Genomic DNA, 227,436 nt, shown 5'->3' on the forward strand with positions numbered 1-227,436 from the left:
AAATACATTAACAACAATTGTGGCAACAAAAGTGGCAAAACATACCAAGAGGTATTGGCCAAAAATAAAATGGAGCAAAATACAGAGCAGTCAAAAGTATGGTGCAAAATTCAGAGCTGTTGTAGTTTCGTTGTACTCACATCTGTGTTGTGTGGATACTGCTGTTCAAAATATCTGTGTTTTGTATCATGGTGCCGTTTGACATTTCCACTTTTTATGATTCCAACTGTCTCGTTACAAATTAAACAGAACGGCTTTGTGCTGGATTGCGGCGACATGAATCCGTACCTCTCTGTCCAGTCATCTTTAAAAGCTCTGTTATCTTCGTTAACTTTTTTTTTAGTATCGGACATTCTCACCTATAGGACCGCGCACTAGTTATGCGCGGATGGCGGTTAAATCTGCGGGCGTTGCGGATGCTCCGCGGGTCGGGTGAGTCGGGTAATAAAAAAAACATTCTGTCGCGGGTTGATGAGATCATATATAAATATTAACTAAATTTATCTAAAAATACGAATGTGTTTTAAATGCATTTTTCATCAGACAGGCACTCATTTATGCGCGTGCCTGCGGAAGAGAGTCAGAAATGGAGTCGAAACAGATCCGGGAGGGTGGGAGAATTAAAAAGAAAAGAAAGGAAAGAAAGAAAATTACCGTGTGTGAGCGTTTTAGCGAAGTTGTTCACTGGGTATGTAATATGCAACGACGGTGAGGCATTGTGTGTATATATGAAAGCCACAAGACCTTGAATATCGTACATCATGTGTGTGTTAAATCGAAGGATTAGATTTAAGCATTTGCAGACATAGACAGTGCTAGAAAATGTACCGTTATCCAGTCATTCGTGTGTGTTTGTGTGTTGCAGTGACAGAAACGCGATATTCAAGTCTGAAGGTAGTAACGCCTGTGTCTATTTTATAAAGAAACTGTAGGCTAATCTGGCCAAAGACAAATTTTTGTTTTATACATGAATGTTCCTTTAAAAGCATTTTACGATCAGCGTATTATTGTACCATCAGAGATTGGCAGATTAGTTCTAACGTCACTGAATCTGATAACATCATGTTTAAAACAAAGAATTAGAGTAATTAAAGTGACGATCGGATGCGGATATCTATATTATGAAAATTATACGTGCGGGCGGGTGGATCATTTATTTGAAACAGCGGTTTCGGGTGACATTTTTGCTCATCCGCGCAACTCTTCCGCGCACGGACCTCGTTGAAGTATCGTTTTATTATCCCGCTCGATTACGTCAAACGTCATACGCTTACTGGATTTCACGGAAGCAATTGGCATCGCACCATCGCGAGAGCGATTCAAAAGCATACAGAGTAGGCGGGTCTCGTCACTCTCTCTCGCGGTCATGTGATGTCATGCGTCTATTGGTCTGCGGAGCGGCGCCACAAGTCAAACAAAAGCGGGTCCGGATTTAATTCCCTGCGGGTCCGGATCCGGACCGGAGTCCGGACTTTGAGTAGTCCTGTTTTAGGTAAAGAACCCTCAGCCACACGATTGTATGTATGATTCATGCTGAAATGAGTCTGAAATTATCATTTTGTATTTTATTATTAAGACATTTGTCACCTTAACCTCAACTATTGAAAAGTAGTTAGATGTAAGTTAGATGTAAATGATCACTGCTTAAAAAGTTCTTCACTGCAATGCCATAGAATAACCATTTTTGGTTCCAAAAAGAACCATTCAGTCAATGTTCCTTAAAGAACCATCCCTTTCATATTTTTGTTATATTTTTGTTTCTTCGATGCCATAGAAGAACGTTTTGGTTTCATATGGAATCTCTAACATTTTAAGAACCTTTCTGTTTCACAAGATAATCTATGAGGTTAAAAAGGTTCTTCAGATGTTAAAGGTTCCTTATGAAACCAAAACGTTCTTCTATGGCATCGAAGAAACTTTTTAAGCACCCTTTTTTTGAAGTGTGATGCGCTAGTAAGTTTTTTAACAGAACCAAATGAATTAAACTTCAGAATTAGAAATCATTACTGACATTCCCCCAGTTGATATAAATGAATATGAACAGATTTATATACTATATGAGATGTCATAAATCTGACAAGCGTGGTGTAACAAAGTCGAAGCGTCTTTAATAAATCCAATTTTCAAATACATAACACACAATCCTGTTATAGGAGAAATGTCAATTGAAATATAGATGTGGAATATTATCAAAGGCCAAAGGCCAGACTTTGGTAGCATGTTAAATGAACTGAAGGACATAAGGGATGGATCTATATTGATCTAACAGAACCCACAGGTGATTCATCAGGGACACAGCGTGTGAGATCAAGACTACAATCAAAGGTACAAGGACACAAACAAGAGCAAATAAATCCAAGTGTCGTTGAAGAGGTGAATGAGGTGGTTGTATGTTGTGGGCGATCATGTTAAGCAGAGAGTGGGATCAGGGGAAAGTGGGTAGAAGCGACAATAGACAGTGACAGGGAAAGTACGAGGGATTGGCACTGCCGACGGGAGCTGAAAGCTAAACAGTGTGAGGTGTATCACAGTGAGGAAAACTACACGACAACGGGCGAACAAAACACACACAGCTGCCAATTTACAGTCACTATCCTTCATTTCTTGAATGTCAAATTGTTGGTAAACTCTTGTTAACATTAATGATACACAAAAGCTACATGAGCAGGATGACTCAGTGTGATTTTATGGCTGTTCTTACATAAGCCTATCCTTTCTTAGACATGAAAGAAAAATGAACTGATAGCCTATTCTGTACGAAAACACAATATGAAAAGTGAATTATTTTAAAATGTTATATCTCAATTCGACCAGGTGTATCAAACTCGCATTGTTGCCTTTGTGGTTTGTGAATAATAGAAATAAACATAACATTCCCGTATTGTCTCTTGACCGAGTCGTGAAGGTCTTTACGCACTTTTGTATGACCCTCTCTTTCTGGCGCGCGCAGCCCGATGACTGCTTGTCCATGGTGACGTCATAGAGCACGTCCGAACCCCGGTGCTGCTGATGTTTTTCAATGAATGAGATCCCCCTCCCATCTGCATTACTATCACTACGGGCTCTCTATAAATTGCGAGCGATGGGAGAACCCGTTGAATTTCACAAGTGTCATCGACGGCATAAGAATGAGTGGATACATGCAGCCGAAGACTTTTTGAAGCATGACATTACGGCACACTGTTCAGCATCATTTCTCATCAACAGAAGTGCCTGTAATTTAGCCTACTAACATTTCTAGTTAACGCTGTTTCTTTGGCGATGCGAGCTGTGAAGTTTATAACAGGAGGTAAGTGACTTCTTGGCATTAATAGCTGGATACATTTCAACCACATAAAAAGATACAATGATTATGATTAGTTGCAAAATCAGCATATGTCGGAAAATTGTACGCCGTTAATAAGATTCGTGGCGTATGAGAAACGAGGGAAATGTCTCTGATGGATTTTTCCGATTGTGTTTGGTGGATGCGAGCATCTGAAAGTTACTGCAGTGTGACTCACTTTTGCGCACATGGGCATTGACAGATCAGGATCCAGGAAAAGTCGTGCGTCTTTCATTTTCCACCACTAAATATAACCATAAAACATATTTTCTATGTTAGAAATGTTGGCAATATGCTTTTTAATCTGTTAATCTGGTATCGTTTTATTTGTAAACGCAGCGTAAAACTCCAGTAGTTCAGATGCTCACCCAAACAGACCTTATACATCTCCATATAGTCTCGTACATAACCAATTGTGTGAAATGTTTTAAATATTAACTATAAAGCACGAAAGTAAATGGCGATTCTAACGTGGACGGTACCAATTCAACCAAAACGATAGATTTAATAATAATAAGACTCAAAGAAAATAAATCTTATTCTTTAATAGTACAAATGCATGCGCCCAGTTTATCTCTGTCTGTTTTACATGATTCATGTTATCTGACATTTCCGAATAAGACACTTCCATTGAGCGAAAAAAAAGACCATACTCTTTGCCTCTCTCGAGCTCCTTAATTTTAAATGTACAATATCGTGACGTACTTTCAGATGAAGTCAATATTGCGTCATTCCTGCGCACACGCCGACGATTCAACACCCCGTCGGGATCACTTAAAGAGACAGCTCGCGCATGGCGCATGCGCATACGTCATTTACCCGCATTGCGATCCCCTCGTGGGGTGGGAGATGGGGGTACCTGAGGGGTTGGGTGATGCGTGGAGAACATTCAAATCTCACCCTGGGTATCTCCAAGCGAGCTTTTCAGAATTCACACACGTTGCTTTTATCACTGACATCATTTAGGGATTACCTCTCCGTGATCATTAATGCAGATGTTAGCCACATTTCAAAACACAAGAGACGTTTGAAAACACAGAAATTTATCTGAAGGTTACAGTCTTCTCTACTCTAATATTAAGCTATTTTAACCAATTTTAAATGCTTGTAAAACAAAATTGAATTAGTATTTTTATTCCTTGAAGCTCAATTTTAGAGCATTGCATGAACAGCACAAATGGACTTGGGTTTCATTCCCAGGCAGAATTCACCGTTTATAATCTATAGTTTGAATTCACTTTAAATAAAAGTGTTGGCCAAATTCCTAAATATGTTTAAAATGAGTTAATATTTAAGAAATATTGAGTGTAATGTTTGTCTGCATTGTCACAATCACTCCATGTCAGCACCATGGAGAGCACCAAACCTTAATCTTCACTTTACATGCAAAAGTTTAGTCTGCATTTCTAAGACATATCGGATAACAACGTTTCTTGCTAGGTTTTATGAGTACAGTAGTAAAACAGCATCTTTTTATTTACAGTAATAACAATACGAGTACATTGTTTAAATCACTGCTATACGACATGCGCTATGATATGGTAGCCTATGTGATAAGGTCAACAAGGCACTGTGTAAGGCACAGATCAGATATAATATAAAAGCATAGTGTTTGAGAAGTGAAATGAATAGTGCAAAATACAATAGAAATAAATGATGCAATACTTAGTACCGCAACAGCCCAAGAAAAATATTTTATGACACAGGGTCACACTTGGGAATATTGCTTTGTTGTCACTTGTATTTTTCCTCCAGGGTCAGTCAGTTTATGATGTCAGTGCACACAACATCAACAGCATGGACGTCAGAGCATGTTACTGAATTAGGCTTGCATAACACAACGCTCCTCCATCAGCCACCAGCAGCTAATATCCTTGGAGTGAGTCAGTCCGATAATCTCTGCTGCAATCAATACAGAGTTGTGGAAGTGGGCCATGCCATTATGGACTTTTTGTGGTGTCATCCCGGGCCAGGAAAACTGCTTTCCTATTAATAGCTGCTGTCTGAGACGCCTGCTTGTTGTTTAGATAGATTTTTAGATACTGTAGTTGACCTTTCCATTGAAATGTAAAAGAAAATGTTTGTTTATGACAAAAAGCTGCTAAGCTTGATTGGCACAGAAATGTGGAAATTTAATATTTGCTTCATTTATGTGCAAATAAATGTGAAAATTCAAGAAAAAAGGCAAAGTATTTGCAAATCATGTGATATGAAGAAAAACAAATGCATGTATTGAAAATGTATATAAGACTCAAAAGTATAAATACGTTTAAGGTCAGTGCATCAATACCTTGGCTCTAGACTGCTTACTGCTAAATGTGTCTGAAAGTACAGTAACAGTCTACAGTCATGGCTACTGACGTCTGGCAACCATCCACAGAGCATTCAACCACATACGAATATGGAGAATCGTCCATACAGCCTTGTTTTTACAGCTTTAAGAACCTTGAGAGGAATCTGTGTCATCTACCCTGGAAACCCCTGTGCTGAATATGTGGGCAGTGTCATAGCCGGTGAACCAATCAGGTTAGCTTATCTACAGTTTCCATTGCAAACCTTTTTTCCATCTTGCTGTCTCCATGGTGACCGTGGCATTAGATTGTTACTGTAGCAACAGCACCGCTGGTAACAGTCTACAGCCATGGTCGCTAGGGGGCAGAATCTACAGCAACAGACACATTCCCTTTTCATCTGTGTTTTGTAGCCCACAGTCTTGATACAGTTGTATTTTTGTCATAAATATTTTAGTACTTCAGTGTTGTTTTACATTAGAATAGCATGTATTATAAAGTCACTGAAAAAACTAAGAGACCACTGTGAAATTATTTCTATTTACTATTAATAGGTTTGTGTTTAAGTAAAATTATTGTTTCATTCCGTGAACTGGTGACAACATTTCTCTCAAATTTGAAAAAATGTTTTTATTTGGCAATTTGGTTTCAGTTACATGAAAAGAAAATCAGATTAAAGTTGAAATTAGTTATGTATATATAATATCAGGATTGCTAATGTTTCGAAACTTAAGTAATTGTTTTAAAATGTGGAAGTGTAAGGTGTTTTTTTCCAATTTAATGTTTTCTATTGCATTCAAAACATTCCTTAATTCTTCTCAGCTTGTTTTATGTAGACAGTCTAAAAATATGAAGTTAAAATGTATCTTGTTAATTTACATTAATCATAATTACAATCTTAAAGCCAATAATCAACAATAATGCCCATTGGATCTGTCCTAAACCCTGACACCCGTGGCTGTATAACTTGTTTTATGTAGTAAACTGTAATATATTGTGTGTAAAAGCTTGTAATACTATGGACATGATCAATAAAACACATCTTTTGTTAAACTTAGATGGAGGATCTCAATGCGCATCGTGCCAGTTTTAACAGCACCCTATACACAGTTTTAATGTATCTGCCACACATTGTATTTTCATCTAAAAAAGGGAACGTAACATGTAAAGCTATATTTCTGCTGTTAATATAAAAAAATGAGAGAGTACTATCAAAACTATTGAACTGACTGAATTGTTATTATTTGGGTAAATAGGTTTATAATATTTAATATATTTTCAAAGCAAAGCTATACCAACTATACGCAAAGCCTTGCCATCACATCCGGGAAATAAGTCAGTAAATTTGAGTGAAATCATCCCGCACGAATGCGTCACATGGAATACTGATGTGGGGAGGTAATTTATAAATCACAGGAGGTCTCCAGATAATAATAATGCGGTGCAAAAACTGAGAATGGGGCTAATGTGTAACCTATCGTTACGTCTCTAACCAAATTCACAGAAGGCTCCAACGACGCAAACTGCTATCCAATCAAAGCGGTGGGTGTTTACTTATAAAGTCTTCAATGCGGCACGCCCATTAAAACCGAGCAAATGTATAGCTGACCTCAAAACCCGGGTAGAAATTAGCCTATTACTTATTGATTTTGATGTTTTTATTTAAAAATGATGCAAACGTCGTACGTAGGCCTCATTAAACAGTATAAAACTATAAACAAGCCCACTTCATCACACCTTTAATGTTCATGCATACATACATACATACATGAAAAGGGCATGTAGTGTGTGTGTGTGAAGAGAAGGAGGTAGCAAAGTGGTCAATTAAAACAGCTTGTGCAGAGACATGTTGACGTGGCCAGCTTTTTAAACATGAGACAGCAGGCAAATCACGGCGGCATTTTCAACAAGAGGTTCTCTAATTGGGCTGACCTTGAATACTGAAGCTTTGAGAAGACATGTTAACAGAAATATGCATGAATCACCAAGCTGGTATCTCTGACATTCTCCATCACATCGTCAGTAGTGATGTTAAGGTGGAGGAGTTAGAGGCTAAAATAACCAAACATTCACGCGAGAAACAAGTTTAATGGCGGATTTTGTAGAGGTGTTTTTGGCTGTATTATACAGGACAGACTGACCTCCCACGCAATTAGTCATCTCCTTTCAACTTGATCTTTCTCTCACATTCACAGTCGATTCTCTTTTTTTTGTTAATATCTTTTTACCTCTCTTTTGGCTTCACCCATGGTTTCACCCATGGTTCCCTTCAGCAAATTAAAGATTCTCTGATGCTTATACTTTTCAAGATTTCTCCATTTGGGTTAAGATGATCATGAGAAAGGTTAAAGATCAGCCCAGAACTACACGGAAGCCTGTTAATGGTTTCAAGACAGTAAGGGCCACAGTTATCAAGCAAACCATAAGTGCAGTGCCACAATAGATTGAAATCCTGAAGCACCCGCAACGTGCTCCTGCCCAAGAAGGGCTGCCTGGCTCGTTTGAAGTTTGACAATGAACATCAAAATGATTCAGAAAAGGCTTTGGCAAAAGTGCTGGCACTGCTGTGAGACCAAAATTGACTCCTGTGTTTGGAGGGAGAGAAATGTTGACTATTACCTCAAGAACACAAACCCTACAGAGAAAGCACAGTGTTGGAAACATTATGATTTAGGGCTTTATCTATGGTACGGGCACAGGATGACTTCACCGCATTGAGGGGCTGAGGGGAGGGCCAGTGTACCGTTAAAACTTGGACGAGAACCTCCTCCCCTTAACTAGATCACTGAAGATGGGTCGTGGATGTGCCTCTAAAATGACGAAGACTCAAAACATTGCCAAGACAAACAAAGAGCGACTTAAGGAGAAGCAAATTAAATGTCCTACCCAGTCTCTACACCCTAGTCCTATAGAAAATCTGTGAAGGAGGCTAAAACTCCAATTTGCTGAGCGACACCTAAGAAACCATAAAGAGACACATGTGCAAACCTGGTGACCAACTCTCAGAAATGTTTTACCTCTGTGCTTGCCAACAAGGGTTTCTCCACCAAGTACAAAGTTATGTTTTGCTCGGGGATCAAATACTTATTTCACTGACTGAAATGCAAATCAATTTATAACCTTTATATAACTTTTAAATATTCTGTCTCTATCAGTTAAAATAAACCCACCACCTTAATATCTCTGTAAGCATGCAAACTTACAAAATCAGCAGGGGATCAAATAATTATTTCCCTCACTGTACAAGCGAAGCAGAGTAAGTTTGAAACCATTTTGTTTCAGTTTGTATCTTTTAAAGGGACAGTTCATAAGTAGGAAAATTGACAATGGTAGTCAAAAATGCCCCAGAACTGTTTGCGTCCTACATTCTTCAAAATATCCTCTCTTGTGTTCAACAGAGCAAAGACATTTATAAAGCAATTTTTCCTACTATGGTAGTCAATGGTGCTCAAGAACTGTTTGGTTACAAGCAATCTACCAAATACCTTTCTCTCTGTTAACCGGAACAAATCCATTTTATGGTTTGGTAAACAGTTCCTCTAAGGCCAAATTAAAATCAGGTGCATACTACCACCTACTATGTTGAGAGTGTTAGCAAATATTGGCACTGAATTAATCATAACATTATCATAGTAGTGTTAACGCAATACCAATGATCCTGGTTATTAATATCGTGATAATGGCCACTTGGATACACCCTGAGAATGGTGGGTAAAGCTCAATTTGAGCTCTGCCTTCTGCTGCTTGACTGGTGAGACGTTGCAACTCAGAAAAAACGTATTACAAGCATATCATATAGCAACAAAAATTGTTTGCCTCGGTCCTTTACAGCCACTGTTGTATAACCACATCACTCTGAGACTCAGAGGTCAGCTCCTACATCCACTCAGTCTATTTGAAGTTTGAGTGAGGGTGTAAAGAACAGCATTTTAAGATGAGTCTACAATTAGGATAGAGACCCAGCAGTAAGCAGACATGGAGAAAATGGATGGCGAGAGGGAATAAAGCACAGAAACATGATCGCGACCGAGGTGACTCAGCATTTCCTGTATCAGGAAGATAAATACTTTGCCCGGCACTTCACAAAAGCTGCCCTCTAAGAGCTCGAATCTGATGGAAACAGAGACAAAAGCTCCAACACAGATGTGTAAACACGCTCTGCAGAATAAACACTGTCGAGAAATATAAAAGCATGTGTGTGCATTAGCACTTATTATCTCATATGCCCACAATTATAGAACAAGATATTTGTATTAGAACCAAAATTTGTTCAGCATTAAATTTGACCTAATACTGTTTGCAAAGTGCACCTCACAAGGTGACATTTTGAGACCCATAGCAATTACAGTATTTCACAATATTTGTTTAGACATGATGCAAGATGTTTTTTTAATAAAATGTTTTGTGGTCCCTGCCATGGTGTTATTTGCAGAACGTACTTTAAATATGATATACGAATGTAGCAGACATTACAGGACAAACCTCTGTTGAAATAAAAGTACTTGAAAAAAGCTTTGAAAAAATAAAAAAGTTGTTGAAATGCTAAAAGTTATTACAAAGTACACAATTTGTGCTAAGGCTAAAGATATCTGCCCTCTGAAGAACAGATGCACATATGGTAGAAATCACCAGATTCTTGATGAACTTTGTCTGCTCTTTCTTATGAGCTCAGTGCATATTGGCAAAGAAGAACAGAGAAACTTGAGCATCTCTTAGCTCTTCCTGTCAATTCCCGTGCCCTTCCCATGAGAGAGGAAATGAATGCCTACAGCCAGAGAGATGTGTGTGTGGAAGAGAGAGAAAGACACACACAAACACATCCTCATCACATCTGGAAGCCATTGCACACGAGCACTAAAGTACAATGGGTTCTCACACACACTGCCATGCAAAATAAAGCAGTAAATCAATATTAGGCAAACCGCATCAAGCTTAACTAGAAGCCAACACTTGATGCACGGGTGGGCAGACAGTGGCATCTAGTGGACAAGAAAAATCATGAACACCTGTATTCAAGACACAGGTAACAAAAACGCAATGTACGGGAAGTGTAATAATTTAATAACTGGCTAGTTGTGGACCTCTAAATATGTCATGTATTAAAGATTTTGTTAAGATAAGGTGTAAAAGAATTAATATATCACAGTAGCTTGTCAATTTTTTTTACAAATATTAAATAAACTTAGGCAAAATGTTTTGGTGTCCTTCCTACACTTATAGGATATGATTACATCATAATTGTAATGTAATTTGAAGGCTTATATTTCTGTATATAAATGATTGCTGTCATGGCTTTGCGTAGTAAATACAATCAAAACGAATGGAAAAAAATCATTAATATTGTACTTTCAACAATGTGCACAATATGCAACAAGGTGGAAGACCCTCGATTTAGTACACTAGATTAATAATTATACACAAAAATAGTTAGTTTGACCCTGTGATGGTGTTCACAGACTCAGCATCTCTACTGCCAGACTCAGGAATATGGCTGCTTTCCTGGACACTAATCATGTGTTGTCTCATCCTATAAAAGATTTCTCTCTGAATAATCACTGCTGACAGTGAATGTTCATCCAAGACTCGGCCTAATCCGCTTTAGGGAAATTGCCTCCACGTGTTTCAGCTGACTGCGAACCATCCGGGGTTTCACTGCACTTTTAGTCTGAAAGAAAATATACATAATGACATTCATGTTGCACTAGTTAATCAAAGTCTGGACCGTCAACTGTAAACTGTTTATTTTGCATTTAACCAAAATTGTGTCACGCGCACAACATTCGAAGCGTGACACTAAAGTTCCTTTCCGTCGGAGCACTTGTGATGGCAGAATGAGAAACACAAAAGCCAGAGCTTTGAATGGGTTTTATCTTTCACTGCAGAGGAATAATTCTGAACATGCTCTCGTCCCCCAAAGTTACTTTCAAAAGGTCACTGATGAAGAGTGGCTGGCAGCTTCTTTCTAAACGAGGGCCAAGATGATTGCATTTAACTAAAGCCACCCACATTGTGCAAGATGAAAACCTCCACATTCAGGCTCAGCCCTTCTTTCAACGGATTGTCTGTGAGTTCCTCACACTTAGTTACAGCACACTCACATTATTTTTCTTAAATAAATGTGTCTGTCTCTCTCTCTCACACATTTTTCTATTTTAAACCAAGACAGACCCTTGTGGGTACAGCCGCCTCTTTCATCCATAGTGAAAAAACAGAGCTGAAGATTGATTGGCCTGCTTGTCTCCTGCAGATGTCCACGATGATCTGTGGTTGGCTGGCAGATTGCTGGTGTGAAGGGCTGAGTTTATTCCGCCTGGCAGCCACAGGAGGCGCTCTGCTCACGGCCACATCCTTTCATCTGCTGACCTGCATCTGAACTTGGCTTCTGTTGGAGATTGAAGGGATATTAAAGTGAAGACTGAGTCAGATTGTGTATCAAATAACACTGTCATTACCTTCACTATGTGTCCTATCTTTTCCTATCTGCCATTACCTTTTTATATTAAAATATCAGCTTAGAACAGAATAACCCTTAAATATTTCTTAGACATACTCTGTAAAGAATCTTTGCCACCTGCTTCTTACTTTGTAACTGACCGCCTAGAAATAAAACTAAACAAATAATACAACAAACATGGTCAAACAGAGTGTGTTTTTGGAAACGACTGACAACATCAGTTACATTCATGACAAACATTATTTCCAAAAGAAATGCACAGAGTTTGTAATCAAACCAGGTGATCAGATGCCTCAGATGCTCTGTTATCACTTAATCACAAGGGGGCAGTATGATATAATTTTCTTTATAACACATACAGGCATGTTCTACATTTACATTTATGCATTTGGCAGACGCTTTTATCCAAAGCAACTTAAATTACATCCTATACATTTGTTTCTAAGTATGTACATTCCCCTGGGATTGAACCCACTACCTTGGCATTGTTAGTGCCATGCTCTAAACACTGAGCTACAGGAAAGCTAAAGTATAAACAAAAAACAAATTTTCCATAACCTGTAGGACTCTTTTCTGCAGAACACAAAAAAAGATATTTAAAAAAATGTCGGTAACCAAAAAAACACCGTCCCCATTGACTTCCATTCCATGGACACAAAACAATAGGAGACATTTCACAAAACCTTTTCTTTTGTATTCGACAGAAATAAAGAACCACATTTTTGTAAAACATCACTATTATTTTCTATGTGAAGGTTTCTATGTGTAGGCCTATGTTCTAGGTGTAACTAAGACTGTACACAGATACATATTTCCATATGTTCACGCTAAATCGCACATATAACACCACATCTCAAATACAAAATGCTGATGCACACCTGTGCTGTTTTGCGCACAGGTCGTTGTGGTTGGTTGTCCGTGTGATTTGGAGTCCAAGACCCCAGGCTTTGATTGGAATAAAAATCCATAGGATACACCTCCTGCCATTCCACCTGCTGCAGCGCGACTGCCGCCTGAGAAACAGCACAAGAGAGAGACACACACATTGCTAATTAAAGACATCGACTGACTGCGGAATTAAACACTGTAGCTTCAAGCCTGAGAATCTTGAGAAAACACCATGGCAGAGCTGCCAACAGCTGACAGGTCGATCAGCAACGAGCGCAGTCAGAAATCAAGGGAGCTTTAGTCAAACCCGAGGCTTCTACGAAGAGGGCATGTCATGTGATTCTAAGGCCGCGAACACATCTCCTGGATGACTCGATAGATTACCAATGCGCAAAAGATCTTCCCTACTGGCTATGCAAAGCGGAGACGGGGATCTGTAGGGGCGTAATCTGTGCAGTTTCATACAAACTACAAATGGAGTTGAATATGCTTGGCAGGCCTTGGGAGGAACGCAGTCCTGCTCCTTCGGCATGCAGCTCAATTACATAGGATCTCCAGCGTTAGACTGAGCTGCTTATATAAATAATCAATGTGGCGTCTCCGCCCGTGGATGTGAGGCGTGCTGTAATATACGGCTTTAATACCGTGGGAGAAATGACAAACACCTCCGCCTCTGGTGAAGGACTGTCTCGCTTCGCTGACAATAACAATCCCATAAGCAAATGCTTCTCCATAAATCTCTCTTAAATACCCTTCACATCTTAATACAGCAGTTACTGTTTTATACCGACTGAAAAGGCAACAGAAGAGCACAAAGAGAGACGGTCGAAGTTCTGACCTCTTTCTTTTTAAGTAAAAGCAATTTCTTGCGTATTATACACAACATAACATACAAACCGCAGAACATTATAATTTATTTACAAAGGGGAAAAAGGCTGATGTGGCTAAGTGGCAAATACACGTGTTCTGATAAATTGAACTTTAATGCTCATGTGGGTGATGGGAGATTAGACTCATTTTACAGATTTTGCTATCTGACCTTAATTGTCTACATTAAATGTTAAAAATATTCAATATAAAAATGGTATTAAAAACAAACAATTCCGTGCAGAATTTAACATAATTTTGTATTCTACGTCGTAAAACATTGCATCAATGCATCTTACCCATCTAATACTGTATGCGACAGCTTCTAGATGCACATCTCCTGTGGATGTGCTCCACTTTCAGTCCATCAGTTTCTCTTCTTCCATCCACGCCGTCCTCATTAAAGATCTAGTGTATGCAATTTAGTGCCATCTAGCGGTGAGGTTGCGAATTGCATACAAAATCTCACTCCAACCCTCCCTTTCGAAGCACTACAGTGGCTGACACAGGACTAAGACGTTGTCTCGTTTGCTTCTTTGCTGAAGGAGATCATTTTGTCTATTTAGGGCTACTGTAGAAACAACATGGTGATTTCCATGTAAGGGGACCCGCGGTGTATGTAGATAGAAATAGCTCATTCTAAGGTAATAAAAACATAACCCTTCATCAGGTAAGGTTCTTATTCTCTGAAGACAGTTATGTTTATTACATTGCATTTCTGTCAATAGATCCTCCAATAGCTCTTTAACGCTGACATTAAGTCATATTCCCATACATCCCTCCATCCCCCTCTCACTGACTTTTCATCATATCTGTGCATAAACTACCTGCTAATCCCAACACTGACGGCAGTGTCATATTAACTATAAATATAAGACGAGACACCTTCTTTCTCTCTTGTACTGGTCTTTTACACTCTCTCACCTCATCTCCTTCTGACTGCATAGAGAGAGCAAACACAGGCTTATATACATCAAGGTGGCAGTTCTTATGCTAAGGACTCCATCCATTCGTGTTTGGATATTGAAATGATCCAGCTGGGCAGGAATGCTGTGATTTCTTTCATTATGGGGTGGGCCTTCAGCGTGTTACTGCTGCATTCTAATGTATTCTCATAATGCCACATTTGTTCTACGACGGCGAATGAGCTGAGCTCTGGCGTGGGCCATGCAGCAATGAAAACAGATTTGAGAATATGAGAGCCACATGCGATTATGCAGTGATTCAATATGGCTCTGCAGAGCATTATCATCATTCACTGAGAGATAAATGAGTTTTTACCAGTGCTTTGAGTACAATGTAGTTAGAATGATATTTCAGCCGGGCCAATTAATTGGCTGATATTGGGTCACTTTGAGGTTTTTGGCCAATAACCATGTGTGTTTGCTACCTACCTACCTATTAGGTCTGGATCGGAATATTCGACTATTTGAATAATTGTTTGGTGGGTTAGCATTCGATTTTCAATTTTGAGATTCAAATATACTTTTTTTCTAACACCTGGCATCCTCCACGAAGCGCTTCTCATTCCCGCTTGAATATGATTTGTCCATGAGTGAACGTCATGATTTGGTTAAAGGAGACATTCTTTTGCTGTTTCTGAGGCTTTGATTATGTTTTTTCGGAGTTTCAACAAAGGATGTTCATGTTTCTAGTTTAAAAAAACGTTTTATATTTCACATATTTCAAGTCTATTGTTCGCCACTGTCCCTCTTCTGACAAAACAAATTGATTTCTTGCAGTCTATACAAAATCCCTCCTTCCGAAACATTCAGCTGACCAGGTCTGTCGTGATTGGTTCCTCGCTTAGAGAGTGTGTCTTAAGATGTCCCACCCATTCCATATCAGCGAGCTTGAAACAAAATAATTGTTGTTGTTAATTGATGTTAATTCTCGGAAATCGCTTTAAAGACCTTTAATACCATACCAGCTGTTTTTGTTTTTTTATCTGGCAAGAGGCACTAGGGATTTAGCTGAGACACCTATCCCAAGAAGAATGCTGTCTGATTCTAGCCAAGTCCTGCTTTTGGGATGACATGAGTTGGGATGTATTAGTGTGAGAGGATGAGAGAGATTAGGAACAGCAGTGCATTTAGTCATCCAGTGGGAGGAGCTACTGTTCCACTCAGAGCTGTTCAAACCAACTCTACAGAGCAGATATAGCAAATAAACAAACCCTGTTCCTTGTGCAAAGCACAGCACACTGCTAGCATTACGGTGTTTGTTTGTTTTTGTGAGCAAACATATACACGTCGTACACACAAATGCCTACAAACCATTTATGTTCTTGAAGGTATGCACACATTCCCAAAACAAACACCTATAAGTTCAGCATGAAGGTAGACAAACAAGACAGGCAGAGGTCAGATTGTCAGACACCTAAGACCCCCTGTTCTCATGTTGAAATTATAGCAGTAACAGGGCAGAGGTGAACACCTGCTGTAGGTGCATCCAGTGCATCTGCGTGGTGTGCGTTTGGGGGCATTTTTTTTTAACGTGGGTGTTTCGCTCTGTGAAAGTACAGTAGATGGAAGTGGTGAATTCATGTAGAGTACCTCATATGGAGACAGCAGGGGTTTGGAGAAAGCCGTTCCCCAGTCGATGGAAAGGCGGGGACAAGCTATCTGGACCCACCTATAGTAGAAAATAAGTGAAAGAGAGAAATGATGAAAGTTAAATATCTTAAAGCGGAGGTAACATGCCATTTCATGCATTCTGACCAGTCACACTGTTAAACGTACTGGCTTCTCAAGCTTAACATGGTATGACGTAGTATTTCTTTGCTCGATTCACTCCGTCAGGGTTCGTACAGGCTTCGGAAAGTTTTTTTCCATCCCGTAACAAGGGTTCTTAGTCCTTTATAGGAAATTTTTCCTGGAAAGGGCCGTCCATAATGTAAACAAAAGGAACTTATGGTGTATTACAACATTTAACAACAGTTATGCAGGAATAATGCGATGATGTGCTTGTGCTGTAGTTACGTTTCCCCCACACACCCCTGCACGCCTCCAGGAGCTCATCGTTTTCCGCAAATAATCATACAGCTGTATCTGTCTTTTATCAATTTGATCAAACTAAACACTCTTCGAAGATATAAAGTACGAATACTACTGTATAGGTACTCAAGATTAATGTGAGATTGTCAGAAACTGCGCGTGTTACCTCATCTTTAAAGAGTATGAGAACGAATTACAAAGTTATTGGCTTATGAAAAAGGAGTAGAGTCTGATTCACGTAATGAGTCGTCTGTCGTTCTAAATTCAGTTCCAGGACAGATTTGCGTCACTCCGTGTGATGCCCGCCTACGTTTCATTTGCGACACTGCGCGGGGTAGACCAATCACAGCAGACAAAACCATCTGACCAATCAGATCAGAGAAGGCTGACAGAAAGGAGGGGATTAGACAGATGAATCGCTCAACGAATCATTTGAGAGTCAAGAAGTAAGGTAATAATAAGTGCCTATTATTAGATGTATATTAGTGTATGTACTGTACGTAAACTCGTTGTTGGACACTTGATAAAACAAAGTAGGACTTTAAATATCACAAATTATTTGAATAATTCAATTATTTAAATACATTTATTTTTTATTTTTATGGTTTTGACTTGACAAGCTTCATTCAAAACCCTTCTAAAACATCTATAAGTGTACACCTGTTTACTAGACAACAGTTGACAGTATTACTTGACAACAGACGTTCAAAATACAAAATACTTATTAATAATACATTTATTGGTTTATTGAACATGGGTTGTATCGGGAAGGTAAAGAATGACATAAGTATTTTCACAGGTGAAGCCAGTTTTGAATGGATCAATTTTAAGACGTGGAATAATGTTCAAAATAAGTGAACAAAAAATGTCAATCAAATCACCATATTATGTTCCCAAATTAAAAATAAAATGTATAAAAGCCATGGTAATATTATAAAAAATGCACATGCTTTCTTTGGAATCTCTTTTCCTCACACTAATACACACAAACACAAACTTGAGGAGTCTGAGCACACCTCGGATCACAGGGAGAATGTGAATATGAGCAATATTGATGTGCAGACCTGATACTCTTTTCTGTAAATATAAGAGTAAATCTGCACTGCCCTAAAGCCTCCCTCCACAGCATTATTAGACAACCACTGAGTCAAATAAAATAAAGAACGAGCGAGGTAGAATGAGAGAGAGAGAGAGAGAGACAAAAGGGATGCTGAGGTAAGAAAGGGAGAGAGAAAGAGGTAGCAATAAGAAAGGTTAGGTGAGCAGAAACAACTGCACTGCAATGCTTCAGTCTCCATGGAGCTACCCTACATAGCAGCCAGACTGGGCGGTAGAGAGAGAGAGAGACAGAGAATGAGAGAGAGAGCAGGAAGGACAGAAAGGAATAACAGTGACACGAGGGATGAGGCAGGGCTGGGTCGCGTGAAGAACACTACAGTGATCCCTGGCAGGCACAGCCAGGGAGTGTCAAGAGAAGCTGCATTTGTCTTGAGAATGTGTGTTATGAATACAGAAGCAGTGCTGCTGGAATTGTGGGTATTTTGATACCTAATGCAAATGAATAGAGCATCAACGGGCTGTGCACATTCTCACTATGCTAAACTCCATGCTAGGAGAACGTAAAAAGCAAGGGTTTTAACAAAAGACTCGTTCCTGCGTTAAAATAGCAAGCAGAGCCTGTTCTATTTTAACTGGATTTATCTTAACACGCAGTCTTAAAGAGGTCATGTTTTACGTTCTTTTATTTTCTCCCGCAGTGAAAAACAAACATGCATCCTGTGTAAAAAGAAAACTCTGTTCACTCATTTCCATGCTGTGAAACACAAAAATAAAGTATATAAAAATCTGTCTCTTTCTGAACATGACTATGTATTTATGCCTTTATGCTATACAATGAACGCCCTCTGAAGTGAAACACGTGAAACAAGTTTGTAAACGAAACAATTCAACCATTCAGCCCTTTGGAAACTAAACTTGAATATTATCGAAATACATTTCAGGATGGTCTTTCTCTACATCTTCTCTGTGCAGTGAGCGGCAGGGAGAAACAGTAATGACGATTTCTGTATGCGAATAAGTACATCGAGAATCAAATCTTGACCCTAAGAATCGATTCTGAATCAATTGTGAGGGACCAAACGATTCCCACCCCTACTGTAAATAATGACTTTGAAGGTGAACTATCCCTTTAGTTCTGAATTTCTGTTCTCTCCTCTCAGGACAGACTTTGGCTTCACCTTGAATGCTCACATCATGGTAAAAAGAGTCTCAGTGAGTCCTTAATTCATAATGTAAATCAGAGGGATGCTGGTTTGAATCCCTTTCGGGAGTCTGAGGGAGTTTGCAGTACTGCTTCTGTTACTCATGACCATTCTCTAATCTCTGCCTTGAGCCTCACACGTAATCCTCAGTGGCTCTGGGGGATGGCATCATGGCAGGGCGGTTGCCAAATTATTCACACCCCCCAAGGCAAAAGAATGAATGACATCGCATTATTGAAACCTTTTCAAGGTATGAAGGTTTAGAGTGAAACTGATCGGAGTGTGAGCACAAGTTATTTTAAACATGAATAGCTGCCTTTCTCGACTACTGTGGAAAAGATTTTAGCGTTATGAAATGTGTTAAAGGAAGAACTTCTTGAACAATAAGCTTTCTGCAAGGTTCGTTCTGCCAAAGGAAAACCAGTCATAACTGCAACACAAAGCAACACGTACATTTTTCCAAATGGTCTGGAAACGTTTAAATCCTATAAAACACGGTTTATCTTATTTTGAATGTTATCTTTGACTGCAATGTTATTCGAATATGAACATAGAGTAAACTTCAAGCAGTCTGTGGTAGGCCATCTGATTCTGACACAAAATGCAACAGCTGTTGGTCTTAACTCAGTGTGCATTTGGGAAAATCCCATCAGGGGTTCAATCTAGTTCAAGAAGAATTCCCAAGCAGATTTCATCAAATCACACGGAAAACAAAACAACATGTGCCGAGAACTTGTACACAGGGTATTCCGAAAGATGTGGTGATCTCCCTTGGATCATCCATCTCAAGAGCCCAGAGGAACAGGAAAACGTACAGATAAAAAAATACATTATAAATAGTCAAATAAATATTTATTAGTATTTATAGCACAGTCGACTTTCAGATATGCAAACGCTGAGACAGCATCAGGAACCTCAGCACGCCACCAGATTCAATTTACAGGCTTATCAGCACCAGCATCTGTCCCCCTCGCCTGAGACAGCCCTCGCTGCGGGGATCCATACGGGCAGAGATACACTCCTACGTCTGTCCGCATCAAGCCCATTCTCTCAATAATCTTCTGCTCGGTGGCATCCGCCAGTAAGAGAGAGGTCAAAGACGTGTAATGATGCCTGTTTTGCTTCCTCTGAAGTGGCCCCATCAGCATGTGAAGGCAGACCTGATGAGAGGATGTTCCTGCTGGTCCCTTAACCGCCGGGCGAAGGTGGGAGGCCCGAGACTTCACATGAAAGAGTCTAATTGAAGGAGGAAGAGGAATGGAAGGCCTGTGATGGCTGCAGGGGGGGGGTCCTCATACAATACTGGTAAGAGCAGCCGCCCGGTTGGCTCTCGTCTCTTGCCATGAAAATAATGGATTGTAATTAGCCACAGGACCTGCTGCACACAATAGCACAATTAACCTTTGCGATCCACACGGAAATGGGTGCCTGCACCGCCAAACCTCACTTAAAACCGACAGACATGTGTAATTACATTAGGCTTACAATAAAGGGCATATACTGTATATGTGGCAGGGAGAAAATCAGGTGTCGAACCCGTACCTGAAACTGATAGAAGTTATTTTAATTACTTATAAAGCCCTAAACGGTTTAGCCCCTACCTACATAAAAGAGCTTCAATCTTATTACAATCCATCACGCTCTCGAAGATCTAACAACTCTGGAGTTTTGATAACACCTAGAATAACTAAATCCACCAAAGGGGGTAGAGCTTTCTCATTTGTAGCGCCTAAGACTTCCCGATACTATTTGAGGCTCAGACACACTCTCCACATTTAATTCTAGATTAAAGACACGTCTTTTCAGCCAAGCATTCACATAATGCATTACGCAATTTTATTTTCCCTGCTTTTAACATTCCTCTGTTGCCTGATATCGATATTTTTTTTTTGACACAAACAGTTTTAACAAATGAAACTTCCTAAATCACAATTGATAAACTCTACCGTTCTTCATCAACATTTATTCAGTAATTTTTAATCAAACTAACTGTGCAGCTGTGACACGTCAGAGGAGTTCTGTCCCTCCCGGCAGAGACTAGTTCCTCTTGATTTTTTTTTCACCATTTATTTATCATTGGAGTTTGGGTTCCTTGCCACAGGGCATTGTTGGCTGGCTTGCTCACCGGGAGACTGCATTTATTAGATATTATTTACTAGATCGATCTTGCTTGTTCTATAAACACCATGCACCATGACGTTACTTTTCAGCATTCCTGTTGTGCTTCCCTCATGAGTAACATCTACTGCAATTCATTGTCCTAATATACTAGCTAAAACATTAAATTTCATTTCAAATTATATTAGATAGGTCTAGTGAAAATCATTTGAGTGAACAAAGGGGGTGAAGTTAAAATTATTTCACAACTTTGAGGTTTGAGTGGATGTTTATTCATGTCATGTCTCTAAGTGCCTCTAGGTTAAATATGTACACTTTATCAAGAAAAATTGCAGGCGTTTCGTAAGTATTTTTTTTTCTTTTAAACTGAAATGGTTAGAGAAAACAATTATTTTTGCTAATCAGTTTAACGTCTTTTAATATCACTTTTCTCCCTGTGAATCTATGTAGAATTAAGCTTCCTAATGACATCACCCACTAAGAAATGACATCATACATAAAGCGATTGACTTAAGTGTGTAAATGTTTTCATAAAAGTCGATTTCATACGTTGTCTATACATACACTCTAAACAAGGTGTGTAAAAAGATTAATAGTGATTAAACACATCCAGAATAAAAGTGTTACATAATATGTCTGCGTACTGTGCATATTAATTTGCATAATATTTAAGACAAATATATACAAACATTATAAACATTTTAATATAAATAAATTATTAATAAATATAAATAAAGACGTTTAAATATTTCCTTAATATATATATATATATATATATATATATATATATATATGTTCATAAATACAAAATTAATATGCACAGTACACAGGTTTTATTCTGAATTCGGGATTGATCACGATTGACAGCCCTATTCTTAACATTACATTGTATTCAATAACATTATGAAATCATTTTTTCAAAATTTAAAATAATTAGAGACCCATCACTAAGCAACGGACAACTAATATTTTCCCCCATTATCATCTTCTATCCTGGATATCCTGCTCATTTTCCTGTCATTGTGTAAATAAAGTTAAAAATAAAGAATAAAGTTTGAGAGCTTGATATTCACTTCGTAAAGCCTGGCATAACAGAAACACCCCCCATTTGCTTTTTTCGGCATATGAATGACCTCATTACAGACATCAAACACTTCACACTGACCCGAGTATCCACAAAGATCAGGGTGTATTGAAATTAAACAGTATTTTCAAATGTTGAAGTCCACTGGTTTCACCTTCTCCTTTCCAGGCCGAACATCCAGCATCATCCACCAGACTAGGTAACATGTATTTGCTAAGGTCCAGGTATCAACGACGCTTCTCTGTCCAGCAATTCCACAACGGACGGTTCGATAAACCTTCCAATTACGTTGGCGGCTGCTGGCAGTCAGCTGATACCTTCATCTCACATCATCTTCTCCGGCAAATTGACATCATCAGTGTGGCATTAATCAACGATCACGTTTCCCTCTGAAATGTCCTCCCGATGTTCTCTCTCCTCTCAGCTAGGATATACATTTCTGCCAACATGACACCCATCACAATGGAAGCAGCTGACATCAATAGATGAAATGAGAGGGAAAGAGAGAGAGGTGTAACTTTCTTCTGCTTGTGGTGCCTGCTTCTGTTACATATGCAGAACGAGAGCTGTGCGACTGATAGGGATGTTTTTTCTTCACTTTTTTACACAACGACCATGACTCTTCCTTTCTCTCACAGACATTTTGTCCCCCGTTCACCCACTGCTCCATGTTAGGATGTCAGCCGTACCCCTCTCTTTTCCCAAGAGACAGAAGTCTGGCAGACAGGAAGACAGGTCAGGTGAAGCCGACTTGAAATCATTTAAATATCATATATACTGGAATATAGTATTTCGTGATCTTTTTTGCGATAATCATTATTATTAGTCACCTTTTATGTTTGTTATTAGGTTTCGCAAATATCTAACCAAAAAAAATAATTAAAAAGTGCTTGTCAACTTTGAAAACATAATGTATAATAATTTAGAAAGTACAGTGTTTTTATCAATTTTCCTAAAAATCAACGAATTTGGATATTCAGAAGAACAGCCACAAGGCTGCGTACGTAAGATAGCTACGTTATGCACATTTTAATATTATGAAGGGAACAGCAGAATATTATCAATACTATCCAATATTTTAATAACAAAGAATTATTAAGTTCTCAGTGTTTGTACACTCAGGCGCTAGGCCAATACAAAATAAAACAAAACTCTTTCATCTTCTTTCCATTCAACCTCCTTCAATAATCTCTCAGCCTACCACAGCAATAACCGACAAAGCCACAGAGGAGATGCTCACAAATCAAAACCCATGACCCCGTCTGACGCGGCTTGTGATATTTCTATCATACAGGTACGTGGCTCGTCCTCAGGGTGTGCTAGGCCTAGATTAACCTGTGTGGAGGAGCTTCATCATGTGATGCCTGAAGTGAGCTGGTGTTTAATTGTGTGAAATGGAGGCCGTGACCGTGCATGTAGATAGGGGATGAACTTACGCGTCCACGTCCGCGAAAAGCTCCAGCTTGCTGGGAAAGATTTCAGACAGAAGCACTCGAGTGCACGAGCGGCCCACAGACTTTAAGCGAGACTCCAAATGCTGCGGAGATAGAAGTTAAATCCAGAATTTCAAAACAGATTTACATAAAACACCTAATTTCATGCACAGTGCTCAAGGTCAGCAAGAACAGTTGTCAACATCACTAGGACATGACAGTGTAGGAGGAAAGAAAACTGGTACAACTAAGAATTTCCAGAATTTATTGAAGAACAAGAAAATCTGTTTCCTATCAACTAATGAGAAATCTTCACAGGGCCACTGATGCTGCACTTGTGTAAACTGCTTTAATAAAGAAACCCCTTATGTTCTTCAAAGCTTCAGTATCAGGACATTAAAGACAGTGCGTCACTTAAACAAATAACCATTTTAGGTTAAGGATTTTAGGTATTTATGACTAATTTGTTCAGCCTGTTTTGCTTTAATTACTTTTTATTGGTTTTCCACATGCCTATTTCAACAAATCACTAAAATATACAGTAAGAGAAGCTTTCAAAAAAACATAAAAACAACACTGTATATAAATGTTTTTAAAAGAATGGTAAATGAAAATATGACTGAGGATTAGTTGAAAGATTGAATAATAACTAATTTGATAAATTAAAGGTCCAGTGTATGAAATTTAGCAAAATCTAGTGGTGAGGTTAAAAAACTGCAATCAACGGCTCACTTCGGCGCATTGGTTGACACAGGACTAAGATGATGTCATGTTTTCGCTTCTTTGCAGAAAGATATAACGTATTTACTGTACGAAACACGCTCTGTAGAGCAGTTTGTCTGTTTTCATTAACTGTAGAAATAATATGATGAATTATATGTAAGGGGACCCACAGAATGAAGACAGCAATAGCTCATTCTAAGATAATACAACCATAACGCTTCATTATATAAGGTCTTTATACATCTCTGAAGACAGAGTTAAATAAATTAAATTGCATTTTTGTCAATAGACCCTCAAAAAAATTAGACGTTGCACCATTAAAGCCAAAAGGTTAATGAAATTAAACAATAACCATCACTTTGTATAAAAAGGCTATAATGCACCTATCAGTTATTCATTTTCCTTCACTTCTAATTATTGAATCCCAGGTGATAAACAGGAGGAAAAGGGAATAGCAGCACAATACCTACTTCAGGATAAAGCCTAGCATTACAAGACTCCCCACACACTTTGAAGTGTGAAGCCCAGTGGACCACAAATATTACCAGCAGAAACCTGCCAACATCAGTAAGGAAGTACGCAGGTGAATGGTCGGCTTCAAAGCAGAACCAGAATAAAGAAGGCGAGTGGAAAGGAGCAGATTGTACTCTTCTTTATCTTTAGTGTATGGACAGATTAGCTGGTTTAGTTAACTGGACTCCGTACACAATCTGCGTTCAGGTGACCGGTACACAGAGGGTTTAATGTGGGATGTTACAAAGCCACAGTGGATTTAATACTTTTATCATCCTGCGTAACATTTTTTGCAATAAAGTTTGAATGTGTGTGTCATTTAAAACATTAACAAAATGACTGGAACACAAAGAGAGATATTTTAATGGAAGATCTGGTTGCTCAGCGTCCATGTCATTACGATGAATGGAGAACAGAGTTTTCAATCTTATAAAAAGATGCAAAAATATTTTAAGCTTTTTGAGGGCTTTGCAATCTTTAAAGATTCCCCTTTCACTATTATTGCATGGAACATTTATAAACTATTTCTGCTCTACATTATTTTTTCCACAAAATAAATGCATGCCGATCTGAAATGACATGAGGGCGATGAATTGTACCAATCTTTCAAACCTGAAATTCATCGCCATCTTTTCAGCATCCATATGTTGTTCTGTATAACTTTAACATGAAACAAACCTTTCAAAAGTACCCAACAGAAACCTGTTGTAATCTCATCTGGGGTACATGTTACCCTGGTTGAGAATCAATGTTCAAAGGCGCATGCCATGAGTTTTGGGGATAAAACAAGATCGCAGAGAGCTACCGCAGAGAGTTACAGCATTCTCCCACAGAATCACCATCCCTGTTTGTCTAGTTGCTGAATTCCTCTCACTTCCCTCCTCCATGCATACCAATTAAAGAGGATGAGAAGAGAAGAGGGGAACAGCTGCCAATACAAAGTCAAATCCAAATACATACAAATGAACAGATGAAAAGAGGCAGAGAACAAAGCGAGGAGATGGAGAAGCAGAAGCGAGGCAGAAAACCCCGCCCCACCTCAAAAAATCGATTAAGACCCCTAGTGCTCTCTCTCTCCAGTTGAATGACGCAGGTGTGTGTTCGTGAAAAATGTGAGATTTTAGCACAGATGCGAGCTGGGTAAACAGCTCATGAATCTTGAGGAACACAGACATTTTTAAACAAACAGGATTTGTGTTGTATGAAGTGGGGTAGTAGACAGTCTCACCTCCAAGATTTTAGGGTTGCCCTGGCGACCGAGAGTGCCCAGGATGAGGCCCCATCTCTGGGCGGAGCGGGCTCGCTTTATGGCCTGCAATCTGATGGCCCTCATGGACTCGTGGTCATAATATTCTCGAGAAAACACTTTACTATATGGGTCATACCTGCAGATAAAAAATTGACTTGTACTGTACATCAACACAACACATTATTAACAAACAATTGGATTGTTTGATACGATTCTTTAATCATTTTAGATACTTTTGTGTTTGTTTAAATCCCTAACTCATGAGATAGCATTGGTAGAAATCTGAAGATCTAGCACTGGTTTACCTGTATGCAGGAATCTCTGGGTTGGCGATCATGATGGATTCTAAGTGAAACCTTCCATCGCCAAGATATCTAAAGACACAACCACAACTCTTATCAGAGGGTGAAAATTAAGATATAAAGAAAGAGAGAATGTGTGGGCGGCATAATATAAAACTCTAGATCCACTTTCCTGGGATTTGCGTGACAAAATATCATGACTGAGTTCAAAAAGATAGTCTCAACCTAAAGACCAGAACAAAACCAACAAACCAAAGTAGCATCTCTAACCTACAGTAAGCCATCAGGGTGAGAGCCACTTGTATGAAGTCGAAACAACTCGAACACATGAAAGCGTGTCTTACTCATAGAGGGTTATAGGCTACAATCCAGGCACTTTGCAAATAAACCCGTGTGATATAGAATCAGAAAGAGCTTTATTGCCAGTGTGCTTGGACACATAAGTGATTTGTCTTAGTGAAAAAGGCTTCCAGTGCACAAACAGGTTAAAAAAGTGACAGGGCACAGGCAACAAAAAGTAAAAATAAATATGCAAGAGTTGTAAACAATACACATTTGACGAAAAGGACAATATTAGACAAAAGCACAATAGGCAGTATATTGTATGGACAGATGTGTTATATACAAGTTATAAAGCGTTATGTACAAGTTAAACAGGGGAATGTGGATATCTTTATATTATATCAACAACATACACTCACCTAAAGGATTATTAGGAACACCTGTTCAAATTAATGCAATTATGGTGGTGGTGGTGTAATGGTGTGGGGGATGTTTTCTTGGCACACATTAAGTCTCTTAGTGCCAATTGTCTAGACGTTTAAATGCCTTGGCCTACCTGAGCATTGTTTCTGACCCTTTATGACCACCATGTACCCATCCTCTGATGGCTACTTCCAGCAGGATAATGCAGCATGTCACAAAGCTCGAATCATTTCAAATTGGTTTCTTGAACATGACAATGAGTTCACTGTACTAAAATGGCCCCCACAGTCACCAGATCTCAACCCAATAGAGCATCTTTGGGATGTGGTGGAACGGGAGCTTTGTGCATCCCACAAATTTCCATCAACTGCAAGATGCTATCCTATCAATATGGGCCAACATTTCTAAAGAATGCTTTCAGCACCTTGTTGAATCAATGCCACGTAGAATAAAGGCAGTTCTGAAGGCGAAAGGGGGTCAAACACAGTATTAGTATGGTGTCCCTAATAATCCTTTAGGTGACTGTATGTATAATAAATATGAGTTTATATACAGTAGTTGTTTATTGCATTTTAGACAGTCCAGACTATATGTTGTAGTCTTTGGACGTCAGGTAATTTCCTTTATCAGTGTGTTCTTGGCCGGATGTACAATATTCTGTCCCTACGCCTGTAAGCATCCTCTTTGGCCTTGCAAAGCTGTCCGAGTTTGGGAGTGAACCATGGTTTGTCGTTGTTATATGTTAAATATGTCCTGATAGGATTAAGTCATGTCGTAAACAGTGCACAAACAACATTGGACACGCACACGCAAGCACTGATTATCCTCTGCGGTGCAGACAGGAGAAGACCTGACATTGGTAATAGGAGTATATATTAACCTGGCAAACCTGATAGACGCCTTGGGGAATGCTACTACAATTAGAGCGGCTAATTAAGACACATTTATGAAACGCTACGGAACATACTGTGGGTGGAAAGCTCCTGGGTCCAACGGAGCAAAGGCTAAACCAACCATGCTTCACTCTGAAACACACACACTGTAAAACACACTTTTTATTTTTACCGTTCAAACACACCAGCTGTGACTGCAGCTGAAGGCTGATGCCTTGTCAGTCAATGACATGGGAACCTCTTAAAGGGACAGTTCACCCCGTCATCATTTACTCACCCTCGAGTTGTTCTAAATCTGTATACATTTCTTTGTCGTGATGAACACAGAGAAAGATATTTGGAAGAATCCTTGTAACCAAACAATTCTTGGCCACCATTGACTACCAGAGTAGAAAATATTACAATAGTAGTCCAAAGTGCCCCAGAACTTTGTTTCCTACATTCTTAAAAGTATCTTCATTAGTGTTCAATAGAACAAAATATATAACAGTTATAAAGCAATTTTAAAAGAAGTCAATGGAGGCCAAGAACAGTTTGGTTACAAGCATTCTTCCAAATATCTTTCTCTGTGTTCATCAGAACACAGAAATTAAATGTCAATTCATTATCATGTAAAGTAATGTATGCTTATTGAATTGGTGTGTTTGAAGTGTAAACTGAAGCTTAGCTTTAAGAGTTATTTTACTTAGCCACAAATGACACACAACAAATAAGCAAAGTTTATAAAGAAAAATAATAAAAATAAAAAATGTAGTCATTGTGAACATTTTATTTTTCTATGTATGTATATAATATTCCCTGATATGCAGTGGTTTGCCTTCCTGCCAAATGATTTTGTCCAAAACATATCCTGAAAGTGTAGTTTTTTGTTTATTTTTGTAGCAAACACATCATATTCCATTTGATCTTATCTGAGGGGGCATTAAAAGCAAATATTGTACAAATATGACCCCTTGGTCACTTTTTTCCTGTCAGCAAAATGCCAAACCAGACACTCACACAGGATTGCGAGATATAATAAGCAGTGAAGGATACCTCTTGCCTCTAAGTTTGCTTCCCAGGGAAAACAAATACTGAAAAACGGACACACAAGGAATTTGTCTTGGTGACAGAAGCTTCCATTGCACATACAGGTTAAAAAAGTGACAGGGCACAGGTAACAAAAAGTAAAAAAATAAACATGTGAGAGAAAATACACATTTGACAAAAGCACAATAGGCAGTATATTGTATGGACAGATGTGTTATATACAAATTATACAGCGTTATGTACAAGTTATACAGGTGAATGTGGATATCTGAAAAACAGGGGAAAAAATTCTGAAAATAACCCACTGTAGACAACATGTTAACCTCCTACATTACCTCAAACTGCCTGAAAAAGCACAATTTCACAGATTTTGGACGTAACCACAAGATGAAAACACCTCACTGCAAACACATTCTCTCTCCCATACGTGACCGTAATAAAATACCAATTTTCCTGGATTACCGCACTGTCTCTTTCAAGGTTCTCTATTACAAATATTGCCGTTACGGCAGAGGCATTAAAGTGTCCACGATGCCCCAGCTCAGCTTTTAACAGCATAACTTAAACGGCCACAAATTGATGTATTTATCGGAGATGGCACCACTGAGAATACAAGATTAGAAATGGGCCATTTGCAGTTCTTAAAACTGCTTCTCACAGCATAGACCCACTCCCCGACAGTTCTGTTCATTATCCTTTTAGTAATGAGGCAGACCCCACTAATTTCAGGAAAAAACACAGGTGGAAATAAAGTTCTGTTGGCACCATTTCGCCATCACTCCGCCCACCAAGCTCTTACATTTAACTGAGCCGGCCTGATCTGTGATGGAACCACACTCACCAGCCACCAGCCCCCTGTCGGCTCAAAACGTTCTTGCAGATACCTCACATTGTTCCTCACATTTACATTTACATATTTGGCAGACGCTTTTATCCAAAGCAACTTGCATTGCTTTATCCTATACATTTTACATGGGTATTTGCAGTCCCCTGGGATCGAACCCACAACCTTGCGTTGTTAACGCAATGCTCTTACCACTGAGCTACAGGAAAGCATCATATTCCATTCGATATCCTCAAATTCGATTAAATACACATCATTTTACGGTTCGCCCAACGCAATAGAGATAGCAGGAAGGTGGTGATCAGCCAAGGACCTGTGTAATTTCAGCGCAAAGCTATAATCTTCTTCTCCCTATGACTTTATTCAGACCCCCGGCCAACATATTACATCTTATGAGAAAGTCAGGCTCTGTGTAAGCTTTAATTAGCTGCTAATTATATGGTTGTGATTTGGCTTCGCAACATAACATCACATTACTACGACCGTAGGTGTCGGATGAAGTTTTTAATTTGGTTGCAGAGGATGAGGGCAAAGTGAAAAATCAAAGTAAATGATCTATGAAAAAGGGTATTTGCATAATAGCTGTGTCATTTCGGGGGTCAGTGACATGGGCGCTTGTGTATGTCTGAAGCTGACAGGCGTTCTGATGAAGAGGTGACGGGTGAATATGAAAGAACAAGCCAAGACGCGGTCATCAATACGCTTTCTTCTCTAACACACACCAGAGTAAAAGGCAGAAAACACACACACACTCTTTGGCTCAAGGTCAGGTAGATTAGCTCACACCTAGCTATATGCATTTACATTTACGCATTATCCTTTACATTTGTTTCTAAGTATGTGCAATCCCCTGGGATCGAACACACGATCTTGGCGTTGTTAGCACCATGCTCTTAACCACTGAGCTACAAGAAACCTATTTTTCTCGTAGCTTGTCTCTTTTTCTTCATATTTTTTAAATGCTAAGCCTAAATAATTTGTCCTTACATGATGGCATTAACGTGCTTCTCCAGATGAGGCGAGGTACACCCAAGGATCTCCCCAGGAGAGAGTGGGCGACACTGAGGTACCAGCACCTCGTAATCTGGCTTCAGGTTCACACTGGCTGCCTGTAGGAAGAGGAAGTAAAAAAAAAAGGTGATGCTGAGACCATAGCGGGAAATATCTGACAAAAAGAACAGTCATCTTCAACACATCCCGACACCCACAGGCTTTATTCTTAAACAAAGAAAAATGAAACCAGTGCCAAATAATTAGTGCAAGTTTTGCTATAGTAATGTTATGTAGGTGGGACATTAGTTACAGTTTTCTTTTGGTGAAGTGGAGGAGATAACACAAATGCAATCAAATGAAAGCATGCATTCACACTACTCTGACCTCCAAAGCCGGGCCCACACACATGACAAACACAGGCTGTGCACATCTCCAGAAATAAGACAGGTCATTATGAGGCAAGCCTTCACTGAACAAATAAGTAAATTTAATAGAGAGAGAGGGTCAAAAAGAAAATGAGAAGGGAATACAGAAAGTGTTTACATTTATTCAAATAGTCTTTTCCATGTTTAAGATCACATAACACACCCACATTCACAATTATGGGAGAACTCAAACATACAAACACACACATACGTGCGCATACACACACACACACACACACACATATGTTTTTAGAAATCTCGAAGCAGGAAAAGTAAATGATGGAGGGAGACAGTTAATGATGCAGAAAACATCTTTAACCACAGGGAATAGTTACAGCATCACTAAATAAGCAGTGGAGGTCCAAGGTCACCTGCAAGGCAGCAACGAACTGGATGGTGCTGACGAGGGCGAGCGATTGGCCCGGGGTAAAGTTGAACCTGAGCGAGTCCAAAAAGTGTGCAGTGTCAATCTGGATGTCAACAAACACATACAGCATCTTGATTCCCTCTGTGGAGTCTATGGGGACTAAAGATACAAGCAGAAAAAACATAAGCACACTAAAAAAGGTTTTAGGTTCTCCTAATGTGAAATCAAATCAAATATTGGCGTAAATATTATTTGAACAACAAATTAAACGAAAATGAGAAATGTTGCCTTAACTTAAACTTATTTAATTTTATTGCTGAGGTAATAAAACCTAAACTAAAACTAAAATAAATTTAACGCATGGAGCAATATACAAATAACTAAATAATACAATTACAAAAGCACAATGCTAAAAATGCTACTAAAATGAACATGAACTATAAATGTACAAATGAAGGCTGATTCACTTTATTAATAAAACCACGATAGAACCCAACTGTTGGTGTGCAATGTGTACTGAAACTAGACCAGTGCTATCAAAATGAGACTGACTTAGAAATGACACAATTCGCCATATTTCCAACAGAGAATTTCAAAACAAAATGCAGCAAAAATCAGTGTTAATCAGCCCTTTTCAGCCCTAAAGAAGACAACTCACCAAAAAGGGGTAAACCGTTTAATTAAAATGTATTAAAGCCATTCATTTCACACCCCATTTAAAAGACAGCAGGGCTGAAAGAGGGACGTGGGCTTCAATCTCCGCCCATCTACATTATCATTTAACGCTGATGGTCATAATTGCAGCTCTTCTTGCTCCATATTTTAAAGTCTGTAATGGCAATTTCACTGCTATCAGGCAAATGTCATTGGTAGGAAGCTTTGAAACACGGAGCCTGTTTAACTTTTAAAGAACAGGAAGAGACCAGACAGTCAGACATGGAGGAAAGATAGAACAAAATAATTTCGCTCAAGCAGGAAGTAGGCGGAGACTTCCTGATAAGAGACATCTATGAAAGATCACATAATCTGGAAAGCACTGAAATTTTAAAGTCCCAGTGAACCGGAAGTTGCGATCGTTTTTCCTTCCATATTTTGACGAATGAAATAAAATTTCTAATGAGAAAAATAGTCGGCTTGGCTTTCTCTGCGATTTGATTGGATGTATAAAAACAGGGAGGAGTTAACGGATGCTCCGCCCAAGCAGTCTAACATACTAGGGATGCACCGGAATGACAATTCTTGGCCGAAGCCGAATAAAAATTAATCACTTGGCCGAAGACCAATTATCGAACATGTAACCACATAGTTGATCATAGAGTTTAATTTTTGTGCTCTTCCAAAAGTCTATGGTAATGTGTAGGCTTTCTGTCGAGGGAACCAGCGCGGCGCTTACTTCCGGGATAGCCGAAAAAAAACCGTCATCTCTGAGGTACTTGATTACAGCTTCTGTCAATAAGAGTCGTTGATTTAGTCACCGTCTCCATCCACATTCTCTTACACAAACACTCACAACTCTCTCTGGGTTAAAATATTAGCAGATATGTTTGAAGAGCTTCATAAAGTCAATGAAATTGAAAGACTGTTCTTCTTCTTCATTTCCACCGACAGTGATGTAGAAACAGCATTAAAAGCATATTTATAATTACAGAAATTATAAAAACATTGTTATAAAAATTAAATGCTAATAAAAAAACGAAACAATGGATTTTGGTACTTTGTTTCATCTTGTTTTTAAGTCCGAGTAGCTTATTTCTGCATCAACTTCCATTTCCAACATCTTCGAACACAATGAGGTGTCAATCACACAGAACAGCTTATATTATTAACAACTTCTCATTATCCAAACAATGATCAAGTCACTCTGATGTGACGCACAAATATAAATTATAATTCAAAGAATAAAGGCCTATTCACACGCAGTACAAAAACAAGATCAATATTAGTTAACAACATAAGCTTTTGTGTTTTCTTGCCACATTAAACCATCAAAACATCGCAGCATCAACATTGACTGTCACAAATACGCACTAAAAAAAGCTTATTTAACTTCTCACCAGTGTTCTTTTGTGTTTTGCATCACAGGCTTGTGAATGACCAGAGTACATTGTGTGTTCAATCAGGTACAGTACTGTATGCATAAAGAGACTTGCAATGATGTCACAATTTGTCACTTTGCTATGTCGCTTCTGTTGTAAGAGCCGTAAGATCTAAACTAGGACTGTCACAAAATAAGATTGCCTAAATTAATGCTTATATTAGTTTTATTTGAAAAAAGACAATGATCACAACAAAATGTATATAATGTATAACCATCGTCTACTATTCTGGAAAGTGAAGCAGATGCTGGACGATTTACAATATTATCATATGATTAGTATAAAAACAATATTGATCATCAAGATTATTGATATTATGATTATTGTCAAAACCTGAATATTGTGACATTCCAAACTGAAATGTACACAAAATTCCCAATGTTTATGACACTCCCATGCACAATCTCAGATGTTTTGACTTTGACTGTCTGTGTATATGTGTGTTTTGCCGCAGGCTTCGGCCCTCAGATGCAAGATTAATATTCCCTTGGCCAGCTCTGGTATTTGGGCGAGGTATGATTTTTCAAAATCTGCCGGAGATATATTGGCCCTATCGATTTAGCATTTCCTCTACTGTATGTTGTGCTGCTGACAGACAGCAGGGGGTGAAGGAATGGCCTGCTCCTGGTTGGCACGTCCAAGCCATTCAAAGGACAACCTTAATGCATGTGCACTATTGATCTGATGAGTAAACATGCAGGCAGGCTCATTCAAAACGTCTGCTATCCCTTACACATCACAGCTCGGACCCACTACCACACTGAGCTATTGAGAGCGGCTCGGAAAAGCACTTCAAAACTATAATCCATACGACAATGACACCACTTCTCCTTATCACGATCCACTGTCTCCAGCCTTTGCTCTTAAAAGACCCCTGGAGATTATTTGGCCTCCATTCTCCATAATTGTTTTCGGAAATGCTTGTACCCGTTAATGAAAGACCTTGAAACGGATCACTGGAAACCAAAGATATGTAGAAAGATGGCATGCTTACATCACAAACTGTATTCTATGAAAAAAAGACATCATGATTTAGAACGTCATAACCCAATGACAAGAGCATGTTTATATTTCGATGAACTCTCTTTAAAGTATATGAATAAGAATAGTGTTTGTTCAACTCACTGAGACAACTGTGCCCATAATGCACCATGAAGTCAGCTCCCAAAGCCCGGGCGGTGAAGTCATCCACACAGCAGGCCCCATATGTCACGTCTCCCATCACCAGAGTGTCCGCATCTGTGAATCTGACAAAACAACACAATCAACCAATCAAGGACTTCGATCGGCACCCTATAGCAAGCCATAAGTGAAACGAAGGGTCCACGCAGTCAGCCGATCAATGGCTCAAAAAAGGAAATGTCTCTCAGATGGCCATGTCTCTAGGTAAGTGGGCTCCCGCTAACCGTAAGAGCCAGATCTCTGCAGTTTGACTGCGGGTGGATGAGCTCTGTGTGGTCTGCGACAACATCTGACATAACCTTCAGAGATGATTGAGCACACTACACAACTAATGCGAATATCTGCCATAAGTGAATGCTAAAATTCACCAATAAGTTGAAAAGCTCAGTTCTGGATGTGAATGGATGCATTTCATGTCGGGTAACATGAGGCGGAGTAATGCCACGGTCAGATTAGACTGAGCATGCAAAATTCGTTCTGACGGTGCTGCGAAAATGAGAGTGAGCGATTCTTCCATCTTTTACATTTCTGTGTATGACACGCTGTGACGTTTTGATCTTCTATTGGTCTCACGCACTCAAGTGACGCAAATTCGCAGATCAGAGTTCACCAAACTTGAACTTTACTACGCAGCGAAATGCAAAATATCTTTGAACGGGGCTTGCGTTTCTGTTCAGTCGCATTCGCATGCGTATGAATGGAAGTCAATGGAGCGAAGTAAAGTGTCGTTGCCGTTCACAACCACACCGCTAAAGGACGCTAAATTTCATACACTGGACCTTAAAGCAAGTAAAAAATCACCAAAACACTTTATGATTTTTGTGACAGGATAGGTTTCACTGAAGGACAGATTTTGCAGGTAGATTGAGAATGACAGTCACAAACATGCGACAGTTTCATAGCCCGTGAAAAATACCGCTCATAGTAATTCCTATACATTTCTCCCCAAATATCTTTTATAAATTCACATTTTTGCACCATTATATCCTGAATGTAAGCATTTTAGCTTTAATGTGCTCACTACTAAGTCAACCGAGGACACCAAGCAACTTCATAATGTGAAGAGCCCATCATCACCAGTTTAACACACTGTAAAGAGATGCTGCTGCAGCTCGTCCTTGGCTTCCTTCCTTCACTTTGTAGGACAAGCGTTCCAGTGAGGTGCATCTCTGAGGAGCTGTTTGAATAGCCAACGATCTGTTTTTGTTTGCTTCTACAGAGGTCTTTAAGTGTTAGCACATCTATTGACTGGCGCAACGCTGCCGCCTTTCCTCAGTGTGAAATTTAAATGCAGGATAAACATGAGACAGGGGCACATAAATTATGAGTGCAAGAGAGAAAAGGAGAGAGAGAGGGAGAATGAGATATGAGAAGAGTGTTGTGGCTGTTGTATGGTAAGCTGGCTGTCTGGAAGCAGACACATTTAGGACAGGTATTATTAATAGAACAGAGGCACATTTTCTCTCTTTATACACACACACATACTCGCGACTAAGCCTCTTCAACACATTCACCTTCCTAACCTTACGTTCAGACTGTAGCTTTATAAACTTGCGAACTATTTGACAAAGTAGTCTGTGCAGATATCTGTGTCTGGACTGCTTACAAATATAAAACACACCTTGTCTGGTCAGGCCACTTCTTTTTCTACTTCATGTCTGGACAGAGTGATTTCTAAAAGTGCTATAGCCTCTCTTTTACTCAATCTGTCAAGCTGTGTACGCGTTTGCCTCTCTGGCGTGCCCTGCCCTTCACTCTCAGTCTTTTTCTTTTGCCAAATCCTTGGCGGACTAATGTGCTCAAGAAAACCGGCCATAAAAATGTCCAAGTCAGATTTGACCGAAGTAAAATTTGAAAAATCTTTATGTTTAAGGAAAAAGAATAGTGCTTTGGCTGCCGAAAAATTTAACTTAACTTTAAAATTGTATTTCTTAAGAATTCATTCATTATAGGTTTCGTGCGAAATATCTGGCGCCCCCTACCTCTCTCTTCAGTGCTTGTGTTCACTATCATTCTGCAACCCAGTCTAGCTGTTATCCAAAGGACGATAATTTAAGCCCGCTCTAACAAAGGCTAAAACTAATAAATAAAACAAGAAAAACTCAAAAACAAAAATCGCATACAAGCTCTGTGTGATGCGCGACTTCATGTGACCGCCATTAGTTTCTTTATTGTTGGAGAACATGTGCATTGACTCGTGCGTGTTTTAAAGCCAAACTTTAAACACAACAAACTCTTGAGTTGTGAACGATCAGCAGAATGATCTTTCAGTAAGTGATGATGTAGCTAACATGGACTGTCATCGGCAGGTGCTAATATCACTGAAGCTCATTTTAAGCCTGTTTACATGAACAGATTCACTACCCCTCTTCGGTATCAGAATTATAATGTCGGTGCATCAGTAGAAATAAATAAAGGACAATTACATAATTTTCATTATGACATTCATACATATCCATCCCAATGGAAATGAGGATTTGGGTGAAGAGGGGTCGCATTGTAAATATTTAATGCATTACTGTACCTTAACAATGTATATACCATAGACCGTATAAAAAACTGCAGCTTCCCTTTTCAGGACGTGTGAGGCACACACGGCAAATACCAATAACTTTTACCTCAAGGTCGGCTTGACACAAATCAATTTTAAAATCCTTAGATTTTTCGAGGATTTACATGACTGTAGGAACACCCTGTTTTTTGGGGGAATTCTGGGTTGAAATGTAACTACAGCTTGTTTTCGTGACATTCACCCAGGTTCTCTTTGTATCTTACTACACATACACACTCAAAGACACACACAGCCAGATTATTGCTTCTTCCTCTTCATGTGTCTCTCATACATGGCTTACCTCTTAACCCAGTGCCCACAAACATGCACACATACACACAATTATTGCCATGCGAAGGACACAAGCAGGCAGCCATCACTTATGAAGCACACAGAGATGGATGAGAACATATCTTGTAACTAAATATTTGCTTTAGTAGATGAGATAAGCCCACCCTTTCGCTCAACAAGGTCCTTCTCCTCCTGCATCATGTTCTACATGCACAAGTGGGCGGTGATATCGCAGGTTCAAAAACAATATATTTACCCAATGAGATAATTCTTTAAATAAATGACATGTACAAAGGGCGCAAAATATTAAAGGACTTGAAGGGATAGTTCACTCAAAAATAAAAATGTTGACATAATTTATACACCCTCATGTTTTTTTTTTGTGGAACATAAAATATATATAGAGAAATGTCTCGGGGGTTTTGTGTCCATCCATACAATGGAAGCCAATGAGGTCAATGGAAGTCAATTAATTTCCAAAGATCTTCAAAATATCTTCTTTTTTTCTGCTGAAAAGTCATGCAGGCTTGGAATGACACGAGGGACAGTAATGAAAGAGTTTCCCTTAAAAGGTCCTGTGTATGAAATGTTGAGGTTGTGAATTGCAACCAAATGCTCACCCCAACGCTCGCCCTCCCTATCGAAGCACTACAGTGGTTGACACAGAACTAAAATGTCGCGTTTTCGCTTTTTTCCTGAAGGAGATAACATAGTCACGAAAAGTGCTCTGTATAGCAGTTTGTCTGTTTAGGACAAAACATCTGCATTCCATCAGTGGTTGATTCAATGATTTCGGCAATTCTTTTAATGTTGACTTGAAAAATGAATAACTGAATATTAAATAAACATCCCTAAACTACATAAAAATATCGCAGTAATGTTTATACACTTATAATTCAGTGGTCAATGCGCCGTCTTGTGTTTACCTGCACCTCATGTTTATGTTAAAGTGGCCGTGCAACGATGTGTAATGCATTCTGACTTCTTTATAATGTTAAATGTCCGGTCTTCTCATGCTTAACATGGTCAACTCGTCAAAAACGAGTTGGGCGTATTACATAGTATTTCTGTGCTTGATACACTCCCCCAGCGATCGAACAGGTTTCGGAAAAAACTTTTCGAACATATAAAACTGTTTTGTAACAACTTAGCCCCTTATTGGACAATTCTCCCGGAAAAGCACATGGCACAGACACACGGCAGCATGGAGAGCAGGAGAAGGAGCATGCTGAATGTTACATAAACTGTGGATATAACGGTGGATTTGGAGATCGTTTGAAACTGATATATGGAGCAGTCTCAGCGCTAAAAGATGCCGGACATGAACCCTATGCGGTGAGTGAAACTGATGTCTGTGTTTTGTTGACAATGGGTGCTCACGTGCTTTGGTTGAGCCTACCCCCCAGCACGCGCCGTATGTTTTAGGAAGCAATCGTAAAGCTGTATTCTATCTTTTATAAATGTGATCAAACTAAATACTCTTCAAAGATACGAAGAATGCAATACTACACTATAGGTACTCAAGATTAATATGTGACCCTAAACAAAAAAACAGTTTTAACTGTAAACGGGAACATTTTTAGTAATTGTCAAAAATACATTGAAGGGATAAAAATTTAAGATTTTTATTTTTGCCACAAATCATTGGGACATTAAGTAAAGACTGTTCCATGAAGATATTTTATAAATTTCCTACCGTAAATGTATAAAAACTTTCTTTTTGTGATTGGATGGCCTGCTACTGTGTCTCAGTTTAACAACTTCAAAGGCAATTTTCTCAATATTTAGCTTTTTTGCAACCTCAAAGTCCAGCTTTGTAAACACTTGTTGTTCCGCCAGATAGTGTCCTATCCTAATAAATGTATCAATAGAAAGCTTATTTCTTCAGCTTTCAGATGATGTAAACATCTCAATTTCTAAAAATCTACCCTTAAGACTGGTTTTGTCCCCCAGGGTCACATATGAGACTGGCACCACCTTGTGTGTTTCACCTGCTTTAATAATCAAACCGAGGAAGAATGTGTAGCAGGAGAAAATTGGATATCATTTAAAAAACCTTGCATGTTTTACAAGCAAAGCATTTATTTGCTCTTTATTTAATCTTATTTCTGTCCAGGAGAAACAATTGGGATATTACAATCTCATTAGTGATTTTACAATTCAATGAGTATGCAAATCTTTAAGCAAAGCTAAACATTTTGTGGCCACTTAATGCCATTAAAGCCACCACTTGAGTCAAATCTGAGGTGTTTGCGAATCTGTCCCCTGTAAAGATGACTAACATGGCGTGCACCGCCAATCACGTGCCAAAGCTCATTGTCAAGTTTCCTTATTCGTGCGGTATATCCGATTAACACAGATGAGAGGCGCTTGTGGATGAAACTCGGAAATGCATTAATATAAACTCAGAGCGTCAGATTACCGGAGCTCGTGTGAGAGCGAGATATCGTCCGCTACCTGGGAATGATGCTGTAATTACGGAGCAGAAGTGTGGATCAAGTTCGCTCTCCCACCGGGACTGCGGCTCAGAGAGAGCGAGATGAGGGTTTTAGTTGTGATTAGTGCTTCTTGCACCCCTCCAAATGAAGACCGCGGGATATGAGAGTCACTGTCAGATATGGCCGCAGCAGTCTGACTTTGCTTCCATCTAAATCAAATTCACCGTCTCTCCGTCATGCTATCTGGCTCCAGCTGAAACATCTGAGCTGAAATGTCATTAAGATGCAATTAAGATGTAGAAAAGTCTGTGATCTCAATAACAAGGCATGTTAATTAGTGTTTCTGTGGCAGCCGGCTCCAGTCGCACGAAACAGTCACGCAGAGAAGATCGAGGAGGGACAAACACGTGCGCTTTTCTCAGACGCAGTGATGCAGTAGTGGACTGCAAAACTGGTATTCACTTATACAGGATTCAGAAATCTATACAACAAATGATCAGCATAGCCATTTGGATTTCATTTTTTTCTCACAATTCTTACCCCATGTCACTATAAAGGTCTTTGGATGGTTCAGTGTCTCGCTCTGACACATTCAAGCTCCACAAAGACAGTTCATGCGTCTCCGTCACGTTTCTCTCTCTCCCTCAGAACACTGAGATGGAGTCACGCTCCTGCAGGAATGGTCAAGTATCACTGCACGTCTCTCGCTTTCTCAGTTAATGAACATTAGGGTGTGCTGTGTCTGGAAGTGGATCCATCCATTTCAAGCTGTTCTTTCTGTCTTTCAAAAGTGAAATCTTTACTTTGCTTTGACAGGACTTTCATCAAAGCTCAGCGCGAGTGAGGGGTTGCCAGAGCAAAGCTGTTTGTGAAGGGTGCGGCCAAACTGCTCTTTATCTTTAGCCCCTTAATTTTTTTTTTTTAAACTATTTCAAATAATACCAGGGCTCCAGACTGCGACTAAATGGTCTCATTTTTCCACCTTTTTTTGAGACTTTTAATAGTATTCGCGCATGTGCGACCTGCAAATTTGGAATTTCGTCTGGTTGTTATTTCATTTGGAAAGACTGCAAATTTATGATTCATTGTAGATCTTAAATCTAATCTAAATTACTTATTTAAAAACTGACTAGTCATTCGATCATCTTAAACAACAAGTCCAACCCGGATGTCTTCAGATATAAGCAAGTTAAATTTAAGACTTTTTAAGATGATAATAAAAATTCTAATACATATATATTTCATATACCTTATAAAATATTGCTTTATATTTGTACAAAATTAAAAGCGAAAACTGTTTTTTTAAAACACTTAAATATTTTTTTTGTTTGAAATTCATCTGTTCTACAAATCCATCAATTCTTCTATTTGAAATCTCCTTTAAACTACAACAGTGACACAAAACAAAAATAATATGGACGCAATACAGCGGCAGCAGGGGGAGGGAGGTGCAATCGAACTATGGTTTGGACCAGTCAATCGAACTGATTGTGAAACCGACATTAAACAAGAGAGACGCACAATATGGGGGGACGCGAGGACCAGATGTTTATGTTTGCTAATACGGTGAAATGAACAGTATAATATAGGTGTATCATTTTAGTACCTATAAATATGTCATGTAAAGAAACCTATACGTATACATAATGGCCCCCTCTTTCACAGACAGGCCCCCTCAAAAACAAAATATTTAGGGAGAAAATTCTTAGGGTTGTAATTATTGCTTAAATTATTTTAGATTTTATGCTTTTATGCTTGTTTTATTCACGAAGATGCTAAGCAAATCCCTTTCCCTTTCTGTCGGTCTCTCGACGTGTCGAGAACGACAGATGGGGTTCGCCCTTGAGAACCAATCAACTCTGACTACTATAGAAAAGGCCAATGAAATTTGGCGAATGCAATTTGCATGCCGGGCTCCGCCCCCGGAAATCCGGTATAAAAGGAGGCCGGCGTGCAGCATTCACTTACCTTTTGTTCTTCAGAGCCATCGCTCATGAGTACAACTCAGGATTCAATCCTCTACAACTACACGCTGGTGCTACGACGTGTTACAGCGGATCGTCCCTTCCTGCAGCGACCTTCCCCTGGGCGTCTCGGCGGTTCCGGAGGTGTTAGAGATTTTTTCTAAAAGTCCTTTTCAGGACTGACTGAGCATTCTCCAGCGCGGCATGTCCCGCTGTTCTCTTGGGTGCGGCACCCTCATCGAGGAGGGGGATGGACACGATCGCTGCATTAGGTGTCTTGGCGTCCAGCACACTGAAGCAGCGTTCGTTGACACATCTGCCTGCACTGCGGGCAGATTGTCATTCAGAAGTTGCGGTCACGGGTGGCTGTCTTCCTACGGGAACCAGCCACCATTTCGTCTGCTACCCGGGCTGTGACATCTGTGGCTACGGCCCCGATGACCACCCACGTTAGCAGCGTTAGTGATATGGGGAACTCTGCGAACGTAAACCCGCCAGCCAAGTGCTCACGGGCCGATCGCACCCCGATTCGCTCTTCTGAACGTTCCCCAACCGGCGGTGGCATACCGTCCGGATCCTCACGCACACACTCGGAAACGATGTGTGACGTAGATGAGATGTCGCTCGCAGCATCGGAGGGAGACTGGCATCCGACTCTGCCAAATCCAAACTCCACCCCCAGCGGTCGAGTTCAGGAGGAAGCAGAAGTGATGTCATCCGTGCTAACCCGGGGATACGTGGTTCCCGAGGTCGGTGCGCGGTGCAAACCGCGCCCACCCCGGGTGCCATGTTTTTCCCGGAGGTGCATGAGGAGCTGTGTAAAACTTGGAACGCTCCACTCACGGACCGTTCCAGTGAAACCAGCTCTGGCTCCCTTACTTCCCTCGATGGTGAGGCAGCCAAGGACTGCGTCGAGATCCCCCGGGTGGAACGTCCGCCCGCGGTGCACCTGTGCCGCGGACGGCTACCGCCTGGGGGGGGATCGACCACTCCTACCGTCCAAAGCACGTAAGACTTCGGCATCACTGGTGTCGAAAGCTTGCGATGTTGCGGGCCAGGCTGCCTCCTCTCTCTATGCCTTGGCCATCCTGCAGGTCCGCCAGGCCAGGGCGTTGAGAGGGCTCCACGAGGGTAAGGCCGACCCGGGTATAATGCAGGATCTCCGTGCCACCGCTGACAGTGCTCTACGGGCGACTAAGGCGGCGGCACGGGCCCTGGGTCGGACGATGTCCACGGAATGGTCCAGGAGAGACACCCCCGGCTATACCTTGTGCAGAAGAGTGACAGCAAGGAAGTCCGCTTTCTTGATGCACTCATCTCGCAGGGTGGGTTGTTGGTAACACCGTCGAGGACTGCGCTCAGCAGTTTTTTGACGGCGAAGCAGACAGTGGCAATTAACCACATTTTTTTTTTTCACGCCGCGACTCGGCCGCCTACAGGCCTCCGAGATCTCACGTGACGTCTGCTTCCCTGCAACCCAGGACCCTTTCGACATCGGCTCCGGTTCCTGTGCCCCCACAGGCGGCACCCCGGAAGCAGAGGTCGAGGGGGAAACCTCCACCCCGTCAGCAACCTCCTCGCGAGAAGGGACACTGACGGGAAGACCCCAGGGAGAACAACATCGGGCCCGAACCTTCACAGCCACGGCTCTGATCGGTCGGTACGGGACGACTCCTGCCTCGTCACCAAAGCCGGGCCCTTGTTAGGGCTTGGCGCCCACTTACTCACTGAGTTTTCTGTTCTCCCCGGGTTTACTTGCAGCCGATCGCACACTCCACTGGACTGTGCTCGGCGAACCGACCTCACACCCTGGCGAGGCGTGAGGTTGTACACATACGACAGCCGTCACCACTCTCAAACCGACAGTGCGTGCCGTTGTCCCGCCAGGCAGGTGAGTAGGCGGAGCAAACCTTCCCTCCGGGGACTCCCCACGACATGGTTAGCTCCGCCAGCCGACGAACCACCCCCCGTGGGAATGATGAAGCAGACCGTCCCCTTGGTCACCCTGTCACATTCCCTGGGAGCTCGAGAGCTGCCCACACTGTCTCGCTGGCTAATGAGGGCGGTCCGTCTTGGTTACTCGATCCAGTTCGCCAGAGACTCACCCAAGTTTCGGGGCATCATCTCTCCCTCTGTCAGAGGCAGGGACGCATCCGTACTTCGGGTAGAGGTCACCACCCTTCTGGCAAAACAGGCATCGAGTTCGTCCCTCAAAACCAAGATGTTCAGTGGGTCACCACCCGCACTTCATCGTTCCCAAGAAAGACGGCGGGTTGCCCCCAAAGGCTGCGTACCCTGAACAGAGCACCTTCACAAGCTGCCATTCAGGGTGCTCACACAGAGGCGCGTCCTGACATCTATGAGGTGTCAGGATTGGTTCGTGGCAATCGACCTGAAGGACGCTTACTTTCATGTCTCGATCCTCCTCGACACCGGCCGTTCCCACGGTTCGCGTGCGAGAGGCGGGCATATCAGTACAGAGTCCTCCCTTTCGGTCTGTCCCTGACCGCCCTTTCTCCCTGAGAGGAGGAAGGCGAGCGGGTACTAAACTATCTCAGCGACTGGCCTATCTTGGCACACTCGCGAGATCTGTTATGTACACAAAGGGACCTGGTGCTCCGGCACCTAGGTCGATTGGGACTCCAGGTCAACCAAGAGAGGGGCAAGCTCTCCCCAGTGCAGAGCATCCTCTTTCTCGGTATGGAACTCAACTCTGTCACCATGTCGGCACACCTGTCCGCAGTTGTGCCCAACCAGTGTTGAACTGTCTGAAATGAACATTTTAGGCAGACAGCGGTCCCCCTGAAACAATTCAGAGGCTCCTGGGACACATGGCGTCCTCGCGGGTTAATACCCCTCGAGTTGATGCACATGACACCGCTCCAACACTGGTTTCAGAGTCGAGTTCCAAGGAGAGCGTGGCACACCGGCAGCAGGCGCATGGTGATGCCGCCCTGCTGCCGATGCACCATAACCCCTAGTCTTTATGACTTTTTCGACGGACTCAGGTCCCTCTGAGCAGGTTATGAGGCAGGTCGTGGTGACGACTGAAGTCTCCCTGCAGGGGTGCGGTGTAGTGTGCAACGGGCACGCAGGTGGGGTGTTGGACGAACCCCCGCCTGCGCTGGCATATCAATTGCCAAGAGTTGTGGGCTATGCTACTTGCACTGAGCAGGCTACGGCCTCTCGTGCGAGACATGCACGTGCTGTTCCGAGGACAGCACTATAGCTGTAGCGAATACAGATCGTCAGGGTGGCGTTCGCACACAGCAGCTAAACACAACTTGCTCGACGCCTCCTCCGGTGGAGTCAACAGGTGACTCGTTCCCTGCAGGCCACACACCCCGGGCAAACTGAACTAGACAGCCGACGTGCTTTCTTGCCAGTTTATGCCTCGTGGATAGTGGCGACTCCACCCCCGTGCAGTCCAGCTCATTTGGAGGCTGTTCGGGTAGGCCCAGGTAAAACCTGTTCACCTCCCGTAACACCACCATTTGCCCGCTTGATAGTCCCTGCCCTCGGCACGGATATCCTTGCGCACAGCTGGCCGCGGGATGGGCGGAAGCACACCTTCCCCCCCCCAGGAGCCTTCTTGTACAGACTCTGTGCAAGGTCAGGGAGCAGGAGCACCAAGTGTTATTGGTTACACCACACCGGTCTAACCGCACTTGGCCTCAGAGCCGATGCTCTGGACAGCGACTCCCCCTGAACCATTCCCCTGACAGAGGACCTGCTCTCTCAGGGGAAGGACACGTTCTGGCATCCCAGATCAGACCTCTGGAACACCCATGTCTGGTCTCTAGACGGGACGAGAAGATCCTAAGATGGCTACTCCCCCTATACGGCTGAGACCATCACCCAGGCTAGGGCCCCATCTACTAGGCGGTTACACGCCTCTAGACGGTGCCTCTTCTCGTCCTGGTGTCTTTCTCAACGAGAAAGACCCACTGAGGTGCTTGATCAGGATTGTGTTCCCCTTCTCACGAGACTGGAGACTAACATCTCCCTTCCACACTGAAAGTGTATGTAGTCGCTATTGCCACTCATCACGACTCAGTCGGTGGAAAGTTTCTAGGGCAACACGACCTGGTCACCAGGTTCCTAAGCAGCGAGAGGGCGGAATCCGCCTCATCTCCGCTCCATACCCTCTTGGGACCCTAAGTGGTCCTGGGGAGCCTCAGGGCCCCCCAAAGAGCCCCTCGGAGGTTCCGATCTTCCTCATAGAGTAAGACGGCCCTCCTGACGGCGCTCACTTCCTTCAAGAGGGTAGGGGACCACCGAGCATCCTCCGTGTCCCTGGATTGCCTTAAACTCGGCCCTGGAAACTCTCACGTTATCTTGAGACCCAGGCCCGGATGCGTGCCCAAGAAGTTCCCACTACTCCCTCCGGGGCCAAGTGGTGAACTTGCAGGCGCTTCCCATAGGGGAGGAAGACCCAACCCGACTAGTGTTGTGTCCAGTACGTACTGGACCGCACGCAGAGCTCTGAAGCTCTGACCAGCTCCGTGTCTGTTGGAGGACAGCAGAAGGGGAAGGCTGTCTCCAAACAGAGGCTGGCGCACTGGGTCGTGGACGCCGTTACGACAGCATTCCGATCTCAGAATCTCCCATGCCCATTGGCAGTGAGGGCTCACTCCACACGGAGTTTAGCCACCTCCTGGACACTGGTAGAAGCGCCTCTCTAGCAGACATCTGTAGAGCTGCGGGTTGGGCTATGCCCAAACACCTTCGCAAGGGTTAACAACCTTCGCGTAAACCCGGTGTCAGCCCACGTCCTGCGTGGCGACATGTAGGACTGGCATCCGGGGGGGCGTATGCCTGCGAAAGCACCTTTCCACCCTCTAACAGGTTGGGTCAGTGTGCTATTTACCTTTTCTTCTTACCCGAACACATCGCTAAGAAACTGGTACCTCACCAGCCTCCCTTCTTACCCAGACACTGGTTAAGAATAGGCATTCCATCCATCACCAAACAAGCACCCCCTGGGGGCTGGCTGGGCAGAGCAGCCTTCCCCCTTAGGCCGGGATACCATGTGAGCTATCACAGATAGCTCTAACCGGACCTAGTGCTACCGGACGTCTGTAACACCCCCTCCGTGGGCTGTTCCGTCTGATGTATCCTCATGAGAATGGTTCCCACTCCTGGTAACCCATGAGCTTCCCCAGGTGGGCCTCCACCTCGCGGTTAACTACTCAGTCCGCACGTTCCATGCGTTCTCCTCCAAGGACGAGACCATACCTATATCCACCATATTCCTCCCCACGGGTAGGAGGTGGCCTCTGTAGCGCTTCCCTGATTAAGAGTCGCGCTTACCCGGTGTAAACTGATCTGGACGGCCTCTCGCCTATAGAGAGCTAAGGCCCCGTCCGTGAAAGTTACCGGTCAGGGCTGTACCCATCTTTCTCCAAGAAAGCTCTGGAACCCCCCGACCACCACACTGGAAGGTTACAGTCTCACGAAAGCTTCGAGATGACACGCCCAGGCTAGTTACCGTCACGAGAGAACGCCACGAACACGTATCGTATTCTGCTGCAGTTTGAGAGGTCTCAGGCTCTTCAGAACAAAGGTAAGTGAATGCTGCACGCCGGCCTCCTTTTATACCGGATTTCCGGGGGCGGAGCCTGGCATGCAAATTGCATTCGCCAAATTTCATTGGCCTTTTCTATAGTAGTCAGAGTTGATTGGTTCTCAAGGGCGAACCCCATCTGTCGTTCTCGACACAACGTCTCGTTCCCTCCATCAGGGAACTGAGGTTACATACGTAACCAAGACGTTATCTTAGTAACACACGTTATAAAAAAAAATATATATATAAATAATAAAAAAGTAGAAAATAAATAAATATATTAATTCATTTACATACTTAACATAAACAAGAAATAAATAGTCCCTATTATATGAAAATTAATTCCTCCCCTGTGCACAAATTACCTCTAAAAACCCTTAATCAAAGGTCTAAATTGTTGGACATCCATCCAACACTCTCAAACTCTCATTTGTCAGAAAAATGGTCAAAAATGTACCCGAGCTGTAACTAAAGCAGTACCCTTTAAAATGTAGTAAACCTTTTCATCCAAAGAGTGCATATGAATACATAAGAGGTACAAATTGGTACAAAAGAGTGCATATTAGTACCACATCTATGCATATCTGTATACAATTGGCAAATATTAGGATACTTTCAAAGCGCACTGACTCAGTGACAGCTTTGGTACATGTTTCCACTTTTTCATCTGACAGTGTATGATACAAAAATATATTTAAAACTTAAACAGAGCCAATGTATTTAGAAACTAAAAGCCCAGAGGACAAGCCCCTGAGTGATTCAGTGCTGTGCTCTCTGATCTACTTCAACAACCGCGTGTTTAGCCTCTCACTCCGTATGGCTCCGTCAACACAAAGACTAATATTAGATCACTGATGAAGGTCTGTGACAGAAAAATCATCCCAAAGTCCAAAAAGGACTTTGGGACCACTTAGCAAAGCTCAACACAAACCAACTCGCACCAAAGCACGTTACTGTTACCTGCTTAGCCTAGACAACAGCTTAACCTGGTCTACAGGGCCAGAAAAATCCTTGTTAGCAAAGTTTTTGTGCATATTTCTCCTTTTTGTTGTCGTATGACCCCGCTGGTGTCAGAGTGATTTATGAAAAGCAAAAACAATGTAATTGTCCAGCTGTGTTCCGCTGTGGATTGAGGTTTACCCTCAGACTAGCTCCGGGCTGAAACGGGTCTGCGCGTGTATGTGTCGGTCGCTCATTTGATGAAAGGCTGGCCTCAAAACAGCTTAGTGGTTTTCTTCTTGTGTGAGCAGGTCTTAATGTCTAGAGGGGACGGATCATTGGCTGGGTGACACGTCCATGAAATCCTGTTAGTCCACTGCAGGGCACAACTCAGCCCGGGAGAGAGATGCTCTATTGAGGACGACAGGATACCCGTCCCACATTATCCCCAGCTATTCCCTCACATCCTGTTTTTGAGCTATACGACCTGAATTAAACAGGGACTGGTTTGTTTACTTGATACTAGTGAGATAGTTCACCCAAAAATAAAAAATCTGTCATAATTTACTCACCCTCTTGTAATTTCAAACCTTTATGTCTTTCGCAGAAAACAGAAGAAGATGTTTGGAAAAAATATTTTGCAAAAGAAGAAATGTTTGCATTCACAATGGAAGTAAATGGGCGTCAGTTTACAACATTCTTTTTATTTTAGGGTGAACTATCCCTTTAATATTCCCATAAAATCAATGTTTTGTACGGCTTTTAGGCTACATCTGTCACTTTAGGTGCCATCTATATTATAAACTGTACAAAATGAACTCATAAACAAACTTACTGTCTCTCTTTGGGGAAAATGGACTAAAAGTATCGATGTCTTGCACACATAGGCAAGTCCAAAAAAAAATGCAGAATTCTCTAGAATGACAATGCCTCTAAATTATAAATACCACCTGTCCTCAACTAGCAATAACAAGCAAAGCCTTTTGTCCTTAGCCACACTAATGGCAATACTTTATTATTAATTTCTTTTCCAACTATTAACTGGTTATGTCCCACCACCCTTACATTACCACTACAGGAATCTAGTTGGGTCTTTGACACGCATCAGATATTCGAAAGCTTTATTCTCTCAGAGACGATAGTGTAGCATTATCCCAAGGGAGCGGAGACAGGCAGGGGAGTAGAGCCGGATTGAGGTGTTCTGGTGCATTTACAAATGGAGTGCTGTCTCCACATCCTGCATATCATAATTACATGCAGGGACATCGCCATGCATATAATCACATGCAGACAAATTGCAATAATATACATGCACGTGCATAAACAAGGATGTATTAATGGACACAAAATGTGCAACATACACAACAAACACTATCTTAAAGGTGCTTCTATACAAATAAACATTTCATAAATAGGGCTGCAGCTATCGGTTATTTTAGTAATCGAGTATTCTACTGATTTTCCATCGATTAATCGGGTATTCGGATAATAAGTACTTTTTCTTTATTAAAGAGCAATACTAAATACAGTATATAAGAGAAAATAAGATCTCTTGAAATGAACAACTAATTTGTTTCCTTTTTAGATTTTTTTTGCTGAAATCACATACATCAATATCTGTGAAGAATTAACCCATTTAATACATTACATTGCCATATTACATTGAAAATGCAATATAATACAAATGTAATACAAATTTATAAGAAACAGTAATAAAAATAGAAAGAATAATTTCAAATGTAAACAACTAACTTCAGCTTATGCATGATGCATTTAGCTTATCTAAATTAGTTTAAGTTTCTTTTATTTTTTCACTACAAAATGGTTATTTATTAGTCCACATAAAATACGGAGTTAACCGGACCTTTATTTTGGCAGGTTTTCGGAAGACTATTATATTTTAGTATGTCTGTTTCTTCACTCAAACAATAAAATGTTCGTAAAATAAACTCTCAGAGCAACTCTGGAAATGAAGTTAATGTCATCATAAAGCATAGACAGACATGAGCATCACGGGTGCAACAGGTTAAACGGTGCAGTTTATTCAGTCAGACACTCAGAACAGCCAGATGGCATGTGTAAATAACAGGAGTCGGCATCCACTAGTGCACATATAGTTTTATGGACTCATTGTAGCAAGTTTTACTGTCAAAATAGACTAAAACTACGTAAAATAGCAGTTCACCCTTTCAATAAGCTATCACTTATTTATCAGCATGAGAAATACGTGTGATCGTGTGAACAGACTAAAATGCGTGTGTCTCACGGTGAATGCGTACGTGAGACTTTAGCCCTGTAACATGAATAGTTTAGCGGGCAGTGCGTTAGTAATACCGGTCTGTGGGGAAATGCAGTGCTCCGTGTGTACTGTAGTTAAATGGATTAAACAAAGCTTCGAGAAAAACAAAAATTGCCTCGATGATTTTTTTGTCTTCGAATTACTCAAGTAACTCGAGGAATCGTTTCAGCCCTACTCCACTCACAATAAAAACATGCTCTGTTCTTCTATAAACAGACCAAAGCTTTCCTGGTTACATACAATGTATATCTATCACATTTTTCAAAAGATTACAGTAATGAAATGTCAAAGTAGCAAAAAGCATGAAATAAACGTAATTTTAAATTCATTCCTGTTTGCTAGTCTTGACATACTAGACCGTGATATTAATATGTCATTAACTACCACTGAGAGGATCAGCAATCCTAATAGATAGCTGCTTTAAGGTTTTATAAACCTCCTTGGTACACACACGCACGCTCACATTTACGGTCCCTCCCAACACATTACCCTCTACTCAACAAATCAGGTTAGCGATGTGAAATATTTATTCGGCACACCTGCTGATGCCTCATTTTTCATTTGGTTGTGTGGCGCGTGGGCTCATCCCTCCTCGCCCTGGCAGAAGCGTCTGGCGTGGGGACACAGGGAGAGGAGAGATTACCGCCAAGACAGAGAGCCTCTTCCCTTGATAACTGAGCAACTCTACAGAGGGCCTGCCTCATTATTTCCTCTTTAAATGAATCGACGGAGAGAGAAGGGAAGACAGAAAAGCTTAAAAATGTGGAAAAAGAAAAATTCAAGGAGTGAGAAAGTAGAGGAATACAGAGAGATGAGCTGTATGCTGAAGGTCTTGCTATTGGGGCGGAAAATTTACCATTTTTGATTGAATTATGTACATCATTTTCTATTAAAAAAGTAAATTTTTTATTTTAGATAAATATATTAATTATAAACAATTGCATACATAAGATTTCCTACATTTTTCAAGCACATGAACATTGAACATTAAGCATTAGAAAAAGTGGCTTGGGTGTGATCCTGGATGCTGATTAGTCAGCCGCAATGATAACGAATGTAGAATAGCATCCATTACTATTCTATGCAACTCTTTTAAAGAAACACATTAGTAATGTTATGTACGCTTCTACAAAAAGACAAAGAAAACCAGCAGTGACAATGTAAAGAATAAGATCAAGCACTTTCCACTTCAGCATCTAAGGTTTGTTTCTTTTTGCTCTTTTAAAAGCCCTCTCCTCTGACCGAAAGGTCTCCGTACCCACACACCTTGCACAAACAGAGGCCGAAAGACGTCCACAGCACGGCCCTGTGCCTCCGCTAATGATCGGCTGAGCGATGACTTGCCGCATCAGTAAAGAGAGTCTGGTTCCAGAACACACAGACAGATGTTATCGCTAATGCTGTTAGATAATCCCTTAACCCCCTGAAAAACAAGATCATTACTGCTATTCCGCACACTGGATTTCAGCCATTGGCCTTGACATGCCTCCAATCGGTTGGCCATTATGCAAATGCATGGTTCTCACACACACCCACACATCTTAAAGAAAATGCATCTGGTCACATATGTTCATACGCAGCCATGACGCCTTCCAAAAGACCTTTTACGAATGGAACGATGAGCTGAACTGAATTGTGTGGCCTGACTGAAGCATGTCTTATCAGAGGATTTTAATCGCAGTTGGGGATGGTTGGCACAAAGGCAGGAGGGAATGAAGTATGCCGAGTGGTGCATGTGGGGCTTTAAAGGTTGGCAAGGAGATTTTAGACTAGATTTGCATGATGGGTAAACAAGGTCTGGGCATGGATTGGTGTTAAGCGATGTACAAAATGCAAACATGCTGGTTTTGGGTTCACCTGAACCGATTGGCTGCGTTTTCAAAGGGGTCCTACATCCAATCGGACCATAAAGGTCCAAAAATGTATATTCACTCATCATTTACTCACCCTCTTCTCATTTCGAACCCGTATGACTTTCTTCTTCAGATCACGGAAGATAATTTGAAGACTGTAGGTAACCGAACAACGGCGGTACACTTTGACATGCATTGGTTTTGTGTCTATACAATAGAAGTGACAGGTTACCGCTGTTGTTTGGTTACCAGCATTCTTCAAAATATCTTCTTTTGTGTTCTGCAGAAGAAATAAAGTCGTACACATTTTGAATGGCAAGAGGGTGAGTAAATGATCACAGACTTTTCATTTTGGGATAAACTATCACTTTAACAAAGTAAAAAGACGACGGGAGTCTCAAGATGAGTCCCAAAAAAAAATCATGACCCATCCTGGTCACTTACAGGCTTTGATTTGGGGATGCAATCTGGGCTGCATGACATGAACTAATCATTTCTACAAAACTTTCAAGGGTCCACTATCAAAAACAAGTTGGACATGACAGAACATTGCTTTCAAGATTCATATCAAAGAATCAGTCTCGCATTCAAAAATCCAACAGAAATAATGAGGTCAAAATTCATTCATTAAGCCGACTGATTTACAAATCCTATCACAGCGAAAATAAAAGACCTTTTAGGTTGACTAAGCATGTCAGTAATATCACTCTGATCTCAGAAATCTATTTATCTTTCTGTTCACAGTTGCTTCTCTGTTCTCCAAACTCCTTTCTTCTTACTTCTCCTACATTCTTTAGTAAATTTTCATTAATTTTTTGCTTCATCTGACGGTGCTGCTTTGCATTCTCAAAGAATCATTAAAGGCCCAAGGAAATCACAGTTTTCTTAACTGTATTGACATTTTCAAGTGTTTAGTCATAAATTTTTCTGTTTCCCTGAATCATAAAGTCTGTATATTTTAAAGGGGTCATATTGTGCGAATAGATGTTTTTTTGTGTCTTTGGTGTGTAATAAGTTGCCCATGCATGTATTAGATATATAAAATTGGTAAATTTAAAGTGTCAGAACAAAAGATGCATTCTATCTAAAACGAATGCTCACCCAGACATGCCTGAAACGCCTTGTGTAACCACACCTACACAAATCTACGCCAGTTCATTGTATGATTTGACTAAGACCGCCAAAATGTATACGCAAGTAAGGTCGTACCTGTCATTACAATTTCTTTGGAACCTGATGTTCCAAATATGGTAAGAGGCGTTACATTTCTGCCACATGCTTGCATTATTAGACCAATCACTATGCACTGGTTAACTGGCCAATTATAGCACATCACGCTTTTTAGAGAGATGAGCTTTGTAGAAAAATCAGCGAGTTTCGAAGAGGCGGGGCAAAGAGGAGATACAAACATGCAAGGTATGTGGAAAATACAACGTTTTTTTTACTTTAAATTGTGTATAGACATTGCATACCATTTAACAAACAATAATATTTGTTTTCGACGTGTCATATGACTCCTTTATATAGTAGGAAATGTTAATTTAATGATCTTTGATGAGTACTTTAAACAGCCCCATTTTATATTTCATGTGCGCCTTAAATAATTTCTGTATACCTTTTCACACATCAAAGGGACTCTAAGTGCTACAACAGACTCGCATATATAACTACTCCAAAGGCGCCTTCTCCCAATCTCAACCTCAAGAGTTTTTTTTAAGGTTGCATCATTTGAGGTGAAACCACCGTCAACGCGAGGTAGCAAGTCTGTTAATGCGTGATTCTAAAACAGTACAACAGTGCACGCTAGGTGTATTCTGGGGACAACACGAGAACAGCAGGCTTCTCGAAGTTCAGATTCTTTCTGTAAGAAAACAAGCAGACACTCAACTTTGCTTCTAAAGCCCTGCTAAATAATTTCACCTCATTAGTGCGAGAGTGAATTTGAAGACATTTGTTGTCAAGCACCACAGGCACAGCGATCACGATGGTAAGTGGATGAGAAAAATATGCAAATCAGACTCGCAGGCGCAAGCAGATGAGTGTATACTCTGAGTAGTGGAGGAAAATCACAGTTAGATACTTGTGGCGTTTGCACCTCAATTAAACAAAGGATTTGCAGGAAATATCCAAGTGTGTATAACCTAGAGCAAAAAAAATGTTCTACTGTGATAAATCATTACAGAGCATTGAAACTGAACTGTGGTTTTATTAGAAGTTCTTAATGTCTTGTTTTCACATCTACCTAATTTAACATGTTGGGGAACATCCAACAAGAAGGGCCTTTCATATAGTGGTCAGTCACCTTACCATCTCACATTTACTTAATGAACAAGACAATCAGAAAATGCTTTGCGACTAGATCATTAAAAATGTAATAAAAAAATAATTCTAACAATTGACTGTCACGGCACATATCCATTCTCACGCAGGGCCGTCGGTACATTAAAATGAAATACAATTTGCAAAATAACTGTCTAAAAGCCTAATTATACTTTGGTGCTTCATACATTTCACCACGCAACAGCGTCCCTCGATGTATAAAACGTACGAGTTGGCCTATAAAATAAAAAGAGGTAGTTAATGTTTACAGCGCCAAGAGGTGACCAATCAAATCAAAGACGGGGGTGTAATGGTTCACCTCCCTTGTGAAAGAGTGAAATGCACAATTTAAGTGGCTAAAACATTCAATGTTTGACAACTGTTTAACGCCAGAAATGTGGAACAACTGACAGTTTTATCCAGTTATGCAAAGTACAAACCACTGTTTCAGTGGGAAAATATGACAAATCATATCAAATCATACAAAAATCATATCTGCAGATAATGCATATTTTAACAACAAATTATATTAGATATAATACATTTTTCATTTATTTGTCCCATTTTTATAAAACATTTAATTGGGTAAATACTGTCACAATACACTACAGTCTATCGTATGCCATGGAAGATTACTTTTGTTGATAAATACAAACAAATCAATAAATAAATGAGCTTTGATGATGGTGTCTATGTAGACACTGAGCAAGATAGCTCACTAGTGTAAATATAGTTATAGTACTATTATACTACTGTATTTGTCCTACCTACATCGTCGATCATGTTTCTTTTATTTTACCTTTTTAAAGAGAAATAATTCCAACTGAACTACACTAAAGATATCTTTTCGACCCTAAAACTATGAATAGACATCTTCTTTAGGGGACTCTCAACAAAAAAGTGAATCGAAGAACAAATCTGAATTGCACTGAATTTCCCACATTCCTCACCATTCTACAACACCGCTGTGCAAGGGCATGGTATGTTTATTTTATAGTTTCATAAATAATAAAGATCATCTCTGGGACGACATTGAGGACCATGGCAATGAGGCGGTCTGTGTGTAATTAGCTAGGCCTGACTGCCATACGCCACCTTCAAATTTCATAAACAGGTATCTCACACACATTCAACATCCCGATGGAGAGAATGAGAAGCCTTCTCGGAGGGTCTACAAGAATGTCTGTCTGGGGTGACTGAGACTGAATCCAAATGTGTTGACAAACTTCGATAACCGCTCTAGATCAACCACGATGAGAAACTGAGTGTGAAGCAGACAGCCAATGAAATTCCCAAAGCATCGTCTGTTTTCACAAGCTGTTCGACGGCTCTCTAACCCAACCGAGTTCTCAACCCTGCAATTTGCCATTTTGACAAGAGCGATCGAATCAAACTTTTTCCCCACCTTTGCTCTGAATCTTCTCCAGGTTTCGGTCTTCATTATTTTTCTCAGTTTTTCATCGACCTATATTGATTTTTGTGACTTATTTGCTGTACTTGTTTGCTACCAACACTTACTGAGTGCCTTTCATTGCTGTCCAGTTGTTTTTTATTACAACAGATTCAAAGTTTTATTTAAGCGAGCTGTGAATACACAGGTGCACTCTCACTTGAGGCTTTATTTAGTTGATTAAACCGTAAACTCGAGTAGGTGGAGGATCGCCCTGGGACCTGCCGGATGTTCAGGTGTGACCTGCAGCTGTGGGTTTTCCTCTTTGCACCTCAGTGTTGTGTTCACAGCATGGACCTAAATATTTGCAGTTCTCCTAAAAAGCATATACAATAATTTGCCCACTATCCATCATCTGCAACACCCAACAGTGGACAGCAAAAGCTTTTGAGGCTAATTTGCAGAGCATCTCTGAAAATGGCAACCAGCTTCCCTGCTCACATCTGAGGTGTGATGATATAGAGGGTCTCAGACAAAACGTTTTAAATAAATCATATGTAAAGGGTCAAAATGTAACATATTAATCTTCACCCAAAAATTAAAATTTGTCTTATTTTACTGAAGTTGTTCCATATGTATATAAATTGCTTTGTTCCGATGAACTCGGAGAAAGATATTTGGTAAAATGCTGGTAACCAAACAGTTTTAGGCCACCGTTGATAAATTAACTCAACTCAACTTTATTTATATAGTATTTTTTTTAATTTCCATTGTTAGAAGCAGCTGTCTATGAAACTATAAGCAAAACAACTAAAGTCTTCTACCTGTAAAAACAAGAAAAAAGTTGACAACACAGAAGACAGACATACCCACATACAAACACTCAACACACATAATATGCACAAATATTTCCACACATCGACATAGACACACGCACACACTCACTCACAGTGAAAGCACACATTTAAGATAAAGGAGAGAGAAACACAGGTCAGATATTAAACAGACTATACATTTCTATATGCAATATTAATTCTGATTCTAAACCATATCCAATTACCATAATAGGAAAAACTACAATGTCAATAAAAGTGCCCCAGAACTGTTTCCCTTCCTACATTCTCCAAAATATCATACTGTGTGTTTAACAGAACAAAAAAACGTATAAAGCAATTTCCACTATATGGTAAAAATAAGCACTACACATTTTTTCTTCGGCTCATGGAGGCTTATTGTAAGTCAAAGTGAGTCACAATGTTCTGCCAATTAAATAAATCCACTTAACCAGATAAACATTCAATCATCTTTTTTGTTCCACAGAAGAAACAAAGCCAGACAAGTTACTGACTCTATGACAATATTTTATTTTGGGGGCGGGGGGGAGTATTCCCTTAAGAATTAAACTTTGTTCTAAAGTGTCACAAAAGAAAATAAAAATGGTAATGTTTTTGGCTGGTTTTTCTAAATCACCCACTATTTGCAGGCATTGCACAAATTGAATTTTGGTCTCTGCACATGTCCATCAAAACAAGACTAGCTAGTATCCAGTTTAAAACTCTCTACCTTAGGTAAAAGAATGTCTACCTGTGATTCCAATAGACTGAAATCAGAGCAGGCTGACTCGTGTACTTATCGTCTATGTCCCTCTCTCCCTCTTGTTCACGCACCCTTCCCTCCACGGCAGTCCTTGCTGGCAAGACAAGCCGACACACTGGGCATGTAGGCAGGTAACTCATTACACAGAATGGCTCGGTTGCTCATTAGTCATCAGCACAGACAGAGCGAGCAAGACATAGCGAGAAAAGGAGCTGGAGAGAGTGAAAAAATTGGCTTGTTCTCCCAGTGGCTGTGGGCCTGGTGATCTCTCCTCCCCATACGAGCTCCTTATATAAGAGCTGAAGAAGACAGACAGCTGGGACTCACAAATACACTCACAATCATACCGCTGCTCCTGACACCTACAGCTCAGATGCACGCTGCGAGTAGTGAACGGGGACTGTCGGCCCCTACCAGCATCTTTCCTCTACACTAACTCTGACATTTCCCCTGCAGGGGCCGTGGGCTGCGGCCTGGAGACAAGCATCAAAGTAAACTAAACGGGGCCAGCCGTCAGATAGGATCTCTGGCAATGGCAGTGGAAAAAATCTAAGCATTTTTGGAAAAATAAGGTATTGTTCTGGGGTATAAGATTTAAAACACAGACTGACAAAGGGAGTGCACTGTGTTGATGAGAATGACTCACAGTTTCTTAAAGGAACAGTACGGTCAACAATTAAATTTTTGTCTCCTTAAAGGAATGATAATTTACACACCCCTGTTGTCATCCAAGATGTTTTTGAGTTTTTTTTTCTTTAGTCGAAAAGAAATTAAGGATTTTGATGAAAACATTATTGTTACAGGATTGTTCTCCATATAGTGGACTTCAATGGACTCCAAACGGTTTAAGCTCAAAATTACAGTTTCACTGCAGCTTCAAAGGGCTTTAAACGATACCAGACGATGAATAAAGATCTTATTTAGCGAAACAATCGGTCATTTACAAAAAAAAATGTATTGCTTTATAAACACAAATGCTCGCCTTCTCTGCTCTGGATGCCCATTCCTGCTCTGCGTGTTCATGACTTCACGTAATATGTAATTACGTTAAAAAGATCAACGCTTGACGTAGGCGAAAGTACGCCTACGTCAAGCGTGACCTTTAATAACGTAGTTGCGTAATACGTGAAGTCATTAACGCGAATTGCAGAACAGAGCAAGGCGATTTGTGTTTATAAAGCATATACATTTTTATTTGTTTTAGAAAATGACTGATCATTTTGTTAGATAAGACTATTATTCATCATATGGTATCGTTTAAAGCCCTTGAAGCTGCACTGAAACTGTCATTTTTACCTCAAACTGTTTGGAGTCGATTGAAGTCCACTATATGGAGTAAAATCCTGGAATGTTTTCATCAAAAACCTTAATTTCTTTTCGACTAAAGAAATAAATAAATAAACATCTTGGATGACTACAAGGGTGAGTAAATAATCATGAAAATATATGTTGAAAGTGGACGATTCCTTTAACCTTATTGAACACAAAAGGACGAAACAATCCTGATGTTTATGAATATTGCCTCCAAAGATGAGCAGACTACTTAACTAAACATTTCACGATCCATTTTGCTGATGCTGTCCAATTCTATTAAAGGGACAGTTCACCAAAAATTTTAAATTCTATCTTCATTTAATCATCCTTGAGTTGTTCCTAATCTGTATAAATTTCTTTGTTCCGATAAACAGAGAGAAAGATATTTGGAAGAATGTTTGTAACCAAGTTTGTAACTTTAGGGTTTGCTTTCCTGAATTTTTCAAAATGTCTTTTTTATAAAAAAAATCATACTATGGTAGTCAATGGTGGCCAAGAACTGTTTGGTTACAAGCATTCTTCCAAATATCTTTCTCTGTGTTCATCAGAACATAGAAACGAACTGATTTGGAACAGCTTGAGGGTGAAAAAATGAAGTCAGCATTTTTATTTTTTGGTGAACTGTTCCTTTATGCTTGTGAGAACCCAGCATTTTACATTAAGATTAAAGATAAACACACTAACATAAATGGTATGTGTTCGATAAATGACCTCCAATAAAACTGAAAACCAGAAAGCAACAGTTGACGTCAGTCAATGAAATAAAAAGCTTAGACCTTTAAACAGGAAGCTCAATGAATCCAGCATTTCTATTCTGAGTTCTCTTAGCTGTGAAGGCGGCATTATCAAGAACATAACACCCAGTGACAGACAGAAAGGGAGGTGGTTTCTCCTTACGGCTCTCCAACATGATGGAAACAGCAGGATTTTTGGCCCAGCGCTGTGTACGTGTTCAACCGGCTTTTCATAATCGGCTGTCGGTAACTCAAAGTCAAACTGACATACGTTTGGCTCTTGTGGTTTGTTGCAATGTCTCGTAACAAGCCAAAACTTAAAGCCGAACATCACTTAAAGATGTTCTTTTAAATGACTTAAACAAAAACTTGGCAGAAGACAAACTTAGTACTACAGAGCCCTGTGATTTCTTATTCAAATTGTATTGTGTTAGCGAAGACTATTTTTAGCTCGGTGTATCTGACGTTTTATCTGTGGAGGCAAAGCTGGTGTAGCATCTACCTGGAGAACCAACTCCACATCTCCAAAACTGCACATCAATTTACACCATCAAAACGCATTACAATTATTTTTATAATTGGTGATCGCTTACTCTCTGTCTTGTCATTTTAAAGCTAAATGGCCTTCTTTTTTCTGCAAAGCACAAAAGAAGATATTTTGAAGAATGCTGGTTACTAAAAACGTTCGTCTCTATTGACTTCTATTGTATGGAGACAAAACCATAAGGACCATTCACTGCCATTCTTCAAAATATCTTCCATCATGTTCTGGAGAAGAAAGAATGTCATACAGGCTTGAAGTAAATGATGGCAGAATTAATGTTTTTGGTTGAACTATCCCTTCAATTAAAACTTAAAAACCTATTTTTTAAGCTTTTTAGACAAATAAAGTGAATAAAATAGAAATATACCAGAGACTAACTCATGGTGGAAACATGCTGCATCTCTCTATCCAACTGTGAAGTATTTCAATCTGTATCATGCGTAGGGCTGCAACAAACGATTATTTTGATAGTCGATTAATCTAACGATTATTCAACCGATTAATCGACTATTCGGCTATTATTTCAATGACTGATCAGTACAATAATTATTCAGCTTTTGCAACTAGTTAAAACATTGAGTTATACATAATTTATGTAATGAATAAAATCAATTCAGCTTTTAAAATTTGTTTTAATGAACTTGATACAACTGGTTACTCTCTTTAAGTTTGCTGATTCTATCCAACTCGAATCACACAAATACTCTCTACAAACTTTTAAATAAAAATAAATAAATCAGATACATTACAGACAAAATGTTTTGAACATGTAAACAAATCTTTTGACCGAAGCATTAAGCAGCATTTCTATGACAATAGTTCAGTTTAACTCTTTCCCCGTCAGCCATTTTAAAAAAAAGTTGCCAGCCTACGCCATCGTTTTTTAGCATTTTAACCAAACTTTAATGGCTCACAGTACATTTTCTGTAAAGAATATATGGACAAACAATATGACCAATGAAAGAACTGCTGAAAGTCTCTGCTTTTAAATAAAGGAAACCGTATTCTTCAATCTTGATTTGTTCTTTTTTTATCACTCCTTAGATGTGGGTAGGTTTCTTAAAAAATGCATCACTTTGATTAAAAGATAATTTCGAGATAATAACGTTTTTTGTCAAAAATTCCGCCCAGATTACACTCAGAACAATCATTAAAAACCGATAAGAAATATACGTTCTAGGTTCTGTAATTTTTCCCAAAGGTGTGTAACAGCGCCACCTGCTGTACAACAGTATAAACACTGATTGACGTAATAACGTAAATGACGAGATATCAAGATGGCGGTGAAAGAGTTAATGAAAAAGAGCAATAAGAGAAGAAAATATTTTAAAAATAAAGTCAAGATATAAGACTCCGACCACTTAACAGCACTCTCTTATAATCATTTTCCTCTCATTTAATACCTAATAGTGTTATAATAATCAAAACAGCCTTGACTAATAGGCTCGATCAAAGCTAACATTACTGTAATTATATGATTATTGCTGTTATTATCATTGCTATTATCATTGTATAAAAAGATTTACCGCTAGCTAGTTCGTTTAGTTAGCTCTAGATGGAGAACATTCTCCTCTCTCCTGCTCCGGGTGTTTCCTTTTTAAATGCTCCAGCATGCAGGTTGTGCTGCCGTGAAAGGCAAATTCCGCCTTGCATGCATTGCACACAACCGCATTTTTTTGTTTTTAATTTGGTAAATCTTTCCCACACTTTACTTGTTCGCATTCGTTTGTACTCCACCATAATTCTCGCTGTGTGTCCTTCTACTGCGATAGCATTCGGGAAGGCTGCATTACAATCTAGAGCTACAATGCCGTGGCGGTCAAATTGTGTTATTGCAGGCCCTTAAATTAACTCACCTAATCAAACGACTACTCGACAACAAGAATATTTGTCGACAATGTCGACTAATCGTTTCAGCCCTAATCATGCGGTAACAATATGCAGCTCAAGTACCAATACATAAAATCCATACTGTACACCCATGTATCAGGACAATTAAAAGTGTGAAATCTTTCGTTAGTGTCTAGAGACGTGCAAAATCCCTTATATTGTATATCACAGCCATGAAGTCAATGTAAAACAATTTCTTAGAAGTCAACTGCAACTTTCCTCTGTTTACATGTTGTCAGTAATGATTGAGACATGTGATTGTACCGTGAACATTTTGGCATCTATATATTTCTATGTAAGCCAAAAACAGGGGCATTTGTCTTTACTGAAGCAGGACTGGTTGTGTTCGTGTGTGTACTGTATCAAGTACAGATTTGCTGTAATACGCAGCAGCTTGTTCTCATTAGAGCTTAAAACCTCATCTTGTTTAATCAGCTTATACTCTGACTACACTGACACAACCTCTTTACCGCACACTGACACAGAGCTCAATATCCATCCCCGATCACATGACACGTTCATCACCTCCTGTAAAGTCTCAATCTCTCAAGTTCTTCTCTTGTCACCAGATCCCATGAACATCACGTGGCTGACACCATTACATCCGCTAAAAGAATATGTACAAATTCCCGTCGATGCTAATGAGTTTAGTCTACTACGTTGTGACATCACCATCCGCCTATCCTTTAACCCCACCTTTAAAATATGTTCAAAAATACCATCTCCCTTTCTATCCATGTTTCAGAGCTGTGCCCGCTACAGGCTTAAGTATTAGCTAAGTGTCATGTAACAATTAATCCTTTTTCATGGCTCTGGGTCAATCCAGCTCGACCCTAAACAAACTGTTAACTGAGGTCACGCAGCACATACCTACCTCCCTGTGACCTCGCTTCATGGATTTTCGCCCAAAAACACCTTGATTTCTCTAGCATGCTAAATAGAGCCAAAGGCTAATGAAGAGCGTTTAGCCAACAAGTGCGTCATGTCTAAACAGCCTGTGCCCTAAACACCGCTGAGAAATAAATGTCCTATACAAGCCAAGTTAAAAGCCCTCAGAGAAACATCAGATCGAAGGCAACCTGCTGGCTGAGATCCAGAGATGAGGCTGCTTGAAGGATGAGAAGAAGATGCAGAAGATGAAGAGAGTGAGAGATGAAAAGCTGTAGCTGGGGGAACGTTGGGGGGGTTTAAGTTAATTAGTAGGCATTAATTGCTCCAATTAAACACTGACTATTTTAAACAGCGATTTAAGTGTCTGGACATTCGGTCCCATTACGATGAAAAAAGAGGCAGCTCTTTAGCTGAGGGCACAGCAATTGGCTGATAAAGGGGAGAAAGTACACATTACATTGAACGCACTCAACAGCAATTCTCACACACTTATGTGGACGAGAAAGAGAGACAGAGAGGCCATAGATCTTTGTAAGTATATTGACACTGATTTTCTGCCCACAAAATGACAGTGAATGTTGAATGAGATTGTCAGTCACTAAACTCTGCTTAATATGTCTAAGATGTGTAACATTTGTGTTCAGTGGAATTAAAATTCAAACAGGTGCCAAACAACACGAGGGCGACAGTATTTAATTTGGGGGAGAACTTACACACTACTACGGGTGTCACAATATGCCTATGTTTACCATAACCGTGATATTGAGAATCATGAATATCGCAAATAATTCAGCACCCACTTATTATTTTGCTTTAAAGGGAAAGGAAAAAAATCTGTCATCATTTACTCACCCTCAATTTCTTCCAAACCTGTAAACATTGATGTTCTTGTCAAAACAAAGAAAGATATACCAAACATTTTTGGGGCACAGTTGACTATAGAAGGGAAAAAAACTATTATGGTAGTCACTGGTGCCCTACAATTGTTTCCTTTAAAAAAAAATGATATTCTTCAAAATATCTTCTTTGATGTTCAAAAGAACAAAGAAATGTATACAGGTTTGGAACAGCTTGAGGGTAAGTAAAGGAAGACACAATTTTCATCTTTGGGTGTACTATGCCTTTAAGAGCCATAATGGTTACAAACCATTCACTGGCCAACAAAGAGAATAAAACGAAATAACATTTGATTGATTTGCATTACAATTTTTTTTATTAATAAACATTTTAAGAGGTATCTCGAGAGGTGTCAAAGGTTTAGTTATAATCTGATATCGCGATGGCTGTTTTGTTGGGAACCACTATCTTCAAGAAGATAATAAAAAAATAGCTGCAATTTGATATTTTAGGTGTCCGTTTTAAATCCGTTTTTTAAGCAAACCAGTCAACAGGCAGCAAGACGTTCACATGACCCACTGGAAACACTCAAAGCTGCCAGTTTCAATTTTCCAACTCACCTCCAAACGGAACCGGTGGCACTGAGTGAGATGAAATTATTTGAACAACGTAATGTTTTAGTAATACAGATGACTCCCTCTGGGAATGTGACAATTTGAGGGCAGACTTGGGGCTAAACATTTCCTTCAATGGAAGTGCTTACCCATCACACTTCAGTTCAATGGGAATGTGTACCTCATTAGCACTAGCAGACAACTTGAAGGCGGCTCTGCTTATACTGAGGAAAGTGTGAACGCGCTTTTAAGAAACATTCATCCCAGGAGGCTCCTAACATCAGGGATCGGCCCCGTACACTTGATAATTCCACAAACGCAGCGCACCCTGAGATTATGCCATGAATACAAACATCTTTTATTTTTGCAGCGCGTCATTTGCATTACCTTCTGATCGAAGTGGGAGGTGTAGTTTGACCTTCCACACCAAGCCGCTATTTGCGCCTGTTTTGTGCCTACGGCCACATGTTTGTATGCCGCGCGTTCTGCACATCTGTAACAAGCTGTGGTTAAAAAAGAATAATAGTTTTCCCACTTCAATTCGTTAACTAGCGAGAGCGTGATAGCTGGCTTGTGTCTGGAATCGTGTCTAATTTTCTGCTGAGCCCCAGATACAGGCTACGGCAGGGATTGATGAAAAGCACAATTTTTTAAGGAGCACAGAGGCCTTCAGCACGGTGTCGTAAATGAAATTACTAACAAAAAATGTCCATACCTGAGATGTGATGTGTGAGGGAGACTAAAGCTTTCTTTCCCAAAACGTAGTGAGCTGAAGACTCCCTACATTAACAGCTGTCTTTAGAGCCAGCAACTAAAGTGGATCATTTGAAGCACTCTTCTTAGGAAACAACTTTTCGACGAGCAAAAATATCGCTCTTAACGTAAGGAAGGGTTTCCCAAACTGGGGTGCACAAACTCCTGGTGGTTCACGAAGGAATTACAGGGGTTGTGAGGTACAATAAATACTTTGAACTAGCAATAGTTATGCATGTAAAAAAAAAAACATTTATTACCGAGGTAGGGAAGATAAATCCTGTGGGAGTCAATGGGGGATGAGATCTGTTTGGTTACTGAAATTCTTCCAAATTTTTTTTTTGTGTTAATCAAGACAAAGAAATCTAAACAGGTTTGGACCAACCTGTGGGTGAGTAAAAGAAAGACAGAATTTTCAATTTTGAGTAAACTATCCCTGATCAGTGCCCTGACTGACTAAGACTCATCCTTAGAATTAGGCTTGAGCACGGTATCTTAAGAGGCAACTTTTTTTCTTTTTTGAAGACTCCTTACATTGGGAGTGTGTCATACCTTAAAAGGACTGTCGGGGGAGAGCGTGTGTTTGGTACCTACCTTTCAATGATGTCAGCGATCACACAGGCAAACATCTGCAGACCTTCAGGTAACTGCAAGGCCACTGCAGGTCACAAAGAGACAGAGATCTGGTCAGAGCAATATAATACAGTATGAGATACAGCCACCCTGACCTCCTATATGTTACTCTGGTAAAGAAGGCAGAGCAGAGAAAAGATCTCACAATCATTAATAATGTCATGTAAGTGAGCCTCTAACACATGAACTTACATATAATGTATGAAAATAGCTATAGAATTAAACTTTAAACAGGGTTGCCAACCATCACACTGAAAACACACGGGGCGCCAGCATCAACGCTTCTCATTTTCTTTGAATGGGTGATGTCATGCTTTGCCGAACTGAATTGCGAGTCCGTCAGCGTCACTTCACTGGTGTTGCTCGCGGCAAGAAGTTGAACAATTCTCAACTTTTCAAGAGCCAACGCAGGCGTCAGCCAATCAGATAGCCTTATGCAAATAACCTAGTGCAGGCGCTAGTCAATTGCGTTTATGCAAGACCGGAGAACAATTTGATTGGCTGTTATCACTATAAGGATCATGTCGGCGACGCTACAGAGTCACCCTCCGTCAAGCATTGACGCTGAAGTCCTGTGTGAATCCAGCGTCACGCATTTAGTGTGACAGAAAATTTTGGCCTCTGTCTCACGTTTTCACACTGCCAAAACAAATGTCATCCCACATTATGAGAAGCTAATTATAATCACATAATGCAAACACAAAATCTGCATGATGAAATTAATAGGTTCAAAGACACAGACTACCAAAAAGAACGGTTTGCTTTATAAAACAGTGGTGCAGTACATAGGCAAATCTACGGTAATCTTAAAATGAATAACTCTCTGACTTTAAATACATAATCTTTAATGTTTAAAAAAGGCGTATATATACGGATTTATACACAAAGGATTAAATGTATGTGTAATACAATATAAACTCTGTGTGAATTTGTTTACAAAGCTGAAGCTTTTGTTCATCTTTTAAATAAATGAGATGGCAGAAGCAGAAATGGTGCATCCGCTGGCACTATTTCAAACAAACAAATCATTTAAACAGCTGCAAAAACTTGTCACACTAAAATTACACCAAACCCAAGAACACAGACAAATGATACCCGCTTTAAATTTCTCTGGAGAACACAAGACAAAAAAAAAGTGTGAAAACAAGAAAGCCATGCATGTGGTTTTAAACGTTCTTAAGAATACATTAAATCGGTGGGAAATGAATGTGTATAAAAAAACATTTGTGCGATATGAAAGCAAAGATATATACCATTGTTGGATCCATTACATTATTATAAGCCAAGAAGACTAATCAATGCATCATCTCTTTCGGACACTGACCTGTGTCGTACCATTTCTGCTCTCCTGAATTCAATTAATGTTAATTCCATTAAGAATAGGTATTTCTTTAAAAGTGCAAATTCAATTAAATTGAAAAAGCTTTATTGTATATGCCAAGGTAGAAAAGGTAGAAAATGCCAAGGTAGGCTTTTTGTTTTCATACATAAATCATATACAGACTGCATGCAAGTCAAAACACAATGCAAAAACCAGATGAGAAGAATCTCAGTACTGGCATTAGCACAGTTAAAGCTCATTGAATGATGCAATAGACATCAATGAATTTGTCTGATTCTGCGCTGTATAAGGACATTAACACATGAAATTCATCTCCAGAGATGCTCTTAGAGTTTATTTCACAAACATTTGCTTGTTTGAGTTAAGAAACAGACAACACAAAAATAAGCGTTTTCCGTCAACCTCCCAAAATAAAAGTCCGGTTAACTCTGTATTTTATGCCGGCAAATATATTACTATTTTAATAGTAAAAAAAAGAAACTAAACTAATTTAGATAAACTAAATGCATCATGCATAAACTGAAGTTAGTTGTTAACCTTTGAAATTAATCTTTCCAGTTTAATTCTTAATTCTTTTACAGAACATTATCTGAATTCTTATCAAATGAAAATTGGGCATCCATCTTTGAACATATATATATTTAAAATATCCCACCTGGTCAATTTTTTCTCCATTGACTAGCATAGGTTCACATAGTGCTCGTACATTATTAGGCCCGAACAACAATTATTTCGTTTTAATAATATTAGGCAGCAGCAAGAAACTCTCCTCTGTCCAAACTTTAATAAAATTAACAAAACTAAGTTAAGTATCTAATGACTGAATTTCCCTTACACATCCCACCAGTGCCATGTCAGTAGTTAACTATAAAGTATAAATTATATAAATGACTGAAATACGAACATATTCATTTATTTATTAAAACACAGATGAGTAAAAGCTTTCCTGTGGCTCAGTGGTAAGTAGGGATGGGCATTTAAAGCTAAAATAATATTCGAAGATCGATGAGAAATTAATCGAAATTTTCACACCTCCCCCACATGGACGCATTTAAAATATTACACACACACAAACGGAGATAGAGAACATTGAGGCTTTAAATCCGCGACGACACACTGTTTTATTTATTATGGAATATGCAATCTTACATCAAGCTATAAATTAAGATAACGCACTGAAACATTAATATACTAACAACCGAATGACGGCACTTATTAAGAGTACATCGATCAGCATCAACCGCTCATAATGCTAGGACATTTCCATGTAAAATATGAGCATGCACATTTATACCAACTAAAAAACAGCAGTGTGATTGATCAGGAAAATAGCCATAAAGATTTTAGACCAGACTTAAAACGTATTAAAACATATTAACCGAATGAAGGCATTTATTAACAGTCTTGAAAGTTTTCATGAATTAATAGCTCAAAATGCTTCCATTTCTATTGTTATGAAAGTTTCTCCAGTCTGGCAGTGATTGTTTTTCTAGACGGAACAGTAAACTTGCTCTGTACAAACTCCATACGATTTTTAAAGCCCTCTCCTTTGACAAAGCAGATCGGAAGCACATCCTTAGTGATCATCTTAGTAATTAAAGCCGTTATTTGCTCCGCCCGTCTGGCATCCAAATTGGTTGGTCTGACCATAAAACTAGCTACTGATTGCTGACCTGTGGCTGGGTGCTTCTCCCTCAAATGACTGTGCATCGTAGTTGTTGATCCATGATAAGCGAGCTTTAAATTGCAGAGTTTGCACAGAGTTGGACCCCCACACAGAACTCATTTTTGACAACATCTCAATTTATCGTACCCGTTATGCCAAGCGGGTCTACAGTGTGCGTAACTTCTATAACAATTGTTGTGAGAAAATGTTTTAGGTGCGTCGTTATTGACAGCGCCACCCTTTGGTTAGATGAACACGTTACGCGTGAAAACACGGCGATTTTTTTAAGAAAAACTAATTGAATATTCAAAATTCGTGACTCATCCCTAGTGGTTAGAGCATGGCACTAGAGAGGACACAGTCATGGGTTCGATCCCAGGGGATTGCACATAGTCAGAAACAAATGTTTAGTTTAATGAAATGTAAGTCGTTTTTGATACAAGCGTATACGAAATGCATAAATGTAAATGTAAAATTGCATTAGCCTTCCGGATATTTCAATTTGAACTTTTTGATTAAAAAAAAAAGAATGACAAATGAATCCTACTTTGCTTTTTGATATTTAAGATATAACATACAGTCAGCCGTTCAGTTTAACCCAAAGTAAAAACAGACCGGGCGACCAGGATTCATGCTTTATTGTGCTGGAAAGCTGTTATTTTCCCTAAACAAAATTTCAACCCATGAGCCAATGTGGCATCATTCTAATGAGATCAATTGTCTGTGAGGCTGAGATATGAGCCTGTGCTGCTCTTCATTTTTGAATCATTCAGACAGAGACTTTGAATTAAACGGGGTTGATGAACCGCATAATACAGACACATGTCTAAGGAGCGTCAATTTTTTTCACTCCATACGTCACCATCACGCTTAGATATCCTGCTCTGTCGTCTTGGAAACAGACTGATTGTCCTAAAATTGGAAGTGTTACATGAACCGTTCAGTGTTACATGAACCATTCAGAACAACTCGGCGAGTAAGCAATGTAACAAATGAACTGTGCGGTTTGCAATTATGGCCATTCGCCAAGTTATGATGTCATAATGATGTCATGTATGCAAAACAATTTTTTCACTTAGTCAATAAATGTGAAGCACAGAGAAACTTCTTTTTAGTCCTATCAACTACAGATATTGCAAAAAACAAGAGAGCACAACGGGACTCTGATATCGGATCTCAACAGTTGCTATACAAAGTGTGGACAATGAATCTTTTAATTAGATTCCAATCGGATATGCACAAAAATCGGATTTGGGTTGACAGTCTGACCAAAGCATAAGTTATTGTTAATACCTTAACCCGACTTCTAATAATGCATATAAATGATTCATAGCATGATTTTGTGGTTTGGGGCCACATATCGATGGTGAGGTTGCAAATAGTAACCAACGGCTTACTCCACCCCCCCTCCCTTTCAAGGCACTACGGTGGCTGACACTGAACTCCATGCAAGGGGACCCGCGGTGTAAAAAATAGCTCATTCTAAGGTAATAAAAACATAACGATTCCTTATGTAAGGTCTTTATAAACTTCTGAAGAACGTCATGTCTATTATATTACATTTAGGTCAATAGATCCTCCCAAAAATGAAACACTGGACCTATAAAACCATGTTAAAATAAGTATGTTAAGTAACCTGCAAATTTATGTTGTAAACACAGATGGCAATATAGATGCAAAAGCAGCAAATCCTGAAATTTTAACTTTTGTAGTTTGTAGTGTTTTAACTAGTGGTGGGCATAGATTAATTTTTTTAATCTAGATTAATCTAGATTAATTCCAAGATTAATCTAGATTAATCTAGATTAAAATGGCTCATTTGTATTCTGCCGAAGGCATTCAGAATATGTGTGCTACCCAAATAATGACTAAAAGTAAGTCTTTGAGAACGGGTTTCTCAAGCCAGGTGGCGCATTAGACCAGGGGCTCATCTCCTGTTTCCAAAATGCATCACAAACTGCTTGAGAAAGCTGTTCTACTATGATAATTGGTGATGAAAATTAAATTATGTTCAATAAGATGAACTTGTGTTTACTTCCGCATTAGCTAAGGGATGATTTCCGTTTAGGTGGTACTTGAGACTGGAAGAGCTCCTACAGTACATTTACATTTAGTCATTTAGCAGACGCTTTTATCCAAAGCGATTTACAAAGAGTGAGGGAGCAACAAGCGATATGTCATACAGGAGCCATAATGCATTAGATCTCAATACAAAGTTACTGGTTTCAACTAAAGCTAGACCACTACCTGTTGAGAGAAAGTGTTTTTTTTTAAACCAATTCCGCATTGCACAATGTGCAAACAACCTTAGTCTTGTCGATGTTTCTATTGGGAAGCTTCTTAAAAATTAATATTCCCTGAAGCAAACCCGGCGGCTTCATAGCATGTTAGCACGTCACGTTTGATGCGGTAATTTCACAGTAACGTTATGTTGTGTTCAGACCAAACGCGAATGGCGCCTCAAGCGCGAGTGATTTATATGTTAATGCAAAGAGGCAATAGACCTACTTGCTGCGCGAATCGCGCGAATGAAGCCCTGGTTATGAGATGATGAGGCTGCGCTAAGGACGCGAATGAAGCCCTGGTTATGAGATGATGAGGCTGCGCTAAGGACGCGAATGAAGCCCTGGTTATGAGATGATTAGGCGGCTTCTGCTTCCGCGAATGACGCGAATTGAAAAATCTCGTTCTCGCGCCGTACAGTGCAGTTAAGCTGGTATACATCCGCGCTAAAATATCAAGGTGAAAGTCATCATAGCTTGCGTAGTATAGACCCAGCTCCCAACCCAACTTTGAGAATAGATTAACGGCGACATTTTTTTTAACGCGCGATAATAGTCTCACTGCGTTAACGCCGTTAACGCCGTTAACGGCCCACCACTAGTTTTAACCCAATAAAGGCCCTTGTAGACCTGTGTTTTGTTTGCCTGTTTTAGCTAGTGCCTACTTCCCGAATCTTTAAAATCTGCTACATTTAAAAGCGAGATATTTTATATCAAGTAAATTGACAGATTTTTTTGTTTTACATGACATACGCCACTTTTCTCTCCCCATTAAAACTGGCCTTCAGTCAGTCATGTAGTCCTCCACATAAATTATTAAATACCCTGGATCGGACCAACGCTGCACTTAAATCCATTACAACCATAATCATTCCAACAAAACACAACATTCAATCTCCATTTCCCATACACATCAGTGCTGGGGGTTTAAGAGGATGTTTCCTACATACATCAAACAGTCTTGTAACATCTTACAAGACACTTAGAAAGTTAAGAAACATCACATTTACATGAGTTTGTCCCAGCTGAGTAGATTCCTCCAATGAATGAAAGTACAACATAAACACAAAACAATTTGTTCTGAATGTAGACAAGATAAGGAGTGACCAGTAAGTGTGATGGATGGAGAAGAGGAGGAAGAGAGCTGCTCTGAGCACATCTCTGATGAAAGGTTAAAAGACTGACCTCCTTCAGTCCGGACAGACACAGACAGGTCATTACCTGGGAAAGGGCGAGTTTATTAACTGTAAAAGGTTATTCAGCTCAGCATAGCCACGACTGACAAATCTCTCCATCTATCAATCTTTGGCAGGCTTCTTCATGAAAGAAGGCCCAGCCCCAGCTCTGGGCTAAGCGAGCGCACGTTTATATTCCACAGATTCAGAAATGTCATAGAAGCTCAAGGAAATGCCAAAATGCCAGAAGCCCAATCTGAAAATGAGTTTGTGTAAATAGAGCGCAAGATGAGCGGAATCACACATAGATGAATAAATGCGTTTGTTACACCAGTTACATTGTCGCCGAAACTGACAGACAAAATGTTAAACACATCCAACTATCTGTTTGATAGAAAGTGCTCTTGTGCAATGATAAAAGCTTAACAGATTATAAAAGGAATAGTTTTGTGTTTTGTTTCTGGGTCAAATATGAAAAGGGTTTGAGCATAAAAACAATGGGCCTCATTCATAATTTGCACGTAAAACGTACGTTCCTTAAAACTTTCCCCTCGATTCACATATGCTTCGTAAACGTCAGATTTGATAGTGAAATGTGAATTCCAATCACTCATAACAGCGCGCACATGCACACTCATCATTCATAATTACCATAATCTTGGCCTCTGGACTACATCTACGCAATTGACGTATCTAGGAATGCTCCCCTGGACTTTATTCTCTGGTTTGGCAACATTATTGCATAAATGCATAATAGGCTATATGCTTACCAATAAATTAATACATTAAACAGTGTCCACCAAGGTGTTTTTAGCCAGGTGAAAAAAATGACCAGCTGGTGGTGCTTGAGAAATCTCTGGAAGCACTGGGCGTTTTTCCGGAGACAGGTTGGTTGCTGGGATTTGGGAGTATCCATGACAGTTAAATGTTACTAGTGTTTTATTCTAATTAATATAGACTCTAACTAGCAATATTAACTTCTCCATTGTTGTGTTTGATGGTTGGTCAATGTAGTGTTTGTCCCGCTTCTTTTAAAAAATAGGAAAATTTTCATGAATCTGAAACTTTACGTCACCACTTAAAAAAAGTTTTCTGTTTTATTTAATTGAATTTTTTTCCTGAGCAATATCATACATTTCCCCTGATTTACAGAAGACGCCCATTAATAGTCATTCGGTCTAACAATCTTGTCAGGCATATTTACATCAGAAATCCATTTTTGACATATTAAAATACTAATTAATTGTATTTTTTTATTATTATAGGCCACTATCCTAGATTCTACCCATTTGTCAATAAGAATGTTTTACTCATTTTTAACACATTAAATTGTAATAAGCTCCCTTATTATTTTTTATATTTTAATATGTACAAGTCAAGCATGTTGTTTGAATTTGTACATAAATATTGTGTTACACTGAATGACAATTTAGCATTCTTTTTGGACTAACCAATAAGTAGACATTTTACTTACATTTAAAGGCAGGGTGTCCGATTTCTCATAGCCGTTGCTGATGTTCAAATCACCAAAACAAACACACCCTTACCCACCATCTTTCGCTTTCGTCAGCGCTCGGCTCGGCTAATGTCTGTCCTGTGCACTGTGCACCTTACTGCTGATTGGCTACAAGGTTGTTTTGGTACTCGGCCCGACTCAGTTGTCTAAATGTAATTCGTAAATCGGTTACCCCGCTTTTAATGTGCTGTCTATGGAAATGAAATCTATTTAGTAAATTTCTTTTGATGGGGACATCTTAACGTCTTTGACCCTTCAACATTTATGATGTGCAACTGCTTGCACAAAGTATAACTCTGATGGAACCTTCCTCATGTGGAATACGATATTTGTTTATTAGTCACATATTGCCCATAGCAGAGAGGTTTAGCCTAGAATTTGATATGGCTACTTTCCAGTCTGGTAAATTCATGAAATAACACTCGGCACTTGCTGAAGGGCTATTACTTTGAGTTAGTGAGGAGAAACAGAGAAATAACTAGTGTTATTTACGGGTCTATGGTTCTTCTTAAACTGCATTATAAACAAAGTGTCGTGCACACACACAAGCCCACACAGATTTCTTCAACTCAAATGCAATGTTTGTACATCCAAATGAGGGCTTCGGATCTTGGTCGCTTCCCATTTCATCATTCAGTGGGCAAATACAAACGCACAACACTGCAGAGAGACTTTGCAGCACGATCACATTTATTTCAAAACACTGTGGACTAATTATTCAAACACAGAAATGAATTAATCTGAGAGGTAAGTCCTCTTTGCTGCAAATAGAAACATCTGCATTAATCATCAGGAAGCTAAGGGCAGAAAGAAATTCACAGATAATCAGTCAGACAACCAATACATCCTCATTATGTGAAATGAGCACAAATATTTGTGCAGCTCTGATTTGGCTTACAGAACCATGGAAAGACACGAGACTAAAGAAGTTAAAGAAGTTGAAAAAAAGCGGGCATCGTTTGGTTACAAATAGCACCTGAATGCCATGACTTCATAGACTGCATCTGTGCACTAAGGCAACCCAGAGAAACAGATAGGCAGCGTAACAGAAGTCTATTTGAATTATAAAGATAGAGCGTCTTTGCAATAACTAATCACATATTTAAAAACTACAATACTAGTTACAACAGGCGTTTCGGCGGCCATTACATTTTTTCGAGCTTGGGCCTTCTCGACCAATCACGTTCCTCGCATGTTGTTATGGAAACGACAGGTCTCTGTCACTAGTTAGCTGTTAAAAAGGGCGATTTTTTCCAATTAAGTTGAACTTATTTTACCCTCAACAGACGCTCTGAGCTGCAGAAAAAGATGCCAGCGCTGACATTTAAAAAAGCGATCAGGACATTTACTCCATGAATTATGATTATAACTTCTAACCCATTTAAAGACGAGAGCCATTTAATGAATAAAAAATTAAAGAAACAAAGCATTTAACGGGAACACATAACTTCCTGGAACTATCTGGAGGCTCCATGAATCATGTGACGCTCCAGCGTTTTGGACTTCCGTTGGCAAAACTCTCTCTCAATGGCTCTGGAGTGTGTGTGTATGATGTCGCACCTATACCATATCAGCGAGCTTCCGCTTCTCAGGTTGTTGTGATTGGTCGGTGCCCCTCTCAGTGCACGTGTATTGATAAACTTTAAGCAATAAACAGCAACAATGGCGTCAACTTCACTTTATCAGTAAAAACATACGGATCGATTGAAGTGTAACAGAGGTCTGCTAGTGCATGTACAAACGTCAATCTTTGTTAGACATCGCACATTTTTTTCTTACTATGTGAGGGAAATGACACCAGACCAAATTAAGTCAGTTATATTAATTAACACTAATAACAGAAGCGTTAGTTTTGCCTTTTTATATTGGACCCGAGTTGGATAATAAAACAAGCCGATTGACTAGGAGACATTCGCAAGCAGGACTTCAAAGGAAGAAGTGTTTAGAGGTAGGCTATGCACACACACATACACACACAATATCAGTGTATTACACAGAACAGCTTTCAGAGCCGATGCTTAAGTCATGGTAGCTGTTATTTGACCGTTGGTTATCTTAGAATGTGTGTAGCTGAATTCTTATTACCAGGTGTAGCAATGTGATGAAAGTTAAAGTAGTTTAGCACATAGCTCAGTCAAATGTTTACAATCTGTAAAACAAAACCGTTTTGTTTACAAAACCGAAAACTACTCAGGCGGCTCATCCTCTTCTCTAAGGAAAACCTCGCCCCTTTTTTGGCATATTACTTTGGGTGGAGGTTATTAAAAGTACTCTGAATAGTGACATCATGTTCCCGAGTAGGGGGCTGTAGTCCAATTCCAGCCGTTCTCTGTATTCCTTGAAAAGTGAATTCTGTTAAACGCAATATCTTGCTTGGCACTGAACTTTGAGCTTTATCATTTTCCAGGTATTTTTTATGCTTTAACAGCAACATTACTCACTAACTAAAGGTTGAAAAATGGGATCGCAGGGAATGGGATCTTTAAGTAATTTATTAAAAAAATACCCCCCCCAAAAAATGGCTACTATACATGAAGAGAGTGATTCTCAAAGCTATCAGATCAAGTACCACCTTTAATAAAATTAGTTGTTAAAAGTACCACCCAATGACCGCCATAGAACACATGAATAAACACTTAAATTAAATAGCAGTGTATCTTTCTCTTTACACCTAGTTCTCCAATTCTAATCTATTATTAATAATAAAAACATTCATTTTTTTTCTCCATGTTTTCAAGTTACTCAGCAATAATAGATGACACAAAACACGTTTCTGTAGTGCACTGTTTACAGGGCTCTGTAAACTTTTATGGGGGATTTTTTTTCTTTGTGGGGACTTGCAGAAAGCCTACAAACATAATATTTACCCTATATTAGAAAAACAATGTGGAAAGATTATTCAACACAGAAGATAAATAAATACACATATACTTTAATATCAAGACAACAGCTGTATATAACAGAGACTTGCGCTGTTTTCAAAGCGACGCGTCAAAAATACATCGTAATCCGCTATTCATTGATTTAATCTTGAGTAGATGCAGACGCGTGATAAATTTGCAATTGACAGCAATAACAACAGCTCTAAACAGCGGTTCAAATGCAGAAATACATAAGAAACTTAAATAGCATTCAGCTTGACGGAAGTGACAGAGTAAGGGACTCACAAACACCTGTCTGCTCCCGCTCTGTGTTTGAGCTCTAGATAAATAAACTACTATTAAAAAAAATTGAATTTTACAGATTTCAACATTTGGGGGTTCAAATACTCATGTGAGATCTCTCTTCAAATTTGTAAAGCATTTGTTTATTTTTAGTGCATGATTTTTCATAATCAGGTGAGTGCCATTTTTCTAGATTGTCACATCCATAAAGCTACATATTCCTCATAAATGGAAACATGAAAATTGATATAAAGTAACTATTTCATGTTCTATAAAGAGGCATCCCTTCTCCATTCATTGGGTATTATTACTTCAGGATTGTGCATTTTATTTTATAGAAATGCTACAAAGTTTATCATCTCCCAAAAAATGTTCTTTTTTGTCACATCCATGTTTATTTCCCTTTTTTAATATATAATTTTTTTCATAGACTGACATTTTTTGATGTTTAGACTCAATCAACAAGGGTTCAGTAAAATATAAACAAATTGTTCAATATAATCATAAGAAATTCATTCTCTGAGCATTTTTATGCCACGTCCATAATGCTAAATGTTACGTCCATAACGCTGGAATTCCCCAGATGTATTACATATTTATCAATCATGTAGGTGTAGAAACATTTTAAATTGTATTTAAAGCAAAAATTGTAAATTAATATATAGAGTTATTCATTTTCTGTCCTGTCCCCTCACTTACCACCTCTTCGAGTACCACAGTTTGAGAACCACTGCTTTAAGATATGTCAAGGGTCAGGCAAGCCGTTTTCAGTTTAGACAGCTCTAACATTTATTTTAGTCTAGGACTAGTCTCAAACCCTGCACAGGAAACCTGGCCAAAAAGTTAAAGAACAGAAATGTCAAAAATTTGATAAATCCAGCAGAAAGACTGCAAGACAATGAGATTTCTTCATCTTAATTCTATACTAAAGTTATGCCACACTAACGGTACTCACAATTGACTGCCAAATGTAGCAGCAACGACGAATTTATAGCACATTTCATTGTCAGCATTGCAGCTGTAATCTTGTGAAGTACATAAATAAAGCTGCTAAATTAAACTTTGATAGTATTGAATGTGATTCAGCCGTAATAAAGTGAAGTGCAAGTCCTCATAGGCAGATGAAACAATCTGTGGTGCTGAATAAACCATGAAAACTAAACTTAAATCTATACTAAACGAAATAAAAACAGAAAGTCATTTCTTAAACAATACATTCAAAACTAAATACGCACCATTAAAACGACATAAAACACTATACTGAAATTGAAAACCAACGAACAAAACAAAACAATTATAATTTCGGTTGAAACATTGATGGAAAAGCAGAGGCCATCAGCAACGGCATGATAGGGAATGAATCTCTGAAAAGTGTTGATCACATCAACAGAATGATGTGTTATATATAAAGCTTTTGGAAAAGGTTTTCGTCAAACTTGTCTATATCACTCATGACTCAGTAAAGCAAGAAAAAAAGGGAGAAAAAGTCATAAGAACATTCCAAACAAAACGTTACACGTTACATTCATAAGGATATCCGTTACACAGGTTATTTTCATTGCATTATATATTTCTTTTCAAACTAGATGTGTCTGCCAAGGTCACAATAAAGACGTGACCTACAGTTCAGAGTATAAATAAAACAAAAACCTGAATATACTGTACATACATCAAATGTACAACAAACAAAAACAGACATTTAGTCAGACACTTAGCTGCTAAAATGCTAAGAGACTGCATCTGCTTGGTTAAAAGACATTTGGAAAACAGTAATGGTAGAAAACAACGTAAAAGAACGAAGAGAAACTGGTCAAAAGTCATCTTTTCCCATTGAGCCCAGGGAAAGAAGGGGCATTTAAAATGAAAACCTCCACAACAAAGAGCCCAGCAGACTGCAGCATTCTCTCCAATCCTCATGAAAGTACTCGGCACAAGCCACCTGCTAACACATTCACCACATCAAACACTTGTCTGTTGTCATTCACATCAATAGAGGCTTGAAATTGGACATTTCTGAGGCTCGGGAAGTACATTATTAAGGATTTTTAGCGATTAAATACTGGGCACCGCTCTAGACTCTGCTGGCAAATTCTTTACGGTGGACATGAGCACAGACATCCTAAAACCAAATGAAGCATTTACGTTGTTCTACTTAAGGACTGCATTTTTTATAAACAGAACTCTCATCCAAATCCAACATTCCCTTTAACCCATGGCTGGGCTGTAAAACGCCATACCAGACACGGTCCTTGTATATGTCTTTTATCTTACTCATGATTACTGTGACTGTGTAATGGCTTGTTCTGAAGGCTTCTTGACACCTGTACTACAACAATAGAGGGCTTGCTGTGACTGGCCCTCGGGACAAGTTTGTGTAAGAAAGTGATGCAAGGACAAAGGGAGGCGGTCCAGAGTCGTCCACAGTGAAATCAGCAATATCTGGACAGATGTAGGCGGTGCAATAAGAACCCCCTAAAAATAGGTCATAGGGGTGTGCGATATGACGATATTAGATCGCGAACGATTAAAATGACTGCACGATCCACTTTTTCGGGAAAATTGTTAAATCGTCCTATATAGTAGTGTTCTATAGAATTCGTCCACATACTTGCGATAGATTGCGCCATGTTAACAAGCTCGTATACGTTGCTTGTGAATTCAGTAAGATTAAGTGACGAGGTCAGTGAAGATGGAGGGAAACACGGAGGACTTGGTCCCTAAAAAAAATTCTACATCAGTAATATTGAAATGGTTTGGGTTTTCCCCAACTGACACGGCCCAAACAACAGTTATTTGCAAATGTGGCAATCATAAGATTCGAGCGTCGTAAGGCAACACAACGAACCTTTTTAACCACCTCAAAATAAAAGGGACTGAAAGAGTATGCCAACAGTCAAATTATAAAGGGATCCCACGCGAGTAAATCAGGTACAACCAAAAATACGGAAACTAAAAGGCTTAAACAACGACTTTAGCGAAAGAACCATTTGAGAAAGGAACTCCGTATCCGTATGACAGAATGAACAAGCGCTGGAAAGATGTCACTGACGCGGTCGCATTTTACCTGGCCAAAGACATGATTCCCATAAAGACTGTGGAAAATGAGGGCTTTGAAAAACTGCTCAAAGTCGTAGATCCACGTTACGAAATACCCAGCCAAAAATATTTTTCCTCCACGCCAATTCCACAGCTTTACTCCGAGCGCGCGACAAGATGAAAAACAAAATTTAACAGCTGATTTATGGTCTTGCACTTGCATTAAATATTAACTTGATTAAAATATTCTTCAAAATACAAATGGTAAAGAGTATATTTGTTTGGCTGTATTGAAGCCCCTTTAATTTGCAAAATAGTCTTAAAACCAACTTGAAGAAGAACCGCGATAAAATCGTGAATCGTGATCTATCTTGAAAAAATCGTGATTTGATTTTTTTTCTAGATCGCCCACTCCTAATAGGTCACACCGTGACGTTTCTTGGAAACGGAATGTCAAATATTCATGGGTAAGTAAGTACTACACTGGATTATTTTGAATAGGCTGTTGTGATATGTTAGGAACAGTGTCGCTGATATAACATGTTTTGCTCACAGTGTGTGGCCATCACAACAGCTACGACAGATTAGGACGCAGGCTAAACAACTGAGGCCAAAGAAGAGCTAGATCGCTGGATCGCGACCCAAGTGCCACCACATGGCACCCAAATCGAGGCTTTGAAGCAGTGTCAGTTCATCATCGATGCAGATAAAAAGCTCTTGATCAGACATGTCTAAATAAATAACGATTATATTTGCATAATGATAAATTATACTGTGCAAATAATAGGACGAGCGTCCTGATAGCTTTTTTTACTGAGCTTTTTTCCACTGAGGTTAGTTTTAGAGATACAGCACATGCATGAGGATAACATTTCTATATATTTTTTTTTTATTTTTATTATGTTAGTAATATTCTGGGTTAAATCTTAAAGACAAGTTCAGGATATGTGACATTTAAAATGAAAATCTAACAAAGAAAAATCTAGTTAAAGGTGGTTTGTGTATTTTTTGGAGGATCTATTGACAGAAATGCAATATATTAAACATAACTATGTCTTCAGAGGTGACAAAGACCTTACATAATGAAGCGTTATGTTTCTATTACCTTAGAATGAGCTATTTCTATCTACATGCTAGAGGTCGACTGAATGATTCGATTTTTGTATTAATCTGATTCAGCCGATTGTGCCGCAAATTAGGCCGATTAACAGGCAGGTGCATCTGTGAGCAGCTAAGCATTGTTGTGGAGCCGGGGAAGCTGCCTCGTGCTGCATAACACTGTGATGTCTGTAAGATTTAAATGATTTTTATCCTTCGTTTCTTAATCTAGCCTTGTATATTTCATTGATTAAATATGTTGCTACTTGAGAATCGAGTAACTTTTTGGAACTAAATTGTTAGCGGACTTTCAACCACATAGTTTAGGCTACATGTATGCACAGGTACAAAAACCTGGTGACGAGCCAAGTGGCTAAATTATTACAGTTGTCCTCATTGTATAGCTAGATAAACTCTGAGGTTATCAATAGTGTTTCTGCTCTCTTTGAGGCTGCGTGTCGGACGGAGCAACTCACACTCTGCTGCCGTGCCTTGTTAAAAGACGAAACTTCTGGCTAAAATGTGCACGTTAACTTTCCTGCTTAAATGTGTCTGTGGGTCGAGACTCTGTTTATACTTGTTTTTAAGTCAAAAAAGTGCCCACAATTTACCAACGAATTCGACCAGGGCAGATAAACATAAAGCATGTTTTTTTCTGCTCTGACAGCCGGGAGACACGTTGAACACTGTAGTGTGTGTTAGAAATCTGAAATGGAGAAAAACCATTCTGCTTTCTTGGTTTTTTGTCATTAAACCAAACTTTTAAGTCTTCAGCTAAACTTTAAATGCTGACTTGTTGTTTCCCCTAGTTTACACATTATGTCTGTATTGGTTCTTTTGCGGCTGTTTAAACACATTCGACCACAAGAGCGTCTACTTTCTGTCAGGCTGGAAAAAGGCTAAATATATCTAAAAACACAGTAATGAGCAGCAGGCTGTGTAATACGAGTTCTTTTTGTTTTAATTTAAGGTTATGACCAATTGACTAATAACAATGTCTGCCAACAAACATAAACAAAATGCTTGATACAGAACAGTGTGAGAAAGATCTTTGAACAATGCATTATTACTATGAATTAGACTGCTTTCTTGTACCCACCAATAAACACTTACTCAATCTTCACCAAACATTTCGACTATCGCTGGCCTGATTTTTTAAATCCGGCATGTTGTTTCTACAGTCCCTAAATGGACAAACTGTCATACAGAGCATTTGGCAATGAAGCGAAAATCTCACGACATCTTTGTTTATGTCAGCCACCGTAGTCCTCTGAAAGGGAGGGTGAGCCATTGGTTGCAATTTGCAAACTCACCGCTAGATGCTGCTAAATTTACCCTAATACACTGGACCTTTAAGCATCAAAAATGTAACACAGAGCATCTGAAGGACTTTTACGGAGGAACAGGTTAATAAACCAGCTGTACAGGATACACTTGCTAAATCCTAAAATTATACCAACCCATAAGCAAACTAAACTATTTCAAGTGAGTGTCAACCGGGAAAAGCTAGACCTCGTATAATTGCTTAAGTCGCACTAAGAAACTGTATGACACCTCATTAGAGCAATTTCAAATGAGCTATAAGTGTTGCTTTCACAGGGGAATAATTTTACACCAGTCTGACAGCATCCTCACAAAACCACAGAACACAGTTTTGGAGAAAACAGCCCAAAGCATCCAAGACTGATAACCAAAGATAAAACACTGGTCTGCGTGGATTGTGGACATGGATTAGAACACAACAGCAAAACAAAAACTGGTCTTAATTAATTCACATATTCCTTCAAAACAGGATACCTTATTGAGATTAAAGCATGTTTGATTTGTTAAACCATGTTATTACTAATCCAAATATTATTTCAGGCTATGGCAAAAAAAATCATAGTTCCCTGTTATTCAGCAGAATCATCTGATGGTTAATAAGTTAATGACCGCACATTTTTCAGAAGCAAAGTCATGATAAAATGAGGTAATTATACCCTCCAACTGTCATCATAATTTTTTGGACCAATTTTCCCAGCCATCTTAAAGTAGTTATTTAAAGGGTACACTTTGTTCCAAAGAACAGCTAGAAGACTAGTAGTTCAAATATTTTTTTCTTAATTCATGGCTATGAAAATCTTAACCAATTTACATTTTGAATAAACCCATTCATTTAAAATATGTAGAACATTCATCCTTTTAATCCATCTTCTATTTGCTCATAGTAAACAATATGCCTGAGACATACGTTATGAAATCCAGCAGAGTTACAATGTAAACAGATAACATAACCTCCACTGTAGCTTTAAGGTTGCTCAATTATTTTAGGATGAATGAAAATCGTAATTGCTGTTGGTCTACAGGCAATTCAAGCCTAACATCATGAAATACAACACACTCCCTGTTGAGGCACTTACTGTGTATAGCATTCTCTTTTATTTAAAGGGGATGTGCAACAGTGTTTCATGCATTCTGACTCCTTTACAACGTTAAACGGGATGTCTTCTCGTGCTTGACATGGTCAACTTGTCAAAAAACGAGTTGGAAGTATTATGCAGTATCTCTGTGCTCGATACACTCCCCCAAGGTTCGTATAGGTTTCGCAAAGTTTTTTTAACATGAAAAACTGTTACATTACAACTTTTGTTAGTCCCTTATTGGGCAATTCTCCCGGAAAAGCACGTCCACGGCAAGCGAAAGAAATAGCCTGCCCACGAATCAATCTACAACCGATAGGAAAACCCGCTTACCATCAAGATTGACTGCACTGCATCAAAATTGACTTCGCTGTGGGCCTGCAGCTTGTAACTTTTGCTATAGTTAGAGAAGTTAAGGTGTGTTTACGCCATTTCAGTGATGGATGTTATATAAACGGTGGATATAACGCTGGATTTGGAGATAATTTGAAACTGATAGAAGGAGCGGTCCGAGCCCTAAAAGATGCCGGACATGAACCGCACGTGGTATCTATCTTTTATAAATGTGATCAAACTAAAGACTCTATGGATGAAGGGTACATTACTATTCTGTTAGTACTCAAGATTAACATGAAATAAGCAGAAACTGTCTGAGTTAAGGCCACTTTTAGCAGGCAACAACGCAAACTCTTGTATTTGACACATACTGTAAATGCAACTTGATCTTTAAGCAAATAGCTATAAATAACAGATAAGTGATGGGAATAATGCATAATAAAGCCATGCTTTTCATTTCATTTAGCCTTTTGAACTCTAAAGAAAATGAAATGTACTCACCCCTCTTCGCTTTGGCTTGTCTCACACGCCATATTGTTTTGTGGATCTCAAAATTGTAGTTGGCTGGTAAAATCTTGATTGCTTCGTTGAGCTCTGGATCTTTGAGAATCTCTTCAGGAATCTGATTGGCCACTCTTCTCGGACCTCGCGCTACATAAAAAAGGGGGAGAATGCAAGTCTGTTCTGGATAGTCAAAATTATCACATTTGTCTTATAGATCAAGAAGGCAGGAGCACACTTCTGCTTAACAAGCGACTATGGGTAAGTGGGTTAAATTCCTTAAGGAATGTAAGAGCAATACTGATGTACCAAGCAGCACTAAAATCTTCTTGTTATAAACTTAAGATTTCTACACAGCTTACATCATGTGCACAACAACTGAGCAAGCCAAAACAATAACCTCTAGAACCCAAAGTGAATCATCACACAAATCAATCAGCATGCCAACAGGACAGCAGCTAACTGAGAGGTCAGCTGTCAACAGAATGTTTTGGTGTCAGTAACAGCCATTTATTTTTGGACTTTGTGACAGATAACCATTTATAATGTAATTAACAGCTATGAGTTCTACTAAACCTGAAGCTGCCTTATTTTTGATTGTTATATATATTTATTTTTTGTATAGTTTATATGGCTATATCATGATCAAACAGCAGTAAGTATTTATTTGTTTTAAAGAGATGTGTTAAATTTCAGCTGTCGATCCATGAGAATAAAAAAATATCTGTGCTAAGGGCAGGAAAAATAACTCTCAGATAAAGGGAAGGAAACAAGAACAAAAATCCCTGTGTAAGTTGTCACTGAATTTGTTTAGCGTCTCTGCAGTGATTCTGCAGACATAGGGATGGGGAAAAGTAGTGACAGTAAGATAAAGAGAAGAGACATGAGATCTGACAGCAGCATGACTGATGGTTAATATATAAAAACATGATCATTTATCATACACTCACTGCAGTCATGAAATGCTGCGACACTGCTGTACTGAGACAATAGCTGAAAAAAATTAATGGGTGTGAGTGTGCAATGTTATTTATGTCCTTGTATATGCGCGATTCAAACTAATTATTAAGACAGTAATTAGTCTAATAGACAAATAAATCTCCCGCAGTTCCTAATATTCTGCGACCACAACTGTACTAACACATTAGGGGGCTAACATTCACACCTTGCTTTCACCAAGGCAAATCTTTTTCTGTAGATTTATTTTTGGTATAGGCATATATATATATATATATATATTAAAGTCTTGGTTACAGAACAAGCAACCAAACATTTTTTTACAATCTTAATGGGCTGAGTACTGACACTAAGAATACCTTTTTGATAAATCAATATTAAAACCAGATTTATAATTAATGTATATTATGAACCTGCAGCAATTTTCAAACAAAAATTAAGGTTATTATCAAGCAAATCAATTCACAAATAAACAAAATGTAAAGAGAAACATACAAAAGTTGTATGTATCATTGTTTCGGAAAATAGAGGCTACAATAAATTAGTTGTATATGAAATTACAATATGGACAACATAATGCAACGAACTGCCCAGACTGAAATTTAGGGGGCGGTTAAGGTTAAAGCTAACAACAATTTAACACCTCTTATCAATTCTATATTCATTATGTGACTGATTCTTCCCTGAATGTATGTCAGTTTGCTTGTATTGTTTTCAATATTTATTTATAATGTCACGATTAAGTAACACTTTTTTGTCACACACAGGCACAACCAAATTACAACTAGCATTCCAACAAACAAGGAGTTTAAAACCAACAATTTGTGTAAATTGTGCTTCTGATTTACAGCCATATATTTTTAAATAGGTAAAATTACTGTATGTAAAACAGATGGTATAAACCTCCTCTAGTGTTAACTTCCGCGGAAGAAAACGCTGTAACTTAGCATCACTTCTGTATTATTTGTAAGTGGACTTGAGAACTAACTGTTACACATTTTAAACAAAGATTTCATATTGACATTCCCCACAAAGAGCACTTTAAAGTGACGGTCTTCTATATCTTACATTGCTATATCAACATATATATATATATATATATATATATATATATAGCCTACAATCCCATAGCGTCAGTTAGCATTAGCGTCAACAGTTAATCGCAACATTACCGAACAAGACAGCGATTATAAACCTTAAAGACATCGTGAAGCATTAAACAAAACTAAATATAGAATTTTACCATTTCGCTTTTTCGGAGCGACTGCTTCAATCTCAGTAGCGGCAGCCGCCATATTTCCCCAAACAATTACACGTGGAGTGAGGAAAGGCATTACATATCGAACACAGACCTATCGAACACAGACCTGTCAATCAAACGTCGACATCATTAATGCGGATGCATCCCAGGACATACAATTATGTCGTTTTTATTTTTATCCATAAAATTGTGCATCAGCAGTACTAAGCACAGGATCTGAACAATTGTATTCTTGCGCCAAAATATATAAATAAATTAATTGTAATCATAAATGTTCATTTTTATTGTAGCCTATGCAGTGGCATTTACAAAGATATTGTACTGTACATGGACCCATCATTCCTGGCAAGACAGACTAAACAAATTGTCCCCCTACACGGTTTAAGAAAGTCAAAGGTTTCTCAGCATAAATCTGAGTAAGAGGAAAGTATCATTGTCATTCTCTCAGTCTGCAGTCTCCTCATTAATCAGTTTTATAAAGAGTCTTTTATGACTCCTCAACTCCATCTGTGCTCTCCGACTCTGTTATCTGAGAGAAACGCTATAGCTTGACTCACAAGTCTTCTTCACAGTGAATGAATCAGTGAAGGAAGTGCTGTGTCTATAAACCAAGCTTCACACCAAAGGGGAAAGAGACAGAATTGTAGTTTTTTAAATATGTATTTAGTTATTAATGAAAAATCTGACTTATCCATCACATGCCAAATAAAAGGGCTTGAGTCTATACGACCTTCAATTTATAAATCCAAATAGTAACTTTCTGATCTATATTTCCTTTCGGTCAGTTCATTGTATTCTAAATATTGATCACTATTGAAAAATAGAATCAGATTTTTCAAAATTATTAAAATAATTTATATTATAGTCCCCATTTGATGATATAGAGTTAAAGGTGTTCCTTATACATGTACAGTGATTCCTCCAAATGTATCTCATAAGTTTATTTAATAACAAATCTTTTTTAATATTCGAATTTGACCATAACATTTGATTTTAGCAGTGCCAAAACCAAATGATTTTATCTGGACAGTTGTGCTTTAGTGTATTATTATGCAATCATTTTTATTTTAATACGATAGTAATCAGTTATATGTTATTCAATAGTAATGTTGTTTTAAAGGTCTAGCCTGTTGAAAAGTGAGAGAGAGAGAGAGAGAGAGAGAGAGATTGAATTAATCGCACCAAACAAACAAAGAATATAACCAACACACTAAAGCAACACATAGTATTTGAATATACTGAAGAGAGAGAGAGAGAGAAGGCATCAGACCAAAAGTGGACTGAGAGACACATCGGTTAAGAATCAAAGGCAAGCGCGCATCTCTCAGCTGGAGCGCATCATCTGTCCAACCTCTCTGCTCGAACAAACCTTTCCCACTTTGCCGCTCGACTCTTCCGCCACGCACTCCTTGCGCTCGATATTTAAGGGTCTAGCGTCATTTGTCTTTTGCGGAGATCCGAAATATCTCTACAAAATGCTTTCAATGTGGATTTCTAAAGATGTCGTGTGGAGGCAGCGGGACACCTCCCCATAGTTCGTAAAAGAGTGCAAGAGAGAGCGACAGAAGAGTTCCTGCGTATCGGATTGAGGACTATCTGCTGAATTTCCTGCTTCAGAGGAATAGCTGATATTCAAACGGGTTAAAATTACGCAATAACCGTGTTTAGAGGGTTCTGGATAACACACAACTGCTTGTTCCGTCGGGTTGCTGAGACCTGAACCTCCAGGTGCCTCTGTTCAATCCTATGGCTGAGAGTCTGAGTGGATAACACCAATTATTACTGCAGAATGTGTTGCGCTCCTTTTGGACTAAAATATTTGCTTGAGACCGAAGCGGATGAAAAGAGTCTTGCGATAGCCTAAATGATCCGAATTCGGCAAGAAGTCTCTGAGCTATAGGAGTTCTTTACGACGCAGCTGGCTGCACCATACGTTTATGTATTCCGATTAAATCAGACAACATTTGCTAGATTGCTTGCCATCTTATTGCAGTGTGAAGTCACTCTCCGGCTGGAATACAACAATAAATGCACCTGAGTGAGCAGACAGAGATTTAACCATTTCCAACATGTTTAAACGGGGTAAGTGCAATTTACAACTTCCCCTCGTGCTGTTTTTGAAACGAAGCTCGGATTTTGATACTGGGATTTTCAATAGGTTTTATGGGCATCGTGTCGAAATACTCTGGATAGGAATTTATTTATATTTTTACTTTTTTAATTCCCAGCTGTCAAATGTGGCATAAATGGTTTTATAAAATGAAGATATAAAGAACAGATATTTTGAAAAGTTTATGTGAAGGTCTTTAAAGTTGTGACAGATCACATAGGGTCTATTATATGGTTTCTCATCATGTGTGTCTACCTCTGAGTGCGCTCGGTAGGCTATAACGCAGCCGCGTTTGAAATATTCATCATATCACGAAATATTTTCTTAAGATGCTGTCGGAGGCTGCCGCACTGCAGTTTACGCTCCGCTTTTCATCGGAAAGCGTTGTTCCGTCTTCATGTCTTTAATACATACATTTCTCTTGGTGGGTTCAACGGGTTTGTCTTGGGCAGTCTGGTATAATTTGACGTTTATGAAGTTTAAACGTTTTAGTTGATAAAAGAATTTGTCTTTGTGAGAAAGGTAATAGGCTTCATGTCATCTAGTTTTCACTAACCATCTGTGTCTTAACTAAATTAATCATACTGTCTGGTGGTCACAGGTTTTTATTAGCCCAGTTTTCGTTACTTAATCTTAAAACGTGTTTGGGTAATGTTAGAGACACTTTACAAAAGCTTTGATAATTGTCTAGCGTTTCTAGTCTCCCTGGAAAAGATTTCCTCGGAGGAGGCCCAAAGCTTAATACAGACTCAATTGTTATTTCAATAGACTACGCCTAGGAACAAAACCCACTTTCAAGCGTCGTACCTGCGCAGTAAAGAACCCTCGTGAACGCCTATGAGGAACCTGTGGTGCAGTCCACGTTTGCCTTTGAAATTTTCAAACCCAAGTCTGAAATAATTTTTATGTTTGTACCACAACCTAAACCCCCACAATTTACATTTGTCTTTTTGGAGACATTTAGCTTCAAACACTGACACATTCACATATTCGTTCTGTTTTAACCATGATAAATTGGCATCATGGACAGCAGTGCAATTCATGAGGCCATTAAAAAATGGAGCTGCATGCCATTCGCTGTTTGGTAGGGGTGACATGATTCCATGCCAGTTTGTTGCAGTGCCAGATAATGTGTTATGTGCATTGTGTTTACTAGTTAGGGTTGTCGAATTTTCATTTGTTTTGGCTAACTGTGGTGTTTTTTTCTTTAAAAGTCGGAGTTGCTTTTAGTTTAATAATGCTTCTTTGCTGTGGTGGGTACTTATTAGCCTTTCACTTCTGAATGCATTTAAGCGTATGAGAAAAAACCTCCAGCAGTTGTCGGCCATAACATAAATAAAGTAGAGCGGGCAGGGGAGAATGCTGAATTCTTTTTAAGAGATGCTGTAGTGTGACATTTCCAAGCTGGGCAGGTTTGAGTTATGTGGCAGTGCCCTGCGTGCCAATCTCAGCAGAGCTGTGCTGTTTCTGTTCATAGCGCCTGACTTCTGTATGTGTCAGCACCGCAGGTGCATGTCAGCCAGATTCGCAAGGAAATGTGAGAATGTAAGGGTTCATTTTCTTTTCTCCTTAATTTTCCCTTTATGTACAGACAAACATTTGTGTTATAGGACCACTTCCATTCTCAAGCTTCAGTTTGCACTTCATATCTGCTCAGTTATTTAAACTGAAAAAGTCATATCTGATGTAATATTCAGATTTCAGATTCTTATCAGAAGGCAGTGCTCCAGCCTATAATTGGTTTGTTGTGCTGAGTTGTCAGTATAGAGGACAGCCTCATTTTGAAATTCAGACTTGAAAATTCTACAAAGCTCACTGTCAGGCCCAAGATCCGGCTTGATCTACATCAGGTGACAAATGTATTCTGTGCTGAAGTAAATTTGGTTCATTTGAAATTATGATTGCTTCATATTTCACACATTTCAAACCAAAACAAGCAAAAAATCGGATAGAAAGTAACCAAGCCCTGCAACAAGAAAAGAGTATGCAAAACTTCAAGAACGAAATAACTCTTGTGCATTAGCCGTGATTATGCAGCTGTGCATGGAGAAAATAGGCGTTTAGATGTGATGCTAGACAGCCGGTAAACACAGGATAAGAGAAAGTGTTGTTCTATAACATCAAAATAATGATCAAGAATCATTCTCATCCCTTTTCATAAATGAAATCAAACACTCTTTTCTTTTACAATGATGTTCTGAGTCATGATAGACTGAACTTAAAGAGATAGTTCATGTCAAAATGACAATTCCCCCTATTGCCTTTCATTGCAGGGATTATACAGGTTTAACCTGAATAAATTATGAAAGAATCTTTATTTTCGGGTGAACTGTCCCTTTAAATCTTAAAGGGGTCATATGACACAGCTAAAGCTAATATTATTGTTTGTTTTAGAAACATAACATGCATGTTTGTATCACCTCTTTGCCCCGCCTATCTGAAACGCACATATTTTTGACAAAGATCATCTTCGGTCTGAATTGCGAGGTGTGCTATGATTGGCCAGTTAAACAGTGCATAGTGAATGGTCGAATACTGCAAGCGTGTGACAAAATGTAACGCCTCTTACCATATTTGGAACATCAGGTTACGAACGGACAGCTTACTTGCAAACAATTGGGTGGTTTAAGTCAAATCATACCACGAACTGACGTAGATTTGTGGGGTTGTGGTTACACGAGGCGTTTCAGGCAGGTTTGGGTGAGCATTCGCTTTTAGATAGAATGTATCTTTTGCTATGACACTTATATTTTTGCAATTTTACGTGTCAAATACATTCATAGGCAATTTTAATCACTGTTAGCAAGCAAGTCAGATGCATTAAATGGATAGTTCACCCAATATGAAAATTCTGTCACCCCCAAGTTGTTCCAAACGTGTATAAATGTCGTTGTTCTGATGAACACAAAGAAAGATATTTGGAAGAACATTATTCAGTACCATAAAGAAAAAATATTGTAGATACCTTTTGTTCTGTTGAACAAAAAAAGAGATATTTTGAAGAATTTAGGAAAGCAATCAGTTCTGGGGCACTTTTGACTACCATTTGAATTTTTCCTACTATGGTAGTTAAAGTGATATTTCACCCAAAAATGAAAATTCTATCATCATTTATTCACCTTCGCATTGTTCCAAATCTTTGTAAATGTTTTTGTTCTAATGAACACAGAGATAGAATGCTTATAACCAGACAGGTTTTGCCCCCCATTGCCTTCCATAGTAAGAAAAAATACAATGGTAGTCAAAAGTGACCCAGAACTGTTTACTGTCCTACATTCATCTAAATGTTTTATTTTGTGTTCAACAGAACAAAAGTAATTTTTTCTACTATGAGAGTCAATGGAGTGCAAAACTTGTCTCGTTATAAACCGTCTTCCAAATATTTTTCTCTGTGTTCATCAGACCAAATACATTTATACAGCTTTGGATCAACTCGAAGGTAAGTAAATAATGACACAGAAATTTCATTTTTAGGTGAAGTATCACATTAATGATGTTCCAGAACTGAAAATTGCTAACATTCTTCGAAATATCTTGCTTTCTTACTATTAATTTTAGTATTTTTTTTTAAATAAACATTTCTTACATTTTATTGTATGTTAATTTTATTAAACAATTTGTTGAATGGGTCATGTAACGATGTTGCATTTATTTTAGCCAAGTAACGTTTCTTCTACTTGTAACCCCCAAAAATTCGGGCTAGGCATTTTTTTACTTTCTGGCTAATGTGATTTACTTGTTATTTATTTTGCTTGTTATCATAAATAATCTACATGGACTCTCTGTTCTATGCGGATGTGTGCCTGAAAATACGGTTGGGCCACAAAACCGCGCATGCGCAGTAACGTCTGTTTATGTTGTTGCTTTGAAACAACTCTAAGGAACTTCTAAAGTCATCAAACTAATCTGAATTTTTTAATATACAAGCTCAGTGTAATTTAGCAAGTTCATGTTGTAATAGACAGAGCATTACTTATGATCACATTGCTGGACATCAATTACCACACAGCTATGGAAGATATCTCAGACCACTCTGCATGCCAAGCAGCTCATTTCCTGAAGTACACGCTGTGAATAAAAAGTGATGAACTCAGGGACCAGCCAACGCCATCGTCTCACCTAGTCTGGGTGGAACATCAATTCTTCTCATTCCAGCTTTCTGTAATTATAAGTAATTAGCGGCACAGGAAGTGGTATTTTAATGAGTGTCATTCTCTACCTACGACCTCATCTCTGGGCATCCGGTGGCCGGTTCACAACGGGCAAAGGACACATTTGGTCTGGACAAGGATGAATGTTCCATTCACATTTAATCTCCTCTCTCTGCATCCTCTTGAGGAATGAAACAGGGCTTTTTTTTCCACTGTAATGCTGACTTCCACTGGCATTAGACTTTTGGCAGAACTGTATAATGCTTAGGACAGAAGTGCTTGAGTTTGCAACCTGTTAGTTTTATAAACAGCCCGGATGCTTGTGGCTGACATTTTGCCTAGGAACAATGTTCTCATTAACTTCTGTTTCATACTCAAACTGTAATTATATGCACATTTCCTGCCTTGCATGGTGTCCGGATGGGAGGTGTCTCCAGCCGGATTGGGCATCTCCGAGTGCCCTTTACCAACACCTGAAATCTCAGCACAAATATTTCTCCCCTCCCTTTGGAGTGGAAATGAGATGCCGGCTTGGTCATTAGTGGATGGTAATGAGGTAAAAGAGACAAACAACCCCAAGCCCTGTTTGTTTTGTTAATATTAATAATTAATTCCTGATTAAGGGGCTAATTGCAGTGGAAAGGTCAATGTCAACGTAAGGTCCGTTGATGTCAGGAGATGAGTCGAGTAGAAAGCGGATGACAGACCAGGAGTGTTGACAATCGTCCCAGGTGTTCTAACGCTCCGTTGACAGACCTGCCCAAGAGATGCTTTCATTCCCATAATGCCGTGACCAGTAAGTGCTGAGACAGGAATGCTGTGCTCCCTGCAGGCTCTGGCTGGCATCTGTCACATTGGACTACTAACACATGACATGTGAATGGTGCTGAGTGAGGAACTGAATAATCGTTAGAGAGACAGAGAGAGAGAGAGAGAAACTAATTGAAGCAGCCATGCAAAAAAAGTATGGTATGCTGAATACATCAATGCATATACACATATACTGGATAACACACAAAACAGCTAAATCATGCTGTCTGTCCTAAAAGTGACCTTCAGAATCCATTCCCTTTCTTCTGATCCATAAGTTTTATTTTCCTGCTGCACAAACAGTATCAGCATAGAAGGGTCCGGTGTGTTTTATTGAAATCCCTGTCTTGCATTGAAGTCTATTTGATCATAAAACTCCCAGCATGGAGCTTTTAATAGCCGAGAACTGTCATGTGACCGTAATCTTGAGAAGTAATTTCTTTGCTCTTCCTCTTTTCTATCTGCTGACCCCCCTTCTCTCATGGGTGTCCGTTTCTATCAGCAATCTCTTGTATGATTTTAGTAATCTGAGCACATGTGAATGACACAGTCGTATCTTTGTGTTGAGACATACCCGAGCCGTGCTCTTACATCAGCGGGGGCGACAGGGTGGACCACAGGTAGCTGGCTTCTCTGTTGTGGCTTCAATGTTAATTATTATTGGCAGTCATTATTAAAGCAGTAAATCACAGGAGGCCTGCATTACAGTGTTTTTTATCACGGGCAGAGTAAACAACTCTTTCTTTTATTATTCTGTAACTATAGGCTGTTTGAGGTTGCAAAGCGTGCCTCAATTTATAGAAAAGTAAAGATTAATTTCACAATAACTGGTTAATCCATTCAGAATTTAAAGTTAGATTTGTTTAAAAATGTAAAATTAACTCTGAAACTTGAAGCTGAGGGATCATGTGGCATCCTAAAAGGATTTATTTTGAAAAAATGACTGCACATCATCCCGATTATTACACGGCTACTTACTAAATAAATATATAAATGGACTTGAAATATTGATTTGCGTCAAATTTATTTGATTATGCGAGAACCACAGAGTAATATAAGACCTATTAAACCAGTGAAGAAAATGTGTTGCTTGGGACAGCGGTCATTTAAACAGTTATGTGGCATTTGCTTACATATTGCAAGGACTGACCAATCAGAATCAAGTATTCCATTAAGTGGTACAGCTAAAAGGTTTCTCACTTTCTACTCTGCTGAATAAAATCCAATATTTTATGAAAGCTGAATAGATATCCAGTTCTGTATCATTTTCAATCTCCGGTTCTAGGTAAAATAATGTATGCCTATATTTCTTTAAAACAGCTTGTTCTGAGAAAAATGCAGCTTAAGGAAAAAAATGAATACATGCTCTACTGTACTACATGTGTGTCAGTTTATGATCAACATTAATGGATGCATTGCTTTACTGCGTCCTTCATTAACAACTAATGGCAGTTTTGAAAGATATAAAGAAGGAGATGGAAAAGCGGATGTGTTATAGTGTATGTGGAACTCAGATACACAGGCTGATATGATTGACCCTGAAAAGTGCTCAAGGTCTAACTTTAATATACATCTCTGGTCTGGACGATATCGAAAACATTCAATACATCTGTTTGCTGTTGTTGATGCAGTTTGTGTTTTATGGGTCACAAATAAGCTGTTGCAATAGTCATTATGTTTTTATTACCATGATTTGTACTGCATTTTAAATCTGGTGAATCTTTTAGTTTATGTTGTTTACGTCATTGTATTCTTGCAATACAACAACTGCATCTATATGGCCTAAATACTGCAGCTGAAGAGTTAGGAATACTCAAATATCACATGCAAATTTATTCAGGTGCCATAAAGTTACCAAGCAAAAGCAAATCGGCCGTTTTGTGCCTTGCACTTTAGAGGTTAAGTTTGGAAAGGAACACATTTTGCTACTGAGTGTGTGTACACAGTAAATGTGTGTGTAAAGGGCACAGAGGTTTCCAGGGGGTTCGGTTTTGAATGACAATATTTGCCAAACCCAGTATGCTGGTTGGGTGATTTATTCAATGGTTTATTTGGACAGGAAGCAGTTGCACATTTAATGACCTGCCCAAAAGGTCAAAGCGGCAACTTGTGGGGCACAAGATACAAATATGACAAGCATGAGTGAACTCTAATTGTGTAGTTACAGTAAATATTTAGTTTTGGCTGCCTGCTTGGTATAGACTCAATATGTAAAGAGACCCCGAGTGATGTTCTGTGTCTTAAAGGGCCACTAATCTAGCCCTTTTTCACAATGCAATATAAATCTTAGGAGTCCACAGAATGTGTTTGTGAAGTTTCAACTCAAAATACACCACAGGTCCTTTATTATCCTGTGCCTTACATGTCCAATTTCTTAAGGGTGTTTTAGTTTGTGTCTCTTTAAATGCAAATTAGCTGCTGGTCTCCTCCCCCTCTTCAGCAGAAAGCGCAGGGCTGTGTGAGCCGCGATTCCAGTAACAACAAAACTGAAGAGAAAAGTCACATAAAGCGAAAGAAAAACACTTCTAATCTCTTAAAACCAAACACATTGATCTGGATAAGTGAGAGTACACAAGATAAACACGTTATTTGTTTAAAAACTGAGCACGCTGAGTGAATGCACAAACGCGTTACGTCTTTAAATCCGGCACATATAAGTAAATACTTGAAGTAAACATGATAAACACATCATATCTATAAAAACCATGAGTGAATGCACAAACACATTATGTATTTTTTTATAAGCGACAATACCCAGTACAAACGTTTCATATCTAAACTGAAAACATGCACTTTGTCGTCAGTGGCTCAGATGTCGGGAGTATATGAAGACTAATGTCCAGTTTTGCATCCAACAACAAAACACCTTCTTCAACGAAAGCATTCTTGTAGCTCACTGTAAGTAGCTAGTCCAGTGTGAAAACATGAATGGGTGGACTTTTATCATTCTAGGGTGGTTTTGTACACACACTCCTGACAACACAGTTACGTTTAAACAACATTTAAAATTCAATTTTCTGGATTAGCGGCCCCAAAAATATATTCAGGTGCTTTTTTTGCGCTGAAAGGATGCGACCTAATGGTTTTCAAATACATTTTACGTTTAAACTTGTCTTGTGTCGTGTCTTGTAAAATATTTATTGAATTTGACACACAGTGTGAGTAGAAAACAAAAACATTTATGCGAATTGCAATGTCCAATTAATTTGTTTTGGAACAATTGTATGAGAGTAATTTGTATGAGAGTTTATGTTGAGAGTGAGATCTCCAAATTGTCTATTGATGACTTAGAATCTTGGTAATGCTCAGAACAACTCCTTATATTCTCAGGATCATTGTGAGCTGGACACACCCCTCTGGAGTTATTAATAAAACATCTTAGATCTTTAAATTGGCTTCAATAATACAATGAAGATCCTACAGGGAAGTGAAGACCCATATGATACTAAGGAATTGGCTCCTATTTGGTGTTTCTTAGTGTCTCATTCTCTCTTTCTCCGGAGAGGAGATCAAGATGTGAAGATGCCAAGCTTTAACAGAGATTCCTTTGAGAAAATAACAATTAGAATTGTTGCCTCAGCAAAACACTGAAATAAGTTTCAGCTGAGGCACTACATTTGGGGTGAAAATAAACGTAAAATATGTAAAAAATATACATATAGCTTTTCTAAAAATGGCTAAAAATGTAAATTAAATAAAAAAACTATATTCAAATTGTGTTAAATATTATTAAACTAATGATAAAAATAACAGCTAAATATAAAAATAAAAATAATATATACAACTATATAAAATATAAAAATAAATACCCCAGGATCATGTCAGATAATATGTAAGATCTATGGGCTAGTTGCATAAACATAGTTGCTAAGTTAAGCCTGTGTCTTAACAACTATTCTCACGTAGCTATTAGTTATGACTGATCAGTCTTACTTTCTTTAGATTTCAATTAGACCAATCTACCTTTTTATGTAGGCTACCAGACTTGAAGAAGCTATGACCAGTCTTGAAGAAAAACAATAGTTGACTAACTTCAACTAGTCTAAGGAGTTTATGTAAAAGCCCCCTAGTTTTAAAATGAACTCAGAGGCTGTACTGTACGTGTCACATGCCGAGACACGTCCCGTTTAATACAACAACAAAAAAAGCAAGGTATTAGAACATCTATTTCTTTTAATAGATCATTCTAGGAGTGAGGCTTTTTATTTACTTTAATGACTTGAAAGGCTTCTCAGTCTATTTAAGCGTAAGTGTGATTAAAGCTTTTAGTGTCAACACAACCTCTGGGAGAAGAGATGCTTTCACAGGTTCACCCTTGTCTGTTGTAGCACAGCCATGTTAGTAATTCATCTAGCATGAACTACAGAAGAGCAAGCAAACCCTTTGTGCAAAGCAGCTCATTTACACTCCCATATTCCCCTATGATTGTTTTGCTTTTAGGTCACAATAAATCCTGTTACATCCCCCCACTGTAGGAGTTCATTTACACCCCAAACTCCCAAAACTGCCTCAGCAGCAAGAGAGTTAATTCAACAAAGATATATAATGCTATGAAGGAACAGTGCGACCACAGAAGATACCGGAGAGATGTGCATTTTGTTGTGGATTAATATGTTTTTGAATGAGGCAGAAAAACGTATGTAAAATGTGAATTTAATGGAGAGAGAAATCGAGAATGAGAGAAAGCGCAGCAGCAAGGATAGACATTAGCTTGTGTCAGGATTCTAATGGACGGAACTACTTTTCTGTGTCACGCTTGCCCTCTCCGCTGATGGATGGGGAGGTTAGCAGCCTCTCGCAGTTTGTCGGTTCTGCGAAGCCCAGCAACCACTTTCTGCCTGACTCTATGAAGCCCGGCCAATCAGAATGTTGTATTCACTTATAGCTTAGTGCCCATCATTCGGACAAGAGAGGGAACCGAAAAAACTTGATTACACTCATCACTTTGATTGTATTTGCATTTTACTTTGCTTAATTCGGGCTTTGAGAGCCTTGTCTTTGAAAGTACGCTGCACAGCGAAGGGAATGATGGGATTCATTGGAGGATCTCACATCAATGGAGCTTTTAAAGACAAAGCACTGGAAAAATCAGACCAGGGGAAAAAAGAGGAAAAGAGTGCAGTGTGAAGTAAGTTCTGATTGCAGTGCAGACCAAGTCTGATTAAAAGAATAGTTTAGCTAAAAAAAGTATTTATTCATCCTCATATTGTTCCCAACCCGCGTGCTGTTATTTCTGAACACAAAAGGATCTTTACAAAGCTATTTGTCATACACGGACATGGTTATTATGTTCAAGTCTTTAAACTCCAAAAGGATAAAAAGCACTTTGAAAGTAGTCAATACAAGTCATGTTGAAGGTTTTCTAAAAATAATGCAAAAAATTTGAGGGAAACAAAATTAAAGACTTTCATTATATCACATGTGATTTCGCAGAAAAAACAGCAAAGGGATGCATAACAACCTGATCTCACAGGAAAACATAACTATTTTACGAGGAAGCAATTTTACATCTATTTTTATGATATGAATCATACAAAAACATACGATTGTTTAGAAGAAGTAATAAAGCTTTACCTGTCAACCTATCCGTCATAGGGTGAAAGCAAATCGTCTTGGTGTAAAATGTTTAAATAATTAGGCCGACATTATTTTCATTATCGGGTAAACTAGAGGAAATTTTGAAGAATGTTGGTAAGCCAACAATGGCGATACCCATAATCTTGCATTGTATAGACACAAAACCAATGTAAATCAATGGGTACCATCGTTGTTTGGTTAAAAACTGTTTTCTAAATAAATTACTTTGTTTTCAACAGGTTGAAATGACATGAAGGTAAGTAAATGATCACTGAATGTTCATTTTTGGGTGAACTATCGGGGTTCCCGAGGATCCTCAAAAAGTCTTACTTTTTTATTATGGTAGGTCTTACATTTTATGACAAATTTAGTTAAACATTTTTATAATGCATATAACGTTAAATATATTGTTGTAATTTGTTGATGTTTTAGTTTATTCATGGATTGCTCGCTTACGTGAAAATCTGCGGGACACTGCATTTACGACAGTGTTTGTATACCGTCTCGTCCTGTTCGGCAAACAGAAGAGAAAGATGGGTTAATGTAAGTTTAATGTGATTTGGCTCCGAGATATGAAATATAGAGATCGGTTAGCCTGTGCAAGCAATGAGGCTACCTGCAAGATGGAGAAAAAAACTTTAAACTCAATGGGGATTAAAGCAGTGTAAAAAGCACAACTGTACACTGAAACTTTATTTCAAATTATTTATTTGTAATATCTTACAAGCGCTTTCTCCTAAACCTTTTGTTTTACTTTATCGACTTTCATGAAGTGAAGTCTGAAAGACATAGAGAAAAGTAACCGAGGTGGTTGTTTGTTTTTGTTATGTTTGTTTTATAATGAGGCGATCCATCTTCTGACTAAACTTTTCTTTTCCCCAAATGAGTAGGCGAGTTTGGGTGACGTGGTGTTGGGAAGTTGCAAAAGTAGGAACGCCACTTAACTACATTTTTCAGTAGCTTGGCGGTAGCGGTGTAGCGTGACCAAAAGGTACATTCTATTCTGCCTTCAGAGCATCGCTGCTGTGTGACGTCTTCTTCTTATAACTGTATCACAAACTGAAAAAGTTAATTATCGCCATCTACTGCAGTAACTATGTATACATACATCACATAAAAATACTGTTATTTCCTATAGTAGGTTTTAGTATATTACAGCTGTAGAATATTATGATAACTATCACACTCTATTAACAAATACTATTCAAGTTAATTTCTATATCGCTGTTCACAATGTGCATTGATCCCAAGCAGCTTTAAAGGAGCAAATAAGAAAATCACATAAAGGTAAAACACAGCACAGTGCATGGTGTTTTATTGAACATGCAAGATCATTCTAGTAAATAATATCTAATAATTAAATAATTAAATAAATGCAGTCTCCCGGTGAGCAAACCTATACTACAGTATTATTCTGTAAGATTAGCTATATTTACTGTGGAAAGGTAAAAAGCGGTAGACAAAATTTACTATACAGTTTCATATAATTAATACTATACTTCTGTATTTATTACAGTGCAGATGTGCAGATGGCAGCACAAAGTCATACACACTGAGAAGACACCAAAAGTGCTGCAGATAAATGAGCTGCATAAGGAAATTAAGAAAAAGGCTTCTGACAAATATTATGTAACTATTTGAGATGTATCTGTTTCGATTCTTTCATTCTTCTTAGTAAAACTTGGGACAAACGTTAAACTTGTGTTAAAGGCTGTTCGTTCTGCTGTATGAAAGTGGTATTATTTTTGCTTGGTTCAGGTCTCAAACAGGACTTGAAAAGTCTTAAATTTGATTTTACAAAGTGTGCACCAACCCTGAACTATCCCTGTGCACAAATCATTTACCAGGCACTTTAGTCAAAGTCTTTAAGCTAACACTTCAGGTTACACTAGGATCAGATTTATGTCCGGATGTCTCTTTTATTCTTCCTTTGACCTTTTACGATTGCTCTGACAGCACACAAACATATACACAGCTTTGTCCGACACTTTTCAATGAATTTGGACAGCGACTATATTTTTTTCTCTGAATGCTGTTTTCAATCCCCGGGTCCTTTTCAGGTCACATTTTTCTCTGTAACGGTTTCATTATTTAAGCTTCTCTTCTATAGCTCTAGGGTTCAAAGGAAATGCACAAGGCTTTAGTAATAGAAGTGGCTTGTGCTTCACTCTAAAACCACATGGTATACATTATTCATAGCAGGTGAGGGTCATTGAAAGTGTCTATTTAAGTTTTTACAAAGAGAAGAAAGGTGGGGCAGGGGTTAAACAGTCTGTCCCTGATTTTCAAACATTACGTTGAGTTTACAGTTAGCTTGGCACCAATAGCCACAGGAGGTGGTATTCAAGTGAAGATGTATTTCATCACAGTGACACTATTTAGAGTTTTATACTCAATTACCACCCTGCTAAATAAGGTTTTGAAGTCATAGCTTGTCACAATTTGGTTTAAAGGGACAGTTCACTTAAAAAAATTACAATTCTGTCATGATTTATTAATCTTAAAGTCATCCAAAAACCTGTGAGACTCTTTCTTTTGTAAAAACACAAGATATGTGTTGAGAAATGAATGATTTTCAATAGGGGTCAATGTTTCTTGGTAACCAACATTCTTCAAAATTTCTTCTTTTGTGCTTTGCAGAAAAACATAAGTCATACACGTTTAAATGACATTATAATAAAAGACTTGAAATATTCCCCGAACTATCCCTTTAAGTGATTTATCTGACAGGTGACCGTGGTCAGATCATACTGGTGGGGGCCTGTTTTAACTGGTGTCCTAAAACACATTTTAAACTAACCAATCAACTTTTACTACAGCATTTGATTTTGGTCCACCACTCAATTTCTTCAAAACTGCTTAAAAATCTATCGCATAAAGTCAGAAATGTCATTACTGCCATTACTCTCAACACTTAATATTTCCAACCTCCAAATCCCTTCTACAATTCTGAACTGCAGGATCAAGCGGTAAAGATTCTGCCACAAATAAACAGCAAGCAACAAAACAACCATCTTAAAAGCCCAGAAGAACATCTCTCGTCCACCAAAAAGGAAGCCTTGCAATACCACCGCAATTATTTTGCTGATTGGCAAGGCTACCGGCTTTCTGCAGACGCAGCTGTTCCGAAACAGGTGTGCAAGCTGCATGTGTGCGTCTGCGCCGTTATGAGCCCGTCCGCAGAACCCTGTTTCTATAGATCATGGCAGCGTCACAAAGCAGACAGCACAGCCCGCTGCTTCTCTGGGAAGCCACCACTTAGGCAGGTGCTCAGATTTAGCGTAAACAACCGCTTTAACCCATCCCCATCAGCCATCAGTTTCCATTAAGGCTTGTTTTTGGCTCTCGTGTTTATTGGGCTCCATCCAGCTGTCAACGTAAACAGGCTTTCAGAGACTTCAAGAAAAGCCTTTGCATTGAAATTTAAAAGTCACACGAAACAGCTAGTATTCAAAAGCATTGTTGGTAAAAACCTTTTTTTAGTCTGTTTGACTTGTGTGTGTTTTGTCAAGAAAGGAGCACACGCCCACACGTACATACAAAAATCACACAGAAAAGGTCAGCTCTTCCTTTGAGTAAAATAGCGACGCTAAGAAAAGTCAGACATATTAAAACGTCACTGGGGTTTATGTCAAACGGTCAAAAAATGTTAGTGCAAAACAACTGTCATTGTGGATTCTTATTCATTGTTTAAATGTTTCTCAAAGATCAGCATTTTTTCCCATTAATAACAAGACACTCACCAAGTAAACACATACCGCAATTCATTGATGAATGATCTGATACAGAACCAAAGAGAAATTGAGAGATGTTATCGATGCCTTCAACGGGGTAGTCCAGACACATTAATCTAAGAAGAGAACTGCCCATTATTACTAACCTTGATGCCGCAACTCACGGCGGGGATAATAGCAAATGGACAGTACGGCCCAACAGACCTAAAGACTTTATGGTTGTGTCAATAATACTGGAGTCCCCTACATCTTGAGAAGTAATGAGACAGAAGCCCCAACCCTGAAAGAGCAATATCATTCATTATCCATGACTAACAGGCTCTCTCTGGCTCCAGTGAGGGGCTGGTCCTACAACCTGCAGTCAGCTGTCATTAGCCGGATATCTTCATGGACCCCTGAGAGGTGCGGAGAAAGTGACGGGCAGCCATTTCTCTGGAGTGGGGGAATAGACAAATGGCTCCTGATGTCTACACATGGTGTCTGTGACTGTTGCCTCTATACACTGAAAAAAGTTTTACATCAGAAATATGATAATAAGACTAAATCTGACTCCATTTTTAATCAGGTTTCCATTTTCACGTATAGTATATTGGGATTGGGATGTGCAAATTCAGAAATGCAATTTCTCAGCCCAGAATGTACACATTTGCATGATAAAAAAAGCTTACCGAGACTTTAGGAAAACATTTTCAGTGTTTTCTAGTTTTCTCAAAAACACACACATGAAAGCACAAATTATACTACAGATGCACCCCCACAAACATGCAACCCACAAACCTTCGGGGAAGACCTCCCACACACGCACACACACAACAACGCTAACCTCTGTGAACATGCAGAGGTGCTATAAACATTTGCACCCACTCATGCCAGCAAACACAAGGCAGTCTGGCAACAGCAGGCATCATGTGTTTAGGAAAGGAAGCACTCGATGTCAGCCGCTTAGCACAGAGAGAACGCAAGCTATGAAATTAAAAGACAGCAGAAGTGTCGTCCCTTGACCCATGTATTTACATGTGTCCTTCATTGAGATGTTGCTCTAATAATAAGTAGGGAATGAGACAGAGAGCGAGAGACACGAAGCAAAAACACAGACTGCAGCATTCTGTGTAGCTACTTCCTCTGTTCAAGGCCTCCGGCAGGGATTCTGCGTGTGTGTGTGTGAATAAACGTGTGCATGTGTGCGCATACACGACCTCGAAATAAATAATTGATAGAAAAGGGAATTGTTAGCAAGTGTGGGATAATCACAGAGGCTCGTACTAATTGGAGAGTGTTTTTCACCTAGTTGCCGTGATTGCCAGGGTATTAAAAAACGTAACCAGCGGGGATGTGAAGTACGGACCAGAAACCTGGGAGCAGGAACACCAGACGAAATGTTCCATTAATGATAAAATTCAATTAATGTTTCTCCTGAACGGGAAAAGCAAAGAGTGGCAGATGAAAAGCTAAACTGAACTCTCCAAGGTACAAAAATCTTTACACGGTACTTTAGGAAAACTGTAGACCAATTTAGTTCAACCAATTCCCTCTGAATTGCATAAAGTCAATGAGTTATGACAACTTCTTATTCTTAAAACATATTTCAAAATACAACAAAATACATGCAACTTTAATAATTCTGATTTATGTTATACTGCTGAAATTTTGCAGTGCGCATATTCTGCTTACAGGTCAGGTGCCAGTCAAAGTATCTTTGGAGTTCTTTAGATGCTGAAAACTGTGTAAAAAGCTTTGAATTGTGTTATTGGTAAACTAGTGTATGTGCTCCCTAGAGATCTGTCGAGCCTTGAGTGTCCTGTGCTTTCAAACTGCTGTAATACAGAACGTTCAATAGCGGGAGAAAAAATGTTCAATGCTGTGTTTTCAATCTGGATATTTTTTCAATGCCTGTTGGCTTACTGCAAGATTCTCCCTCTCTTCTTTCTTCATGTTGAATTATTAAAAAGTGTTTTGATTCACTGAATGATTGTGAATGTGGGGCTGCAGCTCTCAGCAGCGCAGTCGCATTGCTTGTTTTTCGTTCATTTTCCTTCATGGTTTCATTTCTCCTTCAGCCTTCCTGCTTTCCACACCTTGTTCAGTCATGAAACGACCCTCTTTTTTAGCGAATCGCTACCTGTCTACCGCCATATGCGTTTTTCCTCCAGAGATATTCCCAGATTTCTACCCCCTGCCTGCGTGCTGTGCTATTTCTCTACATCTACATTCAGGTCAGCCCATAGTTGAAAATAAATAAATAAATAAAATAAATAAATAAGTGCAGGGAGTGAGAGAGGAATCTTTTTATTCCCAGAATGCACTGGGAGCTTGTCCCAAAATGGCAAAGGATGCTTTGGCAAAGGATGCTTTACGGCCTCTGGGGACATAAAACTCTGAATCCGAAATGTTGACATATTTCACGCTTTCATTCTTTCAAACATCTTTATTTCAGGTGCACAACTATCCATTGCAAAACATCATGCTAAGAAACCCAATTTGTTATTTTTATCTTTCAAAATGGTTTGAAAGCTATTCTATAAAGAATCTATGATATGATAGCTATATTATACAGCACAATGGATCATGGGTTTGAACCCAAGGAACACCCATATACAGTACATGTATACGTTGCATTCAATGTAATTCGTTTTGGATAAAAGCATCTAGTAGTAGTATCAAAATTGATATCATGAACTGACGTTAAGCACTGAAATATTGGTATTTTGATAACATAAATATTTTTTAATAAAATACAACAGGATATGTGTTCTATGCTAAGGCTTTATGCAAAAGGAATAATAAAAAAATCCTGCAGATGGTTAAACATAGACAAGAGAGCCCTGGTAGTCTGCTCGTACAATTCATCATAAACTCAAAGCAACCTGTATCACAAGCAGATTGTGAATTGCATTTACTGACCAAATTAAACACATCTGTCACGTAATTGCGCAGGAAAAATGCGCGTTGTTATTAGCAGCAGTGTTGTTTTATGAGGAGCCTGCTGGTAGTGCAATGGTAAAGTTTCCTGATATTTCTCGAACATGGCCTGGGGCCCGTTCCATTGCATGAAAATATGGCAGTGATATGTCACGTAGAAGTTCTCAAGGGGATAGAGAAGCCGCATGGAGTATTCTTCAGTCCAAGCAATGACTTCACATGACAGCGACACAGATTGTTCAGAAGAAAGACGGATTTAAAAATGTCAGGAGGGAGAACAAGGGTCGATTCCATAAGGTGGTTATAAATAATGATCGGAAATCCCAGAGGGGCAGTTAAAGAGACTGTGGAATGATGTTTTAGAATTATGCTTTTTATGGGCTTTCATGAATACCAGAAATCTTTTTCATTCTTTAAAATCCAAAGACGCGACCCATATACCAAATTAAGATTCTGAGTATATATCGCTTATCTTTTTAAATACAGAAGTTTGTTAATAGCATAGAGAAAACCCTATATCTAATAGTTGTTGCTGTAGGATTGTGGTATTGAGAACGGACAAAAAACTCGAAACTTCGAGTTGTATTTGCTATGATAACACTAATGTCTATTGGAGGGACTTAGGTCAAGGATCCTGCTTTGCTCACTCAATATAAATCCCCTCTCTTGGGATAGCCTTCACTTTCCTGGCACATCCACCAACCATCACTGTCTCCGTTTACTAATCAAGCTCATCCATTCAGGCACCATTTGCACTCGATAAAAAGCGCCATTTAGCCAAACAAGCCTTCACTCTTACTTTCCGCTGAAAAAAGCCAGAGTCTTCATTCACTATTCATTCAGTGACACTCAGTGAAGCCAGTGTAGTTCAGCACCACGGACAGCACCCACACATAGCTATACTACTTTCATTCATGTTAATGAATGTCTTTCAGGATTAAGCCATTATTCATAGATTTTGCACTTTCCGCATTCAGGTAAATAGATGCTACACTTGCATGGCTAGAAAATAGCTGCCTGGGGGTTTTGCCAAGATGGCTGCCAAGGGAACTGACTTTGCTTAAAGGGATTTTAAATGAGCTGATGTGAGAAATAGTGCATAATGGACTCGATATCAAAACATAATATCAAATAGTGACCTGTGGTCAAGGGGATGTGCATCCAGCGTTTGCCAAGGCCACCTGTTGAAACCCCCTGCCTGCAGCTCTGCCTGACAGAGAGAGAGAGAGAGAGAGAGAGAGGCAGCTGTCTCGCTGTGATCTACACTGCTCTTTTATCCTTGCTCATTCAGTCACACACATTACAACTCAAACGCTTGTTTTGGCATCTGACAACACCTGAAAAATCCAAGATGTCAGAAGACTTTGGAAGGCAGTTATTTATTTTGAGTGGATGACTGCCTGTGTGTGTGAGAGCAAGAGAGAGTGAGCGAGGGGAGAAAGATGGGGCAAGAGATAATGTCTTATGCCAGTATGACCTCAGCATACAAATTAATCGCAGACCAACAATGAGTATGTTTTTCATGGACATATGATACTGAACAATCACAAAAGAAAAGATTTCCACTTTGACAACGATCTGAACGTTCTCTTTGATGTTTCCTGGGAGAAAAAAAATAATAAGACGGGATGTAAAACACATCATTACATTTTTCAAAATTCTTTATACATTGCCATACCGTTGTATCTAGCTCTGTCTTCTGTACTTCTTTGGGACTATACACAGCTGTGTACAGACCTTCAACTGCTTCAAAAACCATTTGGACAGACTGTTATGTCTTCACAATTAATTTAAGCAAAAATGGCTAAGTTACTGTAACTTAAGTTAACATAATATTTGATATTTTGTCTATGCAGTCACATTCATACATTTTTACTGTGGCTAAGGGGCCCAAATACTTTTAGGGGCCACTGCATTTATCACTCTGTGAGTTTTTTGATTCATTACCTGGACCGAGTCCGGTCATCAGCAGATTAATCGTAGTGTGGTGTTGACACCATTCCCCAGTTGCTTCAAGGATATCACCACACACGCTAGCACCATCCCCTTTGCACACACACCCCACACTTCACTGGGGCATCTGGTTGCCCTTGTGCCATATCACTATTAATCGGCACGCGCAATCACACAGGTCCAGAGCACACAACACCCGCAATGTCCTCTTTTAATAACCTTCAGTTTACATATCTTAGATTATGAAGTGTTTGCTTACTCCTCTTTCTTTTTTTCTTTTCTCGCTCTATCCCTGTTCAGTTCTCTCCCTGTGACAGCTGCTATTTTTAAACGTGTGTCTTTGGGAGGAAAGAGGCAGCGGTAGGAACAAGCAAGAATTTGAAATGGGGCCAAGTTGGGACTACAGGAAGTACTGTAAAGACGTTCAGACCTAGCTGCCTGTAATGGCCGGTCCGTCATGCTGCATGCTGTTTGTGGACAAGCGGAACCGTGTTACATTGTTTGGTGACAATTATACACATCGCCATCTGTTTACAAAAACTGCTGGAAAGGTGATGCGCAGATACCGAACGCTATGATGATAACACAAGATGTCGTCACAACAAACAAGACAATAGGTTGCAAATGAGCCTTCAAGAAGCTATGAAGAAAGTCTTCTAGTGTTGCTAAGCCAATTTTAAAACTACCGCAAATTACTAATCAGGATTCCGCTTTGACCAATAGCTCTGAAGAGCCAACAGCGCACTGGTCACAACCTCAAGTGAGATGGACCATAAGCAAACTTTCCGGTCCTTAAGTCAATGTCAGACAGGAGCAGAAACAGTGTGAGAGAAAACAAAAGTCAGTTCAGTATCTCTGTTAAAGAGGTCGGAGTTGCTGGATGACAGTACCAGAACGTGGATGCAGTCAGCGCTTGTGAATGTGTGTACCTGACTGATTTTAGAGGAATAAGAATAGAGTAAGGAAGCAGATGGTGCATTTCACCTGCCAAGACACTGTGGGATATCCACTGTGTATGTGAAGGCATGTCACTGATACTGGGCAGAGTATAGTTTTTACCCCCTCAACTGCCCCGCCCATCTATAACCTCACCCCTCCTTCTGGTTTATACGTTTGATTGATTGATTGAAAAATAAGTGAGATAAATGATGCAGCTGCACATTGTCTCTGCTGAGTACATTTGAAGACAAACAGAGAATGGCTGTTACATATTCCGTCACGAGACATGCAGCTGGAGTGTGCGGTTATGTTGTCTAATCAGGTCTATGTGGAACACTTCAAACGTTCCCTCTATCTCTCTCTTACTTTCCCTCTCTTTGTCATCCACTCACTTTCTTGATCATCCACTATGTGACAGCACTGAAAGTAGGAGGGGGTAAAAATCAGCACAAATGCACATTTTTTCAGCTTCCCATAGTCAGGGTCTTCCACAGTGATACGCCCTCTGTGCCACTTAATGAAAATAGGACTCAACTATAGGGACAGCTGCAGTCGCCCATGCTCAGCTCTGGAAAGCTGTTCACCCATGCTCAGACGCTAACATCCCTCCCGACTGTAAACCCCTAAGATGCAGGGTCCTGAATGCACAGACCTCTGCCTCCTCATCCAAACTAATGGATTTTTTGAGGGGCACGGTGGCGGGAGGATGTGCATGCTGCCCACAGTCGAGATAAAAACAGGAGCCAAGAATATGCACGGTGAAGAGAAAAACTTCCACACACACACACACTGGTGAAAGATTTTGGGGGAATGTTGTGAGAGTGTGGGCGGAATGAGAAAACAGTAAAAGAGAGATAGAGAGTGAGTGAGAGAGAAAGAGAGAGAGAGAGAGAGAAAGAGCTACATAGGCGAAAGAATACAATCACAGGTAATCAAAGCATGCACTTCAAACAAGCAGAGACATTTGTTATTATTTGTGGAGCTCTTTCCATCTCTTTGTTTGAAACTTGCGGGGTATTAAAAATGATTCGCCTCAATCACCAAAAGCAATTTTCCCAACATACCTTTTCATTTCGGGCACAATTTAAAGCCTCGTCTCCAGTCACACAGGGGCGAGTCCCGACATTCAAGGGGCGAGACCCCGGACTGCACCCTGTTATTGGCAACGGTAATTAATTCTGTAATCAGCAGCAATCAACACACAAAAGACATGCAGATGATTGCACTACTTTACCTTAGATGAAGAACAGAAACCTCACTTATTTATGACTAATCATAATTTAGCATCTCCACTAGCTATGCTACTTGTGTTTAATAATATATGTGTTTACCTCACAACAATGTCACAACACTACAGAGATATGCGTGGGTATGGTAACATGGAGATGCACGCTTGACAGGATTTTGTGAATCACAGAGATGGAGTGAATCGCTCTGATCCTAAACTTACCAGACTGACTCAGTAGGCACGGTAGTCACGCTCCTGCTGATTCAAAAAGTAGAAGAAATAATTATTCCGCCTCCTGAGATATCAGGTTTTCATCTATTTTTACGGCAGCTTTGTGTGTAAGCTTAACAATGAAGGCAATCCCATAATGCTGAGTGCAATAACAAATTTGAGAAGGGGACAAGAATAAATGTTGATTATAATTATAAATTATTTAATTGAAAGTATTTGAAAACTGGGCAAATTTGTCCAAAATATGCTTGTTTGGGTATTATGTTTCCTTTATTAAAATAAATCATGAGCAAATTCTCCTGTGTACAGAAAGCTATTTGCCAGCTATGTGGAGCGCTCCATATCAATCACATATCAAGTTCCAATCCATTTAAGGTGTTGCCATAGAAAACAGATGCCAATGAAGGCAGCTCACAAGGATTTGGAACAAAGCCATTGTGTTAATGTGTGTGGTACTTGTAAAACCTTCAAGTTTCAGTACAATGAACTTATAAATCTTATGAATCTCGTACAATGTACTTATAAATCAAACTAAATTACTGAAAATGCAGAAAGGTTTGTGTAAGGGGTTAGGTTAAGAAAGCATGTCTCACTCACGTTTCTGATTCCTCAGAGCTACAACTGAGGATTTATATTTCATTCTCTCTCACTCATTTATATATTTATATCATTCTGCAGAACTCTGTAACCCCAGATGCATTCTGTAATAAAACACTGCGAGAAATTATCCTCTCTATTTTCACTCAGCCCATCGGGCATCATTATTCTTCCCAGCATTCCCCTCCTCACCTGTGACACTAAGTGGAAGAAAAATTACACCTTCGAACCCCTTCTCTCTCTCTCTGGTTTCACAGCTACTTTAGAAAATTCTAAAGGGGCAGAAAAAAAAACAGATGAGAGAAACCAATTAATTTTAAGCAGCAAAACTCAGTCACAGAGTACTTGATCCTTTTCCCAAATTACAGAATCGCAAACGAAGCCAGAGCCACCATCACCAGGCACTGTGCTGATCCCGGGGCACCGAGGGTCTCCGTTCAATGCGCCCTTCCTTTCCCAGCGTTTTAGCATGTACTTTGAGTAAACCCTTCCACTATTAGCACCAGAGTACGCTACACAATGCCTGGCCTGACACAATAACCTCTTAGCGCAGGCAATTACAAACTAATCGCTTACTGAAACCGACTTACTGAATGTAATTGCTCAACCATGGATATCGGGGTTTTTCTCATAGTGAATTACATTCTTATGTCTCTAATGGAGATGAGGTTTAATCTGCGATGGATCAAATGAGCCAGTAACTCAGATCACAGCAGTAACGACTTTGATTATGTAGATGTGTACACATGTATATTTTATCTGCTGACAGTGATGCCGTTCTTTATTGGGAGACAAGGTCGATTTCAGGCTAATTCACAAACATCGATAAACATTTCAAACATTCTGAAGTTGCACTTGGATTTACAAAGTTGGTAGGCATAAATATCATTATCGCTCTGGCGGTGGCAGGTTAAGCAACCAATCCAACAAATCCCTAGCCGTTGTTTGCTGGAGCAGTGCGAATTAGCCTTTATCAAACTGGTGCGTGATGCTATACAACCCCCAACGGCAAAAAGCTCCAGCCTTTAGTCTTGTAAGAGCACGGTTCACTTCTGAGGAATTCAAGATGCTTGAACTGTAGATCTGCACCACAACAGACTTCACAGTGTCTGCTTCAGAACAACACTGAGCCGGGCCAAGTTTCCCTGCACTGGCCTGCTATTAATAGTCCTCCCAGCCTCCAGAGAAACAACACTGGAGAACCGAGAAAAAAAATAGAAAGTGAGAGAGACGAAAACAGAGACGTAGAAAGGCGATAGGAAGATTTTGATGGGAAAACAGAAAGCAAGATGCTCAACATGACCCGACGCTCTGTAGCCCCACCCAACCACCTCCTCTCTCTCCTGTGAGGACTGCCAAGTTAGAAACTGCCAGTGTCCAAGGTCACCTCCTCTATTTATCCAGCACAACCATTTACCTCTGTTTGTGCTCCCCGAATCCCCCTGACGAAAGTCGTTTTTAGAATTGCTGAGTGACAGCGTTGTCACGGCATAAAAATTCACAACCAGACCTTTTTGTACAGCGCATTTCATAATTGCGGACCACTTGGCTGGTTTTCATTCACATAATGCTCAATAGAACAAGGCCGTTCCCTCAATGCGGCTTTAATGTGATCATTCCCCCCCCGCGTCGCTAAATGATGTTGCTATCTCCATAAACTCGACACTTCAGAATAACATCACGGCATCATATTTTTGCGCCCTATCTGTCGGAAACTGCTGTTGTGGAATAATTACTACCCTTCCGTAGTGCACACTACAAACAGGACATCAAAAAGAAACGCAGCGCTCACACTGTTAAAGAACGTGGCTACGCCATCACAGATTAATTTTGCATTAATTGAAAATAGCCCGTTGTTTGACAAGCTGTAATGCAGACCGGAATTAATCCTCAGAGGAGATCAAAACTCGCTTCCAATTAAGTCGCTGATAATGTCACCTGCGCTGTGAACAGTGTGGGGTAAGACACATTTAACCGCCGAGGCTGCATAGCCTGACCTCTGCAGCCACACCCCCCATCAGCCAGGCGTGTTCTAGCTGTGCTTTAATTAAAGAGAGACCACTCAATTCTGCAGTAATTATATGATTTCACACGCAGATACGTCTACCTTATTACACAAGTGAAAGAACATTCGCGCACACCGAGTTAAAACAGGATTTTGGAAATTGATTTAAAAGTCTGCTATCGTGTATAATAGTTCATTTAAAAGTGGATAAGTGTTAGGGCACCTCAAAAGAGTCACATTTTATGGCCAGGGCTTTTTGAAGAATATGTGAAATACAATTGTGTGAGGTATTTCAGGAGTTTTTTTTTCTAAAGCTCCAATCTATAACTTTTGCCATGTTATTGGTGTCTCTGTTTCGGACAAGAGTTTTAAAGCCTTGTTTGACAAGGATTTTTGATGTCTGTTTGTTGATAAGGTTTAAATTTGATGTTTTTTGTATTCAGTTGAGTCAATTCAACGTAAACTTATTACATTAATTCATACATAAATGAAATAGATAAATAAAATTGAATACAGCGCTAACTAGCACTATAAATAAAACTTTACAAACTGCAATTTAGGTTTGGAAAATGTACATGTTATTGAGAAAATTAATGCACGTGCGCAATTGAATTGAAACAAAAATTGCAGGTTCCTACGTGTGTTGAGGTTAAATAATGTCAAAATATGACATTCACATTTAGGCAGACACTTTTATCCAAAGTGATTTACAAGAATAAGGAAAAAATTAAGCAATACATCATAGCTCTACCCAACAGCTCAACTCTAAATTATTATAATAAGTTAAGGAAACCTTAAACCCTATTTTACTCACTAGATTTTTGTTGATATTCAACCGTTTCTGGATTGTATCTTTAACAAATGCTTGTTTTTAGTGTTATCTTTTCTATTTGTAGCCGTTCAATCGGTGATTCATCCAAAAATTATAGCCAGCACACAAACCTCTAATGTATTTCTAAGTAAGTTTCTTGTAAAATTCTTGCTTTGGAGTCCAATTCAACATTGATGGAATATCAAGGAAGAGATGTTTGTTTCCCAAGGCTTCATAACTGTCTCCATTTCCTCACTCTTACAACAAATCTAATATCTGAAAAACAAGATCATCTGTCTTCCAATGAGCTCCTCCTCCCATCACACCTGCTGAGCAATGGCTATGTGAGTTTCATCTCAATTAACACAGTGTTTGTTGTTCACAGCAGAAGGTCTTAGGGGAGACGACTGCACTTCCACAAAACCATTGCAGCCGGGGCAGCATCTCTTCGCTGAGCCCCCTACCAGGCATAATAAACCACAACAACACAATTTTCAAAAAATAGCACCAAGCCCTGAGAGAGCTATCTGTGAATGTGTGATGCCGTTACAGGTGCAATGTTAAAAGAAACCGTGAAGGTACTGTCAACTTCTTCTGCCTGCTCAAACCGGAGGGCTCAGGGCGGTTTTTTGTTTGTTGTTGTTGTGTTTAAAGCTTTATTCTTTCCCTGACAAAAATCCTTTTTGGAACATCACAGTCCAAGCTGATTATCATCTGGTCCAAACTGGCATTGTTTTAAAAACCACTCTGACCACCATGAGCTAACATTGCCAACTGGCAGCTGGTTTGTTGCTGGTCCATGACGGCCTACCTGCCTCCATTTTTCAAAAGCACAACACTCAGCAAAAACTTTTAGCGTTTTTGCATCTTCCTGTTTAGGCATCCGGTCATGGTGGGAAAATAAAATAAAAACAATAACAGAAAAAAGGTTTATGCATTTGTCAGAGGCTTTTATCCAATGCAATACAGTACAATTTATAAATGTTTTGTCCACGCATTACCTGAGAATCAACATTGGCAACCTTGGCATTGCTATACCTCCATGCTCTACCCACATGACACCGTGTCTGATAACTGCTTATTGTAATGGGATTGTTGTGCCACACCACTGCACATCTGGTGTGGACTAAAATTTAAATTATTATGAATTCTATTGTCTCTTGTTGCACGGAGTGAGCCACAAGAACGTCTCTTCTAGCTCTTCCCCCCACTTTTAATTGACCTTGGAAGAGTCTTCCTTTGTTGAATCTACATCATGAACCCTGCGGCAGAACACAGAGATCGTTTTATATGCACAGACTAGGGGTACGCTGTAGGTTGTCAAATAAATTATTTAAACACCAGGTAGGATCTAGAGAATCAGCAAAGCCTCTGGAAAAAAAGAAGCCATTTTAGCAACTGGAACCCATTATGGCATTTTAAACACATCCTCCTTGTCGTCCCTTTACCCGGTACAGGCCATTAAATGACCCCAGGAGGCTCGCGGCTGTCCCCTTTGGTTCTTCTTTAAGCATTTTGCGGCAGCACTTTTCCATACAGTGTTTCATCAGCAGGCGCTCATTAGCAGCCAGAGATGGTAATGATCGCCTTTTCAGATTGACAAAAGGCAGGCGGACTGTCGAATTAAGAGAGTCTTGATAGACTCAGAGATGTTCCTCTCTTTTCTTTGACTCTGTCCTTGAGGATCTGAGGTGTTCGGAAGAATCTTCATGTCAAATGTAAAGTTAACAGTAGGTAATTTGGTCGCAGCATAAGATCTCAAGTCAAGTCTTGAAGCTATTGTTCACCTAAAAATACAAAAACATCTGTCATCATTTTATTAACCTTCATGTTGTTTAAAATCTGTATGATTTTCTTTTGTGGAACACAAAAGAAGATTTTTGTTGACAATCTTGTTTATTTACCAACACCCTTCAACATCATTTTTGTGTTCTGCAGAAGAAAGAAAGACATTCGTGTTTGCAATGACATAAGACATAAGAGTAAATGATGAAAGAATTTTCAGTTTTTGGTAGCAGTAGATCTAAAGCTCTTTCTCAACAGCAGTGTGTAGTTGCATATTATGTTTACAATTATTACTTTAATAAGCAGCCTTCTTGTAAACAGCTGTAGTGGAAATTCAGTGCATTTCAGTTTAAACATATGGTTGATGTTTCAACATCTGTTGACACACTACATTCAAATAATGAATGCAATATTCTTCAATATTCTTAATAGAATATTTAAGTAAATTTTGCACAATGAATTAAATCAATAAGTAAATACTAATAGCACAAACACTTATATAAACAGAATAGTTTGTTTATACTTGCATGCAAAATAGCTAAAGAGCAAGTGAACCTCTTGCACTGCTTTAAATGTTTTTAAATACAGTAGATTTGTAAAATCTATACGGTCACAAATATTTTTTTGCACAGTGTCAGCATAAAGCATAAGAGAGAAAGGAGAAGATTTCTTCCCGTTTCTCCCAGTCTGCATCGAGTAGAAGCTAATGCTGCCACATGATATTCCAACAGTAAGAGGGAATGAGAAATGGAGGAATGGATACTACTGTATTGACCAGCTCTCCCTACAGAAGAGAACTAAACACACTCCAATAGCTTTAGGCTCTGTCAGTGTAATGCGGCAGGTCTGCCTCTTTTTAAAGCAACTCGGTAATGAGAAACCGCATTACCCAAGCAGCCCAATTGTACTCCGCCGGCCCAGAATGCCGTATGGGCCGGCAGTTTGTTGGGCAAGTGGATGAGAGGCTTAAATCTGATTCCATCTATTGCTCTCCATTGCACCATTCTGACTGGCACTGCTGCTGAATTCAAATGTCTGGCCCAGCATTAGTGCAGTGCAGCATGCCAAAACCGGCTTTTTCTCCCCATTAAGATTTGGCCCCCGTGAGAGATCAAGCTGGAGAGAAAGTGACAAAGCGCACACATCCGTTGGCACTAAAGGATGAAATTCAGGCTGAGGCCGTGTTTATTCTAATGTCTTCCTCATGTGTTTATATACTGAACGGTGGGTGTGAATTCAAAGCAGCAAGGGTGAACGTGCTAAGACCGTACTATCTATCACAACATGAGAATATTACAAAAAATCAAGGGATACTTTGCTAGTGTTAAGATTGACTACCAGTGTTGGGGTAATGCATTACACCACAATATTCTACGGCGACAAAGTTTCTTTCAGCCCAGTTCAGATTTATGTTGTAAAAGCTGCCGGTAAACTAAAATAAATCGTAGAGATTCTGTGGAATTTAGTCATAATCATGTGTAGCAAACAAAATAATAGAGTTTGGGTGGCACTGTTGTCCTCTGAGAACTGTTTGCATTTTATAAACTTCGTAATTGGCAAACTTTGGTGAACATCTTGAATGAGAATCTTTAAAATAACATGCAAAAAAGCTTTTCGTCAATAATGTAACACTTAAACAATGTCTTACATTAAATTTGTATGCAAATACTTTAAATAAAAGTTTGGAAGCATACCTCACAAAGGAAGATATTTAGAAGAATGCGAGTTACCAAACAGATCTCATCCCCCATTTACTGCCATAGTGGGGAAAGGGGGAGACATCTGTATGGTTAGTGACATTCTTCCAAAGAATACAAATTGTCCTTTGTATTTAGCAGAATAAATAAATGTATACAGATTTGGAACAATCTGATTGTGAGTAAATGATGACAGAATTTTCAATTTTGGGTAAACTATCCCTTTAACAATTAAAAATAATAGTAACTATTTACTATTATTTGTTTATTTGTTTAAATTTAACACATTTTTTTTTTTAAAGTGAGATTCCCAAGTACTGCTATCTACTAAAAAAAACAAAGTAGGCGGAGTCTATGAGCTCTGTGGTCACGTTTACAGTGGAAGTAACACCTTGAGACACCTGATGTGGCCAGAGCACAGCCAGTCCCTTATGCAAAATCCTCCTTAAAGAACACAGTGCTGCCGCCAAGAAATGTCAATGCAGGGATGTGTGCACGTGAAAAGAGAGAGAGGGACCATGAAAGATCTCTTTCATCTTCTCCTGGCATCTTCAAAGACAATGAGAATCACTTCAGTTTAGAGCAAATTAACATGCAACACACACACACAAACCTTGTACAAACATGAACTGCAAGGCAACGGACACCAGCTCTACTCTCTATATCCACTCCATCAGGGGTCTATTGTTCACGTGGCCTTTGTTTGGTGGAATGTCAGCTTGGAGACTATTAATAACAGTGGCAGTTCCTGGTTGGTTTGAGCTGATCTCTCCATCAACACCCTGACTGCTGCACACACTCATCAAAGGGGTGACAGGGTTGTCGTGCTCACGGAGGCAGGCAGAGAACTCGTGAATGTAAGCTGGCAGGCAGAACAAATTTGGCTAATGGTCTTTTTCATCTTTATTCTGGGTTTAGCTTCTGTTGAAAAACCAAAGGCGCGGCGAGCACTTGCCTTTTGTGTGACTAGATAAGTTTTACAGAATGCATCTAATGGAGTTGTGTTTTCTATTAACTAAATGAATTCTCCGGAAGCTAAACGAGCAGCTTGCACAGGGGATTGTGGGATTGTGAGTGAGGGTGTCGGTATGTTATCAAAAGCTTGATCTAAAAAGCAACCAATCGCTCAAATGTGAAGGCAGTGATGCTTGTCCCAAGGGATTTGAAATCTACACATAATGCTGGAGGTCTTGAATCACACTGTTACATGTTACTGTACTTGATTCAGAATTCAAAAGCGGTTTGAACACATTCATTGTAGCATATTACATTGAAACTGTAAGACCATGAAAGAACAGTCACAGAAGAGACATTCTTTTGTAATCGCAAAGATTTGTCCAAGACATCAATGAGATTAAACGAAGAGGAAATGGGAAACTTTGCTCGAGTCTCGCGTACTGTATCTCAGATATTTCTATTGAGAAAAAACCTCTCTGAAATCTCACAAATGTCTCCGTTTTACACAAGAGTTCTTGAAATTGTCACAAACCTAGCTAGGATCTGTCAGATCTGGAATCAAAGGTTCATTTTACAGTAGGATTATTACAGTAGTTAAGATTTCAATGTGAACTTGAACATATCTCTCATTCAAGCACATTATCCATTTATTTAATGGACATTTTGTTTACCCAAAAACACAACTCGATGCAAAAAACGTATAATGACTTATGCTCATAATAATATAGAAGCTTCTGTAACAGAACGCCTCCAAGAACACAGACGAAGGAAGACCAAAAAACAATACACTTTAATAATATTAACTTCATCACATTTAAGACTGGTGAGGAAGTGTGGAGGATCATGGGAAGTGTAGTCCGGGGTTGAAACTGGCAAAGCTGGCAAAGAAGGACACGGAAGGTTTCTTTTTATTCTTCTCAGTTTCTTTTTATTTCTCCTAAGTAATTTAAACAAAACAAATCAAAACACAAACAAACAACGAAAAATACATGGGGCACTATGATACATGAAGCTTTACTGTAGCTCAGTGGTAATAGCATTGCGTTAACAACGCACGGTTGTGGGTTCCATCCCAGGGAATTGTACATGCCTAAATTATAAATGTAGATCTTAATGCAATGTAAGTGGCTTTGGATAAAAGCCTCTGCCAAATGCAAATGATAAAATGTGTTATTTGACAGGTCTAGCTGTCTATTTAAAACTTTAACTATGTATATAAATAATGGTATATTGACTGTGTACTGAAAGCAGTCTTTGACTATACAGTACCTCTGACGTTGTGGCCGTCATCGAGCGGATCTCCTCCACACCAGCGAACACATGTCTTGTTACTCCAGTATGTCTCTTCTGACTTGGGGTTTACCGGAAACATGGTCTGTAATGGCTATAACATCAAGCAGGAGATTCAGTCTGACTATGGACTTCTCATGGAAGCTTTTGTTTAATAGGTTCGACCCACTGTGATAATTGCATAAGATGGAGTCAGAATGCACTGCAGGGCCGTCTACTTGGTCTAGCACGGTTTCACATTTCATCCTATCCTTTTTCTCTGTACTATCGAAGTCAAGTTATTTATTTATCATTGTTTCAGTTGGAGAGAGAGGCTTACGGCCGTGGCGTTAGCTCCAGCTCAAGGGTCTGTGCACTTGGCAGCTGAGTGTGCTCATCTAACAAACTTGTTTTTCTTTGAGCGCTGTTTCAGTGTCTGCTGCTGCGGTAGACATAGATGCTGTGGGGCAGACTGTGTGTGTGGGAGGGTGGATTTCTGCGGGGGGTGAATGAGTGTGTGTTTATCACACACAATTTGAATCGCAGCAAGTCAACGCAACAGCACTGGGTACTCCGGGAAAACCATCACAAAAAAGATTTGTGCAAGATTTCAGTATATGGAATCGAAAGGCCTTGAATATAAAAGTTTCTGACTCTGCATGTACAGCAAAATTGTGTATATGCAAATGAGTGTTTGAGGTCTCTGTAATTGCAAAGCAATCGTCTGTGTTTTGTTCTCAATATATTGACCATTTTCTGATGTTGATACAGTTGTTTGTCATATAGAGATTTGATACCCTTTCCTACACTTGGCCTCTTTTGGTCACTTAAAGCCAAAGTACTCAGTACCCAGACACCGATACAAATTACACAGATACCGTTTCAGATAGCCAATATCGCACATCATCTAAAAGCTATTTTTTGCCCTTGGGATTGGGTCGGCGAGCTGTTTTTCACGCAGAAAGGTCTAAGAGATATATTTCAGGAAGGTTGTGTATACGGGTGTACATTTGTTATGGATGAAACAGGAGCAGCAGTTTGTTTTTGGCTGGCTGAGGCGTCACATCAGTGTTATCTCTGGCTCTCAGCCTCCTTGGAAAACTTTGTGTTTATGCTGTACCTCCCTGAACCGTGGGCACTGGGGCACACCCAAGCCATCTGTACCTTGGGTTGCTGCTGCAAGGTTATTTCAAATCACACACGGGGGGTGCTTGCATGTAAACGCACACACAGGCTCTTTTCCAAAACCAATTGAGCTTCCTCGCTGCCTACTGCTTATAAAAGAAACCTTATAAGTATCCAATTTAGAATACTGAATAGGCAAGACCAAGAGCACATAGACATAATTGATTTTAAAAGGGAATAAAAACACGATATTAGATCATATAAGCAATTGTTTGTTATACTCAACCATTTTAAGGGACATTTTTAAACAAGTAAATAATGTGTTGACAAAGTTGACAAGCACATTTTAATACTTTTTATTGGTGAGATATTTAGTGACAAACATAGAAGGTGAGTAAAAATAGTGATTTTTAAAAATAATAATCATGAAAAATGAATATTCAAGGTTTCCAAAGGACAGCAGCCATCTTTAGGATAAGTCCGTGATGCCTTAAAATGCTGACCTAGGTAGACAGCTCTAGGTTTGGCACAGAGCGACAACATTGCCTTTAAAAAGACCTCTCTGTCCCTAGGACCCCACCATGTCCCTCGTTTATCTCCACTGAGATTAGAGCTAACAGAACCAGTGTGGGTTGAAGCAAACCCCCTCCCACACAATAGAGAGCCTCCAGGGTCCGATAGTCATCACTACCGTGTGTGGTCTCTCTCTCTTTCTCTCTCTGGTGCCAAAGCTGATCAGAGAGCCAGCTCTCGGTGTGATCAGCCTGAAGGCTTTGTCTGACCTTTAGCAGATTAACAGCGCTGGCAGTGCGGACTGGCTGCTGTTGATATTCCACCACTGGCTCTGATCTCCTATCATCACCATTCATTGTGTAGATAAGCCCAGGCAGAGACAGGTGACAGGCCACTTTCTCTGTCTATCTGCACAGCTATTGAGACCGAACTGCCAGAGTGCTGCCACTCCGAAGGTGGTAATTTTACCCTAGAACCCTTTTCACGTGATCTCTGCTATTGTCTTCCAGACGGAGGCTGACGCTTACGGCTGATGCAACTGATGCAGGGGTAGAATTAAATGCTAAATGTGAACGCGAACCCAGCCTGTGGCTTAAATGTGGGTTTAAAGTGGCTCTGTTTCCAGAATGATCTCATTCCTGCCTTAAGATATTTTATATGTAAGTGCACACTTATATTTTGTGAGTTTAGAAAAATGCTGAAACACAAAATGTATACACATACTGTCAAGACCTGGAGCACACAGGTTGTCTTGCGTGTGCAATTTTAGGGGGGTCCGAAATGTTTGTTTACAAATCCTCTGAAGACTGCAGTTGCAGCGTTGCAGGTGACCGAGTTCAATTTTCAGACACAACACCATAGCGGGACTCTAGTTCAGCAATGAAAAACTGAGGAGCTTTGTCTGAGAAAGCCTTTTTAATGCCATATTTATTAATAAATAACATCCAGATGGGACTAATAAGATTAAAGTCATTTGTAGTCTTCGTGTGAGTGATTTTTATTATCATCAAAGCTCAACAGCTATGAAATCTAACAGTGTACAGACATCACATTTTCACTTATTAACTAACTGATGTGTGTGTGTGAGCTATCATGATTAGGCAGCTTTTTTTTAAAATCACATCAAACTATACTTTATTATACAGTTTTTTTTAAATTGCAGTAGATAACTGAGTTAAATAAATGCAATGTTGTTCAAATACATTTAACTTATTCATTATACGTAGGCTACAAGTAAATACTGTGTATGCATTACATTAACTAAATAGTCTGCAAATCTCAAAGTGATATAATATAATAAAGGTGCAAATAGGGAATAGCTGCTGCATGCAAGAGGCTGAGAAAAAAAAAAATGATGTTTTCAATCAAATATAATACTGTAATATAATTGATTTCTGCATATGTGAAGGATGTTATTATTGTGTTTCATCACTGCTTCAGAATGTGTTGTATGACACTTATTATACTGATGCCACTGTCACACCGCATATACAGGTAATGACACTACAATACATGAGTTCAGAGTTGTTTGCAGAGTTCCAGTAACATAATGAAGGCACCTATGCACTTGTAATCACTTATGGAAATTGGCCAGAGATCTGAGGTTCGGCAAGATTGGGACTTACTGACATTTTATAAGTAATAAGATGTGAAACAAATACGAAACAAGAGCAGCTAGCAGCCCCGACGTTCCAGGCGAGCAAATCTGTTATCTACATTCAGAGGCAGAGCAGACAAATCCCTCAACACACATAGACACGCATGATGCAACAAGTCCTGGGCTTAGTCAATTTGTTTTGCAAGCTAAGCACGTTGACCATGCCAAACAGGAAGCATTTCAAGCAGGAGAAAAACTTGCATGCGTTTTTTCCCTAGTACTTTGAAGCCCACTACTGAGCCTGTGCATGTCATTCCGGCGAGAACAACTAAAGCTAGAAGGACACGATTGTCTGGTGGCACAATCTGCTCACCGAGGGAATAAAACAAGGCGAAGAACCAAAACACTGCTGTTTTTAAGAATACCGCAGTTAACCGTGACATCCATATTACAGGTGTGCCAACCGGGCGCGGTGTTTAACGGCACATCCAAATTTATCAAGGTCTGCAGGTTGACACAGATTTTCTATTACCGCTTAGACAACAGTAATTACTCTTGCGGCATTCAGGGGGTCGGGCACAGGGGGGTCAGCAAAGCCGACTCGAGCGATTTAAAGTGCAAAGGTTGAATACATTTAAACTGCGACCATCGATATTTTGCAATGGTGTGGGCGCAACTCTTCACTTCTCTCTCTCTATTCTGCCACCTATCCAATGGAGTAAATATAACTCCTGAGACAGTCACCACTGTTAAAGATCTATCAAAAGGAGAGATCATCAGGGGCATCCGGGATGGTGGGATGCGGGCGGCACTGGTGTAATGGCCACTAAATGACCAATCAGTGTGTAATAGCAACAAATGTGAGATTTTGAGTCCGCACAGCTTCCTCCATCTCATTAGATGAACCCTGCACCTGTGGTCCTGCTGCAGCTCACATCTGTCCTGTTTAACCCTTCCCTGTTCAACACCGACACCCGCAAACCAATACATCACACTGAAAAACATTCAGTTTTTTTACAGACACGAGCAAACCAATGCACCACGCTGTAAAAAGGTTTGCTTTTTAATCTAATTTCAATGCAAGAATAAGCATCATGCATGTGTGAGTGAGTGAGTGAGTGAGTGAGTACACAAACAAACATACTGTACTGTATAACTGTACTCTTAAAATAGGGCAAACAGTTAAAAGTAAATTAGATACTGTTTTATTGTTTTCCTACTGTTTAAGTGGCTTTGGATAAATCTGTGTACTAGACGCCAAAACGTAAATGTAGATATGATTAACCAACCCGTAAAGGATTTCTAAACACAGCCCATTATATAAATAGTCGGTTTTTAGTCAGATTAGACTATGCACCAATATAATGGCAACATAGACCAAACTTTGGTTTGTGTTTTTCTATAAAAATGGATATAAAAATTCTGGACTGTAGAAATAGTTAAGATTTTTTAAGTGAATTATTGATTTTTTTATGATCACTGTTTGCTTAATAGTCAACATTCAAATGTACGTATCGTTGCTGTCCATCCAAAACCTTGAATGTTCAAATATATGCTCCTGCTTTTCAGGAAATGTAAAAACACTGTACTTTTTAAATGATTAAATGTTGTCATAGTAAAAAGCATGTTTTAATACTTTTATTGGTTAGATATTTGCAACCAAGTGATAAACATAAAGGATGACTAATAATAATGATTTATGGCAAAAATCATCAAATATGGAGATACAAGGTTTAAGAAGGACAGAAGCGATATGCTGCATATTCAGCCTCTCAATACTGGAATCTGCTTTTGGAATCACCGTGAAATTCACAATTGAAGAGGTCCATCATTATTCTTTAGACTTTAAAAGAGTAATGAAGTCTCTCACCCAAAAGAAAACAATCAGGCTTTATTGAGTACAAGTCCGGTGTGATATGAAAGCAAGTTGCATAGCTCAAGCAGCATGAGGAATTGAGGGATGAAGGCAAAGAGATGGACAGAAAGAGTGAGGGAGAGAGATTAACCTTTGCTTTCCTGACATCAAAGAGAGTTTTGTCCACAGCAATCATGTCTGAGTCAGACTCCGATGTATTTTCAATCTTTTTTCCTATACGAGTGCCTCTGCAGCCTGCTTGTGTGATCCTGAAGTAAGTCCAACTCGAATTAGATAAGCCCGTCCACGCTTCCACCAGAACCATTTGTATGACAGGTCAGTGAAAACATAGTCCAGCAAAACCTTTGAATAAATGGTAAAAGGTCTAGTTCGCATTGCAGCTTTTTCTGGCCAAGAAGCACTTAAACAAAAACAGAGCCAGGCTAACTTGCAAAACATGTGCGTTTATCTGAAATCTATATCATGACAAAAATAGACGGGAGTGAAATAAATAATGTAAGTAACGCAGCGACATGAGTGGTTGTGTAAAAACACATGGGAGAAAAGATGTACACTTTTTTCGGCTCATGCAAAAGTAATAAGTAGACTATGAAAGCGCTTGAAAACATGGCTGAATATATAAAATATAAAATTAACTTGCTACAAAAAGTGCCTCAAACCAAACTGGATATGATTTGATGCAACTAACCTATCAAATCCACTGATTATTCTGTCCTCGCACAATGTATCAACCCTGAACCACCTAAATTACTTTTTTTACCAAGCATACTGATAAAAACCATGTGCACTCTCACTCCCAGAAGTCACATCAAGCCAGCCAATCAGATTAGAGCTTGCCAGCTCGAAAGATTGCCTTCCAGTTGTGGGTGCAATAAACATCAAATGCTTAGCGAACGGACTGTGGGCGATCTAGGCTTTACTGTCAGACGTTTAGACTAGCACATGCACACATCAGTCATATTCAGAAATGCACAACAACACCAATGTTTGTGTTTTCTTGTTTCCTTTTTGTGCTTGAGGTATTTGTTGTATACAACTTTACACAGGGATTTTAGCTTTATGTGGTGACTGAACTTGCGATTCTCTTTTGTGAGAATACAGTGTGCATTTGTATGTGTGTGTTTTTGCTCCCGTCAACTGTCCAGAGGAGAGAGTGGTCTGCTTAAAGTAGAGTATACAGTGAGAAGCTGTCACCTACTATCTCAGGGCTCACCTAAAACACACCGGAGTCTCTTTATACACCTGCTCTCTTCTCTTTGCTGCTGACTCTCTTTTCTCTGCCAATCCAGAAGGCCCTGCTGGTCTCACATCTGATCCCACCTGTGACAGGTCAGATCTCCACATCACATCATCTGCTTCGGTCTCTTCAAATGAAGAAGTAACATGCTGAGCATGCTGGTTTAACCCACTCACTGCAGTTTGTGGCTTTACATCGTGTCTAATGGGATTGTCGCGTCGCTCCGCATCAAGTAAAAAAAGTTATAATGCATTCGATTGTCTTTTGTCCAGTGTAGACACAGTGTTAAGGTCATTGCACATTGAGTCCGAAATTTGCGTCCAAAATTTCGCACGTAAAAATATAAATACGACCTCACGTTGTGTAAATCACATTTACACACTGGCTCCGTCTCATATTTTCCTCCGTCATGAAAAAATTCTGGGTTTTCTGCATTCGTAGCAAGCACTTTGAGAGGTGTTTTGAGAATTCAAAGACACCGTACAATTTAGCGCCAAATACGAAAAAAGCCATACGCCGTTTTTGGAGTTTATGTGCAAAGACCTTTAGTGTTGCAGCTTCTTGAATGCTTGAATTGAAAGTGCCTGCAAACTACTGTTATACTTAGTACTAAATGCACTGTGCTGAATGTCTCTAACTAGTAACAACTAAAAACAACTAATCTGAAATGTTACAATGTAAAAATTTCAGCCCAATGAAACTGAAAACCTATATTTTTGCTCTTAAATTTTAGGTAAATTCCAAGTGATGCTGAAGTTATGACTTGCTTTGATAAAAACAGCTTTTTTAACTTTTTCAGCCACTTTGAATTTAAGGTAAAACTTTCCAATAAGACTCTATATATTACATTTACAAATGCATTAGCTAACATGAACTAACTTTTAAATGAACTAAAATTAACAGAGACATTTTTAATGTCAATAAAATTGTCCATGTTAGTTCATGGTGCATCAACTAATGTTAACAGAAACTATTTTTGAAAAATGTTTAGTAAATGCTGAAATTAAAGGAACAGCTCACCCAAAAATTCGTTCATCATATACCCTCAAGTTCTTCCAAATCTGTTCTGATGAACACAGAGAAGATATTTAGAAGAATGCTTGTAACCAACCAGTTCTTGGCCACCAATGACTACCGTAGTAGGAAAACATTTTTTGTAAATGTTTTTTTTTGTTGAACAATAAAGAAGACATTTTGAAGAATGTAGAACAGCTCTGGGGCACTTCTGACTGCTATTTTTCCTTCTATGGTAGGCAATGGTGGCCAAGAACTGTTTGGTTACAAGCATACTTCCAAATGTTGGAATAACTGAAACGGTGAGTAAAAGATGACAGGATTTTTTTTTATTTCTGGGTGACCTTTCAATTTAAAGGTGCAGTTTGTAAGAATTTTGCAGTAAAATATCCAAAAACCACTTGTCTAGTGTAAATCGCTGGAAAATCGCTATTCTACACTGTGACACGGGGCTGTGCAGTCGCCTTTCAATGGCGTCATATCCCCGTTACCTATTGTTACCGCCTTTCATCAGATGGGAACCGCATTACAACATCGCCGTGGACAAATGCGGAAGTAGAGTCTAGCGTCTTCAAGCTACAGCATTGTTGTTGTTTTGATAATGCGCCCTCTAGCGGAGGTTTCTACAAACTGTGCCTTTAACATGAACTAAGATTAATAAATGTACAAGTAGCCATCATTGTAAATCCATATTAGCTAATCCATTAACTAATGGTAACAAAACACTTATTAATACAATCTAACTAAATATCTAAAAACGTATGGATTCGAGTGAAAATCACAAATTATTATGATATGAAAAAGATGAAAACAAAATGCTGAATATTCTACAGTGTATGACCAGTGATATTTACTAACAGCTAATGTTCTGCTTATTGCGCATTAATGGCTGTCGGGGCTCACCGAACACTAACAAAAGGCACAATGATCAGCATTCTTATGGTCCACTAAATCTGGTCTAACATGGTAATGGTGCAGTTTTTCTTTCAGCCCTGAATGATTATACCTGACCCAACCCAAATAACTAATCAAGAAGCTTGAGGTGAATCAGGTGTGACTATTAAGGAATGAAAACATTCTCCCTGCACTGCATGTGATAAATACCAGACTACCACACTGTTAGATCATCTGTCACAATATCACCCCAGCTCTGTTCCAAAAGCTAGTAAGCTGCCTACAGCGAAGCAATTTCAGACATTATGAGCTCCTCCCATTATAATTATGCTGCAGCCCAAGATATCTTGTTATGACCCGATTCTAAGGCAGCATCATATGTATCCTAAGTGAAGAAAGCAATCCCAGAATGCTTTGAGATGGGTTCTGTGTAAATTCTGTCATCATTTATTCACCCTCTTGTCATTTCAAACCTCTATGACATTCTTTTGCAGAACACAAAAGAAGATATTTTGAAGAATGTTGGTAACAGAACACCGTTGGTACCCATTGTCTTGCATTGGTTTTGTGTCCTTACCGTAGAAGTAAATGGGAACCACAGTTGTTCAGTTATCAATATTCTTTGAAATATCTCCTTATGTGTTCTGCAGATCATACAGTAATACAGGTATGAAATGACAAGAGGGTGAGTAAATGTTGAAAATGAAATTGAAATGACAGAATTTTCCTTTTTAGGTGAACTATCCCTTTAAGTTACCACAACATGAATATATATCACAAAAATCCCAAACCGAATTGTTCATTCCTGTGTGTGCTCTGGATTTCTTTTACTTTTTAGAGTATAATAATGTTATCTGAACATGCTAATCTGTACTTAAATTGCATTTCCGCAGAATACCCAAGGGATGAGATTCACACAGCTTTGTTGCCTCTACATATATATATATATATATATATGAGCATTCTGAATCAATCACTTGTATAAGGTTACATGAAGCAGTGAGGCACGGTACTAAGTTTTGGAACAGAGCCTACGTCTTCTCCAAAATAAAATAAAAATTCTCCTGGTACACCTTGAACTCTATTGCCCTTTTTAAATATCTGCATGAATGTGCTACTCTTGACTCTGCCGTCTTTGTTGTCATCGCTTTCTGTGGCATCGCTGCGTTCCATCTCCTGTTGTTGCTCTGTGTTCCAGCACACAGCTTTCACATCTTTGATCATGGAGACTAAAATAAGAGCCTCGGCTTGTATCACCTGCTGGTCTCTCTCGCTTTCAAATGAACACTGAATGTTCCTTCTTACCGAGCGACTGTGCTGTTGACATCACCAGCGTGATAATTGCAAGGCTGCTGTTTATTTAAAAGACTTCTTAGCCCCTGCAGGAACGTCAAAAGGCAGTGGCCTATGCCCCGCACCCTCCCGTTGTGAGATTTTGATCACCACAGGATGTTAAGGGCAACCGGTGCTCTCAGAATTGTTTATTCTTGAATGTCAAAGCAATCGGGCCAATTAAAGTATCCAACCTGTAGACAGGTTTCTGCTCACCGTTTCATGAAGGGTCCTCTGGTGCTTATAATGTTAAAGCAGATTTCTAATGAGGAGAGAAAAACAGAGAAGATTTCAAATGATAAATGTGCATGTTTTGGTGCATCCCTCCTTGAATTTCTATACGTGTTTGCATGCATGAGAAATATGAAGGAAAATACAGACCTCCGCTGACACATACGCAAGCAGTGTGAAGGAAAACCATTGAGGGGAAAATATTGTTTGAGGCGGGCTGTAAAATGGTTTCCCAAAGAAAGGGAGATAATATTTCTGGAAATATGACAGGAGGGGTTATATATCAGCGACACATCAAGCATTATAAACATAAATGTCATAAACATGTCATCATTGAGCCAGATTTGGTTGTCGTGCATTGGCTGACATTTGTAATGGCTTTGAAAATGTTTGTTCAGACCACGGCAGGATCTGATTGAAAAAGAGAGGCTTTAACGCATTTTCCAAAACCCCATCGCGCTGCAGATTACTTGACCGCCATTTGAGTCGATCGCTACGGCATAAAGAGAACTTGGTAAGATAGAGATGAAATGCTACTTTATTGAGTTTGATGTTCTGCACAGCATCTCCCTGAGAATGCAGCTGTCGTGATAATGCAGGGCTCTATATTGTAAGCTTTTGACAGTTGTGCTTCGGCTCAAAGCACACACACACAACTGTCCACGGTTGAGCCTTCATTGTTAAAGGGGCTTCACCGTGTTGTACTGGGCTGAAGCAGCAGCCTGTGGTACATGTGCCATCTGTTGTGAAAGTCTTTTGAGCGGCGCTGATAAGGCTGGTGATAACCGGGCAATGCTCTCACTCAAAGCTTTTCTGTACCTCCAACGGTATCGCTGTCAGTGGCAATGAGACTGGGCTTTGGGGTAACAGGAGCAGACATAATGTCATCAATTCTGTGGGCAAACAAAGTCACTTCGCTTATCGAAATCACTGCCAACTCGACAGCCTGCCTGCCCTGAATTTATGCAGGTGTCACGAGAATGCGATTCACGAAGGCTGACAGCTGGTATACATATGCAGGATTGTGTGCCCATTTACCTGTACGAATGAAAGTTGACTACACGATTCACATATGTCCATTAAGGTGACCTATTCTAGTGTCCAAATAATTGAGGGCTTGTTAGTTACATCATGATCAATGACATGATTATTTTTATCAACTATTTAATAAACATGTCAAAATGCATCGAAAGGCAATTTATTACTCTCTATAGACCTTTTTGCTAAATTAAAACATTGGTCCAGAAACACTTCCGGTTTAATTTTGTATTTTTTTTACATCTTAAATGTGGAATTAAATCTTAAATATATTTGTTTAATATTTTGATTCGGTTATAAATATTTTGTTGGTTGTATTTTGTTCAAATGTTTGTGCAGTGTTAAAAAATCTAAACAGGAAGTTCTTCTGAACCAGCCTTGGACCCCTATTGTTTATGTTTTGTGAAGTGGTCTATATTGTTGACATTTCATTTTAATCTGTTAACAGCCCTTCCAAAACAAGACCAGGATCTTATTTTCCAAAATGAAAACAAGAAGATAATGCAAATGAATGGGACAAAATAGGTGATTTTAAAACACTTTTTAAAAGCTTTTTTGAACTTGACATGGCATCTTAAAAACACTAAGCTAATGGGAACGCTAAATGCAAAGCTAATTTTCATTTTGGGGTAAACTGTCCCTTTAATTTATCTGTTAAAAAGTGGTTGATTTATGTGTTGAGTCCTATAGTAAAGAAAAAAGTACACGAGTAAAGAAAGAACACTGCATCTTTCATCTAACTAAATGGCAGCAATTTTTGAATTATATATGAGCAATGTCCCTCTTTTTTTGCGTAGGGACAAAACAATCGATTTTCTTTATGAAAGGAGGATGAAGGATGAAAATGAGCTTGGTTCATCCCTGTCATCATTGAATATCAAATTAGGAAAAGAACACAATTTGGGAAGGGTAATAATAGACCACTTCGGAAGACGTAAACAACTCTGATACAACGCCGGTCCAAAAGAACTTCCTGTTTCAGGAAGTTCCTGTATCACTAGGGAAACATTTGAATAAAATGCAACCAACAGAACATTTATAACCAATTAAAAAAGATAAAATTATATATGTAAGAAAAAAAATGTGACCCTGGACAACAGAACCAGTTTTATGTGTTAATTTTTCAGAATTTAAAATCATCTGAAGATCTTCTGTGCTTTATCACTTTAAACAAGAAAAAAAACAAATGTTGTGCTCACACAGGGGAAGAGAGTCAAGACCGGCGAACTGTGATGAATTTTTGGGCTGCAATGAGGGAGACAAATGAACACAAAAGAGGAAAAATATGAGCAGAAACAGAAATATCTGCCAGTCCTCAAGGGAGAAGGCAGATGAAAAAATGACGGATGAACAAGGCTTTGCTTTGGAGCTATTAGAGTGGTCTACAGACTTGCAGTGAGTAAATGTCAGACAGCAGTTTGAAGATGAAGATCAGCATAGGGAACATTTTCATTGCTAGTAACCTTGTCCACTTCTAATCATTATTGCCCTCTTTTCATTGTCTCTTTTACTGTCCTTATATTTGAGTTACCCAAATTAAACATCTCACAGTCTGCTCTCTTTTTTCAGTACAAGTAGAGGGACAATAGGGAGTAGAAAGCTAAAAATAGATCAAACAAAAACAAGCTTGTCAGTATGGAAGGTAAAGATGGGCAGTGAGTACGCAAAAAGACAGCGAATGATTATGAAAGCGCTTATTTGATTGCAATATATTTCCATTACATATTTCTTCATTTTTAAATTGGTAATAGTGGTAATTTAAAATGTTACCTTTCAGTCTGACTTGATGTTAAGGGCTGGAATAGCTATGTTGTTTGCAGCTGTATACCCAGTCGGAGACACATAAAGATGAATTTTGTATTTAAAACAGATGATAGAAAGGAATGTGACAGAATGCAGCAGTTTTGAGACACATCTTTAAAAGCTGATATATTTTTAACCCGACAGACTCTAAAAAATGGTGCAGAAGGAAAATGTTTCATCAACCCTTTCCAAGGCCCACCCCAAGCAGTCGAGAATCCTGATTTATTCATTTCAGTCAAAATGAGCAAAGTGCACATCCAAACTACCAGCTGCAGTGAATTCATCTCTCAATAATAATAATAATAATAATACATTCATTTTATAAAGTGCCATTAAAAGTTCATTTCTCAAATAGCTGCACAAAAATCAAAACAATACATCACACATTAATAAAACAGCACAATAAAATACTGTATAAAACAAAACAAAAGATTCAGTCAAGTAAAAGCAGTCCTGATATTAATTTTTTAAGAAGAGATTTAAAAGCGGCTAGTGATGCTTATCGGGAGACAGTTCTAGATCTTAGAAGCATAAGCAGAAAATGCTCTATCACCCATAGAGCGGTGCCTTGGGGACATCTAAAGGACCATATTGAGAAGAGCGTAGATTTCGAAATGGTTTGTAAGGAATTAATAGATCAGACCGGTATTGAGGAGCCAGGTCTTGTTTCAGCCGATGCTAAATAGTACTTTCTTGGTGCATTAGCTCTGAAACAACAATATCTGGGACCATATCACAATAGTTAATATACAATGTAAAGTGAGCATCTGTCTTAGAATGCACTTAAAGGTCACAATTTGGGCAATGGGGAGAACAAGAAAGACTCTTGGGGAAGAAAACAAGGGATTTGGGCAAGACTAGAAAATGAAGCGTTGCGATGGGCTGACCCAGCGCGTGCCTGGCTCTCCATGTGCTCCCTGGCCTCCTGCTGCAGGCAGGATTGATGAGAGTGGTCTGGGTAACAGACACTGGGACAGATTACAAACAAGGCGCTTTGTCTTTGCACACCAGGGTTCTTCAGAGCACGGAGGCCCTGCATTAATTGGTAGCAGTCCCCCGTAGAGAGAGTCCCCAGCTGTGCTCTTCACTATTACTGGTCTCATCTGAGACTTCTACTACAAACAAAGAAATGTGTGAGGCAGAAAGGTATGCTTGGAATTGTGCAAGAGTGTGTTCGTGTGGAATGATAAGGGATGCAGCAACCACATTTGGATAAATGCCAGATATTTTAAGAGTTTCTGTCTGTCTTCATGTGAGCTACAGTGTTCCTGTAGATCAGTTGGTACAGCATCCTGTCAGCAGCAAAGGTTCTGGGTTTGAATACACATAGTTAGAAAATGTATACCTGATGCACTGTCAGAATATGTTTACATAACAAAGTTTTCAACAAAAAAAAACTTTTTTTGTGTTTAGGTTGTTCATTTCCATGGCAATTGCGTTTTGGAGGCCTGACACGCAAACTTTTGCAAAGTGCACGTTTTTGAAAATGATAAATGTCATCGATTCAATGCAAAAACACAAATCTAGGAAACCACTGACTTGTTCAGTATGCATAGGAGTATAAGCAAAACAATGATGATGGAATATACAACTTTGTTTGTGATACTCAACACATGAATGATTCTCCCGCTAAGTGTAGATTTACTGCAACACTTCGGTCAGAGGAGAATTCAAATCAAATAAATATACTCTAATAAGTGGTTTTCAAAAAACACTTTTGGGTTAAACCTGGGTAAGCTCTGGTGCATTTTTTCTTTACAAAGTAACATTGCCAACTACTGGCCTGGCATGCATAATAGTGTTTAAGTCATTTTCGCTGCTAACACAGATTGTTTTGACAACACGTGAAACTTTTAGGTTTTTTAAATCATTGTTGTGTAAACATAACTTAAGAGGGTATAAAAGCGTCAGCCAAACAATAAATGTATTGCAAACAAAGTAGTAGACCACAAAACCCTAAGTAAAGGCCAACTGTCTGCCAAATGAACGCTTTGACTCAATATACACATACTGCACTGCACTGGTAATAAACTTACAACAAGGACTACTAAGCTAACATTTATGAGCCAAGCTGATAAGACACACAATATGTCCTCCACACTTTTGAGATCACCTTTACGCTCCTGGCAGAGATGCGGTGACTTTCCATAAAACTTTGTGCGAGCTATCAAGATGTAATAAAACACACTGAGCGTTTCCGAAACTCACCTAGAAAGCGGTGACAGAAAAAGAAAGACTTAAAGGTGTTGGAAGCTATTTCTTTCTTGGAAAACCACATATAATGTCCCCACTACCTGACAGATATCTCTGAAATAGGTGTCCTGAGAAATCACACCTGTCTCTGTGACAGCCCTAGGCTCTAAACAGCTAAAAAAGACTCGGGGTATCGCCTGCTCTGTTTAAGCCAATCACACGACTTAGTGCCACTCTCTGCCTCTCAATCATTTTGCAAGTTAGAGTTTGCTGACATAGAAGGGCAAGGTTTCGGAGACAGGGATGGGGGGTCTAATAAGAGGGTCTAGAGGAAAGCAGGAAAGCAACTATCCCTTAAAGTGGTTCTTCTCAAAGGTTACACAAAGCAGACAAAGTGTCATCAATATGCTCGAGGCTAAAATCTCTGTCCTGTATCCAGACAACCTTAAGGCATTTATAGGGCAGCAAGGAAGAGGGTCTATGGGACTTTGATTAGAGTCGAAAGTTAGAGAAGGATTTTTCTGCCTCATTTTAAGTCAGAGCTGGAGTCAGCACAGACTCGTAAGCTTAAGAAATCATAGACCTGCCAAAACAGCATAGGTTCCTTGAGGTTTAAGGACAGAATGCACCTTGACACAATCTGCGTCGTGCATTCTAAATTTGTGAGCGGTCGCTTTAAGCGCCATCCAGGGAGCCCGGAGAAGACAATCAATCAGGTTTGTAGTGAGAGATCTCAGTACTGGCCTGTGTGCTTGAGAGTGTTAGGGGACTCACGGGCGGCCCGGCACGTTTATTATGCTAAATGGGATTCTAGAATCTCAACGAATGGCTGATAATGAAGCACATGGGGTGACTGGGCTGCCATCGGGTGAGCCTGCTGTTTGTCAGGGAAGCTGCAACCTCTCTTTCGGTTTTAACTACAGTTGTGTCAGTGTTTATCTCACATTCGGAATGACCGAAAAAATTTAAAAGAAGAAAAGAGCTTTTTATGATCTCATTAAGAAGCTTGCGCAAGTACTCTGATGGAGATTTTTCTTTTTATAACATTGCATTGTCAAAGCAGCTTTTCAGGGAATACAGATTGAAGACAAACAATTCAAATGGTTTATAAAATACATAGGATATATGGTAATTTTACATAATACAAGTACATTGGCTGTAAATCCGCAAAAACAGTCAAAATATAAAAAAATGGCGTGTTCAAAAATATATTATTGATGCATACTGTGAAAAAAATAGTGTGTAGAACAGTAATTGGAACTTTGTATTAATGGTGCTATTGAGAAAATATGCAAAAAAAATTTTTACTTGTGTATGCTAAAGCTGGATTTATAAGCTCAATAAAAATATTAAAAAATATCAGCAACAGGCGTAGAACAAGGATAGAAAAAGGCTATATGCAAAAAAAGACTAAAGAGACAGAGGCGATGCAAAAGAGAGAGAGCTTGCTTGACCCAGTTTGCAGACACCACGCTGAGCCTGCAGCCATCCCTGCAATAAATAACAGACTGCAGCCTGGCAGACTCTAACAGCTGCTTGGTGGCTGTCTGTACCTTCAATGTCTCCTTTCGTCCCCTATTGCACCCCCCCCCCCCCACCTGCATAGTGTGTAGTCATGTGATGGTCTTCGCTATAGCCATGGTGCTAAGCACTCTGTCAGCCCACCACGGACCGATTAAGACGTAACAGAGAGTTTCACGAGACACACACAACAGCCATACATAAACATGACCAACTGTACACAGACTCGGGAGGGTATTTTGTCAAAAGAAAACAAAGAAGATCAAAGAATTCGAGGACACCGAAATAACATCAAGGGATAACATACAGTCAGATGAGTGATTATTTAGCTGATTCTGGATCTGATACAAGGCTACCTAACAAGTAATAACCTGACATTAAATATTGATTTGATATAAAAGGCATGAAACTAGTACAGCTATATAGGGAATAGGTTGCTCAGAGGACTATTATACAGCTTAGCTGTCATTACTCGGAAATATTTGACCAGATGTCGCAATGGCCACCACTGACCAATCAGAACCAAGTATTCCAGAGAGCGGTGTAATAAAAATAGATATAAAAATCCTGTATTGACCCGCCCTAGTGTAAAAGTGAGAACCTGTATCCTTTATCACACACATTCCCCACAAGTAAATATTCATTAAAGCTCAAGGACGGTGTGCACATACAATCCCATGATGCACATCATCAGAGAACTGCATGTCTACACACATTCGCATGTCTACACACATTCACCTTCCATTTCAGGCCTTGTTTCTCCTGCTTAAACGAACATATGAATTTTTCTCAAAGTCACTGTTCACTAGGGACTTTTAAAGCCTTGCCAGATGTGTCCCTGTATATGTGATGGGGAAAGAGAAGATCTAAAGATTATTAGGCGAAAGCGAAAGCTCCATAAAAAGCGGAAACAATAACCGAGTGTCTCATATATCTATATTGCATCATAACACAACATTAAACATTAGACTTAATATCACAGTACAACTATTCGCACAAACCTGCATCTCGGCTCCCTTAAGGGAAATAAAGATGTGACGACATGGTGGTTCACAAACACAGCATGCCACACCGATGCCCTACACAGCTTCTTCATCCGGGAACACCCATCAGCGGTCAGCTTTTCTAAAGTGGGTACTTGCATTACTGCTAAAACGCGTTTAATGTTACAAGTACACACTAGTGGTTTAATGTTTTAGTGTCTACTAGAGGTCTTATGTTTCAGAGTTCATTAAGGCTCTAATATTTTAGTACCTTCCAGAGGTCTGATGTTTTATTGCTCAGCAGTAGTCTAATGTTCTAGCATTTTAGTACTCATCACAGGTCTGGAGTCTTAGTGCTCACGCAGTACAGATACTCACTAATGGTCTGATGTTTTAGCATTCTGTAGAGTTTAAATCAACTTCAGCCGCTTTCAAGACGTCTGCGTGTTTACTCTTTATTTTTAAAGCAGAGAAAGAGACTACAGTAAACTGTAATTATTGCAACGTTTTGCATAATTTGCATTGTGACAGTGTGATTATGGGCAGATAAGAGGAAAAAAGCAAAGTAAAAACCAATATGCCATTGAGTCGTTTTAATTGCCATTCATCATGAATTTCCGCGGTTGAGGGTTGCACTCTCTGAAATGTCAAGCATGGCAAAAGCAGGTGGGAGATGATGGTGATTAATCGGTTTTATTCAAAGTAGCATTTGTCATTGACCCTAAAGCAGAGCGATTTAGTGGCTCTGATGCTGTTTTCACACTTGGTTCAATTGCTTGATCCAAATCAGAGTTCAATTCCCCCACCCCCTCAGGCCACTTTGAACAAAATGTTTTTTAAATTTGAACCACGGTACATTAGAGTTATGAAATTAATGTGTAGGTATTAATGGCGGCTGTTTACTACCGTGACTAGATAAAAGCTCAGGGGAGTAAAATCAAAAGCGCAGTTTGCTAAAAGGCCAAAATATTCACAATATATTAACTTTGTTTAACGGCAATCTGCAATAGTGGAACATGCCTCTATATCACCATCCCTGTTTGAAACATGCAATTTTTGGTTATGTCAAATAACATCAAATTTAAAGCTAAACTCATGAATTATTACTACAAGAATACTGTTGTGTTTCAGGTGAACACAGAACTTTCATGTACTTTCGAGCGCAATATGGATTGCAACTTTAAGCAACACTGTCAAGTTCCACGTTTAATGTGTTGTTTATTTGGCCATTAGTCTGAAAATGCATGGCTGTTTCAACCCATGGTTGGGTCAAGTATGGACAAAACCAACCACTGGGTGGAAATGAAGCTATCTTGGGTTAGATGCTGGGTTTTTTCAACCTATAGTTGGGTCAAATATGAACATTTTCTGGCCTAATTTAAATCAAGAGTTGGTTTTGTCCATAGTTTACCTAATGCCAACACATCCAGCGCAATTTGGAGAACACATACACTAAACTTCCTAGTTTGCGTGCCATGAAGTGCAGTACTCTTAATGAGTAGAGAGCGTAACATGATCCAGATGTGCTCATTATCAACCTCTGTTCGTGCCAAATATAAACTCATAGGAGAGAGACGAAATATTGTCACGTTGGTTGCGTGCATCAAAAGAGTGCTTCATGTGAACAGCCCGTTCTAGAGGTGCTTTATGTGAACAGCCTGTTCAGTGCATTTGGGATACATGCAAATTTGTGTCTATGCCCATTAGGGAAGAGAGTGTTTGTATTTCAGCTTGAAACATGACTCTTGTCTCAGCCGGCTGCCTGCCACTGCCCCAGTCTGGGTTTGTTCCACCAGCAATACAACAAGATCAACATCCCAACCACTTGTCCTGATGGATGACTCTCCAAATTTGAGTTCAAACTAAACTCTTTGAAATCTTGCATGCCTTTTAGTTTCATTTTTATCAGAGCAACCTACCACGCAGGTTGTGAATGAACTAAGCACAAAACTACACGGTAATGAGAAAACACAGACTACAAAGCATAGATCATCTACAGTCTGCACCGTCATATTCCCAACGGACACCGTGTGTTTGTTAGCCAGGATACTGTAAACATACCTGAGATACGCAGATAGGAAAGTGGGTAGGAAGAACCACGTGTGTTGTGACACCCTGTCGCCTCTTCCTGCCTGAAAGCGGGAGATAAGTGGGGAAAAAATTATAGTGGGAGCTTCTGGAGAGGGTGGAGGAATGGAGCTGGTGAGCGAGAAAGAGAGAGAGACAACAGTGGCAAAAACCATGAAGGTAGACATATCCGGGCGCAGATCAAGTGCAGAATGCCACCTGCGTGACGCCCGGCAGCCGAGAGCCGAATTGTGGTCGTCTCTTTATTTGTTTCCTGAGTTATCTGGAGAGCGGATTTGGAGGTTCAATCTTGCCGATAATAAAGGGAGGTAATGAGGACTCCAGCAGCAGACAGCTGCAGCGCCAGCAGAAGAGCACAGGGGAGTAGGGCTCCTTAATACTGTCAGACACACACACACACGTATGCTTGGAATAGTAACATGCGTAGTCTGCTTTCAGGTGTTGGACTACTAAAAATTCAGTGAGATACAGTAGCGTTTGCCAAGAAAATTACATTGCACACAGATTTTGTCCCCTTTCAAGCTAGATATTAGAAATTATTTATAAAAGATTATTTAAAAAAAGTGTGGTGCTACACTTTGGCCAAAGACATCTGTCTTACAAGAAAAACGCAGACAACATGCATAAGCCCCTGTAAGTCTACCTCAAATCGACAAACCTAATTATAAAATGGATTTCTGACCATTGCATATCATTGATATTTCTATGGTCAATGACATAAAACAACATATTGACTTCTATAGCCACTTTCTAATCTACTCAATGCTCTGCATGATTCACAAAAAATATATCTCATTTTTTAAATCACTTATTACCAAATGTTGATAAATGACGTTTATTGTGATTGAACTCATTTAATAGAATTAAAAAAATTACTTAATTTAATTCAAATTAAACTTTAATTGACAGCTGTAATTTATATACAGGTATATTGAAAGTGTGTAGATTGTATATATTGCAATAATGATCTTTTGACTTTTGATTCTAATGTACATCAAACTCTTAAAACTCTTCTTTGATCATTAAAATGAAAAAAGGCTGTAATTTTGGTTTGAGAAGTGTGGGGGAACACAAAATGGGGGGGAAATGTTTTTTATTTGAAACCTATCACAAATTCGATATACCTATGCTTTGCGTTGGTTTTGATTGTTTAAATTCATTAAACCATGAAACCAAAATGTGCTTTTATTTTGTAGCAAAAGTTGATGTTCATGAAGGGGGAAAATGGGAGTATTGACTGAGAAACGGAGGAAAACATGGCTTGTAAACCTGAATCTGAGGTCGGAACGAGGCGAACCAAGATGACTTTCTAAAATGTTTAACAAGGTTCAACGTACCTAAACAACGACCAGGAAAGCCCACGTTCCTGTAATGACCTTTCTGCATACCGAAACAATGACAGCGTAAAAACAAATTTCTATTAAATTCAAATCAAAACCACGTGATTTAAAACAATCGTTCAGTTATCTATTTTTAGTGTGCACTCAACACGCGAATCGACACAGGCCTGCTCGGTCCTAGTACTTATCTGTGTCGATGATGGCGTGTGGTTAGAAAATCATTACAAACCATCTTTAAAGTGAATGGGACCAGAACAGGGTTTTTAAATGTGAAGGTGACATGACCCCCCTGTCCCCAGTGGAAATTATGCCCCGGAAATGACATATGACTTTCTCCTGTGAAAATAATTTCTTCATGCTGTAAAATAGATTGAATGTAGTATACATTGAGCCATAAATAGAATTATTAGTTTTCACCTCCATTGTTCCCTACACCAGCTTGCACTATCCACACGATCCACTCTCTCAAACTGTGTGATGTGACTGGTTACGACATGTTTGTGATTTTTCAAACCTATATTTTAAGGTTGTCTTTGGTTGACTAGAAATTCTGAGCAACTGTGTTGACTGATGAATTTGCACATGGTTAGTATTAATGCATATTAATAACACCACACATACCACATAAACACAAAGGTGATTCTAAAGGTTCTTCGATACCATATATCAACTTTCTTTGCTTAAATAGATCCATGAAGAACCTTTAACATTTCTGTTTCATAAAAGGTTCTTTGTGGCAAAACAAAATCAAATCATGAAATGGTAAAAAATATTGTTTTATTTTATGGCATCGCTGTGAAGAACCTTTCAAGCATGTATATATCAAGAGTGTATATTTAAACAACGCTAAAACTAGATATCACCACAGAGCTCTTTAATAACTCATAAATGCAGCGCTTTCTGACACTTCGTTGTGTTGTGTCCAGCTTGAGTCGTTGACTTTGGATGCATCACTTGCCAACATTCACATGCACTGATGGTACTTTAGCTCAGTAAATCTTCATGGAACATTCGTCTGCCGAGTACAATCTAGTCTTGAGGCCGCAGACTAATTGAAGACAGCATCAGTTTTGTAAAAGTCTTCTTAAGGGAGCGGGCATTAGCGAGGCCAGGAGTCTTCCATCTCTTTTAACGCTGGACTTAGTCCAACCCTCCTACCCCTCAGACCAGAGGCTTTGCTCCATATTCGCTTCTATATTTAAAGCCTGCTTAAACAGCACGACTGTGTACCTTCAAATCAGTGAAACGGGCTAACAGGCATATACCCAGAGTACATTCCATAAACTTCTAATGATGTTAGTCTGAAACCTTCCTGACCTCTGCGGACCTGGTGTAGACAGTGGCGGTTCTGATAGCGTAGACGGAACCTGCCACCCACAGCTGGACTGGCAATACACGTCTGGCAAAGTGAGATAAATGATACACCACTTCCCGCTAACTTACAGCGCACCTAAAAGGGCTCCCACATGCCAAACGCTATGTAACGATCATAAAGTCCCCCCCCCCCCACAGTGTACGCTCAGGCGGCGCGCTCACCGGTGTGTGAAGGCTCTCTTAGTGTAAAGCTCTTTTAAGGGAGCCCGGGGGAGACAGGTTCATCCAGAGGAGGGATCTGTTCTCCCATCATCCAGGCCCTTTAATGGACTTGCTTTGTGATGTCCGAGGCAACGGGGGCCCTGGATGTTTCCTAGAAGGTCGTCACAGCACCTTTTCTTTGAGCCGAGGACATCAAAATGCCTGTTGCTGAATCGGTAAGCCTTTCAACAGCATTAACCTTTTCACAGAAGAATGCAGGAGCTGACAGATGATTGGGATGAAATAGGGATGCTGGGTGGACGGAACATGGTACAAATGTGAGAATAAAGGGTCATGTCGACTTTAATTGTACACACGAGACTCGGCCAAAGAGAATATATGTCGGTTTCTATTAGATATAGTGGTTAGGGCGGGAAAACTAGAAAACAGGAAAAGCACCTGTTGGCACAGACAACTTGAAAAAGAGGCGTATCAGAAAGGCAAACACAGAGGGACAGTGAGAGTTTGAATTGTCTGTTTGAAATTGTATTTGCAGGTCACAGGGCTGAAAGGGGATGATGGAGCAAAATACAACAGTAGGAGAAAAAGACGCCCATTGAGTGAAGGATGCAGCAGTTTATAAAAGAATTGCACACATACAGCTAAGATAATGTTAGCCTGATCTAACTATTTTACAAGGTGACTGTTTTGTATGAATGTGTGGGGAGTTAATCATACAGATTTTTTTTTTTTAAAAACAAGAAAGCTCCACCCCTAATTCAAAACATACAGATGAAATCATGGAGGAATAAACACTATGTGCTCATTAAATATGTCTCCATTCAATCTTTCTACCACTCAGAACTGGTTACTTCTGCAACCCTGTAATTATGAGACAATACGTTTGCATATAAAGTCAGAAGTCACGCCATAGCGTTTCTTTCAGGAGGTGCAGCGTCTTTTCAGTTTGAACATGGTTAAATATATTTATGGATTCATCTCAGGTCACTGAAGAAAGACATACACACACACACACACACACGCAGTCTCTGAGTAGAAGGGCTTCTGAGTGCAGTATTTTTTGCAGCTTCAAGCAATTCCCAGTCCACTGTCATGCTTAAATACTTTTTCCATGTACCTACTCCCTCATCCTCCAGGCACTTTCGGAGAAGGACAACATAAAATAAAAAAGTGACAGAACATTCAGATCCACTGTGCTATTTTAGAGCCGTAATCCTAAGCGTTAGCGTGGCGTAATGCGCCACTCTCTTCCCAAACTGCCCGCGCAAGTGTAAAAATAATGACATTTAGCTTAGAGGAGGATTTTAATGTGTCTCATCCAACTTTTATTTACAAATACAGTGCTTGTCCTTGTGATTTCATTTCACAGTTGCTACCAAGACTATCATGTTTGTGTAGAAATGATCAGAAAAAGTGGGCAGGACATTATAAACCATTTTAAAGTGATAGTTCACCTAATAATGAAAATTCTGTCATCATGTACTCACCCTCTTGTCATTTCAAACCTGAATGACTTTCTTACTTTTGCAGAAGGTATTTTGAATGCCTATTGACTTGATTGGTTTTGTGTCCACACAATACAAAGTTGACCTCGTTTTGGATAAAAGCATCTGTTAAATGACTAAATGTACATATAAATGCAATAGAAGTCAGTAGGTACAGTTATTTTTTTATTTTTTATATTCTTTATCTTGTTTTTTGTTTTGCAGAAGAAATAAAGACATACAGTTTTAAAATGACAAGAGGGTAAGTAAATGATGACAGAATTTTAATTTTTAGGTGATCTTTCCCTTTAAGCTCGGATAATGATATTATGATAATTTACCAATTGAACCTTTATTCAACCTTGTGTGGTTGGCAAAGGCTTCTGATTGGTGCAAACGTTGTCGTTTTTCAGGTTCTGCAACATATTTGAACTTTGCATTGCAGAAAAAGTGATCATTTCTAAAAGTTCTAACAGCAAAACTTATGAAGAAAATGAAAAAAATGAAATGAAAACTCTGCCACCGCATTTATTTGCATTATAATGCACCTTTCAATGCGTAACTTTTGAATGCGAAAGAAATAAAATCATGCAGGTTTGTTAACATGACATTCAATCTGTGTACAGCTTCAGGTACGCAACGTGTTTGTTTTTAATGTGAGCACCTTATTTATAATATTAAAATTAATAATTCTTTACAGACCTTCTGTAAAGGCATTTAGAATCCAATTTTTTCGTAATTCTGTGCTCAGTTGCACACAATACGTCCTGGTATATGTCTTTAAAAGTCCAAATGAAATTAAAATGTGTTGCATTTACTCTTAAAGAGCATGTTCCCCTCAATCCCATTTTTCAACCTTTATTTAGTGTGTAATGTTGCTGTAAGAGCATAAATAATACCTGCAAAATGATAAAGCTCAAAGTTCAGTGCCAAGCGAGATATTGGCTTTAACAGAATTACCTTTTCAAGGACTACAGAGAACGGCTGGATCGGACTACAGCCCTCTACTTCCCGGGTACATGATGTCACCATTCCGAGTGCTTTTAATAACCTTCGCCCACCAGGAATACGCCAAAAAAGGCGTTCCATAGAAAGTGGAAGACGTGCTGGAGTAGTGTTTGGTACCAGAGATTGTAAACATTTGACTGAGCTATGTGCTAAACTACTTTCACTTTAATCACAGTCCTACTGCTGGTAATAAGAATTCAGCTACACACATTGTAAGATAACCAACGGTCAAATAACAGCTACCATGACTTTAACATCAGCTGTGAAAGCTGTTCTGTGTAATACACTGATATTGTGTGTGTGTGCGCTTACCTCTTAAACACTACTATGAAACATCCTTTGAAGTCCTGCTTGCAATTATCTCCTGGTCAATCTGCTTGTTTTATTATCCAACTCGGGTGTAATATAAAAATCTAAACTAAAGCTTCTGTTATAAGTGTTATTTAATATAACTGGTCTGACGCCATTTGGTCCGGTGTCATTCCCCTAACCATAGTGAGAAAAAACACTGCGATCTCTAACATAGATTGATGCTGCTCGTGAACTAATAGACCTCTATTACACTTCGATCGATCCGCATGTTTTAAACTGATTAAGTGAAGTTGACGCCATTGTTACTGTTTATTGCTAAGAGCCAAAGTTTATGAATACACGTGAGAGGGGCACCGACCAATCACAACCACCTGAGAAGCAGAATCCAATCACGAAAGAGCATGTCAGCTTTACCAATCAGAGGGTTTCCGAAGGAGGGACTTTATATAGACCGGAAGAAATCCACTCGTTTTGTGAGAAGTGGAACAGCAATGAACAATAGACTTGAAATATGTGAAAAATAAAGCGTTTTTTTTTTATTAGACACATGAACATCCATTGTTAAACACCCAAAAAACTTTATCAAAGCCTCAAAAATAGTCACTGATATTTACCCCTATCCTTTTTAAACTCTGTTTACTTACTTCAAGGACAGAACTTTCTAAACCACCGAACAGACTACGGCAATTCAGTTTTCTACCTGCCTGTAAACATTTCTAAAGGAGCAAAGGCCTCCCTATCTCATCAAAGCCTATGCTATTTAAATTAGCCCGGCTCATTCTGCCCGAATTGTGCTTTTCTTGCCATCGTTTCACTCTGCTCCCTCGTTTCCCCTCCCTCTCCCATCTCCCCGGTCTGGCATATGACTCACAGGCAGTTGGTGCATTGAGTGTTAGTCTCCATTGCCCTCCCATCAGCCCCAGGTGCCCTTTGAATTCTGTGCTCTTTAGTGCTGCGCGGTAAGTGCTACTTGTGTGTTTTGCAGGGCTGATAGACCGTTTGCAACATGCCTGCTTTGTATTCATGCAAACACTCACACTTAAACACACATTGTTTACTTTTTTACTGAGGGCATATCATAGACTTCCATTGCTTTCGAGCATTGCATTATATTTTCTATATCTGCTAAACCTAACCTTAGATCCTTCAATAAATCTGTTGACCTTATTATACTAAAGGGGACAGGTTACCCAGAAATCATCATTCACTCACCCTCCTGTAATTTCTGTGTGAGTTTATTTGTATATGCAGAACACTAAAGAAAATATTTTGAAGAATGTTGGTAACCAAGCGACACTGGCCCCCATTGACTTCCATTGTATGGACACAAAACCACAATACATTTCTCAATTTATCTCCTTTTGGGTTCCACAGAAGAAAAAGACACACAGGGTGAATGAATCATGACAGACTTTAAATTTCTGTGTGAACTATCCCTTTAAAGTTAAAGACAAGTTATGACCATTTTATTTTGCTGTTGAGGACCGTGTTAAATAACCTCAACTCAGTTTTGCACAAAATTTGTGAAGATATTTCAAAAGGTTTGGCCTATAACCAGATCTGTACACAAACACACCTGCAGGTCTGTGTTCATGTCAGCGCTGGTGTGGATGCTTTAATTGATCCTCCTCAAACAGGCAGTATGTACACATTCAACTTATTTCATTCATTTTGCTCCTTCCTGTCAAAACTTCCAGGCCCACCTGTCTGTGGTTTTCCCAGGGGCTCACTCTCAGGCGCAGCCAGATCTCATTTTCACTCCGTCCTGAAGCAAAATGAATGATAATTAATTGATAACAGATGGATGAGTAAATACAATGGTGGACGACAATAAAGCACCTCTGTGTTCTACTGTCGTATACAGCAGAGAAAAGAGGAGAGGAGCCAAACTCCAAGAGCTCTAGGGGAACATGAATTCAATGATGCATCACGTTCTGTCCAAATGACTGCCCCATCCTCCCCGACTACAACTTTCTGCTCGGTCACCATAATCCAGTATTTCCACTTTGGGTATTATACATTTATTTATTTATTTATCCTTCCAATATGTATTAATCACAATTAGCCAACATTATCAAGTTGATGTGTTGTTCGTTTAAATGTTGCCATAAATTACATTAATAATATAAATCAATTCTCTTTGAGTAACATTTAAATAAAAAATGTACATTTTAGTTCAGTAAGTGTCTCTATGCTCATTTAACATTATCATGTGAAAACACCTAATCCCTCAATTATATTGACAGGGGGCTGAGTGTTCACACTTATGAAGCTCATTAGATACATTTTGCCTTTTTCACGGATGTTGCTCTCGTTGTCCAAGATCCGTCGATAAACAGTAGGCTTCCCTGGATCACAGCAGGCATTGTTATTTATAACAAAGGTCACTCGAATCAACACAAATGCCACTGGAAAGACTCTCATGGTGCCCTCCAGTGCCAAAGGTTGCAGTTACAACAGATTTTTACCAGATACACAGAACACCCAATTATGCCCTTTGCTCCCCTCAGTTATTTCTTTATCAGAAGGTCTGTACTTACACAAGATACTTGGCCTTTACCACATTTTTATCTGGTGAACTGCCAATTGTGTCTCTCATACGTATCCCTGCATAGTCGGTTCGCTTCCAACTCTTTTTAGCTGCTAGGTGATGTTTATGAGCCAGTCTGTGAAATCCTAACTAATGTTGTTTTTATATTTACTCTTTTCTATATAAGATCATACTGCATAAAGAACATTCTATGAAAATATAAACTTGTTATATTTAATATTGATCGATTAAGGACATCGGTTGTTTTCAAATGTCAACGTTTGGGCAAGCGACTTACAAAGAGTTTAAGGAGGAATAAGCGATATTTCATACTGAAGCAATAATACAATATGTGCCAATACAAAGTTACTGGTTTCAACAAAAGCTACACCACTACCTGTTGAGAGGGGTAAGTGTGTTTTCATTTTTTTATTTTCATTTGTCTGTCAAGTATTCACAGAAGAGATGGGATTTAAGTAGTTTTTTTAATGTTGTGAGAGATGTGGTTGACGGACCGAGTTGGGAAGAATGTTCCACCAGGAAGGAGTTGTGAAGCAGAATGAGCGGGAAAGCGATTTACTGCCCTTATGGGAAGGCAATACAAGACGCCGCTTGTTTGCTGAACGCAGGGATCTTGATGGGGTGTAGGAGTGTAGGAAGGTGTGAAAGTATGGAGGTGCAGATCCAGTAATAGTCCTGGATCTGCACCATAGTGTCCATAAAATCGTTTATTTCGGTCATGATAATAAATGATAATCTGAGTACTGTATCTTGAAATCTATCAAATAGAGAACGTGAAGCTGACATCACGCCCTATGTTGCATGTTGCAGTGGCGCCGCCATCTTGGGAGGATCATACTCCACTGCTGTTATTGTTCTGATATGTACTTGTTTTGTTTGATATATGGAGACATCGAAAGTGAAGAAACCAGGGGATTTTCTTGAATGACTCTGCTGAATGCTATTGCAGTTTTTAACACAGCAACACCGACCTACCATAGTTATATTTCCTAATCAAACATGAAAAACAAAACACTGTATCGAATACACTAGCTGCGATCCTCTCAAGATCATGGCGCAACATATAACATGCTTCACTTTCTCTATAATCAATCATTACAGACATTAAATTAAATCATCATTTTTATTCAATTCCATTTTATTTATATAGCTCTTTTCACAATTTGCAGTGTTCCAAAGCAGCTTTACAGGAGAAAATAAGAAAAACAGAAAAACACTGAAAAACACAGAAAAGGTCATACACAGCACAGTGCATGGTGTTTATGGAACAAGCAAGATCATTCTAGAAAATAATATCTAATAAATGCAGTCTCCAGGTGAACAAGCCAACACTGCCCTGTGGCAAGGAACCCAAACTCCAATGATAAGTAAATGGAGAAAAAAAAACGTCCGGGAGGGCCAGATCTCCTCTGACGTGTCACAGCTGCACTCAGTGACTTAGACTTAAAGTTACTGAATAAATGTTTATGATGAATATGGAGAGCTTATTAGTTGTGATTTAGGAAATTTCATGTGTTGAAACTGTTTATGTCTAATTTTGTGAACGATATCAGACAACAGAGGAAACTTATGAGCAGGGAAAATAGTAATGGCATAATGTTACTCAGTGCAGCTATAACTTCAAACTGCTGTCATGTGATGTAAGTTTTGCATTAAATACTAAGTATTGTATATTTAGCATTAATGTGAGAAGTAGCCACATTTTAATGACTATTTTCATAATTTTAGACTGGATTTTACACATGGAGTCACATTTTAGGAGTATTTTTTTTCCGAAACATGCACTGAGAACTGGAGTTTGAGGTCAAATGGCACATATTGTATTTACTCCAGGTATAATAACAAAATTGGGATCGGTTGTTGTAAATGGATGAGATCTATTATTGAGGTCTCGCTCCTTTGATCTTTAATTCCATCCAGGGCCATTTGCACCCTGTTGTGGCAGCCGGTAGCAAGGAAATTTAATCAAGAGAGCCAGAACCAGTTAGATTATTTTCTACCACAGTAATCGCCGCATGCCAGTATGATGAGTTTTCAGTGAGGTCTATAATGTGGAAAGTAAGCATTTATATTGACTGGGTGTCATTTAGATTGTAAAATATAGATCCGGACCACCGTCTCCCTAATACTTTATAATATTATCTAATGAGGATGCTTAATCATAAATAGAGGCCTTTGTAGTACGCTACAGTTATAGCTGGAAACTACTTCAGTAATGAATAGGCCTTTCTGAATAAACCAGGTATTCATCCTCTCCTTGCACGGTCTATAAAAATACATGTTATATTGTGACATCCCATTACTGTTTAAAGTTGTTTTCACAATACACAGCTACAGTGTTCCGAGTAAATAGAAGATTATACGGATCACAATTTATAAGACTAAATTGATCAATTTATTAAAGGTGCAGTTTGTAAAAACGATCAAAACAACAACAATGTCGTAGCTTGATGTCGCTGTGAAGTAGCGTGGAATGATGGAATCTGTTGTCTTTAACTCTACTGTGGATGGCCATCAATCAGACGGGAACCAGAAATCCTATTAGCAGATGAGGTACAGTTTTATATATGCAAATAATTGTAGTTCATAAATAAGTGAGTAGCGAAACAAGTTAGTGGCTTGCTAGACGCTAGAATCTACTTCCGCATTTGTCCACGACACTGTTGTCATGCGGTTTCTACATCAGTAAAGGTGGTAACAAAGGGGAACACGGATATGACACCATTGACTGCCACAGACCCGTGTCACTGTTTAGAATGGTGATTTTCTCACGATTTACAAGCAGTTGGAAACATTACATAAACATTATACAGATATGATAAACCACCGAACCATGAACCATGCTCAACTGAACAAAATATATATCACTAGCTTAGTGGTTTTTCTATATTTTTCTGCTAAATTGTTACAAACTGCACCTTTAATTTAACACCGATTTTTTGTAAAATTACATTGTAAAATGGTGCATGTCACATAAGATATATTGGATAATGTAACATGCACTATGCAACAGATCATAACAAGATTAAATATGTCAAGTTTTAAGATAAACTATTTCCAAATGATTCTACAGCTCTGGATAGTTAAATGTCATGATTTCTCTAAAAAGAGGGTCTGACTGAATTTACATTTGTGATCTGTTAAAATACAGGCCAGCATGGGCATCTGTGCTAATTATGCTACTTATAACATTGAACAATATGCACGACTAAGATATATAATACCCTTACTGAATGAAAAATGAACATATCTTCAAAAAATAAAAAAGAACGCTGGTAAAGCCATTAAGGTAGTGGCATAGTTAGTTTTCCGCTAGACTGAATAAACTAAAGACGCTTCATTTGGGTCCTGTAATAAACTTAACTTTAACTTGATGTGATTCTTTCATTTTTCCCGTTCTGACAGTCTTGAATAATTGATCAGTTTTCTCACTGAAGCCGTGCCATTGAAAAGGTACACAGAGAAAAATGGGTCATTGCTACATTCAGAAGAAATTAACGTAAACTCTGGCACCGACTTTCATGTGAGGTGCTTGGGTACAGACAGACACAGAGAGAGAAATCGAGAGACAAAGTCATTCATCTTAATTCTGATTTCAATAAATCATGAAATGTTTGAGATTTCTAGTTTTAGAATATGTTTTTTTATTGCATCCGGGCCTGAGGAAACTTTTATCAATGGCTACAAAAGACATTTATTATTCTAACATTTGAGCTTGTAAGACCTTTCAGTAAAGCCTGCAGAACAAGCAAAAAATTGTTGAGATATGGCGGCGCATAAAAATAGATAATTATATATATATATATATATATATATATATATATATATATATATATATTCTTTCAAATGATAATTAATAATACTATTGATACTAATACTAAAGATATTATATATATATTTTCAACACACATTTAGATTATTCTTAATAAAGGAACATTTACTCTAAAAATAAACATTGTCGTTTATACTCACATGCCATTCTCAAATTCTTCTACGGAAATCAAAATATGTTTAAAAGAACTTTACATTTTTGTGTGGGGAAAGCATGAACGTTATCTCATTATAAAACAAATAATTTTTTAATATTTAAGAAAAGCTTTTTTTAAAACCTAGAAACATAATACTGTCAAAGCCACAAGTCAATTTATTTTCTAATTTATGACTATATATTGATAATGATGATTCTCAAAAAAGTTTTGAGGAATGTTCTATGACTAATGTCTAAAACAAAGAAGTCATAACGATTGCATTCTTTCATCTACCCCAAGCACACCTGCTCTCTTTTGTCTTATGCATGATATGCTGCAGACTGATTCATAGCAACAGAAACACAAAGACACACACCCTCTTTTGTAAACCCTACAGGTACCTCCACTTATGGTGACAGAATTTGAACAGCTTGTTATTTCTACTGGTTTGTACCCTGTAATGGCAAAAGCCAAACTATTAGCATTGTAATAGTGCCAGATCAACGATAAAAAATGCAAAGATTCTTTGTTGCCTCCAGGTCGTTTGCTTGGATTTGAAATTAGAGTCTGTGTTACTCAACTCAGTGAGTAAGGCAAAACATGCGAGTAAGGCGGCATGAAAAAATCGGTGCCATGGTCAAGCACACAGGAGACCCCCGGCTAGCAATGGATCTCCTTCAAAATTATCTTCTCACATATTGAGACATTGGGACTTAACCTCCAGAGTTTTATAAACAGTTTAGCAGGGTTGTCAAGTGATATACTCATAACCACCTTTCCTCACAACTCTTCCATATTTCCTCTTCTCCTCCGTATTGCAACGTGCAATCTTTCAGCTATTCAATGTTTAATCTTGCCCTTGTTTCATTACTGCGTGTTATATTTCTTGTCATCTCTCCCTGTCTGTTTTTTCTTGTTCCTTTTATGTAGGAAATTCTTGCATTCTTTGGTTATAGTATGTTCGGTATAGCATGATACAACGCAATCCATCTTTCATTTGTACACTCATATATTGTGCTTGATTATATTACTGGCACACACATTTGTTTGTTTGTCTGTATCAAAGTTAGAATTCTAAGGCATGTTGCTGCAGGCCTCTCAGCTTGAGGCCCCCCAGTGCACCGGCCCTGTTACTTCTCTTCTTTTTGTTTTCTTTCATCCTCAGTCAGTATTCAGATCACGCTTGGCTGTCTAATTAGAGCGAGGCAATGAGAAAGAAAACGAGAGGCCTCTTTGCCTTATCACTGTTCCTACCCTCGGTCCTCTCCTCCTTCTTTCTGTCTCTCTTTCCCACTCATTTCTTTCCATCAGCTGTATCACAAACAGATTCTACTAATTGAATCGTTGAGAGGCCTTTTATTTTACATGGCATTCCGCACCCATTGTTCTGGGAATTAGTCATCGAGGCTTTATGTGTTTACTGGAAACATGCATATGAAGAGAATATACTGTACGGGCCAATTATGTCACTTCCTCATCCAAGGCCAAATATAATGATGAATACATTTGTTTTTGCTGAATATTTATAGCATCATACAATCTCTGCTGCCTTAATATATCCATACTAGTAACTCACCTTTTACCTGAGTTACAATTTGAAACTATTTTTAGCTATGCATATTCGAGTTTCAATATGAAAGCAAATTACGTTAAAGAGATTTATTTAATATCTCAAATATTTCTCAGACAGCAATGAGATTAAATGGGCACAAATAAAGACTTTTGCTTAAAGGGACAGTTGAAAAATGAAATTCTGCCTACGCAGCCTCATGTTGTTCCAAACCCGTATGACGTTCTTTTTTTCTGTGTAACACAAAAGGGGATGTTAAGTCCCCTCCCCATGTTAAGTACCATCTTTTTTAAGAAAGATGGTAACTGAACAGTTGCGGTACCCATCCACTATTGTATGGACACAAAACCAATGCAAGTCAACGTGTGACAATGAGAAAATGTAAATGATGACAGAATTTTTATTTTTGGGTGAATTATCAGTTCATGCCTCCAGCTCACCACACCGCTAACCATAAATGCTTCTAATCTAGAGTTTCAGCATGTCACAAACTGCTCAAATTTACCAAGACAAGCCTGCAATAAAAAGTCAGAGGTTTTAATATAAACTCATTCGTTTTTATCCGAGAGAAATATTCTGTGCAATGCTTTTCACATTTACCTCTCCTCTCAAACTGTGCCGCTCAGCTTTGCCAAAACTTCATTGTCATTGTGAAAATATTGTGAAATATTGCATTACTGGATAATTTCTCAAAAATGCTATCCTCATTAATAAACGCTAATTTTAGTAAATTCTGGTAATGCTGGGTAATGCTTGTTGCTTTGTCTAACTAGACACGCTTTCCTGTAGCTCAGTGGTAAGAGCATTGCGTTAACAATGCAAGGTTTTGGGTTCGATCCCAGGGGATTGTAAATACCTATGTAAAATGTATAGGATAAAGCAATGTAAATTGCTTTGGATAAAAGCGTCTGCCAAATGGCTAAATGTAAATGTAAATGTAGACAAACATTTCAGACACAGTGTGCATCCCAAGAAAAAAGGTTTAAAATTGTACCTGGTAATCTAAGGGCTCAAACAGTACACAATAAGTCCTTAGTATACAAAAATTTAGGTACAACATTTTATGTGCTGTGTACTGTAAAGGTACAAATAGGAACCTTTAAGATAGATTACCACCCCAGCGACGAAAAAGTACAGTTTTAAACCTTTTTGTCTGACAATGCACTATCCATTTAACAGCCACTGCATTCCCTATGTAGTGGAAAGAGGAGAGGCTCAATGTTCTTGAACTAGCACCCCATGCATTTCAAATATCCTTTCCGTCAACTCCAAATGGCAAAGGCCTGTACATCTTAAAATATACCATATAAAACGAATCTACACTTAAAAAATACTATACAAGATGGACAAGTGTAGTGTGTAAGCAGTACACCGTTTGGCATACAACCAGAGATAATACAGTATTGAAAGACTACGAAGATCTCCATTAATATTGGCAGTTCTGAGATGTACCATCAATCATAGGTCACTCTCGAGAGAAACAGGAACTCCATCATAGGGATCCGTTCCTATTGGCTGCCGTAACCCAGAGGATGTTTTCTTGAGCGGTGGCAACAACAGTAACTCTAGCTACCTTCTGTCTTATTATCCGTGTCTCTCGCCCCCCCCTCCTCTTTTCTCTCGCTAGTGTGAAGGCTGATCAATAATTGAGCAAAGTTTCATCAAATCCAGGTCTGTTCTTCATAGGGCTTGTCTGTTTGAGTTCACATTGAGAGGAGAGAGGAGTGCGAGCTTGTGGACAGAGTCTCCCGGAAGTCTCTTTGATCTACCGCATATTGCTACAGGGGATTCTTGAGGGGGCTATACAGCGAAAGCTCACCACGTACTCTCCAGCACACAACCATCCCATAGATACTTACATGGCCAATATACAATACTACACTACACTCAGTGTTGGGTGTGACTAGTTAATAAGTAATAAATTACTGTAATTTAATCACTTTTGCCTTAAAAAAGTAAAGTGAGGGATTACTCTTATTTGTTCTGTAATGTAATTACAGTTACTTCTGATGTTACTGAATTAAATACTGTGTAATGTATTCCATAGTAGAATTGAGATTAAAGTTCAAAATCTATCTTAAAAATGCACGCATTAATGTATTTGTCTCACATTTGTAATACAAGTCAGTTAATAATACTACTTTATGTCGTTTTATATGATTTATTTGAATGAATTAAGAGTCGTTTCATGTCTATCCTTGACTCATTTAAGTAATCAAGGTTGATGTAAGATATAGAAAGTAATTATTAACAAGTATTTCAATACTTTTTGGAGAGAGTCATTTGTAAATTGATCTAATTACCCTACGGAATATGTAATAAGTAACTAGTAATTAAGTAATACTTTTTCAGAGTAACTTACCCAACACTGACTACACTACACTACACTACACTATACTCAGTGCTGGAATTGGCCGAGATTCAGTCAAGTTGGGGATTTATTTATATATTATTTAACAATAGATGCTAAAATTGCCGCTTCATTTATGTATTTAACGTGCATAGCCCATACGATTCATTTATAATAAAGGCTGTGTATGATGAGGCTAGATAAAAATGTGGTAAGGACTAATGGTATATATATATTTGTAACTGGAGTGGTTGCTTACAGCTGTTCGTTCTAGTCGTCTACATCTTAGTGAAGAGCCAAGATGTGACTTGCTGTGATCAGTCAAGCTTAATATTAAAAATTCAATCAGTCCTTCAGAGGATGCTCAGTCGTGTGCCGCAAAGTGACAGCCGCACATACAGAGAACGAGAAAGAGACAGCCGGAGAAAGGAACAGTACGATAATCATCACGCCATTATTGTTAATTTCCAACTGCTGTTGTCACAAAACTAAATTTTCAGTACTCAGCACTAATATAAGTCAAACGTCACAAATCTCTTTTTCAATTTTTGTACCATAGCAAAAACACACTCTGTTATTTAAACAAATCAAATATAAACCCTTCTACCCTTTCATGAGGTCACTTCAGTTACAGAATTTCTTATATCAAAAACTAAATGTATACTGTCGGAAAATCTCTTCAAAAAATATCCATTAAGATGTTTTTATATCGTCTGAAGCAATAAACACAAAATGGCATGCACACACTCACAAAAAACCTCACTGAGGTTATCATAAATATCATAAAACGCTTAATATGAGTAATTCTAGATTAAAAATACATATTTATTTACATAGGAAACATACAGTCATAGGAAAAATTTAAGCGGCCCTAACACACAGGGTTTCTGCCAGTCTCATATTAATCTTGAGTACCTATAGAGTAGTATTGCATACGTCCTATTTAGTTTGATCACATTTATTAAACATAGATACAGCTGTACGATTACTTCCGAAATCATATGGCCCGTGGAGGGGAGGGGTAGGCTAAACTAAAGCACATAATTTTCACTCACTGCATGCGGTTCATGTCCGGCATCTTTTAGCGCTGGGACGGTTCCATATATATCAGTTTCAGACAATCTCCAAAAGAGGTCTTTCTCAGCCCATATTCATCCCCAAACACCTCCAGAAAACTCCCCATGGCATTAAAACGAAGAGCCGCCATGCAGCAGCTGATTTTCGGGGCTGAGGGGGTTGCTCAGTCGAGTTTGTCTCGACAAAGTTGGGCCAACAAAATGCAAGAGCTGCAGAATTTGCTCCCGTAGCAGGCTTAATTTGTACAGAATTTTCTCTTCTGATATGGTAGCCAGGGGACTAAAATGTTCTCCGATGAAATTGTGCAAATACACTAACTAGCTCCGCGGACGGCGCCGTCTTTGATTTAAGACAACTATTCGCTGTCTGGCTGCCATAGTTTGACCAAACTCCCCATAACATACATTCCCTTTATATAGACTGCGCCTTTCCTGTCAAATGGTTTGCCGGCTGATGTGCCTATATAATAGGCTGTAATAAAAAAACACTAACAACCATCAGTGCATGACAATTTTATTCATGAAAACACTTCAATAGCCTACACTGGGTGTATTAAACCTGAGTATTTTATTTGTAAAATTAAAACTAAGTTAGAGTAATTTTAATGCCAAATATGATTTTGTATAAAATGTTTTATGTGAAATTAAACTGCAATGTAGAAAATCTTTTTGCATAGCGGTATGAACCATTAATTATATATAAGGTATAGCTAAGAGCGGTCCAGACCAACTTTACAAAGTATGACATACAGAAGGTATACTTAACTAAGAAGGTTTCGGGAAACGTGTATTAACGATAAGGTTCAGCTTAAGGTATAACTTAAGTAGCGTTAAGAAGATAATTTAACTGATCATTTAACCTAATCATTTAACCTAAACATATAACTACAAAATTCCCCAAAACTTTAAATTTTGAAATGGTCTCATATTCTTTTCACTACTGTAGTTTATCTAAGATATTATTTAAGTAATAAAAATACATGAAAAGAAGTGAGTTGTTTTCTTTTTTCTCATGAATAGTTTTGCTGTTTAATATTACATCACTGGCAGCCTCAGGTCTATCATCCTGCATGTGCCCTGTACGGACTAATGCACAGATAATATATACGGACAGAAATGTTTTTAAATTCCTTTCCCTTAAGCAACTGTGTTCAGCATCAGCGCCAGTAAGTCAGACAGCTTGAAGGTACCAAAATTAAGTCAGCATTCTATTACTGTATGTACAGAATATGCCTGTATTTCTACATTTAAGGATTGTTAACTTTGATATCATTATTCCAGACACATCAAAGGGTCTCTCTATGGCAATTTAAAACTATGCATTGGCTTAAGGAGCATTTAGAGCTTGTCAACACGTATTTACATTTAAACAAACTAACCGTTTTCTTCTTCACCCAACACATAGAAAGGTACAAACAGGTCAGGCTCGGGACTGATACAGCCTAATGTTGTTTCTCGTATAATGTGGATAAATGATTCAGGATGTTGATATCTGAAGCTGATCTCCTCAGGCGAGCAGCAGAGAGTAAACACTCATATTTTATTTTATAGTCAGTCTGTCTGAAATGAGCAGAATCAGTTTGGTTGCACTACCTTGAATTTCGTCTTGTCTTTCCTCCCCTGCCACCCAAGTTGCCCGTCCTCCCCTCCCTTTCGCATTAACCGATGTTGTTTCAGCTAATTTTAGGGCTTGTTTTGTGCTGGTGGAGAACTTCAGACTCTATTTCTCCGCGTGTTTCATCACGGTTCATTTCCACCTGCTTTGTAGAAAAAAAGCAATTTAATTCTAAAGCACGAACCAGATTCCTCCTTAAGCGGCGAAACGTTTGCAGGGGCCAATAACCTTGCCGAAACAATAAGAGGCCATTAACATGCCCAAAATTTGCCTGCTCACTCGTACCACTAATGCAAACCACTAATTACAGGGCTACTTTTGCTTATAACTTTAACCTTAATTGCAGTTTTTCATCCAAACCATCAACCCCGACCACGGCAGCATTATAGAGGAAGATCACAGTTCCAATCTGGCTTGATGAGGTCTCATTCACACACATTATCAGCGGCTCTTTATCTCCAGCTAGATTTGTTGAATAAATATGCAGAAACTGCTCAGTCAAAGGTCTGTTATTTAGATGCTTTTGTCTGAGTCACCCTTTTCAAGCATATTGAACACCGAATGAAATGAAGCAATCCAAAATATTATGCTGCGACATCTTTTCAGCCCAGTGTTTTAACAGATTTCTGATTATTGGTGTTAGCGTGCGGGGAAGTGGGTTCTCCACTCTATAATTCAGCTTTGGGAAGCACATAATAAAGGTAATGGGCGCATTTGAATTTCATGCAGCGCACGTCAAAGGATCCTCCACAATGAGACGATTTGGGGAAGAATTAGGATCCAGTGACTCCGTGCCAGGAAAATGGTTATTGATAAATAGATTTTCAACAGCAGATGGGTCTCGGAGCAAAATAATCACTCGAGTGAAGGGAAAGAGGAGAGAAAAGCCATATGTCAGGAGACTGATATCGGTTTAAGACATACTGAGCCTCATTTTTTTTTTAAATCCCCATCCATTATCATACTCCCAGCATTAGCTTAAGTTTCATATTCTCTCAATGAACATTCACCTGCCCACAGGGAAATACTGGAATGCCATTCACAGCAAATCACATTAGTTAACAAAATAATTCTACTTGTGTGTTATAAACTTATGTGATTAGTGGGTTTATTATACTGGTAGTTTGAGATTCAACACAATCTGATTAATTTCTCTGCATGCTTTAAATAATATGATTGTAGATTTACCAAATGGATTCAATTTGTCCATAAATAAACACAGAGTTATTACATAAAGAGGCACATGCAAGTATTTCCACAGAAACAATTACTGGATCATTGCCTGTATCTGTCCTCTTATAGTGTATAAATGTGATAACTGAGGATGCACTGCACCTCAAGCAAGTTTAGCTACAATAATCTCTGTTTCTCATAATCACACGCTGGGTTTGAGTGCCAAATGACACAGAGCTTAAATCCCTTTTGATGAGCCATTATCACAATTCTACCTGTTTATTGTTATATAGTCTGTATTGCCTGGAGAAAATGTTGCAAATGTTGTTCTTCCATTGCTCAGACGATTCATGGAGTTCTTAGTTTTGGTTCATTGACTCCTGCTGAAAGGAATAGATTAGACAAGCTTGAATTTTTCAAGATACCTGGTGAACTTGGTCATCAACTGTGGCCTTCTGAAGGACATGTTGGTTACTAGCAGAGCTTAAGATGAGTTTGAATTCCAAGGAGCATTCCAGCACCTAAAACATAACATGTGACTTTAAACAGTCAACATTTAGTCTCAGATCAGCGGATCTCGAGCTTTGACTTCAAGTCCCCACAATTGTCCATGACAATGCTCGAAGGTCTCAACATGAAAAATGTTTACCCAATAAGATATGGTAGAGCTCGGCATAGCTAGAATAATGTATTCGTAATGAAATAACCAAACACTAACAAATGATTCTATTTTAATGCTGGGATTTGTCATATTTTAAATAATTTTGAGTCATCTTCGGGCCATCTTGAAAGTTAGTTGTGTCCGGATCAGATTCATACCTAATTGTTTTTAATTTGCAAACCCTCAAAGTAATGAGAAAGGAACACAGAGTGAGACGGTGGGAGCATGGAGGGTGGGGTGGTTGGGGAGGTGTACTGACAGCGAGCTAGAGCTGGTTAAGTGATGGAGTGAAAGGGGGGGGAGGAGGATCAAAGTACTGATAGCTTTCACTGTCAGGGAGAAGCAGCCCCATCCCAGCATGTGGCATGTGTCGGGAAAAAAGGAACATAGCTCAGTGATGATGATGATGTTGTTCCCACACAAGCTGTCGGTCCTATTTTGATATGGCATCTTAAGGGGAACCTTTTTTCCAACCTCCTACTGAGGAGCGCTGCATTGATGTAGGGTGGTGGCATCATGGCAATGGTGCCATTTTTATCTCCAGCCACCCTCTGAGACTGTCAGCTGAAACATTTATACATTTCAGATAGCTGGGGCAGAGAATGACTAATTTCGTTTTTAATGTCATACACTGACAGTGTGACTGACTGAAAGTTTTTTAACCAAAAATCATCTAGACTGACCTCTCAAATTATAATTAAATATAGTTGTAGATGTCAAAACCAAAGTGCGGCAGTAAACTATTTTGCTTTGTATACTTTGGAGCCGTGGGGTGCGTGTAGTGGGATGCAGGTTCAAGTTCAGTCAGTTCCTGTCAAAAATGTTAAAAAAGGTTTTCTGTTGTGAGATCAACAAAGGAATATTGTATAGTTGTATGGTCACGAAGTGCCAACAACAAATCACATCAAAGACTATACAGTCTTCTTTTAATCCAACTGTACTGAAATATTCTGCTCAGACAAAAACACAACAAAAAACTTTTTGTGAGCAAAAGCTTTTCATGATGATTGTGTACAATAGCAAAACAATAAAAATAAAAGGAAAGAATTAATGAATAAATGCTCTGAATATCATTAAGGCTCCTTTGTCTTCATTAAAACTACTTCATTCTTAATTTAATTTTAACTTTTATCATATAACTATACAGCACACTACTTTATGTCTTGCTGGCAGTCTGTGCCTTTTCAAAAAGGCAAATAGTTCTACACTTTTTCCGTACTTGGCCTATTATATTCCATTCCATTCAATATATTTGACATGATCATCTTGGAGTTGGAGTCTTCCCATGCATAACTTGCTTAGAATGGTACAACCATGTAAGACGGTTATGAATGGTTGTTGATCATTTTGATCATGAGTAAATAACTGCAAAGAAACTGCAATTGAAGTCTGATGCTGGCATTGTAGGCATGTAATGACAGATGTGGCCCTGCTACAGTAGCTGTAATATATTATAAATGTGAATGTGGAAATGGCCATGCATTCACTAACATGTTTCACTAATGTCATCATACAAAGACCAACATTCTATTACGTTCCAATAGACGCTATAGAGCCACCCAGGCAGGTAATTGGTTTTATGACGTAAAATAATACCAACAGACACTGAATACATGCCACTAGTTAAACTAGGCAATGCACCGACTTCCTTCTCATTTATTGATGCCATTGGTCAAGTCAAGTAGCACAAACCATAACCAAACAAGTGCATCATAGAAATGAATATATTTGTATAGCGGTCAACTGGAATAAATTTTTCAATATTGCCGGATGTCTTGGTGGAAATTTTGCTAGAGGAAAAAATATAACATGTCCAATGATTAAAAATAGCCATCTTGAGTGGCAATCTAGCCATCCATGTGCCCGAATACACAATAACCTCTTTGAAAGGAATCCAGAATAGCTCTTTGTTGGGAGAGACAGAGAAAAAAGCGAGAGAGCAAGAGAAACAGGAGCTGCCAGACACGCTGATGGTTTTGATGAATTTCCTCATCAGAGGTTCGTCATGTGGTACGGCAGATCTCTATTTTACACCTGACCTTCTCCTGTTAAATACCTTGTTTCCCAGCCGCAAGGTAAGCAGATAAGTGCTTGCCAAACTGTAGTTGTACTCGAACAGGCAGCGCCTCAGAAAAGCGGACTATTCTCAAGAATTCTCGGAACCTCCGTATATTTGGAAATGCAGTAAATAAACCCTGACAGACTGCTGGAAATAGATTATTGTAATCTTGATGATGTTCATTGGGAGCTATTGGACAGTGTAATTATATTTGTAGCAATATTTGGAGTGAGCATAAATATGTATGCATCGGTAATCATGTGATGTCATAGGCTTGTAGGAGGGGAGATTATTAAATTCCTCATCACGAAATCACAAATCGTGTCTTCAGTCCTGTCAGAAGCACTGGCCATGGAGGAGAGATTTTTAATTTAAGATGTTATCTTTTTCCATTAGAATAAACTGTGGTCTTTAGATACCAGACCTGAAGATCATTTCCTTATCTGGTTTAAAAAAGTGGGGCGAAATTACATCCCTGTGTTCCAAATGAAAAACTATCAGGACATGCTAATGTAAGGAATTTCAACTGTTTCCAGAAAGGGTGGCTGTTATTTTCACCCCAGCTCCCTAGCGCTGCCTCACATCGGTGTGCGTAATGAGAGTGTGAATTTGAATCATGCGGGCAGATGGGCACGTCTGATGGATGGAGCGATGCGAGCAGTTGGACTGTACGTCTGTGAGCAGTTTAAGGGCCCGAAAAGTGCTGATGAGCAGCGTGTTTGGAAATCTGTCCGCCTTAATTCAGTGCAGAGTCACCACAGTGATGAATTTGATTAGAGGTGAGGATCTGAGTGCAAATGTGGCAAGAGTGAGAGAGAGGGAGCTGGAGAGCAACGGGACAAAGGCAAGTGAAGAATTACAGGGAGACGAAGGCCTAGGTCACCTGCTGGCTCTTCTGTCCGCAGGAGTCTGGGTTCAGAGGGGCTTGGCTCTGCATGGATGCTTTTAATGCGGCAGCTGTAGCACAGCGAGAGGGGAAAAGAGATTAATCTAACCCTTCCTGGCAGTGGGTACCAGCTCAGCTCTGCTCGGCGGTTGACCAAACCTGCTCTCTCTCTCGCCTAGATAAGGGCACATGAAATATTGCTCTGCATCCGAGACTCACTCCTCTGACACACAGAGGGCCAAAAGGTACAATCAAACACCTTTACACATGCCACCTGATTGCCGGTGTGTGCACCGCATGTAAAATCCCATCCATTTTTTACTCAGATGTCGCTCTTTCTTCTGCAGATCTGACATAATTATTTGATTTTGTTTAGTGTCTCACTTAAATAAATGTAGTTTTCTATTTACATGGATAATTAAATACAGTGACAACAGGAAATTTCTTTCTGGGGAACATAATCCTCTAAGCCCTTATAAGAAGGGAGCACTGATAATAAAAAGACTGTGTCTTTGATAAGAACAGGTGTGAAAAAAAAATGGCTTAGAGGAAGATAAACCCCTTAAGATCAGAAATCTACTGATGAGATACAGGGAGGAAACAAAACCTGCTGAATAAATAAAAAAATCAAGGTACCATGTTTTTTTTCCCAACGGTTTGAACGACTCTTTTATCAACAATATTTATCAATGTATTTAAGGTAAACAGTTATCAGTCTGTTTGTTCACCAGGACTCCATTTTCTATGCCTGTTTTTGGATCTGACAAAGCACAGAGAGAATGTTTGAATCTTCGATCGGCATACTGTATATAATGCTGCAGGTATGAGATGATTCAGAACAGAAAAAGGATTAAAGTAGCATTTCAAATAATATGTCAGATTAACATGACAGGATCAAATTTAAAAACTGGCTTTGTGTGAACTAAACAAGCCTTTTTAAAAACCCAGAAATGTATTTGTATTCCGGGATGAATCTTGAGCTCTGTTAAATACGCGAGTTCCATCAGAAGCTAATTTTCCAAAATGTTATTAGGCCAGAGGGTAGGAACAGATATAAAATGTTAACAAAGAAACTGAAGTGCTCGTCGAGAAAATAGAGCGTAATTGAGCCCAAAAGAAGGCAGGAGACTGAATAAATTGAGCAGCCGTTTCTGAGATTCTAATGTTTCCCCTCCTGGATTGAATTCATTGAGACGGGCAAGAGAAAACTATTCTCTCCCATCATTTCACTCACTGTGTTTGCTTAAAACCCTTATCAGAGGCAATTATGGAAAGTTCCACAAAGTCCCTTTTATCTCCTCATCACAACATGTATATCGCACACATCTGGAGAGAGAGGACGTAGGATGCTCCTCCGGGCTCTTCATTTCTGCTTCACACATGATTGGTTGAAATCAGATGTGTCAGGATTAGGGGAGGTAGAACCCAATTGCAGGCAAGACTCAGGGATAGCGGGGTTAACAGATAATTTATTATATATATCACAAGACTAAAAAGGCAAAACAAAACCCACAATGGGGAAAACAGGGTAAATAATAAACTTAACCAAGAACACTGATTCACTAAAGCTGGGTACAAAAACAAACACTTGATATAAACTGAACTGACACTTACTTAGAACAACTCAGACGAGGACCAGGTATACACACAGCATACAAATACAGGTACAGCTTACAATGCACGAGCAACGAGACAAAGAAACATGAGGACTCTTTATAGGGGAAACAAACAGAGGATGGTAACGAGCAACAGGTGCTGGGGATTAGCACTCAGGGAAAGCTGACGAGAAGAGAGAGGGGCGGGGCCAGAGACGAGACACGGAGAGAGAAGAAATCGTCTCTCTCCCACATGAAACAGAGGATTCTGTATGATTCCACCTCTAGACCAAGAAATACCTGACAAGGTGAGGTGGAATCATGACAGAACCCCCGCCTTAAGGAGCAGCATCCTGATGCTCCTCAAAGGCACAAACAAGACAAGACAGACTTAGACAAAGACAAGAACCAGACAGACATGGTCAACAAGATAAGGGGCATACATGACATGACAACGAGTGGACTCGGGTGTGACAATAAAAATAACAAACAAGGGAGGGGGGGTGTTGGCAAACCAGAGAACATAGGGGGAAGTCCAGAAAGGGTAGGGCTGGGTGGGGAAGTCCTAGCCCGTGGGGGCGCGCGAGAGCACGGAGCCCCAGAGGGCTTAACAGGGGAAGTCCTTGGAGGAACTGTCCTAGTCCCCTGCTGGACTGCCGGAACGGACCATGGCTGGAGAGGCCCGGGAGTGCCGGACGGGACCGGCTGGAGAGGCCCGGGAGTGCCGGACGGGACCGGCTGGAGAGGCCCGGGAGTGCCGGACGGGACCGGCTGGAGAGGCCCGGGAGTGCCGGACGGGACCGGCTGGAGAGGCCCGGGAGTGCCGGACGGGACCGGCTGGAGAGGCCCGGGAGTGCCGGACGGGACCGGCTGTAGAGGCCCTCGAAGGCCGGACGGGACCGGCTGTAGAGACCCGGGAAGACCGGACGGGGCCGGCTGAAGAGACCCGGGAAGGCCAGACGGGGCCGGCTGAAGAGACCCGGGAAGGCCAGACGGGACCAGCTGGAATGGCGGCTGGGCAGCGCTCTCCGGTGGCTGAGCAGCGCTTGGTGCCGGCTGCTGGACCGGCTTGAAAGCCAGCCTCGGGAACACCGGATGCTGGGCAGTACTCGAACGCTTTCCCCTCTTGGGCTTCCTCTTCCGGGAGCGGCCCACAGGGACTGTGGCCGACCGAAGAGAGGCGGTGGGAGACACGGCTAGCTCCGTGCAGGATGAGTCGGACGGGGAGTCCCACGACTGCCTCCGTGGGCGTCTCCCCTGGATGCAGACAGGAGGTGAGTGGGATGGACCAGCGAACCTCACCATCCCAGTGGTCAGCACCCGGTCCTCCGGGACGGAATCCAGGTGGAAGTGGGTGGAGTCCTGGGGGCCACTGCTCGAGAGATTCTTTACCAGGTCCTGGAAAGACCCCTGGATAATCCTCTCCCGTTCCTCCAGCGGAGGAGGACTGACCAGGCCAGCCAGGAAATAGGAGTTCAGCAGAACCTCTGTGAGAAAGCCCCACCTAGCCAACGACCCCTGTGCATAATTTTCCAGGGTCCGGTCACCCTGGGGAGGAAAATGGCCATTGCCTTTCTGCACATCATAGATGGCTGACTGCCACCAAGCCTGGGACGAGTTGCTGCCTGCTGGGTTAATTTCTGGCTTGTGCATTCTGTCAGGATTAGGGGAGGTAGAACCCAATTGCAGGCAAGACTCAGGGATAGCGGGGTTAACAGATAATTTATTATATATATCACAAGACTAAAAAGGCAAAACAAAACCCACAATGGGGAAAACAGGGTAAATAATAAACTTAACCAAGAACACTGATTCACTAAAGCTGGGTACAAAAACAAACACTTGATATAAACTGAACTGACACTTACTTAGAACAACTCAGACGAGGACCAGGTATACACACAGCATACAAATACAGGTACAGCTTACAATGCACGAGCAACGAGACAAAGAAACATGAGGACTCTTTATAGGGGAAACAAACAGAGGATGGTAACGAGCAACAGGTGCTGGGGATTAGCACTCAGGGAAAGCTGACGAGAAGAGAGAGGGGCGGGGCCAGAGACGAGACACGGAGAGAGAAGAAATCGTCTCTCTCCCACATGAAACAGAGGATTCTGTATGATTCCACCTCTAGACCAAGAAATACCTGACAAGGTGAGGTGGAATCATGACAAGATGTCTCTACTCATCCTCTTCCGTTGCCCCCTCCTCTCTCTCTCTCTCTCTCTCTCTCTCTCTTTCTCTCTAATGCACCACTCCGGCTTTTTCTCTCTTGGGTAGAGCGGGATGAACGGGTGAGCTCTGAGATGGCAGGGAAGAGACATCAAAAATAATGACAGGAACACTTTACAATATAAAAATGGAAAATGAGATGAAAAATGCCTCGCATATGCTTTGTGTTAATACGTCTGTAATTGCTGGATCTGAGATACTGCTTGATGTCAAGAAATGCTGAGGCAAACAAAAAATTTAACGTATGCTATCCACGAACGGGGTTTGTTTTATTAGGGGGACAAGTAACAGTTTATGCAGAGAATACATCAGAAATATTCAAATGAAATACAGTAAAGCACATAAAAAGCACCCAAATAGTTAGTTGTACCTCTGTGCATTATAACATACATTATAAAATGTGACCCTGGACAACAAAACCAATCTTATGCGTAAATCATTCAAAATTGAGATTTTTACATAATCTGAAAACTGAATTAATAAACCGTCTGTTGATGTATTAGTTGTATATGACAAAATCTGGCTGAGACACAACCGTTTATATATCAGGAATCTGAGAGAAAATTTCCTTTGAAGTTATTTGGCAGGCCATCCACTCACAAAAATAAAGTTTTTATATATTTAAGGTAGGAAATATACAAAATATCTTCATGTAACATGACATTCCTTACTATCCAAATTATTTTTGGCATAAAAGAAAAATAAATAATTTTGACCAATAAAATGTGTTTTTGTCTTTTACTAAAAATGTTCCTGTGCTACTTAAGACTGGTTTTCTGATCCAGGGTCACAAATAAGACAATAAAATGAAGCATTCTCTTTTACATACTGGAATAACTGTTTTTTTACCTTGTAAACAAACAGACAGGCCATCCCCACACTCACACAATTGGTTTAGTCTGTCCCCGTCTGTCCAGTCTGTCATGTCCACAAAATGTACGCACTTTAAACACATGCAAGCCATCCATTTATTTCTACACTGCAATAGATGTGTTTTATAGTATTTTTATTGTCCACTATCTAAATGCTCTAAAAACAAGAAACATTTACTAGAGATGCAAAATAACTTAAGACATTTAAGTGTTCTTTTCTGAAAATGTTTGTGAATTTATGCATAAAACAAGAAAAAATGCCAGTTGGGTAGGAAAAATAAATCAAATTCAACAGGAAAATTAGAATATTTTTACTATCCCATTGGCAGATATTTTTTCTTGTTTTTTATCATAAACTCTATACAGAATTGGTTATTAAACTGGGGGCCTCACTGGTAGTTTTTAAGTCATTTTATGAAATATAGAAATGTATTATTTGTGCATTCAAACATCAGAAAATTAAGACCAGCAACTAAACAATTGATGTTCCAGCTTTGTATCATTGTATATATTCTTGGTTTAATTAAAATGTTTAGTTTAAGATTTAGTTTAAAAGTCTTTATTTGGGGACCACAAAGCGGTGGACCCTGCCCAATGGGATTACAACAAAAAGGTTTGAGAGCAACTGTCCTACAGTAAGTCATTTTTCTTCTCAAGTAAATGTATCTTGATTTACAACTTGATTTGTACATTTTAAGATAAAATAAACAAAAAACAGTTATTGAGCAATTCTTCCGAAGCCTAATTCTTTACAGAAAGCTAAGTTATAGAAAGTTATGGACTAATTTAGATCATACAATTGTCTTATATAGATCTTTAAGTATGTAACCTGCACTTTTTATGTTTCAAAAAGAGAGAGAGGGGTGACAGAGAGGAAAGTTAGGGATTGCAGCTTTAAGACGAAAAAACAAGACAAAGAGAAATTTATTGTTTTGTTTCTGCAGTTTCTAATGACTACTTTTCCAAAGATAATCAATGTAATAAAAGTATTTACCTGTTTCAGGTAAAATACTGTTTTCATATAGTTAATGAAATATGCCTATATTATTTGTAAAAGAAATGCTCCTCCAACAAGGCCTATGTATAATAATCCCAATGTCATGTATCTGTGGGAGATGCTGTGTGTGTTTTGGCACCAAACTTTTCAATTATTCACTACGCACCTCTATTTCACGGTTCTGCTATTTTAGGTCTATGTGTGACAATCTTAAGTATAGATCAGGCCTGAAGTTTTTCTTTGACCTTTCCTCCAGCCTCTATCCCCTCCATATCTTTCATCTCTGTGAATCTACCAAAACAAAGTTCTTTCATGCATCCGTGGCATGTCAGCTCTCCTCTACTGTAGTGAGGTGAACGCATCTCGGCTTTGAACTGCTGAGATGACAAATGCAGCTTGCGATATGCCTTTGCAAGAGGTTGACAGACAGAGAGAGATGGCGTGAGATCAACCTGTCTTCAATATTTCATAACAAATGGGAGTACAGCAGAGGTCCTGAAGAAGTTGCAGGCATGAAACTCCTGCTGCGGCATCAAGAGATCTTGTAGTGAACATGAAAACTACAAAGTAACCGGCGCCCATTTTGTTTTTGTATTGTTTTGGGAAAGAGAGTCAAAATGCCCAATCATTCTTAACACATAAACATCTGTAGGCTACATCATGAGAGTCATATGTCAATGTCTGCAGCTACAACACCCCCCATCAAGATTCCACATCATTTACAAAAACCCATGTAAAGGTCTACCTGCAGGTGGTCTCCATTAAAAAATCATTATTCTGAAAGTATCTACCAGCCTAAAACTATGGGGGTTCCAATGTTGCCTTCATGGAAATGTCACAAATCAGTTCTGAATGACCAAAGAAAAGTTTTTTATTTCAATTTTTGTATTTGTGGACTTGAAGGGCTTTCAGAATTAATTCAGTTTAGAAAAGGTGTGTTATTACTGACAAAACCCCCCACAAAAACGCCTGAATCATACTGTGACCATAATTATCTGGAGTTTGTCCTCACTTCTGCGAAACATCTAATTCCACAGTTATACTGTTAAGCAACTGCATCTGTCTTTAAACACTAAACAGCACTTTCTCTCTCTTAAAGGTCATGAAAAATAAGCAAAGCTCTTCTGATACAAAATGGTTTCTACTGTGGCAGTCTCTAAAGATTGGAAATACACACAGGACAAACAGATACAATCCAATTTTGTTGAAACAATTTCTCAACATGACTTTTGGGGCGGAGATAAAGAGCAAGGCACAGAAAAGAGGACCGGCTAGGTCAGCTAAAGGCGACAAGGGGGGCAGACCCAGTCACAGAGTGTTAATAGCCAAGATAAGGAACAAGAAGACGCATTTACCGCCGGAAGCATTGAACCAGTGTGAAAGCTTCACTCAATAAAAGACAGAGATCAAACACAAAGCAGACAAAAGTAATTGTATTAGACAGAATCCTCCCCGTAGACCACAGATAAAGCCAACATTTCCAAAGTGTCAATTCTCTTTGTAAACAGGCAATGGAGACAATAGTCTAAGCTAAAAAGCTCAACAAACAGTCTAGGGCTGGAGTTTGTTTCTAGGGATTACTGAAGTTTTAAAATGATTAGTATCATTTTCTGCCTACTCTCTGTATTTTCATTATCCAGAAATTCAGTGACTTTGTCCTCATTAACCAGGAGCAACAATGGTTTTTTTTCTGAAGGTTGCTCATACTTCTAAACCTTCAGTGAGCCAGAAATACAGACAGGTCATTACAGTACCACCTCAGCATGAGAGTCACACGTAAGCTCCCTTTGCAGTCTCACATTGCTCATTTCAGCAAGATTACTCTTTTCACCTCAGTGGATTCGTTGACGTTTCTGCTTCTTCACACGCACACAAAGTTCTCAACCTACGACAAAAGACACACGTACATATTCCTCAACACAATAATGCATATTTTACACTGTGTTGAGAATGACCTCTTCAAGCAATTATTTAAGAAAAACTTTACTTACAACCGGAGGAAGTCTAGCTGTCTCTTGGCCAGTGATTGATTTGCACATGCCATGATGAACACCAGACTGTCAATATGCTGAGAAAGCAATAAGTCTCACATTAACATTCAGTATAGCAAAGAATCAATAGAAAGGTGTTAAAAATCTCTCCTTGAAAGAATAATCTTTCTTTCGTAAACATAACTGCGTGTTCTATAAATATCATACATTTAAGTATTAATGATCCTCTTTTCATACATCAGGATGAATGTTTATTGATCTGATTCTCCTTCAAACAGCAGGAGGCGGTAAGGAACCCAACCTAGCCTGTCTAAACACGTGAACGGATTAACGCGCTGTCAAAACTCTAAATGTCAGTAACTTAATGCCAAAGAACATCAAGTAGGAGGAACAAGACGAGACTCTGTTGATGACACGAATCCGTTGCTTCTGAGCAGATGCCAGCATCTGACACTGAGGGGTCTGTGTCATCCAGCTCTGATGAGAAGTGAAAAAGCATTACTAACATCATTAACATGATGTGATGTTGGTTGCTTTTTCAAAATATGGAAAATAAAAACGGAAGTTTTGATGGTTTTTCTATGACGGACAGATCACCTGTGATCGCATGTCTCACAGAGTTGGGTTTTGTGAATGGTATAATGGAGGGAATCTAGGAGAAGTTAAGATGACCTTGGGAAGAAAAAAGAATCACTTTGACATCCTGCCAGCCATCTTTGAGCATGCAACCTTGACACCCACTCGATCTCAAACCTTACTTTGTGTACAGCATGTCGTGTCTCCTTGAAAAAACATGTCAAATCATCTAGTTAGAAAGTCGGGCCAGTGAATGTTTTAAAGATCCACAGTGCTGCCAGCGCCAGGATTAAACCAGGCCAGGGAAGATCTATGTGAACTGGATGAGACAGTCACAAGGGAGCCCTGCACGCTCTAGAGTGCTTGGCTTCCAAATCTTTTACCAGCTACATAACCTTTGACTCTGAGAATCCTGTCCTACACATCTTTGGGGCTCTCTACATATTTATTAAGGGTTTTATGGGTTTATTAATTTGTCATTCAGGTAGACCCTAACTGGGCTTATATACATTGAGGTGATTGTTTTGTTCAAACAGCATTGGAACCCATTGACTTCCATTGTATGGACAAAAAAACCACTGAGACCTTTCTCAAAATATCATCTTGTGTTCCATGGAAAAAACATGTACATGTACATAATGACAGGATTTTTATTTTTGGTTGAACTATACCTTTCCGTATTCTGTCTCATGCCTCTTTATGTTTAATTCAGATTGAGCGAATTCACACTCACGCAAGTGTACCTGCATGGAGCAGATATGTAATGCGTATAGATGCGAATAAAAGAGTAAGGGAGGATATACTGTCCAGAGAAGTATGCATAGTAAAAGAGGCACCTCTCTCTTGGCTATGACTTTATTTTTTCATGAAGGATTAAATATTAAACCTAAATTTCTGCTCCAGTTGATTGCGTGTCAACACACAAGTGAGCGTGTCAGGGTGGGGGACGAAGGGCAGACCATGAGCCACATCTACATGGAATATACTGCAATGCTCTGGAAAAAAATGGGTTAAGAAGCACTAACTTTGGGTTTGAAAGAAGGAGTGTGGGCGCACGTGTTTGGAAAGGGCAGCACCATCACTAATTCATGGGCAGTTTCTGCTCATCCAGACCAGATCTGTTCTTCAAATGACCTTTCATTAAAATCCGTTCTCCAACAAACACACATGCGTAGTATGGTGGTGCGGCCACTTTCAGTGCATAGCAATAATAGAAAGATGCGCATGTGAGGTAATGGTGCAAGCGTGTGAGGCTAATATTACGATGACTTTGAAGATGGAGAGATCAGAGAGTACAGTCTATATGATATTGGCGCTGAAAACACCACGGCTTAAGAATCGAGGTGTCTACCTCTGCATGAACAGCCTTCAGTGAATCATCGATTAGTAATGTTACAATCGTCTAGACAGGCTGATGGTAGGAGGGTTGGAGAGACAGAGGTCCATATTGTGTTTGCTTTAGAATGCTCACAGCTTGCTCAATGCCGAATGCATTCAGGTTGCCATGGGACGGCTGAACACATAAAGACACACTTAAGAAGTCCTTATTCTTCGCTATTTATATCACTCCCATATAAATTGCAAACCCCCAGCGCAGGCTCCTCGGCTTGAGCACTTTTTCAGCATGTGAGGTCAACAGACTTTCAAAGCTGGCCGTACTTCAATCATACCACCACTGCTAAACGCCGTGGCCTTACAACAGCCGCCTGTCCGTCACCACTGCTTGCAACCTTGTTGAATCGTAGACGTGTTGGGAGAGTTTGTTCCGTGCCCCTCCGTCGAGGACTGTTGCCCTCCATCCGTTTTACATAGTCATTCAGATTTCCATTTGATTTGATGCTACCTTTCTCAAAATAAGCGGGCATCCCTCTTTCCAGACAGCAATTCGGAGGGCCAAAGCAAAGCAATCAATTCTTAAAGCGGAGACTGGTAGCTGAAAAAGAGCAATGAGGAGGCTGCAGACGTATCCATATCAAAGGCTTTAAGGTCTACGGTTAAGAGCGGTGAGCAGCTGAATGGTACTGAGGGTGTGCGGATGATTAAAGCTAACTGCTCAGAGCAGCGATGGCCGTGCTCTCTCTCTCATGGCTAGCATAATTGATTTCTACCGCTTCCAGCTTTCTATGTGTTGGTCTGTCTGTCTCTCACTGAAATCAAGAGCAATATTAGAAGTTCTCTCTGGGCAGGAGAAGGGTGTGATGGGAAAGAACGGTTGCAGCGGTTGGGTCAGTACAGGTGAATTCTGGGAACTTTTTATTATTACTGTGCTATATGATGAATGATGCTGTCCTGTCATTGATTGTGTATTGCAACCTATTAAAGCACAGTCTTGAACCGACTAGTAATTTTTAGAGCATCACTGTTTTCTGAAAGTTGAGATACAACTGCACTATGTCCCAGAGGTGCTCCTGAGATGGAATTGTGGTCCCGGCTTTCGTTCTTTTATTGTTCTGAGGAGGACAAGAGCAGAAATGATAAATAATGTCGACATGCAATGTGTATAGTGACATGAAAAAACCCTCGCTTATTGCTCCCTGAACTCTTTATAAGTAGCTTGGGATAAAAGCGTCCGCTAAATGACTAAATCTAAATGTAATGAAAAAGAAAGAAAGAAATCCTGCAAAAGGCGTACACCGAGTGAACTGTATACTTTTAAACACATGTAACTCATTCAACATTGCCTGCAATAAATCTTTATTAGCAGGTGAAATACTTTAGGAATATAGAGTCGCTCTCAAGTTCTCCAATGCAACTTAATTACGTAAAGACTATCTGAAGCCATGCCAAGGGAGCGCTAATAAATGCCTTGAAACTAAACACGCTATATTAGTGATGTCTTCCTTTCATTCATAATAGGAAACTAGGCTCATCCTTATCCACTCATCCTTTCATCTATCCAGTCCCCTCTTTCACTCGCTCTCACTTACATTACCTACCAAACCCTCTCTTAACACCTTCTCAATCTCTCATTACAAGATCCTCCCTGTCCATTAGCCCTTCAGGTTAGAATCGAGAGGGTTACAAATGAGTTCTCTGATTACTTGACTCTGCAAGCTTTTAAGAAGTCTCTAAAAAGCCAAGGCTCTGGAGCTATTTGCTTACCTCTTGTTTGGCTAACAAGCTTTTTCAAGTGCTCCTCATTGATTTGATTAAGATCCACCACCCTGCATAAAAACACCACGGCTCTCTAATGTACTTTTCCTCATCTTTTCTGAAACCTAGCAAAGTGATTAGGAAAGAAACATTCATCACCACTTATTCATCACCTCTCATTATGCAAACAGCTGTGGTCTAAATAATTCTCTCTCGTCCCTATCTCGCCATCTTTGACGTGTTATCTCATACGCTCTGTAATCCACAGATACGCTTCACATTTAAAGCTACTTGCACCGTACCTCCTTTTGCATCTCTGCAGACCTTCTCCTGAGTGTCTCGTTCCCTTACAAACTTCAGAAGAAAGCCGCAGTTGTTACACGCTATTGAGTGGAGCGGGATGTCAGGCAGAAGATTGAGTCAGCACATTCGCCTTGTACAAGAACACGGCCTCATTTCCAGCCACCTCAGCTGAAATAGTTGGAATCCGCACGCTTCTGAAACATGCAAACTGTGATAGCTTTACACGTCTCCAGAGGCCTCCGAACCAAAGCCGACAAGGGCGATGAGCTTCTGATGTGGTCAACCTTAAAAATATCTTGTGTGATTTCAACCTATTATTATCAGTGTATTTCCAGGAAGATCCAGAACAAAAAGACATGTTGGTGGTAACCAACGTTAAACATTTTACAGTTGATTTCAGTATTAGGACAAGTATAGTATCTATAGCATTTCTTCACAATTTCTCTATTTGTAATCCACAGAAGAATGTAAATTTTGCTCATTCTCATGCTTTTCCATTTAATAACAGCAACGGTCATTCAAAAGGTGCGACAAGCTGCAAAAATGACAAAAGACTATAAAATCAGTGTTTGCAAGCTATTTTAACAAGTTCATATGATTTTTTTTTAGGAAAGTCAACCTTCAAATACCTATTGTAATCATAATTGGATCTTTATGAAACACTTTATCTTTAACAACACTAACAAAACTATTGCTTTTTTTACTTCCTGGTACATTGATGTTAAAACTGTGAAGGATATATTGGAAGGCCATGCCTCACTCCAGCCTCAAATCCGATTACCCCTGATACACTATATCTATTTATGTCATTTAAAGTATTTTTTTCTATTTCTCGTTAACTTTAAGCTTGCTGACTGTAAAATTACAACATGCCACATACTATATCAAGACAGCGCAAACACTAAACTCTGCAATCCAAAGTGGCCTTGTTGGACAGACGTCAGAGGGTCAGCGATAGTATTTGTTGGAATTACAGCAAATTAACTCTAAAGCTAATGGATCCGTACATCGGAAAAGTCTTCAGTGACTCCAACCACAGATGATTTAACATTCATACCCCTCCTATCAGGTATCATACTAAGAGGGTGTGCACGAGTACTTTGTAAACTGGAAGCAAATATGACTTCTACGTGTTGTGCCTACAACGGTATCTCATCTGGATGCTGGATCATTCAGCCATACTGCTTCATTAACAGATAGTTGGGCTTAATTATTGCAGTTTGGTCAAGACGGGACGGGCTACATATGTTTTACATCCTTTAGATTAAAGCATATTGGTGATCATCAGAGCTACAAAACAGCAGCGTAGATCGTCATCGGTATTGAATAATTTATGAGCAGCGATGAAAACCTTGCGCCTCTTTCAGTAAGCCGTACACGTCTCATAGTTGCATATTTACATGGATATCAGGATGAGAGTTTTGACCAGATGTGATCTTGCTACATCCATATTCTACACCCCCTCTGTTCATGCCAAGGCAAATCTTGCATTTCATTTTACACCCACTTATTAAAAACGATCGGTCACCCAAAAAATATTGGCAACCAAACAACATCAGCCCCTGTTGACTTTAAATGGACACAAAACCACCGAGACATTTTTCAAAATATCTTAATTTTCTTATCTACGTTTAAGCATTTGCTAAGGCTGTAACACTATACTACTGCTATATGTTCTTGAAAGCAAACTATTGTTTTTTCTTTCAACTATTTTATGAAATAGATAAATTTATTATAGATTTTATGCATTCAAACATCAAAAAAATAAGACCAACAACCAAAAGGATTAGGTAGCATTTTCCCACCGATTTTGAGATATGACATACGATATTTCCCATAAAGTATTTTCACGCCCGAATCATAAAAAATGAGCCTGTCTCTCAAGGAACCCATTCAATTTGACATTAAAAGTGCTTCAGGTGAGCAAAAAATTATCTCTGTCTCCCCCTTTCCTCTGAGCTTATAAAAATCGAATATAGCCTAACAGTGGCCTAGCAAGTGATGTTAAACAGGCACCCGTTTTCATTAAGGTCCCTCTTCCGCCACCCGCTCCTCTGTACTCTTCTCCTCATTTATGCTCATTATACTTGCCGGTCTGGAAGGAGGAAGAAATGACTTCCAGGGCTGAGATTAAAGAGGGTCGAGCTGAGGGCTGCAGTGTGTCCAACACGCTGGGCCAGAGCTGCAGACTGCAAGCCAATATTCGAAGATTCATAACTCATATTCCTTCTCCGGTTCGCATCAGCTCATTCAGTAGATTCTCTCTCTGTCCACAAACACGAACATATTCTCTTTTCTAAATCACCTATCCACCGTCACATGTATATCCCATGCTAGGTGACTGCCAGTAAACTGACGTGTTAACTTTGGTAAACACATCCTCTCCCAAAAGAAATGGCTGTTGGAAGCTTGTTGAGTATTTGAGCCTTTCTTTCTAATTTTATGCCGTTTTTTTCCAGGTTCTGTCACCTGCTAACTGACAGTTTATAGCAGCAACAACATTAACAAACATTATGTGTCCCAAACATAACTTCCGGGATAGACCTCCGCAAAGAATCAATAGCTGTTGAGTTGTTTTTCATATAATTGAATTATACAATAACATATTATTATACATTATTACTAATGTAAATCAAATTATTATATTATAACCAAACACAGACCGGAAGGCCAGGCGCATGTGTCTGATGAATACTTAAATGCAAGGAAGCTTCTAAAAAGAAAGCTTTGTAAGGGAACACTGCAAATCATTCACCTGAAGGTTATCTGTTTTGTTCTCCAGTAAACTCATCTGAAACATTTTGTAAAACCAGATCAATTTAATTACCACCCTTAATCTGGTAATGTATTACTATTAATCACAGATTACATTGATTTTACCCTATTGGCGAACTGTTTTATCTAAAAAAGAAAAACTATTTTAACATTGGGGTAGGAGGATCAAACTTAATTCAAGCCTCTGAAAATATTTGGTATTATTATCTTTTCACAATTTTTCCTAAATTCATTTTATTTTGTTTTAGGGATGTTTACATATTTTAACTGGAAACCAAAGAAATCACTGATTGAGGAAATTATTTTTGCAATGGACACAATTTATTATGATGCCTTCAAATGGATTTTTAATTAACCTTCCAGGCAAAAATCAATATCTGCTGGCATGTACATAATATCTGACCTCTAACACAGAAGAATATATTGACTTGAGACGGTACCATTGCATTCCCAGTTTTATGCAGATCACTCTCATTTGTCTAGTTTAAAATATGAACTTTGGACTTTGTGAACTGTCTGCTAGCTAATATTACAACAGCATAGTGAGATAAGCTATTTATAGATTCACTGTATTTGACATTATGGTTCATTTGTTTACAATGCGGCACCCTGGGACGCTCCGCCTAATTGTCGGTAGGAAAATGTCAGAGGGTTTGGAGGACGCGCCAGAGCCGGAAATATCAGCCTAACAGGCCAGAACACCCCATTCTTTTATGTACCCAAATATCACTTTCAGCCTACTATAATACATTCAATTTATGGATTTCCAAAATGGATCTGAAAAGTGATTAACAGCATATTACAGACATATATTTATTAGTATATGTGCTCCCTGGGATTGAACCTACGATTTTGACGTTGCAAGTGCCAAACTTCCATTATTTACTCACCCTCACACCATTTAAAACCTGTATGACTTTCTTCTGCAGAACACTAAAGAAGATATTTTGAAGAACGTCGGTAATAATAATTTGTTACGTTTATATAGTGCTTTTCTGTAAATTACAACATTGACTTCCATTTTATGTACACAATGTACGCATTTCTCAAAATATCTTCTTTTGTGGTTTATATAGTAGAAAGAATGACATGAGGGTGAATAAAATGATTTTTTTGTGTGTGTGTGAACTATCCCTATAAAGCTATAGGAATAAATACGTCTATAAAAGCTTGTCAAACCCCCATTTTGGTGGCATGTCTAATCTACAACCAAAATCCATCAGTTATCCATCAGGCTTGTGACATAAATGCTACCTTGTGACATCCAGCAGCCATCTGGATTGTGGATTTAAAATTTACGACATAACTCTACTGAAAACCCCACCGCTGGCGGCGGGTGAGTTCCTGTTCTAGCGTTTGTTATTTTTATTTTTGAGAGACCTGCTATTGCGTTCAATAAAGGCTGAACCATCCATTTGCCACAGAAAGCACATCCTGGAGTGAGCAGCTGTAAAATGCTGTGCTGATCTCAATAAAGAAAAGATTTTGTGTGACAGCTGTGTGTTTAGGCACATAGGGTTTTGTTAGCTTGTGTATGTAATCTTCACAGTGTGAAACAGACGGATCATCATGTACCATGAACAACAGCTGTTGAAAGCTTCTATTGCTGTTCCATGGGCTGGACTTTATCTACCCTTGCATCATGATGGGAGATTGTATGCTTTGGATGCTGTATGTTTCAGCTTTGTTCCAAAACCAGATGATCTGGTTAACTAGACATCATTTTAGAGTAGCATGCCAACATGAGAACTGTTGCAAACAGCATGTTATAGAATAATACAGCATTATGCAAACCTTACTGAGAAAAAGAAACATTTTAAACCAGCTAAAACAGATTTGACAGTCTTAGCTGGTTTTAAACTGGTCTCCCTGCCTTGCAAGGTGATGCTCTAGGTTGTTTTCCAGTCTGACAAAGCTGGTCTCCTGAGGCTAAGAGACAAGACCAGATAAGCAGCTTTGGGTGGCTAAAGGGATAGTTCCCCCCAAAATGGAAATGATGTCAAAATTTACTCTAACCCTTTTGTCACTTCAAACCTAGATGACTTTTCTTTGTCAGAGCACAGAAGAATATATTTTGAAGAAAGTTGGTACCGAGCAGTAGGCACCCATTCACTTCTATTGTATGGACACAAAACTAAGTGAAAAGGTGCCAGTTAACCACATTCTTCATAATATCTTCTTTGGAGTTCTGCGGAAGAAAGTCATACGGGTTTGAAATGACATGAGGATGCGTAAATAATGACTGAATTTTTTTGGGTGATATATCAATTTAAAGCTTCACAGAGACAATGTTTATTATATAAAATTTAATGTAAAAAAATAATTGTTTTTTGCGCTAATAAAGATAATATCACTAGTTTGTGGGGGTTGGAACAGAGCCTTATTTTCTGATACCTTAGGTGTAAAGTGTGCATTCACGGGCAATGTGATTTATCCTAAAAAGGCTTGCGTACTCACAGAAATCATTTCTTGTTTATGATGTGCTATACAACAAGCACATTACATTATGTGGGCTTGTCAAATATTCATACCCAAACAGCGAAAATTGGCTCTGGCATAATGCCGCGTGTGCCCGGCTGATTTAATTTTGTGAATATTAGCTGGTATTCGTGTTTTGGACGCGGCAGCTGTGTCTCTACCCCTCAATTATTTCAGCATCATTTCCATAATTCACCATAGTTAACCTGACGGACAATGGCACAAAAAGACAACCGTATCGAACCTCTGCTCTTAACAAATGGATGGTTATGGAGCATCAATATCCACAGGCGGATGATCCACAGGCCATAAAAATGACATCAGCTCCTTTTATATTGCCCTTATGTTAAAACCGTGTTGTACTCATGATAATGGCCTGGCAGTGTAAATACCATCCGTAAAGCAACAATTAACAGGGCTGTCAATGTACGTCCATGCGCCAGGAGGCAAATACTGCATTAATGTCATCCCATTTACTAACTACAGAAGAAGCCGACACATAGAAAGGCCTGTCGATGTGAGTTCAATGAAGTGAAGTATAATATAGCCCCTGACACGGCAATCGATAAAGAGTGTCTGTAGGGGGATACAGTGTTCCTCTGCCTCCACAGATTGGATCAGGCTGTGTAATGAAAGCTTGTGTGTTCTTTTAGCTAGGCTGAGTGAGATCTCACTGGACTGCGCCTCAAACCCTCCAGGCCTGGTAATGTTTCCATCAAAGCCAGTATCCACTCCAGTTTCAATCAGCTATCCGGCAACCGGCATCCCGAGGAACCGCCAGCAATGGCGTCCTCTCCAGCGACCAGCACCCTTCCAAAAAATAACCACTCTTACAGAGCCGAGGGGGAAATGAAGGAGCGGGCTGCCAGGAGCTCTTTCTGCTTCTGTTGCCATACTGTTCAGGCTCCTTCACCTTTGTGGACCTCACGCTGGGGAAGCGGGGACAGATAAAGGAGACTGGAGAGAGATGAAAGATGCGGCCACATCTGTGGAGAAGGAGAGAGCTGAAAGACAAGAGAAAGTGAGCGAGTCATAGGTTAGAGGATTAATAGAGTGTGCTGTGGAACTGGAATGAGAGGTTAGGTGAGGCAGATAAAAAGAAAGACAGAAATAGAGAGTGGGAGTGCAGGCTCATGCTTTCCTCCCCAGCCGCATCTGTTCTGTAAGAGAGGGTTAATATATACTGTATACTGTAGCACGCACGGCACGCAACGTGTTTAAATAAGATAGGAGAGAAATCAGATGTCTATTGAATAAAACAGAAAAGTTGTATAGTGGAAGCCTGTTAGAAAGTGTGTAATTTTTCTGCCACTTGTGTCCCCAAAGTCCCTTTAAGGCAAGCAGTTCACTCAGCGGCCATCTAGGTAAAGCCTCAGGGCAGCTATTTATGTAGGCAACAAGCATGCAGGTATAGCTCATTTCTGCTTTAGTGGGGAAAGACCAAAATGTTCTGTCAAGATTTTGTTCCTATAACATTATACAGTGTCTCTGCTGTCACCGAGAGGCGTCAATCACCCATTTTTTTAAGGGGACACAGTATGCACAAAACACAGAAACATGTCCTTTAAATGCAAATACATACCTTTAAAACAATATTATAGAGAATATCTCCTAAGCGTATTCAAACCATTGCACAAATCATTAAGGGAATTCAATTACAACACTCTTTGATTGATATATGAATCTTCTTCCAAGTAAAAACATATATATACATCCATCCATCCATTTTCTACCGCTTATCCGAACTACCTCGGGTCACGGGGAGCCTGCGCCTATCTCAGGAGTCATCGGGCATCAAGGCAGGATACACCCTGGATGGAGTGCCAACCCATCGCAGGGCACACACACTCACTCATTCCATATATATACATTTTTAAGGTAAATGCACCAGTCTGGTGTATTTTATATCCATACAATTTTCGCTATAGAAGTAAAAGAGTCATTGTTTGCATACAAATGAACATAGAGTTGAACATAGATGAAAAACATAGATGTTTTTCCAAATCCATATTAAATGATTTAATGTATTATTGATAGTCAATTTAGTGTAAAATATGTTATCTTTAAGAGTATTGTCAGTCGTTGCACCCTGAAATTTAACTGTAACATAAAAGTCATCACTTTAAACAATGCTACGCCAACTGACAAGGTCCTGTACGTAAACAAATAAGAGGATATCCATAAGAGAACGAGGGTGCAGCTCGTAACTGATATAATGTCTTCCTATAGAATCGTGCAACTGATTAATAACTCGTCATTTGGAGGTTGCATGCAAACTGACTGTTCAGAAATCTGAGGGGGCACATGCCCCCTCTGTTTGAATGGGCTTGACGCCTCTGGCACTGTCACCGCATGGAATTTCAAAATAATGAACAGGTTTTCCAAATACTTCCCCTCATCCAGCCCCTCCCCAACACTCACACTATTGGTTGAGCTAATGTTGCTATGCAGGGCTAGCTGGACTTCTCAAACAAACACAGCAATGTTTTGATATTGGAACAGACACTTTTGCTCTAAAACTGGTTCAAAAGGAAAGTGCACGCTTCTTAAAAGAGAGACATATGGAAGATATGTATGTTAAGCTGAATCTTCTTGAATGTGAGAGCATTAAATTTGCACATCACCACTAAGTGGGTCACGGGTCAAGACGATTTATTCTTTGTATGCATGGCATATGACATGAAGCCTCCTAGACAAATGTAACCGCGCTTTTGAAAGCGGACAGATAGTTTCAACTAATGATCACCCAAGGGACTGTTTGAGGAGCTCTTCAAAAAAGGAAAAATGTGTTCAAGGGTGCAAATCATCTAAATTAGCAGCACATACCTCTGCGAGTCTCACATTTGAAATCTTCCTAGATTAAATAGACTCTTCTAATGTATGCAATGTGCGCCTGTGAGTTTGGATGATGCCCCAGATTGTTAATGGGGCATTTGTAATAGTGACACAAGGTACGCAAAGAGAAAACACACAGAATCCTATTCAAAATCTTTAAAGGGGTGATTGAATGCGATTTCATGTTTTGCTTTTAATTTAGTGTGTTATATAACCGTTTGTGCATGTGTAATACATCCAAAGTCACAAAACTTAAAGTTTTGCACAAAATGATTTACTCTGACTAAAAGAGAAGTTTGATCCAGATCGGCCTGAAACGCCTCGGTCAATCGTGCCCCCACATTTCTACATGAGATTGTGAAAATGTTTGCATGACGGCGTCCAAATGTACACGCAAAGAAGAAGGCGTAGCTTCAGTTATCACAGCCGTGGTGCTGTGACCATGTCACAGTAGAAATGCATAAGACAAAACAAAAACATACTTCTGTATGCATTCTTGATCCGCTCATTTCATTATTTAATCTGACACTGCTGTTATTAGCGTACCATTTTTGCAAATGTTTTGCCCTCGTCCTGGAAGTTTCCGGATATGGTAAGGGGCGTAACATTTCCGCCATGTTTGAGATATTCAGCCAATAACAACGCACTAGACCTGGCCAATCATAGCACACTTTTCGCTTTCAAGAGCGATGAGTTTTGTAAAAGGGTTTTAGAAAGGCGGGAGCTTCAATATTATACAGAACGTGAAAAATAATAATTTCCTGCTTAAAGCATATAAACACATTGTATTGCACCAAAAACACAAGTTAATTATGTTTTAAATCAAATGACTCTTTATTCTTGAGATGTACATGATGTACATAAAAAAATGCATCGGCACTCACTTCCAAATCGACTTGCATAACACGAGTAAGGACACGCATTAAAACCGGGGTAAATGAATGTTAATTCATTAACGTTAATTCAATTACAAATGGATTTGTTAACTCATTTACAGATTGATTCAGGTCACAGTTGAGGCAACAGTAAATAGAGTTCTCTATACAGTACCAAATGTTGTTAGGGAAATCTGAGCAAGAAGGGCATGACCAAGAGGGGCAGGGTTTAGAGAAGGGTCAATTAGGAGATTACCTTTAATGTGGACTATAATTAGGATCTATTGATAGAAATGCAATATAATATACATAACTATGTCTTTAGAGGTGTATAAAGACCATACATAATGAAGCGTTATGTTTTTATTACCTTAGAATGAGCTTTTTCTATCTATAAACACCGCGGGTCCCCTAACATGGAATTCGCCATGTTGTTTCTACAGTAGCCCTACACGGACAAACTGCTTTGGAGTCAAGTTTTGTAAATACGTTATCTCCTTCAGCAAAGAAGCAAAACATGACGACATCTTAGTCCTGTGTCAGCCACTGTAAGTGATTTGAAAGGGAGGTGTGAAGTGAACCATTGGTTGCAATTCGCAACCTCAATGCTAGATGTTGCTAAATTCCATACACTGGACCTTTAAGCGTGCACCACACTTTAAGCAACACACACACCCAATCTTGGTTGTCAATCAAACAATCATAAGTCATCCAATCAAGATCAACATCACCTATAGAAACACTAAAATTATTATCATTTACTTTCATTCATCTCATTCCAAACATGTATGACTATCTCTTTTCTGCAAAACAAAATAGAAGATATTTTGAATAATCTTGGTAACCAAACAACATTAGGCCCCATTGACTTTCACTGGACACAAAATCTCTTATTTTGTGTTTGACTGAGGAGTCATATAAACTACATGTTTTGATTGGCAAGGTAAATAAATTATTAAAAAATTTTTTTTATTTTGGGGCGACCTATCCCTCAAGCAACATCGTACAGAAGAGCCCAGGATCCACAGCTGTTCAGAACTTTGCCGGTTCAGTCTAGACACCTCTGCTCCACCAGCACACGGGCAGGGGAAATAGAAACAGCTTGTACAAATCACTACTTCTCCCATTCAACACAACAATAGAATTGGACAGCAGAATTACTGTAGCGTGGAGAAAAGGAAGTACTTCCAAAACAGACTCGTATAGGGAGAATAAAGTAAACGCCGGCTGTAAATTTTATTGTTCCATTAATCAACGTGACAGCTGGCTTGCTCCCATACCCGTCAACCGAGAGAATCTGTAGAATGATATACAAATGTGGAATAACACCCTGAATGAGTGGCCGCCATCGATCCAGATGACAAAACTGCCTTTGACTTCTCTTTGGATTTGATTTTAGGTAGCGCTGTGCATCTCCATGGTCTGAATGAAAAGCAATGCTAACTCTTTTGCACAAACACTCCCTTACTGGCTAAGTAGTGTGTCATTACAATACACAGTCGGTATTCAAAGTGAATACTGTTAGTGTTGACATCTAAGACACTGTTTTACTGTGTAAATAATTGAAAAGGCACCATCTTGCTGCTTATTTCTTCACGGTGAACTAACTTTTATGATGTCAAAGAGGGGAACTACTTCCACAATATCTCTGGTGAGAAGTACGTGTCAATTTACTTACAAGGGAAATATTCAACATATACATTACAAATGCAAATGTTGCTCAGAAAAGATAGTGCTTTCATCACCACTCCCTGAGCGATTGATTTATGAGGTGTTTCTTATATAGACGGTGATGTGTTTGCACATGTGAATGGATTTTATCGGCTACTGGTTTCACTGACGATACCAGAGAGTTGAATGACAGTCTGTGACATTTAACCAGGATCTAAAGTATTGCTGTGCTAATAGAGCAGAGGAATGACCATGCTTGGCAATACCTCCTGTATTACCCCCATCAGGAATTGTAAACAAGCAACAAACATAAAGCTGACAAAGGTTATTCCAGTCAAATAAAGGCATTTTGAAGTAGACATCAAAACAAAAGCTTTCTGCTGCAGTTCTCTTTAAGCTTTTAAATGGAGAAATTCACTTTTCAACTCAACTCAACTTTATTTATATAGTGCTTTTTGCAATTTTCATTGTTACAAAGCAGCTGTGCATGAGACATATTGACTATAAGCAAATCAATTAAATTGATATACCTGTAAAAACAAGAAAAAGGTGAAAGACAGATATACCCACATACATACGCTCCACAAACATAATATGCACACATAGACATAGACACACGGACGCGCATGCACATTTTTACACACCAAATCAAACCACAACAAACGCTTGTGCGTCACAGCCAAACTTTATCTCATCTTTTAAATTCCCTTCTAACGTCTTTTATTCTCCCTTTCTAGTTATCCCCCTACCTTTTGAATCATGCCCGTACAAAAGAGCATCTATTGTGCCACCCGAAGAGATCGCTGCAGCTCGCCAGCCCTAACACGGACTTCTTTGCTCTCCCGCCCTCCTCTACCACACAGCATAATCCCTGTCATTGTGCTCAGCGTCTGAAAAAACAAAACAAGGGATATCGATCAGCTGTGGTCACAAACCAAAAGCCGGAGATATTTTATAAAAAAGCAAATAATAGCACACCAACAAAGGAGAATGCACAGGGTGAGAAACTTTACAAAAAGCCTTACCCTTTACTTATCTACAGTAGGAATTGGGATCGTGTGGAATTGGATCAAGATGATAATTTTAATACTTACTATCCAGACAACCCTCCACAGACAAGACCTCTGACTGCCACAATTCCCTCATTGATACTGTTATTCCTGAAAGCCCAGGTCAGATTGAATAATCACATTGGGCTCTCAATTCGTCTGTAGTTTGGTGATGTGCTGGATATCTGATGCTGGGATCACCTCGATTACACTGTAAATTCATTTAATAGTGAAAATAAAGTAACGTCCACTGAGTGTTTGTACAAGGGCTTCTCATTAAAAAGAACCACTTACAAATCTGCGATAATGATCGTCCCTCGTTCATATATATTTATTTATGATAAAAATGTATACGAATAATATTATTATTCATACTATTACTATATTATTAATAATAACACTTGTAATAAGCTTTACAATATTTGCATCTGTTAACAAATATTTTTTGAATTAGGTAACATGAACTAACTATGGGGGGCACGGTGGCTTAGTGGTTAGCACGTTCGCCTCACACCTCCAGGGTTGGGGGTTCGATTCCCGCTTCCGACTTGTGTGTGTGGAGTTTGCATGTTCTCCCCGTGCCTCGGGGGTTTCCTCCGGGTACTCCGGTTTCCTCCCCTGGTCCAAAGACATGCATGGTAGGTTGATTGGCATCTCTGGAAAAAATTGTCCGTAGGGTGTGAGTGCGTGAGTGAATGAGTGAGTGTGTGTGCCCTGCGATGGGTTGGCACTCCATCCAGGGTGTATCCTGCCTTGATGCCCGACGACTCCTGAGATAGGCGCAGGCTCCCCGTGACCCGAGGTAGTTCGGATAAGCGGTAGAAAATGGATGGATGGAACTAACTATGAACAATACAGCATGTATTCAGATTAGTTCATGGTAATTTCAGCATTTACCAATACATTATTTAAAATCAAACATTGTATCTGTTAACATTAGTTAATGCCCCATGAACTAAAATGTACAATTGTAAATAATGTTATATTGTTCATTGTTAGTTCATCGTAGTTAAAGCATTTACTAACGTTAACAAATAGAACCTTATTGTAGTTTTACCAAAATGTAAATCCTGACTTTTAACTACAGTAAAAGTGATATTTGTCTCAGCAAAGTTACCACTAACAAAAAAATTAAAACACCCTGTGGCCAATCAGAGGCAGACCTCTGCTCCTTCTTCCCTGATATTTCTCTATGACCTTGATGGCAAGCAGAAGCTATCCGGTAATTAGTGCAGCTTTCGGTGCTATTCATCGAAAAGGCATTAATGCAGATCAGCCCTCAGGTCCTCAGCTGCATTTCTCTTCCCTCTCGCTCTCTCTCTCCGTAGCTTCCGGAGTCACTCAAGACTCAACCTTGTGATCCTTTGCACGCTGCATCGACAAACAGGCCGTGGTCCCAACAAACAAGCGCACAGCATTTTATCATTCTATATACAAATTTCAGCATTCATGGCAAATGCATCTGGAATAAATAAAGATGCTGGGAAGAGAGATGTTCTTTCCTCCCTGGTGAATTCAATGGCATGGTGGTCAAATAGAGATATGCTGGAGGCCTCACAATGGGACGTACAGTACACCAGAGAATGACAACAAGAGAGGGACCTTAATTGCTCAGTCATGCACAATGCCAACAAAATGGATATTTTTTCTGGAAATGTGTACTTTTTCAGCTGGAATAATATGCAAGAAGGATTGAAGCTGAAGATAAAAACAAGGCTTTACGTTAGAAAATAGGTAAAGGAAAGACGAGGAAGCAAAAGCTAGATTTAGTGTGGCTCTGTATACGGACCATGTAGTCTCTTTAATACCTCTGTGGTTCCAGCTGTACTTCCATGAAGAGGCTTGTGTAACATGCGCTGACTCAAATGTTTCCCTTACAAGCAAAGAGCACTGAAGGATTTCATCTTTGGCTGCACAGAAACCTACAGCAACGAAAATGAGATCTCTTATATATCGGCCGTCTCTCCTGTACAGCAGCGAGATAAACGTTACCTGTAGCTTAAAGGTCCAGTGTATGAAATTAAGCGCATTCTAATGGTGAAGTTGCAAATTGCCAACGACTCACTCCAACCTGCCCCTCCCTTTCGAAGCATTACGGTGGATGACACAGAACTAAGATGTCGCCTGGTTTTCGATTATTTGCCGAAGGACATGCTGTATTTACAAAAACATGCTCTGTAGAGCTGTTTATCCGTTTAGGGCCACTGTAGAAACTTGGTGAGAGACTTGGTGAAATTCCAAGCAAGGTGACCTGGAGTGTATATAGATAAAAAAAGCTCATTCTAAGGTAATCAAAACATAATGCTTTATTATGTAAGGTCTTCATACACCTCTGAAGACATAGTTGTGATAAGACCCTCCAAAAAATACACATTGGAAGTCTCTTGCTTTCAGATTTGTGTCCAGAAAGACGAACCCCAGTTACGCCACGTCTCCTCAAAAATGTCTATAACTCTGTTCTGATACCAACACAGGGTACTTAAATTTGAATTTTAACATTTCTTAGGAAATTATTCCAAGACTAAATCATCTGAGCAATGTACTTCATGTTACTTCTACAGCTCGATACACTTATTGCATGTCAACAATTTTCCAATTTGTATCTATTTTTATATCTCCCAAGAATTACGTAACGCCAATAAGCAAGTGCCTACTGCCATACTGCTGAAAGCGATGCTCAAAAAGTTACACTAGCACAAACACGCACACACACACCTCCTGCCATATGGTAACCAGCAAAAAAAAACAGGCCTCATGTTAACAACTGCTTTCAAAAACCTGCCATACTAAAGCGGGCGAGCACAGGTAAGACAGCCAGAACAAAAGTGAATGAGGCCGTGTCGAAGTGAGCAAGCAAAACCTAGAATGAGATGGATGGAAACTAATGGTGTTGGTTTTTCTCATAGTGGCTATGAACAGGTTTGTTTTTTTCCCCAGGAACATAAAGAGCAGAGATTTACAGCCCTAGGCTGTGCTTGTCAAACCCGTCTCCTCTACTCGCCTCTGTTTTGCGTGATACTGCAAACATCCAGACCATTTCACCGATGCAGTCCCCAAGCCCTCGCAGTCTACAAACCCAACTAGAAGCATCCAGCAACCGTCCGCTGAGACATGATTCATTGCCTTCAAGTGCAAAACGCATTGTTAAAAGATTATCATGAATACACCCTGAGCGGGTGAGAAACTTAACACTGTTGCCATAGAAATTCACATCCAAACCCGCCATCTCTTTTATTGCGTTAGCCGTTTTGTGCTCGCCTTTCTAATCGATGTCTGAATTAATAACACGTTTCTGCTATTTCTAGCAAGTCCCAGGTGAGCTTTGAAAAAAACGAGTGAGGGACGAAAATGAGCCAGAACAGAGAATGAGCTTTTGTCGCATGCATAAAAAATGCAGCCTGTGTTCTAGCTCACTGTTGAAAAGGAACAAAACTGTTTCCTTTTCACTTTTGTTCTGCACTGTATTCATTTGCTGTCTCGTTGAAGTGGTTGCTTGCAACTGAGAATTGCGGGATGGTAGAGGGGAGAGAGACAGAAAGAGAGAGAGAGACAGAGAAATAAAGCGACAGAGCCATCAAAAAGCAATCATAGCTTTATGGAGTGAGGTTGTGGGCCACAGACAAATGGGAGGGTAGCAAATGACAGCCTGGTAGGGGTAAAAACGAGAGCGTGAGTAGGAGAAACATTAGGCCTGCATAAAAAAGGCTCTGTTGACTAGTACAGCTGATGCTTTTTAACCCACACGGACACCATGTTTTCCTGTTTTAAGTCCAAACAGGAGCTTTCTATATATAAACATATCCAGTTAACTTAGAATTGATCATTGAAAGTGGATAATCACACTCATGTTGTTCCGAATCCACGTGACATACTTTCCTGCGTTGAAAACGAAACAAGAGTCTTTTCCATACAGTTAAAAGGTGAATGGTGACCAAAAGCAGTCAAGCTCCTAAAATGTACTGTAACACTTCAGCCTGTGTTCCCCATGTGTTTTGCCTTGTTCATTGTTTTCACCTGTCTCTCATCATTGTTAATTAGTCCCGCACCTGATTCTGTTTTTCCTGAGTGTTTTCCCGTGTATTTAAACCCTGTGTGTTCCTTTTTTTCTTTGTTGAGTATTGTAATGTAAAACTGGTTGTGTCTTCCCCGTTCCCCGTTCCCCGTTCCCCGTTCCCCGTTCCCCGTTCCCCGTTCCCCGTTCCCCGTTCCCCGTTCCCCGTTCCCCGTTCCCCGTTCTCATGTCTGTTGTCATTAAACCCCTTTTGGACTTGGATTTACTTTTGTCGTGCATCTCCATTCCTCATCCGTGTTACCCGTGTTATCCTGTGTTACACATGGAGGTCGAATGGGACAATTCCGTAGAATATGTCCCAGTGAGACGCAGTAGATGCATAACCCCTGGGTCAGCCGGCGTTGATGTTCGGCCGGGGACAGACAAGTGTTGTCGATCTGCATTGGCCCGGTGGTTGGTTGTGGAGTGCTGGAGTACTCTGGTTGGTTTTGGTCCTTCTTGCTTTCCATACATGTCTTTCTCCGAGCAGCCACACCAATGGAGAGTTGGATAAATTGCTCAACCCCGATTGAGTTGTCATATCCCGCGAGATGCCACTTAAGATGGCGGAACAGCCTGTGAAGTCCACTTCGCAGTCCAATACGGCCATCCTAACTTGTTTACTTCACTACATTTCTCTCCCGAGCGCCTCAAGGTCACTTCTCTTACTAAAACAACAAAGCGAACTCATTGAACATCAGCGGCACCTAGCATACAGGAGTGAAATAGCTGTATAGCCTATATGTGAAAGCAAAGTTTCTTGGTCATTCGCATTACTTAATCGTATCGCCTGCAATTTGAAAACCCCTTGACACTTTATAATAAGTTGCTATTTGTTAACAGTTGCTAACATTAGCTAACAATGAACAATTTAGTTTTTCAACATTTATTAATCCTTGTTAATGTTAACACAATTGTTTATTGTTAGTTAAGGTTAACTATTAACTAATTGTTCACCAATAGCACCTTATTGTCAAGTGTAGCCAAAGTACCTCATAGAGGTTTAAACAACACAAGTGTGAGTTAATGATGATGAACGGTATTGATTATTGGCTCTGTGCTCCCGAGAGACCTCTCAGACACAAACACAGAGGACAGTAGATTCTTTCTGAACATATTTATCTTGGCGGGTCTGTTAACCCTCTGTATTTGATGGCTCACACAACCAGATGTGTTTATACTAATCTATCTGGATCAGTGACAGTCTGATGGCTTTAGATTTGCTCTGTGGTTGGAGTTCTCTTTGGGCCATATCAGCTCTATCTTGGTCCATCGCAAACACATCAACACATGAAGCGGGTATGAGAATCATTAGGAGCAGTATAGAGAAGCAAAGAGAATGTATCTTGGCAGTGTGTCTACAGCAGCGATGTAAACAATTTAGTGATGGAGTCTCTTTCTGGATGTGCCACATGTGTAGGGTAAGCTCAGTGGTCGCACTTGAAGCACATCTCAGAATGCTAACAATATCGATTTTGTCGTTTGGAGTAGAGATGCACAACACGCACCAGCCTAAGAGGGTTTGCCGGGTCCTTTCTTGTAGAAAATGGACTCCCGGGCAAGAAATCGTGAGATAGTTTATTGTTAAGGGTGTATTTTCATTTTTGAGAAGTAATGACTGATCTACATAAATCTTATATTTGCGTATTGTGAAGTGTAATGCCCCGTGACCCGAGGTAGTTCGGATAAGCGGTAGAAAATGGATGGATGGATGGATGGATGAAGTGTAAGGCGATTAGCTAACGTATTGAGAGATAGTAAGTGCATAGCTGAAGGTGTGAATGTCCTCTTTTTGGCAGACATGTGTTCTTTAACACAAAAGGGCCACAGGGACCTGCCATTTCTGGTACATATTCACACATCTCCACAAACCACACTGAATATTCCTGCAACAAAGCATGAAACGACAGAGGTAATTTGCTTATTATGTTTGCCAGTAACGCCATATGCTATAGTGCCAATGTTACAAATATTACATGCTTTTTTGTGCTATTAATGAATGAATTAATGAGCCATTTACAGTGTTTAGCGTTTATTGTGTATTGGTGTACACCCAAAGCTCTTTAGAATCATATGAGGGAGGTCTCTCCTCACCCACCACCAGTATGCAGCATCCACTTGGATGATGCGACGGCAGCCATAGTGCAACACCACACACCAGTTATTGGTGGAGAGGAGAGATAGAGATAGAGCCAATTCAGAAGGTGGGGATTATTAGGAGGCCATGATTGACAAGGGCCATTGGAGGGAATCTGGCCTGGACACCGGGGTTACACCCTTACTCTTTACGAGAAGTGCCATGGGATTTTTAATGACCACAGGGAGTCAGGACCTTGGTTTAACGTCTCATCCGAAGGAAGGCAAAATTAAGTGCAATGTGTGCCATCCATCAATCCATTCATCCATGTTCTACCGCTTATCCTGGGCCGGGTCGCGGGGGCAGCAGTCTAAGCAGGGATGCCCAGACTTCCCTCTCCCTAGACACTTTCTCCAGCTCTTCCGGGGGGACACCGAGGTGTTCCCAGGCCAGCCGGGAGACATAGTCCCTCCAGCGTGTCCTAGGTCTTCCCGGGGTCTCCTCCCGGTGTGATATGCCCGGAACACCTTCCCGGGAAGACGTAAAGGGGTTATCCGAAAAAGATGCCCAAGCTACCTCAGCTGGCCCCTCTCGATGTGGAGGAGCAGCGGTCTACTCTGAGCTCCTCCCGAGTGACTGAGCTTCTCACCCTATCTCTAAGGGGTCGCCCAGCCACCCTGCAGAGAAAGCTCATTTCGGCCGCCTGTATCCGGGATCTTGTCCTTTCGGTCATGACCCACAGCTCATGACCATAGGTAAGAGTAAGAACGTAGATTGACCGGTAAATCGAGAGCTTCGCCTTGCTGCTCAGCTCCTTCTTCACCACGACAGACCGGTACAGCGACCGCATTACTGCAGAAGCTGCAGCGATCCGTCTGTCAATCTCCCGTTCCATTCTTCCCTCACTCGTGAACAAGACCCCCAGATACTTGAACTCCTCCACTTGAGGCAGGAACTCTCCACCCACCTGAAGTGGGCAAGCCACCCTTTTCCGACTGAGAACCATGGCCTCAGATTTGGAGGTGTTGATTCTCATCCCAGCCGCTTCACACTCTGCTGCAAACTGTCCCAGTGTATGCTGAAGGTCCTAGTCTGATGGGGCCAGCACGACGACATCATCCGCAAAGAGCAGAGATGAAATCGTGTGGTCCCCAAACCCGACGCCCTCCGGCCCCTGGCTGCGCCTAGAAATTCAGTCCATAAAAGTTATGAAAAGAACCGGTGACAAAGGGTAGCCCTGCCGGAGTCCAACATGCACCGGGAACAAGTCTGACTTACTGCCGGCAATGCGAACCAAGCTCCTGCTCCGGTCGTACAGGGACCGGATAGCCCTGAGCAAATGGTCCCGAATTCCATACTCCCAGAGCACCCTCCACAAGATGCCGCGAGGGACACAGTCGAATGCTTTCTCCAAATTCACAAAACACATGTGGATTGGTTGGGCAAAGTCCCATGCACCCTCCAGCACCCTGTAGAGGGCATAGAGCTGGTCCAGTGTTCCACGACCGGGACGAAAACCACACTGTTCCTCCTGTATCCGAGGTTTTACCATCGGCCAGATTCTCCTCTCCAGTTCCCTGGCATAGACTTTACCGGGGAGGCTGAGTGTGCCCTGTGTGCCCAGAATGTATGCCCAGAATTTAAAACTTTCTATAGTATAAGTGTAGAAAGTGTATGAAATTTAGCGTCATCTAGTGCTAAGGTTGTGAATTGCAACCATTGGCTCACTCCAACCCTCCCCCCTTCGAAGCATTATGGTGGCTGACACAGCATTAAGAAAATATAAACATTTTCTGTGGTTATTTAACCCAACGGCTGGGGTTGTCCATTTTGACACAATGGCGGGTTGAAAATAACCCAGTATTTTTTAAAGTTTACATAATGCCTTAACATTGCTAAATGTGTCTTCATACAGAACTGTCCTCAAATGTAAATCAATAGGATGCTTCAACTCTATTCAACACAATCTTATGGCAACTCATAACTTTTTATGAGGTTGCGAATTCGTATGGATCATACAAACGCATTCTCGTTCAAATAATTTTTTCATATGAAATATCCATCTAGTAAAACAGTTATGTTTTCCCATAAGATCAGGTTGGCCTATTTTATAATCCAAATGCTTAGGATAGTAAAAGCACGCCCCTTCATGACAAGTTGCATTATTTGAGGTATAATTTAATCCCTAACCCTAAATGTGTAACTAATTGCAAGAGTGGTTACAAGAAGCCACACAATAATTTAATTTAAAGTATATCAGTAAGTACATTAAAGTGCACGTAATTAAACTATAACATAAACACTCTATGGTACAGTGTGACCTGATTGCTTAATTTAATGATTGCAGGAATGAATTACAGAAGATTAATAGGTGTCAAATGAGTAGCTTCAAAAAATAGTATGAGAAAGGAAGACGAGTGCACTAAAGATTAAATCAGGACATGGGGGAAAAGTCCAAATCATGAGCTTATTCTCTCAGCCTGTGCCAAAGAACACTTGATTGGACAACCGTTCACTTACATCCCAGTCTTCTCTAATATATGGAATGTATTATAGAAATTATGGCCAGTGGCAGAATCTATACTGTGAAATGGGATGTGAAAGCTATTGTGAAGTCACACAAGTCACATTACTCATCAGCTTTGGGCATTGTGTCAACTCCGCAGCTCTTTTTGAAGAGATTTCCATCATGCCGCTAGTCTTTCCCAGAGATTTACAATGTTATGCTAACAGTACCACAATCACATAAACTCAAACAGCACACATCCGTGTGTACTGCATATGATATTCAAGGGTTAAGTAGAGCACTTACCTTGCGTAGCTCAAGGTGCTTTTATTTCTGACTGTGTTCTTAAACGTGTGGGTGTGTGCTGTTGACGGAAGCTTTTTTCCTATTCATAATATATGAAAGATTGGTCCGCATAATATTTGCATATCTATGAATAATTTCTAAAGTTACATAGCATCATGTAGCGTTTGAGAAAAGCCAATAAGGAGCCATTGAACATATTTCATGCACTAAACCTTCATTCTTGATCTAAATATAAAATTACATGAGTAATTAGTGACTAGCGAAGCTATTAGTAGAGCTAGTCTTTCAGTAGTCATAACTAGGAAATTACTAAATTGAATACTAAATTAATGCAGTTCCCTGATCAGGTATTCCTAAAAAGTCATAAATTACATACAATTTCCACTTTAATACGAATGTATTAAATTACAATTTAATTTAATTGAACCATAAGTGAAAAGTTAATTTGCAAAAACAAATGTTTTAACAAAATGTTCAGAAATCGTGATTTTTATTGTGCATTCCAATTAGGGTTGGGTTGTTTTGATTAAGTACTAAATAAAAAACTACAAAAGTAACACATCAAAACACAATAAAATACATTGTTATCTGTTTTTGCAAATGTGTAGCGAGTGACTTGGTTACCTCACAATATAATTGAATAAAAATCGTCTGTTATATGAATAAATTAAACTGTAAATACCCCACTACAGATACATTTCAGTCAAAGAGCTGGAGTTTGGACGTGATCATGTAACTAATCTAAGTTTTATTGACTGAATATGTTAAGAGAGTCTTTTAATTTTGTTTTCTAAGGTGTGTGTGTATGTGAGGGTTAGCCCGTGATCTGCTGTCAGAAGCATCAATGGCAGCAGTCAGTCAGGAGGAACGTGGTGCTTTCTGCTGCCACTCAGCCCTGCCGTAATGATGATGGAGCTGGGAAACCACTTCGAGATCTCGTTACAGTCGAATAATTGAAGATTGTTAGAAGCAGCCCCTTTCAATCTAGGTAGCGAGACAGTCAGGTGCGTGTTTGGTTTTAGGTAGAATGCACAACTGACAACAGAGCCTATTTAGGTGACCTTATCACCTCCGATTCATTGGATCCAGGAGGGAGCTTTGCTTTGGGCCACTGCGTACATCCACTTAGAAAAAAAGATACCATATCATACAATATTATCTTACCTTATCTGTCAATGTGAATAAGTCAGGATATGCACATGCGTTGAAGATGCACCCTCATGACGAGATGTCTTGTGCAAGTCTTAAAAGTTTTTAGAGTTGGTTTGAATGAAAAGGCTGCATCTCATTTGCTTTGAGAAGCGCTTTTCGCTCCAGTGCACACAAACAGACACAAACGCGTATTGACTGCAGCGTGCTAGTGTTAATGAGTTAATAATACATTCACAGTCGAGTGGAGGAACATCTCATCTTGTGCATACACGCTGCTCTATCACAAATTTGGCCTTTCAAACACACAAGCTGCAGCAATCAAAGCCTTTATAACAGTATTCAAGAGCCGTTTGATGGTTTATAACTCTTGTCAGTGGGATTAACGCTATTACAAATGTATATTCTCACGCATGCGCTATTAAATCTTCTCCTATTTAAGCGGCAGTGGAAATTACAGTAATTATTACAGCTCTCACACAGTGGACGAGTGCCACAGTCAGGCGAAGGAACAGATCATCATTTGACGCTGCAATCTAAAATTAAACACAGCAGACATAAACAAGGGAATAACCAACGAAAACATGCAATTATACGTAATTAAAAAGTGAGAGAACTTCTGCAGTGAGGTCAATCAACCTCGTTCATGAGAGAGTGATGAGTAATAATCGCTCAACACTGATAGACAACATGCCCAGTAGAGGCTGCATACATACCGCAGACATGTTTTCCCTAGTTGATGTTTCACATTAAAATGTTATCTGGTAAATCTGTTCCTGTGGAACACTGTAACATGAATACTTATGGTGCTCAAACGGCATCGGTCTCAACGTTGGCAGAGTGAATAAAAACGATCCGGTGTGTCTCCCGATTATCACGGAAATGTAATACATTCTCTGTTTCATAACCTACCAACCGCCGCAAGATTTCATCTTCGAGGACATTTTCACTTCATCTGATCCCATTTTTTCCTCATGAGGCCTGATGTGACTTCTCTTTTCATAGCATGGCATTCGCAAAATTTCATAATGTGACGTGTTTTAGCGGAACTCTGATTTTTAACAAGGAGAATTGTAGAGAGGGTTTTATCCGTAAATTATCCCTTCTGTAGACTACCAAATTCAGCCGGACCTGAATAGTTTTGGACATGTGTATTGCATTCGTTCTAACTTGGTTTCGCATAACTGTATTAGCTGAGGAATAAGATGATTTAAACATTTCTTAAATTAGGTGTTTATCCACTGGATAATATTAACAAATAGCCCATAAGGTCTTAGTATGTACTACATATGTACTAATTGGCTTCGTCACTCTGTCTCTTCTCCACCAATAAACTGGTGTTGTGGGCGTTCTGATGCAATATGGCTGCCATTGCATCATCCAGGTGAATGCCGCACATTGGTGGTGGTTGAGGAGATTCCCCCTTCCATGTTACGTGCTTTGAGAGTCCAGAAAAGCGCTATATAAATCTAACAAATAATAATTATTATTAGTAGTAATGTCAGCCAAAAAAGAAACCCTTTCAGACACAATGCATATTTGCATCTTTGGAGCAAAGTTATGAAGTGTAATGCCATTAATGTGTATGGAGGAAACCAATGGAATCCTTTTTGTATTTTTTGCTGATTTTAATAATTTAGAATGCAAAATATTGATTACTTTTGCTCACTGCTACTGGCCTGCCCGACCACATCAGAATTGGGCTTGCTTCTTTTAAGAATATGCCAGAAAATGTGCTCGTGCTGAAAGACTGTGGTGTGGAACCCCTGTGGTTTTCCTGTGGATGTTGTTACTTTCTGATGGCAAGGGCTTATTAATCTTGAAGAAAGATGGGTTGTGATGGTTGGCACTGCTTTATTTGGACAGACTTACTAACTGAACAAAGCACTGTAAAATGTATGTATCCCAAACATGATACGGTTCTGAGTACAATTCAATTACAATACAGTTGCACTCCCTTCACCCTGTAAAGCTTGTGTTGACCATTTACAAAATTTCATTTGAAGTAAATTGCATTTACTGTCCTTATAAAAAAGGCAGTTCTCTGGAACTATGGTGCTGATGGCACCAGATGCCAATATAAAATTATATTACCACAGCACAAAATGATTATTATTTCCAAGTGCCATATCTAACAGGTAAAAGCTAACTGATACATTGATAACAAGCCAAAACTTGATCCTATGGGGAAAGTTACCAAGCCCAATACATTTTTTATTTGATATATACAATGGTACTGAATGACTACTATTTTCATATCGCTGATCTCCATATTTCATGATTTTGTTTCTTTTTGCCAGAAATCACTGAATCATGATACTACATCATAATATCATAATGATACATAAATCATCATTACTCACCCTTTATGTTTGTCACTGGGTTTTGCAAATATCTAACCAATAAAAAGTCCTTGTCAACTTTGACAACTCAGTGTTTTTAAGCAACATGGTATCGCCCTTGTACACGTTTAAAAAAACATGGTATTTCTTTGGATAATCGCATTCAGACTTACCACTGCACTACTTTATACAGAAGTGTACGCCTGTGCCAACATCTCTGCTATTTTCCCCAGCAGTTGGTAGATTCTCATTCTACCCAGCCAATAGCAAATGCTTTCAGATATCAACATGGAGACATAATGAGCACTCCAGAGAATGTGCTGGCGGGAGGGTAGTCATACAATCCGGCTATGGCATACACTCCAAAAACAGGGAAAAAAACAAGGGCTGAGAGCCGCACAATATTTCACCCACTCCTCAATATGTAGTTCATTTCAGATTCAAATACGAGACAGGACAGTGCCTTTCTGTCTGGGCTGTTATTACAGGGTTTGAAGGGTGCCAGGATGAAATGTTACGGAACGCTGTAGCCTTCAACAGGTTTTTATGGGGAAATGAAAATAATGGGCCACAACAACAAATGCTGTTATCTTCTATAAAGGCAGCAGCCATTTCTGTTGCTCAGTCACATCAGTCTACAGCACACACCTTAAAGACACAATTTGTTAACTTATGCAATGCCTCAGAGTAGCTTTTGTAAAGGCATCCGGTCTTATCCATCAAGTAGACCTCATAAAAAAGTCCTTTCTCTATATAACACAACGGTTTCCCCTATCAACTGAATTACTTTGATAGTGGGCCCTTGGCTCACTTATTTCTGTGAGAAAAATATGCTTTTAATTTTTGTTTTGTCATTTCTAACTGAAGCGTTCCGCCGAGCCAATTCCCTCCACAGCACTAAAAAGTTCGTGTCAAAGAACCGAGCGGCAGATGAAAAAGAAACCTACCTCGCTTAACGGGAGATTCTTCACCTAAAATGAAACGCATTTGCAGGATTTTTACTCCGTTTCTACTCCATCTGCAATCATTAGGACTGTACTGGGAAAGGATGGGGGGATTATACAAAAAATGATATGCTTTTTGCCTCGAGCCCAGGGCGTGCGTGAGACACTGTGTGTTTTCTCGCCCGGCATTAACACATTCAAAACAGCTCAAGGCGCAGTCAATGACATGGAGCAATGCCACCTGCAGCTGTAGGCGCTGGGTAAGCAAAGCTGATTTACAACCAGCTTGTTTAATTTTAAACCCATTGTGTAACTGTCTGGACTCAATGCAGCAGGAACACTGAATCAACCCTTCCCTTGAAAAAAAGATGAGAGGATGCTTCAAACACAACTTTGTTTCATCTGGGCTAATTTAATCAGTGAACAGCTTATTTTACATATTCAAAGTAACAAGCTTTAAAACTAAAGGCCAAAGCAATTACATGCAATGCCAATATCAATTTCATAAGTATAGACCACACCCTGACCGTGGTACATTTTTATAGATGTATTGAACCGAGATGAAATGAACAATTGATCCAGAAGAGCAGAAAAAGCAGAGCTGTCTCTATTTCTCTTTTGTTTTGAAGCATGGATGCTTGCAGGCTTTTAAAGCCATTTTTGCTCTATTGAACTTAAATGAAAAATGAATGAAGGAGCAAACAGGGCATGTGCATTCAGAGTCGCAGGCATTTAAGAGTCTTATTAAAAGCAGAATGAAGTGTGTATATGTGGTTGGATATTATCTCAAAAGATGGAGTTTGGCAGCATCAAGTCTCACAGGCCCAGATCTCTTTTCTTGTTTTGTTCTTTTGCTTAAAGAGACAGTTCACCCAAAAATGAAAATTCTGTCATCATTTACTGACCCTACTGTTTCAGACCTGTATCATTTTTGTTGTTCCGATGAACACAGGGAAAGATATTTGGAAGAATGTTAGCAATTTTCAGTTCTGGGACATCATCCACTACCATAGTTGAAAAAAAGATTGTATGACTTGTTATGTTGAACACAAAATGAGATGTTTCTCAGAATTTAGGAAAGTAAACAGTTCTGGGGCACCTTTGACTACCATTTTTTCTACTATGGTGTCACCGAACTGAAAATGACTAACATTCTTCCAATTATCTTTCTCTGTGTTCATCAGTACAAAGTAATTTATAAATATATGAAATTGCACGAGGGTCAGTACATTTTTGGGTGAACTTTCCTTACAAGTATGTAGGATTATTCTTTTCATCTCTAGGGTCGAGTACCGGAAACATGGCAATCTCATGTTCTGGTTAACAAGGGTAAGGGTAAACAAGGTACAAAACTTAAACCGCATCGGAAAAAATCTACATCGGACACGACGCGCCAAGATACAATAGAAGGAATTAGAACCCATTATAATTTGTCCACACCGGACGTGGCATGATAGGGACATACAATATTATAATAACAATATTATATATTACAGACAATATTATAATAAAATAATAATATTCACTATAATAACATGTTGTTTTCCAAAATACAGGTACACTTTAAAGCACATATGTCATGTCAAGGCATGTCAATAAAATGTTATACTTTTTAAATTCAAATGGTGAAGTAACAATATACCCATACTGCATTTACTTATGTTCATTTTCATCTAGGCAAATGATATACTTTGCACAAAAGAGTAAAATCTTGAGATTGTCAGGTCTTTAAACACCAGAAATAAATCATCTGCTCATCTGAAACCTGTGAAACTGCATAAGCTATAAGAAGAACTGCAATATCGTACAAACTGCGGTGGGAAGAAAGCATTAAAGACATTTTACAAACCTCCTACATTACAGGCAGAGATGCACTTAAAAGTCATGTCTTGCCCTCATCCTCTCCAACAAAACATCAGAACATGCAGAGAGGGTTCGTAACAGAAACATGACCGGCAATACATTCGGCTATTTTAAGTGTTGGTTGGTGGTTGGTGAGGGGGCTTTATCTTTCTCCCCTGACTCAGGGTCCTCCCCTTTTCTCTCCCAGTGTTAGATTTGCTCTATTGCTTTAATATATCTGCCTTCCACTTAACTTCTTTGCTCCCATGAGCATGTCTCTTGCCATCTCTCTTTCACATTCTTTTTTCGTCTTTTCTGTCTTCATACATCTGCTGACAGACCTCATTTGAGACTGCTGAGCCCACAGTTGCTACCGGTGCCAATCAGAATCCCTTCACAGACCATGATGTGGAGGTGCCTGCAATGTTTCATTAGGGGCTTACACACCAAGTCTCAGCGGCACGAGGCCCAAACTCATCATTCCCCTTCTAAGTGTTTCCTAAAATGGAAGTCTGGCAGTAAATAAAGGCAGAGTTAGAGGAACAGGCCCTGGACATGTGTTAATATTAACCCCATTAGGGAGATATGCAGGGTAAATGTGAGCCTGTTGCAAAATGAGCTATAGGAACCTTGTAGATGTTCTTTTTTTCTTTGCTTCTCCAAGTTGATATTGATATGTAAATGCAACACTCCATCATTTCTCAAGTCATTCTTGTAAAAATGACAAAATGGTCCTCTGTGAGACTGTTATCTGTTCTTTGTGAAACATGTATTAAATGGCACAAGTAGGGTACAAAACAGGGCTTTGTTATAGGGTTTGTTCAAGTTGCTCAACCCTGTAACCAAAATTTGGGAACCTAAATGCAGTTTAGAAACCTGATATGTGTGACCCGATGTTCTAATTTTAAACATAATATTAACATTAAAATTACATGGACAAAATGTAACAAAAAATAAATTAATTTATGCCTAAATGGGCAAAAGGGTTGCAAGAAAAAAGAGGGTTTGGAAATTTTGCCCAAAATGATTTGATACTGATATAGGTGCAAATGTATGTAATATGTTTGTAGTAAATAAAAATTGCCAAAAAATAAAGACAGGTATTTGTTTTAATCTTCTAAACTCAGATTGAATGTCTTTATAAATACAAATAATTATACAGGATTTGTTAGAAAATGAGATGTTAAACACATGATGTTAAATAAATCCATTGTTTGAAATGTTATTCTTTTCATAAGGGAAAAAATCACTCCTGCTTGAAATACCTCTAATGGTTTGAATTTTATCCTAGTAGGTAGATATTCAGGGTAAATGTGTATTTTCTTTTACAACGTTATGTCAGCCTGTTGCAAAATAAGCTGTAGTAACTAGGGATGTAACGATTCATCACGATGCGATTCACAATACTCACCAAACTATACGATTTTTCACTAAATGAGTTGAGAAAAATTTGAAAAGAACAACTGCCCTTTTGTTATTTCTAATTTCTATTTCTAAAATTATTTGTAATATTTATAATAAACATGTATTTTATGTCAAATTAAACTAAATTACAATTTTAAAACAAATTCCACATCAGATAAAAAATAATTAATACAAAAGTCTCTTTAATATAAACGAAGACTTTATCTGTACTTTTCCTAACTTGGATTTTTGTAAAAACTTTAAAGAAATATCAGGATATCCACGTTTACCAAGTTTGCAGTAAACACAGCAGCCCCTGCTGTTCAAATCATGTATTGCGATTCATCTAACATCTCAACTGACTTTAATGCTCACATATTATAATTGTCAACCGGCTCACGATGATTTGACATCCCTAATAGTAACTATGTCTATGTTATGTTATTTTGTCTATGTCTCACCAAGTTGATATTGATATGTAAATGCAGCATGTTCATAGTAACTGATTACCTCTTTGAAAAAGTCACAGCACAGCAAAGTTTATAAAATTTGTGAAAAGTGCAGAATATAGCTTCCCCACATCCAAAAGACAGGCGTCAACAACAGATGGTTTTTAATGGTTCATTTTGTAGATTTTCGGGTGACTTGAAAAAGGCAACAGACACAATCTGGGATTCATCAGAAGTATCTCACCCCCTCTGCTGTCAAACCATATGATAAACAGGAGGTTTAAATGAGAAATAATACCTCAGCTCAGACTCCTCGCCATGTAGGACAGAAAGTTCTCTGAGAAGCAATAGTGTTTTATCCCTCTTCATGTTTACTGTTACATCAAAACGGTTTACGGCTATATTTCAGTTTTATTGACATAAACTTGACTTAACAAAGACTGTATGTGCAGTCACACCAGGCTTTGTATTTGAGCATAACAAATGACTTTTGACACCCCAACTTCATTAACAGGATATGATGACTACCGGGCTTCTGTTTAAAAAAAAACCTAGCAAACAGCAACTTAGAATATATATTTAAGACAAAGAATATTCCTCAATCTTCTGCAGCACCGAAAAGTAATATCCAGCTTGTTCATGGTGAAGAAGAGCAACTCTAAGAGTAGCCTTATGTTATAATCCACAGAGCCCTTTTCATTGAAAAAAGTTATTTCTGAGTTTCAGAATTTGTAAGTAAATTAGCATGATGAAAGACATTTTGTAAAGCCTGATGACTAAGTTATAAAGTTAATGTTGAGCGTGGTGTGGCTTCCGTATAACTCTGTGGATCCCGTAAGCTGCTATATCTCTTACGTCCAGATTGGCTTGTCGTAATGAATGCGAATGTGGACTGTGTTTTATCCAGCTGAGCTTCCGGTGTTGCTGAGTGTGATGAAACAACCAAACAAAATCACAGAGGGAAGAGTGAACAACACTGGGATAGTGACACTGGCTGAGTGGGAGAAATACAGTTGATAGGACTCAGGGTAGAAGTGTTTGTGAAAAAGAGAGAGAGTTAATTCCTATTAGAATGCATTATAAGGATCACTTGAGTGATTACATGTGTCACAAAGACCTTTTTGAATGTTTTTTGATGTTTTGCATACAGTATATTGGAAAACACAACGTATGTTAAAAACACAATTGCTAAACATTGTAGCAGTATAAGCTGAAGGGATCGTTTAGTTATACATGGCGAAATATATATAACATCCAGTAATCAATATATTAGGCCATTGGGTATGATTGCATTCATATCAGCAGCGAAGTGCACATGAACTGCGCCCCAGATTTCCTTTTTAAGCGGACTTGGGTACAGTTACAAGCTGCTGAAGGCAGGCAGGAGGGATGGACCTAGAGCACGAGCACACAATAACATTACATCATCACATTAATCCCTTCGTGTTTTTACATTATGCATGTAACGTTTAGCGCCGATGCCAACAAAAGCAGACACATGACTTAGTTTCACTTACCACGTGTGGTTCATGTCCGGCATCTTTTAGCACTGGGACCGTGCCATCTATTAGTTTCAAAAGATCTCCAAATCCAACATTATATCCACCATTTATATAACATCTATCACTGAAATGCGGTGAACCAACAAACTACTGACTTCTCGCACTATCGCAAGTGTAATGAGCTGCAGGCCCACAGCACAGCCAATCTTGACGCAGTGCAATCAATCTTGATGGTAAGCGGGTCTTACTGTCTGACGCGTGGGTGAGCTATTTCTTTCACCTTGCTGTGCTTCTCCGGGAAAGTTGCCCAATAAAAGGAATAGGATCCCTGTTACGAAACAGGGATCCAGACTTATAAAAAACTTTCCAAACAAGTTGAAGTGTTGGGGGAGTGTATCGAGCACAGAAATACTAGGTCATATGTCCAACTTGTTTTTTAACAAGTTGACTATGTTAAGCATGAGAAGCCAGCACGTTCAACAGTCAGAATGGATGAAACAGCGTTAAATCACCCCTTTAATATAGTTTTTCGGCACTGGAAATTAAAAAACCTATAATGGTCGACCACTAAACTAAGGACAATCAAAATTAGGAACGCCTCCAAACGACCTCAGAGAGTCGCAGGTAGCTTGAACGCAGTTTAAGACCATGTTCACACTTGACTTCCTTTTTGAAGATGCTAGTGTCTATTTTGCATTATAATCCTATAGATTAAAACCTTTTTTAAAGGCCAGGGTATTTTTCTGCACCACAGAGCGTCATTTGAGGTTGAAAGAGTTTTGTATAAATGTAGGTTTAATTTTCGCATTCATTGGCTTTTGATCGCATTTCAAGAAATTAGTATTGTAGTTTTTTTTAAATATGTGATTGGTTGTAGCAAGACGCTCTCTATTTATAATTCAAACAGAATTCTGTTATGCTGCCTATGAAGCCTGTCTCTCTAAGCTGACTTTGTGCACAAATGCTATCTTTGAACATTGCCGGCTGCTATTTGTAACCACAACGCTGCGAGCATTTTATAACAAAAAACGGCATTGTCAACTTTTTCTTGTAAAAAAAGAACTTAAATGTGAACAGGACCGAAGGCACTAAGCCTTATATAGCTACATATTATATACACTCTTACAAAAGCTCCTACTCTGTAACACATCATGAAGAAGAATACAAAAAATAAGAAAACACAAAAAGAGGAAACAGAGAGGGAGTCAAAGACAACAAGAATGAAGAACAGCGATAAGGGGGGTAAAGGTACATCAGAAGAACAGAATGGTGAATTTTCTCTTCCTCCACCAGTGAGGTGAGACAGAAAGCAGCTACAATGACGATGCTGAAACAAGCGAGGAAAAACCACCAGACGTGTGGTAATGTAAAATAAATACAAGAAACCGCAACAACAAACAGAGTTGGAAAACAAAAGGGTTAGCCTATTTGTTACCCAGACACTTGCACAATATACATGATCTGTAATATTATCAATCAAGCTGAGGTCTTAAAGTGTAAAAAAACAGCAATACGAGCTGATATAGGAACAAGGATGGTTGGGCATCACAAAATAAAATAATATAAATTCTAAAGTAAAAAATAAATCAAGGTATCTTGAGGACTTTAGGACCCAGCTGATACCTTGCCCAGCGTGCTGCCGCAGTCAACTGAACATACCCAGAAACACATGAATAGATTCTGTGTGAACTGACAGACGGAAAATGTTTTTATAATTATACAAAACACAAAGGTATTCATGCCTATAAACCTACAAATCACTGCCATATCCTACAGGAAGAAAGATGCAGTCGCAGCATAACATGGTGTTTATTCTGAAAGTTGTTTAGCCAATTCAAGCAATATGGTTTTGACTGCATAAACTGAGACCTAGTCGACAGGGAGGTCAGAGCACCAGGATTGGGGTCTCTCTTCTGTACGCTGGCTGTCACGACTAATCTGTTGAGTTACTGAGTGGAGCTGCTCTCATATATTTCTTTATCACATTTATAAAACGATTGTTATTATTTGCATTTACCTGCCTGACTTCTCCCTGTCTTCAAGCTTTTACTCACCTGCTTAATGCTCCAGTACTTGCTGCAATTAACGTGTCTGCATTTGTCTTTCCAAATTTTTGAGTTGTGCTTCCAAAAATGTTACCGTTTTATAATTTATAGCCTCCAAATCTGGGCCACACAAATGGTTAGCTTGCACGGCATGCATCGGGAGCACACGCAAACCAAAAGGAGCGGCATTTCTTTGAAGGCAGTCTCAGAAAAGTGTTGAAGGATGCCAATACTAAAACGAAGTGAGCTGGAAAATTGGCCCCTTTGGTTGCAGCAGGACCAGGGTGTGCCGGCCTGCCTTGAGCGAGGTGTGTTCAAGCTGTAAATCATTCTTCACAAAAACCTTTTACCAACAGTTCATTCGGCGAACTTGCATGTGTCCGCCGGCATTCAACCAGTAAGAATGCGGAAGCATGACGTTGTTGAGTGGTCCGGTGACTGATGACTCTGTCTGACTGATCAATGACCAACATCAAGCTTTAAATTTAAATGAGACACGAAAGGAAAATTAGCTCTGTGCAAAATGTTCCTCAGGTGTCCTTAGGCATCGTGTTAGGCAGCCATTAAATAAAGCGACACAAATTGAAGTAAAATGAATTAATGTCAAATTTAATTGCCAATATTTAGGCCTGATACAAACGTCAAACCCGGCCAACCTTCACTCGAAAAGATGCGTGCACTATCCCTTTTGAGGGCGTTTTGCTGCAACGCTGTACTAAAGGAAAAGAGCACATGTAAGACAGGCTGTCATTTTGCACAAGGCCAAGCGCTGGATGTAAAACTCAGCCTTCAGACGCCACAATGCAGAAGCATGCGATGCATTGAGTATTTTGAGTTATAGCAGGAAATAAAGCCCTCAATGCAACCGTTCCATTAATTATGCTTTACAGCAACGCACAAGTGTTCATGCGGATCTGATGTTGTACAGTGAGGGACAGCATTTGCCATGGGTGTGGTGTGTCGATTAATTCCACATTTGATTTATACGCACCTGATATAAGAGCAAAGCGATTGACAGCTTCTCAAAGCGCAGATTCATCATTCACAGTGTATTGCTGTAAAGAAACACTGCAATAGAGGGATGGACTGCTGTGCAATAGTAAGGGAACATTTTTATCACTTCAAGTCACGTCTGGTAATTCAGCAGGCCCTTAAACAAAACTAACCCATAAAACAATAAGCCCATCCCCTCTCTGCTCCAAACAGAAGTAAATAGAATAAACATCACCGTGACATCTATGTAATTTTCATAATTAAGATTTGGGTATTAAACAGCTGCGGATCCCTCAGCCGGGCACCTCTGCATTTCTGTATCCTCTACCAACAAGGCATAATCATCTAGACACGCAGCTTTTTATTATATACATGCCCCATTCGGTAGCTGTTAGATCATACTGACTATTTTTAACTCCTCCGTTTGAAGACTAAAATTATCAGAGACCGTTTACCTTCATCTGTCTCTTTAAATGTCTTTGCATGCACATTTCTTCCTTGACACATTTGCAAAACATGGCCAGTTTACGGCCTTGATGCTACATCATTTACAACAGAAACCACATGTCACAGAAAGTGTTTCAAGTTTTACATCACATTGAAGGACTTATACAAATACGTACTCCATGTGTGTCGATCTCTCTCTCGCTTTTAGATTTGCATTCAGTAGCCCGTCCCTTAATCTTTGACAGATGTATTGGCATCTCAAACTTATTGGCTTGTTAAATCGAGCCACTTTCACTCACAATACCACAAGTTGAACGAAGTGGCAAGCGCTGCAAAAACATCAATAATGAAACAGCCTATTTTAGTTCAGATAACAGTTGGCAAGGCACTGGGCTTCCCTCATTGGTGATCAGTGCCAACAATATCTCTACTATATGAGTTTATCTAGCGGAGCACGATTGAGGTGGGACCTGCACAACTCAACACTTCAGTTCTCTCTGGTATGGAGTAACAATTCTGTACTGTATATACACCACTCATTATTTATGAACGATTTCAATTCAATTTTCAATTCATATTTTATTTGTAATTATGCATAGTACAGCATGTAGTTTACAACCGCATAAAAATAAAGGTACATTTTCTATGTACTTGTTGAATGTCTTCAAAAGCCTTTTTAAACATAATTAAAACTGAGCACAATTAAATATATCAACATAAAAAAATACATTTACACTGGTTGTATGGAGGCTAATGGGGCTATATTTCCTTTTGTCATTTTGTTTACTGAATCAATTTTATACTGGTTTATGTGATTCAATAAAAACAATAAGTGTTATTTTTTCTGACTTTATTCGGTTGCATAACTCAGTTAAATCACTTAATTCAAGTAAACGCTCTCGAAACCCGTGTTCTCAAATTGGCCACTTTGTAATCCCTCTGCAAATAAATCAAACAATAATAAAAAAGGCATTGTATTTACTTAAGAGAGCCGGGACAGTATAATTGGGGTCTTACTTTCCAAATCGTAAAGTGATTGAGGGAAATTTGACTACAATGGTCCTTGAAATGTGACAGCCAGAAAGGCACTTGTTCTGTAACAGGTCTCCAAATCAGACTGCAAAAACACACACTTACATTAACATTGACTTCTCAGTGACTTAAATATTCTTACATTTACAGTATGTAGTTATATTTACTACAGAAGGATCTAAGGATCTGTACTGGCTGTATACTGTATGCTACCGTTACAATCTTCCAGATATCTTCCTTTCTGTTTAGCAGGACAAAGAGATTTATAAGAAGAACCCGAGGGTGAGTAAATGACGAAAAAATGTTTTGGGTCAACTATCCCTTTAAAATGTAATGTTTCCATTTTTAGAAGCAAATGAAAACCTTGTTTAGTCTCATAAATCTTCAAGGACATCCCCAAAAGTACTTAGTACATACTTTGTGATGTAACTAGATTTAAAGATAAACACAAATATTCCAGTCAGAAACTCAAATAGACTTTTATCGCTTTCACATCCTACGCTACATTTTTACCAACCATATACATTTCTAAGTACATTTTCAAAATTGGAAACTTAGAAATATTGCAAAACAAACGTGCTATAATAACTACGAGCTATCTTGTCCCTTCATTACTGTCATCATTAATAAACCACAACAGAATCGTGACACTGCGACATCTTATTTAATAAATAACAGCCAGCTCAAATCCCTTTCATAAAAGATTTGAGGCTCAGCTAGCATGCTGCTATTATGAAAAGCAAATAAACAGCTTCATACAGAGATAAACAGTTTTTATTCTAGCTCACTACTAACCAGCAAGCTCGGGGTGGTTGTTATGAAGAAACGCAAGCACTGTTTTACAACAAAGCTCTGTATTAAACAAATACTCTAATAATGTTTTTGTGCTCAAATAACTGCAATGATTGCGTTCAACTAAGAGTAACCGCCACATCAAACATGAATTAATGTACATTCACAGTGTTGGTTTTTAAACACTAAAGCCTTCATATTTGCTTTGATTACAGTCTGTCCTTCCTTGCTTTCTAGGCAATTGGGTTTCACACACCACCAATGCGACTTAATGACACTGCGCTACTTTTATTTCCTTTTAACAGCATGTAATATATAAAACTGAGCTTGAAATATTTTTTTTTAATTCAACATAACACCCTTATCTTTAGCTTTAACACAACACTTGCAAGTCTACAGTATACAAAGTTGAAAGATGCTGCTAAAATTAAATAAATGAATGAGTCATTTTTTAGGCTACTCACTCTTTTGTTGATCAAACCCGAACGCATGCTCATTCACTTTCATTATAAAGAAAATAGTGGCAGGTTTTGAAACGATAAAATGAGGAGTATTTTTCATATATTCTGTGAACCTGTTAACAGTCGGAGCCCTTTTTGAGCATACACATAAAAACACATGTTGGAACTAAAATGGCGGTAACTCATAAATACTTTGGAATACATACTTACAGTTGGTCTCTTTGAAAAAAGAAAAGTAGCTGCTTATTGCAACAACAACAAAAATCACACACACACACACACACACACACACACACACAAATTAAAGGTATGTTCTTAGGTTTATTGTAAAAAAAAAAGTTAGTTTTTCTTTGATTACAAAAAACATTAGAAAATATGGGTCGCAAAAAGCTAACAAAAAATCTAAGCACTCTTTCTAAAAAAATAATCAATTACTCTCCCTACATAAATTATTTAAAAAAATGCCAAAGAAATCTGTGTTCTAGAGTCTTAGACCTTTCCAATAATATATAGTTTGTCATGATTCAATTGGAAATTACATGCACAATATTGAGGCAAACTTAGGTGTCCCGTATACGGAACGGGTGACAGTTAACAGTCTACGTAAGTCATTTGACATTTACATTTACATTTAGTCATTTAGCAGACGCTTTTATCCAAAGCGACTTACAAGTGGGGTAGGTAATGGAAGCAATTAGGACAGCATAAGTACAACAAAAGCATAAGTGCAATTAAAATGAAGACTAGTCTCATATAGCCTAACACAGTATACGTAACCATTCACTCATTCATACATTTTTTTTTTTTTTTTTTTTTTTTTTTTTTTAGTTGAGTAGAGAAGAAAAAGAGTAGAGAAGAAAAGAGTGGAGAAGAAAAGAGTCAGAACAGATCAGTCAGATGTTGGCGGAAGAGATGTGTTTTCAGGCGTTTCTTAAAGATGGCTACAGAATCTGCAGATCTTGTAGCAGCGGGCAGATCATTCCACATAGGTGGAACAGATCCGGAGAAGGTGCGCGAGAGAGATTTTTTACCTTTATGGGATGGCACCACAAGACGTCGTTCGTTTGCAGAGCGTAGGGATCTGGTGGGTACATATGTCTGCATTAGCGATTTAAGATAAGGTGGTGCCGAACCAGTAGTGGTCTTGTAGGCCAGGAGCAGAGTCTTGAATTTGATGCGAGCGACTACGGGAAGCCAATGTAGCTTAATGAGTAGAGGAGTGACGTGTGCTCTCTTTGGTTCATTAAAGATAACTCTTGCCGCAGCATTCTGGATCATCTGTAGAGGTTTGTTTGTGCAAGCTGGAAGTCCTCCCAGTAGTGCATTGCAGTAGTCCAGTCTGGCCAGGACAAGAGCCTGGACAAGGATCTGTGTAGCATGCTCTGATAGGAAGGGTCTAATTTTTCTGATATTGTAGAGGATGAATCTACAGGACCGGGCGGTGTTGGCAACTTGATCTGTGAAGTTGAGCTGATCATCGATTACCACTCCCAGGTTTCTTGCTTTTCTGGAAGGTGTGATGGTTGATGAGCCCAGTTGAATGGAAAGGTTGTGATGAGTCTTCGTGTCAGCCGGGATTACAAGCAGTTCTGTTTTTGGAAGGTTCAGCTGCAGGTGATGGGCGTTCATCCAGAGCGAGATGTCGGCTAGGCAAGCTGAGATGCGTGCAGAGACAGTCGGATCGTCAGGGCGAAAAGACATGTAGAGTTGTGTATCATCCGCATAGCAGTGATAGGAAAAGCCATGTTTCCTAATGACAGAGCCAAGGGATGTCGTGTATACAGAGAATAGCAACGGACCAAGCACTGAGCCCTGAGGCACACCTGTGTCGAGATGATGTGACTCCGACACCTCACCTCTCCAAGATACTCTAAAGGACCTACCCGAGAGGTAAGACCTGAACCATTGTAGCACCATTCCAGAGACCCCCATCGCCTTGAGGGTGGACAGGAGGATGTGATGGTTAACGGTGTCAAAGGCGGCAGATAGATCCAGTAGGATAAGAACAGATGAGTTAGAGGAGGCTCTTTCCAGTCTCAGGGCTTCAATAACAGAGAGCAGCGCAGTCTCAGTGGAATGACCGCTCTTGAACCCAGACTGGTTGCTGTCCAGGAGGTTGTTCTGGGAGAGGAAAGATGAGAGCTGGTTACAAACAACACGTTCTAGAGTTTTAGCAGCGAAGGGGAGTAGGGATACCGGTCTATAGTTTTCTAACAGTGCAGGATTAAGAGTAGGCTTCTTTAGTAGTGGGGTAATACGGGCCTCTTTGAAGAGTGTAGGAAATGTGCCAGTGGTGAGAGACGAGTTGATAATGTGAGTCAGAGAGGGAACAACCGATGGAGAGATGGCCTGGAGGAGATGTGTGGGGATGGGATCTAGAGGGCAGGTAGTCGGGTGTTTGGAAGAAATTACCTTGGAAACTTCCTCTTCAGATAGGAGAGAGAACGAGGGGAACAAGCATGTGTCAGGGGATTGACTGTGGTCAAGAGGCGGTGGCGCAGAGAATTGATTGCTGATGGTGCTCGTTTTCTTTAAAAAGAACGATGCGAAATCGTCAGCTGTTAAGTCCGATGGAGGTGAGGGGGAAGGCGGGCAGAGGAGAGCAGAAAAGGTTTTAAAGAGAGTACGAGGGTCAGGAGAGTTGTTGATTTTAGTGTGGTAGTATTGGGTTTTCGCAGAGGAGACATCCGCAGAGAAGGAAGAGAGAATAGACTGGTAGAGAGAGAGGTCAGTGGGTTCTTTTGATTTGCGCCACTTTCTCTCAGCAGACCTGAGAGATGCGCGATGCTCACGGAGAACTTCAGATAACCAGGGGGCAGAAGGAGATGCACGAGATGGTCTAGATCTAAGACAATATCCATTTTGGATATTTGACAATATCCATTTTGAAAATGACAGGAATTCTCACCACAAGAGGTAGTGATATACAACTCTTAGGTTAAAAAAAAGAGTTGGCTTACATTAAAATAAGCTCCAAGTCTATTATTAACTTTCTATTGTCTATTTACCCATGAAGACAGTTAAACAAGCAAAAATAATGCCAACAGTGTGTAAGAACTCAGTTGATTTCCCTTTGGCTCTGCAAACAAGGCTTGAACCAATCAATGTTGAGCTTTATTGCTTTGCCATTAGCTTGATTGTCAAATGCTGTGTGAACGTGTGAACGTCGGCCCAAAAACATTACGAGAAATCGTGCCGTTTATAGACTTGTATAGACTTGCAAGGCAACGAACAGCCAAGTGTTTATCGGAGTCCTTAGAGAGAAACAGGATATTTAGTTTATCCCGTGTAATGGTGGGCAGAGTCACGCAGGGAAACAGACGGGACATTTCTCTCCTATTAGCAACCATGTGTTATTCATGAGGGCGAATTTAGTGTGAACTATGTTCCATTGATATTCCACACACTTACTTCGTGCTGACTGTCTGGGGACCAAAGCCATTCTGCTTTATGCCTTTATTTATTTATTTCGACGCTTGGAGACTGCGTGCCATGAAAAGGCATGGTGACCACAGGGTCAAATGGAGAGCCTGGTTGCAGACTGTCTAATCAGTCTTGGCATAACAAGCTTTCAACAGTGTCTTTCATAGAGTAATACTGGAGTGAGAAAATAAAGAACAAGAGCGAGTGAGCGAGAAGCAGTAGAGGAAATGTTCTGGGTGAGGTTGTCCAGTACAAGTAGCTCACATAAGACCATAGAAAATCTCTCAAAAGCCACAAACAACAACATGGCTTCCATTGTGCAACAGCTGTAATCCTTCCCCAACTCTTGGGATCTGAGATTGATGTTACTGACACACTAAGACACTACAGAGGCACTATTGAGTGGTGAAAGTCTTATTCATTTTATTCAGTGACTGGTGTGCATCGGCTATAATTAGTTTTTTTCACAATTTTTATTTTCCCTTTGCTGTATTCTCAATTACAACACTACAAATCTTGATTTGTCAACGCATGCCGAGAGTTAATAGCATGATGCGAGTCCAAACAATAAAAAGTGCTTTCCACAAAGCATGTCCTGTTCAGCCATTTGTCACTCTCTGCTAATGTATCCTTACGCTCTCTAAAGATGCAGATCTGCCTGAAGCACACACACAAGATCTTCAAGTAAAACCATTTGAAACGCAAACACTGTTTATATAGCAAAGACTACACACGACTGTTTGCATTTTTATGCAGAATCCATTCTAGGTTGAACCTTAGAATGATAACTGCACAAATCATAACTGTTCTTCTTCTAAGTGAACTTACAATAAGCCATTTCTTATGTATTTATTCATAATAGAAAAGAGTAATGTATTATACCAGGATGTTTTATATAAGGCCACCAAAAGTTTTTTTTTCATTTGTGAACGGGTGCTAAATTTGATCTTAATTGAGAAAAAAATGTACTGTTGCATTATAAATGAATTAATTAATGAAGTATCATTCATTGAAAGCGTTTATACTGGATGTGCACACGTGGTTGACAAATAAGTCCCACTGTGAGAGAAAAAATCTGGCAAAACCTGTTCATTGCATTTATATTTGCAGTTAATGACTGCTCCTTGTCCTTATGTTATCTCTTCTTCTCATTATTACCTCTCATCCCGCTATTGCCCTTTGCCATTCACCACAGCTCTAAAAATATCCCGCATCTTCTATTCTCATACTCGACTCGTCTCTAGATAAGGAAGGTGTAAAACAGCAGATATCTCTGGAGTTTGTTCAGTACTGCAAGGTGGGAAAAGAATAAAAGAAACCATTTTTCAGACAGCAGCCGAGAAATGCACGTATTGCTGGTTGTGCCTGATAGGGCAAGCATTTCTATTTTTAATGCTCATACTTAGAAACCAAACAGTTGACTTATAACTTGTGTTCTGCATCGTTTGTGCTATGAACATGCATGATACCTCCATGAAACTGCCAACAACCCAGAACACCCTGGCAACTGCACAGCAACACTACGAAACACTCAGAACAACCTGCATAGCAACACCCTGGTAACCAGTCATAATACTCTAGCATCATGACAGAGATTTTTTTCTGGCAAGAACCATGCACATTAACTTGTGTATGTAGTTGTAAGCTGGTGATTTAGTGAGATCTGAGGGATGTGATGTACCATCTGTGCTTATCATGTGTGTGTCACAGAAAACTACTTTCTATATGTGTGGTTGACAGAAAATTATTTTTCCCAAGTTTTGGTCAACAAATTTCATCTACCTGGTGGTACCAAGTTTTGTTAAAACTAAGTAAAGCGGTTAAGGGGCAAATGGAAAGATAACAGTGCCGATATAAGCCTATATTAGATAACAGGAAAATAATAACACCTTCAGCGTGACACATTAACGTTAATTTGAACACTTACATCTGCCTTTTTGCAGTGTTCTGTTACTAAATGATATGTGACCCTGGACGACAAAACCAGTCTTAAGCGTCAATTTTTTAATATTGAGATTTTTACATCAACTGAAAGCTAAAGAAATAAGCTTTCTATTAATATATGGTCTGTTAGGATAGGACACTCTCTGGCGGAACAACAACTGTTTACTAAGCTGGAATCTGAGGGTGCAAAAAAGCGAAAAATTGAGAAAGTTGCCTCTGAAGTTGTTAATCTGAGGCATTGTATCAGGCCACCCACTCACAAAAAAGAAAGTTTTTATACATTTACGGTAGGAAATTTATAAAATATCTTCATGGAACATGATCTTTACTTAATATCCTAATGATATTTGGAAAAAAAAATGTGCAGGGTCACATATATGTTTCGAGAAAATGATTCAGTGAGGCATTTATCACGACAATTGATTCGCTCTTGAAGTTATTTTGAACAAATTGGTTGAAAGATTCACTGACTCCTACTGGCCGTTTTACTTTCATATTTATAGTAAGCCTAACATTTCTCTATCTAAACATGGTATAGATGAAATTTCTGGCTTTAGTAGTGTACTTTAGTATTTAGAACCGTCAACTACAAAAATTCCCAGACACTAGCGTTTTTGAGTCTTAAGTAACTATTAAAGTATACTACGTATTTGCTTCAATTAATCCAACTATAATACTGTAAAATAGTTTGTAGTGTACGGTATAATACAGCTGACTATAGTATATATAAAATGTTTCATTTAGATCTGTGTATTAAGGAAATTTGGTTTATTTCATAGATTTCAATTATGAATATGGCACGGCATCGTGACACTACTTGGTAGCATGATGTTTATGGTACCGCGACAACGCTAATCTGTTACGTAAAGTGTTGAGGGAGAATTCCATTATACACGATATGGAGCGTTTGATGCAAAGGGGTTTGCAAACAGACGTAAACAGCCGGAGAGTGAGAGAAATAAAGGAAAATGGCTCAACTGCTCCAATAGCCAAACCTCAGTTGTTTGCCTTGTTTTTTCCCATTTATTTGGTGGAAATCCCAAGAAGCTTAACGTTCCATCTGCAATTCAGCACACTCTCTCTCATTCACTGTAGGGACAGGTGTCACACTAACAAAACATGGGGATGGAATGAAAAAATATAATTTGTTGAGCAGATGAGAGCTAACGCAATATTGGATTACTACAGATCTCATTATATTAGATCTTTACAACATTGAGGAACTTATTATGATCTATCTTGTGAGCTGTTCCTCTGCTAGATCATTCTCAAACCCATAGCTGTATGTGCGGTTTATCTGAACACACAGCATCTCACTGGGACCTTGCGAGGCTTGTGAAGCAGCTATCGTCAGATTGTCTGATTCTGAATGAAGACGGTCTATGAAAAGACAGGGAACTCTAATCCCCCCTCTTCTGTGACATCAATGCATCTGCTCAATACCCTGAATAGACCTAAACTCAGGGTTGCCAGATCTTCACGGAAAAACAAGCAGACTGCTCGGAAAATAATAGTGATCTGCCCCCCTAAATAAGGATGTTTATGCCTTCTTTTGTACATACTATATACATTTTTATTAAATCCATTTAATATAGACCAATTTGTAAATCTAAATAATTTTCATATATTTAAACTATATTTTGATATGTCCAGGTATCTATGACTATGGAAATTGTTCAATTTCATAAATCGAATTTACCATCACACACCCTTGCATACAGCTTACTTTACACATGGTGTTATTAAACTTTTAACACCAAAAGACTGCTGTGCTAACCTATAATACAATTCACGCCATTACTAGGCTCCTATCTGTCAAAGTCATTTTCCTAAGAAATAAATGATGTAAATTTCTGCTCCAGGAAACAGTTTAGGGTAGCTAATATTACAAGAACAACAGAAACGTTACTGTTAATCTCACACATGTAAGACCCAAGGGGGGAGTTTGGTGAGGCACGGTGGTTGCTTATTAAATTGTTGGTAAGGACATATTTCATTTTGGCACACCGTCAAGACAAATGGGATTACACAGCCACTCAGGGAGCGAGACTCGCACGCAGGGAAGGCAGTCTGCTCCTGTGCTGTCATCAGACGCCCAGGGAATCATCACTAAAGGTCAACAGCGTTTACTTCTGAATGCCACAGCTCAGACACATTTGGAGTTAAAAGCTATATTCCAATAAATATCCGCTCATCTCCTGAAAACGCGTAATTCCTGGCGCTGTATTTCGAAGGCAGAAAGCTGGAGGATTACGGTGATGTTAAGAGGCAGCAGCGGCGAATCAATTTTGAGTGAATGACAGCAATGATGCATTGAATAATGCATTTCTGAAAAGAGGGGCGGGGATAGCTGCCACTTGTGAGCAAATGGGGCTCTCATAATAGAGTAAAAATGTCTCCCTCCCTGCCATTCTGTGTGTAGATGAATAGGTGGATAAATTGCACGAAATGGCTTCAAGGAAGCTTGTCAGAAAGCAGCAGGGGTATTGTATGCCTCTCATAGGCTTAACACAGGTTTAACTAAGCACTCAAGAGAACATTTGCAGGCTCTGGGATCAGTTTCGGCAGGAGCAGGGTGAGCTCCGGTTGAACACATGAACAGAATCATTTTTGGGGGAAAAAAGCAGATTATCAAACCTTCCCTGGAGTGCTTGTAAACGCTAAAGCCATTGCAGGTTCTTGCTATTGTTTATTTCCAACGTGGGCTAAGTTTTGTAGGTCAGAATCTACCTTGTTAAGGAAAAGAACAATTTAAGCCTGAGTTGTGTTTTGAGACAGAAATCAGAGGACACATGAATGACTTTCAAACGGAATGATGTTAGTATGTTGCGTGTTTGTGAATATAAAAAGGATATATGATAATGATTTCCGTCCATGTGAGGCGTGAGTATTATCAATGATTGATGGTGTGGCTTGCATGTACCATCGACACTGAGCTTGTGTGAGCATCATGAAGTTTGATCTATATGAACACGGTATCCTCTTAATTACAATAGCTCAGCACAAAATGAATGTAAATGTATACATTCTACCACATCCGTAGTCTTAAAGAGATCACCACAACAACAAAAAATCTGACATGAAGCATTTATTGATAAGCTGTGTGTGATTCTTTCTTCTGTAAAACACAAAAGGAGATATTTTGAGATATGTCTTTGAGGTTTTGTGTCCATACAATGGAGATCAATGGGGAGGTCAATTTTGTTAGGTTACCTACGATCTTCAAAATATCTTATTTTGTGTTCTGCGAGTCATACAGGTTTGTAATGACACGAGGATGAGTAAATGCTGACAGACGTTTCAATTTGGGTGAACAATGTACATTTGTGTAAGAAATATATTAGAATCAGGTAACATATAGTATAAAATAAAATATCATCACATGACTTTATGATGACCGTACTTATGATCCAGTGAAAATTGTGAATTTTGTCTTTAAAGGAATAGTTCACCCAAAAATAAAAACTCACATTCGAGTTGTTCCAAATCTGTATAAATTTGGAAGAATGCTTGTAACCAAACAGTTCTTGAACACCATTGACTACCATAGGAACAATTACTTTATATATTTTTTCTTCTATTGAACACAAAAAAATATATTTTGAAGAATGTAGGACAGATCAAGGGCAATTTTGACTACCCTTGTAATTTTCCTACTATAGTCAATGGGGTCCAAGAACTGTTGGTTACAATCATTTGTCAAAATATCTTTCTCTGTGTTCAAACAAACAAAGACATTTATACAGATGTGGAACAACTAGAGAAAGTGAGTAATTCATGACATGACAGAATTTTAATTTTTGGGTGAAATATTCCTTTAAAATTAATTTATAAAATATATTACATCACAACATAGAAACAATCGATCACACAGAAAGATGATCGCAGTTAAAAAATATTTTTAACGTTAACATTATGACTATATGATACTAATAAAAGGCTCTTTTTCTATATTAAAGTTCACAAACATATCGACTCACTTTATCAAGCTCCAGTGTCTCTAATTGATTTACTGTTCCTCCAAGCAATGTTTTTGTTCTATGCTAATTAACATCAGTAAAATGTTAACACTATCTCTCTCTATTTTTTTTGCAGGCTGTGGGCTGGAGTTCCTACTGGTACTCTGTGGGCTGGAGATTTCCTGGTCCTGCCCACGTCACTGCATATGCTACATGGCCCCCAGCACTGTCAGCTGCCAAGCCCACAACTTCCTGTCAGTCCCTGAAGGTATTCCTCCACACAGCGAACGCATCTTCCTTCAAAACAACAAGATACATCGACTGCTACGGGGACACTTCAGCCCTACCACGGTCACTCTGTGGATCTACTCCAACAATATCACATATATTGAACCGTCCACCTTCCAAGGGTTCAACCTGCTGGAGGAGCTTGACCTGGGAGACAATCGCTACCTGCGTTCGCTGTCTGCAGAAACCTTTCACGGGCTGGGCCGGCTCCATGCCCTCCACCTATACCGCTGTGGCCTCAGTGCAGTGCCCAATAACATCTTCCAGGGTCTCCGCAACCTCCAGTATCTTTACCTGCAGGTGAGCCCCTCATGTAGTGAACTGCTTAGATAACAAGATAAGAAAACGTTATATTGCATTATGTTTCTTTAATGTAATACAGTATATAACCAATGCTTTGTTTCTGTGTCTGAAGGATAACCATTTAGAGTATCTGCAAGACGATCTCTTTGTGGATTTACACAATTTAAGCCACCTGTTTCTCCACGGGAACCGGCTGTGGAGTCTGCACCAGAACACATTCAGAGGGCTGGGGGCTTTGGACCGGCTGCTCCTTCACCACAACCAACTGCAGTGGGTCGACCGGCTGGCATTTCACGACCTGCGGAGGCTCACTACGCTCTATTTGTTCAACAACTCCCTGACGGAACTCGCTGGAGAGTGCCTGTCTCAGGTGCCTGCCCTAGAGTATCTACGCCTCAATGATAACCCCTGGGAATGCGATTGTAAGGCTTTATCGTTGTGGGAATGGCTCAAAAAGTTCCGGGGTTCCACTTCATCGGTGGGCTGCATGGCACCAGCAGAACTGGCAGGCAAGGATCTGAAGCAACTGAGGAAAGAGGATTTCCCCAATTGTTCTGGTTCCGAGTCCCTACACCAGAGTAAGACCAATACTTGGGCAGGAACGGGGAAGGTCTCGCTGAAACAAGAGCCCCATCCTGCCCAGCCTCCACACCGCCCCAGCCAGAATGAACAATACCCCTCCCCTCCCTCACCCCTGCCTCAGCCACCCCCTGCCATAAATGATGTACAGGCAGGACCAGAAAGTTCCCCGCCTGCTCCAAGGCCCGGCCGCTCTCGGAACTGCACGCGCCAACGAGTCAGGGGCAGCAAGGGGAAAGGACCCAACGAGGTCCACACCTTAAAGGAAATGGCAGATAAGGAGTATTCCTCCCCAGATTTCACCGGGAAATATGACGATACGTCTTCAGATGGTTCGAACACCCGCAGAAAGCACAAATGCACACCCCGGACCTCTGTGCGTCCCCCCAGTGGGGTCCAACAGGCCACCAACACGGGGAGCTCTTATCATCTGCCTCTTTTTTCCTCTAGTATTTTGGGACTGCTTATGCTTTTAAGCACCAAGCTCATTCTGCGCTGAACTGGATGCTGGGCCTTCATAGAATTACCAATACTCCACAGTCCTCAGAACTAGCTCCAACATTACCAGGCCTACTAACGTGTGTATGTTTAAGTTTGTGTGCGTACGTGTGAGTGATAATGTGTAATACATTGTATATGGAGCTTTGCCATTTGGACTGAAATAAACTCAATGTATGAGTTGGAGAACATGAAGAAAAGCAAAGCAAATTGAACATGCTTGCACTGCCACTGTTGTTGTTCTTACGTTACTTATTTCCTGTTGGTCTCTTCTCCCCTTCCAAATGGAAATGTATTTTAATGAAAGAAAGCACAGATAACCAAATAAACATGTAAAAAGGAATGTGCAATAGGGGATGCAAGCTAAGTAAAGATAAACAGATGGCAGAGTTGTGTTTAGAAAGCGCCATGTCACCAATTTTCACTTAAAGAGATAGTTCACCCAAAAAGGAAAATCCTGTCATCATTTACTCACCCTAATGTCGTTTCATACCTGTATAAATTACTTTGTTTTGATGGACACATAAAGAGGTAATTTGAAGAATGTTTGCAATTTTCAGTTCTGTGACATCATTGACTACCTTATTAGGAATACATTTAAATGATTGTCCAAGTTTCCCCGGAACTGTTTGCTTTCAATTCTTAAAAATATGTAATTTTGTATTCAACAGAACAAAAAAAGATACAATATTTTTTTCCCACAATGGTAGTGGATGATGTCCCAGAACAAAAAAATTCTACAATTCTTACAAATATCATTATTTGTTCTTAGCAGAACAAAGACATTAATAAAGCTTTGAAACAATGGATGAGTAAATGATGATAGAATTTTCATTTTTGGGTGAACTATCCCTTTAACAGCAAACATCAGATGAAAAAGGACGCTGCTAATCCTACAAGTAACATAGTTCTCTGTTTGTTATATTACATTGCCAAATAATTGCTTAAATCTCCTCTGATGAAGACTGTCAATCATCATTAGGGTTAATGACCTGCTTTCATTTGTATATGGGAATCTTATCTAACTCAAGTAAATGACTTGAAACGAAACCAAGTATCGTAAACAACTAAAAGTGCTGTAAGCAGTGCTCCAAAACTGGAGAGCCAATATAAAAGCACATACATCAAGCTTACCTCAATTGAACAGTGAAGACCTAAATACCACCTTAATTTCCCTTTTCCCTTTCATATATTCCTCCACTCATGTTTCATAATTTCTTATTTTGCCCTAAAAAGTGGCTTCAGGTGAATTTGGGATTGTATTGTTTTATAAGAGCACATACAAAGCCAATGGTTATACTAGCTGCTATATTGTTTGTAGAAGCAAATGAGACCCATTTGACCTCATCTGCTTCAAAGAAACAGTGTGTGCGTATGTGTCCAGTATAAAAAGCTATGAAAAATTAGAGGTGTGTTTGTTTCTTGTTCTCTGTGTTTGTTCGTTTTGTTCGGCTGTGACTCAGAGGATTTAGAAATGGACTTGTGATGGGGGCACAGACTCTGGAGGGGGACACAGGTCTAATTGAAGTGAACTCCATTTTGACAAAGCGACTTCAGCCTGCAGTAAGCCCGCCATCGAAAACACAGACATCTTTCTTTCTTAGAGAGGTCAAAAATCAACTGTTTTAACAAGCCAGAGAAGACGAAAGCTAAAAAACAAAAACAAAAAGAAACTACATGTATCTTAAAAAGACTTTCAAGACATTTTGGAGCCATATAGGCATGTTTGGTTGCCTCTAGAGTGTCTGCTGTGAATCCACGGGAGGGACGATCACTTCACTGACACTGGGGCCACTAAAAGGATGGATGGTGGAAGAACTGTTTCTCCTGGTCTAAAACACACTTTGTACAAATAAGGAGAACTTTATGTCACACTCTGCAATGGAAATATTAACCAGTACTATGACACTGACATCATAACTGACATTTTTGATTACAACAGGGTTTCTGAATCTCTGAAGAGCCTCTCTTCAGAACTCAATTATAATTTTTTATGGTAATTATTTTACCCTTTGTTTTTTTGTTGGAATTTTTGTTAATATCTTGATTTGGTATGTCCGTAGGGCATAGTTTTCTGACTAAACTGCACAAATACAATTTCCTCTCCTCTTTCCCTTTCTCTCCTGTCTCTTCTGTGTCTCTCCATCCTAGTGATTTGATGGTTTAACAAGTTGTTCTCAAAAAACAAGAAAAAACGTTTATAAAGATATTAAAATCTATATCTTCTTATGTTAAATGTGTTTGTTTTCATTCACTATGCTTATGTGTTGCTGGCCGGGGCAAGAACGCTGACTGTAAATCACTTACACATTCATTCATGATACTTCGAAACCAACCAGTTTTAAAAAATGTAAGCGGCCAACCACATTTTTGGAAATGGGGATATGTTGGTTATTTTCAACCCAGCGTTGGGTCTTAAGGGAAGAACCCAGCAGTTGGGTTAATTAACGCATTTTAGGTTGAAACAACCCAACGGCTGGATTCATCCCTTTTTACCCAAAGCTTGGTTGAAAATAACCCAACATTTTTTTAGAGTGAATATATCAGTATTAATAATAACAATCCTTATATTACACAGTGATTATCAATGTTGTGTTAATATTTCACATATAGTAGTGTAAATAATCCAGCACCTGATTAAAATTAGCTATATTCCAATAATTAGAAAATTCACAGTTTTCAAACTGTATGTGTGTGAGACACCCCATAGTTATTATGGTTACTACACCTCTGCACTATGGTCATATATGATAGTGGTTTTCAAACATTTCAGATTAACTTCCACCTTTGGAAAAACTAGCACAACCTGCTCCTGATGTGCATTGTACCGCCAGGGGGCGCTATGTGTACCACCAGTGATATGTCATTTTATATGATTATATTCATTTTGAATATGATTTTATAAAACTATGTTTGCTCCTCTGTTCTGTTTCTGTTTCACTCTTTTTACCAGAGCTCCACTGGATCTAGAATAAACCCACATCTGTATGTAAGTATAGCTTGAATTTACTCACACACACACACACACACACATAAACTGTGCCTATAAGGAGTACTCTATACAATAATATATGTTTTTGATTACCCAGAGAGCCCAGAAACATTGCCACACACAAACACTATTCATTTAACAGATGAGAGTAATTCCATATCACAGGTGCTGGCTCACTTATTGATGTCTACAGTATATGTTTGTGTGCAATCAGCGAAACATGCAAAACTCATACAGCTTACCCTCTATAAATCATATCCGAAGGGTTGCAAATTTATGAATGTGCCGCTGCAAATCTGAAGATTTTCAAGGTTATCATTAACCATTTTAATCGGACTTTACAGCATAAATCCCATTTCCTCTCTTTCCCTCTCCTATACACCCACCGTGATGGAAATCAATTCCCGCGTTGGAGTGTAAATTACTTTTTTTATTCTGTTCAATGAAAAGAGGGAAAAAGTTAGTTTTCTGCATGGTGGAAGACGCAAACAGCAATACATTTGAATTGATGAGCATCTCTAATGTGATAACATGGTGGGTCTCGGCTCATTCTCTCTCCGGCGTGCAGGAGCTCATCTCACCTCTCAATCTTTCCCTCTCTCTCTCTCTCTCTCTCTCTCTCTTCACCTATCATGTAGATTTACATCATCCAGTGCATATATAGACCTTCATGAGAGGCGCAGGCATTTTCATTAATGAATGGCACTATAGAAAACGAAACACAATATTTAAAGGGTCCATGGCACGTGGTATCAAATTATCTTTGAAACTCACACAGCAGTCTATAAAAATGGAAATGCATGTATATTTAATATGAATATATTTCTGTATTCACATATATGAACACAAATGCAGCACATTTCAAAATAACACAAAAATTGTATCATAAGTGTAACAAATATTTTCCCAATAATTTGTGAACAGCCTGAATTGGCTTCACAAGTAGATGCATATACAATAATATACTAGTAAAAAATGTTAGCACATGCTCCTTATTTACATTTAGCAGACGCTTTTATCCAAAGCGACTTACAGTGCACTTATTACAGGGACAATCCCCCTGGAGCAACATGGAGTAAAGTGTCTTGCTCAAGGACACACTGGTGGTGGATGCTGGGATCGAACCAGCAACCTTTGATTTACCAGTTCAGTGGTTTAACCCACTAGACCACCATCTCCTTATAACATATGACTTCCAGTGTGTCATTTTTTTACGTATCTATTGACAGAAATGCAATATAATATACATAACTATGTCTTCAGAGGTGTAGGAAGACCTTACATAATGAAGCGTTATGTTTTTATTACCTTGGAATGAGCTATTTCTATCAACATACACCGCGGGTCTCCTTACATGGAATTTGCATGCTGTTTCTACAGTAGCCTTGAACGGACAAACTGCTCTACAGAACATGTTTCAAAAATACGGTAAAGAAGCGAAAATGCGACGACATCTTTGTCCTCTAAGAGTGCTACTGTCAAAGTAAAACTTTACCAATTCTATTAGAAGGCCTCAGGTGAACTTTTTTTGTTTAAACAAAACACTCCTTTAAAAGTGTGTGATGCAGATAACATTTGCCATAAATCTACCTACTTGATTTCAAACATTTCATATTTCAAGCACTTTATTTGGGTATAAAAGCAGCACATTAGTGATTCAGCCTAGCTGTGATTGTGCTCCTGCGGTCATGCAGGCCAGTGGCAGACATTAGTCGTATTCCCAGCTCTCTGTTTAACTGGCATTTATTTGCAAGGGATGAACTGCTTCAAAGCTTCTAAAAATAACCTGCGCTCAGTCCCTACACGACTTCAAAAACCACAGAACGAAGGAGGAGAGGACGTGAGAGAGTGAGAGGGGCGGGAGGAGCACAGGGTTAAAGGGAAAGAGGAGAGCAGTGGGTAAGGGAACGAGGTGAGGAGTAACCACTGGGAAAAGAGGTGATAAAAGAGGCAGATGCTGAACAGATGGTGGGCCAGGGGGAAGAGTGGAAAAGGCTCACTGGGCCATGGGAAGAACCGGAGTACGACAAGTACAGCAGCCAATAGAAAATGAGAGCTGATGGACCACCACAACAGACAGAAAGTGAGAGAGTGAGGAAACAAGGGGGTGAAAGATATAAGAAAATCATATTCCCCCAGTTTAATTGAATTGAGATTTATACATAATCTGCAAGCTGAATAAATAAGCTTTCATGTGATGTATGGTTTCCCCGTGACCCGAGGTAGTTCGGATAAGCGGTAGAAGATGGATGGATGGATGGATGATGTATGGTTTATTAGGACAATATTTGGCCGAGATACAACTTCTTGAAAATCTGGAATCTGAGGGTGCAAAGAAATCGAAATACTGAGAAAAATGCTGTTAAAGTTGTCCATTAAAATCACTGTAACAGGCCATTGCTAAATGGTCTCTGTAATGACATTGAGGAAAGTAGATGAACCCGAAAGAGGAAATTCTAAGCTTCACATAGATGCCAAACTTGACTGGGCAATTCCCAAAGAGCGGACAAACGCGAACATTTTTGTTCGAGATTTTGCTGCATCCACTCTCAAAATTAAAGTGTTGATATATTTACGGTGAGAAATTTACGGTGAGATCTTTACTTAATATCATATTTGATTTTTGGCAAGAAAAATCTATAGTTTTGACCCATACAATGTATGGTTGGCTATTGCTACAAATATACTTGTGCTACTTATGACTGGTTTTGTGCTCCAGGTCATAAATATCACACTGTAACAAGGTTCAATAAAAGGAAGGAAGGAGGC

General features: G+C 39.4%; 3 protein-coding genes across 3 annotated transcripts; 1 reads left to right on the top strand and 2 right to left on the bottom strand.

Annotated features, from left to right (window-relative positions):
• Positions 1–11,340: 11,340 nt before the first annotated feature.
• dph1 (diphthamide biosynthesis 1) lies at positions 11,341–87,266 on the bottom strand. The gene is made up of 12 exons (XM_056757412.1): positions 87,170–87,266; positions 84,970–85,119; positions 66,416–66,479; positions 34,982–35,103; positions 31,765–31,919; positions 30,963–31,084; positions 26,508–26,576; positions 26,182–26,338; positions 23,721–23,821; positions 16,381–16,459; positions 12,949–13,083; positions 11,341–11,998 (listed from the first exon to the last, which is right to left on the bottom strand). Exons 1-12 carry the CDS (start codon positions 87,258–87,260, stop codon positions 11,918–11,920), a joined length of 1,326 nt encoding a protein of 441 aa, XP_056613390.1. The 5' UTR covers positions 87,261–87,266; the 3' UTR covers positions 11,341–11,917.
• A 1,312-nt stretch (positions 87,267–88,578) lies between these two features.
• Positions 88,579–223,904, top strand: rtn4rl1b (reticulon 4 receptor-like 1b). Its single transcript, XM_056757699.1, has 3 exons — positions 88,579–89,269; positions 220,144–220,595; positions 220,711–223,904. The coding sequence occupies exons 1-3, from the start codon at positions 89,257–89,259 to the stop codon at positions 221,674–221,676; spliced, it is 1,431 nt and encodes a 476-aa protein (XP_056613677.1). The 5' UTR covers positions 88,579–89,256; the 3' UTR covers positions 221,677–223,904.
• On the bottom strand, positions 211,308–213,523 carry LOC130429246 (uncharacterized). The gene is made up of 2 exons (XM_056757700.1): positions 212,565–213,523; positions 211,308–212,431 (listed from the first exon to the last, which is right to left on the bottom strand). The coding sequence occupies exons 1-2, from the start codon at positions 212,585–212,587 to the stop codon at positions 211,561–211,563; spliced, it is 894 nt and encodes a 297-aa protein (XP_056613678.1). The 5' UTR covers positions 212,588–213,523; the 3' UTR covers positions 211,308–211,560.
• Positions 223,905–227,436: the final 3,532 nt, after the last annotated feature.

The sequence above is a fragment of the Triplophysa dalaica genome, chromosome 9 (genome assembly GCF_015846415.1).
Source record: "Triplophysa dalaica isolate WHDGS20190420 chromosome 9, ASM1584641v1, whole genome shotgun sequence".
Lineage (NCBI taxonomy): Eukaryota > Metazoa > Chordata > Actinopteri > Cypriniformes > Nemacheilidae > Triplophysa > Triplophysa dalaica.

Bases quoted from the DNA above. Each gene is read 5' to 3' on its own strand.
- dph1 (XM_056757412.1), bottom strand. From the start codon at position 87,260: ATGCCTTTCCTCACTCCACGTGTAATTGTTTGGGGAAATATGGCGGCT. The intron at 66,480-84,969 runs GTGAGTACATTT...TGTGACCTGCAG, and splicing joins ACAAGCCAAAGCGAAGAGGG to TGGCCTTGCAGTTACCTGAA. The intron at 26,577-30,962 runs GTAAGGACAAAT...TTGTGTCTTTAG, and splicing joins AAGCACGTTAATGCCATCAT to ATATCTTGGCGATGGAAGGT.
- LOC130429246 (XM_056757700.1), bottom strand. From the start codon at position 212,587: ATGGTTCAGGTCTTACCTCTCGG. The intron at 212,432-212,564 runs GTAGGTCCTTTA...CTCTGTCATTAG, and splicing joins GTTCAGGTCTTACCTCTCGG to GAAACATGGCTTTTCCTATC.
- rtn4rl1b (XM_056757699.1), top strand. The intron at 220,596-220,710 runs GTGAGCCCCTCA...CTGTGTCTGAAG, and splicing joins TCCAGTATCTTTACCTGCAG to GATAACCATTTAGAGTATCT.